The sequence below is a fragment of the Patagioenas fasciata genome, chromosome 8 (genome assembly GCF_037038585.1).
Source record: "Patagioenas fasciata isolate bPatFas1 chromosome 8, bPatFas1.hap1, whole genome shotgun sequence".
Lineage (NCBI taxonomy): Eukaryota > Metazoa > Chordata > Aves > Columbiformes > Columbidae > Patagioenas > Patagioenas fasciata.
Window position 1 is genome coordinate 6,600,016 of NC_092527.1, and position 234,527 is coordinate 6,834,542.

The 234,527-nt window shown below is 45.3% G+C and overlaps 4 protein-coding genes and 1 long non-coding RNA gene across 20 annotated transcripts; 2 read left to right on the forward strand and 3 right to left on the reverse strand.

Annotated features, from left to right (window-relative positions):
- The first annotated feature begins 23,413 nt into the window (after positions 1 to 23,413).
- A1CF (APOBEC1 complementation factor) lies at positions 23,414 to 51,862 on the forward strand. Of its 3 annotated transcripts, none has more exons than XM_065843871.2 (12): positions 23,414 to 23,524; positions 29,961 to 30,104; positions 31,983 to 32,117; positions 32,320 to 32,450; positions 33,846 to 34,084; positions 36,916 to 37,080; positions 40,802 to 40,899; positions 41,772 to 42,042; positions 43,357 to 43,565; positions 45,724 to 45,860; positions 46,760 to 46,893; positions 49,470 to 51,862. In XM_065843871.2, exons 2-12 carry the CDS (start codon positions 30,006 to 30,008, stop codon positions 49,619 to 49,621), a joined length of 1,770 nt encoding a protein of 589 aa, XP_065699943.1. In that variant the 5' UTR covers positions 23,414 to 23,524; positions 29,961 to 30,005; the 3' UTR covers positions 49,622 to 51,862. The 3 variants fall into 3 exon arrangements, with proteins under 3 accessions (XP_065699943.1, XP_065699944.1, XP_065699945.1); XM_065843872.2 differs by having other exon boundaries at positions 43,381 to 43,565; XM_065843873.2 differs by lacking the exon at positions 29,961 to 30,104 and having other exon boundaries at positions 23,418 to 23,524.
- A 5,368-nt stretch (positions 51,863 to 57,230) lies between these two features.
- On the reverse strand, positions 57,231 to 79,457 carry LOC136104610 (putative neutral ceramidase C). 2 transcript variants are annotated; one of them, XM_071811542.1, is made up of 22 exons: positions 79,237 to 79,457; positions 79,004 to 79,057; positions 77,939 to 78,117; positions 75,871 to 75,950; positions 75,323 to 75,472; positions 74,326 to 74,502; positions 73,795 to 73,922; positions 73,124 to 73,201; positions 72,200 to 72,320; positions 70,720 to 70,845; positions 69,851 to 69,937; positions 68,094 to 68,198; positions 67,876 to 67,957; positions 67,367 to 67,482; positions 65,766 to 65,860; positions 65,078 to 65,117; positions 64,193 to 64,288; positions 63,265 to 63,360; positions 62,753 to 62,902; positions 62,001 to 62,060; positions 61,023 to 61,111; positions 57,231 to 57,696 (listed from the first exon to the last, which is right to left on the reverse strand). In XM_071811542.1, exons 3-22 carry the CDS (start codon positions 78,105 to 78,107, stop codon positions 57,507 to 57,509), a joined length of 2,235 nt encoding a protein of 744 aa, XP_071667643.1. In that variant the 5' UTR covers positions 78,108 to 78,117; positions 79,004 to 79,057; positions 79,237 to 79,457; the 3' UTR covers positions 57,231 to 57,506. The 2 variants fall into 2 exon arrangements, with proteins under 2 accessions (XP_071667643.1, XP_071667642.1); XM_071811541.1 differs by having other exon boundaries at positions 79,004 to 79,119.
- A 7,761-nt stretch (positions 79,458 to 87,218) lies between these two features.
- Positions 87,219 to 178,956, reverse strand: SGMS1 (sphingomyelin synthase 1). Of its 8 annotated transcripts, none has more exons than XM_071811581.1 (10): positions 178,808 to 178,956; positions 154,117 to 154,238; positions 122,507 to 122,679; positions 120,565 to 120,965; positions 112,513 to 112,719; positions 100,874 to 101,668; positions 96,532 to 96,649; positions 93,101 to 93,254; positions 92,189 to 92,355; positions 87,219 to 89,638 (listed from the first exon to the last, which is right to left on the reverse strand). In XM_071811581.1, the coding sequence occupies exons 6-10, from the start codon at positions 101,488 to 101,490 to the stop codon at positions 89,459 to 89,461; spliced, it is 1,236 nt and encodes a 411-aa protein (XP_071667682.1). In that variant the 5' UTR covers positions 101,491 to 101,668; positions 112,513 to 112,719; positions 120,565 to 120,965; positions 122,507 to 122,679; positions 154,117 to 154,238; positions 178,808 to 178,956; the 3' UTR covers positions 87,219 to 89,458. The 8 variants fall into 8 exon arrangements, with proteins under 8 accessions (XP_071667682.1, XP_071667681.1, XP_071667678.1 ...); XM_071811580.1 differs by having other exon boundaries at positions 112,513 to 112,722; XM_071811577.1 differs by lacking the exon at positions 112,513 to 112,719.
- Positions 178,957 to 180,773: 1,817 nt separating this feature from the next.
- LOC136104304 (uncharacterized) lies at positions 180,774 to 206,714 on the reverse strand. 6 transcript variants are annotated; one of them, XR_011740218.1, is made up of 5 exons: positions 206,463 to 206,714; positions 205,955 to 206,069; positions 203,878 to 204,065; positions 203,168 to 203,285; positions 180,774 to 185,255 (listed from the first exon to the last, which is right to left on the reverse strand). It is a non-coding gene; the product is annotated as an uncharacterized lncRNA (long non-coding RNA). The 6 variants fall into 6 exon arrangements; XR_010651753.2 differs by lacking the exon at positions 180,774 to 185,255 and adding an exon at positions 200,415 to 202,083; XR_011740220.1 differs by lacking the exon at positions 180,774 to 185,255 and adding an exon at positions 200,415 to 202,083 and having other exon boundaries at positions 206,264 to 206,714.
- An 83-nt stretch (positions 206,715 to 206,797) lies between these two features.
- On the forward strand, positions 206,798 to 225,933 carry MINPP1 (multiple inositol-polyphosphate phosphatase 1). The gene is made up of 5 exons (XM_065844058.2): positions 206,798 to 207,375; positions 207,748 to 207,936; positions 208,844 to 208,941; positions 210,259 to 210,392; positions 222,525 to 225,933. The coding sequence occupies exons 1-5, from the start codon at positions 206,814 to 206,816 to the stop codon at positions 222,922 to 222,924; spliced, it is 1,383 nt and encodes a 460-aa protein (XP_065700130.1). The 5' UTR covers positions 206,798 to 206,813; the 3' UTR covers positions 222,925 to 225,933.
- The last annotated feature ends 8,594 nt before the right edge of the window (positions 225,934 to 234,527 follow it).

Sequence of the window (234,527 nt, forward strand, 5' to 3'; positions counted from 1 at the left end):
TCAAACGGGACTTTTCAGGGTTATGGTATAAACTCACTGCTTATTATTAATATTCAAGGACTGCCTATAAGCTTTGGGCTCCACGCAGAAAACAGGAACCAGGATAAATACTGAAATAACCACAATTTAAAGAGAGATGGTAACTGAGCAACACGAGCGCTTCACACCAGAGTTGCATATGCTTAGAACGGGGTTTAGTTGGAGGTGGAAGCGGTCCCTTGTCCCTGGGCACATCAGGTGACCTGTGTGTGGTGGCAGGATGCTCTCCTCCATGTGAGAGGGAAGGTCCCTCCTGAGGTTCCTGGGGTATCTGAAAGCCCCAGTCCCTGAGATCCAGGACTCCTGGAGAATTTCAGCATCTCATAACTGCAGAAATAACTTCTCACTTCCACAACTGCCAAGGCACTTTGCCAATTGCCAAGACCAACCTGGAAGCATCGCTGGAAAACCAGCAGAATACATGTAACCCCAAATATACTTGAATCAAGTATGTTTGGAGAGCAAGGAGAGCAAATCTATAGGGGTTTAGCACTCAAATTGGCCGTGCTGTTGACATTGCCCATCCCTGTTTCCTTCCTGACCAAGGAAAGCAGAGAATAGGCAACAGATCCACAGGGACCTCCAACAAGCAGCAGTCAAAGACCATTCCCAAATAAACTTCTACCTTTTTGCCCTGCCACAGTCACACGTGCATCAGAAGGAGGACACAGCTTTCCCCAAAGAGGCTTTTAAAAAGCAGATAAACACACTTTTTTTACTAGCACTGTGCAATTCCATGTTTCTAACTCAACAGCAGCACTTCTGGGTTCGAGTCGGTTTGCAGCCCTGGGGGCCAGCGGTGCAATGAGAAAACTCCAAGAATACTGCCAATTAAGTATAATTTTTATACATATATATATATACTGCGAATTAAAACAACAGCTAGGATGTTGTCATTGCCACCATGCACTGACAGGCCCTCCAGTCTTCACTGCTACATTACTGGCCCCCAAGTACAGACACTGCTTATCACTGTTTCTTTTGATAGATGGAGCTTTTGCTTAAAATAAAGTCTCTGGAGCAGAGGACAGCTGAAGCAGGTCCCAACCCGCCTTCTTGCCTACACTACCTTGGTTTTAAGTATATGAGCAGTCCAGCATGTGATCATTATTAATATCCATCTGGCTTCAGTTGCTTGGGAGTCACAGCAGGGAAAACACAGTCATCTACTTGAGATCTAGATTAAGGTCGATATATGTAATATTTATATATATATATAAAATATGTACACGCCACTAAGAAAAGACAGTGAACTGAACCCGTGAGCTTACTGACAGCCACAGCAAGTTGATGGGAGCGTTACCAATTTTACAACCAGCAACTGCTGCAGCTCCAAGGTCAGCTCCTGCGGAAGCCCAAATAAGAGTCGTCAGTCCCTACATCAAGCCAAGGTCACCCCCAGCATCCATTGGCCCTTCCAGGAACATGCTTGGTGCTGTGTCTGGATTTAGCTCAAAGCAACTGGGGTTTCATCTAAAGACGATCATCTAAAAAGCACAGAGATAAAACACAGCCTGCAACAGAGCTAGAGCAAAAAGAATTAAGTTGCTGCATAGGGCCAGACATCATAATTGACTTTGACCCTCTTAAGCCCTCCAGACATCCCATATATATATGAAAAACCGGGCAGGGAGTGAGGCAGCTCCTAACTGGAAACCACTCAGATCGGAGCGGTGCAGCCAGCGACCTTGCAGGATTCAGCATCATCCCATCTTCTCAGGTGCAAAAGGTTGTGTGCCTGCTGTGCCTTTCCTGATAATTCACCAGGTAGCTGCAGCAAATACAGCACGGCCGGTCCCGTTTATTCTGGGTGGTCCCCAGTGTTAGCATTTTTAAGACGGGGCAGTTGCAGCTATTGCCAGTGGTAAGGATAGGGGTAAAAAAACCCAACTAATTGCAGCCCAGGTAGCTCCTGCAGGACTTGGCAAAGAGTTTTACAGCCACTTAATTATCGATGCCTTTTATTAACACTTCTTAAAAATGCAGCTTTTGAGTCTGGCTGGTGATACCCCAAGGGATTATAGTTTATCCAAGGAAGGAGCGCAATCCCACCTATAAGAAAGGGTGACGCTTGCCAAATACACCCGTCTCAGAGCATCCCAAAGCAGCGAGTCCCTCCATTCCCATGACTAACCCCCAAACACGGGTGACCATCCACAGTGACAAATTTCATGTACAAAGGAGGCAAAACTCAGCCTGCAGCTGGCAGTAACCCTGCTGGCTTTGGCTGGACTCTGCCAGAGCTTATTTTCTTGGCTCCCAGCACCTTTTCTGTTACGAAGCACTATAGAAAACAGCTTACAGAAAGCAGATATGTAAAATACGCCAGCTATCGAACCCAGGAAGGATCAGCGCCTTCATTCCTCATTCAAACCCCTTCTAACAAAGGCAGATAGATCACTTTGCAAGCCCTGAGCACGCAGACATTACTCAGACTGCAGCTGTAATTATCCCGCTGGAGGCCGTGCCAGCTACCCCTTAGTGTAACTTTAACAGAGTATCAAAGGTGATGCTGGATTCTTATAAAAATCAATACCCTGGCTCTTATTCTGCCTGTACAGCCCCCACCATTTCTCTTTTAAACTCACTTTTGCAAGCAAAGAGCCTCTGCAGCAACAGAGCGGATTTGAGGTCGCAGTGCTGTGGGCTTTGGATGAGCCATGTGAAGTCAGTAATTCCCTTCCATGTTAAAAAATAAAACAAACTTAAATTAAAAAAAACAATATTTATGTTTAATTTAGATAGTGACAAAACTCTATATGTATTTTTCCCCCCTCTCAACGCCAGCTAAACTTTTGCAGCAGCTTCCTAAAGGATGCAGCTGTGTTAGGGACCAGACGACACAGACGACACAGATGCAGCACCAGGTAGGACCTTCAGATATTTATAGAGGAAAAGTGATGTTTGGTGGGTGTTTTTGATTGGTTTTTGTTTTTTGCTCCATCACCCCAGGGAACAGGTAGGATGGCAAAAGCAGGCTGGTATCAGATCAAGTGCTAATTAAATTCAAAGAGGGGGATCCAGGCACTTTTTCGCCTTCTTCCAGGTTTTTCTTATCATGCCCAAGGCAAGGTGTTGTGGGAGGGCATTTTAAAGTTCCAGAGAGGAGGGATTAATTTTGTGCCATTTCCATCTTCAGTGAACGTCATTTTAGTCCCTATATCACTGAGTAATTTAATAAACTGTGTCACCTCCTCAGTGTCTAATTTACTAACAGCTACGAGGCCTTTTCTCCATACAATAACTCCCCAAATGGGAAGCAGAAAGCATCCAAACAGTTCTCTTTGCATTGGGAAATGCAAAAGAGACATTTATATTAAAAAAACACAACAAAAACCCCATCCTTCTCAGTTTCCCAGCAGCTGATGCTACAGAGCAGTCTGTGTGCTGAGCTCCTTGCAGAGCTTCTTACACCTTACAGAATTTCATTAGCTCATGGAAATATAGTGATATCCCACATTAAATATTGCCCTCGCATTCAAAAGCTGGAAACACTTCCCTGTATTCTCCTACTCTTGCTTTTTGGCACGTTTTCTCACCCTTGCTGGTGACTTATTGTTTGGTATATGGTCCTGTAGCTTATGTTTCTTCTTGTATTAATATCAATTAAAATCACCAGCAGTGTGTCACAAGCAGGATGTCATTTTCCTTAACTGAAGGAAAAATAGGAAGCCAAATATATTGATTTGAATACATCGGCATCATCACATACATGCTCTTATTGCTGATCTCTCACTGCAAATGCTCAGAGTATACAAGAAGCACTTTGCTTTTTAATATTGAGAAGGTAAAACAAAATTAAACTGCACAAGCAAGACCTGTTGGGGCTAAAATACCCAGCACCCAAATTTAGATGCTCTGAACATCTATGCCTGAATCCCTGCTGCCTTTGTTTTAAATCCTCTCTCTATCACAGAAGAGTTTCCCTCTCTGCATTTGTGGTTCTCAAGGCTGTGTCCTCGCTATCATTCCGCACGGGGTAATTTTGGCAAAATGCTGGACGTGCACAAGAACCTGAGAGCTTTGGCATCGCTCATAAAAGTCACTTTCTGCTGGGCTTGTGTCCCCCTCTCACGTTTAAATTGAAGATCGTGACACTATAGCTTCCTTTTTATCATCTATTACAAACTTAGGTGCAGGCTTTACCAAAATAAATGTCTTTTCTGTAAAGATTTTTACAAATAGAACTAAAAAATTTAAAGTAATCATAAATGGGTAATAAAAATCCCTCCCATGTGGGGAGCAAAGGAGAACAGGGTTAAGAACTGTAGGAATTCAAGCCTGACAATACACATTTTTCTGCTATGAGATCCATTGCAGCACTTTCTCCTTCTTGCAAAGCCATAGGAGTGAAAGAGCCTTCTCGATCGCTTACTTCTCTGTCCAAAAGAATGCGTTGTTCTCTCCAAAAATGAGCTACCACACTTGGTAGTTGCATTTCCCCAGCATGAGCAACGTGGCCTGCAAATTGCTTTGCTGTGAAATAGGGTTCTGACACACGGAAAATGTTTAATCCCAAATGTTAATTCCCAATGTCACCTCCTTCCTAGACAAAGGGGAAAAGACACACAGTAAGAAGGGTTAAATTCTCCGTAATGTGGCTTCTCCAATGTTCCTGAGGGAAAAAAGACACATGCAACGTGTTACCATGTTGAGCAGTGACTGTGTCCTTCATTCCTCTCAAACCAACCAACTGGTTCCCAGGTGAGCACTCTGAGCCACCTTCCATGCTTTTCCAGAAAAAAACAGTTCTGGATCTCACACATTTCCATCTCCTTTCATTTCATGGTAGTGCTCTCAAGATGAGCAAAACAACCTTATTTTCTTCTAGGTAAGAGCCCTACATCATCCAACCATCACCATGGAAAGAGTTGCTGATTTCTATTTTGTCTCCTTTCTGAAGTAGTGTTGATACAGATTGGAGAGGTAGTCAAGTTCAATATGCTTGGGGCTTTTAAAAGCAAAACCTCTGACATCAAGAAAACAACAGGTAATAAGGTACAGCAGTCAGAGGCTTCTTTGTTTGCCACCATGCAGATGGCCAAAGGTTACCTGAGGGTCCACCTATCACTCCTAAAACATTTTGTTACTTCCACTAGTATGTCACCCAAGAGACACGAGATCTGAAGGTTTTAGGGTCTTCTCAGGGAAGTTGGTATAGACACTCAGTGTTGCAACCACAGTGCAGGCTGGAGGCACCAAGGTTGCTGTCCCAGCCCCAGCCCAGGAGGGTCAACATTGCAGCTACAGCAGGTTGTTCGTGGCTGTGTCCTGGCAAGTCAGGGCATCTCCGTCTCAAGAACGGGTACGTACCGAGGTGTACTCGCTGCTTTTTTGTGGGGAGAAAAAACAAACGTATTTCTCCCAATCTGATGTGGGAATAAATCAAGAGATCAGGACCTAAGAATGACCACTGCAGGTAGGGAAAGGGGTTGAAGGTCTGGAAGAGGATGTCCCCTTACATGACCAAATCTACCATTGCTTCATGGCAGTGCAGATACTGCTAATGTTGCCTACACTTGACAAACAGCAAAAGAAGCAGCTTGAAGGAGAAACTAAAGACTTCCAGTACCTTTAACATGAAGTGGCCATGCCACGGGCTGCAACACAAGAGGCACAACAGAGTTTTCCAAGGCCAAGACAGCAGGACACAGAGCAGAGCTCTGCTCCAAAGTAATCTCCCTGGGCACTGACAAGGTGCATCACAGCCCTTGCACCAACAGCTTCATTTTCCAAAGGACTAAGCCCAGGTTTAACATTCCCCAAAATGCCATAGACCATCAGCAGCCGAGGAACAAAGCACCTTCATCCTTTCTGCTCTGTGCATCGCGTCATGCTTGATAACACCAGTGTCAGAGAGCAAAGTCCAGCAGCACAACACAGCTGCTGACAGCCAGCTGACCAACCACAAATAAAGCCACCAATGGTCAATTTGGAGACAGAAACATTTCTGCAAAATGCTCAGTGTCTTACTTGCAACAAATCTAAAAAGTTTTCTGCTCCTTACAGTTCAAGTGCCAAAATAAAACCAGCATGCTTAGCATGACAACTGATGGCTATCTTGGGAAGATGACACCAGACCTGACCACAAAAGGCTGCTCTTCCTGAGCACCCTCTGTGTTTATATTTGATTGACTCCAAAATCAGGCTTCCGCTGGGGGGTATTTGTGGAACGCTACTTTGAGATATAATCCAACTTTTCCTTCCTGATAGTCTGCTAATCTCTCCCCTTTGAACACAGCACTAGAGATGACAGCTCAAATGTAAACAGCAAGAATAAACTCAGTCAAGATGTCAAAAATGGATCTTGAAAATTAGGAAGGTGATGAAGTGGTTGGAAAAATGACTGTTGCCTGTTTTGCTATAAAGGGAATTTTCAGCAGCAGTAACACCAAAAGTGAGCTGGTCCTGGGCCAAAAATGCATCTATGGCATCTGTATATAATTTTGAGTGATGACTGTAGGGGCAGCAAGCACCTCCAGTCACAGCCCTGAACTCTGTTTATTTGCCCACAAATGACTCTCACATAGCATTATTTGACTTTAAAACACCCCTCAAGAGTTGCTTTCATGAACTGACAACATGTGCAGTCACTCTGGCTTGGCACCACTCCATCGCCAAGCAATGCCACCAGGCTCCAGCTGAAATCACTGGGGTGGAGGTCTCCAAACACCCACTCCCAGCATGGCCAACTCTACCATAGGTTGCTCAGGGCCATGTCTGGGTGCATCAGGGCAGTCCCCAAGGATCGTAGAATCATAGAACAGTTTGAGTTAAAGCGACCTTCCCAGCTCCCCCAGGTGCCACCCCTGCCACGAGCAGGGACATCTTCACCAGCTCAGGTTGCTCAGAGCCCCGTCCAGCCTGGCCTGGGATGTCTCCAGGGATGGTTCATCCACCACCTCTCTGGCCAACCTGGGCCAGGCTCTCACCACCCTCAGGGTCAACAATTTCTTCCTCATGTCCAGTCTGAATCTGCCTCCTTTAGTTTAAAACCATCACCCTTTGTCCTGTCACAACAGGCCCTGCTCAAAAGTCTGTCCACAGCTTTATTATTGGCCCCTTTGAAGTACAGAAAGGCTGCTATAAGGTCTCCCCAGAGCTTCTCTTCTCCAGCTGAACACGCCAGCTCTCTCAGCCTGTCCTCCCAGCAGAGCTGTTCCAGCCTCAGATCATTTCTGTGGCTTATCTGGCCCCTCTCCAGCAGCTCCATGTGTGTCCTGTGCTGAGGACCCAGAGCTGGACCAGCACTGCAGTGGGGTCTCACCAGAGTGGAGCGGAGGGGCAGGATCCCCCCAGACCTGCTGCCCACACTGTGGGGATGCAGCCGAGGGCACCACTGGCTTCTGGGCTGCCAGTGCGATTTGCTGGCTCGTGTCCCATCTCTCACCCCTCCCAGTTACTCCCAAGCCCTTCTCGGCAGGGCTGCTCTCCATCCCTCAATCCTCAGCCTGGACTGATACCAGGGATTGCCCTGACCCAGGTGCAGGCCTCGCACTTCACCTTGTTGAACCTAATGAGGACAAAACCAAAAAATGAACGGAAAACCCCACTGCTGAGGGCCCTGCCCCATGGATGATGGATGCTCTTCCAGGGGTCTTCAATAAACAAGGTTATTTTCAGACCCAAGACACAGCCTTATTCCTCACTTTGCTACCGCAGCCCCGCTCCTGGACAACACAGTCATTAAATCCATTATTTATTACTCTTATCATTTTCTTATGTTTGGCTCACAACCTGCTTTTTTAGGACACCAGATGAGCTTCAGCTGCTTTACAGACACACTGAGAATATTCGGCTTTCTGAGACCAGCCAGCACCCTGAGACATCCCCATCACGTGCTGTTTTGTGAAGCCTTTCAACTTCTACATCTTTATATCCATGTTTAGGTGTTTGAGATGTACTGTTTATTTTCTTTTCTTCCAGCAAATCTCAAATTCTGGGAGAACATCCTGTACCTTCCTCATCTTTATTTAGATTTCCACAGCATTTTAACAATAATAATGTAGTTTCCCAGCAGAGATGTTAACATCAATCTCTGACTGTGAGAAATTAATGCACTGAGTATCTATGTTCCTTTCCAGTTCAGTTTTGCAGGTATTTCCCCCCATGTTTCCCTTAAGGACTCCGTGCTTTCTAAATGTATTCCCATTTTAAGATCCCAAGCAACTGTACATTCAGCATCTACACCCTTTGCTTATGTTAGAGAAACTACTCAAAGAAGAGAGATCCTTAGCTGCCTGCAAACCCTTCCAGCACACTTCCATCAAATCTTCCTTAGAAACAGGCACTTTTAATGATTAACTACTTTTAAACTAAGAAATACCACCATGCAACGCTCATCACAAACGTTCAGACTGTCGTGGGAGTGGAGAAATAATTAAAACCCACACAATTTGCAAAGGCACCATGAAGCGTACCCCCTGGAAGTTCAGTCAACACTGACTGTAGCAGCACAATCTTACGTATTTCAGGTAGAGCAGGTCAAGCAAGCCAGTGAAGGTTCATCTCATTAGATACAAATAGATAAGGGAAACGTTAACAGCTGGGGATTGTTTTAAATCTAGCAAATGTTTACAGTGAAAAAATGAGTTATTGATGCTACTGAAATATCTTGCATATGGTGAGACTATATAGTTGTCTTTAAAAGCAATTATTTACGTAACCTGAAGGCCAGAGCTGTATTTATGACCTTTTTTTATACTTTCTGTCAAAGACGAAAACACAAGTTCAGCAAGAGGCACCTAACACCACATCTGTCGTATCTAGTGGTTCTGTGCACTGAGCAAAACCAACAAAACCAGATGCCTTTTTAAAAGTATAAATTAGTATCTTTTTCCTCTGGTCAATTTGTTCTTCATATGAGCATTTTATGCATCACCTGCTTCCCATATGAGAGCCTGAAAACAGCTAGGTAAGCACACTTTGCTCCTACAAACCACTTCTGCAGAAGAATATCCAAAAGTGCTCCATCTTAGGTGTCTCATACAGCCTCATTTTTATTGTTTTTTTTCCAAAGTCATTTACACGCAACTGACATTCTTCCAATGTCTAAACCACCCTAATTTTAGTTCAAAATCAAGGTACATTTGTGTAATGTCAACAGGTTTGTGCAATCAGTCCTGCAGTACTTCTGCACTCACATTTTAATGAGACGTAGTGTCCGGTCGTTGTGCTCTCTGCTGCACCTCTGGGAAAACATGATCTTTGCTGCATCTCTAAAAAAATCCCGGCAACCTTTGCAGGATTGTGTTATGGCTGATTTGCACTGTATGATGCATGTACCGCACTCAACTCACACACTCCCCCTCTGAACCCTTTCCCATAACTTCTGATTTGAGAAGAACACGCCCCTGAGCATCTCATGTCCAAGCCATGAGGGTCCCATTCACTGTCCAGGTGTGTCCTGTCCCACAAGGTGCTTACCCTGGCACAAGTCTCAAGAGGAACAGCTGTTGCAATACATTCTCGCCATGGCAGGCTACTTTTTTTTTTCCTACTTTTTGCAGAATATATAGACTTTGCTTCTTTATGGGGATACACCAACCTGTATGTGCACTTTGACTTGAGGTCCTTGCAAAAGTGGCATCTCCAGCCAAGGTCAGACATTGATTCCACCTGGTTTTGCTCCCACTCTACGCACCACCAGTGCTGCCTCCTACGAATACACCTTGCAGCCAAACCCTTCTACTCTTTGCTTTTCACAAAATCACAGAATCAACCAGGTTGGAAAAGACCTCAGAGATCACCAAGTCCAACCCTTGGTTCAACTCCAGTCCATTGACCAGATCATGGCACTAAGTGCCACGTCCAATCTCAGTTTAAAAACCTCCAGGGACGGTTGAGGTCCCCACAAATTACAGGGGGCCTGTTTCTCCCAGATTTACTCTGTGAAGAGAATTTGGCAGGGAAAACAGGCTGAATTATTCTTACCTAGACCTTCAACACAGCAGATTTCTGCATCTTCGTCCCTATTTAAGCAATGACCTTTGCACTGTCTCTTCTCAGCTTTGGAGTACTTAACCAGAAGGCATCTCCAAATCATCTAACTGAAAAATATCTCAAAGCCCTGTGTCCTGCTAAGGAGCTTTCCTGCTTTCTAGGTTTTCCTACAAATAAGAACAGTCACAAAGCTTCACGCTTTCCTGACGGGTTCATATTCTCCCACTATTTACATTACCAGCTTGTTCATCCCCATTGAGCATCAGGATGCGGCCAATATTTTATATCCCTCCACCCCAGCAAAACTTTAAAAACTTCATAGAGTCATAGAACAGTTTGAGTTAAAGGGACCTTCCCAAGTCACTCAGTGCCACCCCTGCCATGAGCAGGGACATCTTCACCAGCTCAGGTTGCTCAGAGCCCCATCCAGCCTGGCCTGGGATGTCTCCAGGGATGGTGCATCCACCACCTCTCTGGCCAATCTGGGCCAGTGCTTGAGAGAGGAGCTCAGGGGACAGATGCACAAATTGCTGAAGACATCAAACAAGAAGCTGGCCGCCTTACAACATCCTGGGAGATGTGGTGGTGCAGCTTTGAAGAATCAGTCACCACCTCCATGTCCAGCTTGTTCCAAAGCCAAGAGGTGCTGCACAGCTCCTGGGTTTGAGTGTAGTAACCACAGCTGACAGCAGACAAGATTGCTTTTTTTCCCCCCAAGCCCTCTCAAACCAAGTCCTTCCAGAAAACAACTCTGTCTAAGATTAAATGGAAAACATCCAGCCTAAATCTGGCAGGCTTGTCAGCAGCTAGAAGTGGGTCATTTCAGAGCAGTAGCCTCGCCTGGCACAGCCCAGTGACTGGTGAGGCTTTTCTGTCTGCTTTTCCTATTTCCACAACTAATATAATGACTTCCCCCCCCCCAAAATGAAGTCTGGTTGCATCTCCATGAGACCCAAGAAGAGCCAACCTTGTGGTGAACACAACATTGCCCAGCTATTCAGTCAGGGATCAGAACTGAAACAGAGCTCCAAAACTGATAAATAACAGGTAGAGTTACTGAATACCCTGAATGGTTATCCAGTTTTATTATTCAGGACATTCCTGCAGGACCACTTCTAGAAATCATCGGGATGGTCTGCAATTTCAAGATAAACGTTTATTTCTTATGCTGTCTTATAAATACAGTTCACACTCAATAGCAAAAAAAAATCATTCAATATAAACTAAATGACTCTGCTTACATGTATTTAAAAAAGTGCTATTTCTGAAATATAATTACTTGTTGCTTCCAGGGAAGGTAATAAAAAAGGAAAAAACATTTGCTAAGAAAGAGAAGTGGAGAACCAGATCCAAAGAGAAATATGTTCCCTTTGCAAATCTCAGAGTATCCAGAGGAACATAAAACTGGTGGGGAAAAAGAGAAATATCAGTGTGACCTGCAGCATTGCTGCACCCTGGGTAACCAACAGTTCCTGGGGACTTGAAAGAGCCATACTTGCAAATACTTAGAAAACAGCACTTCCTAAAATGTGAGCTTTTAGACACCTTGGACTGATCTAAGGTTATAACAAACGTAGAAGCTATACTTCCATTTACAGTGAAAAGGTCTTCAAAAGCTTTCATGTACGCCGTGAAAAAGATACTGCCCTGCCATTTCTTACAATTACTAGATGAATAAAATGTTAACATTTGTTCCCATATCTGCGTTAAATTGAGTTTTATAACAGCGTTGATAGTTTTATAACAGCGTCTGAATAGACTGGTAGGATTTTTATCCCAGCGTCTTTCTCTAGAAGGTTTCAGTAATTGTGGGGAAGTTACAAGGATGTTGCATTATGGAAAAGTTATTCGACAAATCTTCAGTTCTCTCATGGGTAGAAAATGTGCGGCCCACCCTTGTCTGTTCCTGCCAGCAATAACTCCTAGACAAGCCAGTTCATCCTGATAAGAGGTTATTCCATAGGAAAATGCAGGTAAATTTAATTACAGAGCAGAAATACAGCTCAGGACACCTGCCCATCACAGAGAGCACAAGCAGAATATGTTCACCCCTTTACGGTGACTTGTGTGACATTTCTCACCTGCAGGATGTGACAGTGATGTTAAGAAGAAAAAAATAAAAGCCCAACTAAATCAAACCACACAGATTTCGAGAACATGACAGAAACAGCACCACAGCACCTGAGCTCTGACTCCATGGCCATCTTCAGCCCGGAGGTGGTCTCTTTCCAGATCCACAAATCAGCCTGTGGCTCTTTCTGGACTGGTGACGGTGCAGTTACAGATCAATAAGTTCATTAGATAGGATTTATTTGTCAAAAATCAGGTTCCTCCCCCTGTTTCAAAAAACCTCAGTAAAGTTTCCTGCTTGATATACATTAACACTCCACTAACGAAAAGTTAAACTAGGCCATTGCAACATCCCATGGAGACCCTCTTGACAAGGAGATTAAAAAAAAAAAAAAAAAAATATATATATATATACATATATAATAAAATCAACTAGTATCGACTAGAATGGATTAACTCTTTTTCAAAAAGATGTTTTTAAAAATGCAAGGTTTTATCTTGAAACAGTCCCAGCGGTTGAGTCAACCCAAAAGGAATTTCAGGTTTCTTCATTCCACTTGGGGAAAGGAAAAAAGCAGTGCACATACACAATTATTCCAGCCGACCAAAAGTACACATTTTTTTGTTTGTTGGCCGAACAAGAAAGCCAAGTTTTCCACCCAGCTCTGTCCTCGAGGGCAAGGTTTTGCAAGTGGAAGCGAGCTGAATTCTTTTGATGATGAGTAAAGCAGAAGAGTGGCTATCATGCCGCTGGCTGCCTCATCCATACGCCAATACCCTTTAAAAACCTACACGCATCACCCAGAGCAGCAGCAAACCCCAGCACTCTTTGGGGTGAAATCAGTTGAGTTGGCCCCAACCATACCTTAAATGTGAAGTTATTCTTATTGCAGTATATGAGCGCTCAAGATCATGTTTGGTGACTGCTTAGAAGCAGAGATGTTCTAGAAATATTTTTAATTAGAGCAAACTTCTCCGATTGCTGATCCAAGATCAAAGGATTCAAGAAGCAATTAGACAACATCCTCAGACACGTGGTGCAAACTGTGGGGTTGTCCTGTGCAGGGACAGGAGTTGGACTCAATGATCCCTGTGCGTCCCTCCCAACTCAGGACATTCCATAATTCTATGATGATTCATGAAAGGGTCTTCCAGTTTATGATCTAGTCCAGGTCTACTTAGATCAACCAGCTTTTTGGTTTTCCATTGGAAATCAAAGTGTAGGACCAGAAAGCACCTCCAGAAGTCACCTCCCAGCCCTTTTTATTTTCATGAAGTTTATTCTCTGGAATATCTTACAAATATGTACTCCTAAACTTCAAGCTAATATTCACTCGTCTACATGGCTATGCATCAGCTACTGTTGATATTTTCAGACAAATTGCTATTGAACAGAGTGTCACCACACACGTTAGATTTCCACCCACATTCTGTTTAAAGAGTTGCTCAAGCAATCCCATAGGTAACGTGATAACAGTCATCATCTGCAGGAAATACTGCACCATTATTCAAAGAACTGCTGCTTCAGAAGTCTCTGGCAAGGTTAGAGAAGAAACCGAACAGCCTATGGATATGATCCATCTGTGAGACTTTCACAACAGAATTGACTCATGCAGACCATGAATGGGACAAAACCTTGAGTTTGCTCTGAGCAGCTGTTGGCTCCTCTCACTTCCAGAGGTCCCTTTGGAGGCTTTTGCTTCTCAACTCCAACCTTATTGAACTCCAGCACAAGGAGAGGTCTCCCCAGCTCGGGGAAGGTCAGTGGTGCCCCATCCTATCCCCAAAATCAGAGATACTCTGGTTGCTTTCTAGAGAAGCTGAGTGAATTCCCATTTAACCCTCACTTCTTTTGATAAGCTGCCAAAAATCCACCATTCCAGGGATAATATTTATTTACAATTCAGAATGCATACATTCATTGCTCACTTGCATGGTATCTAAACATTTTTTCCCCAGACGTAAGTCTTCAAGGGAGGCTGTTGCTTGAGTCCAGGGTGGTGTCTCCACTCCCAATGTCCAGGGAAGCTTGGAAGGTGGATGGAATCTTAAAATATTTTAATTTGCTAGCAAGACCATATCTATCCAGGCTCCTGCACCATCCCATCCACCACAGCAATCTATACCGCTTCAACCTCTTACTCCAACCAGATCCTCCTGCCCATAGGAGCATCCAACATTTATTTCCAGGAGATAAATAGTTATCAGAGGTGTCATATGAACAAAACAGAGCTGAAAAGGAACCTTCTGAGAGAGAGAAGCCAAGCTTTTAGTTAATAAATACATTTTGGGGGTATGGATTCTGACCTGCCTATAGATACTCTAAATGCGCCAACCTCAGGTGTTTTTATATTTACAGTTAACTTGAAGTGGAGCCTGATCCCTGTTTCTTGGTCTCAGCTTAGACAAAACAGTTGGGATAGACTCTGGAACAGTGTTGTCAGTTTTTATGTATTTAAAGGAAGCACCATTTCTCTAGGCATGGAAACATTTGATGGCTTACGCTTGGCTGCAGCTGAAAATGAAGGTATTTCCCATACATCATTATGCAGGGCAGCTCCAGGGAGGGTACTGGCAGAGTTCATTTTAAACAGCAAACTGCAACACCCTGAAAGCTAACAAGATCCCAGATTCATTTAGAAAGTAAAATTAAAAAAATCAACGCTTCAAAGGACAAAAGATACCCCTTACACCCATGCTGAATGACACAGGCCTGCCTAAACTAGTCAGATTAGTCTACTTTTCCATTCTATTATATTAAATATTTACTCTGTTAGTGGTTAGTAGTCACACATCCAAAAATAAACACTGCTACCTTGCCTCACAGACCCTGTTCTGTTCAGATTTGGCCTGACGCAGAGGATCAGCCCAGCCACCCACCTGAACTTGGGGACGGATCGGCGGCCTCGCTCAACAACAACACTGATATTACTGGTTGGACCCAAACCCGAGCCCTCAGGGAAGTTCACATTTAGACCAGACAGACGGGCCAGGCCTCAGGATTTGGACCGGAGCTACATTTGTAATCTCCTGAAGAAGAAACGAGCCTTCCTGCTTCAGCTCTGGGCTCCAACAGGGCCTCATACCCAACACACCAACTCTACACCAGCCTCTGCCAGCAGGACCCTACACCCTCAGGCTCAAGACCACCCACGGTCAAATCAACACATGAGAAAACAGACCACCCAACAAGCTGTGGAGAGAAAGGAAGAGAGGGAGTAAAAAATGCAGAGAGTTATTTAAAACATGTACATGTATTTCTTGGCCAGGACTAATGCTGGTTCTCAGCACTTCAAGGCTGCTGGACCAGAGGTTGGTATCACACAGAATCCCAGAATGTCAGGGGTTGGAAGGGCCCTGGAAAGCTCATCCAGTGCAATCCCCCCATGGAGCAGGAACACCCAGATGAGGTTCCACAGGAAGGTGTCCAGGCGGGTTTGAATGTCTGCAGAGAAGGAGACTCCACAGCCTCCCTGGGCAGCCTGGGCCAGGCTCTGCCACCCTCACCAGGAGCAAGTTTCTTCTCAGATATAAATGGAACCTCTTGTGTTCCAGTTTAAACCCATTACCCCTTTCTTTACCATTAGTTGTCACCAAGAAGAGCCTGGCTCCATCCTCCTGACACTCATCCTTTATATATCTGTAAACATTAATGAAGTCACCCCTCAGTCTCCTCAAAGCTCAAGAGCCCCAGCTCCCTCAGCCTTTCCTCACACAGGAGATGCTCTACTCCCTTCAGCATCTTTGTTGCCCTAATGGTATCTAACTGTCCATCACAGAGATGTCCATGTTTAATGGGACAATAGGATCAGAGTAGTTCTTCTGAAACACTCTTTGGAATGAGATACTGGCACTTCTCCAATTTGTATAGGTGACTAATTTTTCCTGTACCTACAGAACTTGAGGAGTTGATCACCCATTCACAGCTCAGGGCTTTCTTTTCGTAGTATTACTCAACACCCTCTTGTTATTTCTTCTTTGGGTCACAGGAACTTTTCAAACTTCATTTTGCAGTTCTTCTCATACCCTTTTTTTAACCCTTTCACCCCCAAGGGGATTCAGTCCTATGATCACAATCACACTGCAGGAAGCTCACAAGAAACTTGCCAAACAAGAAGAGATGAGCAATTTCACCTGCTGGGCTTTTCTCTTGAGCTCCAAATGCAGCTTCTCAGGTAGTTCCAGAGAGGAAAAACACAACTAGAAGAATGCCCTTGGGCACTTCCAAGAAATGCAAACCACCAGCACGACAACATCAGTGCAACAAAAACTCAATTTTCCCATTATCCACAGCATTTCTTTCTTCTTTCTCTAGCTCACTGACTAATTAATGGACTGCTGTGTCCATCTAGTTTGAGGGACATTATCTAATACATAATTTTCCTCTTCTGCAGGGAAATAGCTGGACCACACCCACCCCTCCTGACACAACACGCTGCAAGATTAAATGCCGCTTCCCACTTTTTCCCTTCCCCCCTACACAATTTGACCAAAACACTTTTCTTACTATAGTTGAAGATGGCCCTGCTTATTGCAGGGGGTTGGACTAGATGACCTTTGAAGGCCCCTTCCAACACAAACCATTCTGTGATTCTATTTCCCAATGAATTACCAAACCAGAGACTTATAAAGCCCGAGTAAGGACATTAAAGCCTAGCACAGCTGTGAATTAGTTTCTGAATTGCCATCAACAGCTCTGTACCTGTTCTATAACCTTTTGTATTTGATGCCTTAACAGTATCAGAACATCTGAAGTCTTGTTCTGCAATACCACAAGAAAATAAAACATGCTTTAATGCAATGTGCTGCAGAAATACTTTTCAGAAGAAAATTATTACCTATTGGAAAGGTACAATGAGTCATGGAAACACAACTACCATTTTAAGAGTGATCTGGGAAATATTCCGCATACCTGTATTCACCAGGCCGACACAGGAGTTATGAAATGCTTCTTGAAGCAAAACACAACTGGAAAACAGCAAAAGCCACGTGAAAGAAAACAGCCTCCCAAACTATTTGCTCTTGCCTCCCTAGGTGGCCAAAGCTCAGAAGAGGCAAAAGGCTCAACTTAGTGGTTTAGGTCTGGCCTACAAGTACCAACCTGCTGCTTAAAAAATTTTCCTCTCTGGTCTCCCAGCAGAAGAAAAGTCACCAAAGTACACCAATGTCTTTATTTTTTAAAATTATATTTATATGTAAAAATAAATATAAAAGGCCTCCAAACCTCATCTCCCTCGTGTCTCCTACCTAGACTCGCCTAGTATTTTACGCAAATTGTTACCATTTCTCTTATCAATACCTTTATATCCCAAAATCAATGTAACTTTTTCTACCTCCTCTATTTTATATATAACTGTGCAGAATTCACTATTTCTCCCCTCTGACTCCATCTTCTTTACACCTGCACCCAATCACAGGGATATTTCCTTTTCACCCCCAGCTTTCCTTTATCCAGTGGGATTTTGGATTGATGTTAATATGATCAGCTTCTCAGCTCCCAGATGATTCCTGCTGGTTTGTGGTGCTGTGATAGTGGGCTCATGGGAAGACCAGGAGATATCTGCAATATTTAATGGGAAATCTCTTGCTCCAACAAAGAGGACCTCGTTCAACAGCATATCATTTCTCTCTGTAAATGTTTTTTCCTCAGGTGGGCTTATAGCCACATGGATGAGTTCATACTTCCCATTATTTTCACTTGGATGCACCAAAGTACATTTCTTCAATTTGTGACATCTGGCAATGGCCATTTCAAGCTACTTTGTGCTGTTTGGGTGGTTCCCCCTCCTTTGAACCTTTATCATAAGGCAAGACCCCAAGGAAGCTCAAGTTACACCTGTGTTAGAGCCCAGGCACCAAGATCCATGTGCTATTGAACAGCTTTATTTCAACCAATGCTTCAGGATCTCCTTTGAGCTGCAAAAAAACCCTTTCTCCTCAACTGAAAATAGGTTATATGCTGTAGGTAACCATGCAGGCCATGGCACGTTGAGTTCATGCAGCCTCAGAGTGTCCTTCCAAAACAAACAGACAAACAACTGTGCAAGTCCAGAACTTTCCAGGTCACTTATTTGTCCTGAAACAAAAAAAAAAAAAAAAAAAAAAAAGGGAAGATTTTCTCCTGCACACAAATAAACCACAAAAAGTTGCTGCAAAAATAACCACATCTGGCCTTTGAGCTTAATTATTTGTTTTGTGAGCTTTGGTTCCAGCTGGGAGAGTTGTAAACATATATTTCATAAATGAAATGTTAACACTGAACCTTAATATTTTAGTGATATATTTACACAATATATATTTTAGCAAGTCCTAACAGCATTAGATTGCTTGTTGTAATTGATTTGTACATTGAATCCAACTGATACTTTTCACTTGTGTTTAATATGAACTATTACTATTAGAACATCCTATTACTTCAGAATACACTTCAAAGTGAAATAAGAACTGTTTGGGGAGTCAAACCTTAGAGAAACCCATTTCCACCTCAAATGATTTTAACGTCGACTTACTGCAGGACGAACAGAGGAAAAAATAACCAGAAAGTAAAATCCTGACTTCAGCTGTACTTATACTCCTATTGGCTGGAAATATTCACCTATATCTTAATTTTCATTGTCACAGCTCTTCTATTTTGCCTGTGAAACACATATTGAGAAGTTTCCTTTCCAAATAAATATTGTTTCCTTCCATTTTGCGAGAACCATGACCATTGACAATGATGAACTAGCCACCATCATTATTTTTGTATAAAGAACAACATATTCATATCTTTTTGCAGGAAGGAATTTATGAAAACCTTAAAACCTACGACTTCAGGGTTCACCTTCATATCCTACTTAAGCAGGACTTTGCTTTATGGAAAAATAATAATTACTTTTTGTTACTTACTTCTAAAGTACACAGAATAATTAGGTCCATGATATACTTGTCTTATTCTAAGAGCAAGTAGAGGTCATACTATTAGTTTCAAGAAACTGCATGAACAGAAGTGGGAAAAAGCCAAGAAGCAGGTTGGGAAATCTTCAGTATAACTAAAAATAGCTGAATGTAATTTTCAGTTAACTCCCCAAGCATTTGGGTCTAGTGACATCTTTTGAATACTTATTTGGTGCAGAATTAAAACACGCTTCTAATAACAAGGAGAGAAAAAAACACCACATTTTCATAACCAATGTTGCCACTAACTCCTGTTTTAAATCACTTTTTGACACAGGTTTTAGAAAACAATATATATATGTGGACCTGAATTTACATATACGCACAGGACATTTGCTCCAACATAAATTCCTTTGCAGCCTAGAAGCAATTCTCTAGCAGGGTATGATGCAGGCTGTTCAAGCAGAGGGTTGTTTTTCAAAGCCATCAAGACTTAAATTGAATTGTTTATAATTATAGACTACAGTAGTATCACTGTATGCAGATTTATTCTGGGGAAAGGGAGCATAATGAGGTTTTTATAGCTATAACGAGTTGTGACAGTGTTCAACGCAATCTGTAACTCATGACTCTTTGCACATGCAGCCTTCCCTAATAACGTATAGGTGATCTATGGAATCTATTGCCCACTTGAGAAAATCCAAAGCCCTTTTAACAGCAGCCCATTTCTTCCTCCATCTCCAGCACTAATCATACCATTAACCAAAGGACCACCACATCCAGGCACCCCCACACCTGGACCACAGCATGGTCTGGCTCACCAACACATTCCCACCAAGGGGAGCAAGCACCAGACTCAGGAGATGCTTTCAACACTATTAACACTCAACCTCATCATGATTTTCACAGCTTTTCAACCTTGAGAAAGGAGATCCCTTTGAATCATAGATCACACAACGACAGCTGAGGTCTTGTGTTTCTTAAGGCAAGGGCCTTCACGTGACTTACTGGGTTATGTGGAAAACACACACTTTCTCCAAGAGCAAGGACTCATGGAGGAGCCTCCAGCACCATCCCACATCTCCAGACACACAGAAGCTCCTGCCCCAGGCTCCTTCACCACCCCAGCAACCAAGACCAGATTAGTCTTTCAAAAACATGTGTGTCCATAGTTCTCCACCCCCCAAAAAAAAAGCTCCCCAGCACCTCTCACCTTAGTAGAGCCTCTACTTTCCTTCCCACTACATAGCAGACATCCCCACACAAGTTCTCTCCATGTTGAAGCAAATGCACCCTTGGCTTTGGTCCAGCCCTTTATCTTCTCACCACTTCACAAACAGTTCTCCAAATCTGCTGCAGCTGGGTCTCCAGGGAGGACTGGGTTGGTCTCACCTGTAGCTCAGCTCCAATAGGCACAGCTCCATGGGCTCCAGGGCTTCTTGCAGATCTGACCCAGCTGCAAAGCTTTAGTTAGAACACCTGAAAAAACTGTCAGGGCTAAGGAGCTAAGAGGGGACATGGTTGAGATGGACCTGCTTCTAGCTCCAGGATTCAGAGGGGAAAGCTCCAGTGCAGAAAGTTAAGAGGACAACCAGGGCACTGGAAACATCATTGAGGTTACCTTCCCAGGAGTGATGGAAGTGAGCTTTCCCCACCAGGCTGATAACCAGCCAGCAAACTTCCCTCAGATGTGTAGTTGTGGGTGGTGAACACCTTACTGCTTGGCCTAGAAGCTCCTAAGTCTCAGCTAATCAACACATATTTTAACCAGTAAATATCTGCTTCACACCTTCTAAGCCACATCTGCCCTTCTTGCAAAGTCTCTTTGTGCACCATAAAATTGCCCAGGCCAAGTAACCCACTGAAACTCATGTGACTTTGGGGCAATATGGAACATTTGCCCACTGTGGCGTGTCAAGCCATTTCTAATGGACGTGGACAATATCCTGAGCATGGATGGTTTCCAAGACCATGTCCTCTGGAGTTCCCACCCTCTTCTCCCATGAGCCTTCCCAGCAATAGCCGAGGAAAGCTCGACGCTGAATTAAACTCTTTTCTATTTCAAAATCTAAGCAAGCAGAGATGGAAGAGTGACCTCCGCAAGAGATCCTGGGCAGGGCACCCTATTCCACCTGGAATCAAAAATGTGTTTAATGGCTTTATTATTATGCTGATGGCCAGGGACTGATCCCCAGCCACAGCTGAGGTGGAGATTTGACCCCTTGCTGGGCATCACAGGAAATTCCCTGCAGCACTTCCAGTGTAGGAAGGGCCCACCTTAGGGGCTTTGCAGCAGTAAGTAATTGACATGAAGTGACTTATCATTTTTCTTGAGCTGGAAGTGCCTTTATCTAATCCCACCTGGCAAACAAAGGGAAACCCTGCAACAGGCAACCCACTGCTGGCATGATTACGAAAGAGGGAACAATTCCGTCTTCCTGTCCTTGGGGCTTCCCAACTGTGCTCCTCCAGAGGCTTTCAAGGAAACGTAAATGCAGCTCACATCTCCTCTTCCAAGCAAAATCTGATCTAGAGATAGAGAGACAAAGGAGAAAAAACCCACAGCTGTAGATCTCTCACAACATTTAAAATATTATGCTAAAATCCCAAGTTCTTTGACATCTGAATGACTCTCAGTGGTTCCCCCATGTCCATACGTGTTGCCTCCACATCTGTGGGTCCATCTGGTGGAAGCTACCCAAAATGGGGCTTGGCCACCGGCTTTCCGTCCCAAACTCTTCTATTTACACATCTAACCCCACTCATTATCTGCATTTTTTCTGATGAGCAGATGGTTTTTCCTCCCCGGCAAGTTTATCTCCCGTGTCACCAGACCCCCCCATTACCTGAGCTCAGATGACATCCCGCATTGCTCTCTTTTCCCCAGATGCACCTTTTCATTAGTCCTTTCTAGTGACGGTCACATGAAAACGCATGGCACTCAGTTTTCTTGGAGCCGATTTGTTCCTCCCACTGTCACAACTTCAGGGCAGCAGTGTTTATTTGCTTGCTGAATTCTTTAAAATCATTTTCCAAGGTGCTCGGCGGCACATGGGCATCGAATGTGAAATCTGACGTCACCGATGATCAAATCTTCCCAGTTCTTTGAGACAGATGAGATAGGATGGCATGCTTAAGACAGAAAAATCTCTTTGATCGGGAAAAAATGAAATTCTATCAGCCCATCACTCTGGGGTCAGAAGCAGCATCAGACCCCAACCCTCTCCATGTACTTGAGCTCAGAGGTAGGTGGTCATCGCTGGGGTTTTGTTTGTTCTTAAAAAATATGCTCCAAAATCTGCATTTGAACCCCTGAATTCAGCAGAAAGGTGGATACTGTAGGACAGACATTTCCTCAGGAGCAACAGCATTTTTGGGCCAAGCAACAAGTGAACATGGGAGCATCTGGAGAGACAGCGGTTGGGTTGAGTGAGGAGTGTGATGCTGCTTGCATGGAAGGGGCAAGGCCCCTGTTATCTGCCCCCCACTCAGGAATACCTGATGCTTTTAAAGCTGAGCAAACACCAGTAGGGCACTTTTCCAAACCTGAAGTGTCAGCAACAGCTGATCATAAACGGCTTCATTTAGCACACCTCGAAACAAAGCCTGACGCAGCCTTAAACGTAGCTCAGCATCAGCGTAGGCAAAGGCTGGTGGTGGGGATCAGCTTTAGGACTGGAAAAACTGGTGTGGTCATGGTCCAGTGTCGAGGCGAGAGAGAACACGCAGCAGGATGCAATGGCAAGGACGGGTCCCGGTGGTGGAACACTAAACTCGCACGTCATATAAGAAATAACTCTGCCAAACCACCGCACAGTGCCCATTTCATTATGTTTATGGTCCGAAAGTATTTTAGCAGATGCAAATGTTCATTTCAGCTGTTGCATCAACATATGCCACCCCTGAGGACAGGAACGTCTGGCTGCTCAGAGGTTGCCACACTCAGAAGCCACCTATCGCAGAGATTTGTGGCCAAAGAACATATTTGCAGCCTTTTCTAGGTACAACAAACCATCCTGGAAACCTGCACTGGCTTTCCCTGCTGGAAGTATATTTAGTCTTTGCTTGGATTATGTTTTTGTATCAATTCCTGCAAACTGCTATGTGCATTTAGGCCACCAGCGAGAGAGATATGTCACTCCTGCCACCTTTCTCCAGCAAGCCAAAATCCCCTGTTGAAACCAGGACTAGCACCAGGCTGTGTCCCTTCTCCCAATGTCTCTGCTGGGAGCAGCAGTGATGGATAGGCTGGAAAAGCCTTCAGCACAGAGCGAACAAACCAGCAACAAAATGGTAGCATGGCAACGGCCCTTACGATGTGGTCTGAGTTCAGTCCTTTGCATTTATTTACCAAAAAAACGGGCCTGGGTAGGTGATGTCAGAGCAGCGGGTGACCCAGCTATCTGGTCAAAGGCCTGCAGGGAGCCGGGAGATAGAGTGGGTTAACGTTTAACCACGGGGACTGTAAACCAGCCCTGCGGCTGCTGAACCTTTGGAGTTTGATATGATGATTAGGGAATAACCGGAGTGACACGTCGCAAACTCTCCATAATCAAGGAGACCATTTTCCCCGGTGGTGATCTCCCAAATTGCTCAGGTAAGTGGCCGCTCATCCTACTCTGAGGTTTGGGGCGTGGGGACGGGCTGTCATGAGAATAGGGGATTTGGGCTGGGATAGGGAAGGAATAGATCCATCATGCGCCTTTCTCCGCTTCCCCGGTGATGTCCCACCATCAAACCCACACCTCGGGTGCTGTTGGACATCGGTGGGGCTGGACTGGGGGGTGCCAGGACCACCCTGCACTTTGTGGCTCAACTCGCCCACAGCACCACTCGCCTCTATTTTGCGATGAGCAAGATGGGTAGATAAGGGTTCCTTGGTGACTTTGGCATAATTGCTGCCCGCCAGCGGCAGCCAGGAGTTCTTTTTTACCTCTTTTCCCTTGGGGATCACTGGTGGTTGCCAGAAAAGCAAAGCCAGACAAGGTGGAGGGGGGGAGTGGGTGGAGGGATTTTCCTTGTGATAATTCAGTCTCAATTTGTTAAAGCACAGCTTCGTAGGGCTAATCATTAGAGGACTTTTCACCCGACTTCTTATTCCTCCTCCTCTTTGCGAAAGGTTGGTCTCCATTTCAAAGGCAATTGCTGATCCTAAAAAAACTCCCCTAGACTCTTCAAACTAGCAGGCTTTCTGCCCAATCCATGATGCTTTTCTTAAGCATGTTGTGTGCATTTGGTAACACATCTACAAAAGCTGCACACGAGAGGAAAGGTATTTGGAAGAGAGGAGCCCCTTCCTAAGCAAAACGTTTGTTGGTTTATACACAAAATACATTCCCAAGGCTCACATGATGCAAAGCATGCGATGCTTTGCCATGACTTTGAATTTATCCCGTTTTTCTTGCAAATATCAATGAGTTCCCACTTTCTGCAGGACCAGCTGAGCTGGAGAAAAACCCTGTTCCCTGGAAAGCAAAGAGACTAAACCCTTGTGCCGTGTTGCTCAATCGGACTCTGTCCCGTAGCGTGTCCCACCCCAGCAAAGGGCTGGTGGCAGCTCCCAAAGCTGTTTTTGGGAAGAACACAAAGAATGCTTCAGGTTTTATACATATATGAATCCAAATCTTGAAAAACAAGCTGGTAACCTGAAGGAAAGTGGTTTCTCTAATAATTCCCTATTTGGGTTACTAAGGGTAAAGAGTGAATATATGAATTAGTATATTGATACTTATTCAGTGTTTTCAAAGGGTGTCATTCTTTGCGAGGAGCCCGAGCAGCTCAACACATTCAAACACAAAAGTGTATTGATCTGCACAGGATAAACATGGTTTCGTTATCTCGTTCATGAGAACAGTAACCAGGTTTCCCTGGAAAGGCTGCAAAGGGTCCAAAAGCGCCAGGGGATGAGAGCAGGGTCTAGCTGCAAATCACACAGAATCACACAGAATCGACTGGGTTGGAAAAGACCTCAGAGATCACCAAGTCCAACCCTTGGTCCAACTCCAGTTCATTGACCAGATCATGGCACTAAGTGCCATGTCCAATCTCAGTTTAAAAACCTCCAGGGCCGGTGAGTCCAGCACCTCCCTGGGCAGCCATTCCAATGCCTGACCACTCTCTCTGCACAGAATTGCTTTCTAATCTCCAGCCTCAATTTCCCCTGGCAGAGTTGAAGCCCATGCCCCCTTGTCCTATTGCTGACTGCCTGGGAGAAGAGCCCAATCCCCCCCTGGCTAGAACTGCCCTTCAGGTAGTTCTAGAGAGTGCTGAGCTCACCTCTAAGCCTCCTCTTCTCCAGACTGAACAAGCCCAGCTCCCTCAGCCTCTCCCCATAGCTCTTGTGTTCAAGTCCCTTCACCAGTCTTGTTGCTCTTCTCTGGACCCGCTCCAGCACTTCAATCTCTTTCCTGAGCTGAGGGGCCCAGAACTGAACACAATACTCCAGGTGTGGCCTCCCCAATGCAGAGTACAGGGGAAGGATCACTGCCCTTGTCCTGCTGACCACGCTAGTTTTGATACACCTTTCCTCCTCTCTACAAAAACCCCGGCGTGGGAGACATCCTCTAAATGGGGAAAGCTATTCCCCCTTTTCCAAGAAAAGAACCCCAAAGTGAAGTAAAATCCATGTTCTTTTGGGTAAAAGCTTCTGGATCGATCTCACTTCTTGCAGAGCGGAGCAAAGCCATAGGAACGGCTTGCAGTAGCTGGCAAGTAAAGCACATGTAGGAATAGTCACAGGAAGGTGAAGCAGTATTGTAAAAAGTTTGTTTCTTCTCAATGTGGGGTTTGCTAAACACAGAAGTACCTTTTAGAGCTTCAATAGAAACCTAAATCAAGTGACAGTGTTCAACAGACAGACGAAAATCAAATGAAGCGATGCTCAGATTTAAGATAAAAGCAATGTTTTCCTTTTCTAATGGCACTGGGTTCTTGAGTCTGTGACCATGGTACTATTGTTAAAAATTTGGTCAAAAAAGGGAATGAAATAGAAAACACACCTGAAGAGTTTGCTCCCTTGAAGGTCCTAATTTCAACATAAACACCTGAATAAAAGGCAACCTCCCCTCTTCTTTCTTTTATTTTCCCTTTTTTCATAATGGTCATTATTGACAGCAAGCCATCTGAAGGCCAAACCCCTGAAAATGACTGAATTCCAACTCCCAGAATAATTCTTTCTGTTAAGCGTGGTTGGGTTCTTTGTTTGCCTCTTTGCGTGTGTGTTTGAAATAGTGCTAAAAATACTGCCTTAATTCGCTGCAGTTGTTCACACTTTCCATCAGCGGCCATGAAAAGGGGGTTTTTCCCCTGTGGGGGTGGATTTGCTAATTGATTAATGGCCCAGGGAACAAAGAAGGTGAGAAAGTAATCATATTTCCCCAGGTCCTGTGACAGCAACTCTCCTCCTTTACTTTTAACGATTAAAAAGAAATAGCCCAGCACAGCTGCAAGGGTTAAACTGCTGCCTGGAATAAGGCAAAAGGGCTGAAATCCCACCAGTTTTGGAAATAAACATCCCACTGTGGCTTGCATCCTGGAAACAGATGCACTAATGGATACGAGCCCTTGGGTGGTAGAGGTAGGAAAGCGGCCTGTGCAAAAAGGTGTTTCAATGTCCTCAGGCCAAGGGAGGTAGGAGAGAAGGGGGGAAAAGAGGTGTTTGGAAAGCCTCTTTTAATGTGCTTAAGATTCACTGTGTTGAGGCTTATACCTCTTAAAAAACAGAGGTGCGATTTCTGTTTCTATCCCTGCCCTGGAAACCCAAGGGATGGAGGAAAAAAGCTCTGTAGCAAATAATCACAGGAAGGTAGAGCAGTATTGTAAAAAGTTTGTTTATAAATTGCTTATAAATTAGCTGTGGATGACTTGAGGCTGGTAATTAGTAGGAGGGACCAGATTTCTAAGAACAACACTACAAAACCAGATCTGAGTGGTGTGTTGGGTCGTCCACACATGCGTCCAAGTCAGAGCATCCCAAGGATGGGGATGATGCTTTTTTTGAAAGCAGCAGCATGTGGAAGCACTGGGCACAGATTAATGTCAGATCGTTGTTAACACACACCCCGAGAGCATGGTTTTCAAAGAATGCGTGGAATTCTCCAACATCAGGTTTTGCGGTGGCTGTGATTAACACCTTGCACAACCTTGAATGCTCTTGCTCCCATGTTCCTAGCGAGTTGCTGGAGCATATCTTTGAGCACGCCAGTGTCTAGACATGCTGGTCTAGAGCCTAAAAAATTTGCAGGACGCCTTACGAGAAGAGCTCAGAAGAACTTGCCTGATTTTATCTGATGAGGCAGAAACTGAAGAGCGATAGTGCTCTTGCTGTAAATGCATCAGCCAGCAAGATGCTCTATTCCCATCCCTCCCCCAGCCCCATGGCTTGTGCTCACTGCTCGGCATGAAACCAGCACCTGGGGTGAGATATTACTGGAAATTACTCCTTGGAGGAGGAGGAGAGAGACAGAGACACATGGCATTTAGAGCACTGCATGCAAATGCATTCAAAGCAGCAGCCACTGAGCCGCCCACCCCGTAGGGAAGCACGGAATGAAACAGCGCGATCTGGGCGAAGGGATAGGAAAAAAAAGGCTCTTACACTACTCCTCTATCTAGGTCGCGGCTGGGGACAGACTGGAAACCTCAGCCAAGCTGGAAACCCGCCGAGGTTTGCCTGGCTGCAGTCCAGCCGCTTTCCCGGCAGGGAGAGGAGACGCTGCTGGCGCAGGGCAATGTCTCTGCCGGCGCTCGCTGCCCACCGCGGTGCTCCGACACCCAGGCAGCCAGGAACCAGGTTGCTACAGCACTGATATACCTAATAGATTAAAATTATATGTATATAATATATATATATATGTATGTATAAATACATATATATAAAATCTAAGGCGGTGAATATTAGACATAGGGCAGCTGTCCCTTTTTGTCTCCAGCTCTGCCCTGGCCCTTGGGTAGATGAGGACAGGCTCGAGTTCAGATATAAAGGCTAAGAAACAGTCATGGAGCACAGTGCAAATTTGCACCTAGTGCTACAGTTTCCTTGCTCAACCCTCTGATGAATCCACGATGCAGCAAAAGCAAAATAGAACGGCCAAAATTTGCAGTATGCCAGAGCTTTCTTCTATAGGACACGTATAGAATCATGGAATCATTTTGGTTGGAAAAGACCTTATCATGCAGGAGAGGATTCAAAACGAATTTGGATATTATTTTAACACTTTTTCCTTCTTAAGCAGCCTGGGCAAGTGTCTGACTTGTTTTTGCACAGCAGCGTGCTCATCCTGCCCTGTGCCACGCTGAACCCTAGCTCCAGAGGACTCAGCAGGCGCAGAAACCTCAAGCAACAACGGGGCTTTGCTGCGGCCCTCAGCAAAGGCAAACCAAAGCAGTAATCGGGCTCCAGCTGCTGCAGAAAACACTCCTTTTGGAAAAAGAGCCAGGAGAGAGCTATTGCATTGCACAGCCCATCTCCCAGCTCCTGCACGTGGGTGGTTAAAACACCGAGATAACCTGCGAGCATGGCCAAAATAAAAGTCAGCAGGCACTCGCAAACCCCAGCTCCAAAATCTGGCATTACGGATGTGTCTCTGTTTCCAAGTGTTTACGTCACAGCCTCCAGAGCTCGGTGTGGTAAAGCCCGAGTGACACGAGGCTGAGACCCCTACAAAGACTTGGGATCATGCCCCATTTTGGGCACTGAGTATGATCCACCTATTTAAATTTAAGCACCTACTTAAGCCTTCCAAGATGTGTGATCTAGGAGTGCAGAGCAACTAATGTCCAAAGGCGAAGAGGCCAAGCTCAAACCTTAGATGTTCCCTCGAGGAACCCCAAAAGCAGCATGTGCTACTAAAATACTTGGGTGTTACACAGCCAGTTCTTGGAAAAGGCTTTTTCTGTTATTCCCATAGTGTCCTGCCACACTCACAAAACTCTGCCATAGTTGGCTGTGTTGCATTTCTTTACCTGCAATGCTCATGCTATGCACACCAAGAGATCTGCTGTACAGGTGGATTGTTTAGGGTCATCTCCCCAAATTTTGGCATTAGCTCAAGGTGCAGCTACAGCAATCCATCCTCCTTCTGCATTGTCTGTCTCTCCCCTTGGATCCTTCAGATTTCCCTTCTCCCCAGACAGCATCTCCACCACGATCCCATGCCCTTCGCTGTGCTGTGGGGGGTCCTGGGGTGCCTCATCCCCCTAATCCCCAGTACATCAGCCCCATCTCCTTTGGGTCCTGTTTGCTCTCCAAGCAAACCTAGAGTCATCATCGCCTTCCATTACCTCCACCTTTGTACAACTGAAAGCAAATTAAGGCAATAATGATCATTTTGGATGACATGATTTAGCAAATTCCTACTCTGAGTTCTTGGTCCTACCATTCATAGGACATGCCTTGGCTACAAGGGCTTGAGCAGGCAACTGGTTTTGCTCCTACTGATCTTCAGCATCAGCCCATCGTCATTCAGATTTCAGCTTTCAGGTGTTCTCAACTCAAAGCCAGAACTTAAATTTAAAATATATATATACATATATATATATTTAATTAGATATGACCTAAAACTACAGCACTCATCCAAAATCTCTGAACCCAAGGTTGTCCCAGCCCTGAACAGATCTGGAGTTTTCCTGTATTATTTGTTTTTAAAACTGGCCAAATCTGGACCTAGGTTTTGTTCCTTATGAAGTGCTGGACACGACTTGTACCAGGTTCTCTTTCCAGCGTCAATGGGATGCACTGACATGAAGGACTCGCCGCCACGCACTCAGCACAGGATTAGGCATTTTACACTACAATATCCCTCAGCGTCTCACTGGAGTATTGTCCAAAAATCTGACTGTGGGTTTATATGCTGTTTAATTTTGTGCCACATGTAAGAAGGGGATATTTCCACTTTTTCCATGCTCTGTGGTGTTTTGGTTTTGTCTCAAAATGACTGATTTAGCAAGACTGATCCTGTTAACTTTCTCAGGAGGGTGGACTTTCTCCTCCTAGCCATATTAATTTATTTAATTTATCTTAAATTTGATTGCAGTGAGCACCCCTAATTAACCTGATTTTTTGCTGATAATCACTCACAATGGAATCAAATCACAAATCCGGGGATGGATTGACCGGCACACAGAAAGAAGCCACCCTCCGCGCATTAATTCAGCGAACGGGATATAATTTGATCCAGGTAGGAACTCACGGTCACGTCCTTTCTCGTGCGGTGTCTGGCTTCGTCCCGCAGCGACGCGTTGCGGCGGGGGCTTGAGCAGCGGATCTGTAAGCACGAAGCACTCCTTGCTCCTTCTTTTCTCTCCCTTCTTCTCTGACATATGTGCTGCACACAGCTATGCGTGACAGATGCTGCCTTTTCCGAGGTGGGATTTTATTCCTCCAGGAATTCTTTGCACGATGTCAAATTATGGTAAGAGTGGAAAAAACACTTTGAGCGCTGGTGAATGTTGGGAAAGTTTGGGTTTGCTGTCTTCAAAGCCATGGCTGCAGCAGTAGCATAGCAAAAGAACCCATTAAGCTAATTCCAGAAGAGCATGGGTCCACCCTTGGCAATGGAATGTCCACCGTGTCACCACCAGAACTGCCGTTTGTGTAGATCTTGCACAAGTGCATGTGGGGCAGGTGCCTCACCTGCCCAAACACCGAAGGTTTGTTCTCAGTTTGGTCTTCAAGGTCTCCAAGTGCAAAGCCTCCTCTGGTCAGGGCAGGTAGAAACTGGGCATGTTGTTCAAAAGCCATCTGAAGAGAGTCAGCATGACAAAAACAAGCTGATTTTTCGAAAGCGTTGGGCATCAACCTTGCATCCTGGAAGAAGTGACTGAAAACAGTGAATTTTGGGCAGGTGGCTGCCTTGAACTTTGCCTCACTTTGTGTAGCACTAGAGGGCATAACAGCCCAAACCAAAAAGTGAGACTCCTGGGGGAAAAAGCACTTTCCTGTAGGACTTAATCTCATGTGTGCCCCAGAACCAGGCCAGCAGTTGGGTTAGTCACCCTTGAGGTCTTCTACTGTACCTGACTGTACCTGTAACTTCTCTATATCTTGTATTTACTGTGGCTTTCTTTATCCTGGTCTTCAGTTGTTCATACTGTCACATTCCTTAACCGGTCATTCCTAAACCACAGATTCCAACCCCCTCCTCTGCACAGATCTGCTCCCCTGATGGGTCCCTCTGAAATCTCCAGCATATTTAAAGGCCTTCACTTCTCCTGGATGTAGGAAGGGGTGGGTGTTGGGGTCCATCACCATGCTCAGGTCCTCACCACAGCTTGTACCAGGCACTGCTACCTCTTCACTAAGCTCAACTATTGGTACAAATGTCTTTCTTCAGGTGTGTCGAGCAACTCCAGCATCACCTACTGGCAAAGATGCCTTGGGCTCCCTGCCTGGCCCCTTTAACTCTCTCCATGTGTCTCTCCAAATTTCTGCCTTAACCCCCAGTTTTCCCCCTGAGGTCCAGATGCCTTCTGCTTTTGTCAAGTCCTTCTGCTTTCAGACAGGACCCTCCTGGTGTCTTCGATCTGTACTGGGAGTTCTCCATCAATTACTAAAACAAGAGGCAATATTGTTGCTAATAAATGTTTGTGATTGGATGAAGAGTTATGACAAGTTATGGATTTTGCAAGTGTTATATTACACAGTCCACAGCTAACACACATGGAAATCCACCTCACATAGCCGAAAAGACCTACATTTCCAATTGGATTGTGTCCATCTCTTGGACAGCTGAAGTAGCGGTTGAGTTGCAGAGCATGCGCTGACACAGGTTCCTCAGCAAAACTAATCTAGCCACAAACCAGACAATTCTCCAGTACATCACCAGCATACTGACAGGGATATCGAAGCCTTTCAGTAGGTACGGCAGAGAGGCAGCCAACGAACACTATTATCTCTGCTGAGACTGTTAAGAGTTGCTCCTTGCACAAAGGAGGGCACCTGCCTCCAGCACAACTGGTAACAGAGCATGTCTAAAGTGTGATTCCCTGGGAAGCCATTGTTACAGCCACGTTTTAAACCTACAGCTCAACCATCCTTTTATTTTCCTCCATGGCAGGAAAATGGGCAGAGGAAATACGGAGGCCCACCACCCGGCTGGGACGGCCCTCCGCCAGAGAGGGGCTGCGAGATCTTCATTGGCAAACTGCCCCGAGACCTCTTTGAAGATGAACTTATACCACTGTGTGAAAAAGTAAGACTTTATGGTGGGTAGTTGTCTTGCAGAGGTTACTGATGATCAAAGCTGCATTTCAAGGCTGAACTGGAGATGATTTGGCCCTTGACTTGGTGGAGCTCTGGTGTGATGTAGTCAAGGAAGCAGCTGGCCTTGTTTGAACACCTTCCACCTCGCTGACAAGCCTCTCTATCAGAATGACTTTTCTTTCTATTTGCAGATTGGCAAAATCTATGAAATGAGAATGATGATGGACTTCAATGGCAACAATAGGGGCTACGCCTTTGTGACCTTCTCAAATAAACAGGAGGCGAAGAATGCAATAAAACAACTCAATAATTATGAAATTAGGTAAGCATGCTGAACACCTTCACATCAGCTTTAAATCGTATATATTAGTCTATTTTATACACACAATGTATTTTTCTTTACAGCCCAGAGCAAAGTTATTTAGATACCTAAGATTTAAGAGTCACTGCTTTGCACTGTAGTACAAATGCAGGGCATAGGACTCATCAGAGCCAACAATATTCTGCACAGAATTTCTTCCTTACAAAAAACATCTACCAGAACATTGGAAAAAAAGTCCTGCTTTGTATCAAATTAACTTTTGCCTTACTGTTGCTGTTTACTTCATGTTCCCCTCTGGGCTGTGTTTTGTTGGTCTATTCCTATCCACAGTCTCTCTCATACTGCAGATATGTTCTGGGAGACAGAGTGATTACACAAAAAATGGTGAAATAGGATGGAAAACAGTGGGCAAAACAGTGACATTTTCTAATAGATAGGAACAGAAAAAGCCTTCATGTTTGTAACTAAAAACTGGGAACAAAACACCCGGAAATCAACAACATATGGGCCCACCAACATGTTTTGTTTTTATTTCAACTGCATTTATTGTTTTCTTTTTCCAATTCAGATTGGTGTGAGTAGATGCCTTTGCTTAGAAGAATCTAGAGATAAACCATCCTGGAGATTTTGTGGTTTTAATTAAAAAAATTTTTAAAAGGGTTGTGAATTGCTTTACTAGCAACTGTAAGGACAAGCAGGTCATAAGGCACAAGAGGAGGGCTTGGAAACACAATGTGTATCAGAGGCTGGAATGTCTTAGGCATCAGACTTCACCCACCTCCACCTCCTCTGCTCATTTCCCTTGTTCCAAAGACTCCTCTAAAGAGGTTTTTAACTTCTCAAGACCTGCTGGAGTTGCTTAGACCACAACAGTTGAGCAAAGTGCGTGTAAGGAGATTTTTACTTTGGGGTTTGCACAGCACTTGGTATCAGTGAGCCTCCAAACGTTGTCCTCCCCATGACAAGGGATTTTCTGCTCCTAAAACCTCAGTGGTGTTGGCCAACAAGCTACAAGTCACTGATGGACACAGTGAACCCTGGCTTGTACTGGTGGCAACATGAAAGTCCCCGATGGCAGCAAACATTTTTGCAAATAGCAAAAAGGAGAATCCCAGGAAGTAAAAACAAAATCTGGTTTTGGTTTCTCCATTATCTCAAATCATTCATTTCAACTGTGCTGCCTTACTTTGATGTCAGCTTTAGTAGCAGCCTTCACATTAGATCTTGCATTGAGCAAGGCCACCTGAATGTCCCAAGCACCATATGCTGCAGGAGCAGGAGGCCTTGTGCTTGACCTTATGTTTTGGGACAAGAGGAGGGCTTTATTTCAAGTTTTTCCTCCCTTTGAGGATCGATCCTGACCCTTGACAAACCAGCAATGTTGTTCATACGCAGGAACGGGCGTCTCCTTGGAGTCTGTGCCAGCGTGGACAACTGCCGCCTCTTTGTCGGAGGGATCCCCAAAACGAAGAAGAGAGAGGAAATCTTAGCAGAGATGAAGAAAGTCACAGACGGAGTTGTGGATGTCATTGTCTACCCTAGCGCAGCTGATAAAACCAAAAACCGGGGTTTTGCTTTTGTGGAATATGAAAGCCATCGGGCAGCAGCAATGGCCAGGAGAAAATTGCTCCCAGGTTAGTACAGATGGTGAGCAGGGTAGGAATGGCTTCATCTCAGGGGTCACCTACGTACGTGCTGTGGTAAGACCGAGGTCTCCAGAGGACCCACGTACCCAAGGAAGTGAACGCTGCTGGGTTTTCTCCTCTCGACTGGATTATATGTAAAATACAGCCTCATTTATGGTCTCTCAGAGAGCATCACTCAGGAAAGCATCCAAAAACATATACAACCTTGACAAATGGGGGTTCTGGAAAATGAATATTTTCCATGTGGGAAGAAAACTTCAAATGAGGAATTGTTTTAGGATTTAAACAATATGAAAAAGAAGTTTGTGTAATTAGTGCTGGGAGATATTCAAAGACCAGAGAGAGGTTTGGCAGGTGTTAGATGAAGGAGTCACTTAACGTCAAGTGCATTTGTAGTGATCTCACCAGTTTTCTCATGCTACCTTATGATCAGTATCTCCCACACTGCTTTGTTGAACCCAGCTCGCTGCTGGTGAAAGAATCCAATAAACCTTTTGATTTGAGACTTGCTCATAAACCACCAGCTTTCTTTCACTCGTTCTGTGTGACAGCCTGTAAACCACCACGAGTCATTTAAATCCTTCTTTCTCATTGTAAATAAAAGAGCACGATTTTGAGCGCTGAGTATGCTCGGCTGTTGTGGGATATCCCACAGCGACTATTTTTCCTTTTATTCTGCAATTTCTGTATCAGTTTAACAGTCCCCTGGTTGCAGGAGTACATTTCTTCGGTCTGTGCTTCAGCACAGCTTCTTTTCTTGGTTTCTGTGTTGAGAATGAAGGAAGGAGCAGGGAAAGGCAGAGCTGCCGATGGCAGCCGTGAGGGAGCAGGGCACTCAAAATCCTGAACAAAGACAGATGGGGATGAGCATGTAGCCCTGAAGAGACATGTGCAATGTGATTTCCAATTTAGGGACATCTCAGCAAATGCTTCGGGGAATTTCAAAGGCCTGAGTGGGAGCCAGAGTCTTCTGATGTTGCAAACACACAGGAGAAACGTGAAAAAAGTTTCAAGCCAGAACGCAATGTGCCTCCAGCTGATGCATTGGATGAATGTGCAATGGAATATCATTATCGAGATGTTTCCTTTACTCTGAACCTCGCTGCGCTTTGAGGGAGCTTTGTAGAAGAGACAGATATGCTAAAAAAGGAAGATGCTTTTTATGTAAACTTTGTCCTGTTTCCCGGTTAAACAAGAGGATAGAGAATGACTTGGTTTTAGCAAGAAGTGTCGGCACTAAGCTACAAGTCAGCCAGGTCATTATTTCCACTATTGATCAGAAAATGGCAATTCAGAAAGGGGCGCACGGCCTTTCGTTTCACTGGCTGCCATCTCTCTACTCCTGGCTGGTCACAGCCCCGGTCAGTCTGGGCAGTGCTGAAAGCTGAACATCAGCCCAACTTCGCTGTACAAATCCCGGCTCATTCATGAGCCTTCCTAACGGGGGGCAGCCCCTGTCTGCTTTGTTTCTTAATTGTCACTTCTGTTATAGAAAAACAAGTCCCCAAATTCTACCCTCACCCTCTAATTTTTCTCTATTTTGGAGCTTCCATTCCATCTTAGATGGGGTATCCAAGCGAAGGTGCGAGATAGGATGTGTTTTTTTAGCTCTCTCCAAAAAAGTTTTGCAGGATTCTCATTTTCCCTCTATTGGCACAGGTATCCCCAGTTTTTTTCCAGGTTTCAATATAATTAAAGCCTCAGAGGACCTGGTCTTCATGTCATAAAGACCAGAGAGAAAGAAAAAGCACAGAAACCCCCGCTTACTCTTTGGGGAACATTTGTAGAAGAGGCAGACATTTTATTCCATTATTTGGGAGGAATATCTAGCACCATGCTGCTAAGACAGAAGATGGTCCCTACTGTCCATCCAAAGAACTAGCTGCTGGTGATAAATTTTGATAAATCACCAGAGAAAAAGTGGGCCACATGAAATTTGGGGCTCTGGGCATTAGTGGGTGGCCAGATTTCAGCCACTCGTGAAGAGAAGAAAGAGGAAGATCTCCCTGCAAGATGTGCAGGAGGGACAGGGAAGAAAAAGAGAAGGAAAGAGGTATCATTGCCGTCTGGAGGAGACGGGAGGTGAAGAAAACCATCACTGCATAGAGGCCCCTCTGCCCTACCTGGTGTCCTGCAACTCATCGCTGTGATGCCCACAGCTTCAAGAGAAGCCCATGATAACATGACAACAACATCGTTTTGACTACCTCTTTGTTTGCTCTTTTTCTTCCCCGTTCCTCAGCAGCTCAATCCAGTGGACACAGAGCCCATGGGCTTCTCCTTCACACCCGCACCCTGTTTTAAGCCTTGTTACTTTTTTGTGTCCTTCCCCTCTACTACTTCTGCTGAAGCTTCACCCAATGGGGACCATACAACTTGAAACTCTTGCACGCACACATCCTTGCTTTTACTGTTTTGTTTCATCCATCTGGGACTTCTACATCCCTTTCCTATTATCTAGGGAATGAAGCTTTTGCAGCCAAGAGGGATTTTTATAAGTTCATTAAAATATTTCCCTTTAGAGAGCACTCCAGGGAACACAGACCTTTGTGAATCATGCCATATTTTCACTTCTTTAATTCTGGATGCCACGTTTCTGCAGATATTTAGGGTATTAGCAGGAGCATGCTGAAAGTACGGCCATCTGCTTTTGGAAATGAGTTAACGAAACAGCCGTGCTTTGAGGTAGAAAGGCTTATTTTGGCCTCATTTGTAGAATCTGCCTATTCTGCTGTTCACACTGTATGTGCAATAGTCTCTGAGCAGAAGTGAGAGGAACCAAAGCTTGTCTGACACTGACTATGCCGATCCCTTTAAAGGAAGGATCCAGCTGTGGGGACACCCCATCGCTGTTGACTGGGCAGAACCAGAAGTGGAGGTGGACGAAGACACCATGTCATCAGTAAAAATCCTCTACGTGAGGAACCTCATGCTCTCGACCACTGAAGAGACCATTGAAAAGGAGTTCAACAACATCAAACCAGGTAGGGAATGTGCTAGCTCCTAAATAAGTACTGCTGCTGCAAATGGAAACATTTCTCCATTCATAAAATGCCAAAAGAAGAGACAAAAATCACTGGTTTTCCACTGTAAAATGTTTGTGTGTGATGCCACAAAAATTGTCATTAAGCTAAAGGTTCCCACCTGACATGCATACCATCTCACCCCGTTAAGGGCTGCTTAATTTCCAGCTAGTAACACTACTAACCTTTTTATGATAATCGGCAGCTGGTGGAGATCCAAAATGCTGTATGGGGATGCCTGTGTCGTAAAGATGATTTTCAATCATTTCAGCCTTCTTTAAAAAGAGGGAGTTGGTGAAACAGCCAGGTGATTTCAACATTCTTCTCCTATGGCAAGGGATGATGAGAGAAATAGGGTGATGTAATACAAATACCTTTTATCAAATACATCTAAATTCTGAATTCTATCATTTCCAAAAAAAAATCCCACATTCTTCTGTAAATTTGTGAGTAATCAATGCTTATCATTGAACACAGAACATGATAGTATTCCTTTGTGGTGTATATTACATGCACTTAGGGTGACCTTTTTCGAAAACCAAGTGGGTTTATTTGGAATAAAAATCCTGCTGGTTTTGAAAAGAGATTTTACTGCTATGTTGCTCCAGTTTTAGGAAATTCCACCCAAAAACAACAAAGTAAAAATAACCCATTTCTGCAGCTCTCCAAGCCACAGAGTCCATTAGGCATCAGTAACTTCTGGTTGGCAATGTGAAATCGCCTTTCATCTCATTCCTATTAACTTCCTTCTATTAATTTTTTAAAATGTACAACAGAGCTTCATGTTTCCTTCACTAACTTTTCACTTCTGCTCTATACTTCTTTTTTTATTGTACCAGGCTGCAATGCAGAGGTCTTTATGAGGTTTCTTTGTGAGTCATTTCTGTCCTTTTAATTTTTCTGGCTAATACTTTTAGCCACCACCAAGCTGTTAGAGACCCCATTTTACCTCCGAGTTAAATATGTATCATCCCACTCTCTTAAATATTTCCTCCTTTATTGAGCCCGTTTTGCTCCTGGACTTTGAACTTCTCACGCTCCCAGAAACATGTTTATGCCCATTTAACACTTTGGGAACCCTCATCTGCTTCACTCTTAAGACAAGTTTTCTAGCACGACAACACAAGATCTTTTTACTTCTGATGCTGTTTTATTTTTTTAATGCACAGCTTTATTTATTACAGACAAAGTCAGGAATGCCTTTTTTAAAAAAGAGTTGTGCCATGCTTTCAAAAAAATGCACATCAGAGCATCAGAGCCTGAGCTTTGGGGAGAGCAAATGCGTTTAATTTATGGTCATATTACAATCAAAACAGTCAGCAAGGGTCTGAAATTATTCACTTCCCCTCCTTGGTTATCTGCCGTGTTTCGGTACCACTTGCCTGAAGTGATCATCTGATCCAGGGCATTAAGCAGCTGTTTTAACAATAACAAGTCATCCAATAAAAGACGATCCTAATCAAAGGAGTTATGATCCAGAAGTCACCATGACGGGGCAATCACCGCATCGCTACGAGCCCCGAAGACACCACCAGGAATGCTGCTTATGCATCTCAAGTTGTAACACAGCACGAGTATCACCCCTTAAAACTGCCAGATTCCTTGCCGGATGATTTCTGCAGAGACCTGCATCACTTGTCCCCCCGAAAAGCCCTGCCCTTGCTACCTAGAGATTTTGGCAAAACATCCTCAACCCTGGCCAATTTTCCAGCAGGACAGTCGCACTCTCCAAGTGTACCACAGGGGACAATATTCCTCCCATAACACCCCACATGGAGATGACCCGAGGGTGGGTACCACATTGCTCTGCCCCAGCAGCGGCAGGAGCAGGGAAAAGGAAGAATTTTGGCTGGAGCGAGGATCAGTAATACAGAGCTCTCTCAAGGAGTCAGAAGGGGGATTTTCAACACACAGAGAGTCCATTAAAGTCTTGACTTGTAAACAAGGCATCAGCATATAACTCCCATAACTTCAGGCTTAGAAAATCATCCTCCAGTCCCAGAAGGACACAAATTGCTTCTTACTGTTCCGATGTCATTTTGAAGATGTGCAGGCGGCTCAGGTTATAGACTGGGACAGGCTCCATTTAGCTCTTTGGAGGTCCTAATGATTCCCCCTGAACTTCAAAGAAATACATTTTCTCCTGCAGTCATTTAAGTAAGTGGGATTTTTTGTGGCAGTATGACATTTCCCTGTGTACCTGTTCAGCTTTAAAGGGTAAAAAGCCAACAGAAGAGTTGTTCAGCATCCCTCAGCAATGTTTCCAAAGGATATCTCCGGGCGTGTCACAGCCTCAGTGGCTGGGCTGGCTGATGATGCGCTTCCAAACCCACAGGTGTGGGGAAGATGAACAATTAGAGAATAATAGGTAGATATCTAAAGCTTGTGACTGTGGGGAATAGGACCAGTGTGGTTATTTTGGAGACAAACTCATTAGTGCTGAGTACCTTGGTGCTAACTAGTTCCCAGCAGCAGAGCAGCTTGCAAGGATAAGCTGTGGAGTATCGACATAGAAGAGAAGAACAAGAAGCCACTTAACATTTGAATTCTCTTGGGGAATCACAGAGCTGTAGAAAGATTCCAGCTGGAGGCACCAGGGTGGGGGTTGCCAGCCCAACCCCGCTCCCAGCATGGCCAATGCCACAGCTACAGCTCAGTGGGATCATGTCCAGGTGAACCGGGGCACCCCTGGGGATGGGGATCCCCCACTATCTGGGGGCCCATCCCAGGGATGTCCCAGTTGCATGTGAAAGGCTGTTTCTTAGGGCCAGACCTGCTGTCCTGTTGGTCCCAGCCCATGTCCATACTTGAGGCTGCTCTGTCCCAGCCAGGACTCAGTGTTTGTTATTGCTTAGCACCCTGAGTTGATGGTTAAGAGAAGAACCTCCTTGTTTCACAGCAGAAGGAACAGCTTCCCTGAATCACAGAGTGCATCACAGAGTGGTTGGGGTTGAAGGGACCTCTGGAGATCATCCAGTCCAACCCCACTGCTCACGCAGGGTCACCAGAGCAGATCACACAGGGTCACGTCCAGGTGGGTTTGAATGTCTCAGAGAAGGAGACTCCACACCCGCTCTGGGCAGCCTGGGCCAGGCTCTGGCACCTCCCAGCAAAGAAGTTTCTCCTCATGTTCAGATGGACCCTCCTGTGTTTCAGTCTGTGCCCATTGCCCCTCACCCTGTCGTTGGGCACCACTGAACAGAGTCCAGTCCATCCTCTTGATACCCACCCTGGAGATATTTATGCCTCTGAGTAGCATGTATGATGCACGTACGAAACTGTGGCAACCACACGGTGACATTACCTACAGCTCACCAAATCCTGGGCTGTTGGATGTCCTGCTCAGCTCAGGGTCTCAGTGGTCTGTAGCAGAAGGGAGACACAAGAGCAAAGGTCATGTCCAAAAGAGAGTTTTGGACAGGAAAAAAAAAAAACAACACTCAAGTGGAAACCTCCTGGTGTCTGACGTCAAGTTTTTCTAGTTTTTCTTGAAATACTACAGGCTTTATATTTATTTTCTCCTGGCATATACATCCTAAGAAGTAAAAAGACACTGTCTTCCAGCTCTTCTACACATGGTCAGCTTTTCCTTTCCAAACGCTGACCCAACACAGTTGCTCTTTCAGATCTGTATTTTCCAACTAATACCCATTTCCAAACAATATTCCAACATTTTCTGCAGGTGCAGTAGAGAGAGTAAAGAAAATTAGAGACTATGCTTTTGTGCACTTTAATAAAAGAGAAGATGCAGTTGAAGCTATGAAAGCCTTGAATGGAAAGGTAAAGTTGTGTAAATGCTAATTTGTGGGGCTTATATGGAGTACGTTACATGCAGCTGAAACAAAGCTGCCTGCTTTATTAGCTACAAAAACATCCTGAAGATGTTGGCCTATTTACTCTTCAGAGGCTGTTTTTATAATCCTGAACTAGTTTTTCAGCAACCCCGATGTACACAAACTGTTGGCTTCTTGCTCCTTGCATTCATGCTAAACGTTTGCCCAGCTCAGACTGTAGTTCACCCCTCAGGAAAAGAAACATAGCTAAGCCAAAATGAGGGGTTATGGGTTCCCTTGGCTCACACTCACATCCTTGTTTCACATCTGCCAACAAAAATGCTCACAGGGCAGCCCGTGAATGGCAAACCGGGACAAGCAAGGTCGACCCCAAACATCTGCTCCAAATTCAGATGCGGATTTGCAAGGAGGTTGCTTTATTTAGTCCTTCTTGCATTGTATGTAATTCACGGCGCTGTAATGCAAGATCTGTTCCCAAAGCAGTGTTAGCCCCACTCCTATTTTTAGTGCTACTGCTGTTCTCCATAGGAGCACGTATAATCCCCCTGACATGATACTTTGCAGGGAAGCGAAGCCTTTCGAAGGCTTCACAGCTCTGCTAATTCAGTTAAGGAGCCTTTCCTGGCAGGGCTCAGGGTTGGGTGTTCTCAACATGTTAAGTTTTCACCCAACCTGTGCTTTCTTCCACCCGTGGGAGGGAGATTTGGGCTTTTTTGGGGTAATTTTCACTATCTTCCCATCCCATTAGTAGCAAACCACGTGTGGAAACTGCCTTGCTGGGCAGGATAATCTCTGTGCACTTTGGAGACTTATGCTTGTTCTTCTCTCGTGCTCTCTCCCCACCACCCTGGTGTGAAGGTGCTGGATGGGTCCCCCATCGAGGTGACGTTAGCCAAACCTGTTGACAAAGACAGCTACGTCAGATACACACGGGGCACAGGCGGCAGAGGTACCATGCTGCAAGGAGAATACACCTATGCCTTCGGACACGTGTACGACCCCGCTGCCGCCTACCTGGGCGCCCCAGTTTTCTATGCACCCCAAGCCTACGCGGCCATCCCCAACCTCCACTTCCCCGCAACCAAGGGCCTCAGCAACAGGAGCATCATCCGTCCCCCATCCATCCGAGGTAACTGCCATCACACCGATACTCAGCTCTAGCAGAATAACTCCCTGTGGGCTTGGGTGGCTGCTCCCAGACTTGTGTTGAGGGCGTTGGTTTCGCCCTGGATGCTCGATTCCTTTCAGAGAGTGATGGAAAAGACAGTTTTAGGTTCTGTCCTTCCCAAAGGTGTAATGATCTTCCAGCATGAAAAAAATAACAATATTTTTGGTTTGAGTCAATGATCTTAAGGGTCTCTTCCAACCAAAATGATTCTATGATATTCCCAAGCCTAAAACAGCTTCCAGACTGCCCTATGTCCAGCATAAATAAACCATGAATCTTCCTGGTTTTGTGCCAGCAGGAAAGACCAAATGAAACAACTTCCCTTTGGAGCGAACCCCCTCAATCAGGCACCAGCACAGCTCTCCGCAGTGTTTCCTCTTTGTTTTGAAGGCCACGGGGAAAGTTTTACCAGTCCTGGTGTTTTCTGATCAAAAGCCACAGCATTTCCCAGGGAGATCCCACTGCCCCGACGCAGGGCAGGAACTAGCACTGAAATCAAGAAAGCCATTAATTGTGTGTCCTGAGAGACGGACTCCTTTTGTGGGATCATAATAATAACCAGTCTGTGAAAACAGAGTATTTCTGAAAGCTGCCTTCAATCCTGGGTGACCACCCCTGCGATCAAATCAAATCCCCATGCTCAGGTACTCCTTATTAAATATCTTTGCTGGCATTGTTTGGAAAGTGCAGAAATGAGCTTGGGGGCTCATGATATATGTGGCCAGGTCCCGTGGCAGGCTGGGACCCTCTGTGGCACCCCAGTGGGGCTGGTAAGGACCATGCTGGCCAATTTTGCCCCCTTCCCAGAGAAAGGTACAGGGATTTCTCATTTTGTCACCCATATTTTTGCCCACACAGGTGAGACTACTTCCCATGAAGGTGGCATTAGAAGTGCAGATGTGGTATCCCACCAGACCTCTCTTGCTTTGCAGTCTCCCCAGACTCCCAAATAGGGTTTTCTGAACAAAAATAGAAGAGTAATGGGAACAATTTCTTCCCCAAAGGACTGTGGGGCATTGGAACAGGCTGCTCAGGGCAGTGCTGGAGTCACCATCCGTGGAGGGTTGGACAGACAGACATGAGGTTCTCAGGGACATGGGGCAGTGCCAGGGTTGGGTTAATGGTTGGACTCGATGACCTTGAGGGTCTCTTCCAAACAAAACGATTCTATGAAACCCAAACCCAGTGAGCGGGGCTAACTTTTTCATTTCAGCGAGAATCAGGGTCATTTTTTCCGGTGATTTGATTCAGTTTAATGCCTTCTTACATTCCTAGAAATTTACATGAATGTACCTGTAGGGGCTGCGGGAGTTAGAGGACTGGGAGGTCGCGGCTACCTGGCGTACACGGGCCTGGGGCGCGGATACCAGCTCAAAGGAGAAAAGAGGGGAGAGGATAAACTCTACGACCTCTTGCCAGGGATGGAGCTCACGCCCATGAACCATGTCACCCTAAAGCCCCAAGGGATCAAACTCGCTCCTCAGGTACGTGTGCAAAAAGAGAGATTCCATATCCCAACCAGAGGTTGTCTTTGCCCGAAATGCTTTTGGGAAAGCAGCCTCCTGCTTGAATCTGAACTGGGGACTGATAACTAAATTCATTCTTGCATCTCAAAACACATTAAAAGAAATCAAATACCACTAGTTGCACCTTGTAGTACCCACCTGTTTCACTGGAAAATGGTGATCACTCTCCCTTAGAGGAGTTTTCATGAACTCCCATGGGTGTAAGATGAAATCCAGCTATGGCTGTTGCTCCATGTAAGCACTGAGAGTAAAGAATTCTCACCCAAAATAGGTTTGATAAACAGGATGCATCACCTGGGGCTTCACCAAGAGATGAATGAACCTATAATAGAAAAAATAATACATATTTTAAAATCATTTATGGGAAAAGAAGTGTTGACTGCCTGCACAACCCAGTCCAACCCTGTTTGCTCAAGGAGGCTTTTGATGTGGTTGTGCGTGCGGGACTGGGAGCCAGATGGATGGCTGAGGAGAACAAACCCAGAACAAACTTCCCGCATTTCTGAGGCTCCGGCTCTTATAGCAACTCCTTTCCCTTACATCATCCAAAGCAATGTGAGAAACTTACTTCACCCTGAATTTGGAAGCACAGCTTTGCCTATTAACACTTAATTGCCTCAGCATCCTGTTTGCCAAAGCCTATGGAAACATCCTTTTCTCCACCAGAAAACTGGAAAGAGGGTATTTCCGTTTATTCCCTTTATTTTTTTATCAGCATATAAGAGGAGTGAAATATCCTGAGTGGTGCTGCTCTGCCTTAAGGCAGGGGAAATTGACATTTTCCTCTTCCCATGTATGCCAAACCCCCACCGCAGGTATTTCAAATAGTGCAGTAACAGCACTGGGCACTTGCAACACTAATTTTTTGAGGCAAGTTTTCCCAGCAGCTGAGCTCCCTAATCCCCGCCACTGCTGCTATTTCACAACAGCAGGTCTTAAACATGCTACAGCTTGCTTCACGACAGCCTCGTTAATGGGGCAGCCTCATTAATACCTGTCAACTTGGTCGGCCTCTCCCATCCACTGCACTGAGACAGTTTCTACAATGTCTTTGAATGATGGACCCTGTTCCCACTGCCTGGCTGGGATGCTCAATGTTAATAAGTGGATCTGCATTATTGAGGATTTAAATGATGATGTAACATTGTAAAACCGACATCCATGTAAAGGTATTGGGGCAGCAGGGAACAAGTGTTGCCATAGCCAAGAAATTTAATGAACTAGTTTATTTACACTACAAAGTGCTAAACTTCAGTTGGAGCTATGATTACAAAATTAAAAGTGGCACTATTTATATTTTACATTTTAACTACAATTAAGAGTAAATTTTAAATAAGGTAGGCCACAGAAAGACGTGAATTGGAGGTACCAAGATTGCGAACCCAAGACCAACATTGGTTGAATGTTGGGTCTGCTGGAGTTACTTGAAACAAATAACCGGTCCCAGCACTGCTCAGAAGAAGGTGCAGGGACATCACGCCATGTTCAAACCCATTTGGGGACAGTACGTACCCACGGGTTAAAAAAAAGAAATACAAAGCCAAAGCAAGAGCGTTTCTAGACAGCGATTCCCAATTATCGTGGAATGAGCTGTGCTAAAGCTGGGGGCAACACGGCTCAGCATTTCTCTTTCAAACTAGAAGCAGAAATTACCTATTGAAGCCTGTATAATTAATTGGATGGAAGCACAGACTATCTGGACTTTTCATGCACTGTAACCCACTAAGCCAGGAGGCAACAGAGCATTGAAGATGAATGCAACCCGAGTGCCTTAGCACTGTTAAATAAAAATGCATAGATAGAGATTCTGAGGAGAATTCAAAGAAAACATTGATAACAGAATAAAAGAGCTAATCACCAAAGGGACAGAGATGTCCAATTTAACAGGCTAATAATTAACTGCGGGAATTAAACAGGCTTCTAAAGTATTAAACATTTAGATGAATCTTATGCTTCAAGGTGAATGTAGTATCCTGTCTGTCATTTATTTGGGGGTTTTTTTGGTTCTTTTTTTGCTGAGCCTTGTGTAAGTTGCCACAACGCCCCAGGAAGCCGAGTGCAAAGGCGACTACACGGCAATTAATCCGAGTAAAGAAATCTCTGTTTTCCCTTCTAGATCTTAGAAGAAATCTGCCAGAAAAACAACTGGGGACAACCTGTTTACCAGCTCCACTCCGCAGTGGGACAAGACCAGAGACAGCTCTTCCTGTACAAAGTCACCATCCCTGCCCTCGCCAGCCAGAACCCCAACATGTACGTCACTAGTTAAGGTTTTTTGGACTTCAGGATTATTATTTTTCTTTAATAGCATTTTATTTAGCATCTCCTTTCAAAATACAATTGCGCAGCTCCCTATTTCCTTTTCTTCGTTTGTGTTGTTTTGTTTTGCTTTTAATATATTATGGAGAATAACATCCACCAACTAAACCAGACTGATAGTGATGTCTGCCATGCTTCCCATGCTTCATGCTCTCTCGCTCTGGTGGTGCAAAGATTAAAAAAAGCCAAAAATAATCAGGCAAAAGGGTGCTTTTTAGTACAAAAATAAAGCATACGACAGCTCTTGTGGGAAAAATGAAGCAGCTTGAAGGAACATGCTGATAATGAGGCTCCAAATGTTGCTGAACTAAAATATTGTTTGCTGTGCATTTTAAAGGAAAACCCAGTAGGCTTTCTTTTGGACTGAAAATGCACAATATGCTCTGAAAGGATGTAGTGTCCAAAATGACCCAGGGCCAATCAACTCAGTGAAGAAACTATGAGGGCAGTACTTCTGCTAGTGCTAGTATAATAATGTTAATAATAATATATATAACATACATAATTAATAATAACATAATAGTGTTAATAATCAGCACGGTAAAATAATGTTTCAATTTTATGTGTTTTGTGTCCAAAATGACCCAGGGCAAATCAACTCAATGAAGAAATTACGAGGGCAGTACTTCTGCTAGTGCTAGTATAATAATGTTAATAATAATATATATAATATACATAATTAATAATAACATAATAGTGTTAATAATCAGCACAGTAAAATAACGTTTCAGTTTGATGTGTGGGATGATACCATCTATGAGTGCATCAAAACACCTTGCAGGAAAGTCCTAGAGAAAAAATAGAACTAGGCTAACATTTTGCTATGCTCACAGACATCCCTTCACACCACCCAAGCTCAGCGCCTACATCGATGAAGCCAAAACCTACGCAGCAGAATACACCCTGCAGACGCTGGGGATTCCCACCGAGGGAGCCGAGGTGCCTCCTGCAGCACCAGCTTTTCCAGGTATGGGAACGTCCGTGCAGCAAAGATCTGCTGGAATGTTATCTTTCCCGCTGCTTCCTTGTGGACATCAAGAATCAACCCAGTTTTGGCCAGGGAGGACAGACCTGGTTGTCCTCCCCCACAAACCACAGGATTCTGGACTGGGCGTGGTTGAAGGGACCTCTGGAGATCACCCAGTCCAACCCACCTGCTCACGCAGGGTCACCAGAGCAGATCACACAGGTTCACGTCCAGGTGGGTTTGAATATCTCAGAGGAGGAGACTCCACACCCGCTCTGGGCAGCCTGGGCCAGGCTCTGGCACCTCCCAGCAAAGAAGTTTCTCCTCATGTTCAGATGGACCCTCCTGTGTTTCAGTCTGTGCCCGTTGCCCCTCACCCTGTCGCTGGGCACCACTGAACAGACTCTGGTCCATCCTCTTGACACCCACCCTGGAGATATTTATCACATTGATCAGATCCCTCTCAGCTTCTCGTCTCCAGCTGAACAGCCCCAGCTCTCTCAGTCTCTCCTCATCAGAAAGATGCTCCAGACCCCTCAGCATCTTTGTAGCTCTTGGTTGGACTCCCTTGAGTAGTTCCTTGTCCTTCTTAAACTGAGAAACCCAGTTTAAGAAGGGGAACCTTTACCTTGACTCGTGTTACTTATGAGTGTGACATCGATATTGCCTATATAGTAATTTACATCAGGACTACCCAAATCATGGTGTATGTACCATAGAGCCGCTCAGGCTGGAGGCACCAGGATGGCTGGTCTCTGCTCCCACACTGATCCCAACAGGGTCAATGCCACCAGTACAGCAACTTGCTTGGGGTGAGCTGGGGCAATGTCCAAGGATGGGGATCCCGCATCATTTGTAGACCTCTCCCAGGTACTCACCTCTCCTGCACTCCTTCCAGTTTGCAGATGCTTCACTTCAACTTGGAGCCCCAGATAGGATGCAGGAGCCAGAACTGGTGTCCCTGGTGTCACATCTGGGATGTGTCCCCTCCCTGGAGCTGCTGGCTATGGTCTGGCCAGTTCCACCCATGATGGAGTAGATCTTCATCACTGCCAAGATGCATGGTCGATTGATTCACAGTCCATCTGTACTCTCCCAGCACCCCCAGCTCCTTTTGAACCAAGAAGAAATGACACAACCGTGAAAGTTAGGATCTGATCCCAGCACTCACACCCCCCACTGGAAGGTGTTTTTTTTCCATTTTGATGATTTGTAATCAACAGCAACTGCATAAAACAGCTTGGGAAAAGATGGAAAACAAAGGCTGGGAGCAGGAATCCAGCTCCAGGCATCACATTTACTGTGCTCACCAGCACGCTGGTTATTCTGATGTAGTGGGAGCAACGCATGCCAAACTGCACATGAGGAACGCATTAGTCAGTACTACTGAGTTGTTTGGAGTGTCTCAAGGATAGATTTAAAAAAAAATAGATAAATCTACTCAGCTTCCTGCCACAGGAGTCCACAAAAGCCACAGAAAAAATCAATTTGTCTGGGTTTGTGCAGGCTTCCGCAGCATGGAAACCAAATGGGCTCTTTATTGAATCCGGTCTCCACTTACTGCTTAATCATAATCTCTCCATTTTCTCTCATCCACCCTTAATTATTTGTCTTGGAAACTCAACATACTGACACACATTAAAGTTTTGGCTTGCGACGCACACTGGGCCTTGATCCGTGCTTGCTAAAGCCCAGCCCAGCTCAGCTCAGGCCATGCCCAGGTAGCAGCTCATTTCTCATAGGAGGGTGGCAGAGAAGTTTTAAATCACAGATTTCTCAATTCCAAGCTGAAATGTTGCACGTCGCTTTGCTAACGCAAAGAAGACTCATTGAGCCAATGGGTGCCCCAGCTGCTCTTCCCAAATATGAGCTTTGTCTTAATTCTTGATTCTTTCACAACAAAACATTGTGGTCTGGTCGCCAAGTTCCTATACCCTGCTTTCAGACAAGCCAGCCCCAAACAGTGTTTCTTTTCCCAGTGATTCATTTTAAATCAGCAAAGCTCACATTTTCCCATGGAAAAATGCGAAGTGTTGAAACCACATTTTCCATTAGAAACCGGTCAGGAAAAAAGAATCCGGTTTACTAAATATTTTCTCCTCAATATTGCATAGAGGGTGTTTCCATCCTATCTAATGTAGCTGTCCTGAATTGCATGTATATTGACTGTGAAGGATATCAGAGTCATATTTCCTCCATGAAACCTGCCCAGGTTTCCCTGATATTATTCCATTTTCTTGCTTTCCTCATGTCGTGTGTGGGAGGAAGTGTATGGAGCACCATTAACACCCTCTTATCTCAGAAACAACCAAAGCATAAGGAAAAAATATTCAATAGTGAAGGGCATTTTCAAGGAGCCCATTAGGTGAGAAAACGCATTAATTTTCCAGCTTTTTATATTACCTTCAACATGGAGAAAAAACATATCAGAAATGACCTATTTAATGTAATTAGATTATTCCCATTAACAAACTCTTCGCTCATTACATCATTCCTATCAACAGCAAAGTCTTCCCATCAAAACCCTACGGTGAGTTTTGGATGTTTTTCATTAATCTGTGTTTCTCCTCCTGCAGGATATACCATTGCTAACACACCCGGCACCGTCGCAGCCACTCAGCTCAAACAAGCGGTGACGATGGGACAAGATTTGGCGACATACGCAGCCTACGAAGCCTACCCTGCCTTCGCCGTCGCGGCACGCAGCGATGGCTACGGAGCGTTTTAATCCCATCTTTAATTAAGTGCCCCTAAATCAAGCACAGGCAGGAAAACCAAATCTCAGTCTGGTAATTCTTACACCCTCATGATTTTAAAGTAATCTGTCGCCTAAAGGTAGATTTTAGTTGGAGTTTCATTCTTGTAGTTCTTTAGTTTCATAACAGGATGTTAGGGGGGAAGGAGAAATTTAAAAAGAAATCATTCAAATTCAGATTATCACACTAGAGAGCAAAATCTCAGCCCAGACAATGAGTGGTTCTCAGGTGTGTGTGTATATATACATACATACATATATATATATATATTTATACACATCATCGTGTGTATGTTTACAAGCAAGAACCTGTGCTGACAACAGATGGTGCCATGGACGTGGTGACATGGGACCAGGGAAGGATGGGCTGTCTCCAGCAAGCCCCTCCGTGCATCAAAAATTCTCTCTTCACCCCAAAATCTCCCAACCCAGGCAGAGCAGCAGGGAGAATGAAAGGCTGCGGAGATCTCCATGCAGAGACCTCCCATTTGCCTCTGAGCATCCCACGCCACCAGCACTGCTCTGCAGGGATGTGTTCAGGCATCTCAAGCATCTCTTCAATTCATTCTGGCACAGCCAAGGGAAAAAAGACATTCATCGTTACCAAGTTGTCCAGCCTTACAGGCTGTTTTGCACACTCTTGAATGGTAATTAGATTTTTAAAGAAGAAGGCAAGCATTCAGCATAGTTTTCCTTCTTTCTTTGCTGCTTCCCAGCCATACCTACCAGTCACAAAGCAGCAAATAATGGCGTATTTTTTCCACCTCCCATCAAATGGCACATTCAGTGAAACACAGGAAAACTTTTAGGACTATTAAGGCTGAGGACCAGAAAAGTGTTATTCGTTAGGGTCAACTCTCTACTTAATTAGAACACAAGAGCTCACAGCCGTGGCCCACTAATAACAGACACCTCCACAGCAATAAGATTATGTATATAAGGAACCTTTTTGACGGGATGGAACGCACCCTGTCTGGCTACCAATGCTGCTTTACACTTTAAAGCAAGGCTGCTGGCTGCTCTGCTTCTTGCAAAAATTCATATAGTGGAAGAGGCAAAGGCGCCTCTTGTTTTGCAGAGCACCGGTGTTGGTGTTGTTTTGGATGCTTTGGGGATGTTGAGAGCATCCTTTGATTTACAACAGGAAGAAATTAGCTGTGTATTTTTGCCATAGGGTTGAGGCAGGAGTAATGAGAGGTGTAGAAGAAACCCAGTGTTAGGTAACTACAGCAAATGTATAATATATCTGATATGGAACTGCACACTAAGATAACTTGAATCTGCTCAGTCTGGGGCCATAAAAAAAAAACCCTTAGTGAAGGAGAATTTACAAGTGGGTTGATGATGCCCATAGATTTCAACAAATCTGTGCCCGAATTTTCCAGCCGGTCTAAATGATATAATGTGGCACTGCACAAGCCATTTCAAGCGGAACTCTTTTTAAGTGTCCCCAAAGCTGTTCAAAGCACAACAGGCTGGGATAAGGTGTTGACTACCAGGAGCAAAGTGTTTTCTATTCTCATGCTTTGTCTGACTCTATTTCACTAGGAACAGAACAAAACCACATAAGCTGCATAGTTTACTGTCCTATTAGACCCTTTTCTATTTATGAAGTAGCTCATTAGTGTGATACTGAAGGTATTTTTTCAAGCCCTCTGGTTGCTGTTCAGCATGCTCGGCTTTGCAAAAAACATACCTGTTCACGGAGGGTGAAACAACCGAGAGTGTTATGGGCATCGTGGTTTTATTTTCTCTCCTGTCTATGTCTTCTAAGTTGTGTTTGATTGCCAACAAGCACCGTATCCATGCGAGCCTCTCTCTAGATGATTGTTGGCAGAAAGTGTTTCTCACTTTCCATGTTCAGTAACTTTATTCTGATTTTTCAGCTATTTATATAAGTTCAGAAAGATGTCAAAGAAAAGGGTAAGAAGCAGTATTAAAAAGTGTGTGCATGAAGCACTTATTTTTGTATGCGTAGTACAATATTTGTATAGAGTTTTAACACTACGAAGTGTAGCGAAAAAATCACACTGTCCATTTACTGGAGGACAATCATGTAAGTTTAAATAGAATGACAAGAAAATGGCATCTCAGTCATCCATTATAAGGAAGTTATAACTGGGATTAGATTCTGTGAAGCAAGTCTGTAGTTCTAGAGTAATCCAAGGACATTAACTGGACTTTGAAATATCATTAAAACTTTTTAAACCAGCACACGTCTCAGTCATTTTATACCCCAAGTTTCACCCAAAAGGGTCATCCCGTGCATGGTAAATAAGAGCAGGGTTTGCTCTGTAGGGATCGATTGGAGGTCAGACAGGCAAGGTCACAAGCTGCTCAGCAATGCCGAGAGTGTTTTCCATGTGCACTTTGGTGACACTTGGCATGCACACGCAGCAGAAAATCAGCAATGTTATACTTCTTTACTTTTCAGTAAAAAATCAAGAGGTTAGGGGCTTTTTTTCCCAGCACTTCTTTGGCTGATATTTATTTATCAGGAATCATTTTTTCCTATAGATTTATTACAGTGGCAATAAATTTCCTTACCTGATCTCAATGGAGACTTCTCGGGGGTGAAACCAAGAGCAAGACAGTAATGTCCAAAAATATGGGGCAGATGGGGCAATACATGATTTAGGGCTATGAGGGACTGGTCCCACCTTGGGAAGGACCTGTTGCCAGGTCACCAAAAGGTAAATCAGCTACAGCCCTGGTGGTTTGAATAAGACGAGGACCTGCTATTCATACTTGGAAGACCATCATATTTAAATGACCAAACAGTAGCAATTCCTGCTTCTACACCCAGTATAAGGGGTCCTGGTTTTGCACCTTTCCAGAGACACTCTGAGCCCAGGAAATGGGGGGAAGATCTGGTACCAACAGCACGCAGCACTCAGCCAAACGCCTCCCTACCAAACCAAAAGAATAGCAGACTCGCAAAGAGGTCAGCTGTATTCTGGGCTTCAGCAAGAACAGCAGCTCTGCCAGCTCTATTACTATGCCTCATTAGCTCTTCCTGATGTCCTGCTTTCATTTTCTTTGCAATCAGGGCAATGGCAGAGTTCGCTTTTGTGCTTTAGCATTTACTCTCTCGGAGAACTGAGATTCCCACTCTGATCGGCAGCAGCTGGCTGATCAATTCTGGAGAGCAAGAATGGTTTTGCAAGAAATCTCAAACCACAACCCGACTTACAGAACATTATTTCCTATTTGTAAAGATGTGGGTTCTCAGTGGATTGCAAGACAAAGCCAAAAACCATATCCATCCTTCACAAACAAATCTAAGACACATTTGAGCCATAAATGATGAGACCAATGGCCCAGAAAAGTCAGCATACGGCCACACATTTGGCTGCTTGCAGGGTAGGAGGTACAAAAACTGCATTTTTCTTGTTTCTTCCAGTCAGCCCTCTCCTGGAGGTCTCTAGAGCATAGGGTCTCTCATCTGAGGTCCAAAATGAGAATAAAACAAGTTCAAGTACCACGCAACAACTCTGCCTTTGGAGCTGGGTAGACCCTGAAACATCCCATGTAGAAACCATCTCACATGTCCCATGGAAACCCCCTCTGGAAGCCTATGGGAAAAGGTCTCCAGTGACATTCGAGAGCTGTTTTATAGCTGAGCTTTCATGATTTCCTCTTCCCGCTAGCCCAGCTAAATCTCCCATAGACCATCTCATCCCCTCATCACACACCTTCCTGGATTTTTCATTTTTGGGAAAACAAAACCAAACCAAACCTTTGAAGGGTGACATTCCAGTCAGGGACTGCAACTCACTGCTATTCACTAGCTGCCTGGGGCTCAGCCCACACTCGGTGCTGCTCATCGTACTCTCATGGGATGCTCATTCCCTCAAGGGCTGGAAATTAGCATGTTGCCCTCTGTTAAAACTGCAGTTCTCAGCAATTTTTAAGTCTTGGTGAGGGTCCCCTACCCACTAACCCTTCTCCTTCATGGGCTGCTTAGGGTGGGCTGGAGATGTCCTACCACTCCTCTCCATGCTCCCGAATTTCTCCTGGCCTGACTCCAGCTGCCTGCAGGAGATGGGAACTGTGCATGCCCAGATTTGGGGACAGTTAAGGGAAACACTAGAAAAGTGACGTTCCTTGGTCCCCAGACCCACCTTGTGCACATGCAGCCCCAGTTGTGAAGATGTTAAAAAGCAAACAGCCGCTGTCAGACCTGTAGATAGTTCGTGAAGAAATATCCTCTGTGGGACACATGCAAACAGAACCAGGTAACCACGGGACCAGACTGATCCTTAAATCCTCCATCAGAGCCTGGAGAAAGCAAAGGGATCCTATCCTTTCCCCTCAGTGCCTCGGGTCAGATCCTAATTTAGCATCTCTTCTGCAGCTGGGGAGGGATAAGACGTGCAGGAGGAAAGTTGCGACACGGTCAAATTCTGCAAAGGAGCTCAGTGAGGAGGTTCGGTCTGCGGCACGAATGTGTTTCTCAAGTTCATACTAGTTTATGTCCCACATTAAATAAAAAAAGGGAGTCTTGTTCGCCTCCTGAGCACGTACGCAAGGCACAAATGGCTATACATTGAAGGAGAGCAGCTTGAGAGAGGGAAGAGCAACTGCGATGAGTAATGCTATATTTAACCACTGGCAAGGTGCCCAAATTCCTGAAAATGTTCTAGGCTTTGACTCTGTTGAGCGGCAGACTTGTTCTCCTGTAAAACGGCACTGGCACCTAGTGGCTGCTGGGTTCAGACACCGCACCCCCAAACGGCTCCTTGTCACCGCATGCCAACAGCGGGGACACACCATGCTACTAAAAAGCAAATAAACCGAGGGATTTTTCTCACCAGTCTTTCTCCCACTGTGGTACTCGGAGTTGCTGAGTTTTCTAGACACACAAAATCATGACAAGTTAAAAAAAAAAACCTCTCAAAAAGCCTGCACCCACTGTTGATAAATCAATCGATCTGTTATAAGGTGTTGCACAAGGGGACCTGCTCTGGGACACCGGTGGGGCTCTCCAGATACCCTAATTCTGGCTCTCAACACCTCTGCTCCTATGAGAAACACCAGCTTCCTAAAAACTCTCTTTTGGGGTCGAGCGCTCATGTTTTCAAGGGTAGATCTTACCCATGAGCACTTTAACTGTGTGATTCAATTTTACTTGCAGAAACATGTTCAGCACAAGCACTACAACAAAAAAGTTCACAGTTGGTGTAATGCAATAATACAAACAAAATGATCTGAAACAATGAAATAAAATGTCTCAGTGTTGCCTGAGAAAAAACAAACTACTATTTATTTTTTCCCCATAATGTATTGCTTTTAGGAAAACAGGAGCACTCTTGCATAATTTATTCTAGTTTACACAGTGTAAGAAAAAATGGCAAGTAAAGAGAGTTATTGTTATAATGGGATTCATTAGGCAGCACCGTTCTCAGGTCAGAGTAGTTCCCCTTTTGTCATAAAAAAGATCTGACCCCGTTTCAAGGGACTGCGATGTTTTTCACCGTGTACGATCCTGCATGAAAACTGGAGCAAAGCAGGAAAACATTGCAAGAAACTTTCTGGATCATTTTACCACCTTGAGCATGGCCCAAGTCCACCCGACAGCACAGCAGGATGCTGGAGCAGCATCCTCTGCTGCTGCCCATACCTTGCGGTCACCACCGCTGCCATCAGAGCAATTTTGCCCATAGAATGGGGCAACCGGGACGTCTGGGTAAGTTATTAGGGAAGGACATTAACAGCATCTTCAGGGATTTGATTCCCATTGTTGTTCTTCCAAAGCTCTTTCCTGACTCAATATTGCGACTGCTTCAAGCTGCTCCGGATGGGGATCTCTGAGACTGATTGCAGCTGGTTTAAAATGAATAATTCATTCTCTCCTACTGATTTTAAAGAGAGGCAAAATTATCTGACTGACGGTTCTCTGAAGAATTAAAGAGATTGCATACAAAATTCGTACACATTGTTGGAGCTTATTAAACATTTACAGTTGTTTAGCTGTGAGACACTACAAGAATCCTAAATCCAGATCTGAAAGGCGTATTTTCTTCTCCCTGTGGGCCCCAGATCTACCACTTACAGAGGCTGGAGGAGACGTCAAGAGGGACCTGCTACCAGCACGGGTCAAGGTGGTCATGGCTTTGTCCAGCCAGCTCTTGAAACCTCCAGAATATCCTCTACCCTCCTGGGGACCTTTCTGTGTTGAAAACCTTTCAGTCAAGAGGTTTTGAGACTGTCCTTCTGTCCCTTTAATGGTGTCTTGGCTTTGTGCTTTGATGGAACCCTCCACTGATCTTTCCCACGGGTTGGAGGGGCACCACGAGCCCTTCTGGTGACCTACCTGTAGGCAATTCAGGTCCTTCAGCTCCAGGCAGCTGTTCATCCAGCCAGAGCCTGTTCACCTTGTGCCCTTCCCGATGCTAAAACAAAGCAGACTAAGGTCTCTTCAGAGCTGCCTCACCCACAGCTTTGATTAATCAGTTCAATTCTTACTGATTTCCACCAGCGGTATCTGAAATATAAACTGATTGTGTTGAAATCCAGCCCTGCTCTGGGTCACCTTTTCCTAGCAGCTGCAGGTTCTCCCTCACCAACAGGTCCCTCCCAAAATCCCCAACCTGCATATGGCCTCTGGTGTAACCCTAGTGCCCTCCCATGACACCCTCCCATTCAACCTCTGGCACATGTAAGTGGTCTTATATTTTTGTCATTTTGATGTGTCCCAAAGTGATATTTAGAGGGTAATTTGCCATCTGTTGCCCTTTGCAGTGGTTGGAGGGCTGGTCAGGAGCCTAACACAAGGACAAGTCTTTCTTGCCCAGCATTCTGCTTCCGGACCATGCCAGATGTATGATGTCTTCAAGTGATGAAATCTGAGCAAATACATGTAGTCCTTGCAGAGACTTGGGACCCTCCAGCCCGTCTGTAGTTTCTTGGGCCACTTGCAATTAATTAAGAGCTTTCAGAGGGCTTCTATTCCAAAAATTTGCTCAACATCCCCTTGAGACTACACAAACCCACGTGTGGTGGGCAGCACTGAGCCCACCCAGCACACTGTTCAGTTCAAAAGTGACATTTGTGGAAGAGAATAACACATTCTAGCAGGGAAAAACTCGCAACTGCTTCAATATTTTGCCTTGCATGTGACTGACCTTCCTTTCCTTACCTGAGACGTCTGAGGCAGGACCCTATACAGCCCCTCTCATCAGGCACCTGTGAAACTGAGACCACTGATTTATGGAGAATTATGCACAATTTGCTTCATATGACGTTTGCCCCACCACCACCCATAGTCTGTGGTGGCTTTTAACTCAGAGAATGAATCATCAAAACCAGGGCAATTAAATGAAACTATATTCAAAACTTACCGGTGAGCATCTATCCTATTTATCCCTTTACCATCCTAAGAGGTCAACTTTGCCCTTCAAGCACTATTGAGGAGTCTTCTCTCCTGATGTCTTGTGAATTCAGCAGGTCTTTCCAGTTTTGTGGACTGGGCTCAATATTATGAACTATTTTATGGTCTGGATTAGCTCCCAATATGCACTAATTCTCCCCAAGAGAGCTCATTCCCAATCAAAAGGAACTTCCTCGTTGACTAAAGAAAAACAGTTACATCTTTTATTACAATAAGAATCAACTGCAACAAGATCAGTCCAGGACGGGAACTGCTTGAATGGGAATACATTGGACTAGTGAGACTGAATTGCAGGTAAAAGCCAAAACTTTGCGGGAAGTCAAGCTTTGCAAAGCAGAAGTTGACCAGCAGCAATGACGTACAGAGTAACGTTTGCCAAAACAAACCTCCTAAGTATGTATTATGAACATCACAGGTGTCAAATCTACTGCTCAAAAGAAACAATCCCTTTAATGAACAGATCACCTACAGAGCTACGATTTCAAACGCTGAAGATGTGCCTTCAAATGCAATAGAGACAGCAGGACTGAGAGACAGTTTTTGCCTGTAGTGCCCGAAGTAGCGAATTCTGTAGATGCCCGGCTCTGTGCCACGAGGGATATGCCACTCAACGGTCACGTTGCTTTGACCAAGTAATCCCTTGGTCCAGTAAAACCTAGCAGACAACCCAAAAACTGCAGTCAGCAAGAAAATCCACTTGTCATTTGTTTTAATATCCCAAGAGCTCAGTAAGTGGAATGCGCTCCAGTTAAGTATATTTTAAGAGCTTCTTTTAACCTTTCCTCATATATTTAAGCTATCCAACAAGCCAACCAAAAACCCAGCAGGGCCAAAAACTATCTGGAAACACAGAAAAATGAGTCAGTTGTCCTTTTTGCAGATGAAGAATATTTCTACAAACATGTTATTGCATTCCCAGCTCCATATCATAACACCACACAACATTACCTCTGAGCGATATCCATCAGCATAGCCTTGCCTGTGCAGGGTGAATTCCGAACCAGGAGGATGAGTATTGAAGGTCACAAATAAAGTGTATCACGATCAAGCCCAGGGCACCTGGCAACTATTTCTACATCAAACTCCCATATTTTTTTTTGAGACTCCTTGCACAAAGCCTCTTCTGCTCAACCTTAAAACTCTACAGCCAGGCACACATCATCTGGGCTGAGGGATTTTTCAGCTGTTCATGACAGAGCATTCTTGGGGAAATGAAGAAAATTAGTCTGCTCTTCTTCTGATCCTGCCAATGAGGGGCACTGCTGAATATCTCCCCAATTGTATCTGGGCCAGGCATGGGAGTTATCAAGGACTATTGAGATCGCACTCCCATTTCAAGGCTTTAACTAAGGGAAGATGAACAAAGTAAGTTGATTTACTGGTGATGATAATAAGCTTCCCCACACCAGTCCTACGGAGAAGATTGAAATAAATATTTACAGACATGATTGGCAAAAAACAGTGAATGATGGGGGAAATTTGGTCGGTTAAAGAGAGATCACAGGCTGACACAGGGCCCATGTATCTGTCTGCTTGTTCTTGTCCAAGGTTTTGGCTGTGCCTTGTACTGACTTGTCTTGGGACAAAGACAACGCTGTCTTGGGAGATGACAGCGAGGTGACAACACAAGGCCCAAAGTGGTGGGAGATCTCCATTCTTGGGCACCACGCTGGCTTGCCTGGACGTGTCCCCAAGCAACCTGCTATAGCTGTGACGTTGGCTCTTTCAGGAGCTGGGTTGGACCAGTGACCTGCAGCCTGAGTTTGGCTGTAATGCTGTGACCTAAAAATGCTGCTGTGATAGATCTGTGCCACCACCCAGCCTCCTCCCCACCGTGTCGTCCAGGCTTGGTGAACCATGATCACCGCCCTGGGATTTGGGAACTCAAACGTAGCTCACATCCCACCTGGGAAGAGGCTTCTCACAAGATGAGCTCATGGGGAGTTAGCCATGAGCTAAATATACCTCTGGATTTACCTCTGTTGGCTGTTTGCTAAAGGCAGTGCCAGGCAAATTCCTGCCTGTAGCTCAGCACCTCCTCCTAAACCATCCCCAAAAGCAATTAATTACTGCCCCCACAGCACAGCTAGATGGGGCCAAACACTTCTCTACTGCCAACACGGCACTGAGTGAAAGGGCAAGTCTGCACTGAGTTTGTCCCTGCTGCAATGGCAGGACAGAGGACAGATAATAGCTCATTCCCCAAAAGCTGCTCCTCATCTAGGTAAACATTCATAACTCTTGATCTCTGAAAAATACGTGTTTTACAAATGCAGCTACAAGGTATTTAACACTTTGCAACACTAAGCTGACAAATAGTGTGTTCCCTTGTGCTGCTCTCCTATTGCAATATCAGCACATTCAGTGGTATCAAACAGTAGTTTTTCCTCTGCTAAAAACCACAGTCTGACTCCACTAATATCTAGTAAATAGGTATTTATAGGTAACAGCTCATTTATAGGTATATATTAGATATATTGATATATATTATATATATGTATATAATACATATGATGTATAATAATATATTGTATATAACATATTATTAATAATATAATAATATAATAGTATAATTGTATGGTATATAATATATTATTATATAATATATTATAATATATATGTTGTTATTATATAATAATATTATAATACATATAATATAGACGATATATCATATATTATTTAAAATGTAATGTAATGTAATATAATATAAATAAGAATATACTATACTATACTATACCATAATATATATATATAAAATATTCACGTTTGTTGCTCCCAGTCCCCATCACCTTCATTATTGAAATTTCAAGGTGAACACACTGACATTGTAGAAAGTGGTTCTTTTTCCATCTTAACTGAAGCATTTCCCCTTTCTTGTGGTGTTTGGTACATTTCTGTCTGTGTTGATTTGCCTTCTGGCCAATCCTTTAGGTGGGAAAAGGCCAACCAACTCCTCATCCTTACCAGCAGAAGAGTTTAAGCATCATTCAGGATCCAAAGCCTGTCCTTTCTCAGGAAGGAAAACACCTATATTCCCATTTTTCAGTAGCATGGCAGCACATTCTTCAAGTTTTACACTTTCATATGTTCTTGATTTTCTTGAGTGACATTTTATGTTTTCTGGCCAAGATTTTGAGAAATTTGAAGGGTTTAGAAGAGGAGGGAAAAAAGGGCTACATTTAAGGGTGATAAAATGCCAGGGTTTGCCTCATTCAGGCAGGGAATGGAAGACTTTCCTGATGAAGCCAAGCTTTGGGGAAGGTTGCCTCTCTGACCTCGGGCACTATGTGTTTGCACTGCAAGGTCAGAAGATCCTAAGACAGACATCCTTTGGGTTCCCGTTTCTCACAGGTAGCTCATGAAGGCAGGTGGAAAAATGTCTCATTTTATTCCGAGGATTAACTTGAAAACAGATGGTTTGACAAAAGATGCCTTTGGTATTCCTGTTTCATGTGCTGACTTCTGGTGTAGCTCTGAAAGGTGACACCAGCTTTGCTGCTTAGTGAATATTTTTACTTAAGACTGACATCTCTCACCTGAACTTTGCTTTTTTACAAACAACTTAAAAATCACTGACTGTTTCTACTTTATGATGCAGAGCAAATCTGGTCAGCTTTTCCTTATGAAAACCCTACCGCTCTGAACCTCTTAGGTTTTCTATGATTCACCAACACAATGCAGCAGATGGATGGACATAGGCTACGAACAAATGGACAATGATCTTTCTGTAATTTTTGCTCTTCTTTCCACCTTTCCCAAACTCATAAGTCTTCATTGCAGAAGTTACACCCAAGGGGAAGTTGGAGTGTTTTGTTCTGGACACGTTAACCACCAAAATATTGACCAGTCAGTCCCCAGAGAGCATCATCTACAGGGACAAGATCAACTTGTGGATGGGAGCTCTGAAATGAAGCCCTTTAGGGTAAATTCAAATTACTCTATGGAGTCTATAGAACAGTGAAATCTGGTCAGGGTACTCACCTGGTGTCCCAGGAGGCATCGTTCTGTACCACCTGCCAGCTCTCCGAAGCATTGGTGTATCTCTCCACCGTCAGGAAGTTGTGTTCAGTCTGGAATAAAAATAACAGAGTGAGCCAGACGCTGAAGGGACAGACATGTCCCTACTTTCCTGTATCACTATGCTTCTGTGTGCTTTACTGGCAAACATTGTAATTACTAGTAAAAATTCTTATATTTCACTGCAAAAGCAAAAACTTAAGCTAATAAGTGATGCAGAGAGTGAGCAAAGAACATGATCATTAAAAAGAGAATGGACAGGTGAGGTGTTTGCTATCAATGTCTTTGCAAGATATATGATGGGATCATAGAATCATAGAATAGTTTGGGTTGGAACGGACCTTCTCAGTGCCCCCCCTGCCATGAGCAGGGACATCTTCACCAGCTCAGGTTGCTCAGAGCCCCGTCCAGCCTGGCCTGGGATGTCTCCAGGGATGGTTCATCCACCACCTCTCTGGCCAACCTGGGCCAGGCTCTCATCACCCTCAGGGTAAAAAAATTTTTGATGAATTAACTAGTTTTTCTAATTTTCTTTGTTTTCTTGAAATAATGCAACAGGCTGATAGGATGGAGACTAGAGACCACGCTTGCTGTGTCTGGATGGCATTAGATACCAACTAAGAAAGAGTATCTGGCCTAACACACAAAATGAGTGATATGAAGAGATCATCATATGAAGAGATCACAAATGGTCCTCATCTGACCAAAATAAGGACTTTGCCCCAGAAGCGCTCTAGTGGTCTGAATTTCCAAAGCACATATTAACGAGACAGACTATCTTCTTCTGAATCCCTGCCAAAGGAAAAAAAGCGCTGGGAGCACAGGATCTTGCTCCTTCTGAAACCTGACTGTCGAAGATTAAAATGCATCAGACAGAGGCAGTAACTAAATATTCACTAATCCCGAAGATCCCAAATTCCAGCATTGTTGTGTCATATTTACCGCGTTCTCAGCAGAGTTCCTGGGGTTCGCACCTACGAAAGTTACTTCAGCAACTTCTGTCTGTGGGGGGAATTTAGATTTGTGTTAAAGACTGAGCACATTGAAAACATGAAGATGCTGTGTGAGATTTTTATTTGGTTGAGGTTTTGTGGGTTTTGGTTTGGATTTTTGTTGTTGTTGTGTTTAATTATTTATAATTTTGCTTGTTGCAATAGCAGTAAGCAATTGAACTGTGAACTGATATTCTGTGCCTAACAAGTAAGATTTCTGTGTAGAGGAAGGAGAGAAACAGGCGGAATTTTTAAGAATGCATCTGTGTGTTCTTCCTACCTTAGTGCTCGAAACAGCAATGAGATTAAACTCCTTGCTCTGAACACCTTATTTAAATTTTGAGTATGAAAACTGAACCATTTCTGACATTTGTATTTCATTTACATTCCACACCAGAGGCATCAAATGCGACTTGTAAAGAAATCACTGTATGATATTTGCCTATTAAATAATCAGCTGTTATTTTATGTTGAAGCAGAAGAGGAAATCTACATGTTGACTATCAAGGGCTTTTATCTTCCCCTTCATTCATTCACTTTAATTTCACTCAGCACAATGACATTGGCACGAGAACACTCTGTCCATGACAAGGGGAAGAAGAGCACCGTGACCCTTTAGAAAACAAAGACCTTTTTCTCAATAGGAATAAGAATTTAAAGACAAATTCCCAATGACGTTTACCAAATCCTGGAAGCTCTCACCACTCGATACTGTTGTCTCACTTCTTGCAGCACATCCCCAAACGTTTTATTTGCCGGTGCGCGATCGGCGATGAGAGAAGGCACCAAGGTCAAGTTACTGATGTTGAAAACTGGCGGCTCTGGACCACTTGGCAAATCCTGAACTGTATTCTGGGGGGAGGGAAGATGTGCTCATTTATACACACATACAGATAACACGTATCTCCATGATGAATTATACCAATGATGTACATTTTATATATATGTATTTGCATAGATTTTAAGAACAAGAGTGATAATGGAAATGAACATGCATCTATTTTCTAAACTTTGAACCCAAATCCCGCAGAATTTCCCAAGTGCTATGAGACCCCCACTACAGGAATTATTTTCATACCACAGGAGAATGTTTCAAAGAGGTTTCTTATGAGGGTAGCAATCATGCAACCTCACCGATGAACAAATATAGCCATCACCATTTACAGGGTTTAAATGTTTCTAGTATCACGTGGAATATAAAAAATGTTGATTACCGTAGCAATAGCTCTTGCGAGTCCTCTGTACAGTTGAATATAAGCAGAAAGGGTGTGTGGCCCATAAATAGTCGAGGCAGCCTCGTATCGTTGAGCCTAGCAAAGGGCAAATTTGGAAAAGGAAGGTTTGAAGGACCAAGACAAGATCAGCGCTGTACCCGCGGGGGTTTATTTAATCCCTTACTGCAAGGAAGACAACCGAACAGCTCACTTAAGTATTTCTGCTGCAGTTTCAGGTTACTCTTCCTTCTCCAGTCCATTGCAAACAAAGAGTACCGGTTGTCACTCCTCCAATTGTCACAGCTCTTTCACTCTTTTCAAGGCTTATGATGCAGGTCTTCTCCTCTCCAACTTCTTTTGAATAACCTCAGTTCTTCCAATCTTCCCTCCCGGTTTAGGGTTTCTGAACCCTTCGAGTCCACCCAATGGTCCATACCTTCCTCAAAGCATATGATCTACCACATCTTGGGAAGATCCTAAAACTGAGCCTTGCAAGCTATATTGTAGTCTCTTCCCCAGCAACATAGCACTTAAGTTCATGTTCACCTTACAACTCTACCACTCCAAATCCCTCTTCTGGAAATTTTGCCACTTTATGAAGATAATTTCTCATTCATCGAAATTATCAGGAGGTTACTAAACCAGACCTGAACTCATAGGAGCTCCCTGCAGTGTGTCTGATCATTTTCAAATTAAAGCATCCATATGCACTCCCTAGCTATGGTCAAGAAACCACATTGGCCCTTGGACCATGTCATTTAGGCCAGAATAAACAAGGAGGTCTCATGATTTCTACCATAGATCCTTCAGCTTTTCGTGGCAAAGGAAAAGTGCTCTAAATGTGCATAATTTCACAGGAGTTATCATCCCATATGGCAAAAATCTGAATTCAGTTAAACACGCCCAATCCACAACTGTAATTATTTACCTGGTATTCTTCATAGGTGGCAATGTAATGAGTGTAGACGTTGCACAGACCTGCGATTACGACATCCATTTGTGATGTACCATGAGAATCAAACTCCTAAAAGAGGAAATAGGTCATTCACCTTGTAACAACTGCTTAATGTGTAGTATTATTATTAGCAGTAGTAGTAGTAGTAGTAGTATTCACCAGAACAGAATACAAAGTTGCAGCGGGGAGGGGGCTGGAAGTTCAAGAACTCAACACTACAAGTGTAATTTGTCTATATTAATGCCTCATATTCACTTCCCACAGGAAAAAGAGGATAAATTACCTCATACTCCAATAAATTCACCCCTAATAAATTAGGGTGGGTTTTTTTTTTTGAAGCTGAGGCCTCTGTTCTCCTAAAAAAAAATGATGATATAACTCCATGAGACAGCCTCAGTGAGTTATGAGACAGCAGCTGAGATTAAGATGGGACTCAGACAGCAGCTGAGAATAGGATGTATCAATCAGGAAAACTGAAAACATACATTTTCCACTTTTTTTCCAATTGTTCTTGCGTTGCAAAATTCTGGTAGCAATTAAGGAGCTAAGCCTCTCCATCCCAGAGACAAAACTCCTGCCAGCATCTGTTTTGCCTGGATCCCAGTTGAATTAACTTGTGTTGGCTTAATACATTGAAACCCCTTGGGTTTGCTTCTTTTGGGGAGGATATTCATTTCTCCGGCATGTCAGTGAGCGCATGCAAACTGTGTATGAAGCATTTAAGAGAAGGAAAACTCTGTGAGATGCGAGGTCCATGACCCCAGCAGGGAGGAGACAAGGACCAAAACCAGAAGGATCAAAAAACGTGAAGCTTCACATACACTGCTCTCTCAAGAGATGTCTTTCTCATCAACTTACTCTTTTGACAGCTTCCCGGAGCCTGCGTCCAGACATGGTCCTGGGGGTGTTAAGGGAAGAACATCAACCTCCAGAAATGCAGGGAGCTAGAGCAGAAATTGCTGGTTGGACACGCAAGACGCCACCAGAAATTCGTATGGCACTTGCAGCGCTGCTCAGCAACCCCGAGGGCTTCTCTGCCATGAGCTCAACCAAAACACCTCAAAGCATTTTACAGACATCATCACAACCAGAGTGAGGCTGGAGGCACCCCAGGGTGGGTAGAAAAAAGGTTGCTAGAAATAAATCATTATCCTATTCAGATTTTCACCATTAACAGTCAGTGCAATTTGCCATGATGGTGTTTGTGGCATGAAAAAGAACAAAAAAATCAAAGATAACAAGTTCCTTTCTTTTCATCGAAACTGCATTTTGCAAGGAACAGTTGAAGTTATTTGGGATGATTGTTTGCATCTCATTCATTCCCATGGCTGACTTACAGAATGGAAAACCGCAGGTAAGCAGAGAAGACCGTATACAAGAAAGTAAATGCAGAGGACGTATATGTGTAGTGCCTGCACAGCTGTCATATATTTGGGACAATTTTGAGCCCATGTCTCCTTACTACGTGCATGCAGAAGTACTACAGGTAGCGTGAATGGAATGCTGACGGCTGCAATACATAGAACAAAACCAAGGAAATACGTACGTGAACTCTCCGGGAACAGCAAGGATTGCCAGGGATCCGATGGCAACAATCTGAACATCCACAATATCAGGGTGCCACGGGTGAGGCCGAGTCATCTGATGTGAAAAAAAAAGGAGTATGACTGTTGTGGGATAGCAGCAAAAAAGATAGCTGAAGCATTTTCATTCCTACAGTCATAAATCAGGGAAATTAAGTGAGTAAATAAGATCAGGGTAGCACCTAGTAAGAATGAAGTGTAATTTACTCTCAGTAGCACCATCCTGGATGGAGGAGATGGGGTGGGAAGAGGCTCTGCGCTGGGATCTGTACTTACGAGAGATGAGATGAGCTAATTGAACACAAAGTGACACTAGGAAAGCTTTTGAAGAGACAGATGAAAGGAAAAACGATGACTCGTTTCTTCTAGATGGCATCCTCTACAAGTGCTCTGAAGGACCTTGAGCACAATCCTGCTCCAGTACAGTGCATTTGCCTTAACGCCAAAGGTGTAGCAGGCAGAAAATGGGCCCTCAAGTTTATTTTAAAGTTGTAAATTGGATTTTTGGAAAGTTCAGTAAGAACAAACACCAAGTCCTGCCCAGAACAGAACATCCCTGAGGATGGGGGGGGCCAACAGGGCAGCAGCTCTGCAGAGGCTAGGCATAAAGAATAGGTCTTCCCTGTGATAGTGAGGCATCCCTGGGATGGGGGGCCAAGCAATGGGGCATCTCCATCCTTGTTGACTGCCCTGGCTCTTCTGGACATGGCCCTGAGGAACCTGCTGTAGCTGCAGCGTTGGTCCTGCTGGGAGCAAGGATGTGCTGGAGAATCCACTTCAGGGTACGCCAGCCTAAGCCTGGTGTCATTCTACCTATGGATGAGTAAGTCTGGCATCAGCCAACGCTATAGCTCATGGAACTATTGGACACTTGCATAAACATGACAGAAAAGCAGAGAAGTCAACAGGACGTTTCCAGGGGAAGTCAAAACCTAGTAGAAACCTATGAAGGTAACGCTGAGGAGATGGGTGAGTTCATACAGTCCTCAGAGTTCCCAAAAGGCACCATGACGAGTTACCGCACTTTGCATGGACCAGGCTGTCACAAGACAAAAAGAACAGTCCTCTCATGGATTAAGGCAAGAAACCAATGGGAGGATGGAAGAAAAATCCACCCAGAGCTATTAAGATCTGAGAGGATGTCCTGAAGCCAGAGACTGCGGGGAAGCAACACTGATCTCCACGCACCGTTGGCTTTCCCTGGCCTCATGCATGTCCCTGTGCATCCTGCTCAGGGTTGTTTCACAGGCTGAGAACTGGGCCAGGGTGGATCTTCAGTTGGGTTTCTTGACCTTAATGAGAGCAGTATCTCTGGTCCCTCCCCCTGGGACACATGGAAACAATGCTCTGCAAGACGAAAATTTCTACCTCTGTCATTCTGATGAAAACTAACGACAACACATATTCTTGCTTTCTGTTTTCATGTCTTCAAGCCCATGCAGATCTCTCCCTCCTTGCTCTTCACCATGTGGGCTTGCACAGACAGTCTCTGTAGTGCCCTACCAAAACTTAGACCAGATCAGCAATCTCTGCACTTCCCAGGCACACAGCGGTGTATCCGTACCTCTCCGGTGCTAAAGAGGATTGGCTTGGGTTTGTGGCAGGCTTTTGTTTCGTTGGATGGCTCTCCCAGCAGCTGGTTCCGGATTCCATCCCAAAACGGGTCTCCTTCTACTGAACCTTGAGGGGGAAACATCTTTTAAATGCTGTCCTTCAGCTGCTCTAGCAGCTATCGGAGAGCAAACTCATTTATTACCCCCTCCCTGCTGGGCTGGGATAGGGCATTTCACAGTGGCTTTTGGCTATCTGCCATTTTTGGGGTGGTTTGAAAAGCCAGGCTTTAGCTCAGCTGAGCTACGTCTTGGCAGTCTTTGACTAATGAGAACAAAGGAGAAACGTTGCCCCAAAGCTAGCTCTTTCTTCTCCTCACTCCTAAAAAACAACCCTTGGAGATCGTGGTTCAACCAGACATTTATGTTCTTAAATGATTCTGGGGGTTTGGATCTGTTTGGGGGGTGCTCCATCTCCTTCCCATTTGCACAAAACTCTGTTGACATCTGTTCCCTAAATTACCTTGTGTGAAGTTGAAAGCCCCCACGCCATCAATGGTCCCTGCAGCAAAGCTGTATCCTAAGGCTGGTTTACATGTTTTAACCTTAATCAGAATGAGAAAAAAAAAAAAAACAAAACCAAGATATTTTAAAACCAGTTCCCCTCAACATGCCAGGTTCTGCTGTGAAAACACATTTGCTCCTTCCTTGTGCCTGCATCCCGGGAGCTCCCACTCTTACCGTGTGTGTGGCATTGAGCTCCACCGAGACATCACTCATGTTGACCCACTGGTGAGCTGAGCTGAGGGGTCCTGTGATCTCTTGGGAAGCTTCTTCATACAGTTCCTGACAGACACACAAGGTTGAAATCCTCGAAGAAGAAGAAATCAGGAAGCCAGCTCTTCTGAGATTCAGCTATATGAATAATTTCTTCATTCTGTTGACACCTTCCAGTAGTTTCCTCCAAGTGCTAAAGCAAGAATGTCTTTCCCAAGCTCCTTTGTTTCTGTCATACATTTCTACATCCTTCATGCTCCAAGTACTGCAAGCTCTACCTATCTCAAGTAATTTCTTCCCCAAAGGGCTGTGGGGCATTGGAACAGGCTGCCCAGGGCAGTGCTGGAGTCACCATCCCTGGAGGGTTGGACAGACGGACATGAGGTTCTCAGGGACATGGGGCAGTGCTAGGGGTGGACTCAACGATCTTGAGAGTCTCTTCCAACCTAAATGATTCTATGATTCTAACACAGGGAGAACATGCTGTGGTCAGCAGTTTTGTACATGCTTTTCTTTCCACAGCTGGAACACGTGCCTGTTCCACAAGGATGGCAACTTCTTTGTCCTAGTTGCAACCTTGTGGAACACGTGCCTGTTCCACAAGGATGGCAACTTCTTTGTCCTAGTTGCAACCTTTTGGTGTGTCTCACATCTTAGACCAACCAGAAGAAATGCTTCCTATGAGAAAAATGCTCTTTGGTGCGTTCATTTCTTCGAAACACATGGACTTTACCATGCATTTACCATAGAGCTGACAGCTAAGCTGTTCAGCTCATCAGGAAATGTCTCGGTGGCACACATGCCTCAAATTGGTACATAGAAAGTGTGGCCACAAGTTAGAGTGTAGGAAGAAGCAGAGGACACGGCCTTTGAAGGCCAAGAGTCTGCAGCATTAAAAACAACAGCAATGCTCTCCATCGCCATTTGATACAGACGCTGGGACACTGACTGGGACAATCTTTCACTTGCAAGTCACCATAAGCCTGGAGTGAGTTCAGGGCAAGGATTCGAAACAGTGATGAAAAGGGAACTGCCACTATCAAGCCTTATGCGTGTAACTCCTCCGCTGGACGTCTTCCAGCTCCTACAAGCTGCTGTTCCTGAAACAGCGCCAAAAAATGTCCTCGTACTGACTACTCTCACGTTCCATGAAGTCGCAGAAGGGGAACCGGTAAATTCAGGTGACTTTTGAGCCAAGACACAGGTGCTGTCAGAGAGGCTATAGGATGGAGGATATCAACTGAGCAAATGTGAAGTCAAGCAACATGAGTATCTTTTGTGGATGTTTAAGCTGGCACATTTTAAGTCCCATTTGCATTAGTTTGGGAGTGTGATGCCAAAGCTGGTCAACAAATGGTATGTGGCGATGTCTCTGAGACCTTCTAGGAGTCTCCCACACAAGGAATTTTTCCTGGCATGACACCTCTGAGATGTGGCCTTGGGAGGGAGGGGAAGATTATAAGGGGCAACATCCACATTAGATACCAATATACCATTAAAAGCCCAAACCAACATTTTCAAATTGCAACATCCACAATGATGTATCTAAATAAAATTGTGTGCTTTCTGAATAATCACTTCTTCTTAAACATATAGACATGGACTTCAGAGTAATCTAAATCTATATCTACATTCAGAAAAACAGGTGCAAGACAGTTGCTTAAATGAACATGCACTCCTGTAATAACAGCATCCAAAAAAAAAAACGAAGAATCACTTACCCTTGCTTTTAAGTAGATATTTTGCCCTATAATTCTTGTACTGTCAAACATGTCATTACCGGGACCCATGGCCATGCACATCGTTGCCTGTTAAGAAATCATTTAAATGGGAGTGACCAGTTAATATGGAGAACATAGGGCACCTCAAGGTTCCCAAGTGATTGTTGTACTGTGGGAACTAATTGCCTCTTGCCAGCCATTTAAAATTTTGACACTGAGTTACTACACTAAACCTCTGTAGCCCAGCAAACTTAGGTTTGGGCTGAATAACCAGAAAATAGGGTGTATGAGGAGAAGACACAGTAAGTTCATGAAAGAGGTATCCAGAATAGCCCTAAAAGAGGTGATTTTGATTTTTTATATTGTCTTCATGCACAATGATCCAACACGTGGCTCTGTATTTGCTGCTCCACCCCAAGTTTTCTCCTTATCAACAGTTGATGTGTATGAAGTAAAATGAGGTGGAGCACAAGTGTGATGGGAGCGGCTGAGGGAGCTGGGGGTTCAGCTGGAGAACAGGAGCTGAGGGGAGACCTTCTGATCTCTGAACTGCCTGAAAGGAGCTTGGAGCCAGGGGGGTCGGGCTCTGCTCCCCAGGAACAAGCGCCAGGAGCAGAGGAAACGGCCTCAAGTTGCACCAGGGGAGGCTGAGGTTGGATCTGGGGAACAATTTCTTCTCCAAAGGGCTGTGGGGCATTGGAACAGGCTGCCCAGGGCAGTGCTGGAGTCACCATCCCTGGAGGGTTGGACAGGCAGAGATGAGGTTCTTAGGGACATGGGGCAGTGCCAGGGGTGGGTTAACAGTTGGACTTGATGAGCTTGAGGGTCTCTTCCATCAAAATGAATCTGTGATTCCAAGACATACTCACCCCCCCCACAGGACAGGTGCTCTGTGGGTTATTGCACGACTCCCCCGTGTTGATGCAGAACGGGCCTTTGGTGTTGGGCGACACATCTCCCAGGTTGGAGGATGCAAAGGCGGCAACAAAAGAGCCCTGCCAAAACCAGACGTGGTCCGGTGAGTGTTAGTGCCTCACAGTGATTGCTACCACCACCTGTGGCTTTCCCTGCAATCCAAGCAGCCAGGCGATGAGTGTGAGATGCTGGTCGATGTTTCTGAAGTGACTGGGAGGACTGGGATGGGCGTTTAAGAGCATCCCAAGGGTTGGGGACAGGAAAAGCGAGGGAGAGCAGAACATGTGACGGAAATGCCATTTCAGGGTGACCTTCGCACTGCTTCAGTATCCAGACAGTGTTTCTTCATCTACCTCTTCCATCTGAGCAGCAGCTCCTCCCGCCATGTGCCCCATTTCTCACATTACTGATCAGATGTTAATGGAACATTGCAGCACCTTTCACAGGATTTTTCTTTCTTTCCCTGCCAGTTTTTCACCATGACTGATCTGAGTGCATGAGCTAACATCAAGCAGCACTCATTAGAAGCAAGGCTGGTCACACACTGTCAGCTGAATCCAGCTTTTATAGGTACTGTCATTTTCCCCCCCTCTTTTAGAGGTGGAATGCGTCAACATTTTGGTATATTATCATCTCTTAAGCTATTTTTTGTAAGACTTCTAGATACAATGAGCTCAGGAAAACGTACAGCTAAATATTTCTTTGCTTTGCATGCATGTCAACCTGCACCTGTAACTATGCACTGGATTCAAGCCTTGTGAAAAGCTTTTGGGTAATCCACTATAAAAAGAAACATTTGCAAGCAGGAATTAGGAAGACTTCCTTCAGTTTCCGTCTTTGGTGTGAACTGCACATCTTCCTGTGCTCAGAGTATTAGAATAGGAACTGGGAAATTGTTTGAAGGTGGAGATACACACAGGATACCCTCTTACTCAACTCATGACTCAAAGCATCTGTGAGGTGTGTTCACATCCACGTTTACATTTCAGGGGAAATAATGCTTTTTAAAGGAACTGTGTTTGCACTCTAGGGTGGCAAATCTCCTGAAAAAATCAAAATCAGAAGACAGAGCAGGCTGGAAGCCATAAGAAAGAAATGGGGCTGACCACAGATGTGATCCCACACCACAGATGCAATATATTGATTCCTTCGGATCGAGTGTCCCACGTCTTTCTAGTATTTCCAATAGTCGAACCAAAATAAAGTGTGTTTATTCCTAAAATCTCAATAAATGCCACTGATCGCTAGTTTGGGAAGCCAAGAGAGCACCTTGCGATTTCTCTAGGGGAAGTAAATGAATCAAAGTGTCCATCTTTGTCCTCATTTGTCTGTTTTTAGCCTGCTGTCCTATTTCACTGTTTGAAAGAACCCGCTTTGGCCCACAGAAAGCACCAACCATCCTCATTATTTTCAGCAGTCCGAAAACCCTCTCACCTCTCCAGGCAGCATCCCCTTGTTCTTCTCTTGTTCGAAGAGATAAGACGCGTAGCCCACGTTGTCGCTATTCACCAGGCGGTTTGTGTTGTTCATGCTGACCGGGTGCACAGCAAACCAGCTGAGGAGTCAGAAGACACACATAGGAAACGCATTGTTCGATCTATATATTGGTCATTCGCTTGTTCAACCTCTGTATTTTCAACTGACCTATGGTAATTCTCTTCAGGAGAATACAAATGCAGACTGTTGGTACCTAGGGGCGGATTTAAAAGGGGAGAGCTATTCCCATCCTCTCCCTTCCTGACCAGGTGGGCTCATGGCTGTGATGGTCCAGGTCTTGAAGACACAAGAATTTGGAATTTCAGACTCAAACAGACTCTTTTCTGAACCCAGAGAATTATATTTTGGAGGGATTTTTTTTCTTGCTTCAAAGAAACAAGGAGTGAACAAGGTTAAAAACCACACCAAACCACTTTGGAACACTTTCATTCTTACAAAAAGGAAACCCCTCCTCTTCCTTCTAATGCAGTCAGACTCTCACTTGTGACTGCTAACTGGGGAAAATGCAATTATGGCTTTGTTACTGCACGTTACTTCATTTGCCTGGCCTTGAGCTCTGAACTTTGCACGGCCGAACGCTGCCCCGCACACCCGTTGATAGGATGGGCGTCATAAATGCTGCCTGTGGGAATGGCATGTTTCCCACAAAACGTGGGGTGCTGAAGAAAATAATGAAGAGAAAAGAAGCCCAAAGGGTCCTGGAGATGCCAGGGCAGGTATCTGCTTGGAGGGGCACAACAAGGGGGTTTTTCTGCACCCCTAAAGGGAAGACCAGCTATGGTCATCTTCCCCAGATGCTCTTGGGTCATGCCAGGAAATGTGAGGATTTGCAGAAAAATGTATTACTTTGATGGTCAGTACCTGATAAGGCCTAGCTCCTGTCCGTCCTCATCTATCATCTTCAGCATCACCATTTCTTTGTCTGTGTTGGATGAATACCTGGATGAAAACAAAATGGGGAAATCCCATTAGCACCAGAGCCATGGTCACGTTCTGCATCGCTCAGACATTTTAGATCTCCTCTAGGCTGAGCAGGGAAATGAAGAAGTTATTAAAGATATTACTAGACCACAGTTAGACCTTAGAGTAGCATCTGAAAATAGCTGCAAAGAAAAGGGAAGAGTTATGGTTGTTGCTGACCCCAGGAGCTGCTTCTCCAGGGGATGGAGAGAGGAGCTCTCTCCAAATATAAATTTGTGCATCAACGATGGCACTGCCATCTGACTCAAATGGTGAAGTCTTTTTTTTCCCCCCCTTTTTTAACAAAGCATAAGGCCACATCCCTGACCAACACCTCACACACTTGGAGGGGGCAACCACAACTTTCAAACCCACTCTTGCAACTAATTTTTGGGGATGCAACCACCCAAGCATCCAGGATGGCAACAGTGTCATTCTGCCATGGTCTTGGCTCCACGTTTTCAGCCACCCATGAATGAGCAGAAACACCAGCTCCAAGATGGCTGGGTCATGGTCCCAACCAAAGGGTCCACTTCAGCCTTCTGTTTCTTTCCCGCTTGAGGAGCTTTTACCTGCTTCGTTCAGACGCTGGGTTCTCAAGATAGGAGAAAGGGCTTCGGTTCATCTGGCTATTTTCTACAGTGCCTCTGTTTATGAAAAGCCTTCCTCTCGTCATGTTCTGATGTGCTATATCAATGCTCTGAAAAGCAGGAAGGCAGGGAATTGTAGTCCATGTATGTAAGGCATATGTGAGAAAATCTTCATATGCAGAAAATCTTTCTCTTCCCTCCCTGCCTGTCTCAATCATTTCTTGGGAATCTGGAGGCTTTTTTATTTTTTATATATTTTTCTTAACTAGTCTAAAAATCTAGAAAATTATGATAATATTTGGAAACCACTCACAACTGTTTCTTTCTCAAGAAAGACTTCGCGGCTTCAGTTTTTTGATATGGTAAGCATAACCCCACCTCCAAATGTGTGTTAAGACTGCAACATTTGGAGGTATTACCATCACAGCAAGAGCTCCGGTAGTCCCAAACATATCTCCTCCCACCTTTTCTGCATCAATGAGCTCTCATGTCAACAGACTGGATGACACCGACCTTTACGATGCCGTTCACGATAGCGTTGAGGGACGGTCTGATTAGCCCTTTGCTGGTGATCCAGAAGAGGGTGTACTGGAAGTAGCCACCAGGCCCTGAGTGTGTGTGGGTGCCGCTGAGGATGACGTTGTCCTGTCGGTACAGCTCACCGTACTTGCTCTTCAGTTTCTCGAGCACCTAAGAGGAAGTAGGTGGTCCCAAAAAAACCTTTTTCATGCCCAAATCTAAGGAGATTTCTATCAGCCCTTGCAAAAAACCCAACAATTCATCTTCCTCCTTGCTCTTCTCTTTCTGCCTGATACTTCTGTACTGCTGTCACAAGTAGGTTATAGCTGTTGACGTGGCAAGAGCCTTAAAACAAAGTCTGGTAAGTGAAGACCTCTATGGCCAACCTGCACTGATGACCAGATCATGCCCAGTTCTCCAGCACCTCCCTCCTCTGTGGTGCTGGAGACCCAGCATTGCACAGGCCCTATGATAGAATCATAGAATCATTTTGGTTGGAAAAGACCCTCAAGATCATCAAGTCCAATCATAACCCACTCCTGGCGCTGCCCCATGTCCCTGAGAACCTCATGTCCGTCTGTCCAGCCCTCCAGGGATGGTGACTCCAGCACTGCCCTGGGCAGCCTGTTCCAATGCCCCACAGCCCTTTGGAGAAGAAATTGTTCCCCAGATCCAACCTCAGCCTCCCCTGGCGCAACTTGAGGCCATTTCCTCTCATCCAATCGATGATAATGTATTTGTGATTAGAATGTATTAGTGATAATTTTTCCACTGAGAGAAGCACAGTCAAAGTCCAGCCTCATTCGCTGAGGAATCAAAAGCTCTTCTTCAGCAGAGACACGACTTCTCTCCAAGATCATGTTTCAAGGAGATCCCAAAGCAAACAGCCAATGCGCTGCCGTGCTCGATATTATTTAGCAATGACTACAACCTTCATGCTAATACCAGCAACAATCCAGACGGTGCCATTCATTCATTCCCAGGCACGTACCTCCAGCCTCACCCTCTGAGACACCATTCCTATGTCGGCACTGACAAACACCACTCGTCTGGAGTCATCAAGGTCTGCCACGATGAAGGCTCGACTGTAGAGGCGCGTGAGAAGTCCACCACCCACCTGCTCTGGGTTGGCATATCCCATCTGGAAGGGAAAAGCCCCATCAAGCCTACACAGGCAAAATATTGAGCAACGTGTTCATTTGCCTGTGTTCTTCTAAGTTAATTTGCCAGAGGACTCTGTCAACATCTGAACATTGAGAATTGCAACTATCTTGCCCTGTGATTGCAAGAATCATTGAATCAGAATGGTTTGGGTTGGAAGGGACATTAAAGATCATCTAGTTCCAACCCCCTGTCATGAGTAGGGACATCTTCCACTAGACCAGGTTGCTCAAAGGTTCGAAGAAATTTCACATAATCTTTGAAGATGACAACCATTTGGCAAGGAAGAGCCGCTAAACCAGAAGTCCTGCAAAAAAATACCCAGAGGTGACGAAAATCAGTATTTTACCAACCCTGTGTTCAATTCTCCCAGCTTACCAGAGGAATTTCTGCCACAGGTCCCGTGCAGTCAGCTCGACCTACGCCCAGTAAGTAGTTTGCTGTTGCTTTACCGGAACCTATAGTAAGAATTAATAGTAGATTAGTGGGCACATGATGCTGATGAAGCATTTGGGACAGTAAAGTGTGGACCAGGCATGAAGAACCACGGAGGGAGTTCATGAGATGGGGTCACTGGACTGTGTAAAATGTGTCATGATTCACAGTGAGGGGGAAACAAGCCCATCTTCACTGATTAAGTTCTCCAGGCCCACCACTACCATGCAGGAAAGAGATGTGAGGCTGTAAGAGCTGTTTTCACACCAAAAATTCAGCTCAGCAGCAATAAGAAAAAGGTGACAGTGTGTCAGAAGCTACCGGGAAAGGAATAGAGAAGAAAGAGGAGGGTATCTGTATGTTGCCCTGGTGCCTCCAACACATCCCATGTCCAGCGCTGGTGCCCTGGTCCCAGCGGAGGATCACGGTAGAGCCAGCAGAAGCTCAAAGAAGGGAAAAGCAGCTCTGGGGAGTGACCTCCAGGCAAGCAGTGAGGAACAGGACTCCCAAAGGAGATCATGTCTCATCCCAGCTGTCATGAAGGTCCAGAAGTCGTTCTACAGGATGGACAAAATGCGTGGATAAGCTCATGGAAAAAATGCCACTAAGGGCTATTACATTTAAAACATATATCTCTACATATCAGGAAATCCCAGAACCACAAATCACTGGAGGCTGAGATAACGCTGTGGGAAAATATTTCTGTGTTCTCACTGTCTTCCCCAGCCAGCTGCTGCCACTTGAGACAGGGGACACTTGATCTTTGAGGCTGACCTTTCCTAGGCTGTCACTTAAAGCAGAGGAGAAGTGAAAGACACTGGCCACAGGCTGACCAGGGGGCATTGCTCTCATTTAAAATGGCATGAGTGAACAGGGCTACCCATTAAAATTACTGTTCCTCCACCTTCTCCTCCAAGAGCTATGACACGGAGAGGAATCGCTTGTGCAGAACTCTTACATGCTACAACCTAAAAACATGAAGAAAGTGTGAACTACATCCAATTTGAGACCAAAATGTAGAAATTGGAAGGTCCCATTGCTGACATGTAGGGCAGGGGAGACACAAAGCTCTGGGAAGGGGCTCCTGTCACATGGGAATACCAAAAGCTTCATAATGTTTTCTTTCCCCGTGAGATTTTATCTCTCTAGAGGACAAGCATGGGTTACATTAGAAGTGAATTAAGAATTAACTTTGGGCAGCTCCCTACACTCACCAGCTCCACAGCTGGTGATGAAGCTGGAGGTGCCGATGGGCTGAGATGGGATTGCAACAGCCGTGCAGCCCCATGGTGCAGTGCTGGGAGTGAGGGGCCCTCGCGACCCCTTCTATGAAGAGGAGAGAGGGAAGGGAGGGTTTCTGGATCCCTGCAGCCAGCCCACCCACTGGTCACAATGCTGTGCACCCACACTCCGACAGATGCTGGTGTTGGATTTGACCACCACGGTCCTACTGCAGGGACCAGCAAGAGCATCGTGCTGTGGCTGTGCGAGAGGACCACGCACAGGGGAGATCACAGAACAGCTTGTGTTGAAGGGACCTTCCCAGTTTCCCCAGTGCCACCCCTGCCATGAGCAGGGACATCTTCACCAGCTCAGGTTGCTCAGAGCCCCGTCCAGCCTGGCCTGGGATGTCTCCAGGGATGGTTCATCCACCACCTCTCTGGCCAACCTGGGTCAGGCTCTCACCACCTTCAGGGCCAACAATTTGTTCCTCATGTCCAGCCTGAATCTCCCCTCCTTTAGTTTAAAACCATCACCCCTTGTCCTGTTACAACAGGCCCTGCTCAAAAGTCTGTCCCCATCTTCTCTATGGACCCCTTTTAAATACAGAAAGGACACAATAAGGTCTCCTCGGAGCTTCTCTTTGCAGGATAGACACCCCAACTCTGTTAACCTGTCCTCCCAGCAGAGCTGTTCCAGCCTCAGATCATCTTGGTTATGTAGGCTCAGCAGTGGCCCAGCGACCCTCTACCCACAGCCCTTTAATTTAATTACCGCAGCGGACACACACTAGAGGAGGGTGCGACAGTGGTGCTGGAAGAGCTTGACTTGTTCCTGTGGCTTGTGATGAGAAAGTGGAGGACGAGGAGCACCACAGTCACGGTTATCATGAGCACCAGGCAGATGATGAGGATCACCTCCAGGCGGGAGTAGTAGCACTTGGACCTCTTCCCACACATGGCAGGGACACTGTGGAAGCACAAAGGAGCCCATAGTGAAGGCGGATGGGAGAACCCCGACATCGGGCACATTCCACCCTTTGCAACGCATCGCAGCCTCAAAGAGCTGGTGATGGTTTGTGTCCCCCGTCCTGGTGTCAGAGCTGGCAGTGGCTGCCATGAAGATGGGAAGTGGAGACTTATTTCTCAACCTGCTTAAGACAGCAAAAACATATCTTCTGCTAGCAATCACCACTCCCCGTCATGCAGCTCGACAGGATGGGGTGAGTGGCCAAATGAACGATCCCACGTTTCCCAGGGCACTTTGCTCGCTCTGTTTAAGAAGTCTTTAAAAACCAAACAACTCACAATCTTCCACCAGATCTACGTTCACTGAGCAGCTGGAGGAGCTGCGAAGCTTCAGGCCGCAGCATCTTGTCTGCTGCTCGCATGCTCAGAGCACATCAGAAAACAATATTGCCACCATAGTAAAGCTCAATTTAGGAAAAATAACTGCTGAAAGGAGAATTTATGGTCTTGGAAAGGTTGCAGTGAGAAACAACATCACTAAAGAGCTAAATGATCACCCAGGCTTGTTATAAGTGACTTTTCTTATCAGCTTCTTTTGCCATGGTAAGATACAGCAGTCATGATCGTTGCTGAGTTTCACCTGGAAATTATTTTAGTGGCAACAAATCTAATCCTGCAGGTTTCCTTCCTCCTTTCCCCCCGCCTCAAGGCAGTCACAGGGCACAGCAACCCATCCGGATAATCGATATCACAGCACCAGCCTGAAACACCTCTCCACAATACACAGTTAGAGTTTTACTCCTCCAACTGATTCACCTGCCAAACTAATACTAAAAGAAGCAAACGCTAGTCCTAAGAAACCCCAGCGAAACCCCATACAAACCTACCTGAAATCCCTGGTGTGTCCCAGCGTCTAAAGGGAACGTCTCCCAGCTTGAGACCTGTTCCAGGACGGAAAGTTCAGCTGGAAAATTACCACTGTTATAGACCTGTGAGTCAAACGCTGTGCAAGATAAGAAGAAACCAATCAATAATTCTTACTGCACAAAGAGATAGTTTGTGTTTTGGTTTGGTTTCGTTTTTTCTAATGTGTTTATTTTAAGTCTCAAATATCACCTACCTCTCTAAACTAAGCAGGATTGCACTGATCAGCTCCGGTGCGTGAGGAATTTGGGAGTGGGACTTTTTCCCTCCACTTCATCACAGCTCAACCAGCCTGTGGGGCTGCTGCTGCTTCCCGTCTGGCCGGGACTCCTAATCCTCAAGGAAGATCAGTCCCCAGGGCTTCCAGACTCTACTAGAAAAAGAATTGCAATACAGCATTGCATTTTAAGCACATTTTAAGCAGCCCTGCATTTCAGTGCGAATTTAAGGCTGGGACCACCTCGCACATTTTCCTTCCCGCTCAGCTTCCAAACGCCTCAGGAGGTTCAGTTTTCCTCTTTCGTTGCCGTGTCTCCCACGCACACTAACCCAGGGGTTAACACTCCAGCCCGCGCCGAGCTCACGCAGCCTGAGTCACCGCTCCAAGGTCACGTTCAGTATCGCCTTTTAACTCAGCAATTTTTGGACTGGCTGGTGGGGAGAAGCGGGATTTACTGATACGTTATCTCCTTGCTGCAATACTGAAGCTTGGGTGGGAAGGGACCTTCCCAGCTCCTCCAGTGCCACCCCTGCCAGAGCAGGGACATCTTCACCAGCTCAGGTTGCTCAGAGCCCCGTCCAGCCTGGCCTGGGATGTCTCCAGGGATGGTTCATCCACCACCTCTCTGGCCAACCTGGGCCAGGCTCTCACCACCCTCAGGGACAACAATTTCTTCCTCACGTCCAGCCTGAATCTGCCTCCTTTAGTTTAAAACCATCACCCCTTGGGGAAAATCACCAGAGACATGGAGGAAAGGTACGTGCACACCAAGGAATTCCCACCTACCCCTCACCTTCCAGGTGCCCCTTCCACAGAAAACTCCAATTTAAGCAGGTCACAGAAGACACTAAATAAACAGAGTACTTATTCCTCTTTGCTTTCCTTCCTTTTCTCTCAGTCTCATTTTAACCCTGAATTTATCATCTCACAGGCTTTCCAAAGGGAAGGATGTAACACTCCACCAGTGGTGCTTCAATATTGCTCCAAGCAAGGCAAAAAGCCTAAAATCCAGGTGTTTTCCCTCCTCCCTCTCATTGTCATGGTCTTCACGTGGTCTCAAGGTGTGATTTGTTCCAGCTTTAATACACACTCTTGTCTGGGGCTCAGAGAGGAAGCTGTCCCCACCAGGAATCAGGCTGTGTTTGCCGTGTCCTACCTAAGCTGAACAAGAAGAAGCAGCTCCACCTGTTAAAAACAGTAAATTAAAATTATGATTTAAGTGGTGTCCTGGGGGACAGCAGGGTGACCATGAGCCAGCACTGGGCCCTTGTGGCCAGGAAGGCCAATGGTACCTGGGGTGGGTTAGAAGGGGGTGGTCAGTAGGTCAGAGAGGTTCTCCTGCCCCTCTGCTCTGCCCTGGGGAGACCACACCTGGAATATTGTGTCCAGTTGTGGCCCCTCAGCTCCAGAAGGACAGGGAACTGCTGGAGAGAGTCCAGCGCAGCCACCAAGATGCTGAAGGCAGTGGAGCATCTCCCGTGTGAGGAAAGGCTGAGGGAGCTGGGGCTCTGGAGCTGGAGGAGACTGAGGGGGGACTCATTCATGGTTACAGATATAGAAAGGGTGAGTGTCAGCAGGATGGAGCCAGGCTCTTCTGGGTGACAACCAATGGTAAGACAAGGGGTAATGGGTACAAACTGGAACACAAGAGGTTCCACTTAAATTTGAGAAGAAACTTCTTGATGGTGAGGGTGGGGGAGCCTGGCCCAGGCTGCCCAGGGAGGTTGTGGAGTCTCCTTCTCTGCAGACATTCAAACCCGCCTGGACACCTTCCTGTGGAACCTCATCTGGGTGTTCCTGCTCCATGGGGGGATTGCACTGGATGAGCTTTCCAGGTCCCTTCCTACCCCTGACATTCTGGGATTCTGTGATTCTGTGAACTGCCTCCACCAAGGCAGAGGTACAAAATCCTCCTCTAGCGCATCTCTGCTTTTCTGGTGTGGCTCATTGTCACCAGGACAGCAACACGACCGTCCCGTTTTCCCGTGCCCAAACGGGTTTTGAGTGACAGATCGGAGACATGTCAGCACGAATGGCCCAAAGCCAACGTGCACCCGCTGCTTTGTGCTGGTAAAACGCAGCTGCCTCGCACACCTTCGCCTGCTGGACAAGCCGTGGGGTTCTTGGACGTCTTCAAAAGGTCCTTCTGGAGATTCACACCAATCCTGCTGCCTTTCTGTTAATTAAACTCTTTAAAAAAAACAGGAGTCCAGAAGAGACGAACCAGCATACAGTCACTGCATATGAAGAATTGGGAAGAGGACAGATGTGCTGTGTAATCTGGCTGAGTTTTTGTTTGCTTCTGCTCTGGAGTATCAAAAGGGTGGACGGGTAATGAAGAATCTTGATGTTCCCTTAATAAGAAACAAACAAACAAAGTAGTTGTGCACTGCCCAGGCTTTTCTTTATCTCACTGGGATATTTTGTGCCACCATCTACAAAACCAGTGAGTCTGGCTGGATTTCTGCAGCCACTGAAGCCAGCTGCATCAATCCTGCATTGTCTGGGGATGCAAACCTTTGCTTTCCTGGGAAGCCGCTGCAAATCCGCCAAAGCGGTGAGCAATTCTCCAGCGGGATCAGGCACTTGTCCCTTGGACAGAAACCTTGATTCAAGACTGTTTGCCAAGTCACGGGCAGTTCCTCAGCAGAAAATTGGAACAACCACCATCTCAACATGGGTATGTTGCTTGTACAGACCCGGGAGGTTCAGTAAAGCCTGCGATCCTGGATGTCAGGAGGGAAAAGCAGTTATGAGGTCTCTTAGATAATGTTGTTTGTTTAATGAAGAATGGCCAAAGTCCTTTTTACACGGACGCACGAGGATTCTGAGGGCAGGAGATAATGTTTCTGCACAGAGCTGTCAGCAAAAAGCCGCTCAGGCTTTGGCAAGGACACACCAGGGGTGATCCAGGCAGTACCACGTGGGTTTTCTTCCCCACCTTTCCTGGTCTGAATACTCCCACGCCTGCTCCAAGCGGCAGCAGATGGCTCCGCTGGGTGAAGGGCTGGAGTCCTGGCCATGATGGCCATGCTTGGGTACAGCCCCATGACCAGGCTGGCTCACAGGCTGACCCAGAAGCACCAAGTGGCAGCACCAGATCTCTCTTGAGATCTCCGGTTGCTTGCCCAACACCTGGAACATAGTTATTTCCTTCTGGAGCATCTTCTGCCTCCAGAGGACAATGCAGTGATTCAGGTGTTTCACCAAGAACTGAGGTGGGGTTAAAGCTCCCCGAGTATTTCTTTGGAAAGCTAAAGCATGGCAGACAAGTTGCCACTCCTGCAGTTGCCTTCATTCACTTCAGAAACATCTAGATCTTCTGGTTAAGTCAAGCCTGCCACCCCTGAGCTGGCAGAGCTTGTCCCATTGGGTTCCACAAGAGCTTGGCTGTGGACATGCCTCCTGCCAGCTCACAGGAGCTGCCTGAGCTTGAGCTTGAGCGACACAAGGAAACATGGCTAAAGCCGGCTTTAAATACACCACTTAAGCTCAGGAAGGTACAGGTGAAACCAAAAACCTCAATGGGGAAGAGGAAGACAATGATGAAGCCAAAGGGACCAACAAGCAGAAGAGCTGCACAACAAAAACCTGCTGCAGTCCCAGCACTGAGACACCCCATGTTCCTCCAGCACCCGTCCTTGCACACGTGAAGATGTTTTCCAGGACACACTGACACCTCTGTAGGACATGGCATTTGGGTACTGGCAGCTTGTTGGGAGACAGACCATTGCGTGGTGGAAATGCCCTGGGTGCATGGCACAGGTGAGATCTGCTCCTGGCAGCGGGATCAGACCCATCTGTGGTGGGTAACGGTGATGTTCCTGTTGGAAAACACGTCTGGGAGCACGCACGGGAGGTTTAGGAAGGGCAGGTTGCATGGACAGAAGGGCTTCTGCAGAGGTAGAAAAACTGGAACCACTGTGGTTTCTGAACTCAGAAGAGCGGTACCACTGAGTGATACCTGAACCGAAGGGACACCCACCAAACAGTATCGAAATGTTATCCTGGGATGTGGTGTGAGCAAGGACCTTCCTGCTCCGTCGGACAACTGAGTCCTGGACATTTTTTGCTGCTAATACTCAATTGATGTTCATACATGGGAACACCCCAAAATTCCCCACATCATGTGTTTTAAATCTATCCAAACATGAAATGCAAACGGCTTAAAGCTTCCGCACAAATGGAAAAGTGTAGGGGACTACGGTGGGTCCGTGGATTCCCTGACGGAGGCCATGGGAACAGAAATTAGCCTTGAAGATATCAAGGCCTACCCGTGAGAAAGATGGGAGTAAAGGAGTATCTGGAGATGTTAAGGATGGACTCGTGAGAGAAGGGAGTAGAAGAGTGACATTGATGACAGCAAAAATAGCCAGTGAGATGTTAGTGCTGTAACTTGTAACCAAGAGTGAAGAGACACATGAATTGGTAAAACTGTATAAAAATGCACTTGTGGCAATAAATGGCATCTACTCCTTTCATCCTGGAAGAACTTGGTCTATGTCGTTTGTCCGTCTCAGTCGCGACAGAAAAGATTTTGCCATTGATCATTTGAAGCAGTAGCAAAAGGCCAAACAGGTTTTCCCTGTCTCATAAGAAACACTGCCACTTCCAAACCTGAAGCATCCTGCTTTGCTGTCCCTCCAGCCTGGCTGAGGTTTCCCACGAGATAAATCCAGAACAACGTCATGAAGAGGTTGCGTGACACAGCACAGGGAGGTCGTCCCTTCCATGGGATGAAAAGTGTGTGGAAATGTGGAAAAGTGCCACTTTTCAGTTTCTCCAAACAGCAGCACAAACCGAACAACAAGGGCACTGGAGCAAGTATCAAAATCTCTGCCAAAAAAGGTAATCGTGGGCTTAACAACGACAACAAAAATCTTGTGGTGAGATGAAATGGGGAGGAATGTTTTGATCACTCTGTCAAAACGCCAGCGATGCATGGAAGCACATGGAAGGGCTAAAAATAATAAACTGGAGTATCTCTCGCTGCTGGAAGGCACAGAGCTGCATCTGTGCAAAGGAACAGATAATGTCCTGAGCTCCTTTCCCTCTAAGCCTACAAAATATTAAGGGGAAAATTAAGAGAAACCACCTTGGAGGGAGAGCCGAGGCTCCCGAACCAAAACTGCGCTGCCAGGCAGCAAACACAGATCCCTGTTGTGCGCTCAGACTCGCTGCTCAGACCCATCCTGCCAGACCTGTTCCACCTGCAGGAAGCTGAAATGAACCAAATGAACCCAAAGCCAAGGCTTGCTCAAATAACTCGTCTGGCAGTGTGTCCTTCCCCCGGGGACAATGAAGATCAGCGGTTACGATAGTGCTGTGCTGTGATTGATGTGTGCCGCGGCCGCAGGCAACCAGTGCTGGAACCCGAGCAGAAGTGGTTATTGAGTTAGGCAGTAAGTTGCCCAAAAGTCACCCAGAGCATCATAAACGGGTCCAAAGGACAGACAGACAGACCCTTCGGCTCTGCGGCTGCTTTGCAAAGCCCGGGGAGGGAGATGCATTAAAGCATTACGTGGGCAAAAGCGGGGTTGGATGAATCACCTTGACCCTTCAGGGGGTAGAGGTACCTGCAGGAAAGCTCTTGCAGCAAGTTGTCCCCATGGTGTCAAAGGGATGGGACCAACCCCAAAGCGACGGGATCCCATGGGCCTACCTGGAGGATCGTCCCCATCATCAGAGAGGGGTAACTGAGGGAGACGTCCTTGTTTTGACAGAGAGCAAAACGAGGTAAGAGATTTCCAAGTCGAAGCTGGCAGCACCATCAGGAGACATCAGAAGAAACCCTATGGCTGCTGGATTTGGCTCCAGCCCACCTTCTCCGGCCCAAAGCAGTTCCCCCAAGTTAATCCATTCCCCTTCTCCCCCTTCACTGACCTACAACCGCAAGACGGCTGGACGCAATGGGAGACATTTGCTGGAAAAGAGACTCTTTGGTGATGACATCGTCCTCATTTGCACCCAAAACAGCATTTATCAAAGCCAACCCTGGGCCCAGGACAGATGTTTTGGTCACACAGCTGGCGGCAGCCCCACAGGCACGAGACTTATCTGGGGTGCGGAGAGCACGGGGAAAGCATCACTCCGTGGAATTGCCAAGCAGCACATGCAAAGCAGAAGCGCTCTCGCAGAAGATCAGGAAAACCTTCTTATCCTCTGGGTCCGGAGACTGAAAAACAGCAACACAGAATCAGGCAGATCCTTCCCAAACTGACTCCCACTGTTTTTTTCTGGGTAAAAACGTATCACACAGCTGGCAGCAACAGGTCCAGAAGATTCCTAAAGCACCTGGACAATAACTTCTTGGTACAGGTACTAAGGGAACTGACCTTCTGCGACTGGGTTCTCACCAACAGAGAAGATCTCATGGGTGAAGCGGTAATTGGTGGCTGCCTTGGCCACAGTGACCACAAAGCAGTCAGGTTCAAAATCTTTGCTAATAGGAAGAAAACTGCCAGCAAGAACCCAGCGCTGGGTGTGGGGAGAGCAGACTTCAGGCTGCTCAGAGATCTACTTAGTCGGGTTCCCTGGGAAGATTTTGAAGGTGTTGAGGTCTGTCAGCGTTGGTTGTTTTTTAAGTACCACCCACTAAAAGCACAGAAGCAGTTGGTTCCAAAATGCCCAAGATCTAGCAGAAAGCCACCCTGGTTGAGCAGGGAAGAGGAGACTGAGGGGAGAGCTCATAGCAGCTACAGCTTCCTCACAAGGACAGTGACCGACAGAACCCAAGAGAACGGCAGAAGATGTGCTGGGGAGGGTCAGGTTGGACAGGAGGAAAAGGTTCTTCACCCAGAGGTGCTGGACACTGAACAGGCTCCCAGGGAGGTGTCACGGTTCCCAACCTGACAGTGTTCAAGAAGAGACTGGACAACGTCCTCAGACACACGGTGTGACCTGTGGGGTGTCCTGGACAGGAGTTGCACTCAACGACCCTTGTGGGTCCTTCCAACTCAGGACATTCTATGATTCTCCATGCCAGAAAAAGTAACCACCTGGATTTCAGCCACCGCTGAAAACCATCTGCAGTGAATTTGGAGGAAACCTGCTCCCAAACTTTGCTAGAGATGATAGAATCGTTTTGGTTGGAAAAGACCCTCAAGATCATCGCCTCCAACTGTTGATGTGCTTATGTACTTAAACGAGGCTGTGGAACAGATGTGCAGAGGGTGTTGAGCCCGAATCCCGGTGCCCACCGGCCAAGCCTACAGCAGATAACCAGCAGCAGAAATTACATCAGGACGATGCACCAGCGCTGCAAGATACGCGTTAATTTTCTACAGGGAAGCTGCATCTTCCTGCCAGGTCACCGTGGCAGATGGATGACCCCCCTGGCCAAACCAGGCTCCTTTCCCACCGTGTCCAATTTGACTGTGACTCAACCACTTGATTCTCTCAAAACGACAGCCTGGGTGAGCTGCTGTGAGCTCTCCCAGCTCAATCAGTGAGCTGCGTGGCGATGGTTTTACTACCCACAGGTCAGTGGATGAGCCCAGCTTAAGTTCAATATCATTTAGTTTAAGTAAATGCACACTAAATATAAGGTTGCACGATTTTTAATATACTCCCTGCTTCATGTTACCTGGTAAGCTGGATCTGCTGAAATCTTAAGCTGTAAAATACTGCTCATATTTACCAAAAGCAACTACAGACTACGCTGAACACTTGCAAAATCAGGTCCAGTTTGCTGGGAAGAACAGAGCAGCCAGCCACAGAACAACAAGGCAGCACAAGCACTGGGCTGGTGTTCAAACCGATTTAACAACAATCTTGTCTCCCACCTCCTCCCTCGGTCCCGTCCCCCAAACCGCACAGCGCCCGGAGCGGCGTGACAGCGCTGAGCCCCGTGTCCCCTCCTCGAGACAACACGCTCCGCCAAAGCACAGCTCCGCTGCGAAATAAACACACCACGTCTAGCAAGATCCATGCAGTAAGTCAGACACTACAATGCAGAATTCAGCAGATTCCATTTAATGTCATGTGCATATATCCATACATTTACTTATGTCAATGGTTTTGATGTGCGTGATGCCAGGTCTTGAAAAATCTACTCGTTCATTTACGTCTGGGAGCGTGAATCCTCTCAAGCCGTCAGAACAAACAGACTTTGGCCAATTGCAAAGATAATAGGGTGAATTGAAGGTAAAGCACGCAGAACTCGTCCCCAAAATGCGCAGAGAGCTCCGCAAACGCTATTACAAAGGGTTTTGTTGAGAAGTGTGGGGCACGAGGAAACCCCCAGCAGAACTGGTAAGAAATGGGTTCATGGGGTTGAGCATTCCGAGTAAAACAGTAGAAACACCACCTCATTTTCCTTCAAGGAAAATTTGGGCCAGGGCAGAGTAGAGATAAACCACATCAAAATAATAATAACGATAAAGAAATGACACTTCCACCACCACGTACTCACAGAAATGTCACCTTTTTTCGGCATTTAAGTACCAGGCCCACCAGACCCCGTGGGCGGGGATGTTTTGCCGCCGCGTCCCAGCGGTTTTGGGGTAGATTTTTCAAGGCCTGGGGTGGCTCCCAGGAAGGCTCCTCCCCTCGGTCGCAGCTCCCGCCCGCCCCGCAGCGATTGCATAGCATTTGTTGTCAGATAAGGCACGGATTTGCCCAACGCAAACAGCAATTCCAAATCAATGCAGTTTCCATACAGTCCAGATCGGATGGCCGACAGTGCAATAACACATCAAATTAAAGGCAAGGTTTGGAAGAATAAACCCAGCTTTAAATTTCAACTGAATATTAAGAAGATAAAGGAAACTACATTTTTCAAAAGCCTTTTTATTTTCCTTCACCATTGTTGTTTTACAATACAAATATCACCTTGTGAATACACAAAAACCCTACAGAAGATAACTCTGCTTCACGTAAAATACAGAATGGATATATATATATTTATATATATATTTTCTCTTGTTCATTCTTTAAAAAAACTCTTTTGTTCTGCACATTGGCAAGTTTAGGATAGAATACTTCCCCAAACATACAGTATGTATGGTAGGAGTGAAACTTAGAATTCCATGCAGTTTCTGCACAAATATCTTAAAGAAATAGATTCTCTTTGTTGTTTCTCAACACCATTTCAATACAGGATGGAGAAACCATTCGGAGTTCACTCAGTGATCACTTGTAAAATTCTTAAAAAACAGGAGTTCATGGCTGTTTTTCTGTTTAAAATACCAAGTAGACAATAAAGTGATACCTTTAGTTGGACCTGCCCACAATGTGTGAGCAAGATCTTCTTATATACTTTCCCCCTACACATGGCGATTTCAACATTATAAGCAAATTTCCAGTTTAATTTAGCTATAAATGCAAAAATTAGTAATTATACAGTATATATAATTCTGCTTTCATGGAATACTTTATTTTAAATAAAAACATTTAAGACTGCCTACTGACCATACAATCAAGACAAGAAAGGCACTAGAAACATAGACAAATCTCTCTCTCCCAAGAAGCATCTTCTTTAAACTCTCTATTCTCTGACATGTAAAAATCTTTTTAAATTTAATTTTCATACACATTTTGAAAAATAAAGTTAGGAAATACTTAGAAAATCACTTTACAACTCTTTTTTTGTTGTTTTTTTTTTTTGCACTTTTTGACACAGTCACTGCAGACTCTACAAAATCAAGACTACCAAACCTTCCTGTGTCTATCACCTCATACGTAGCGCCGTGCAACAGGTAGAAAGATTTCTCCATTGTACCCAAGGCAGGTATTTAAGAAACCTTCATATAGTCATTTGCTAGAAAATGGCTTACAGCCCAATCTTTGGGGCAAGAGATATGAAAAGTATGTTTTCCCAAGAAAATAATATGCTTTATTCCCAGACATGACTGGAAAGACCAGAACTTATGATATAAAAGCTTTCATTTATGCCGTCGCATCATATACAAAGGAACACGGTGATGGGTAAATGTAAATCCCAAATCTATTAACAAGAAATGTATAACAGTGCATGATAAGTTAATTTGTGTTGTTTTCTTTATTGTTGTCCAACGCAGATCCTTTGGAGAGAAAAAAAGATCACAGTGCTTACCAGGTAACTGAATTAAGTCACGGGAACTGTTAAAAGAAAGGGTTAGGGAGCAGTTGATTTATGTTTTTATGGCATCTTCTCGTAGGGAGTTCGTAGCACTTGGGACGGGTCGTTTCCCGCCCCGTTCTGTGCGGCGCCTCGCTGCTACGTGTCATTCACCAGGCGGCTGTACTTGACCTGCCGGCCCCGCTGCAGCGCCGGCCAGGGGAAGGGCCAGTGGTACGAGCGAGGTACGATTCCTTGCACATTCTTTTCAAAGTACTGGAAGGGCTTGTACCACCAGACCCTTGCGAGGAGGTTTGTTTGGGAAGCTTCTTTTAGCACCTGCACAAAGATAATCAGAAAAAAAGAGATAATTATAAAAGAGTGTGTCACTCGCATGGCTTCATTGCGCGTCGCTTGCTATGGTGCGTCCTGCTGTCCTGGTCTTGTTAAAAACAAGTTTCTCTTGTAGTGAATTTGCCTGTCAGCTAAAGCTTCATATCAGCTGCATTTTCCTGGAGAACCAGATCCATGTTTTGGTGAACACAGCAATGGAACGCGAGGTTATTGATAAGCATGGATGGACATCTCGCCAGAGGGGCAACAAGAAACAGGTGACCAAGGAACTGACCAACTGTGTATAACATCCCATTCACGTGAATACTTCTTCTAAAAGTGGGAGATCACGAGGATCTCGTCCTTTCTTTTCCCTTTTCCTTATGGCCGACATTAGGAGAGGACCTTGCGAGTCATCCCTGTGAACTGAGGCCCAGTGCCAGACTGAATCCAGCTCCGGTTGGCTGCAGAGTCCAGTCCAGGACTTCGGGTGCCGGCTCTGCAGTCGCTGGGACTTTCAGGATTGGTTTTGTATATTTTGTATTATTTTCTCTATTTTATCAGTAGCATTAGTAAAACATTTTTAATTTTCCCAGCTCTCTTCTCTCTGCCCTTCTTTCCCTCCCGATCGCCTGTCCTGAGTGGGAAGCGGGGAGAGGGGGTTAACAATACATCTGCCAGGGTTTTATTGTCACCCCGCAATCGAAACCTCAACACTTGCTTACGTCTGCTTCCAAAAATGTCTCGATATCTAGAAACATCCCCTAAACATCTGCATGGACAAAGCTCACAAGGAGCCAAGCGACTTTTCCCCAGTGAGGTCTGCCCTTGTTTCCAAGGCCTCAGCTGTTCTGTGTTCCCATAGGAAAAGAATGAATGGCCAAAGAAATTTGGAAATGAAAAAGCCACCCAACGCACAGCTGTGTCCACGAGGATCTCTGAAATCACATATGATCAAGAAGGCCAGAGTGCCTCGATCTATCCGGAGGGGATAACGAACCCTGCCCTGCCTTCTAAATCCCCCGAACTGTCCCCACCCAGCCTTTAGCTTCTCCCAACCATGACCAAGCCAGAGGCACCCACCCAAGAGCCCTGCTGCGCGTCCACAGGGAAAAACCGTGCTGTGCGGTGGGCTCGTACGAGCACAGGGATTCTTTGCTAAGCTTGCTTTCCATGTCATAAACTCACGTGTAAAATAAACTCCCTTTAGCCCCAAGGGGCTTTTGCTCAGACACAAGGCACAGCCCCTCTGCACAGAGCAGCACCAAGAAGGACCGACGTGCACACAAATGCGTAAGGATCAGAGATGGATATTTCCCAACGTCTCAGCAGCTTCAGGAAGAAATGTTGAGCCACCTTCTGAGTCACATAGAATCATTTGGGTTGGAAGAGACCTCAAGATCACCAAGTACAACCATAACCCAACCCTGGCTCTACCCCATGTCCCTGAGAACCTCATCTTCGCAGCTGTCTCTGTGTATTACTTCAAAGCAGCATCAAAACCACTGGAATAAAATTACATTAAGACCTTGATACGATCTAAAAGTAGGTACCATCACAATGTTAACTCATTTCCTGTCACCATACTAGGTCTTTCTTAAACATATTTAACTGGAGTAATTTGCAACAGATAAGCAAAATATCTTCCGCCACGTTGCACAAGAAATTTCTGGCCACAAAAACACGCTGTTCCAGACCTAAAGAAGTTATCCTATCGCAAGTTTCTCTTAACTTTCTAGGTCTTTCCCATGGAGAACAGACTTGTGCATTTCCTCTTGCATTCCCCAGCAGTGTCAGCTCGGCTCTTATTGCTCAAATTCACTGACAGGAAAGTAAGAATGAGAATGATATGAAACCTCATGTAGACTTCTTCATTTGACCTTTGCATCACCACTGCTCTCTGGTTGAGTATGACAAACCAGGCTTTGCTATCTCCCACCAAGTGCTGGGTCTCCTAAGCAGCTCCTCATTCTCAGTATTTCCCTCATCACCTCCTTTTTCACGTTTTTCCAGGCACAGACCTTAGAACAGGAACAGCTCCACTGTCCTCCAAAAGGAAAACATTTCCCTTGGTCAGGGGAACTTACCACCACTTGGAAACGCTTTGAAAACCTGGCTCACCTTTAGCGAGGCTTCACACTATTGCTCAAGAGACCTTTCATCTAATCAAAGGGTACAAGCCACAGAATACAAGGAAAACCCATCTGACTTCAACCAAAAAAACCCCACCACATCTAAATGGTTTGCTCTGCTGTCACAGAACCGGCTAATTAGCTCAAACTCAGAAGGACTTCAAAAAATGAGGTTATGCAGCAGGAGTAGAGCGGCTGGCCTGCCTGTAGGTGGTTTTTTTGTGGTCAAGACACAAGATGAACCCAACCGATGGTGCCTCTTCTTTCCCGCAAACCCAACGGGATGGGAGGGATTGAGGGACACTCCAGAAGACAAGCCCGCTCCTGCTCCTGCAGAAAGGCTGATGGCAAAGCGCGGACGCTTGCCCACCGCCACGCAACGGCAAGCGGAGCAACGCGGATCCCGAGAGCGGGAGAAACTCACTTGCTGGTTGGCCATCGTGTGATACCACCAGAAAAGTCTTGTAGTGATGTAGTAAGCCACCACCACGTCCACAGTGTAGTGGTCGTGAGCAAGGAGGATGCAGAACATCCCGACCATGCTGAACGCCCAGCAAAGCCAGTGATACCACCAGAGTCGCCGTGGGGAATCTGGAAAGAAGCACAAACAGGGGTTATTTCAGAGCACAAAGTTATCAGCGTGCAGGATTATCGCTGTAATTAGCAGAGGACTTGGACTGCAATGCTGGTAGCACAATGCCTGCATTGGGATTAAAAGCAGGAATGCTGAGGTCACAAAATAAGTATCGTTCTCTTAAGGCATAACTTCAAATTGTACTCAGGGGCAAGTAGATCCTTGGAAAATAGAAAGGGTATGAAAACTCTGAGAAACAAGCCCAACACATAATGATATAACACACCCTGGTCAGTAAAATTAACTGATTTGCATTTCAACATTCATTATATTAATAATAATATATGACTATTCTAACAATAGCAATACATTATTATTGTAATAATTCTAATACATCCACTCCTCCCGTCTTTCATAAAAGATAAACGCCTGATTCTTGCAAAAAAAGCGAAGTTGCGTTTAGTGTTGCATTTAGTTGCATTTACCTACACGTAGGTAAAATACCATCGATCAGGCAGGGAGCAATGAAGGCTTCAATTACATTTTAAAACATTATTTTAAAAATAAAATGCTTAATTCAGGCATCAACATGGTAGAGTGTTTTGTTTTGTCTCCAAAGTTTTCTTTTTAAGCAAGCCCTATGTTCTGTTACTTTTATTCAACTGAAAAAGCGTGCATTATTGCTGCAATTGCACCAACCACTCAGCACAACGATCGTTCTTCAATTAGCAAGGAATTCCGCGTGCACAGTAATGAACTTACACTCCTTGATAAATAAGTATGTAAGTGTTAAGATGACGGTGTGGCCGCTGTACAGATAGTCGCCGCACATGTGGTGGGATCCTGTGATGGACAATCCTCCGCCCGCAAGCAGCTTCATTATCCTTCGCAGATGGGATTCCCAGTCTCCAAAAAGCTGGTGGAAGAGTCAAAACACAAAAGCCTGGTAAAATATCAGCGCTAACCTCTCAGAGTTTAAAGCAATGGTGTTCATCAGCAACTCCACCTTTCGGTAAAAGAGGCAGGTGAACAAAAATGGTTCTTTCTTTATTATTTATAAATACTTATTGCTGCTAAAACGTAAAGGTGTAGTCTTTCTACCAGGTCTTGTTGGCAGTTTTTGCTAATGCTTGCGGTTGTGCAGGAAAATGATTCGTAGTGGGAATCTTCATGTGGAGCTAATGGGTTCAAGATCTCTTATAATTCATTATATTACATTCTTGCACTGGGATATGCGATGGGCATGTGTTTGTGTATATGTACATACACACACATGAACCCCACAAACACACAGTGAGGTTCAGAACAGCGACTCTCGGAAAAGCTACAACTTGTGGAATACAGTCTCGAAAACCCAGCGTCACCAATGAAAAGGAATTAAAAATATTGCCAACTTGAGCTAAAATGTTGTCATGTTCTCTAAACATCTATTTTGCTTTCTGTTCAAGAGGCAACACTCTAAAATAAATCAAGCTTAATGTCATTGGTCTCATTGAGAACAGCGTAGGTCCTGCAGATGATAACCCAACAGAAAACGGGATGAGCCACCTGAAGGGTTTTCCTCCGTCCCACCTCCAGCCCATGATGTTGGTGCAGAGGATATTTCTGATTAAAATAAGCCAGATTGAAGCAAACCAAGTCCTTCTGGTGATGACACCTCCTCCCAGGTGACCAAAGCGCAGCCAGCACTGTCCCAAGACTTGGGGTTTGCTGCTCCCAGCTCTACAACAAGCCCAAAACTTGAATAAACCCACCAAGAAAATATGTCATGGGACAAGCACAGCGAGGATGTGCTGAGCGGCCCCAGGACGTGACAGGTTGCAGGAGCCATCAGAGCTCAAAGAAGCAGGACCAAGGGATGGATGCACACGACTACATGTGTGCTGCATTCTTACCTCGGTTTACAACGTTTTAAAAACCAATTAACAGCCAGAAGGAAACACCAATCTCCCTGGCTGGCCACTACAGGCATGTTTTTCTTTTATTTTAAAGCTTGGTTCTGCTTTAAGACACGGAAATTATTAATTTCTGGCACATTTAAAGAGGGTCTTTGCACCAATTAAACATCCCCTGCTAACACTTCCTTACAAAACATTAAAATGCTCCCCAAAGCAACTCAAGAAGGAGTTGAGAGGTGATTCTTTTCCCAGTAGCATATTCACAGCTTTCAGGAAAGCCCAGCTCATCCTCAGTCTTATCAGGGCACCAGAAGAGCACAACAGAGGCTTGGCTTTACTTGAGCAATGAGACGGACTTGCCAAGGCTGTAAATTGCCCCAGACGGCAGATTGACTCCCTTCAGCCCATTAATACCTGTGTTCTTTGTTAATTTTATAACGGCTGACTGACCAAATACAACAGTGACTCCTCTTGCTTCTCTTTACAAAAGATCTCAGTCCTTCCCAAAAGCCACCCGTGGCTTGGCAAACAATCAAACCCTGGTGTTAATACATTGCCAGGCTTTATTTCCCCAATGAACCGGAGTGTTTCAGCTTTGTGTGTACACACCTGCAACCCCCCCTGCGACAGCACGTGTGCAGAGTCAAATCAGGGTTTTACTACCTATAAATCAGTGACTTTACTACCTGGCATCTAACGCACAGCTGGGCACACAAAGGCATTGAACTGTGCGTGTGGTACGTTTTTCACACACACAGTATCACACAGAATGGACTGGGTTGGAAAAGACCTCAGAGAACACCAAGTCCAACCCTTGGTCCAACTCCAGGCCACTGACCAGATCATGGCCCTAAGTGCCATGTCCAGTTTCAGTTTAAAAACCTCCAGGGCCGGTGAGTCCAGCACCTCCCTGGGCAGCCATTCCAATGCTGACCACTCTCTCTGCACAGAATTGCCTTCTCATCTCCAGCCTCAATTTCCCCTGGTAGAGTTGAAGTCCATGCCCCCTTGTCCTATTGCTGACTGCCTGGGAGAAGAGCCCAATCCCCACCTGGCTAGAACTGCCCTTCAGGTAGTTCTAGAGAGTGCTGAGCTCACCTCTAAGCCTCCTCTGCTCCAGACTGAACAAGCCCAGCTCCCTCAGCCTCTCCCCATAGGGCTTGTGTTCAAGTCCCTTCCCCAGTCTTGTTGCTCTTCTCTGGACCCGCTCCAGCACTTCAATCTCTTTCCTGAGCTGAGGGGCCCAGAACTGAACACAATACTCCAGGTGTGGCCTCCCCAATGCAGAGCACAGGGGAAGGATCACTGCCCTTGTCCTGCTGACCACGCTGGTTTGGATACAGAACAGGACACCATCGGCCTTCTTGGCCACCTGGGCACACTTTTGGCTCATGTTGAGCTTCCTGTCCATGAGTCCCCCCAAGGTCCCTTTCTGCCCGACTGCTCTCCAGCCACTCTGTGCCCAGCCTGGAGCACTGCAGGGGGTTGTTGTGGCCAAAGTGCAGGACCCGGCACTTGGCCTTGTTCATCTTCATCCCATTGGAATCAGCCCATTTTTCCAGTCTATCCAGATCCCTCTGCAGAGCCCTCCTGCCTTCCAGCAGGTCCACACTCCCTCCCAACTTGGTGTCATCCGCAAATTTGCTGATGATGGTCTCAATTCCCTCATCTAAATCATCAATAAAGATGTTAAACAGGACTGCACCCAACACTGACCCCTGGGGACACCACTAGTGACTGGTCACCAGCTGGATGCAGCCCCATTCACCAGCACTCCACACTTTCACAGATATTACCTCCTTGTTTTATTTGCTGAGCAACCTGAGCTGGTAGGGGTTGGATTAAATGAGCTTTGAAGGTCCCTCCAACCCAAACTATTCTGATTTTATTCCTCAGCGCAACAAACATGATTTGATGCTAAACTGGGGAGAAGGCAGCAAATCTCTGCGCTAATACAATTGCAAAAATACACCCAGGGACGAAAGGCTGCAAAGGAGACGGAGCCTCCCCAGCCTTCGAAAAGCCTCTTTGGGCCATTTTCAAATATAAATCACATTTGGACTTGCCACGCTGAAGTCTTTAGAAATAAATGAGTCAGCGTGGCACCTCCACCTTTGCTTTGACGGAGACGGAAAACCGAGAGGAGAGCTGATGTTCCACAGGGTGGCCCCATGGGGCCAAACCCGTATTTTCAGTTTCATAACAACGATTGAGAAAGCGCTGCTCGCCGTTTTGGTAACAGCAGGACAAGGGGAAAACATCGGGGTTAAAAAAAGGCAGTCGGAATTAGTTTACCTTTGGAGAACACTTGAAATGCATGCCAGGGACTGGGAGTGTGGTCACATACATTGTAATGCACCGGTACAGGTATAGTGTGCCAACTATACAGAAAAATCTTCTGCTAATGATAGACCTAGAGGAAAAAGAAACAGAAGAGAAGAAAAAAATAAGGTCACTCAATGCAAACAAATACGCAAAGGGAAGTATGAATAAAATAAACTACCAACTGTTCTCAACGGGTGTGAAACTCCTGACGGTATCAGCTTATACCTGAGAATACTAAATTGCTTTATAAATATTCCCACGTTCTACATGTCAGAAACAGAAAAAGCAACTCAGTTAACACTACCCGTGGAGGTGATTACAGGGAATTTAAGGGCTCAAACACAAAAGCCCGCGCAGATTTAGCACTGAAGACATTAAAAGGCATTTCATGACCCACACCCCTCCAGTAGCTTTGAGCGCTCACTCATTTTCTATTCAAGGCAGGGGATGAAGTGTAGTGGTTGTGAGCAAGGAGGATGCAGAACATCATTTTGCGATGAAAAGGAGTCGGTTTATTTCAGCTGACACACACGTTTAGCAATTACAAAGAGCTCGTAGGACAATTCAACCCTCTTCTGGCACATCCAGGAGCAACCACAGAGCCCATGTAGAGTTCCACAAAGAGAAATTGCTGCCCACAGTGCAAAAATCAAGGGCAAATCCAGCCCGAGTTGGTCACCTTACCCACACCAACCCTTTGCATCCTGCTGGTTTTGGTGGGTTAGTTACAATTACGATCATTCGGGGAACACAAGTTCTGGCATTCATTTGTTGCTATTTTGAGGCATTTACTTTATCATATTTCTATCAAGCCAAGCTCTTTTGAAGCTCAAAATTGGCCATCTTTTATATCTTTAATAGCTTTTGGCAGTTATGAAAGCGTAGCGCTCCACTCTCAGAGGAGTATAACTTTGCAGTGCCAGAACCAATAACAACTCGAGTGTCTTAATTCACCAGAAAAGCCTCAACTATGACAGTGTAAATACATTTTGCACCCAAGCGCTCACTGCTATCGAAAAACTGTGTTTCATAGTTTTTCTTCCCTCTCCTGGTGCAAACGCAGACAAAGCTGGGAGTTGGAAATGATGCTTTATTACTGCATCTCCATGGACTGAAGAGTAAGAGTGGAAGGCTGTGGTTTTCCTCCACGTTTTGCACAGGGAGTTTTTCCCTGGGAAGGGTGACCCAGTGAAGATTTCACCCTTGTGTCTGGCTTTATAACAAGACATTAACACGTTTTGCTTTATAACCCAGTACAAATACAAACAGGGGGGTTGAGGATTAAAGACAGAGCAGCACTGTGTTTAGAGACCGAAGAATTAACAAGTTTTTCCACCCAGCACTGAACTTTGATTTTTCTTTAATTAAAATTACCCACCAAGCTCTGTGGTTCAGCCAGATTTAGCATATTTTATCTTTGGAAAGTCTGTGTCGAAGTGCTTTCTACTGTGATATAAAAAAAAAAACAACGTAAAAAGTCTCGTATTTTCCTTTCTCCAAAGGATTTGTGTGTGTGTGATTACGAGCCAGCTGGTAAGTACAACCTCTTGGATTATTACTTGCCAAGGCAACTTTTATTCCAAGCATCCAGCCCTCGCCAACGCGGGCGGTGAGCACGCTGCTTTCCCCATCCCATGAGCGTGCAGGTTGAACCAGATGTTGAGTGTGGCCAAAACCCAGCATTGTGCTCCTCCCAAAATATCTGGGAACGCTGCCCAGAGAAGTTTATTCTGCCTCAGCAGCTCACCCAGACTCCTCGAGATCCCCGCAGCGGCTGCAGAAAAAGGCTCGGGTGGCTCCAAGTCCCCAGCCAGGACCTGCTCCTGCTTTCCAGTGAGAACCCAACCCAAGGCCATGGACAATATTCTGCTCAAAGAAAACTGTGACTACCTGAAGATAAATATCATTTTCAGGGAAGAAAGCAGTAACAGAGGTGAAGGGAAACAGAAACACACAACACCCTCTTCCATTGCAGCCCAACTTTGCAATCCAACAAAGAAGACACGCAGGTTCTACTCAATGTCATCATGCAATCCCTGGACTAAACAAGGAGGACTTGAGTGATCGGTATAATAAACGACACATCTCTGTCGTCCTTCTTTGTGTGGGAGAACAGCAGTCTTGGCTTGGATGAAATCAGGATCTGGTGGGATAAGCAATAGGAATTTCACAAGAGTTTCAAAAAGTCTGAAGCTCTGAAGGTGCCTCCTTTGGTCAAAGGTTCAGCCCAGCAATTCGGTTCGTGGGTAACAAAGCTGCTGGTTCCCTGGTGACACCTGTGAACAGTACCTCCGTGACCTGAGCAGGCGAAGAACCAGGTCTCATCTTGCCCAGCAATTGCCTGCCTTCAAGTCTTATCTTCAGATCTCCAACGGAGCATGGCAACGGCTCTCCCTGTCAGAGGAAGGCCTAGCTGGCTTCATTCCCTCTCCTTACTCTAGATTTCAGTTTCCACAGGAGGCGATAATCCACACCGCAAAAGTGATTCACCTCTTTTTAGAGCACTTAGTGGTTCATCACCCAAAGCCATGAGAATGGGGCCCTCCAGATAAAGCCGCCCCGCTGGGCTCCGGCTCCCATGAGCGCCTCTCCCATTCTTCCCTTTCTGTTGCTTCCCAACACCTTGGGCTTCAATCCTTCCACTCGTTGACATAAAAGACTTCTGGTGACCAAAGCATTACAAAACCATTACACACACTGAGCAGAATGAGCCCTTCCAAAGCAGGTAAAAACAAACATCAAAGCAAATGGGGATGGGGGGGTTGAATCTTCACATCTATTAATGATACCAAGATACTTGACCATGAAGTCAACCCACGTCTCGCTGCTTCAGAATCTCCAAGGACCTTATGAATCCTGCTGTTCTTCATCTGGATGTTCTGCTCAGCTCCATCCCTCGTATCACCCTCCTAACCTGACAGCCCGTTCTTGAGTGCAACCCCATGTCACCTTCTCCAGGTGCCTCCCTTGGTTTGGAACAACATCTATGGCCAGAGACTCCACCAGATAAAACACAAAGTAGTACCGAGCAGCAGAAAAGATGAATAAACCATCCTCTGTCTTGTGGATTACTTAAATATCTGTCACATTCCTATGGAAATCCACAGCTGTGTGCAGAAGGGTATCCTGCCCCAGCTGAGCAATTCTCACTTCTCAAGTCACCTGTACCTTATGAAGCTGGTGAACCACATGCTTATGTTTAAATTTTTTTGGTTTTCTCCATTATAAGAGCAAGCGATCCATTTGCCTCTTGTTTAATTGCTTTTAAAAAGGGAAATCTGTAATTCTAAGGTCATTAAAAGCCCAGAAAACCGAAGGATCTTGTATTTTGCACGGTAGGGCCCAAATTATGTTCTTTGCTCAGTTTCCCACATAGAGATAACCAAACAAGAGTCAGTGAACAGGTGAAGAATGATGTTGTAATAGCAGAGGAGAGCCCATCTTTGGGCTGGGCAGCTCTGGGGACATCCTCATGCCTGGTTTTCGAAAGGAAAGGCGATGTCACCTCATCCTGCTTACAGCCACTTGCCTTTGAACACTTCGTCCCCAGCCACGACAGCACCAGGGTTTCTATCTCAGACACTCCAGGTAGGGCAGCCCAAGGTGTGGATTTACAGCAGGATAAATACCCTAAATTAAGCACACACACACACACTCTGTAGAGGGGAAGCAGGAGGTTATTTCCATTGGCACGCAAATTCACCCTGGCAGTTCTGGGCAGGGAGCAATCACTAAAGCCTTGCAAATTCATTGCGTATCTATGCTTTTGCATATTTCACAATTAGCTTTTGATGTACTTTGTATTCAACTTTACCTGGCCCATCTAATACCAAGCAGAAAACATCAACATTTTTTCCCGCAGCACTGTTGAGGTGCATGGACCAAACTCACTGCTGCTTGGTTTTGTGCGGGAATAATCTTCGGGTAGATCTTTACATGAGGCATTAAACCGAGCCCAAGTTGGTTTGCAGCTGGGTTCACAACAGCATGAGCTGTGCTCCCTCTAACAGACAGGACAGTCAACTGAGTTAAGAACATGGTTACATCCAGTTTTTCACACAGGAGAAGGGCTCATGTTAATGGCGCAGGTAAACAAGATCAGGGCTATTTCTTAGTTTCTTAGGCAGCCGTTGGACTGAACTTCTCCCTTTCCCACAAGCAGCCCACACAAACTGCAGTTTGCTTATGGCACATCTACTTCTGTTCGGGAAACCAAAACCAGAAAGAAGCTCCTGGATGTAACCCAGTACCTGACCTCCAAAAGCTGTCAGAAGTCTACCCCAACACTTGCTTTTCAAACGGTTTTACTTACTTGTATTTTAAGAGCAGCCACTGAACAAACCACAGTCCTACAAGGATCATGCCGTTGATTTCACAAATAGAAAAAGCCCATTCCACCCGATCAAAGCGATCAAAAAATGCATCTGGTAGGGGAGGCTGCACCTCCTTGGGAGGCACTCGTTCATGAACGACCGAGATAGTCACCGTGGTAAAGATGAAACAAAAAAGTGCATAAATAAAAGCCAGGAAAGTCTTGCCCCATTCCATAGGATACTGTGAGCGCTCTGGCTCTGGCATGGGGATCTTAATCATCTCCTTCTTATACCCATTTGGCATCCCGTTGAGCTTCATTTTACTGCTAAAGCCATTCTCGCGCGCGGCGCTGCCGACGCGGATGTGCCCGTTGGCGTGCCCATTTTTGTGAGCCTCCATGTGATGAGCCATTTTTAAAGTTTCGATCATGTGCAACAACCGCTGGCCGCTGTCCGAAGACACCCGAGAGAGGGGTGTCTTCTTAAAATCCTCCTCCGTGAGGTTGATCAAATCCCGCCCGGTGAAGCTCTTCAGCGGCTCGCAATACTCCGGCACGGCATTTTCCATCAGCCAACTCGTCACCTCCTGGGGTGACCACAGCACCACTTCTTTCATCTCGCCAGGCAGCCGGGCCACGGTCTGACATGGGTTTTAAATCGGGCAGCGGTCAGCGCGGCTCCGGCGCGTCACAAAGCTCCTCCTTGGCTTCATCTTGGCCGAGGAAGCAGGTCCCCGTCCCCGGGGGCGAGCGTGGGAAACGGCTCACTTCATCTTCGTGCTGGCATTCTTCTTCCTGGGGAGGAAACAACACAAGCAAACCAGTCATTAGGGCAGCATTTACCAATAGTTTGCAATTCAGGTTTAAAGACAAAATCACTGCAGAAGAATAGTTAAGATTCTGGTGTGGAAAAGCCTCATTGATTTGAGCCTTGTGCCTATAGCACTGGACTGAGTTTGCTACAGATTTCTCAAGAACATCAACAGTTTTGTATTATAAAAAAGCAAACACTTTGCAGCTGTGGGAAGGACTCTTTCCTGTTCTATATTTGTTACATTTTCTATTACTTTGTAGCTCTGGTGCCTAACTAGTACCCAAACTTCACAGAATCACAGAATGTGAGGGATCAGAAGGGACCTGGAAAGCTCACCCAGTGCAATCCCCCCATGGAGCAGGAACACCCAGATGAGGTTCCACAGGAAGGTGTCCAGGCGGTGTCTGCACAGAAGGAGACTCCACAACCTCCCTGGGCAGCCTGGGCCAGGCTCCCCCACCCTCACTGGGAAGAAGTTTCTTCTCAGATTTAAGTGGAACCTCTTGTGTTCCAGTTTGCACTCACTGCCCCTTGTCCTGTCATTGGTTGTCACCGAGAAGAGCCTGGCTCCATCCTCCTGACACTCACCCTTTCTAGATCTGTAACCATGAATGAGTCCCCCCTCAGTCTCCTCTTCTCCAGCTCCAGAGCCCCAGCTCCCTCAGCCTTTCCTCACACGGGAGATGCTCCACTCCCTTCAGCATCTTGGTGGCTGCGCTGGACTCTCTCCAGCAGTTCCCTGTCCTTCTGGAGCTGAGGGGCCACAATTGGACACAATATTCCAGCTGTGGTCTCCCCAGGGCAGAGCAGAGGGGCAGGAGAACCTCTCTGACCTACTGACCACCCCCTTCTAACCCACCCCAGGTACCATTGGCCTTCCTGGCCACAAGGGCCCAGTGCTGGCTCATGGTCACCCTGCTGTCCCCAGGACCCCCAGGTCCCTTTCCCCTACGCTGCTCTCTAATAGGTCATTCCCCAACTTACACTGGAACCTGGGGTTGTTCCTGCCCAGATTCAAGACTCTACACTTGCCCTTGTTCTATTTCATTAAATTTTCCCTGCCCAGCTCTCCAGCCTGTCCAGGTCTCTGGATGGCAGCACAGCTTCCGGTGTCAGCCACTCCTCCCAGCTTGGTGTCACCAGCAAACTTGCTTCTCTTAAAATCATACTATTAAGGGATTTAAAGTTCTCCAGAGCAAATGTTTAGTGTTATTCATGTCACAAACCTCCTTGCCCCTACAAATTGGTGGTATCTTAATCAAATGTATTGCAGCAAGTTATCGAATGGGAAGCCTTTTCTTTATTCTGCAAGGCAAAAACAGCTGGTGTACCACAATAAATGCTTTTGTATGGGTCAGCAACACATTAACGACAACAACAACAACAATAATAATAATAAATAATGCAGATAAGCTAAGTCATCCTCTCTGCGCAAAACAGCAGCAGGAAAAGTCAATGCCTGAAAATAAACCAAAGCATTTAGGTTTGCGGGACTCTAGCAGATGTATAGCAGCTCTTCAAGGTAAGTTTGATGATTTCCATGGTATATATTCAAATATATACTGTATACATTCAAACAATGGTTTGTTATCATTAAAAAAAAAAAAAAAAAAAAAAAGAGGAACCAGTAGAAAAACGAAAGTGAAACTAAAAATAATACAAATAACCAGGCAGCAAATTTCTAAACCCACTGAACTACAAAAATGGATTAGAAAGCTTAGAAAAGCTGGTCACTTCGAACGCTAAAATTACAGGAAAACAGACGTTACTTGCTGGAAACTCTCCTTCCGTTTCTGAGACACAAACGGCAAAATCCTGGTGGTGACACCACGAGCAAATTCCGAGGTTTGAGAGGTTTGTGTGGGGAACAAAGGATCAATGTTCCTCTCCAGCGTAAAGCGAGGCCAGCAAGAACCCCTGTTCCCAACCCCCTGTCTCAACGACTCCGCTGCCCCGTACAGAAAGGTCACCTAAAGAAAGCAAAGAGCACGGGGCAAAAACACTGCACGTTTGCTGAAGTGTTTTCTATCTGCTTCAAGAATATTTTTAGCCTCTTACAAGCTCCCAGGTGTTTGTTTCATTGTAGGGAGCAAAGCTGCCGCCACGGAGAACCAAAATCATCTCCACTACTGGCACCACTTCAGTAGAAGTGGCACCAACCTGATCCAGAGCTACATTGCTATGCACACTTTGCACACGCTGCCTCTCGCTTGTACCTGCATGGATTTAAATCCATGGAGCAAAGAGGGATCAGGATGAATATTTCCCCTTGTTTTAAAACAGCAGAAGAGAAGATACTGCTCTATTTTCTCTTTTTTTTTTTTTTGTGGGATTACATGTACTCAGGAAGGCTTTTAGCCGTGGATCGCTTCATTATTCAAGTCATGTTTAGCAAATGGGTATTGAGTTACACAGCTCTGAACATGAAAAAAGAAAGGAGGGAGTGAATTATGCATGTTCGCCCACATTGGAAACTCCTACGAGGCTCCGGCCGAAGGCAGCTCGGCTCTCGGCTGCACTCGCGTTATCATTGCACCTCAAATCCCAGCTCTGACATCGGCCACAGCACAAAACTCATGTGTGAACCCCACTTTCTTACTCCACTTTTACTCCACCACAGACCAAGGAGAAGGAAACACCTCTGGGATGGCCACTGAAGTCCTAAGCGACGCACCGGGAGCTCAGAACGGGGAGGATCGGTGTCTACACGACGGAAAACGCAACACGCGCTTTCACACTTGTCCTCAGGTTGAAATCCAGGAGAAGCGGCCCCAGAAATTGCGCAGCACCACATTCAACCAACAGACTTCTCTACGGGGTCGCCGCTGTTGAGGGTAGCGCCTCACCATCTTGACAAAGCCAGGGTTCTTTGGTTTTGAATCCCGTTCCACTGCCCGGGCTCTCAGTTCGCAGCAGGACCTCGTTCTCCCACAACTCCAAGTTTTGCTTGAGCAACTGAGCATGGATTTGAGGCTGTTGGAGTGTACACCACGACATGGGGCAACATCGAACCTTTGTAATTTTAAAGGCTGGAGTGACTGAATCACAGTTTCCCAAACCACTCAGAAAGGAGGAAAATGAAACTTTAACCATTATCCATGATACAAGCCTTGCTGGACATCACAGGAGCCTGTAGCCCTGTAGCCAGCCTTGCAATTACATCTTCTTGCTTACCATGGACACGTATCTTCCGCCACAGCTAAACTAGTAGGCTTTAAGATAAGCTCTGTGTGGAGCCTAAAAGAGCAAAAATCTGTTGCCAGCTGCAAATATTGATGTTGGCACAAGAGTCCTAATATGCCGGTGTGACCCCAGGATAGCTGGCAGTGTTAGGAGAAATTTCAATCCATTCAGAAACTTGCTTTAAACTCACCATCAGTAATGCCATTAAAGCATACGGAAGAATAAAGATCACTCACTTCCAATTTTTGTGTCTTGACAGAATTCAAAGTATAAATAACACCTTCCAGGAGTCTCTGGTGGGTTTAAAACTGAGAAACCCCATCTCACACACCAGAAGCGGGGACTTTCACCCCACCGCATCCTCCGCGATGGGTGGACAATATCAGCATGGGATTCAGCAGGGAGCTTCAGTCCTCCCTGACGGTGTTTTGGGGCTGGCAATCCCAGCCCACTGCTATCACAACACCAGCGAGTAAATCGCTACCTAGGATCTTTTGTAAAAGCAGACTATTTGATACTCGCAGAGGAAGGCTGAGAAAGACGATACCCTGCCGGGGATGCAGGCCATGGAGCCCATTTAGTTAAAAAGAGGAGAAACAACTATAATTTCTAACACACACCTATCATTCGAACCTCCATTTCACAGCCTAACAGGGGAGGAATAGGCAAAAAGCTGCTTTACTAACACCTTCCAACTTGTCACATTAAAAATACCTCGTTTTCTATCGCATGTTCATGAGAGCTCGATCGGGTGAGGTTCGCAGAAATTATGTGGGAGAGTAAGAGCCCTCGCTGGCCCTGAAACGTTCCCTTGATCCGCAGCAGATCTGCTTCATTAAGGAGCCTGTATCCCACAATGATTTATAAATAACAATGTGATTATCACAATACTAATTGCACTATGATAACGATGCTGTGTAAAACCAGCATCTCAAAATAGCCAGACCACGAGGCCGAGCAGGACGAGATAACTTCAGCAAGGGCTGCAGTCCTCGCCACCTCGTTTTTACGTGACCTTTTTTCCCTTGTTCCCAGCAAACCTTAACATTCCAACTCAAAACTTTCACATCTTCCTTTCCCACTTTCCTGGCAGGGAGTATTTCCCACCACCACTTCAATCTGCCCGCATAAGGGTGATAACACCGTGACCACAGCTACCTCAGTGGGTTAAATAAGTATTTGAGAGCGTACTACATAACCCTGCGTATTGGGATTTATTTTCTCCTGCATCGCTTTGCGGAGATGCAGTTGGGCACAAGGACCAAATGTGGGAGCATCCACCTCTTCAGTCACAGGGCAAGATGATCAGCAATAAAATCACCGGCTGGATGCACCTCAACACGCAACTCAGTGGCCAAGGTGCAGGTTTTCTGTCTCTAGGTGTGCCTGGAGGATAACTGAGCACTCACGTTGGACGTCGCTGTTTCACGTTTCGTTTCTGAGTCCGTGGGCTCTTTGCTGAGTGAGTGATGGGACATTCCCTGGCACGACCAAGACTTTGGGGCGGCTGCAGGGTCAACACGCTGCTCCCGATTACCTCTACATTTGCAAGCAGAAAGCATTACACCTCTCAAGTAACGCTGAAGACAAGCCAAGTCTTCCCAAATCAAATCCTGCCTTCCTCGTGTTTGTACAGCGCTTTTATTCTCTAAGCAAGGACCTTTGCTGCCAAGGCAACAGTCACTATAGAAATCAGTAAAATAACCAGCCATTTCAGAAACCGTGATGAGCTCCTCACCAGGAGCCAAGGAGGTTCTCAAACCCTCTCAGTTGCAGTTGCAACGCTGAGCATCCTTCCCGAACGCCCCAGAAAACAACGAGACGATCAAAACGCTCATAAGAAATAGTGTTCAAATGAGCCAAGTCCAAGGTTGGAGATAAAACAGTGATTTTGTCCCTGGGGAAACAACCGCTGGGATGCACACTCATTATGTGTGCACACACACATCGAAGCTTTAGAAACACAAGTCAACTCCCCAAACCCTCCGGTGAGCAGAAGTTCCAGGGAGAGCGAGGACTCGGGATGAGAGTCGGCAGCTCCCGTCCTGCATTTTTACAGCACAGAACAAACTGTTGGTGACTGAGTCACCGCCACAGTCACCTCCTGACAGGCACTTTACCACCACTTGCAAAGCACCTCTGTGCACCAATTTGCCTCTAATTATGTGCTAGATACCACTAACGAGCTACCGAATCTCTTTCCTCCTTCGCCCCTCGCTCCGGCATTTTAAAACAGAACAGCAAAACCGGGTTTGTGCTGTAAATACAAATACGTGCACGTACAAAATATCTCCAAGTATAAGGCAGAGGCACAGATGGGCTCACGAGTTTCGTGGAGCTCCGAGATAGGTTTCCTAGGTCGGTCCCAGGTGGAAAACATTGTCCCATCGACGCAAAGTCAGAACAAGCAGAATTACTACTATGAAAAGAGAGGCTGGGATCAGGATGTGAAGCAACTCCCACGTCCCCGGAATAGTTACTTACGTAGCTACAGAAAGAGGAAAAAGAATTGCCTGCATACTACATAAATCCTCAAGCAGCCTGTATTTTCTAAATTACTCTATAGGAAGAGTTAAAATAACCCCAGTATATATTTCCCATCCTAATTTAACCAAAAAATAAGAAATGAAAATCCGCTCACAGAGTAACAGCTTTGAATCCAAGCAAGGATTTCAAACCTAAAGCACTTGCATCCAATTTGAAAGAGCAAACGGCTCATTTCCAGATGGGAAGCAGTGCTAGCGAATATCTCTGCTACAAAAATGCATCTATGTGTGTGTGTGTAGGTACATACACGGTGTTCTGTGCCAGGCAACAGGGACACCTTCCCCCTCCAAACCTGATGACCCCTTTGCTTTCCCGCAGCTCTGTCTCCTTGTCCGACTTTCCTCCTTTCTCCTCCTCCTTCCTGGGGCTGGGAAGTAGTTATAGAAACCACCAAACACTCAGAGAAGGCTTCACCTGACCAGCAATCCCATCATGGGAGCAGTTGCTAAGCAAGGCTGTTTGTTTTGATGCTATGGAAATCCTGCTTGGGTGCTGGGGGTGGAGAGGATGAGGTAGAGGGGGCAGGTCCTGCCTTTGGTTTAACTCACAAACCATTTTTTCAGGTTGAAAAATCTCAAACGCAGGACAGGGATGACCCACATCTCATTCTGTACTGCACACCACAATTAATGTCTACATCCTAAAATAACACCTGCAACAGAAGGGGGATGGAGATTTGCAACAGGGAACCTACCTTCCAACTCCCTGTCCCTGCTGTGCAAGAAGGACGCAAATAACACCACAAAGTTCATTTACGCCAGGGGGAAAAAACCCAAACCCACAACTATTTTGCAACATTATCCTTGAGAGAAAGTGGCTTTGTGCTATTTCAGCCCTCCACACGTGTGAAAATACTGAAGGACCATCACAAACCCTTCCCTACACATAAACTGCTTTGACACCGGAATCTTAATTCTTCAGCAGGACTCAACCCGCCTGCCACACCAGTCGCCTCTTTGCAATTGTATTTGTGATTATTATTATATATATAAAGTAGGAACGTAAAATATGATACGGTAATATTCCATTATATGTTATATATAACATATAGGAACAACCGCCCCGCAGTCACCACAATACGGGTTGTGCTCGAACCTTACGCAGCCGGTTTGTGGAGCGACGCAACTCCAGTTTCTCCAGGCTCTGCGCTGGAGCTCCGGCCGTCATCTCCGACACGGCGAGAGGCAGATCCGTGCTCTTCCTCGGGATCTGGGTCAGGCAGAGCTGGAAATCAACCCCCGTGTCCTCATGTAACCCCTGAGCTAACGCCGGCACGGAAGAGCACAAAATCACATCGGCGTTCCTCCCAAAATTATCCAAACCTCCTTCTATTTATATGCGCGCAACAGGAGACCAGATGAAACACTAAAAAAAGCAAGAAAAGTGGTTTTTCCCCGCAACAATTAAGAGAGGATGGGGGGGTATAAGGATAAAAGCAAAAAAATAAGGAGAGAGACTCAACATTTGCAACATGCTCTGTAAATTAACTCAGCTAACCCAGTTCGGGATGATTCTTTTTAACCTGCGGTGAATACCTAGAAGTCGTTTCTTGTTAGAAAGTCAGATTTGTGCTGAGCCTCCAGGAACTTAAGCAGTAGCAAGAACTACAAGTAAAGAAAACCAAATACAAATAAATTAGTAAAACAGAAAGGGAAGTTTTGCCTAAGGAAACTGAGGACAGCATTGTGATGGATGGAAATCTGCCTCTAAAATGCAAACTCCGGTGTATTTTGCCAAACCAGCCATGCAGGTTGGGAAAAAGAAAGCCAGATGAAACTACGGTGAGAAATCGACCATCAATGAAGGTTTAAATCAATTCGCTGCCGTATTTGTTTAATATTTGGGTTGGTCGCTGGCCATGTATTAGGCAGCATCCAGACATCTGTTGCCTTCAAACCGCCCTGCCCTGAGTTTTGACTGAAGCAAGAGGAAACTGAGTTCACACACTCAGAATCCCAGGGCAGAATAATGTTTCCATATTTCATTAGCAATATAAATATTTTATTTCAAACACACTACTTTTGAAACCCAGCACAGAGGCAGATCAAAAAGACTCTAAGAGCTGAAATATAAATATCTATATATCTTCATATCTTCATGCAAGATGCATTTCAGCCGTTACTATTCATAAACTCCCTCACAAGGCACACCATGGACATCATTAATTTGCAATGCTATTACCCTTGTAAAACAAAACAATTCCTGGGTTTGTCTTTATTACTTTCTCCTCATCTAACACATACTGATCCCTGTTCTGGAAGGCCAAACAGCACAAATACTCAGGACTATTTCTGGTAGAAATAATCCTAAACCAATGTTTTGAACACATATTCTTCCTTTTTTCAGCAATATCTGTTCATAAATCAAATATTTCAATCTGGAAGATGTATATTTGTAGAAAGGAGAGGAAGACTCTAATTGTGCATTTGGCCTAGAATAACCAGAAACACAGGAAAGGCTAGAAAAAGGGGAAAAGACAATCAAATAGGCATTTTTGATTGCCAATTATTTCAAGATCGTTGCTTAGTGGTTCAGGACTTGTGCCGCTGCCACCGAATGCGACACTTTGATGCTGTGACAAGTTCCAAATGTCAGAATTCAGATGGCAGAAATCCAAGCTATTCCTTCATCCCAGCACAGTAAAGTGGCTTCATCTCTGTGTCAGGTTCCAGATCTTATCGCCATCCACCGTCCATACTCCCATCTCCGTCCGTCCCTCCCATGGAATATCCTCCAACACTGGCAAATCCTACTTAAATCTCCCTTCTGGCATTGAACCGCAAAAACAGGTATGCACACAAAGAGCCTCTCAAAACATTACGTGTTCCTAACCTACTTAATTGCCAGATAGTTGATTTAAAAACCAACATTGAAAACACACTTGCTTTCGGACTGACTGTGTGTACCCCCAGGTCTCAGTCAAACCATCTCCAAGACCACAAGCAGAACATTATAAAATCATTTTGGTTAAAGGAGACCTTTAGGGTCATCCAACCCTAACCTAAATCTAAACACTAAATCATGGCCCGAAGAGTCTCAAAGTCTGCAAAATACTTAGTGTTTTAAATATTCACACGCTGAACTGGTTGGTTTTGAACGTGTCGATTAAATCAGTTCAAAAAGAAACCTGTAATTCCAGCCAGAGAGCATGTCAGCTCGAGGTACTGCGTAAGGACAAGCCTGCATTCATGTCATGGAAATCAGGCTAACGTTTAAAAATAGTATTTAATGAAAACAATATTTCAGCTCACAAACTCCTGAGAACGCTACCTACTCATAGCCCATAAAACTTCTGCAAAATGACTCAAGATAGAGCACAGAGCTCGGTCAGTAGTTCGCTCACCCTTCACGAGCAGAAATAATGAAGAATACTCAAATCAGATGGTTCTTGGGGTGGCTGTTCACGCGACACGTCCCTCCAGGCTGGCTCGGACAGACGGAGATGGGGTTCTCAGGGACATGGGTGGGTTATGGTTGGACTCAATGATCTTGAGGGTCTTTTCCAACCAAAATGATTCTGTGATTCTACCGCCAGCACACGATGTCCAGTTTCTGGCACTGTGCAGAACTGTACGACACTCTCCTTAAAAATCCATATCTCCTTTCATTAAATTGTACATTAGGCAGAAGGAGTTGCTGGCTTGTAGCACAGCACGGGATGTAATGTCATTTCCCCGAGCCATCCAACACAAGCGTCCCCAGGGAACATTGCGGCACGAGCGCCATGTCGGCCACGAACAACCGCAGCTCCCTGCGGTGAAACATCCCCACACTGCCCACAGCAAACACGTCTAATCAATTAAAGGATGCCTGTCACTGCAAAAGGATCACTGAACCACTTGCCTGCAAAATAAAAGAGTGTAGCTCCTGTTACACAAATATCATGCAATAAGGAGAACGAGCAGCAGCAAGATAACTGCAGAAACCCCACAGCACAATTCTCCTTCCAGCCACAGAAAGAGGGACCCAAATAAATTGTAAGGAAGGAGAAAAGAGAAACAAAAAGAAAGAGGGAGAAGGAGAGAAGGCGAGGGAGAAGGAGAGAAGGCGAGGGAGAAGGAGAGAAGGCGAGGGAGAAGGAGAGAAGGCGAGGGAGAAGGAGAGAAGGCGAGGGAGAAGGAGAGAAGGCGAGGGAGAAGGAGAGAAGGCGAGGGAGAAGGAGAGAAGGCGAGGGAGAAGGAGAGAAGGCGAGGGAGAAGGAGAGAAGGCGAGGGAGAAGGAGAGAAGGCGAGGGAGAAGGAGAGAAGGCGAGGGAGAAGGAGAGAAGGCGAGGGAGAAGGAGAGAAGGCGAGGGAGAAGGAGAGAAGGCGAGGGAGAAGGAGAGAAGGCGAGGGAGAAGGAGAGAAGGCGAGGGAGAAGAGTTTAAATCTGTGGTCACACAGCCACCATAGCTTTCTGCGAGCAGATGGGTGAAGCTCAGATTAGCCAGGCATTAACAAAGGCAAGACAGTCATGCTGATGAGGTGCAGCCTGAAAACAGCTCAATCCCGATCTGCCCCGCCGAGCAATGCTCTCCTCTCCCTCTCCCTCTCCTCGATAGATTGGTGTTGGCCATGAAGTCACGGCTCTGCTGGGGAAGGACAAGAGAAGCCGAGCACAGCTGGAAAAAGCTGCTAATGCTGAAGCTAAAAGATGAATGGCAGAGTAGACAACAAAGCAGCAGTCACACGGGAGAGTGAAATACTCCTTTAAACCAAGATGCAAAAGGCTGGCTGGGAATATGCCCAGAAGATGTGCTCTCTAGAGATGCCCAGTAGGATGCGGTTTTCCCCCTGCGTACCCGAGCGAGCGAGCAACACCAGGGGGTCGCAGTGCCACTGATGTTTCTAACACGCAGGGGCTGATTGCTGCTTGGATGTTACCGTACACTGGAAACTCATCCAACACGGAGCCCTCAAGAGCAGCACTCCAGTAAAACCCCGTCCAGCCAGCTCGCGACAGGCTCCGTGACCACGCAGCTCTCCCTCAAAGCCTGGGAAACGTATATGTGCCTCCTAAACACGTTTGTAAACAGAATATTTTAAATACATTCATAAACAGGATAATGTAATGGTAAACAGAACGTTTGAAGAGTACAAAGCAAATAGGGGCCAACCTGACACAGGTGCTGCTTTGCCTGCCCGTCCCATGGGCAGACTTGCTCTACAGGACTATCCTTGAACATCCGACGTACATCTCGTATGTAAATCCTAACACCGTCAAGATCTTCTAAGCCCGATAAAAATCATCTTCCGTGTAGGAAAGATCATGAACATCAATCCTCTGGTAACGGCGGCGCTTCTCCTGGACGCTGTTGCAATGACTACTGATGGAAAAAAATAAAGCACTATTTTGGAAACTATAAGATCAAGTGCTGTAAAGTGTTATTAAACAGTCACTGTAATTTGCCTTTTTTAAAGTTTTTTAATTTTATTTTGTTTGGGTGCTTTTGTGGCAGTGAAGGTGGAGTTGCAGCATTACCAGAACATAAATACACATGAAACGTGCTTTTAAAAGCAAGTATACTGTCATCTGTCCTTAGGCACTCCGAAACCTTTTCACTCTGGCTGAAAATAACCATGTTCACAAATATTTCATGTGGGTGAGGGGCTAAGAGTACTGTGGCGGAAATCCTGATGAAATATGCAGCTCACCCTACGCGGCACCACAACAACACTGAGAAAAAGAGTCCTGCGATAGGTTTTATTTTATGTCATCAGTGAAACAATGCGGGGAGTTGATTTCATTTGATCCTGAGACACACCGCACCAGGCCCCAAATCAGGAAACTTGCATTTCCTTACTTCACTAAAAGCCAGTTTTTGCCAAGTAACCAATTTCCTTACACTCTTTATTAAATAAAATATGAAGGGCAGGTGGAGACATAAAATATAAATGTATATACGTCCACAAGCAGCAGGGCCTGTTACTGTAGATGCTGCCTAAATCATTGAGGACAACGGGACTTACGTACCCTGAGGGAGGGCAGAGGCTGCAGGGTCGCTTAGCAGGCAAGGAAGTTTTATATTAACAAGTGTTGCATTTATATTCGCCTAGAAATAGCAGGAACCACTTTGGTTCATGTACTATTTAGTCAGGCCAAAGGGGTGAAAGGCAGAAGCAAAGCTCAGGACGAACAACCCACGATTTCAATCTGCACCAAATATCAAACTTGCAATGTGATGGCAGGACACTCATGGGTTTGGGAATGAAGCCAGAATGGCTGAAACCATCCTTCTGCCACATTTCTCTGCCTGAAGATGTGCCAGCAGCCAGGAGCTGCCCTACCAAACGCCATCACTGCGCCTGTTTGCCACCACTTCGTCACGCAGGTGAACACACACACAATGCCTTTACAGTCTCAGGTGTTTGCAGTTACAAGTATCTCTTTAGCGAATTGCCCCGGGAGTCATAGCTACCTATGGAAGACTTGCCCCTAATCACTGCCACCTGCTTTTTCTTAATTATCTCTATTTCAGGCAGCCAGAATGCACATCTTTCTTGTTTTTGCAGTGTTTGACCCAAAAGGCCCAGCAGCTTTCAAATAACCAGCGGTTGGCACCTCAACGTTCTGTCTCAAAAACCATGTATCTAGTTGAAAACCGCCTTTCACCTTGAAAATTAGGATGTGGCCCTAAAGTACTTTCAGTCTACATTTTTACTACTCCATAATTGCAAAGAAGCCTTGATGTGGCCTTTAACTTACAGGCAGATGAACGGGTTTGGGATGAAGACCATGCTGAGTTGTATGTGCAACTTCTCCGGGACAGGACACGTGAAACTCCACGACTGCAGGGCTCAGGGCTTTTAGGGACTCCCTCCTACTCTTTCCCACCACACAGGACTCTACAGCTCAGCAGGTCCCTGCTGAAGCTCCAGAACCAGCAGGTTTGCCCCAAGCGTGGGGAAAACCCGCAGCCACGCATCAGCTCGCGGCTTCCTCCTCCCTCAATTATTCAGAGCTTCAACAGAACTGAAAGCCACCTTTATACCCAAAGCAATTTCTGAGTTTAAAATCACCTCTGCGTACCTATTTCAAAAGGTAGTTATAGACAGGAGTTCTTCCTTATTTCAAAGCTCTGCATAAAGGTGGATTTACCGATGCAGACCCAGGATTCATCAGTAGAGTAAGCTGTAAAAGACCAAGCGTTTTGTGCTGGAATCTAGCGAAATTTTCACACTTAAAACAATCTCCCCAGGGAAGTGGTGGATTCCCCAGCACTGGACACTTTTAAGATTCAGCTTGACAGGGTGCTGGGTCAGCTTGTCTAGACCGGGTTTGTGCCATGAAAGGTTGAACCAGACAATCCTTGTGGTCCCTTCCAGCCTATGAAAATCAGGGAGAATAATTAGGAGTATTTATTCCAAAGCGAAACGTAGACAAAAAAACCCAGTCTGGGTGTTTGTGTCTTTTGGAGCTTTGGTTTATTTTTGCCATCACCATCTGCTCCTTCCTCCCTCTTCTCCTCCACCCTCTGCAGCTGCTTCCAGCCCCACATGTGAGACCCCCAGCCAAGTGGCACACGCTCCAGATTAAAGGTCAACAGGCTAGAGATGGAGAGGTTGCCAAAACCACCACCCAAAGGAGAGGGTGGAATATTTGAGATAACTTTGTGCCAGAGGAGCAGCAGCGCCAGCAGCCCAAGGAGCCCCAGCAGCCGCCTCCTCTTCCTCCTCCCCTTCCAAGGGGTTTGAAAAAGGAGGAGAATCAGCCTGAAAGGATCCCGAGGACTGTAAATAAATTACAGCCCCGTTCATCAATTAGCTCTGGCTGCACTGAAATGAAAGCCACAGCAGGCCCTGTAATCACTCCAAATAAACCCCTCTGTTGGGATCGCGCCTGTGCCGACAGCTCAATTACGCCTGGAAAGACCGTTGCAGAACATTAAACATTAACAAAAGTCTGAGCCTGTGTTACTTTTCCTCCAGATAAATCTAATTCAGTAACTGAGTGGTTTTAGCTTAAATAACCCTGAATTATTGGATCAATTCTTTTCCCACCTTTCTCTCACAAGTTGCAAAAGCTAGGCCACCGCATACAGGGAAAATGTTTGCAAACATTCCCTTTGCTGGACAGTTATATTTTTATTATACAGGGAAGATATTTTGATCATTTAAGAATATATATGGTTTGGGAGAGGATTGTTTATATAAATGTAGTAGCTCAGAAAGCAAAACAGGGACAAACTGCTCTCCTGGGCTTACCCTGAGCTCTCTAAAAGAGCTTCTTCAGCTCCCTAAAATCCCGTTGCAAATTAACAGATCCACAGCTTATGTTTCCTGAAACGGCAAGAACCGCCAAGACGAAGAAAACCTCAAACGCAGTAAAATGTCGCTTCATTTCTCACTTTGCTTTTGCAATATATTATTTTATACGTATCATTTCACAGCGTCAAGTTTAACAGGCCCAGAGACACCTTCGCCGTGGGAAGTGTCTCTCCATTGCCTCTCTGCAATCGTAATAACAGATAAACCAAGTCTCTCCAGGCTTGCCCAGCTCAGATCTTTGCTGTTCTAAGCCATGCAAGCGGATTTCAGAAGGCCGAACAATGTCAGGATTCAGGTAGGATTTAGGTGTGACTAGTTTAGAACAGACAAACCAACGGCCCCAAAGAAACGCACATGGCTGAGATGAAAAGAGAAAACTGCAAAGCACAAAAGGAGTTGGGAATAATAAACGAAAAACCAAGCGAGCTGGGAAGACCCAAAACCTAAAATCAGAGTTGTACCAAAACTAACCAGCAGGTGGTCTTGTTCCTAAATCCTCCTTATCCGTGACGTTTAATACCAATCCCAAAGCAGCAACTTCCCCAGTATAAATAAACAGGATCTAACCGGGTTCAACTTCACAGTTCTTAACAATCAATGGAGTCTAACACTGTCAGCATTCTCACTGGGGAAAAATCTGCTTGATCTTTCTTGATCTTTTAAATTTACAAGAAAGCAGTGTTTTATATATACATATATATATATATATACACACACATATACGCGCATATATATATATATATATGTGTGTGTGTGTGTGTGTTTGTGTGTATGTCACTGGGACCAAGGAATTTTTACTCCTGGTTATGAACTGCAGCCCAGTAAAAAGGGAGAAAGCACGCTGAAGCATTTTGAAACATAACTGAGTGAAATTACCTGCTTGTCTTGTCCAGAGGCCGAAAGAGTAACTTCAGTTCTTAAACGTCCTTTTAAAACATTAAACAATTCCAGTTTCACAAACTGAGTGGTAAAATTTCACTTGATACTGAATTCCACCAAGCTCTGAAAATGCTTACACTACAGTTTATATCTATAGCCTCTTGAAGTGTCATGTTATAACCAAGCAAGACCTTTACAATTACTAAGTGAAATTAAGTCTGCTGTATTTTTTAATGTGTTGGGGGTTTAAGTATTATTTTTCTTTTTCCATCTACTCAAACTCTCCCCATTAACTATCAGAATACGAATGATTCAAACAGCATTGTAAATGCTCTTAACTTGGGCAGAGTCACCTGAATGAGCTCAGCTCCAGTTGGAAACAGCAGCATCTGTGCTGTAATTCTGATTTTAAACCTGAGCTGAGCAGGTGGGAGAGCTCACGTTACCAATGCCAAGCACTGGAGCTGTTTACCTGAACCCAGCTCCAGTCCCTGCACACCTGACTCGGGTTATTTGCACCAGAAGAACCCAACAAGCCTTTTCTGCGAGGCATCCCCTCTCTCCTGCCCTGTGTCCCCATCCTCCTCTCTGGCGCTTGGGTGACTGCGTGGTTTTCTGCTGGGCTGGGTTGAGCAGTCACATCAGGATAAGCGAGTCCTTCACCTTTCGGTGGCAGCAGCGAGTTGTCCGAGCAGCTGGGCTCTATGTTGAAACCATACCTCGAGTTTCCTAATCCGCCTTTCTATTTTTAAAACCCCTGTCATTTCCCCCCCGCCTTCTCTGCCATGCAGACAGCTGCAGCAAGCGGCTGGAGACACCTGAGTGCTCCAGAGGCCAAAAAGCTCATCCACAGGTTGGCAGAAAGTACCCAAGGGGCAGGAGAGACTCTCAGACACGAGGAACAGGGCTGTCATCCTTTTCCCTGTCCCACATGGCTCGATGGCTCTTTCTGAACTGGGTGTCTAAAGGCCTGCCACCTCCTGGCTCCCGTAAACCAGCTGAGATCCCCATCTCACCCCTAAAAGCTCCAAGATGAGAGGCTTAAGCAAAGATTCAGAGCGTGGATCTGCTTCTGTGCTGAGCTGCCCAGGGCAGAGATGGAGGGACCGCTCCTGCCTTCTGCAAGCCAGCCTTACCATTTTATACAGAGCTCTAACTGGGATGTCCCCAGTACAGAGAGCTCCTGCAACAAACTCACATCTCTCATGGAAAGGTTTGGATTCATCTTCTCCTCCAGGTTTGGATATCTCCCACTTCAGGCACTTGGTATTAGGTGTAACACAGACACACGGCAAACTCTTGAGATCTCTCCTCACGTAGTAGAACAGCTTTAAAAAGCTCAGCTTTAAAAAGTTAATGTGCAGCCACCCTGTAAAGGTAGCCAAGCAAAAAGGGCACTTTCCTCAGCAGCAAGAGCAGTTTTGAGCTTTCACAGCCGGATGGAAGGCCAGGGACACGGAGTACAGGCTGTGCAAGGTGCTGAGCCCCCTGGAACAGCATCAGTCATAGAATCATGGAAAAGACCCTCAAGATCATCAGGTCCAACCATAACCCAGCCCTGGCACTGCCCCATGTCCCTGAGAACCTCATATCCATCTGTCCAACCCTCCAGGGATGGTGACTCCAGCACTGCCCTGGGCAGCCTGTTCCAATGCCCCACAGCCCTTTGGGGAAGAAATTGTTCCCCAGATCCAACCTCAACCTCCCCTGGCAAAACTTGAGGCCGTTTCCTCTGCTCCTGGCGCTTGTTCCTGGGGAGCAGAGCCCGACCCCCCCTGGCTCCAAGCTCCTTTCAGGCAGTTCAGAGATCAGAAGGTCTCTCCTGAGCCAACTCATCCCCACCATCCAACTCCCACCCATTGGGCTGGGGCAGATGGAACCCTCAGGGCTTTCCCAAACCCACAGGGATGGAAGGGAGACGTGATCTGGAGCTCAGGGAGAGAACAGGGACACTCACAGGCTTTTGAGATAGGCTTCTGGGTTTTTTCTTTTCTAAAGTGAGGTCCAGGTTCCTGTGCTCTCAAAGGTCTTATTAGGTCCAGGTATCTCCAGCAAGAAAACTGAAAATCTCCTTGTAGGACCAAGCAGACCTTTGGCAGCAAACAGCCAGCACCTAAAGCACACAGCTTAGTGGGGACAAGGCACAACTCTAATGCCAATTCAGGAAGCTTAAGGGTTTAGCTGGAAGTTTTGAGTCATGCTCTTAGATCCGAGCAACTAGAATAGCTTAAGCCACTCTTGAGCTGAGCACTTTTTCTCTTACTCAAACAAGAGCTGCAAACATTGCAAACGAAGCTACTTCTGCTTCCTCGTATAATGTGCTTTCATATGCTATGTATTTTCTATACTTCAAGTTACTCACACAAAATAGGCAACCATGATCGATCAAAACTCAAAAGAAATGCAGACAGGACTCCACAGTTTATAAGTATCAAATGCCTCAGAGAAATCCATTTCTTACATGTATACGAAACCCAAAGTCAGGCAAAGCAGAAGTCTGGTTTGGATTTAAGACCCACAGCAAACCTTCCCAGCTCAAGGAGATTCAACTCACAGGATGCCAGGAAACAAAAGCAAAACAGCCCACTAGCCATAAACCCATTGAAAATTAAGTTTCATTAACGAGCTACAGTATTTACAGGTAGGTAAGCGGCAGGAACAGACGTGATTCAGCAATCGCCAGGCTGCTCTTTCAGCAACGTGCTTTATTCTTTGTGCCTCGGGAGGTCTTCTCCCTTCCCTGATCCACTGGACTACATCACTTTATTAACCAGAACAGAAAGCACGACACACCCGCACACAAAACCAAGATCTGCATGTAACTTTACTTCTTACCTCCTGGAAAAAAAGGAGTTTCAGGGGTGAGAAACGTCTTAAGAAGCTTTAAGCAATGCTGGGACCGCGTGTTAACGATTTACCTGATGGTGCTGTGAGCAGGTAGTTGATAAGCGTGTTTTGTTATGGTTTACCTTCCTGCCTTTGCCTGCGTAACCACATCAACTCACAAATAAGATAGGTATGGTAATACTTGACCAGACAAAAAGAATTTAGGGCCCCTTCTCAAAGCTCGCTCATCCCATCCTGCTTTCAAACAAACAAACAAAACCCATAGCTTTTTATATATATACACACACAGAACAGAGCCCAATCCCTGCAGTAACTCTTCATGCATGCTTAAGTGTGTATATAAACACAAATATATATTATATATATATATAAATAAACACACAGAGAGATGAGCTACTGCAGGCGTAGCTTTTCTAGTTTCTTACCCAAAAGTCAAGTAAAAAACCCCAACTTTTCAACTCATCGTGATAAATCTATTAGAAAGGTTCCAGATTAAAGCACTCGGTTCAAAAAAAGAGATTTACAATGATATAAAAGGTGGCTCTGCCAGAAACTCACAAATAGGATCACATACCGTAGAAAGACTCAGCTGCTTGTCTGCCTTAAGACCCAGCTTACGGATAAAGTTCTATTTATTCCTCTTTCTGACGCACGTTCAGTTCACAGAGAGGATTTCTAGGGTTTCCCTGTGACTCACCGCTCTCCTCTATAGAGCCAGGGGCACCCTCCTGTACAGCCAAACTCGCATGGTTTTGGGCAGTGGGTGACACCGCGACACACGCAGAGCGGCCCAGTCGCACGGCACCGCCTCTTCCTCTGTACAGCTGCCAAAAAACTCACATAAAATCTTAACTACGCTCTTGTTCTTACTGTTCCATGTAAACACTCGCTGTAATTGCCATGGGGATATTTGGCAGCGATTAAGGAGGGGGATGCGGGTGGGAAAGTGTCCAGGATGGCGAAGGGGACAGCGGCTTGTCCCTGACTTTTACTTTGTGCAAACAAGCGCCGCTGCCACGGTGGTGTAACGCCGATCACCTTGTACCTACAAACCAACCCTCCAAACCCAGAAACCACGGAGGGACTCCGCCGTGCCCAGGGCGAGAGACGGACCCGTTGGACGGAAACACGCCAGATCCTGGACTCAATTTGTGGGGACAAGCCAGGGTACTCACCCGCAGGTCAAGCAGCCAACTTGTCCTCTCCCAGTCGCAAACCAAAGCGTTCCCCAATCCCTCCGCCGCTACGGGCTCCCGGACCCGAGGACCTCGCTGGCGTCTCCTTCGCCAGCCAAACTTCCTTCAAATTAGAAGTTGTTGCCGTTCAACTTCCCCGCGACGCCAGGGTTTCTCTCCCCTCCGCTCGCTGGCCCCGCGGAGCTGAGGAGGAGAATTTTCACTGCTGTTCCCTCCCAGCCACGCTGTCTCGCCCCGCCGAGTGCGTCAGCAGCGGCAAGAGGAGGAGACGGAGGAGGAGGAGGAGGAGGAGGGACGGGAGCTCCAGCCCGGCTGTGTTTTCCTACGGCAGCTGCTGTAGCGCCTCGTGGCAGCTCTGGGTTCTACCAGCAAAAGAACAGCTAAAGCAGGGGAGATAACATAATCATATAAATTCAAGTCTATCTACGTGTGCAAGTAACCCAAAGCAAAGTCTCGCATTAATATTACTTTTGAAAGACTCGGGGTGACACTGCGGAGCTGAAAGAGTCAGCGCTGGGAGGAAGGATTCATTTTTCCAATATATATAAAAGCACCAGATGTGAAGTCCTACCCTAACAAATAAATAATCCACAAGAAAAAAGGTCATATTTCACCATGCTAAAAACAAAGTGAAACAACGAAATCCCCAACCTTTCCATGAAGGTTTTGGCTCCATACCACCAGCAGCATCACTGGTCCTCAGGGACACACATCCAGCCATTATCTCATAACACAAACTGTCCAGGATTGAAATCAGAGGCATGTGAAGTGGTCTGCTTCCACTCCACAGATGAAATAACATGGAAGAAAACCCCTAATAAATAGCATTAATAAATAGCAGCATCAGGTTTGCCGAACTCCACCCCAGGAGGGGGATCCTGTTGCCAGTAATGCCGAGGAATCTGCAGAGCCACGTCAAAGAAATACAGGGTGGAGAAAGTACTTTCAGAAACCCTTCCACACTAATCTTGTCATAGAGAAAACAGGTAAGTTTAAGGAGTAGTTGGTTTGGGGTTTTTTAATAGCTATGTGCCCCTGGGCACAGCCCATCAGCCCTTGTTCCTAACACAGGTAGGCAACCACGTCTCAAATGCAATATGGTGTTCAGGATCAGCTCCTCCACCAAGTCCAGAAAGGCAAAAAACTCCATGGGTTTGTCACTGCCCTTCAAATACAGGTGAGGAGAGAGGCAGGGAGGGGGTTTTGAGCTCTGAACACAAGTCGGATGTCTGCAAGCACCAACTGAAGGAGAACACCCCGAGCGGCCTGTTGTGGCAGGGAGCCCAGCCAATTCCCCTGCCTCTAATTAATTTTTTAAAGCCTTTTTTGTCTGGAAGATCAACCAAAAAAAAGCACTTTGCTTAAATGGTCCAACTTCTTCCTTTTTCAAATATCTTTTCCCCTAATTCAAGAATTAAAAGCCGTATGGGCTCATCGTCCTTTTCCTGCAGATCGCTGTTAACATGGGAGCTGCCAGACCCCGGCTCAAGCAAACAAACCATCGGATTTGTTTTTCCACAGCTCTTTCTGGAAGGACTCTAACAGTTAAGCTGGGCCTCCAGCAGGCCGGTGAGTCAAGCTCAACTCAGTCCATTTTATTTAAAATCTGAGGAGAGATGGGAAATGTGGATTCGCCACTACCTGCCATGGGAATAACCTTCTCAGGGAAGTGGTTGATTCCCCAGCACTGGGCAGTTTAAAGGTTCAGCTGGACAGGGTGTTGGGCCAGCTTGTCTAGACTCGGCTTTTGCCACAAAAGGTTTGACTTTGTGGCCCCTTCCAAGCTGGTATTCTATGATTCTATGCCTTTTTTTCCAGGCATCTTTTAGTAATTGAGCTCCATAAAACTCGGATGCATCTGCCTAACCTCATCCCACTTTCTAGGAGGAATTCTGGAGTAGAACTGGTAATTACTCATTACCTGAAGATTTCTTAGATGTAATTCAATCAGTACCCGTTCTATAAATCTTTCCCATTGAGTATATAGAGGAGGAACTGAGGGATCAATTAGAAGGCACACAACAGGGTGCGGATTCCTTGTTACGCAGATGACTCTCATGTCTCCTTCGGGTCTCATGGGACAGCAGAAGTCACCTGGTGAGGACAGAGGCCAACTTAATAACTCACTTCTAACAATAAATGCATTCATATTTGACAAAAATGCTCTTTTATTATTCCAACCAATCTTATCTGCGCAATTTCTCCCCTCGGTGATGCAGGACCATATGGGTTCAGAGACCTCAAGGCACGCAAGGAAGCCAACCCTGTTTTCCCACGATGAGGTGGGGCCAGGAGGGAGAAGAGACGACAGCTTGACGAGTATTACAGGTCATGAAAAGTGGAGCTCTGGGAACACCTTTTCAACATGTTTAATTGTTACGCATTTAAATATTGCATATGTCCAGACAGATACAACTTAATACCCTGTGAAGCGCTAAACAAATGAAAACGAAACATAATAAACTTTTCCAAAGAGGTTTTTTTGGTGGTTTGTGGGGTTTTTTTCCCCTCCTACACACTTCACCCATGACAAATTTAGCCTAGGGGCTAAAAGAGATGACAGCCTGAACCGATTACATCGTTTTCTTTCTATAGGACTGAACATCTGGGAGTACTGCTCTCTGTTAAGCGGTTGTTGCTCTGCTTCACCTCCACCTTCCCAAATTAGGATGATAACAATCACCATAAAAACGCCTGAAGAAGAGAGACACCCATGGAGTGCTGACCTGTTTGCTTCTTCCCTCATCAGGACACGAGCTATGTGACCCAACGCTCCATTTGAGGTTGGAACTTAAGAGAAATAGCTACCACCGGGCTTTTGTACTAATGTTTCTTAGTAATTCAAGCACCACGCGCACTGGCGAGAGCACATCCTTCCAAAAGCCTTGCTGGGGAAAGGTCTTGCTCACCTCGACAGCTGCCTAAACATCAAAAAAAGTCACAATAAGCAGATTGCTGGAAGGGATCTGGATAGACTGGAAAAATGGGCCGATTCCAATGGGATGAAGTTGAACAAGGCCAAGAGCCAGGTCCTGCACTTTGGCCACAACAACCCCCTGCAGCGCTCCAGGCTGGCACAGAGTGGCTGGAGAGCAGTCAGGCAGAAAGGGACCTGGGGGCACTAATGGACGGGAAGCTCAACATGAGCCAACAGTGTGCCCAGGTGGCCAAGAAGGCCAATGGTGTCCTGTCCTGTATCCAAACCAGCGTGGTCAGCAGGACAAGGGCAGTGATCCTTCCCCTGTGCTCTGCATTGGGGAGGCCACACCTGGAGTATTGTGTTCAGTTCTGGGCCCCTCAGCTCAGGAAAGAGATTGAAGTGCTGGAGCGGGTCCAGAGAAGAGCAACAAGACTGGGGAAGGGACTTGAACACAAGCCCTATGGGGAGAGGCTGAGGGAGCTGGGCTTGTTCAGTCTGGAGCAGAGGAGGCTTAGAGGTGAGCTCAGCACTCTCTAGAACGACCTGAAGGGCAGTTCTAGCCAGGGGGGGATTGGGCTCTTCTCCCAGGCAGTCAGCAATAGGACAAGGGGGCATGGGCTTCAACTCTGCCAGGGGAAACTGAGGCTGGAGATGAGAAAGCAATTCTGTGCAGAGAGAGTGGTCAGGCATTGGAATGGCTGCCCAGGGAGGTGCTGGACTCACCGGCCCTGGAGGTTTTTAAACTGAGACTGGACATGGCACTTAGAGCCATGATCTGGTCAATGGACTGGAGTTGGACCAAAGGTTGGACTGGATGATCTCCGAGCTCTTTTCCAACCCAGTCCATTCTGTGTGATTCTGTGTGATTCTATATTGAGCTGCCTTTTCCCTTGCCCATCAGTAAAGAAATTCTATACATTAGCAGGTGAAATCCAGCACTGAAGGTGGCAAGTAAAGTCTAGTGCATATTAAAAAGAACCTAAATCTACTTTATTCACACCACCGAGCAAACTCAACCCCAAGGCCCAAGCACCGCAACCCAGATGAAGAAAATGAGCAACAACACTCACTCCAACCGAGCTGCGGGCAACGCCGAGAAACAGACAGCTTAGAGATACCAAACAGCTTTTGCGTAAGAAGAGGAAGGAAGTTTGAGTCAGAGATAAGAAGAAATAAATAAAAATAAAAGTTTAACAGCAGCCGATACACAGAGAACAGCTTTGCCTTTTATCTCTGGACACGTCACAAAACAGGCGAAAATTTTTGGTCTTGTTTTACTTCAAGTAACCTGACTCTGGTCACAGATATACCAGAAAAAAAACGTGCCACAGGCACATTAAAGAGCTACTGTGACCTCTGTTTGCCACAAAACGCCGCGTTCAACAACAGCTCCAGGACAAATCTTTAAAAATGATTCCAAACATGCAGCCCAACCGCTGTTTGCTGTAAGCACCAAACCCGCTGTTTGGCGTCGAGTATCACGCGACGCCGAACAACCCGTGCCACTGGAAAACTGCTGCTTATGACTCTTTCAGCACCTTCTCCCCCCAAAACAAGTGACCCAGTTTACAGCAAACTCCCTGTGTAACACCAATCTCTCCTGAGATGCTGTGAATGCAACAAATCCTGTTGCTTATTATTTCTGTCAAGCTCATGATTCCTTCCACCTCCAAGCTGAGGGTTTTTTTAAGCCACTTAAGCCAAAATGTCTTTGCAAAGCAAACACAAAATTGAGGACATGGCTAAGTTTTGAACAACTTTGGCACCGACCTTTCAGCACGTCTGCTTTATGATCCAGAAATGAGGTGGTTTTTGTTTTAAAATGAAAGATGCAATTTGCTAAAACAAACCTGTTGTGGGCCTCACTGCTCCACCCTGTCTGCTGAGGGTTTTCAACCAGCAAATGTGTATATTCCTGTTCAATATAAAAAATTATCTCCAACAGGCCAGTAACTAAAGAAAAAGCAGCAACCGAAAAAGTGGATCCCCCCCCAAATCTATCATCACTCCTATTAAGAATCAACCTGAAGCTTTATATTATTTATTATAGTATTACTGATAATTTTATTTATTATTGTTACATCTATTTATTTACTATTGTTACAGTATTAGCAGCCGTTACAACTTCTTATATGCCAGGCTTGCTAAGAATGGACAGCTGCTCTTAAAACAGCAAAAAAATGTCATTAAATTTACCTTAATGGGGTTTGGGTATATAATAGAAATGTTAAAAGTTTGACTTTTAAAAATCTATTAAATATTTACTAAAATCACTTCCAGAAATGCCAGATTGAGCGTTTGGGTTATGAGACACGAAGGGCGGTTCCAGAGTCCCCATTTACGCCTCAGCTCCAGCAATGAGGTTTCCAGAGAGGAATGAATGCTGTGTCACGGAACGCGTGACTCATGGACCGCGGCCGGGGAAACCACACCGCTCTGCCTTTTCCTAGAAACAACTCAGCCCGCTTGGAAGCTGAACAGAGTTAACTGAACAAAAAACATCTTTCCTCAAACAAAGGAGCTAATTTCAGCAGTGCTTGCTTGAGCGTGCACGCACTGTTTTAAATATCTAAAAAAGAGGATGATCACAGAATCCCAGACTGGTTGTGGTTGAAGGGACCTCTGGAGATCACCCAGTCCAACCCACCTGCTCACACAGGGTCACAGAGCAGATCACACAGGGTCACGTCCAGGTGGGTTTGAATGTCTCAGAGGAGGAGACTCCACACCCGCTCTGGGCAGCCTGGGCCAGGTTCTGGCACCTCCCAGCAAAGAAGTTTCTCCTCATGTTCAGATGGACCCTCCTGTGTTTCAGTCTGTGCCTGTTGCCCCTCACCCTGGCGCTGGGCACCACTGAACAGAGTCTGGTCCATCCTCCTGACACCCACCCTGGAGATATTTATCAGCATGAATGAGATCATTGATGATCATGCAACCTGGTAGTAAACTCGGCTGAAAACACACACAGAATCACAGAATCCCAGAATGTCAGGGGCTGGAAGGGCCCTGGAAAGCTCATCCAGTGCAATCCCCCCATGGAGCAGGAACACCCAGCTGAGGTTCCACAGGAAGGTGTCCAGGCGGGTTTGAATGTCTGCAGAGAAGGAGACTTCACAACCTCCCTGGGCAGCCTGGTCCAGTGTTCTGTCACCCTTACTGAGAAGAAGTTTCTTCCCCCCTGCTCCTCCTCCAGAAGCGAATTAAGAAACACAGCATGTTGCTGTAGCCAAACACGTGTTTGTACTTTGACCTCGCGTGGGTTTTGCAACCTCCTGAAGCTCGGGCTGGCTGACGTGTTCCCGGGCAGCTCCCAGTTCACTCCCCTTCTGCATCTCACCGGCCTCCAACACGTTGCGACAGCTCTGCAGGATTACACAAACACACACACACGTGTGTCCCCGTGCGCTCGCTGTGACAGACCTGGAAAAAGGGTGGCAGAAACACCAGTGGGATCCCCACGCAACCTGGAGATCCACGAGACACGGGAGCTCTTGTTGATGGAGTGAGCCTCCACGCCCCCCATGTTGTCCCAGACGTGCAAGCAGCTTAAATCTCTGGAGATTTAATCTTCTTTAAACGTTATCATCTTAATAAAAGGATAAAATCGGTCCTTTTGATCGCCATGTGCACATCCCTGGGCTGCAGGGTGTGGACATCCTTCTGTTGTTCTTGGTCCAACATCCTCGCTGCTGATCATTGAGAAACACGCGGGTTTTCTCAGCAGCAGCTCTGCCATGAGGAGCTGGGGTTGCTCGGCAGAGTCCGACACCCAGGACCTCTCCAGAGGCAAGAGTTGTGAAAAACAAGGTGACACCCTGTGTTACTGCACGTCATTTCCATACAGGGGATGCGCAATCAGATACTGGCTCCAAGCGAGCGTTTCATACCCCCGCAGTTATATTTTAACCCAAAAGAGTGAAGCTTTCCATGGCAGAGAAAAATAGAAACAGGAGACCCTTTCCACAGTGACGGTCCCGGCTAGAAGGACGTTCCTCACGTGGCAGGGCGCCATTCTTGCGTGACTGTGTGCCGCACTCCCAGCTCCTCCAGTGCCACTCCCAGTCCCTTATCCACTTACTTCTTCATCCAAGACATCTCATTACCCACATGTGTCGAAATCCTCTGCCTGGAGAAGCCACCACCTAAGCATATGGATGTGGTTGTATTTCTTCCAAACCCAAAATTTCAACTCAAAGGCCTCTGCGTACAGACTGTTTCCTCACCAAGTACTGGTAGCACCATTGATTCTCCCATCAAAGAGTTAATTCCTTTACTATTTGCCTCACATCTTGCTACAACGCTACTGTTTTTTAACGTCACACTGGCAGTTTGGCATCTATCAAGCGCTCTGCTTTTTTTAAAGTTTTTGATCAAGTTGGCGTTAGCCCCGAACATGGGATGTCGTGTCACCCAAGGAGCAACCGAGAACCTTCCAGGAAAATACTTTTGCTTGGTTTTAAGTGCAGCTGGCTGGATATAGCAAGTTGCTAATTTATTATTCATAAGTGAATGGAGCCAAAATGTCCATGCTTGGGCTTACGTAGAGCACTGCAAAGCAGTCAGGGAACAACCTGTTAGAGAGCAGTGTAGGGGAAAGGGACCTGGGGGTCCTGGGGACAGCAGGGTGACCATGAGCCAGCACTGGGCCCTTGTGGCCAGGAAGCCAATGGTACCTGGGGTGGGTTAGAAGGGGGTGGTCAGTAGGTCAGAGAGGTTCTCCTGCCCCTCTGCTCTGCCCTGGGGAGACCACACCTGGAATATTGTGTCCAGTTGTGGCCCCTCAGTTCCAGAAGGACAGGGAACTGCTGGAGAGAGTCCAGCGCAGCCACCAAGATGCTGAAGGGAGTGGAGCATCTCCCGTGTGAGGAAAGGCTGAGGGAGCTGGGGCTCTGGAGCTGGAGAAGAGGAGACTGAGGGCTGACTCATTCATGGTTACAGATATAGAAAGGGTGAGTGTCAGGAGGATGAAGCCAGGCTCTTCTCGGTGACAATCAGTGATAGGACAAGGGGCAATGGGTTCTAACTGGAACACAAAAGGTTCCACTTAAATATGAGAAGAAACTTCTTGATGGTGAGGGTGGCAGAGCCTGGCCCAGGCTGCCCAGGGAGGTTGTGGAGTCTCCTTCTCTGCAGACATTCAAACCCGCCTGGACACCTTCCTGTGGAACCTCAGCTGGGTGTTCCTGCTCCATGGGGGGATTGCACTGGATGAGCTTTCCAGGGCTCTTCCAATCCCTAACATTCTGTAATTCTGTGAGTTTATACCGAATGCACCTTTAAGTAACACATGGTACCACCTGCTTGTAGGCCTGCATGGAAATCTCTATGTTGTAACAGTGAGGTTTAAGTTCTATTAATGCTGATCTCTATGCCAAGGAGGGGCAGAGGCACGAGAGACTTGGCTATTTCTTATGATTTCCTCTATTCTTCAGCAGCAGCACTGCACTCTTCTGCAAATACCGACTTCATGCTCTGCTGATGCTATCTCTTGCTCTTTAAAGGAATTTCTTATTAACCTGAAAGACCTATAAGGAGCCACCACTTTCCAGTACAAGCAAAATTAGCATCTTAAAAAAAACAAACCAAAACAAAAAAAACAACCACACAAAAACCAAAACCACCTAAGCAACCAACACCAACAACCAAAACCGAACAACAAGACAACAATGTAAGAGTTAATACAGGATCACTTTTCACACTAGAGGTCAACAACAGGGCCCCTGGGTGTGGAGGGGGCTTTTTCCTGTTAAAGATAAACTTGCCCGGCCTCCACATCCTGAGGCTTTGTTTGCACGCCACAGGAGTCGCACGAATACAAACCAGAGAGGAATCCAACTCTTTAGTCTGCAATATGTTTTCGTGGCACCTCAGCAGGACGGTCAATTATCCTCGACACATCACCTACACCTGCAGTTTGTGCAATGAGCATCTCTCTCGTAACCAGGCAGCAGACCCAGAACAGCGTAGACCCCACTCAAAGACTTTGAAGATGCAACACAAGTTGGTTATGGATTAATCACTGCCTCCGGCTGCCTTTTTCTCCTGTGTAACTGAAAGTAAATATTCACGGGTTAAACGGCACTGACTCAGACATACCCACCTATCCAAAGTCTTACTCATTAATAAGCACAATGTGGATTAATAATGCAAATTAGGGTTTCAAATACCCACTTCCTCCTCCCCAAGGGCAAAGGGAACAGCACAACAGAAGCGAAAAGGAACAATTTGTGAGGACCGCAGGGTGCTGCATTCCCGACACCCTGTGCCGCGCAGGCAGTGTTGTCACCGCGTTACTCGCGTCGCAGCACACGTCCTCTTCTCATGACCTCCACATGGCCAGTGCCACCAGTTTAACTGCATTTGGAGCGGGACCAGATGAATTCAGAGCAGTGAAGAAGACAAAATGATGCACAGGAGAGCCATTAATCACTAGAGGTTCGAAGAGCTTATTGAGAATGTGTGTATAAAGATTTCTTTACACTCCTCCCAAAAAAGGGGGAACACACAGGAATGACACCGCAGAGGTGGGCTGGTTTGGGTCTAACTCAAAATCTGACGGTACTGATATCTCTTTGAAGTGCGATAAAAATGTTCCCAGTCTCTATTTTCAGGTGCTGACCTGTTAGACCTGGGTTTCCTAACCTTGACTGCTGTGATGCACCTGAGGAACACAAAAGGATGAAGACCAAAGTGCTGGCTGCGTAGCACCGGCTTTGTGCTCCAGGCCCGGGGGGCTCGGCTGTTCCTGCGGAAAGCACCACTTGCGCTGCAGAAGCAAACAGATGCAAAATATGCCAAGGTACAAACACGCAAAATATTAGAGATTCTGTTGCATTAAAAATTACACAGCACCAACACTACCTTCTACTTCGATCTGCTTGTTTAGAGATGGGACCTTTGGTTCATTTATGGTTTTTTCCTCTGACAGACCAAGCAGTGATTTCCTCTGGTTTAACTTATTCCTATAGGAAGTACAAGCAGCAGTTCTGTGTTGGCATTAAAAATGACAGCCTGGTCCTTCCGCCAGGACTACTAAAACCCTGCTTCCTAGCATAGACATGCCCCCAAAAATTCAGCATTTACCGAGAACTTAATTAATTACATTTCTTTTACATAAACTTGGTCACAAGCACCCAAATGCTCTCTGACTACAGCGCTGAGCATTAACCTGAACAGGGACCCAAAAAAAGGCCACCCTGCTCCCACCGAAGCCAAGTGTTAGCAGCCCTGAGCACAAAAGGCAGAAGCTCAAACCTGTATTATCCGACACATTAAGAGTTCTGTTCAAGTGCAGCATCCGTCCCCATCGGATGAGGCGTGATGCGCATCAGCTTCTAAATCTCTTTGGGAGTTACAGGCTCTATAAGGATGAACGTGCGTAGATTTGATTTGCAACTCACCTCCTATTGATATGGTTAGATTTAATGACCAAGGATATGTCCACAACCTGTATATACACCTTACTAGAGAAACTACGAGGAGTACTCTCAATACTATATTTATGCTGGAGCGTACGCAGAGCAGCAATTGCTAAATCAAGCTATGGCCAAATCCCTTTGCATTCATCAAATCTGTTTTGGTTGGCATTTACCATGTTCACACTTGCATTCTTGACACCAGTCTAGAATGGAAAGGCTACATCCATCTTCGGAAAACCCACATAGGAGACCATCACGCCATTCTGAACTCGCTGTTGATCCCGAAAATCCCCATACGATCAAAGCACAGACGACACCCCTGCTCTCAGCTATTCCTGGTGGATTATTCCAAGCCAGAAATAACTCGAGCTGACTCTGCGTGAGCTGGGTGGGGTAGATGCGTGGACACTGTGGACACCCCCATCATTCCCGTAACCTCAGAAACCTGAGTCAAGGAAACTTCCCATTTCTTTTTAAAGATCTTTCTTAATTACTCCGGAAGGACGTAACTTGGGTATCATTGTGCTCCATGCTACAATTCCCTAGAGCAAGAAGAGATGAGCTTTTTCCCCATCCACACCAAGGAGGACTAATCCAGACGAGTATTTCCGCAGACCTGCCGCTGTTGTGTTTTGTAAAATATCACTGCTGGAGGCGTTAGCCCTGTAACTGCAGTTCTGTTATGAGTTTAAACTAATAGGGGGTAGAAAAGGGTAAATACTTGAGCTTCCTAAGGAGGTGGACTTGCTTTTTTACCCTGCTCATTGACACAGCGGTGAGATCTGCCCGGTGATCGGCGTTTCTGCACAAGCACAGTGCCCAGAACCTGGCGTGTGCAGAAAACCTCAAGCCTTCAAGTGTTACTTTCTGTCTCTTCTACAGCTCACAAGCAGCAAAATGCAGCAAATGCAGCTTCAGGCCTCAGAAAACCTGCACTTGAACCAAAAGGAAACGGCCTTATCTCACAAACTATCCTACAAGCACAACATAGATTATTCAATCTACCCTTTTATACAATTTCCACTCAAATGCACTATGTCAGATTTAGATTGAGCACAATAAAAATGGAAAGCCTTGGGAAGTTTTTGAGGAGCCAGAGCTCTGAGTTGCTTAGAAAGCCAAAGATAAGTTGAAATTCAGTTTTACTGTAATGAAATCACTCCCATAATGCAATAACGGCATTTGGGAGAGAAGAAGAAGGCTCTCAGCATCACCTATGCAAATAGCTGCCATTTTAAAGTCTGCTGTGCAATCCTCAAGCTGTGCACGCAAGTGGCCGATGAGAAAGTCTCGCTGGATTACTGAAGAACGGAGCCGAAAGGCTTCCATCAACTTCTTTCACAGGTCCTGCCTAAAATACTGTCCTAGTGTTTAACACCTCCAGCCCTCAATATAACCCAATAATTAAAGTTCACGTGTTTGTGGGAGTGCTTGTTACTGGATTAGTTAAACAGAAAAAGGCCATTTACCTTCACAGGCTTCTCATCCTTCCCAGGTGATAATTTTCTATCGCAGTTCAGGGCCCCCTTCTCGCTGAGAATGGAACATTTGTTCTTGCATGTTGGATTTTGCTTTGGCTCAGAGAGACTTCCAAAGCAAACAATCCTACAACGTCACAGGGTGTATTTGTATATATATATGGACACACATGAGAGAAGAAGAAAGAAATACAGCCCTTCTGTAGATATTCAATTACATTAGGAAAGATATAAATAGGGGAGAATACAAGACAGAAAGAGTCTTTATTTTTCTAAAGCTACATGCACAACGTTGACTCAGACACTGAAGCCAGGTTGAATAACCCAACGTAAATATTGCATCCATCCAATAATAGGAAGTTTCTCACATATTCTTGGCTTTTGCCAGGAGACGTACTGTTTCTGCTCGGCAAAGACCATCATCCTGGCAGCTCACACACGCTGCCACTTGGATGAACTTTGACAGGCTGCAGCAAAGCGCAGACAGGAACCTCGTGGTGTTCAAATAAAGCAAAGGCCAAGTTTTTCACCTGGAGAAGAATGACCCCAAACACCAGTGCAGGCTAGGGGCTGATGGACTGGAAAGTAGTTTTGCAAAACAAAGAAGGACCTGTGGTTGTGGGTGACAACAAGCTGCCATGGGCCAGCAATGCACTCTCACAGCAAAAAAGGCCACCAGAATCACAGAATCCCAGAATGTCAGGGATTGGAAGGGCACTGAAAAGCTCGCTCAGTGCAATCCCCCCATGGAGCAGGAACACCCAGCTGAGGTTCCACAGGAAGGTGTCCAGGCGGGTTTGAATGTCTGCACAGAAGGAGACTCCACAACCTCCCTGGGCAGCCTGGGCCAGGCTCTGCCACCCTCACCATCAAGAAGTTTCTTCTCATATTTAAGTGGAACCTCTTGTGTTCCAGTTAGAACCCATTGCCCCTTGTCCTATCACTGGTTGTCACCGAGAAGAGCCTGGCTCCATCCTCCTGACACTCACCCTTTCTATATCTGTAACCATGAATGAGTCCCCCCTCAGTCTCCTCTTCTCCAGCTCCAGAGCCCCAGCTCCCTCAGCCTTTCCTCACACGGGAGATGCTCCACTCCCTTCAGCATCTTGGTGGCTGCGCTGGACTCTCTCCAGCAGTTCCCTGTCCTTCTGGAACTGAGGGGCCACAACTGGACACAAGATTCCAGGTGTGGTCTCCCCAGGGCAGAGCAGAGGGGCAGGAGAACCTATCTCAACCTCCTGGGCTGCATTAGGAGTGTTTGACAGCAGGTCAAGGGAGGTGACCCTTCCCCTCTGCTCTGCACTGGCAACACCACACCTGAAATTCTGGGTCTAGTTCAGCAGCAGACAAACACCTCACTCCTGAGGCTGAGGCTCAGTTTCCAGTACGTGCCTGTTCACCTTTGCTATGGTTTGGCTCAAACGCGGCTTTCTCAATGTGACACAGGGGTCAGAGACCAGGAACATTAACAGACCAGTCAGATGTTTCATCACATCCCTTGAATCTCTCTTACAGTCTCTATCTCCCTCAAGTTCTGTCTTTTTGTTTTGTTTTTAACATCACCTTTTTGATGAATACCTTAAGAAAACCCCTGAGCTCCACAAATGCTCTGTGTCACCTCCAAAAACCAGAGGATGATTCTCCTCTTTTATAACAAAGCAAGAAGAATCAGACGTGGACAACCACCAGGTTTACCAGCTAAAACCACCATTGACTTGGCAGATATCTGTTCCTTGCTGGTGTAAGAGAACAGAAGTCCCAACGATTTTGATTATTTTAAGGCCAAGAGATGAATTAAAAGTTGTAATTTCTTTAAATCTCCAGCATTTCCTGGCACACAGAGGCCAGCTGGCGTCATCGGTAACAAAATGATGTACAAAGCTGATCCCATGCACTAAGATTTTATCCCAACAAGAAGTTCAGGAACAGGGAAGTCTCCCTGTAGAATTCAGGGGTCTGTACAAAAGCTCAAGATAAAACATGTTTCTATCCAACCGTTACTGCGCTTGTCTTGCCTGGTTCTCAGTTTAGCACACCTCCTCCTCCTCCTCCTCTCTGCAAACGGAGCGAGCACGCTGAGGAGAGGACAGCTGAGATCTACCGTGACTGCTGCCACATTTGGGGCCAGAGCACTTGCAGTCTCTTCATCTGGGAGAAAAACAACCAAAACCAAACCAACAACAAACAACACCTCAAACCACCCCATTTTTAAACGGAATTGCCGCAAGTGTTTGTTCACAGGGGTTTGAAGGCCACGCACAACTCTGGTTTCTTTCCACAGGGATTTTTCAACATTATTCTTGGGTCATCAAGTCCAGTGCTGAGACCCACAGATTGTCCCGGGTTACAAGGGCCTTTCTGAGGTCAGCCAGTCCGGCCCCAGCTCCAAGCTGGGCTGGCTCTAGGCTACACTTTCTGGTAGGGTTTATTAAGCAATACCATGTTTCACACTGGAGCAAGAGACTATGACATTTGTAGCTGCCAAGCTAGATGTTTGTATAATGGAACAGATGCGCAAAGAGACAGCCCTGAAACGACAGAAATTCCCTGCACTCATCTCCTGGTCTTAATGAGGGGGCAGATTCTCAGCTCACCTACAGTTTTGTCTGTAGAAATCCTGTAGCTCTGAAGAGGAAAATTAGACGAGCCTCCCAAAACATCAAAGCAACTCATCCTAGTGAGGTTAAGGAGTTGGTTTCTTTACACTTGCAGCACTCCAGCACACAAAAAAACCCATTTATATGGTACTTTTCTCTTGGGTGATATAAGCTACTGTTCCATACTGAATTAAAACTGATAAAGCAGAACTAAGTCAACACAGAAATAACTACTGAATCCTCTCTGGACTTGGAAGGGAAAAGAGAGGCTGCTAATTACAGCCTAACTCATCTCCTCACTGCCATAAAAGCATTAGCAACTCTGTCTTTATAATGCACATCAGCACTGGCGGTTTGTTAAATCAGGGACTTTGGTTCTCATAAAAGGAAGAGTGCAGCACCCCCAAAATCCATCTCCCCGGCGAAAGAGTGAAGACAGGTTGTCCTCCATAACCAAACTGCTCTTGGTTACTCCCAGTCAACTAACCCACCGCTTAACCTGCCCATTAGCAGCCACCACCCTCTGAGAGAAGCCTCAGAGAGGGACAGATATTTCTGTGCAACGCTGCCACGAGCTGCTCGCATGAACACAAACGTGTCTTCTTGCCTGAAGGCTGCTAACATTGAGCCTCTCCATTTGCGGTTCATCTTGTGGATACTCTTAGCACTCCATTTGGGTAAAGAGTAGCTCGGATTATTTGTAAGGAGTACCGTGCAGCAGGTTTCAGGGCTCTTTACTGTTTACAGCAGATCCCTGGGTCCAGTCAGAAAGGTTGGTACGTGGTAATCCCGCAGCAACAGAGCAGCTTCTCCACAAGAGTCACGTTGGAGCCATGAGACACCGGCAGAGCTCTGCAAAAACAACAGGGATACTACTGGGATGTCCAGCATGCTACTGGTTTGTTAGATCCGCCCATGAAAGCAGCCTGTGCTATTGCTGCTGGCGGAATAATGAACCTTTCGCTGAAGTTTTGGGGGAGAGAGAAGAAGATATATATGTATACATGCACACAGAGAGAGAGAGAGGTATGTATGGAAACAGCACAGCAGCCAAGACGGCACAAGGACACCTGGTCCTATATGATCCCAAGGCTCCAGCTGAGGCAGCTACAACCTGTGCCCCCATGTGTATTTTCTGAGCAGTCCCAAATCAAAGCATCAACTCATGCCGAGGGAACAACCTTCTACCAACACCGAGCACACGAATAATGCACACCATGAAACCAACACCACCCTTTCGTTACAGCCTCACCCAGCAGGAACCACGCTGGGGTTCGCGATCGCCTATCTAGTGACAAAAATAACGGCGCTACTTCCTTAGATACACTGCGCAACAGGACAGAGTGGCTAAAACAGACACAGCAGCTCTTTTTCCTGGGTAAGAAAGGCCACAGCACTTTCTGTGATTGGTGAAGATAAACTCAAGAAGATTTCGGCAGAAGAGGCGCACGTTATTTATTAATTGCTTGCAATATTGCAAAGTCACTGCACTGTGTAGTTTCTTGTGCTGTTAAGAGCACGACTACTTGTTAATACAGTGGAAGACCATATTTGCTCTGCCACCTATGAAAAGGAAAATACAAGTTTCCATGGCCATCGTGCATATCTAAAATGAAAGAGCAAAAACTTAAAAAAATCTGCTGTGCTCCCCACTGCCACATTGAAGAGCTGTGCTCATTCCATTTGTCTCCAGCACTCTAAACCAGACCATGGCTTGAAAGGGCTGTCAGTGTTCAACTAAAGCTGATGGCAGAAAATTCACTGGGAAAAAAAGTTTATTAGGGGTTGCCGTTCCAATTTGAACCTCTGGACATTTTTAGGGCCGATAAAAAGGGACTAAAACCCAAGAGACCAAATAATCCACATAGTGATTGTCTCCTGCCTGGGCTATTTCAAGAGACATTCTGAGTCACAGGGATTTAAAAATAAATACATAAATTGATAAAGAGAGAGAGGGAGGGAGGAGAGAGAGAGAGGGAGGGAGGGAGGGAGGAGAGAGAGAGGGGAAGGGAGGAGAGAGAGAGAGAGAGAGAAAGGGAGGGAGGAGAGAGAGAGAGAGAGAGAAAGGGAGGGAGGAGAGAGAGAGAGAGAGAGAGACGGACAGAGGGAGGAGAGAGAGAGAGGGGGAGGGAGGGATGAGAGAGAGAGGGGGGGAGGGAGGGATGAGAGAGAGAGGGGGGGAGGGAGGGATGAGAGAGAGAGGGGGGGAGGGAGGGATGAGAGAGAGAGGGGGAGGGAGGGAGGAATGAGAGAGGGGGAGGGAGGGAGGGAGGAATGAGAGAGGGGGAGGGAGGGAGGGAGGAATGAGAGAGGGGGAGGGAGGGAGGGAGGAATGAGAGAGGGGGAGGGAGGGAGGGAGGAATGAGAGAGGGGGAGGGAGGGAGGGAGGAATGAGAGAGGGGGAGGGAGGGAGGAATGAGAGGGAGGGAGGGAGGGAGGAATGAGAGGGAGGGAGGGAGGGAGGAATGAGAGGGAGGGAGGGAGGGAGGAATGAGAGGGAGGGAGGGAGGAATGAGAGGGAGGGAGGGAGGGAGGAATGAGAGGGAGGGAGGGAGGGAGGAATGGGAGGGAGGAATGAGAGGGAGGGAGGGAGGGAGGAATGAGAGGGAGGGAGGGAGGGAGGAATGAGAGGGAGGGAGGGAGGGAGGAATGAGAGGGAGGGAGGGAGGGAGGAATGAGAGGGAGGGAGGGAGGGAGGAATGAGAGGGAGGGAGGGAGGGAGGGAGGGAGGGAGGGAGGGAGGGAGGGAGGGAGGGAGGGAGGAATGAGAGAGAGGGAGGGAGGAATGAGAGAGAGGGAGGGAGGAATGAGAGAGAGGGAGGGAGGAATGAGAGAGAGGGAGGGAGGAATGAGAGAGAGGGAGGGAGGAATGAGAGAGAGGGAGGGAGGAATGAGAGAGAGGGAGGGAGGAATGAGAGAGAGGGAGGGAGGAATGAGAGAGAGGGAAGGATGGTAGAGGGAACGATAGAGAGAGGGGGACGATAGAGAGAGGGGGATGGGGGGGGTGGCGGAGGGGGGGGGGTGGCGGAGGGGGGGGGGTGGCGGAGGGGGGGGGGGTGGCGGAGGGGGGGGGGTGGCGGAGGGGGGGGGTGACGGAGGGGGGGGGTGACGGAGGGGGGGGGTGACGGAGGGGGGGGGAGACACGATGCGGGGGGACGATGCGGGGGGGGGGGCGATGCGGGGGGGGGGCGATGCGGGGGGGGGGGCGATGCGGGGGGGGGCGATGCGGGGGGGGGCGATGCGGGGGGGGGGCGATGCGGGGGGGGGGCGATGCGGGGGGGGGGCGATGCGGGGGGGGGGCGATGCGGGGGGGGGGCGATGCGGGGGGGGGGCGATGCGGGGGGGGGGGCGATGCGGGGGGGGGGCGATGCGGGGGGGGCGATGCGGGGGGGGGGCGATGCGGGGGGGGGGGCGATGCGGGGGGGGGGGCGATGCGGGGGGGGGGGGCGATGCGGGGGGGGGGGGCGATGCGGGGGGGGGGGGCGATGCGGGGGGGGGGGCGATGCGGGGGCTGATTGATGGGGGGGGGCTGGGTGATGGGGGGGTGGGGGTTTGGGGTTGGGAGTGATGGAGAGGAAATTGGTGTTTGACTTCTTGTAGCTGCAGTTTCCAATTCACATCACTACGTCAAGGAAGCAAGCCTCTCAGAAAGGAAAGAGATATGGATTCCCATGGGAAAGAACAGTTTCCAATAGACATATTAATTCTTCACCAGTATTATAATCCCCATGGGGAGCAGAAACTCCTATATCTTTGCCTTCCAATGTCGAAGACTCTGGCAGTCCAGAAATACAGGAGCACCCCACATCAGTACACTCGGTACAAGCTTTTCTGAGTAAACATCTCCAGGCTCTGTCAGTCCCTGCTGAGCTGTTTCATCCATCCAAACCCTCCACCAAAAGTATTGCAAAGGCTTCTCCTAAAGCCTTCATTGCATCTTCATGCATCCAAACCAGACACGCTATTGTGATTCAACAATCTTTTGTCTGCCCAGGCCTACTCCTTCCACTTCTACCAGCAGAACAGACCATAAAAGTCTTACCAGAGGCTCAAGTCTCACCTGTGCAGAGCAGATTGGGCAACGTCCACAGTAGCAGTCAGGACAGACTCTTTGTGCAGGTGGTTTTACCTGCAGATGCTCAGCGTGGTGGTTCGTGAGGTCATACGGAATCAGAACTAGTCCAACACCTCCAGGTAGAATCCCAGCTGCAGACATACTGGACAGTAGATTTGTCCTCCTTTATTTTCCTTCCCATGAAGGTAGTAATTCCTTAGGTGCAACCCAGACGGCCCAGGGCTGTGTTTTGGGTAGTTAGGAGGCCAATAGAAGCAAAAAACTAAACCAAAACGAACAGAAGTGGTCAGTCCCTGGGGTAAGCCGTTGCCTGCAAGGATTCACTGCATTTGCAAGCAGCACCGTGGTGTTGCTAAAAGGCTTTCCCCAGTAATTCTCACCTTTATTCCTTGGCCAACCATGTCCAAAACAAGCAGGGAGAAGTCTTGGCTCTCACAACTCCGTACTACAGCCCAATCTTCCACCAAACCACCATCAGTCCACGTAACATGTCCTTAATTTAGCATCTCCCTCCCCCTCTACAAGCTCACCGCAGACTGACAGAGCCCCACAGGCTGAACGATGCATCTCTCTATACTTTCTGAAATCCAATTTGAGTCAGATATGCTGCCTGTTATACCAGCTGCTACTTGTTTTGTTCTACCTGCTACATGAACCGGCGTTTCCTCGCAAAATCAAAATGAAATGTCGCTATTGCGAGTCTGCAGGGTGTGGATGAAGGCAAAGCGATGGCCTGGGCAAGATGTTACCTTTCCCCTTGACGTACAGCTCAGAACAAGGACTGTTCTCTGGGGAAACCACCCCTGTCTGGGTCCAAACATCTCGATCGGCAGCTTTCTGCCTTCCAAATCAGAAATGAGTTTAGCGCTGTTCTAAGACCTCGCCTTCCCTCTGTGTCAGAGCTGTACGTCGGTTACCAAGGACACAATTCACTTTGTTTTGAGGGTTTCCCCCCTTGTTTTTTTTCTCTTTAAACCATAAACCTGCACACCCATAGCTCCAAAAATAAAAGGCGACAGCAAACGAAGACCTTCACAACGTACATCATCAAGGCAAAAGCACTTTCTCACGTAGTCATTCAGAATTTCAACAGCGCTAACGAAGCACAATAACACCTTCAAACGAGCCCAGGTCATCAGACACAACACCAGTTAAAAGTTACCTACGTGACCAGTTACGGCTGTTTCTTAGAGGAAGAAAGTGCCACCTGTCCCTAACATTTCGGATTCAGCTCCTCACTTCAATTCAAGCTTCCTGAATTAATTCAATTTGCCACATCTCACAGCCCTCCCCAGTTCCAACTTTTCTAACTCATTGCAACACGGTTTCCTCAGGTGTGCACCTTGTTCCTGGACAACAGATCTAACACTTTTTAGCAGTGCCATAGTATTATTTCACGTAAGATAACATAGACGAATTAGCTTATCGTGAACCCTTCACGACAGATTAAGAGTGAGCCGCGAGCATCTTTCCTTTGCATTTAAAACACGAACAGCTTTCCCTCTCAAACCTGCTCTTGCAGCTTCGTTCAGACTCCAAAACCTCCAGCTCTCTCCTTGCCCTTTCCCTGGACTATTTCCAAACGAAGATATAAAGAAAAATGAGAAAAGAGGAGGCGTCTGCAGCTTATTGATGAGTCAAAAAGTTGCTCCTGGCACGTCAGGTCCGTTCTTTGCGTGAGCAGCAGGAAATTCAGGAGGCGAGAGGCTTTTGTTAGGAAAAAGCAGCAGCATGATTTGCAAGGTAGTTGATAGCTTTAATCTTATCTAGACGAAGGTATAATCCACACTTAAAACAGCAAAGATGTAGTTACCAGGTAGCTGTTCTCTGGAGCGGAACTCATGTCCACGCAAATATTCTCACCTTCAAAGGACGGCAACCCAACCGCCTTCGAACACAGTGACAATTTTCTGTCCTCAAAGGCAAACTTGTTCTAATCATCTTCAGCTGTGGACATGAAACTGCTCACCTTTCTTCTGATGCTTCTTTTCATTTCAAACACAGCCTACGCTGAACGGATATTTGCGCTACGGTAGCTCACTACATTGTGTTTGTATTACGCCGCTTTTTGTTTCTTCAGCACACTGCAAGCTCAGATCTTTTTCTTTAGCGCGATTCCTTCTCCACTAGGGCCAAGAAAGCCTGGCCTGTTTGGGAAGGGTTCCTCAATGCTGTTTCCAACCAGCTTTTGCAAGGCCAACACTATTATTCAAACAAGAGAACAAAAACTGCGCCAAAAAGCGCATTGACTACTCTTTAGTGCTGACCAGGCTAAAAACCTACCGCCAGCAGGTTCCACTGAATCAATCCTTCATTTTGGCTTTTTGGTTGGAACGCAGGAGTTTGCTCAGCGGATGTGGTCACAGACACGCACAAACGCATTCTCAAAGTAGTTCTTGCACATGCTATCATCCTCAGAATTTAATCGATTTCTTTACTCCACTAAGTGAAAGCTACTGCAACCAGTAACTGAAAGGCCAAGTGCTGCTTCTGTCCAAGCAATTTATGCTGAAATCATCACAAGCTACGCTGAAAACGCTGGGGAAAAATGTCGAGTGTGACTTAATAAACTCTTGCCGATTCCTGCAATTACAGAAGAGGAATTTCTTGTTCCTCCCACCGCTTTCAGTCGCCATAAGCGGCCTATTGTTGGGATTTTCCTGACGCAAATGCCCAGCTCACGTTAGCTCAGGCTGCGCGTAACTGCGACCCCATCAGAAAGCAATTCAATCCCGCGCCAATAGCAACAACTGCTTTGTATGAAATACCTGTTTGGAGCAGAGGGACACGACCTGCTTTGGCATAGTTCCGGAGATGGCAGAGCCCGTGCATAGCAAAGAAGCCTTGCAATGCTTCCAAACCGCCGGGTGCCTGCGTGGATGCTGGATATCGGATGATGAGCAAACATCGCGCAGACCAACAGCCGCAAATCCAGGAAGCCAAAAATTGCTCAAAACTACATCTCTACGCGTTGCCGCACAGAAACACTGCGGTTGCATCCTCTCTCATTCAAAAACTGACTCAAAAAACTCCGTCGCACCCAGCAAAATGAGTCATGTCGGCCCCTCAGCTCTGAAAACTCCCGCTCTGTCCTTCAGCTACGGGACTGAAATGTGAACTCACTCGTGGCCGTGGCAACCACAAATGCAAAAATCCTGCAAAACTCCACCACAGCTAGTGGGAAATACATGCAACAAAAATCACCCTTTTCCCCCTGCCCTCCAAGAATAAATCAGGTCTCCGAAAGCTGTTCCCTCCCCAAAAAAATCAAATTGGCAGGGCAAAGTTTAGCCAAATTTATAATGCTTAAGTAGGATGGGTACTAGGTGTTCTTGAAGGCACTTACAAAAAGGGCCCAGAGGAGTTTGGAAATGGTTCACAAGAAGAGGTTCAAGGTCTCATGTACAATTGCAAAAACGATGCCCACTGTTTAAATGAGGTGAGGGGTTACTGGCATTTTCAGGCTGACCAAATCATACCGCTGCTGTTTTAATACAATAAAGTTACCAGTGGATATGTAGGCATAGAAGAGAAAATGGGCCTATATTTAAAAAAATAATCAGAATTCTAATGAATATCAGCATAGCTGAATGCAAAACTGAGAGGTTTTCTTGGCAGATATTTCTAATTAAGATGCAGCCATTAACTGCATACAGCACTCAGAGGTTAAAAACAACTGATATGGGTGAGGGGGAAGAAAGGAAGAAAAGAAGAAAATAAAAGCTAACAAGTTTGCAGCAGCAAAGCCTGTGTGAACCTGAACTGCACATTTAGCTTTGGTGACAACTTTACCTCTGAGCCCAAGAAACGCTTGCAGGGTATCTACATGCAGCTTGCAAAAACTCTGCAGATGACGTTCTTCAATATTCTGAACGGCAAGCAAAGAGTAAAAACCCCACCTGATGTTTCCTGCATGTTGAGAAGTCGGGGTGGGGAGCTTCTGGTTTTCTGGGGTGCTGGTTTTCTTCTCAGTGGGGGTTGTTTGCTTGTGGGTTTTTCGGTCTTTTTTTTACTACGTGCAAACAGTTTTAGAGATTGAAACCGCTGCAACTTCACCTATTTCTGAGCAAAGCAAATCTAATCCCACAGTCAGGTTATTCTATCTGGTAGCAAAGCAAACAAGCTAAAAATGAAGGGATGGCAGAGTTACCATGGGATACCAAGATGCGTCACTTCTTTGGCGCCACGTGACGTCTCAGCTGCCAGTGAAGAACTCAGCAGATGGGACAGAAAAATAATGTAAAAAGGTCTCCAGATTATAGCAAAGTTTAGGCTTTTAAATCCAATTTGCTAACTGCTTACGGCTATGGAAATACAGGAAAACATTTATCTATAAATCAAACTGCCTATCAATCTGTTGCCACTGTGTAGTACCCTCCCAACAGTCCTCATCTGCACTTTTGTGGTTCCTGACAGTAAATGCAGTCTGAGCGCGTTCAGAAACGCTGCCCTTGTTATCTGCCGTCACAACCACCGCTCGCCTTTCAGAGGCAGCAAAGCAGGTCAGTAGTTTCCACCTTGCCCGTAAATACAGAAGCAGCTGCTTCCCAGCAACAGACACAAGCAGCCAGAGCTGGAGAGAGAGCGGGAGAGGGATAAATCGCTCTGCATTTACTCCCAGGCAGGTTACCAAACCCACGCCTCATGACGCTGAACCAAGGCTCTTTTAATTTGGAAGGTCTTGCTGCCCTGTGCTGACCCCACCACACACTTAACTCTCCTTGGATTTTCACCCCGTTCAGTCCAGTATAAATTTTTAAACATCTACTGCTTCAAGTCTTTCTCCTCTACACAAGATTGTAAGAGTGGTTTTGGTGGTTTACTTTTCCCCCTCCTTTTGCAGCTGCCAGTTTCCTCCTAGCATGTCAAACCAGCTCCGATTCAAAGGACGCTATTCCACCTCCATCCTCCCAACACCCACATGCTGCCAAGCGCCAAAATCTCCAGGGAAAATCGGGTCCTTGCACACACCAAGTAAGCAAACCACCTCTCTGTAGGAAAAAGCAACACGCGGTGCAAGAAACCATCACCCTCCAAGCCCTGCGGTGAATTCTGTGGGCAATCCCCGAGTTTCAGCTCCACTCCAACATCACATCGTGCTGAAAACGGAGCTTGCAGGCCAATATTGATGCACATCTATCTCCAGCGCATCGCGCTCACCTGCCGCTCCAACCTACCCGCCTAACAGCTCCAGATTGCAAATGCTTGGGAAAGTAACACAGCGAATTATCCAAGACGACTGACTGCTGCTATAATCCACTCTTAAACACAAACTTTTCATCACCCCAATCATTTGCTGCTATGTGCCTGTTTCCCATTAGCTACCAAAAATATCAAATAATACAGAAGCCAAGAAATCCCACGTTTAATCTGCTAGCCCAACTCGGAGCCCCTGCGTTAGCATGTGTCTACACGACGTGGCATTTGAAAACAGCTAAGCATTACTTATTGTCTCCTTAGAAAACAAAGTTTCACATTTCTGCAGCGTGTTTTACACAGAAGGTGTTAATTTATTTAAAACATTGCCTTAATGAGCCAGGAGACACTGTCTTTACTAGCCAGGGCTGGGTTTTATCCAGTCCCCTCTGAACCTCTAACCTCTGCGGAAAATCCTGCAGCAGGGAATACTGTAACTACGGGGAATCAGGAACGAAGACATTTGATATATTTCTTTTTAAACAGCAGTTTGTTATTTCACTACCCCTTCACTAACATAATCATTAATTTCCTGCTTTAACTTTACAGCTATTCTCAGTGTATGGATCTCCAAATTCAGGGAAAAAAAATCCTCCCAAGAGCAGAATAAACCCCAAAGTGCTTCTTTTTTATTAGTAACCAATTGCCGCTTTGCAGCTTCATTGACCTTGTACCATGTACCGGATTCCTTACCTCACCTACGCACACTTTTGTCATCTTTTCATGTGGAAAGAGAGTACCCGACACTTTCTGCGTCACTAATAATCACAGTACACCAAGGGACAGAGGTGTATCCGAAACTACTGCCCAGTGTGCAGATTTGTTTCCCCCAGTTTTCAGCACCTCAAACTCCTCTTGACACAGGGTGAAAACAGAGATTTGCTTTCAAGTGTCCGTTTTAACTCCACTCCTAATTACCACAGAGAAGCAGATCCTGGCCAAATAGAAAAGTTTCCAGTTAAAACTAAAGAATTAGTGCAGAAACATTAAATATATATATATATATATATATATACACACATATATTAGGTGGGAATTTTACTGCTAAACAACAGGATTACAAACACACATAGAAAGAATTTCAGATTTTGCATGACTTTCGCAGGGATGATGCACCTTGCGCAAGCAAGAACCAGCGGGGTGCAGACAAAAATCTGCTGTTCGCTCAAAGAAACCATTTTCTAAGTCTTTACACTTACCCCTCAGAAGGCAGCAGGGTAAAAATAAAGCTCTTCCTTGGGACAGCCTGCTGGGTGCTCCTACTGCACAGTTGGCTGGAATGGACAGGAAGGATGGATTCATTTTGCTTGTGATGGTAAGTGGGTTTTCACTCCCAAGTGAGCACCCAGCACCGCACGTTGCAAAGCAGGAGAATCAACAAGTCCAGGAATAGACTTTCATCAGTACCTCACCTGGAATTTCAGGTTTCAAAAGAGCTTGTAAAATGCTAAAATTCCAATTACAGAATCACAGAATGTCAGGGGTTGAAGGGCCCTGGAAAGCTCATCCAGTGCAATCCCCCCATGGAGCAGGAACACCCAGATGAGGTTCCACAGGAAGGTGTCCAGGCGGGTTTGAATGTCTGCAGAGAAGGAGACTCCACAACCTCCCTGGGCAGCCTGGGCCAGGCTCTGCCACCCTCACCAGGAACAAGTTTCTTCTCAAATCTAAGTGGAACCTCTTGTGTTCCAGTTTGAACCCATTACCCCTTGTCCTATCATTGGTTGTCACCGAGAAGGGCCTGGCTTCATCCTCCTCACACTCACTCTTTCCATATTGATCCCCATGAATGAGTCACCCCTCAGTCTCCTCTTCTCCAGCTCCAGAGCCCCAGCTCCCTCAGCCTTTCCTCACACGGGAGATGCTCCACTCCCTTCAGCATCTTGGTGGCTGCGCTGGACTCTCTCCAGCAGTTCCCTGTCCTTCTGGAGCTGAGGGGCCACAACTGGACACAATATTCCAGGTGTGGTCTCCCCAGGGCAGAGCAGAGGGGCAGGAGAACCTCTCTGACCTACTGACCACCCCCTTCTAACCCACCCCAGGTACCATTGGCCTTCCAGGCCACAAGGGCCCAGTGCTGGCTCATGGTCACCCTGCTGTCCCCAGGACCCCCAGGTCCCTTTCCCCTACACTGCTCTCTAATAGGTCATTCCCCAACTCATACTGGAACCTGGGGTTGTGTACTCCTTAGGAGGTATTGAATCTTCTCAATACCTGAGTAACCTCATCCAACTGTTGACCAGGCAGGTCACCATCCTGAATGGTCTGGCTCTTCCACCAATACCCAATGTGCATCTTTAAGTGCAAGTGTTTGCGCTGCCTATTTCTGAACAGGAACATTGCGGTTGCGAGCATCGTATTGCTCCAATGCCCGCTTCTCATCCAGCGCAAATCAAGCCAAATGCAGGTGAAGGACAGGAAACGAGCATTAGGACAGCTTGCCGAGGTGGGTATTAAATGACGTGCAGCGGTTCTCCAAAGAGACAACCAGCCAGCCACGGACAGCAAGGTGTTACCACATCGTCACTCACCCCCTACGTCCCCTTGAAACTCCTCCTTACCCTGAATTCCTACTGTGAGCTGTTTCCGTGCCAAGCTCAGCTCAACTCGCATTTTCATCTCGGCCTCTGGGCCTCCCCGCTGCCGTCGCAGAGACTCAAGACGCCGGCTGAAAATCCAGTGGAACTTACATCGGGCTTGTTTTTTTCCGGTGCATAATGAAGGTTACAGGAGCAAAAGGTGGATGGCTCTGGTCCCCAGCCAGCAGTGGAACCTCACACCATGCTGGGGGGGGGCACTTCTCATGAAACACCAGGTTTAGGACAAGTGTACACCACGCCAAAACACGGAGCACTCAAACTACACCCATTTCTGACTGCTCAGTTCACTGTGCTGTGGGTAGCACAAGATAATCAACACCTGAGCTCTTAAATTATTCTAATGAGCTGCAACATCAACTTCCAAATGATCTGCATTTAGTTTCCCTGGAAGTTTAAGATGACAACCCTGGAAAGAATCAATTTAAGATCTCAAGTTTTGTTTTGGATCCGGTCTAGTAGTCACCAATACTCAATGCTCATTTCCTAATACAGGCACTTCTTTACAGAGAAGAAATATTAATACAAATAATGACTGTGTGCTGTTGCCCCCTCGCCTTTTGCCAAGGCAATTCTGTGTGCAAACAGTGGTGCATTTGAGTTGTGAAGCTGAGTACACAACGTATTTCCCCCTACACACATAAATGAGCTCACTGTCGCACTGGCTGCATCAGCTGTGTAAATATGAGCTAAAGTTCTGCCTTACATACATTCTGTAAAATGAAATCCTACAGAACGTAGCCTAATAAGAGTCATAAAATTTTTAAGCTCTTTATCCTTGTGATATACTCCTTTATTTCATAATTTTAACCTAGCATTCATCGTAGATAACATTATTAACATTTGACAAGAGAGCCGTCTATTCATTATAAAACCTTCCTCAACAGAACGCTACAGGAAAACCTTGTGCACAAAATCAGTGTATTTTCATGCACCACTTGCAATTTTGTGATTATAATACCTGTGATTAGGTGCTTTAGGGTACTGCAAGCAATCAACCTGTACGACTATTGTTTTAAAACCAGAGCAAGTCAATGAACGTAAAGAATCCGGTAATGGCTCAATGGCATTACCACCCTGCTAAGAAAACGGAAACCTCGCTGATCTAAGGGATTTAAGGACAGAACTGCCCTGCTTTGACAGACGTCAGTCCTTAGGGGTTGGCTTTGGGTGAGCTGACATCCTCGCCAAGCACAAACACAACCTTGTGCTGAATATTATTGGAGTATGAGAAAAATAATCTAGAGACGTAGCAGCTACAACACAAGTACTTATCTCCTTTGTAAACAGCTTTTGAACTGACAGGTACAGCTATGAAAAGGCATCTTTGTAACTGCTGACAGGTTCAGTTTATTTGAGCCTCAGCACAAGCATTTGAAGATGAAAGGGCACAAGGAGGGTGCTGAAAGACAACTAACAGCTTGAGGAATACACACCAGTTTTCAAGTAATTTCTGCGATGTAGGGTAATATTTATGATCACGGCATTCACATTCATCCATTTAGCACCAAGTTTGCCAGATCAGCTGTCGAGACTTGAACAGGATCAGCAAAAACTGCAGAACATCGCAAAACCGGGGTCAGTGCATTTGCATTCTTGGTATTCAGCTGCCTTCCCCGAGAAACTTCACAAAGACAGGAAGGGGAAAACAAACCAGCAAAAGGAAGAGCAAGTCGAGTGCTGCAATGGTTTCAGGAGAGACACAAGCTGTCAGTGTCGACTGCGATGCCCAGACCTGTTAGTCCAGCTCTGCCTCATCCACAGTGCTTCATTTCACATTTGCTGCTGCTTCTTTTAAACGCTTTTCATCCAACATTATTATTTTTAGAGCAGGTAGAGTTTGATGAACCAGTACTATGTCAGGGCGGTGATACTGTCAGATGTAGACCATCCAAATCTTTGGCAGGGGGCAGACACAAGTATGACATCTCTCTCTCTCTCTCTCTGTATATATATATATGTATATATATGCATATATAATAGCTGTACTGGGCTGAGAAGGGCATCAGTCTCATCTGGATTTGCGACAGCATTCATGAAACATTGGAAGCAACCTTGTAAGCACAGTTAACATATCCTAACAATAAAACCCAGCATTTCTGCAAATCCTCTTCCTTACCCTTCCTGCCGCTTGCCCTTCGAGATGTGCTGTATAGCTCAGGGAGCTCCCAAGGCTATATTTACACAGGCTTTTCAAGAAACTATTAGTAAAGTTTGGCGAATTGAGCGATGCGTCAGTGTCTGCAATGAAGCTCTACAATGCAGCAAAGGGCAGGGAGGAACCTAAAGGTAGGAGAAGATGGTATTTACATCTGCCTAGACGTAGCTTGGATGCACACATGATTTGAGCAGCTGGGACTCTGGTGGGAGAGCAAACATTCTCCGTTGGGACCATAAAATCCCTCAGCATTTAATACCACCATCCTTTGCTACGTATTTATCACCATGCAGCAAAATACTTTAGATATAACATTTCTAAGTAGTATGTGGAAATCTGTCAAAATAGTTGCTGACAGCCTTTCAACTACTCATTAGAAATAGGAACAGCAGACGAAGGGGGAGCACAGGCCAGGGTAAAAAACCAAAACCAAACCACACAACATTTTGTTTTAATGTATCTTGAAAACAAATCCATGAGAACAGAGACGAACATCTAATGAATGAACTGGTTCTTGTGCAAGTATCCCAATAATCATATCATCTGTGGAATAATACAACTGCAAAACCACGGAGTAATTTTTAACAGCTATGTCTGTCATTAAAATAATGAACAAACTAGTCAATAGCTATCCAATAAGAAAGAGCTATTTAACAGGGTCTAATTTGACATGGGAACATAGCATGTTGGATCCATCTAACAACTGAAATTGGGGGAAAATGACCCATTAATAATGCAGCTGCCCAAAAGACACAGAAACCAGAAGCATCACCAGTCTTAAGTCCCCTGAGTTGCAGAGTAAGAGGATGTCCAGATCCATTAAACGCTTCAGCACCATTTGAATGCGAGTTTGCTGAATGCAAATAAACCAGATATAAGCCAGAGAGCAAAACCAGATTAGAGGTGAGCAAGCTGGCGTTCCCCTCCCGAATCCAAACAAACACGACATTTTGAACTACTCCCAGCATGACTTCAGCGCAAAATGACATGTGCACTTCAACGTAACGCTGCTGTCTTAACTGCACACCAAGAGCTACAGGCTGGTTGTGCACAGTGTAACATCGGAAGCAAACAGAGCTGCAAGAGAGCCCTGCTCTACTTCAAAGCGCCAAGTGCCTTCCAGATAAAGACTAAATGTATATACCCTCGCTCTTCAAGCAGTTGAACCCAAGGAAAGCGCACAGTTGCTATCAAAAGTTTGGGTATTTGCTAGGCGCCCCGTTCCATCCCCAGACGTCTCGTGTAGGTGATGTGACACCTGAAAGGACCTGGGATGGTATCAGCCATCAAAGCCCCAACTGAGAGCTCACGTACACAAGAGCCAAGTGGGAAAGTCGGAGCCAAAGCAAAAAGGAACATAAGCAGAGGATGCAAAGCAAGAGAGAAAGCCCATTTGAACACGTGAAAATTGGTGAATACATCCTCACTGGAAATCCAATTACTTGGAACCATATGATATGAATCAACCACAAAGCTAGGCAGAGCCAGCCCCAGGACAAAGGAACAGTCCTTTGCTAATTCAACTGACAAACAAACCTGGAGAAGGAAGATTCCCTCTTTGGATTAAGGATTAATCAGCAGCAGGTATGGCCTGTTTTCATTAACTGCAGCCATTTCTCGCTAGCGCATCTTTTGCCTTTTCCAAGAAACAGGGGAGCAGTTCCCTGTCAGAGGGAAAACAAATTAGGAGATGAGTGAAACTATTGACAGCAACCTGCTTTACATTACCCACTTAGCAAGAACCAGCCAAGCTATTTAATTAGCAGCAACGACTAGAAGTCTACCAGAGCTGAATCTGACCAAACTGAGTACGGGGAACATACAATATCTGCACCAAAATTCAATTAAAACTTCAGTTTTGGCTAAGTGCCCAAGACATGATGCCATCACTTGTCTCCTGGGACTCCTCTCGGTACATGATTGCTCCATCAACACGGGAGGAAGCAGCAGCAGCACATCAAACCATAGACCGGAGTTGGGTGGTACCAGGAGATTCACCTTCCTCCTCCTCGCTCTTCAAACGCACCCCATGGATCTGGCATTTGTGCCAAAAGCACCCATGCGGACCCAGCAACACCCGCTCGCCATCCCCACTTCTAGAGGAGGGATTTAATGCAATGTAGCTCGCGTGCATCTGGAAAAAGTTGGGGGGAAGAAAACAGGGAGGTCAAACAGGAGAGGAGAAGGGTGCTCAGGCTTTCCCGGAGAGCAGCAGGTGGGCTGGGTGGTGCTGCATAAGGTGCTGCCTGTTGTGTGCAGAAGGTGAATAAAGGCCAAGCTTACACAGCCGTGAAAGGTATTACTTACTAAGCCAGTGTCACAATGAACTCCTGTGCTACAGAGGATACAGAAAAAGCTTTACATTCACATTCAGTTACGTACATAATTAATAAATTTCCTCAAAGGTGCTTTGACGTGTACAAGACAACAGCCAGTCACAGCTTCTAATCGAGATTATCTCCCATGCATTTGACATTTCACAGGGTGGTGGGGTTTTGTTGGGAGTCTTTTGGGTTTTCTGTTCAAGCATCTGCTCCAGCCAACTGTTGCACATTTAATGGGAAAATCTGACAGCTGAAAATCCCGGTGCCTGTTAAACTACCAAGTAGTCTGCTAAAATCCCATTATAACCATTGCAAGCCCCTGCTGTATTCATACACATTTTATTTCTGAACTTAGGCAACAATATTTTCAACAGATACCACATACGCTGAGGCTCTTGTTCCCATGGAGTTAAATTTGGTAGGTAACCAGCTTAAACAAAAATCATTAAGTGATACAGAAATTGAGTTCAAGCATAAACCGCTGCTTTACGCTGCAGGGTCTGCTTTAAATAGTCACTGTTACACTGTCATTACAGAGCAACCAGGGCGTTTGCTCTCGCAGTCCAGGGAAATGCCATGGCCAGAACCATTAATTGCTATAGAAAAGTAACATCAGGTTTCTCCTTCAAAGCTGCTGAAGTTTAAATTCAAAAGAGAACTCAGTAAGGAGCTCTTTGCAGCACACACAGTGCCGAGCTAGAAGATAACTGTATTTATATAACAAAAGGCTTCCTGCAATATTTTAAGACTCAAGTTCTGCAAAGCTAACAATTGAAGAAAGGGATGTTTTGCCTTTGTTTAAAAAAATAAGACTTGTACTGAGGGGGCAAAAATTAAGAAGTCATTGAAGAGACAGTAGTATCTTGATAACCCACTCTATTAAATCCCTAGATTTCAGCAACGAGTGCTTCAGAACCCCATGGGTTTGGAATGTACGTTGCCATATACAGAAACAAATGAGCAAAAAATAGAGGTCTCAGACACCAAAGCATCTGCAAGTAGTATATTCACATAAATAACAAGATACAGCATGTGCCCGATGGCATTTGGTTTGAATCTTCTCTCAGCAGCCTTGTACCTCCTGCACTGTACCTGTTGATGTTCAACCCCTATTAAACCTGCATTAAACTTTAAGTAATAGATTACTACATTATTTATCACATCCATGTACTGGACCCAAGGGAAACAGAAGTTAAATCAATACAGTGACATGAGTGTCTGGTTTAAGTGTCATCCGCACTTAATATTTATATAGTTGAGGGAGGGGGGAGAAAGTAGGAATTTTTCATGGTCGATTAAAACATACCCAGATATTACGGTTCGTCCAAAACAACTATCACATAGACACCAGTGTTCAGAAAGCACTGACTGCCAAACGAAAACCTGCTCATAACAATTAACCTGACACACAACACACACATACAAAATCAGTTCCCTCGATTTCAGCAGCGTTTATGTTTAGTCACAGTATTTTTCCTCATTATTTCTGATTACTGATGGTATTTCTCATGGTATCTGTGGAAGCGCTACTAACCAGCTTAATCATACAACACCTGAGATTTGGGGGCATGCAGCATTGCAACAGAGGGGCTAAAACCAACTCTCCCAAACCCAAATTTGCTCCGGGCACCTGCAGGAAGAACAAGTACATTAGGAGGAATCACAACTGAAAGCTGCTCCGTCCCTCCCCACAGCCCCTCAGAATCAACCAGTTTAGTTGCACTAATATTTAAGAACACTGACAAAAAGGCAGCAGCTTTCCCAACTAAGAGCTGAAGGCACCAAAGACGTGGTTCGTTCAATGTGCTCACCACCCAGGTTACACACAAACGAATTTCCGTTTCAAAAACACATTCTCCCTCAAAATCTCTACACCCAATAGCTCCACTTTTATTTTCTGATTTTTGACACCTCCTCCTCCAGCTCTTAAATCAGTGGTGGAGCTCTCCAGCACACATCGAAACCAACAAACCCACAAACATCTTATAAGATGCCTCTCAGCGAATCCTCACACAGCTTCAGGGGATTAATAGAAGACCAAAACATAACTACAAGCAGAAAGAAGGGGTGTACACCACGTTTATTTTGTCTTTGCAGGTCATTCATCCAGGTCAAAGCCAGAACAGGGAACAGAAACCAGGTACTCCAGCCACCAGTTTGGTTGTCTACCCAGTATATCATTCCAGTTTCAGCAGCCAGAAAGGCAAAGATTTCCTCCTATGTAGTGATTTTGGGGCATTTATGCAAAACCCGTATCTTCTGAAGTTTTGCTCTTAGTTATCTTTACCTGGAAGCAGGAAAAAGGAACCGATCTAGGCGATCTTTCAGTTGCCTTTTCTTATGATTACGCTATTTAGTACTGGAGTTTGACTGTGTTAATTTGGTTTGGTTTTTTGGGGGGTGTTTTTTGGTTTTCTCTCGAATGAGTGCGCCAGGTTGGCACAAGCAACAGTTCAGCTCACAGAAAAATTGAAAGAATCATCATATTCTCTGCTAAGCCGTGTATTTCATTAAAACGTCGCTTAAGAAACCAGTTAGTACAGGTGCCAAAAGGAACAGTGCTACGCAGCTTTGGGATACACACTGGCACACATGCAAAAAATGATTAACCCAAAGCAAAACAGATACCTGCCCGTGCAAGTCCAAACCAAGAACCTATCCAAATCCAGGTCACGTTTAATATAAATTTACAGTAAACAAATTATGGGAAAAAACCCCACACCATTCCAAAATACCCGTGTTTGAAAATGGAAAATTAATTTGCTTACCTCAAGTTGCTTTTCTACCCAGAGCACTCGATTCATCAGGTTAGAAGCTCACTAGGAATACAGGAGTCCAAGCTCAGAAGACCTGCTGCTGGCTGCTTCTCATGTACTCATAAGAGTCACCACTAAAGAAAGAAAAGAAAATTACACATTAAGAAGCAGAGCTAATAGCAAGCATTCTATTAAAATATTAGGAGTTATTACAATGTGAAGATGACCTCAAGGTCTAGCAATAGCTAGGATACACAGTAAAGACCATGTTACCATAGACAGCTGCATTTTACAAATAGTATTTCCCAAGTGATACAGAAAGAGAGAAGATCCCTGTGTTCAAATGAGATCTATAAGCACCTTTCATTGGATCTGAAGGAGGCCTGAAGTGCTTCTCCATCCCCTTCATGGAGAGCAGGCTTGGTTGACAAATAAGCTGATCCAGGAGGAACAAAGCAGGAAAGCTTGAAGCCTTCAAGACAACCAACATCATTTATGAGAGAGAGGAAGCGAAAACAAATGCAAAAAGCAAACTGCACGTTACCAAAATCCAGATAACAGGCTTCTCTCCAGCCCTGTTATCTGCCTTTTGCAGAGCAAAACATTAGAGTCAGCAGCAGAGAAACCACTCGAGCAAATACACTCTTCCTTCAACCCCCCCAGCTTTCAGGGGAGACAAAAACAGGGGGGAGATTTGGAAGAGAACCAGCCCCCTTTAGCATGGGACTCTGCAGGGCTGTTTCAATTAAACTTTAGGATAAGGGGAAAACAGATGGTTTCCATGCTCTATTCACATTAGTTAGAAAGCTGCAAGTCATGCATTTCCATTCAAACACTTGTTTTTTGGGGGGGTGAAAAAAAAAGTCTGCTTGCTAGAGCACAACTAAACCCAAATCGGGATGGAGCCAGGGGTGCTGCCCATGGCAGAGCTGCTCGTACAAGCCTCGCTGTCCTGCCCTGGCTGCTGTAGGACTAAAAGCTCACGTTTGCAAAACCTAAGGGGAGTTATCCATCCCATGAACGCCCACCAGCACGTGTTCAGGATGGAGGAAGGCCCCGTTTCCAGGAGTAACTGCATTCTTATCTCGGAACAACAGCCGCCCTCCCAAATACATCGTGCTGGCGCTGCTCGCCAGCGCTCACTCATCTGTCAAGTCTTAGACGGCCCAAAAAAATGCCCATCCGCTGAAAGGAGCATCGGCCCGAACCCCAAGAACGCCGGGGAAAGCTCCCAACTCCACATGTTCACTCTTCCCCCTCGATCCGAGAGACGACGGAGCATAAACTCGAACAGGCGCTCAATCGTTAACACATTTTCCATGAGCAAGTCACGAATCGGCACGTGCTGCCGAGTGCCACGAGCTCTTCTGACATGCTCAGTACCAGTTGCAGCCTCTTTCTCTCCAGTATAAAGCCATAAAGACACATTTTCTGCCACATACAGAAGTCAAGTTGCACCAGGGGAAGTTTAGATTGGATATTAGGAAAGAATTCTTCCCCAAAGGGCTGTTGGGCATTGGAACAGGCTGCCCAGGGTAGTGCTGGAGTCACCATCCCTGGAGGGGTTTCAAAGGCGTTTAGACGAGGTTCTTAGAGACATGGTTTAGTGCTAGAGTTAGGTTGTGGTTGGACTCGAGGGTCTCTTCCAACCAAAACGATTCTATGATTTTATTTCTGAGCCACTTTGAAGAAAGTAGAAGCAATTCACACTGACGGTTACCTCGGTTTACCACCACCATCACACTGACAGCAGAACCGTGTGGCACAGTTTGATTAGAGCTCATTCCTATCTTTCTTGTGGAACACACAACACTTCATTTCACTGTATTTTTATTTTTAGACACTTTTCAGAATAAAACGTCTATCTTACCTAAATCAATTAGCCTGCAGGCCAAACTCCTCCACCCTCTCTGCTCCTTCTCCTGGCAGAAGATCCTTCTGTTTGCACAGAGGTGGCTCCTGCTCCGCTGGGCTACAAGGGCCAGTTTCCTTAAACTGTATTTCAGCACTTTGATGGAAGTAGCTCAGTTTCTGGAGTTGCTAAGTGATAGCAAGCTGTAACAGCATGAGAGAAGCCCACTTGTATTTTAACACATAACACGACCACGTTCGGTTTTGTGATACCACTTGCTCTAACACTCACAGCATTTCTTTAATGCAGAAGCACCAGCTGAGAATTAATTCTGATGGTTTTGATGCTATGAAGATTAAGGTCTGAAGTTACTCACTAGTCTTACTCGCCATGTTACAAGGTGGCTTAGAACTACCTGTCATTCTCAATAGCACCCAAACACCCTCTAAGAGCAATAAACCAGCACAGCCGCAAGCTTAGGACAGGCTTAGAGTTGACGCTGCCTCTCTGACTAATGCATTTAAATAGATTACAGCTTGCGGGAACCTGCAGGATTTCCAGAAAGAGCAAATAACTTCCTTTATTAATATTCAAATGCTTTTCAGGTGAATGCTATCACCCTTGTTATCCACACCGAACTGTAAGTGAACCAACCCTACACATGATTTAGGAGAGCAGGTATCCACATCTAAGTACCAACAGTCCCTTTTCAAGACTTTACGAAAGTAAACCTGTCTCTTTGTGCTGTGTATCAGCTGTGCCTGCAAAGCACTGACACGTTCCTTCCACTTAACACACACATCTACGCAAGCAGCACCATTGCAAAAGGAGCTGTTGTCGGACTTTCTTATCCAACACAAACAGCGAGGATCAGGTACGTCTGCGAAAGCTGGATGAACCGGCTACCGGCTGCTCCTCGGAAAAGGCACCTCCAGGATTAGAGCGGCGTTTTCATTTTACAGCCTAGCACGGGAAGGCAGGTGTGTTTCCACATTCCACCAGCACATTCGCTTCTCATTTGCCAGTCACAATAAAGTATCCCTTAAAATACATCAGAGTGATTCAGCCTACATAGATCACTTGTACCAATTCATCAACTCAATACACCTGTGGATTAAATAAATCAAATTAACTGATTTAAAGACAACGTAAGGGATTTTGAGAGAATGCTTAGCTGATGTTTAAGATGTTCTTTTAATGTTCCTCACAGTTAATTCTTCCACCATAGGAAGCCAGTGAAATTTGCGATGCAGTTCTTACACAGAAACATCTCCAAAGGCATGGCTAATCACTGAACTATTCTGCAAATCGCTCCTAATCTACACTTGTTTGTCTCTGCATTACCTGAGTACTACTTCCCCCTAAGCCCAGTTTTTGCCATTGTACTTTTGAGCAACTTCCATTTTACATTTTGTCTTTAATTGTAAAAAAAAGCAGAATATTTTTCACTCTCATTTCCATTTTAGGAAGACTTCGAGAGAACACAGCACATTTTTCATCAGTGCTTGGCGAAGCTCTGAGGGAGGCAGTCCAGAAACATCAGCTTTCTTCTATGGGAAGACAGTAGCAAAACAGCTGCAAACTCACTCCTAACATCCCAAAGCCCTGAGAAAACTTGTTAGCAAGACAAACAGCAACATAATTATGTGAATTAGCAAGATTTATGCAGGGGATTACCTGTGTTTAGTTCTTCCAGCATTCCAGGGACTGGGAACAAAACTGGGGGAAAGAAGCTCAAAGGACTTCAGAGACAAATCAAAGCTCCTGTTTGCAGTGGGCACACTTGCTTTACTATGAAAAAGGTGAAGTATAATTTTTAGAAGTGCAAGGGGAAAAAAAGGACTTCACAAGCACCAGTTAAGAGAAGAAACTTTCGAGATATCTTACTAAATAACTACAGCAGAGAGCAGGAGATATTAATAGAACAAAGGGGGTGTCAGCTTCCATTCAGAAATAACCAGATTCACATCCCCTTTGACTGCTGCCTGGATTTCTCTTTAGGTCACATCCTAAGAGATCTAACACCCAAGTATGCAACAAATAGTGATCCCATTAAGAGATGGTCTCTCTCCCTGTTTGCAAAGTAATTGTTCTCTCTCAGGCCTCCTCCTCACCATCTCGGAGTTTGGCCTTCCAAAAACACTGTACAAGACACATTCCCCCTTCAAAATCCTGGCTTTAACATTGTCATGAGTATCCTCATCACCCAGGGTGCCAACTGCCCAACAAACACTAAAAAATCCTTACACTAGATGGATAACAGGACACTGAGAATTGACTTGGTACATACTGATATTGCTCTACAGGGTGAGATGATCAAAAATTCCCAGATCCACCTGAAAATACTTTGAAGATAAAAAGCTGAATCGATTCAAAAGAAGCAAGTTACTGTTACATTAGAAAACATAAATAAAGTAAACCACACTGCAATTAACTCATAGTTAGGTCATTTGCAGGGTATTTGCAGTCGGATCTATCTACATAATTTCCACAAGTTATAAAAGTTCAAGGGCCGATTATTCAGACAGATCGTCGTTTCCAAATCAATCTCTGGACCAAGTTTCCCCCACATCCAGCTCCCACTAGTAGTCCACAAAATGCACATACACACTTGCATCTATTAGAAGGACCTTCTTGTAAGTCTCAGCTCAATAATGATTTCAAGGAATACTGTTGCCATGCCTTTTTGAACGCAGTGCTGTCTGCTGCAACATTTGCTTCTGAAACACACTCCTTCATTACTGGCAAACCCATCAAGGGTGTCCTTCGCTTGCGATCAGTAAAACTACTGATAAAAGGTCACATGCTTTTTGTACAATGCACATTGGGCATTCATTATGCAAACACGCCGGAGATAAGGACCGACCAGAGCTGTGGACCTCACCACTGCGCATGGAACAGACAACAGAAGTGAAGCTCCCTGTCTTCTGTCACCAATGGAAACTACTTCAAATTGCTTATTGCACTGCTTGTTTTTACCCATGAAACTGGTGTTAAGTATCTCATGGATCGTTTTCCAGTAACTGGCTTTACAGGAGCTGGAGGAGAATGGGATGAAAGCTGAGGAGCCCATGATAAGCATGGTCTAGATGCTCCTGCTGAGGGGATGGAGACTGAAATGTTTCACCTCGACCTGCATCAGAATTCACACTATATTTAAACACATAACTTGACAGGAAGGCTTTTGGGTGTGAAGTTCTCTACTGACTCGGAAACAAATCACACCACTTTAAACTTAGCTCATCCCATTTTGCAAGAGTTTTGAAACTTAAGACACATTCCATCTTTGCAAGTGTCTTTAAAAAGCAATAGCTGATATAAAGCTTTTGCAAAGAGAGGAACTGGAATAACTGGTTTGGCAAAAGGAGGTGCACCCTCCACTGACCAAGGAGTTGAGAATTTGTATTTCTCAAACTGACATTTTTCAGCTTTTCACATGAGAACCATACTACAAGTTCGAGACCTCCCTAGTTGGACAACCCGGTACCTGCAGAGCCGCAGTGACGAAGAGGAGAAGCAGGATGGATGCTGGGATGCTTACACACTGATCTCAAAGAGAGGACGGGCAGAACGGAGGGACAGGGCCATTTACAGACTGTGTGGCCTGGAGAGTGAAGGCAAACAAGCAGGGCACAAACCCAGATCTGGTGTGCATTTTTCAGCTCTGGCAGGGTGAAGAGCATTAATTCAGATTCACTGCTGGAACACGATCCTCCACTGGTGACTGAATGTCTCCTTTGTCAGCCGCCTGGCGTCAGACACACGGCTCGCTCCTCCGGTGACACGCGGTGCCGCACGTGGAATGCCCCAAATTCCAGAAGCACCAGTGGATGTTGATGGTTCTCTTGGGCAGAGAGGTCAGGGGATACTTAGCAGGACATCCTGCTAAGTTTTGTATTCATTGCTCAAGCTTTGCAAATCAATTAAAAACAACTCGCTTCATGAAGTACAGGGAGAGCCCCACTGAAGTGGAAACAAACAAATCAACACGCACAACTTAATCATGTTCTCTGCTTGTCTGGCAAATACACTCAAAATGAGCCCAAGCAGTTTTCCCTATGTTACTGCAGCTGTTAAAAATCTTCTGCATATACAAAAATGTGCTGTTAGCAACATGGAAATTTCTACAGGAAGCCTCTTTAAGCTCTTAAAATATCATTCAATACTTTGTACATGAGCCTAAACAGAAGATTTCTGAGATAATGACACTGATTGCAGAACAGAAACCCTGCCACGTATGCAATGCTTGGGCAGCTATCCCATTTTGCTCTCCTTTTCAATTCACCTTCCTGCCCAGAGAAGCTTAACCAAAGAAAGGCTGTAGAATGGGAAAGTGGCAGGGATGACTCCCGCAGCACCACTGGGCCAAAGCCAGCAGACCCAAGATCAGCGATTACTTTTTCCAGAGACTCTCTTCAGTGCCGCCATCAATTTGGCATTTTCTTCCACTATTACAACCCTTAAATTCAATCACCCCAAGCTTCAGGGCTTTTATTTTCAAGATATCCCCATGCAACAAAAAGCCTCTCAGAGTTGTTCTGCAGCATCGGTTGAATCATCCTGTGCCAGACAAGGTTCTGTCTGAGACGTTGGCTATTTTCAGCTCCAGGAGTTTCCTGAGCCTGTATTTAGTAACCCTCAGGGAATCTCTCATCCAAATCCTTGCTCAGCACCCCCGGAACATGATCCTATTTAAACTCTTTATGTCCAGAACATTACCTGGCGAGGAGGCCGACACATCCCTCACTGCAGAGGCGAGTCTACGTGCTGCAGCGGCTCCTCGGGACTCCAGTTACTGCCGCATCCCGTCTCCCACACAGATGGGGTGGAAAAACACCCCTTGTTTCTGGCTCCCAGGCTACTTACAGATTCAAGCAGGTATGTTTACACTGCTACCTAACTTGTCATGAGGTGTCAGGTTGCCTCCCTCAGCTCTTTCTCCTAAACAGAAGCCAGGTTACAATCCACAGGTTGAGAACACTCTTCCTCTCCGTGATAACATGGGGGAGATGTTTTAGAAAACATTTACTGCTAAATAAAAAAATGCCTTTCCTTCACAAGAAAAATTATACAGAAATAGACTTTAACTCAGTAGATTCCTTTGTGATTCCTAAGATGCCATCCTCAGATTTTCAAGCATTAAAAGTAGGAGAACAAGTGATTTTTTACATTCTTTCCCTTGAGGCATCACCCCCGGCAAAGCCAAAGTTTCTCAGTATCCCAAAAAGCTGATCACTTTGGCTTCTAATGCTGCTCAACAAATGTCAATAATGTATTTCATATTTCCTTTAGGATTTAAACAGCCTGCACAGCAAGAGGACAGAGCAGCAGCCACCCCAAGAGATGACAGGGCTGAGCGTGACACTGCCTGAGTGACAAGTGACGATGCCACCAGATCTCCTCACCAAAGGCACTTTGTGCATTCACTTGTGCTTTATTTTTCTAAAGTGGAAGCCCAGCACTTCAGCCAGCACTCCTCAAATACATTTCCAGCTGCTCCTCCTCACCACACAGCAACATTCAGAGACAACTCTGGGGAGGAAAGCTCCTGGAAACTGTTCCATAAATAAAAATTCATCTGGTTATGGATGCCAGTAATTTTTCACACAATAAATGGCTTGGAATGCGATACGCCAATCAAAATGAACATTGGATATGACGCGTTGGCCCGCTACATCCCACGGCTGGCGCTCAGCTATGTTAGAGGTCCTTGTTCACCATGGCCGTGTTCCAGTCTGAGGGTAAAAAGGTCGCCTGTAAGCGGTTTATACAGTATGTGAAATGCTTTGTTTATCCAAAAATATTTTAGCTCCAAGAAACATTAAAGCAAGACAGAGATGTTAGCATTTGCATGGTAAAGAACTGCAACTCCTCCAGATATTGCCAGAAAATTTCTTCCTTACGGCTTTACCGCTATATTAGACTATTCTGCTAAAGGAAAACTACAAACAAAAAGCAAAGTGTAATGCTCTTAATATGCTAAAAAGGGTCACTACGGCAAGGATAAGAACAAGCAGAGGTGGCATTTCATTCTTGCATACTTTGTTCAGATCGTTGTATTAATCAGTAGGAAAAATTTGATGGTGCAGCATGGTAACCCAAAACTTACGAGGTCCTTTCCAGCAAGCTGGCTCTGGAAAACCACTATAAAGGGATTTTCCTTCCAGCCTAGTCTGTGATTTAACTTGCAGTGGTGAAACCCCGCCTGCCAGCAGATACAGTCATACCTGCCTTAAAAATAAAGCTCTGCCCAAAGCCCATTAGTTAGGCTGTTATTAAGACAAGAGCAATTAACCACACTGGTCTCCAGAGACAAAAGCATGGCAGTTAACATGGGAGATTTTCAAACACCACTCCCAATTCGGCACAACTCAATTGTCCCAGGGGCACAAAACTGGAAGACAGGAATATTAAGAATGTTACTCTTCAAAAGCAGCAAAGAAGCATCTCTTTATAGCACGGAACTCTTCTCACTTAAAGACATGTTCTCAACAGATTTGATTCCTGATGGCTGTTTTAGTAGAGCGGCAAAGGCTACATTCCATGTGCTGGACCATCTTGCTTAGGCCAGGATATGTAGCTAAGGAAAAAAAAAAAAGAGGGGCAAGGGACAGTTACCTCCAGCCCCACTACACCAGAGCTGTGGCACTACTGATCAGCTCCAGGTGAATGTTTCTTGGGTTGTGGTTTCACCGCTCACCCCTGCCAGGGAATTCCCAACCGCGAGCTGGTTCTGCTCCAGTTCCTCACTTCCATAAAGCATCTAATTAATCCACGGACTTACGTCAAGCTACATGACAAATGTAGAATTAACCAAATAGAAACAGGGGAAAAAAAAAAAACAAAAAAGGCTGAGCTTTTCAAACAGTGATCTGCTGTTAAATTACACCATAGGAGATGCTATTCAGCACTGGAGCGATACCAAAATCCTATGTGCAGCAATATAAGCCCTACACTTTGATAATCCGTTCCCCTGTAAGGTACTAAAAAACACCTAGACCTTCACATAGGTCTTTACTCATCCTGCCTTACAGGCTGGGATTTGCCTGATGTGGTCAGAGACCTCAAACAAACAGGAACCACAAGCAGTGAAACCCAGACAATCCCATATGCAAAAAGAAACCCCAAAGAAAGTAAGTCGGAATAAACTTTGGTCAACGTGGTGCTTCCCCTCCATGAGGTTAACTTCAGCTCTACATGATTGTTTTTCAAGACTAGTCTTGCACAACACTGAAATATAAGAACACTAGATGAGGTTCAAGAGTTTAAGCAAAAGCTAACAAGTTTATTTTGGGTCCCTGATGAGAGCCCTGGCACTAACCTGCACAAATAATCACAGCTTATTTGCCAGAACAATTTCAGCCTGGCTCTAAAAAGCCGAAGTTACTGCTTAGTGTTGAGCAAGTTGCAAGACCAAGAGCACATCGCAACCACCCCATGGACAGTAAAACTGGTGAGACCTCCTTTTCCAGTTTTTTTACATCAGGGAGAAAAGCGGTTAATGCCAGGCATATTAATTTCTGCAATTAACTGGTTTGCTTAAATGCAACATACAAAACCATCTGCAGTACTTTCTGAGGTATGAATAACAGAAAGAGCAAGTCAGGCAAGATTTTCAAGTCTCAGGTTAAGGAAAAGAACAGTAGTGCACCTTTGAAAGCACAGGAGGGGCAGAAAGGAAGGATCACCCAGCACCTCCAGGTTTCACACCTCTGCAATCCTCACAAATCAGTTCTCTTTTGCTTTCTTGGAAGGCACAAACCAGCCTAAATCTGAACCGCACACAAGCAGGTGTGCAAACGGCACCTCTGCTCTAGCAGGTCTCAGGCGTCTCAAACTCAAAGACATACAGATTTTAGTCTTTGCTGCCAGGTAGTACAAAGAGCAATAAAGTTGCCCTGTGTCACTGAATTGACATGGCAATACTAAAGCAGACAAAGAGGCTGGAATGCAAAAGCAACATTCAGTCTCCCCATCTACACAATTTCTTCTCCAAACACTTGTAAAATGACACGACTATCCTGGTTAGTTCTATTAAATCACCAATCTACTACAGACAGACCACAGATCCATTGCCAATGCCCCCCCAGTGATTTAAATTAGTGGCACAACCGTTCATCACCACCTCACCAAGAGACCTTTTCAAGTGGCATGGAAAATAAACCTATTCCCTCCACTTCCAGATACATACAAGGGTTATGCTCACCTCAGAGAAATAACAGCCTTTTGCCTTCTTCAAAACTCTGGTTTTGTTTGGGGTCTGAATTAATTACAGGCCAGAGCGCAGACGAGCGTTGGCTCGGTCTCAGTCGCCCGACGAACTGCGTGCGCTGCTCTGACCGAGGGAGATCTCCCGGAGCAGATTTCACCAGCGGACAGCAATGAAAGCTAAAACCTGTTGTGCTATCTCCTTTCCCATCCCTCTGCACAACACATTTTGGTTTTAGGCTATAACATCTGATGCAGGAGGGAAAGCAAGGATGGGCACAGGCACAACAGCCGCAAACACCAAGAACGAGACGTTTCTGTTTCACATTGAGTTACATTAGCTACACCTTCAACTCGCATTCAGCCTTTCTGGAGGCACGGTGGCGAGATTTACAGTGTCACACTGATGTCACCTTCACATGTGGTTTCCCCGCAGTCACAAGCTGCTTACAAAGAGCCTGTCACAACCCTCACCAACTAGATCAAACGCTGCTTTTTTGCCTCTTGCTTAATAGGGAAACAATACGATTGAACAAGCTGGGTTGGGTGTGGAAGAGGAAGACACAGGGGATTGAGTAGGTGTCTCCTGAGTGGTGAGTAAGTAAAGAAACCCCTAATTTGAGAATACAGAAATTAGTGAAGCTCTTTTCTAACTATGAGCTCCATGAGCCGAAGGCAGTAAAAGCTTCGCTCTGGGGAAAATCCAAAGGTCAGAAAGAAACAAGTTCAGAAGCACCAAACACTGAACAGATCTCCATTGTAAGCTCACATAGTATTTACATACATGGACAAAGTGACCCTCAAATGGTGGCTGCTCTCTTCATACCTATGGTGCTTCCCTGCAGTTAAGGGACAGCACAGGTGTGCACCAGCGCAACAGAGCTGCACAGCAAGACCTGGGCAGCAGGTTCTGCACAAGGGAAGCGAGCAACGCTAAGGAAAAAGAAGAAAGCTGGCCAATATCAAGAACACCTTTTCCCGAAGCAGCTTCTCTTGATCGAGAGCTAATTTTCACCTCGGACAGCTAGCAACGAAGGGATGCACACCCAGAAGTACAACCTGAAGCTCTGCTGCAGTTCCATCCTCCCCTCTTTTCTCTTGTTTTAAAAAGCTTACCAAGCACATCTCACAAATCTCTCACACCCACCTAATGTCAGAGGTTAAGTGGAGCTCAGCACATCTGTTATTACACCAAAATTATCTTACATGTTCCTTTTTGCTCATTCTGTTGGTTCTGTAGTTGTATCAACGGGAAGCAGGAGGAAGCTGGAAGGCAGATCTGCTCATCAGGGCAGCATGGAACAGGTAACGAACAGCACAGTAATTCAATACTCACTTGTTCTCTGGGAGTATTAAATTCCACTGCTGAGGCTGCAGAGGAGCTCGGTGACCAGCTGAGGTGCAGCCTGCACCCACGTTTCCCAAACCGGGCCTGTTTCTCTGGTCACCAGAGGCCAAGCAAGCCGAGGCTTTGCTATCAGTGTGCTGCGAGTGGTTTATTCCCCAAAGGCTGTAAAACATGGCAGCTCAGCAGCAACCCTCCTGATGATACAGGAGCCACAGACCTCCGAATCCCAGCCAGGCTTTGCTGTCAGCTGCCACACACATCCAATTCAGCACCAACTTCTTTCCTCCTGAGACACTGACTTGAGTTTCCTGGGAAGAGAGATTCATTTGTTCTTTTCTTGCAGTGGCCAGAGACCTGCACATAAAGCTGGGTTTGCATTTGAATAATTCACTGCAAGTAAAAAGCAAAGTTACAAGCTGATACCTGAGAGAATGACAAGGCTGCTTTAATCAGTCTACAAAGCAGTGTGTAAGTGTGGCTGATGGGCAATAATTACTCTGTGTTAAAAATCAATACAACCCTAGTCTGATGCAAACGATGCCTAAATCTCAGAGTGCTTTTTAAAAGAGCTTAACAGACACATTAACAAGTGGCCGGTGACTTGCTGGGGGCCAGGGGAGAGTTGAGGCATCATCTCTATAGGAGGGCAGCACAATGTCCCCAGAAATAGTCACTCGAGTTTGTCTGCAACAACCTAAGTACGGCTAAACTCTAAGGAAAAAATAAATAAATGGGAACGTCCAGCCACAAAAGTTAATCTAATTTTCAAAGGTTCCCATAGTTCGCAGCAGAGATTTTATTCCCATCCTTAAACTTTCCTACCCTCTATCTTGATCCAAAAGCCATCAACTTGGAAAAGGAATTTTCTGGACCACGTCCCTGTCAGGTTACAGTAATTGCTTTTCAATCTTGTTTCTCCTGGGTATTGAAACGCATTTGTGCATTGTTGCAACATCCCTCCTATGCAGTTAAGAAATGCTGGAATGCAAAAGCATTCCCCAGGCTTCGGGGAAACGATGACCACTACTCATTTAGAAATTCCATATTAAAAAGACATCCTTTTGAGCGGGCTCTGTTTGCTGGGCCTTTGCCTTTAAAGCCCTTTCAGACAAGCAAAACCTGACCGGCGCTACAAAAGCAACTGCATGAGATGCACTTGAAGGCTCCCGTGTAGCTGTTAGTATTTGGCACTTGGCAAAGCCTCAGCTATTCTGCAGCAGGCTCTCTGCCCCAGAAGCAACAGTTCAGAGCCGTCACCAATGCAACTAAGGAATCCACGCTTTATGTTTAAAGATTCCGCTTTCACTTTGAAAGAACAGCCACACAAGAAGAGATGTGACCATCCTTCTGCTACCAACCCCAAGACGTGGGGCTGGGGAAGGAGGAACTCCCACGCCACACTCTTGCCACCACTATTTTCTAAAGCCCCAGGCCCCAAAGCCAGAAGCACAACCAGCCTGGGTTTGAGCTGCACGAACAACTTACTCTCTCCAACGTCTCCCATGCCTTTCCTCAACACCTCCCATTTCCACTACGCAACCACAATCCTTTTACACTTTGTTTTGAAGAGTTTTACCATGAGTTTTGTATGTCAGCAAGAGCTGCCTTCCCTTCTTCGGAGAGTTTCTATGCTAAGCTTTCACATCTCAACTAGTTACCAAATCGTGAGTTTTGAGAGATGAGCAAGTCCCCTGCAGAAACCCAAGTACTGGATTGGAGAGGGAGTTCCTTACTCTGGTCTGCTCCTGCTAAAACCACAAATAGGCAGAAGTCTGAAAGCTGCATCTGCACACATGTGAGGGATGAATAACTCTTCCAAATAAGTCTGCCAACGAGGAAAACGTTACTTTGGCTTTTGCACTACTACTCTTTTTGAGAGGCCATCTGCTGTAATGCATCTGTTACTCAAGTTAGCTTTTCAAATGCCAAAGAGCCAGTTTTAACAGTTAATCAGATGAGTATGAAAGGTGCAAAACCACTAAGTTGGCAGGAAAGAGATAAAGCAAGCTCCAGCAATGTATTTGCAAATTCGACCCAAACCAAACAACGTATCTTCTCTAAAAAATAATGGAAAAAGGTGAGGAAACTTGAGCTATGTTTTCCTCAAAAGGGAAAAGTGCTGCTGGGGCTTCAGAGAAATCTTGTGCTTGGGAGCAAGGAGTCACTGTCACTAGAAAGGACCTTCCCCCATATGCGCAAAAGACCCCACCATGCCTTATTCAGGAGGTATAACAGTTAACATAACACCAAAAAGGGCGGTAGTACCATAAAAACATTGAAATAATGACATAAAGCAAACTGTTTGAAAAGAGCTGTTCCTGTCTATTTCTGCTCAGCAGCCTAACATGACAGTGACCCACCAGCGCTGCTTTACAGGATTTGTTTTTGGAGTTGCCCGCTTTCAGTTCTGAATGTAAGCAAGAAATTTATGTGCCAGCAGCACCCAGGTCCTTAGAAATATCAGTAGCATAGTATACCCAAGTTTTCAGCAAAAGAAACCTTTTTAGTGCAGATTTGACAAGCCGGCTGGGTCTGGGATCTGGCAAAGCATGAGGTTTGGATCCAACTCCCCCCTGCTGCAGGCCCCCAAATCTAGACACACCTCGGGGTCAGGAGCAGGAATCTCTTCCACCCTTCTTTAAGCCACCTGCAAAGTCTTGGGGCTCACCAAGCAACTGCTAATTCCTCTAAATGGCTTGAATGGGACCATCCCCTCAGTAGGGATGGAGGGAGGGATGCAGGCAGCCCTGCACAGCCAGGAATTGCAGCCAGCTCTCCCCGATTCCAGCCTCACGTACACATTTGCTGGGAAGAGCAACTCTCCTTGAAAGCCATAAATTGCGATCTTGCTTGCACTTGTGGATGTAAACACGCAGGCTGATCTCTTGCAGAGCAAGCATGGCGCAGCAGTACGTATGGCCTGGGTGGGAGCATAACTGGGATGCCTTCACTTGTTCTATTCTGGCTCATGGCAGCCAGCTTGGTGAAAATCCAAACGTGCACAAGCAGGATGAGGATCCTCCCTGCTCTCCCTTGCGGCTCTGCACGCTGGTTTTTTTGGTTCTTAAAGGGGCAGTAACTGAGCCAAAGCACCAACCCCCACAAGCCTGCACTCCGAGAGGTGTTTGTTGAACAGCAACCCGGATGGCACAACTAAAGGCTTGACTGGAATAGGCTTAGCAGCTGAGCTGGTGGCTGCAAAAGTGATCTCTGAAGTCCCAAAAGCAGCAGCAGATTCCACTCTAATCACATGCAGCCATGGGTCTTTTCACATAGGCTTAAAGATGGATTGACACAAGTTGCAGAAGCAGTTTCACTAAGGAAAAAGGAAAACGCTCTCTATGAACTATAATACAAAAGAAAACCCAACACATAACCTAAATTTCTGATGCTGACCTTCCAAAGCCAGGCTTTCTATCCTGTTCTAGCACACTCAAAAAACAGTTTACACTCTATCAGCTGCACATCCTACCAGTTGTTCCAAAGAAACTGCAAGAACATATTCATCCCCTCCCTGAAATTGCAAGGAAATTAATTGTGTATGAGCACAAAAAGAGAATCCGAGTTTGACAACACTTGCCAGAGCAATATTCCTACATTTTGAGTATATAAACACAGCACACAAACCTGGTGACTGATCTAGCAACAGCAGCTGTTGTTTAAATACAAAGCTCCCTGTCTCTTCCCACCTTATCAGAAACCCCAAATACAAATAACAGCCACCCCCCAGGGATGTCTGTGAGCCCAGGGGGAAGGTGGGGACAGCAGGACATGGCAGCGCCTTGAGAAGGTGGGAATGAACACGAGGAGGTGGAAGACATGGAGGAACAGCGAGAAGACCAGTAGGATGGCTCTAAGAGGCGATTTGAAAGTATCTGCTGCTAGCTGCATTTCGTAGCCTTCTACAAACCTCCAAACTTCGATGACAAGAAGCACCACAACTGGTGGGTTTGATTTGGGAATACTTGCAAAGTGTATGTTTCTATTCAATGCTGCGCTTGAAAACGTTTCGCTTTACTGCACATATACTGGATATCAACACTGACACTTAAGGAATAAGTAAAGCACCCAAGAAAGCCTTCAGACAAGGGACCAGCTCTCTTCCTCCTCCCTGCAGTTCCACAGGAGGGACAGTACTGCCCTCACCCCAAGAACAGAAATCACAGCAAGAAAAAGATATTTTCTTTCAAAAAAGGTGCTTTGTTCAAGACAATCTAACATAGAATCATTTGGGTTGGAAGAGACCCTCAGGATCATCAAGTCCAACCATAACCTAACTCTGGCACTAAACCATGTCCCTAAGAACCTCATTTAAACGCCTTTGAAACTCCTCCACGGATGGTGACTCCAGCACTGCCCTGGGCAGCCTGTTCCAATGTCTCACAGCCCTTTGGGGAAGAAATTGTTCCCAAGATTCAATGTGAACCTTCCCTGGCGACAATCTGGCTTCTAAGGGGCTGACTTGAAACCTTGTTTTATTAAAAAAGTACATCAGAAATAAAATATGTGGGTTATTACTAAGCCACTTCACATAAATGGTCACACGGTAATTCGCCGTTGCTTTACAGAAAATAACATGTTAGTAAAGCAGTCTTGGAAAGGAAACAAATCCTTAAATTCAGAAGAGAACAATACTGCCTCCAGAGAAGCCAATGAAGAGATCAATTCTTCCTCCATTTTTTTAAAGCCATAAATACGGAAAGATCAGCATGTTCAAACACTTCAGATGTTTCACCTTACATCCACCCTCTTGCTATTTCCCTCTCAATAAGGTCCTACTCTGCTAGGTAGCATTTCTCCAAAACCTTCTGCGATGCCCTTTAACACTGGAAATGGGTGATGAAGAGGAGGGAAAAATACATAAAATAAAACCAGCTCTAAGATAGTCATGAATTAATTCAGCCCAGAAAGCTCCACTTTGAACAGTGGAGTCTTGGGTTTCTCTGGGAATTGAATCTGCAGCCTCAAATCTCCACCTCAAAGCAGGGATTTAGGGACAGGGATGAGAGGTCCCAGCTCTGGGGTGTTCACACCTCACCTGCCACCAAGCCACACCACAACCATCAACTCAGGGTAATGCACCAGTGAAAACCAGTCACTGCAATCAGCAGCGGAGAGCAATGCTCCAGTGAAAACCAGTCACCACCACCATCAACTCAGGGCAATGCACCAGTGAAAACCAGTCACCGCAACCATCAACTCAGGGCAATGCACCAGTGAAAACCAGTCACCGCAATCACCAGCGCAGAGCAATGCAGCACTGAAAACCAGCCTCCCTCGCCCCGGGGAATTCAAAGGGTTCATCTCCAGGAAGCAGCTGGAGTCAGCCCATGTGCTGAACACGACGATTCGCCCTGTTTCTTAGATGAAAACTCAGCATACATTAACCAGGAGGCTTTAGAAAGAAGCACGCCGTTATTACTAGCACTTGCATGCACACTAAATGTCATGCAATTAGTCAAAGTCTTAATGATAACATTTATACACGAGCTCACAAAACAAATGGGACCAAAGCGTGTGCCCCGAATACACGTCAGTAACCAAGACTACGAGGTGCAGTTATTTTTTCTGGTGTTCCAGACAGGGCAAGGTGTATTTACTGCCTTGTGCACTTGTATATCCAGCTACTTAGAAATCACTTGACTCTGTAAGGTCCAACTCTGCACAACCCAGCTGGAAACACGAGGCAATTACAAGAAGTAGCACCCTACCTGTGAAAGATTCAAAGGTTTCACCTCGATGCAGGTCACAAGAAAAACTAATCCTTCTCATGCAGTGTGAAAAAGTCTTTCTGAACCTATTTGTGCTTCAAAGTGTTCAGATCTGGTTAATTAATTATATTTATTAAGCAGTCTAGACAAAATATAGATTTTTTTTCTTGAAATCAGGCAAACAAACTCAAATATGATTTGCGGTTTTGTAACTATCAAGCTGTTGTGGCCTTTTAATTTGCTATGAGGAGTTTTGCACATTCAGCAAGACCAGACTCCGGAACTTTCACCTTGTAAAGGCTGGAGCTTCCTTGTCCCCACAGCCGCGTGTAGCAGGAACACGTGTAAAACTCCATTCCCAACAGTGTCAGGATACCTTGGCACGAATACAAAGATCAGACGCTGTCACACACGTCATTTACATGCTGAAAATGCAGCTGGACAGAGGCAGGCAAAGAATTTTTTACTTCATCAGTTTTGCGAGGCTTATGGCAGAAGGGCCAAACACCGATCCGGTTACTATCCCATCCGCAAGGAAACACAAGGAATTCATTTAGTAGCATGGCATCGCATCTTGCGGGCTGAATTTCAACACGTAGCTGTTACAGTGGAGCCATTTGAAGGAACACATCAATTCCCTATGATTTTTAGTATATAGTCCGCTTTCAGGCTACAACCATGAAAAGACCAAAAAGGAAGTCCTGAACACGGAAACAAGATGCCCAAATCGTTAACAAATACAATCCAAAACAAACTATGAAGTCAACAACTATTTTTCTAGCGTGGACAATTATTTTAAATATTTGCTCATATCCCCCAACAAACGGGCAGTATTAAAGCACTATTATCAGTGTGAGAGGGATTACAAAGCTAACGCAAACAATCTGCTTTTAACCTCTGAAGTACTTTGTGTGGTATTAGCAAAGGAGTCTAATGGGAAGAACCATAACAGAATTTTCAAGGTTGGCAGCTCAATGAAGTCACCAAGAGGAGATCCCTGTAGGCAGATAGAAAATGCTGCTGGTCAATTCACTTGGGCCATGCTGAGCTGTGAGCTGAGCAGCAACTTTCAGAAGTTCATTTCTTTAAGGAGTAGCAGGTAGTTCATAGAAGACATCAGCTCAGCTGGACAGGCACAAAGAAGCAAACAGTTAACAGCCTTTTCTATTGCATACATCTGGCTTATCTATATCTTAAACACCATCTACCTCAGGTTCTTCCTTCTCCTCCGTTCTCATCCCATCTTGGCACTGACAAACCTCAAATAAAGCTTGGGGACAAGACACATGGCTATATGAGTCTCTGTCTTCTCAGCTTGCAAGCATTTCCAAAGAAATTCTGAACAAAGTGTCAGAATGCAAATAATCCGCTTGCAAAAAACGTGCTTTGGGCCCTGGTTTTGTTTTTAAAATGCCCTTTGATAAACCACGTACTTACATTTCAAAAGAGAGAAAAACTGAAATAGGAGATTGCACATGCACGAAAACAAAGGCAATATCTGACAAGTCATTTTCTTAATTTGTGGATAATTGCTCATTACTGCAAAATAAGGTTTTTGCACTGTTTCACGAAGAGTAGATAAGAAGCCCCAGCCCATTACTAAGGATAACTTTTGGCAAATGCGAGCTTCTCCTAGCACAGTGGGTCTCCATAAAATCATGTCTCCGTTAAACGCATATCCTGGCATCGCAAAAGTACCGGTGGCTGTCACTGGTACTAGTTGGGACCATCCCAGGCTTGCGTTCACCCTTTTCTGTCCATTCTTGCTCTGTTCACAGCGTTGCTTTGAACACCACCGACCCCCACGTGGGCTCTGCCCCTCAAAACACCCAACTTCAGCATTTTAAGACTATCTATATTCCTCTTCCTAAGTCTTGGCCACTTCAAAATTAAGACTAAAAATGCACTGGCTAAACTCTCCAAATCGACAGGACGTTGGCACTTGCTGTTCTTCACGCACCTTGCACGAGCAGCAAGGCTTCCCCTGCCCAACTCGCCCACGGCCGCTGGGTTTTCGCTCCCGTTTAAAGCAAACCTGCTGCACCACCACTAGCCAAGCTGGCTAACAGTCCTCACACCGAAGGTGCCCACCTCGGAGTTCCTTCAGCAGCAAACAGTGAGCGCACTCTGTGATCTGTGTGCCATTGGCACAGCCAAGCAGGTATTTTTGCAGCAATCGCCCTCAAGGTGCTTTTCAAGGTCTTTCCCATCACCGTTACAGCAGGAGTAATTCTTAAGCCTTTCAAAATAGTTTTAAATTAACTTCCCTGATAAAAGTTTTCCAGAGCAATATAATCTGATGACATAAAACTCTCTGCAGAAGAGAGCGCAGGGAAGGTAAAGCACAGACTTCAGAGCAGAAAAGACACTATAGCTTGATTTAGACGGAGCTGTTTCATTAGTATGTAGATTCAAAGCCGTTCCTATGCAGCTATTGAAACGCTACCCAAGCCTTCCTAGCAAGCAAAAATCCATTCCGTGTACAAATAGTGCTTTTATAGCTTGGCACGGTGCTCAACTGCAGAGTCAAACTTTTCAATGCCTGGTAAATTTTTACTTGTAAGTTGCAAGAGAGCTCATGCCAGGAGCGCATATGAAATGCCAGCTCAGTGGCAGAAGGTCAAAGCATGGTATGAAGAGATTTTATGGACGTCTTTCAAGATAAACTTCTTAAAAGCATTGTGCTATCTAGGAAGACACAGATTTATATCACTAGGAAAGCCCAGTAACAATCTTCATGACTCCTTTTCAATCATATCTTTAATATCTTTAACCCACTACCTTGCAAAAAGCACAGCAGTCGGGTCTCCTGTGGGTACTGAGAGCTGTTTCTGTGTCTATTTAATCCTTGGTTATTTTGCTGAAGTTAAGAATAAAAAAGCGATAAATGCCAGAGTTTTTGTGCAGACTGTCCCCTCCAAAAAAACAACTAAACAAAACCAATAATAATTAAACCACAAACAAACAATACCCCACAAACCCAAACCACCAAATCTTCAGCTGCAGAAAGTGTTATTTTACACAGAAAAGCCTCAAAGGTCAGACCCATGGACGTCTGAAGAAAGCGCAACGGAGTTTAAAGACCAATAGCCCAAACTCCATTAGTACCTAATGGCTGCAGGAGAAGGAGAAATTTAATTTAACTGAAAGGCTCTGTATTCTCTACCATTTTGAGATAAGTATTTAAGGTTAAGTTAGTGTCAACAATGACCCTGAACAGCTGTCAAGCACAAAGACTTCTAACATACTGGGTTTTGCCAGCTGTCACCGCACCACAATAGAAAAAAAAGAGATAGTAAAGCCGCATTAAAACCTGGTTTGTCTGCTCAGGGTCTCCCCTTTCCATCTACACAAACGCGCTGTTAGATTCACTTACAAGAGCAAATTTGCAAATGCTTATACACTTCCCCATTGAGGCACTTCAATTGCCTCAATCTGCCATTTTACCAAATTCGAGACTAAGACTTGAAATTCAACTAGCACAAATCTCAGCGCTCCCAACATTACGTTTGCGAGTGACATTGAACGGCATTCAACACACACCAAGCCAAACTAATACACTGACAGTCCAGCAAGGAAAACTATAAGACACTCCAAAATGCAATGCTCTTTTTTAGTCAAGGAAATTAAAGGTGTGAGTGCATTGGACAGGAGGAGATGACAGCTATTAAAAATCCTCCTTCAAACAAGGCTGCAGAAGTTCTCTCCAGATATACTACACAGCTACATCTGCGCACACTATGAGAACAACGAAAAGAAGTGGCTGCTTTTGCAGCAAAAACTCCTTCCAAACCACTGGGGTTTGGGGGACAAGATACCTAGTGTAAAGCTGTTTCAACTCTTAAGACAGGAATTACAACCTCTTCTGTCATCTTTCCTGTTTCCTCTTGCCTCTTTTTTTCCGATGAAGGCTTAGGCAATGTAGCCCCACTCACCATCATCACACCAGCTGATGCTCACCTGAACCTCACCCAACCGGGTAAGAAAGCAGCTGGTTTTCACACATTTATACTTCCTGCATGAGAAAAAACTAAAGCTACTGGATTCCAGGGATCCCTTTAAGTGTTTGGGTTTTTTTCCCCCAACTGGCAACATGCTCCACCTTAAGTCCCTTATATAAAGCAAGCTGCTTCCAAAGAGCTTCAAAATCAGGGAGACAGAAGGCAGACCGTGCTGGGAAGTCCAAGAGAGAAAACAACTTTAGAATCAAGAAGAGGGAGATTCGTTTGTTTGTTTAAATCTAAGCAAATTAGCACAAGCAAACGCTGCAGCTAGTGAAGATGCTTTCACAATAAAGATTTATTAGTGTTTTTCTTTGAATAGGGGTGTGTAATTGCATAGCAGGGCAGCATTGCACAAGTCAATGAAGGAAGCATCAACAGGAGGTGTTCTGCTCCACACGGGTCTTGCTCCTCTAAGTTGGATGAGTGAACTGTAAAACCAGTAACAGCAATAACTATATTTTGAAAGCTGCATTTCTTTAAGAGATACCTTATAGTCTGCTAAATTAGGGTTTCTGTTCTCTTTAGCTCTTGACCAAGAGCTATATCAGTACAAAGCTCAAGCAGTACTTCCAAGGATTCCTCCCTCAACTACATTAATACGTTTGATAACACCAAAAAAATACACAAACGTTTTAAAGAAGTTTAAATATTCACTTACATTAATGAACTATACGCAGCACAGGGAAACCAGTTACACTTAGTAGCTTATTAGGATGGATGTTCTTTTTATCGACAAAAGACAAGCCCAAGCAACCTGCACCAAACACACTGTGTCTGCAAAGTAGACTTTCAAAGCAGAAAATAGAACTGGGATGAAAGCATCACAAAAAGCCAGTAGGTTTCATACCTCCTTCCATCTCCTGCATTTCCCCCCAGCCTTTTGTGAGGAGGGAAGAAGACTTAATTATCAAATTGAATGATGCCGCACATTTCTCCAGTGAGACCAAAACCCTTCGGAAAACACTGACAGTCCACAAGAGGTCAGTTCACGACCCTCAAAACCTTGCAGAACTCAGGTTTTGTAGCTCATTTTAAGCTCACCTCTACTTCAGAGTATTTTTTTCCACATCTAGTTGGTTTTGATGTGTCGCACTTGAATTACGACTGAAATAGCATTCAGGTGCTCTGCTCTATTTCAGCAAAGGGCAGCTTGGACCTACCTCGCTGTGAAGCCCTAAAAATCCTTCTCGCACACCACATGTCCCTCGGAACCACACCGTGAGAGAAGGATCTCGTGTCACATTCAACAAAAGCAGTGCTCACAGATACGTGCAAACCACCTAGTTTGGTTTTTGATGGTGCTATACAGATTAATTTCTTTTATTTTCTTACTCCGAACAGGCCCTTTCTGACATGCTGGCTAACAAGGTCTGGATTATTTTTGTCTGAGCATTTCTTACAGGATGTCCTGTTGCCCCAGTTAAAAAGCCCTTAATTCGGCAACCATGCCTTTACGGCCAGACTGCAGTTGCTATTAAACCTGAGTAAGTCCCAGGCCACCCATATTTAGCGCACCAATTAACCAACACTGAACAACGCAGAGCAGCTGGGATGAGAAGAAGGGAAGAATTTTTAAGTTACCATCACCATTCTTCCTCCACTTGTTCAGTTCAAGAGAACTCAACAATTATTCAATTAAAAGCAGCACCTATTCAAGCTTGATGAGTGTTGAGAGAAGCAGTAATATGCACAGAGAAGAGGTATCCATAAGATGCTACTACCAAGCCACTGCCTTTTAAGGATACCGTTAACTCCGAGTAGTCAAACAATATTCATAAATACCTCCAAGTTCTGAAAATTATTCACATACTGTGGTTTATTTAATTTAGAAGTGTTGCAAGTTTTCATTAAAAGTTAATTAAACCTGTAAAGACATGTGGTCTCCAGATTGATACATGAAAGAGGAAAGTAGTGTGATAAATGATTTGGGAATCACAGTTTGTTGCACAGACCACAAACACAGTTTAAAGGCACGTGAGTGAAATTTAATTCTGCTCTATGTGCACAAACCTGGAAAAATCAAGGTAATTTCTCTGGATTTAAAGGGAGTTTGTTACCTTTATTGTAAAAGTAGCCTTTACCTTTTGTCTACCACCAACCAGGGTTGACAGCATTCTCTTTCCAAACTCTAAACAACTTCACAAAGCTGAGGCCATTCCAACGCCCACCAAAATACTACGTGAAATAAAATCAAAGCACGCCAATACAAGGTCCACTCCCCAAACAAATAAACGTAGCCAAGTCCACCAAGATCAATTTCAGAGCTTCCACTGACCTGAATTGTCAGGTGCCACACCTGTATTTTATATTGGTTCACAAACGGGCATTAAAAGCAACAGAAATCATTCGTATCCATGGAGACCTGGGGCGGCAGAATGGAATCCGAAGGAATCGCCGCAAAACCTGTTGTCGCACCGTGATGCACCGGTGTTGCCATCAGCCAAAGTAACACGAGGACGTTCATCGACAGCCCATTTCCAGCTCTGCTAAGGGAGGCTGCCTGCATCAGCAGCCTTCAACAGAACCATGTCAATATGGCAGAGCTCCCATTTTCTACAGACAATACCCTTTACTCTCTCTTTCCATCCTTGCCTCGTGTATTCACGGCGCCTGAAGGCACCTAGGCCTTTGTTAATGAGGTTTTCACACAAAATATAGTAAATTAGCTTGATCAAAACAGGGCCTCCAGCAGGAACACAGTAAAAAAAGAGAACCACATGCATTATACACCCAAAAAAAACAAAATAATCCACCCTGTCAATCAGCAAGGAATTGCACAGGCAAAGAGGGATCATGCCCAGCTGCCAGGGTGACACTGATGGTGCTGGTGCCTCTCCTTCTCTCCCCTGTTCTGCCCTCTTTGTCCCCGAGACCCTCAGGCCACCGTCACCCCACAAAGCCGGGACCCAGGGAGATGGTGCAGCCCTAACGCCACTGTCATGACCCCCAAAGTGGTCGGGGTGGCTGGGATCTCCTGTCCCCTCACAGCACATGCCTCCAGCTGCTTTTGGAGCCTTGGCACCCAGGGAGCAGAGGGGACCAAGCAGCCCCTGGGCTGGAGGTGGGCCCAGGCCTGGCCTAAGGAGGCCCTAAGGCCCCCAGCCTGGGCTGAGGGGACTGGGCTCAGCCCCGCCGTCCCACCCCAGCTGAAGGGACGACATACCCCCCAGACCCTCTGGGGCAGGGGTGGCCGGACCTCCCCAGGCAGGCACCCTGGGGAGAAGGGGAACAGAACTGAACAGGCACAGGGGCTGAGGGGACCAGAGACCCTGAGAGCCCCCGGGGCTGAGGGAACCGCATTCCCCAAGCTGAGGGGATCAGAGCTCCCCCGGGCCGCACGGCTGAGGGGCCCTGGACACATCCCACGGATCCCTCAAGGCTGCAGGGGCCGTCGCCGGGTTGAGGAGCCGGGATCCCTGAGCCGCGGCCCAGCCCCACCGCTACGCGGCCCCGCCTCGGGTAGCGGCAGCCCCATCGCCGCTGTCACCCGCCGCCGCAACCACCACCACCCCCGGGCCTGCAGCCGGCCCCACCGCCCGGCCCCGCGCTGAGGCGGCGGCGGCGCGGCCGAGCTGCTCACCGTGCGGCGCGGAGCCCCGCGGCGGGTCGGGTCGGGTCGGGTTGGCGCGGCCGCCGGGCGGGCGGATCCCCTGGGCGGCGGCGGCGGCGGCAGAGGCGGCTCCGTGTCCTGGGCGGCGGCGGTGGGCAGCACCTCGCGTCACGTGACCGCCGTGTCATCCCCGCGCCGCCATCTTGTGCGCGGCGAACCGGGGCGGGGGCGCTGTTGCCGCTCTCTGATTTCCCTTAAAATCATAGAGTCATAGGATGTCCTGGGCTGGAAGGACCCACAAGGGTCGTTGAGTGCAGCTCCTGTCCAGGACACCCCACAGGTCACACCGTGTGTCTGAGGATGTTGTCCTGTCTCTTCTTGAACACTGTCAGCCTTGGGGCTGTGACACCTTCCTGGGAACCTGTTCAGTGTCCAGCACCTCTGGGTGAAGAACCTTTTCCTAATGTCCAACCTGACCCTCCCCAGCACATCTTCTGCCATTCACAGAATCACAGAATGTCAGGGGTCAGAAGGGCCCTGGAAAGCTCACCCAGTGCAATCCCCCCATGGAGCAGGAACACCCAGATGAGGTTACACAGGAAGGTGTCCAGGCGGGTTTGAATGTCTGCAGAGAAGGAGACTCCACAACCTCCCTGGGCAGCCTGGGCCAGGCTCTGCCACCCTCACCATGAAGAAGTTTCTTCTCAAATCTAAGTGGAACCTCTTGTGTTCCAGTTTGTACCCATTGCCCCTTGTCCTATCATTGGTTGTCACCAAGAAGAGCCTGGCTCCATCCTCATGACACTCACCCTTTCCATATCTATAAACATGAATGAGGTCACCCCTCAGTCTCCTCTTCTCCAGCTCCAGAGCCCCAGCTCCCTCAGCCTTTCCTCACACAGGAGATTCCCTGGGGTTCTGTTGCTGGTCACCAGAGAGAAGACTCAGTCCTGCTCCCCTTGTGATGAAGCTGTAACAGCCATGAGCTCTCCCCTCAGTCTCCTCCAGGCTGAACAAACCCAGTGACTCCAGCTGCTTCTCATACGGCCTCCCCTCCAAACCCTTCACCAACTTCATAGCCCTGTAAATAAAATAAGCTACCTCGAAGCTTTCTGAGCACAGGTGGCCAAAACCAAATTAAAATCTGACATCAGCGTAACTTGCTGCAAGCAGGTGAGGCACAGCCTGCAGTGCTGGGGGAAACTCTTTTATTTCAGTCTCCAGCGGCTGTTCTGCCTGTTGGGCTTCCGCTCGCCACCTCTGTCATAACATCAAGAGCTCACAATAAGTCAGCTGTTATTGATAAAATCTTAGTTACAATAAAATCACAGAACAATTTAACTTGGGAATGGTAAGGAGCCATTGAAGAAGGGATGTTTTTTTTACACTGATCTGGCACCTGACCCCGGCAAGGGGGGGAAAGGACTGAGAGACATCAGACTATGAATCCTTAATGTAAAACAAAGTCTCTTCGAACTAATCCCAGAATGCAAACTGATTTCTCTATGTAAAAGTTTAAAAAATTAAGCTAGGGGGAAGGGTAGTCAGAAAGCCTGGTATCTGTATTTTAAATAAATCAATAAGGGGAGGAGGTTGTTAGAATCAGAGGAATGAGATAGGTAAACTGAGGCAGGCATTGGGTGGTCTGCAAACCCTGCAGTACCAACCAGTGGGGAACAGGGGAGGGAATTTGCGGCTGGGATTAGGGTGATATAAACAGCGGCTTTTTGCCCTATCCCATGTGCCTACCTTCATGTAGAACACCCAGGTTTGCAAAATCGTTAATAAAATCGGCTTTGCTGAGAGATCCTGCCTGGACCTATTATACTGGAAAGGTAATTGTTTCCTACAGGAGTCCCCTCTGGACAAGTTCTCTAAGTAGAAAGAGGGTAAAATTTAGTTCCATGAACACTAACGCCTTGCATCCTATTTAAACCTTGCACTTCACAAATTGCACCTTGTTCATGCATACCAAAAAAAAAAGGAGGTTGCTTTGTTTCGGTATTTTTTATTATTTATCCAACAAAATCTGACTAAAACTTTTTCTCCAGGAGGATGAAAACACACAAGGGAGGGACTGGATGTGCCCGTATGTCACAGTAACATCGAGCAAGAGACTGTTTTTGCTGATCTTGGCATGTAAACATACTGAAATCTAAAAAAAGAAACCCCATGAGTTATCCTAATCAACAAGCGATTGCAGACATCACCCAGGTGAAATCAAAATTAAACTTGAATAAATAGTTATGTATGCACAGGGACAGGTGAAACACAGTGATGTAAAGAACTACCAAATACTGCAGGTTCTTCAAATATAGTTTAGCTTCTCAGAGAGAAAATTCTCTGTGTAATAAAACTCAAATGTAGAGCCATTGTGAAAGTTACATTTTGAGATCTGCCAGGACCTGCAGCTCTTTAAACTTTTTCAGCAGTGTTGATGAAGAGAGAACGAGGCTTTTTTCAATCTCAGGATGCGGGAAACCGCTTTCACCCTATGCAAACCGTGTAGTAGTTGAGAGGGGAAATGCAAGTGGAAGAGGGTGCGCGAGATTTCACTTTTCTCTCTTTTCTTTACTTTTACCTGGTTCTCTGTGCCCAGCACTCATGGGCTAAATATAAATGCATCTTTTTCTCTCAAATACTAAACCAGAGTCTGAGTATCATATCGGCTACTATTTCACCACTCTTTGCTTGACACCTCCTGGAAGTCATCATGGAAATGAATGAGAAACGCAGGTGCCATGGTGGGTCACCCAGCTTTTAGTCAATAGGGCAGAGGAGATTTTCTCCAGAGGAGTGGACAGGAGCAGCGTCCTCCAGGGCTGAGCCAGAACTTGATCTTCTCCCATAAAGCAAGAAAGCTCCTTGTAAGCCCTCTGAGCTAACAAAACACTGCCTTAAACACAGAATTTTCAGAGATGCCAGATGACCCTGTACCCTTTCAGGCAGGTCCTGCTCTCCCCCTTGCTCTTGTTGCCACGATCTTGTTCTCAATTCAATTCTTTTTTGGGGGTTTGCATCTCGAGACAACCCAGGTGTCAACAGCTTAAATTCTCCCATGCCTTGGCGGGGGGGATTTATTTGTGAATAGATTTAATACTGGCCGCTCTGATCTGTTTTTTTCCCAAGCTGACCAGGCTTAAAACCTGATTCTTCCAAAAGCTTTGGCAGGCTGGCTTACCTGAGCATGGCCATACCAGGGAAGGTTTAAGAAGCGGAAGCTGGACCAGCTCACCACCCCCTGCCTCGTTTCTCCTGGGGAAGCAGGGAAGCGGGCAGGGGTTCCTGCTTTTCAGCAAGGCGCTGTTTTCTCCCTGACTATCATTTCTTGTGATCCTGTCTTACTAATGCTATAATGGGATTAATGTTGCTAACATTTCTCCCGGGGTGATCATATAATAAATTCCCCCTTTCTGGGGTTGTTCCCCTAGTACGGGCGTTTTCTGGCAAATAATGTGAACCTGCAGGCTGTGCAAATTGATTCCCGGGGAGCCTGACCTCCCTTTCGGAAATGACAAAGGGCCGTCCAAGAAGTTTAGAAATACTTGTCGCGGGCCTAATCCTGCTGAGCCACTTGTGTTCCTGCAAACCACCTTTCCTGCTGTGCCAGAGATTGTGCCAGCACCAAAAAACCATCATTTTGGGGGGTTTTCTGCGGGGTAGAGGTGCCTTTGTAGGAGCAGGAAGGGACAACCCACTGCTCAGCCAGTGCTTTGGTTTAATCAATTAATCAAAATCGATGTGTGCATGAATGAATCAACAGTAAAATGCTAACAGATCACTGTCATTAATAAGCATTAGGTATTGAGCAACAATTAATAAATAATATTCAATTTGAAGATATGTTTATATTTAGATGTAGTATATTTACTATTAGCCCACTAATACTTCGTTAATGAACTAATATTAAAGTAACTTGAATAAAATTTCAATAGCCTTCATCTTCCCACACCCAGCAGGTACATCTGTCAGTACGGCCATGACCATTTACCCAGTCACTTCATTAATGATGTCACTTGATACCACATGACATCATTTACTCACTGATTGCATTGATGACATCACACCGGCTGGCAACATTTATGTCGGCTGCATCATTTCAGTGGGTCGCATCGGTTATTTAGTGGCTTTATCCATTATACCATTTATCATTAAATGGCATTGTCGAGTCAATATCTTCATGGTATCATTTTGGTATCATTTTGACACCATATGACGTCATTTATTCTTTACGCTAGCCCTCAAGTTAGATGGGGCTGCACCGACTGGGACGTTTTTAAAAGCCTTAAAAATAGAAATGGCAGGAACGTTCATTGTTCCGAATTTGTAGAGCGTGTCGCGCGGTCCCACGGGGCTCTGTCAGTGTCCCCTGATGGTGTGAAGGACAACAGCAGCGGCAGCAGAGCAAAAAATAAGAATTAAGTACATTGGGAACTGAGTCAAGCAAAGGGCACATTACATTCACACGCCATGGTTTTAAGAAGCTGCAATATAAATGGTAAAAGAGACCAAAATTTCTGTTTCCAAAGAATGCAGGAGATTGCAATTCAGCTATTTTTATTATTCAAGCAAGCGATTAATGGTGAGATAGCATCATCTTCTCAGATCAGCAGCAATATCATGGCAGTGATCTGTTGCAGACAAGCAGCATTATAAATGCAAGATTGTAGAGCAGGGGTGTCAAGCTCATTTTCACTGGGGGCCACATCAGCCTCGCGGTTGCCTTCAAAGGGCCGAATGTAATTTTAGGACTGTGTAAGTGTTTAACTGTATAAGTGTAACTACTCCTACATTCACACATAACCCGTTATAGAGTTTTCCTCCCGTTCATTTCAGATCATTAGAAAAATATGCAAACACATTGAATTTGGTTTTAATGGCTGAGTGTTCCTGATTAAAACAGCATGTGTCTTGTGGGGAAAATGCATCAAAATTTGAAATTAAAGGAGAAATGCTTACCAGCAGCAAGGCAATAGGAAACATTTCTCTGTTTAAATAGACAAAAGAAAGATGAAAAAGAGGCACGAAAGAAGGAAGAAAAGAGAATTGAAAGGAGACGAGAAGCAGCTACTGAGAGAGGACCCGAGGGGAACCCCATGTCCCAGCCCGTGACAACCACAGGAGGTTTCCCGCCCCGCATTTCCATCACTCCTAAAAGGGCTTGTTGCTCTTTTTAGGGAAAACGATGTTTTCTTTTCAGACATGTTTCCTGAGAACAACATCTCGGGGATTTTCCTATCCATCACCCCCTTTTCTCCACCACCTTTGGCTCCGACACTCTGCGCTGCCTCCTCTTTGAAGGAGCGAGCGCCTGTTCCCGATGATGCTTGTCCAAACGCACAAGGCTTTCCCACGTTGTTGCGTGTTGTTCCTCACCACAACAGTCCTCGGCGCTGGTTTATGGAGCAAATTGTTTTAGCCGGGAGGATTTTAAGGCTGACATGCGGTTTTTGTCCCTATGGTTGAGTCGCAAAGGAGCGTGGCTGATGGAGGGCACCACGTAGGAGGGTAGCAAGGGGCACAAGGAGACGGATCCAGCAGCATTCCAACAGCAGCTCCACAGGGCCGTTGTCTCTGTGCTCTTGCAGGCTCTGGCAGGAGTTTTGACCTGATTTGCTTTGAAACTCTCATCGAAACTGCATCTCACATGCTGCAGCCCCTGATTTTGCTCACGACATTAGTGTCGCTCGTTCAAAAAGTCTTTTTTTTGTTTTTTTTCCCAGGACTTCTAACATTAACTGTGAATAATGGCTCTGTTTGCCTGTTTCCTCCTAAAACCCTGTGCTTTCCCCCAAAAGGTAAATTGTGTTTTTCCATAAACACACACACGAGCAGGGCTCGGCTGAGACTGGACCAGAGCCGCCCATTGCATCCTCCTGTCCGCAGACTGTGTCTGCGTGCTCGGGCAGGTCCATCAGCACAGGGCTCTATTGCAGCCTAAAAGGCGTTAATTACAGAATGGTTAAAACCAATTACCTCAGCTGGGCTGTGGGCAGGAGTTAGAAAAAGAAGAAAACTTTGGGAAATCAGCAGCGCCAAGGTGGGATTTCACCAGAGCGGTTGCACAGCTGCGTCTTTGCAGTGACTTGGGGAGCCCCAATCAGCTCTCAGCTTTCCGAAGTGGAAAAGATTAACTTGCAGATGCTCCTTGTGTTCCCTTTGCCAGCAGGTTCATCCTCAGAGCAGCTGCTAAAATCACCGGAGAACAGGAGGAAATGCTCAAGGCAGAGGCTGGGAAGGTTTTCTGCTGAGCCCAGAGATGTTGCTGTCACGGAGCGTCCTGCTCAGTCCCAGGGTCCCACCCTGGAGGCTTTTTCTGATCACACTCTGTATTTATCCTTCACCTCAGATGATTTTTAGGAATTGCCGTTTCCAAACGGTTCGAGGTTTCGTCCTCCTGTGGTGCTGGCACGCAGGGAGGGCATGGGTTTCTTTCTCAAACTGCATTTTCATAGTTTTCTCTCTAGGGGCAGCCAGTCTAAAGCAAGAAAAGGATCTGTATTTTCAAAACTAATTCCCGTTCCTAGTGAACGCAGCTCTGATGAAGACTAACGTCAGCGTGAGCCTGTTTTAAGTGGGTGTCCTGGTTTTGTTAAAAACAAGTTTCTCTTTTAGTGAATTTGCCTGTCAGCTAAAGCCTTCATGTTAGCTGCATTTTCCTGGAGCTTTGATAGAACTGTGATGGTGTTATCTGGTTTGCTGAATGTGTGTCAGTTTGTGTTACTGTTAAGAGAAATGAGGTTCAATAGGAGGTTTGCTTCTCTTCTTAGTCTTGAGATTTGCGGTGCGTCTTCGGAAGCTTTAGCAAAAAGCACTCCTAGCCGCTCGAGAAAAGGCAAAACAGCCAAAGCTGCTGCTGCAGCCACTGCCCCCTTCACAGGCTGAAGCTACAGCTCCTCCGCAGAGCTCCTCTGCCAAGGTCGCTGCAGATAACGTTACTTCTCCAGCCTCAAAGGCTGACAAGGCAGCCCCCCCGTCTTCACACACTGGGCACTGTTGCTGCTGTAACCACAGCAATCACTGTGACAGTCATTCAGACTCTGAAAATGAATCAAATGATGGTGAACCCATATCAGCATCAGTTGCTGGTTGTAAGAAAGTCACTAGAAAGACTACCTGTGCAGCAGGTGATGGCACAGGGCCAACATCAACCCAAGAGGCATCATCAGCACAGGGTGGAGATGAAGTGACCACCACTCGGTCCTTTTCTCCAGGTGAGCTGAGAGATCTGCGAAAAGACTTTAGTCGTCGTGAAGGCGAGAATATTTTAACCTGGCTGCTGCGATGCTGGGACAACGGGGCAGAAACAATTGAATTAGAAGGTGGTGAAGCCAGGCAGCTGGGATCTCTGTCAAAAGATTCCACCATTGATAGGGCAATTTCAAGAGAGTCTAATGCCGCTACTCTCTGGACCCGACTCCTGGCAGCTATGAAAGTCAGATTTCCCTACAAGGAAGATTGTATATCCAAGTTAGGGAAATGGAATACTATGGAGAGAGGTATCCAGTTCCTGAGAGAATTAGCTGTGGAGAGATTATCTATCTAGGACCAAACAGCCAAGAGGGGACAGACCCAGATAGAATCAATTGTACAAAATCTATGTGGCGCAGATTTGTACAAAGTGCACCACCTGCATATGCTAAGTCATTGGCAGGAATGGTCTGGTCGGCTAGAGGTGTACAAGAAATTAATGAAGTGATTGAGCAGCTCCGGTACTTTGAGGACAGCCTTGCTGGTTCTCTACGGGCTTGTGTCTCCGCTGTGGAGAAACTGTGTGAAAAATCTGATGACCGGTTTGAAAAGCTGTTGCAAGAAATCAAAGAGCTCAGAGAAGACTCGTACCGTTCACGACCTGCACAAACCTATGTTTCAGCTGTTAGGAGAAGGCGTTTCCAATCTCGAGAGAGAGGGCAGAGACAGCCCACAAAAAGAGGTTCACTGTGGTTCTTCCTACATGAGCAGGGAGAAAACATGAATAAGTGGCATGGAAGGCCTACCTCAGAACTTCAAGAACGAGTACGTGAGATAAAAGGAAAAACTCCTAGGAAGGTGGCTGCTCCAGTTTACAAAAGGAGCAGAAGAGATTCTGATGCTCTTGAAGGAACCTCTAATTCACACCCAGAGACTGTGCAAAACAGGAATTAGAGGTGCCCTGCCTCCAACCAGGTGGAGGAAAGGGATAACAGAGTTTATTGGACTGTACAAATACTATGGCCTGGTACAACACAACCCCAGGAGTACAAAGCTTTAGTGGACACTGGTGCTCAGTGCACAATAATTCCTTCTAATTATAAAGGAACGCAGTCCATCAGTATTGTTGGAGTGACTGGGGGATCCCAGGAACTGACTGTTGTAGAGGCTGAAACGAGCCTAACTGGAAAAAACTGGCAAAAGCATCCCATTGTGACTGGTCCAGATGCTCCGTGCATCCTTGGTATAGACTACCTCAGGAGAGGGTATTTTAAGGACCCAAAAGGGTATAGGTGGGCATTTGGTATAGCAGCTGTGGACACTGAGAAAATTGAACAGCTGTCTGATTTGCCTGGTCTTTCAGATGACCCTTCTGTTGTAGGACTGCTGATGGTTGACGATCAGCAGGTGCCAATTGCTACCATGACGGTGCATCGCCGGCAATATCGCACTAATCAAGACTCTTTGATTCCTATCCAGAAGCTGATCCGTCAATTGGAAAGCCAGGGTGTGATCAGTAAGACTCGCTCACCTTTTAACAGCCCAATCTGGCCAGTGCGTAAGACTAGTGACGAGTGGAGACTAACTGTAGACTATCGTGGCCTGAATAAAGTTACACCACCACTGAGTGCTGCTGTGCCTGACATGCTAGAACTGCAATTTGAACTGGAGTCAAAGGCAGCCAAGTGGTATGCTACAATTGACATTGCTAATGCATTTTTCTCTATTCCTGTAGCAGCAGAGTGCAGGCCGCAGTTTGCTTTCACCTGGAGGGGCATCCAGTATACATGGAATCGCTTGCCCCAGGGGTGGAAACACAGTCCTACCATCTGCCATGGACTGATCCAGACCACTCTGGAGCAAGGTGAAGCTCCAGAACACTTGCAATATATTGATGACATCATCGTATGGGGCGACACAGCGAAAGAAGTCTTCGAGAAAGGTGAGAGAATAATTCATATTCTTTTGGATGCTGGTTTTGCCATAAAACGAAGCAAGGTCAAGGGACCTGCACGAGAGATCCAGTTTTTAGGAATAAAATGGCAAGATGGCCGTCGTCAGATCCCAATGGATGTGATCAACAAAATTGCAGCAATGTCTCCACCTACTAATAAAAAGGAGACAGACTTTCTTGGGCGTTGTAGGTTTTTGGAGAATGCATATTCCTGACTACAGCCACATTGTGAGCCCTCTCTATCGAGTGACTCGTAAAAAGAACCAATTTGAGTGGGGCCCTGAACAACGACAAGCCTTTGAACAAATTAAGTGTGAGATAACTCATGCGGTGGCCCTTGGACCAGTCCGAACTGGACTAGATGTTAAAAATGTGCTCTACACCGCAGCCGGAGATAATGGACTTACCTGGAGCCTCTGGCAGAAAGCACCAGGAGAAACCCGAGGTCGACCCTTAGGTTTTTGGAGTCGAGGATACAAAGGATCTGAGGCCAACTATACTCCAACTGAAAAGGAGATACTAGCAGCATATGAAGGAGTTCGAGCTGCTTCGGAAGTGATCGGTACTGAAGCACAGCTCCTCCTGGCACCTCGACTGCCGGTGCTGAGCTGGATGTTCAAAGGGACGGTTCCCTCTCCACATCATGCAACCGAAGTTACATGGAGTAAATGGATTGCACTGATCACGCAACGAGCTCGGATTGGAAGTCCCAACCGTCCAGGGATATTAGAAGTGATTACAGACTGGCCAGAAAGCAAAGACTTTGGGATGTCTCCAGATGAGGAGGAAGTAAAACGTGCTGAAGAAGCACCACCATATAATACGCTTTCAGAGACTGATAAGCAGTATGCACTGTTCACAGATGGATCCTGTCGTCTTGTAGGAAAACATCGAAGGTGGAAAGCTGCTGTGTGGAGTCCCACACGACAAGTTACAGAAGCCACTGAAGGACAAGGTGAATCCAGTCAGTTTGCAGAAGTGAAAGCCATCCAGCTGGCTTTGGACATTGCTGAACGAGAGAAGTGGCCAATACTTTATCTCTATACTGACTCATGGATGGTAGCAAATGCCTTGTGGGGGTGGCTACAGCAATGGAAGAAAAGCAACTGGCAGCGCAGAGGTAAACCCATTTGGGCTGCCACACTGTGGCAAGACATTGCTGCTTGGCTGGAGAGCCTGCCTGTGAAAGTTCGTCATGTAGATGCTCATGTGCCTAAAAGTCAAGCCACCGAGGAACATCTAAACAACCAACAAGCAGATCAAGCTGCTAAGATTAAAGTAGCTGAGGTGGACTTGGACTGGCAACATAAAGGTGAACTTTTCCTAGCTCGGTGGGCCCATGATGCTTCAGGGCATCAAGGTAGAGATGCAACATACAAATGGGCTCGTGATCAAGGGGTGGATTTAACTATGGACACTATTTCACAGGTTATTCATGAATGTGAAACTTGTGCCGAAATCAAACAAGCAAAACGGTTAAAACCTGTATGGTATGGGGGGCGATGGTTAAAGTATAAGTATGGAGAAGCTTGGCAGATTGATTATATTACACTTCCACAAACACGTCAAGGTAAGCGTTATGTACTTAAAATGGTGGAAGCAACCACTGGATGGTTGGAAACATATGCCGTACCTCATGCTACAGCCCGAAATACTATCTTGGGCCTTGAGAAGCAAGTCCTTTGGCGGCACGGTACGCCAGAAAGAATTGAATCAGACAATGGTACTCATTTCAAAAACAGTATTATAGACAATTGGGCCAAAGAACATGGTATTGAGTGGGTATATCATATTCCATATCATGCACCAGCCTCTGGGAAAATTGAAAGGCACAATGGTTTGTTAAAAACTACACTAAAGGCACTTGGTGGTGGAACCTTTAAAAACTGGGATTCACATTTAGCAAAAGCCACTTGGTTGGTCAACACCAGGGGATCAACCAATCGAGCCGGGCCTGCCCAATCAGAAATTCTACGGACTGTAGAAGGAGATAAAGTCCCTGTAGTACACATGAAAAATATCTTAGGAAAGGCAGTCTGGGTTACTCCTGCCTCAGGCAAAGGCAAACCTATTCGTGGGATTGTTTTTGCCCAGGGACCTGGCAGCACCTGGTGGGTGATGCTTAAGGATGGAGAAGTTCGGTGTGTACCTCAAGAGGATTTGATTTCAGGTGAAAATATGCAATGCTGAACTGTATGATGTGAATTGTCGCACTAACAGTGTTTAATAAGTGTCTTTCAGATCAAGACAATGGTGATGAAACCAGCGCTGGCTTCTTCGAGTGGCGCCCGACACCTTCTTCGAAGTTGGTGTCCTTAACCCACAAACAGTGGTCATGAGATGCACTTGGACCATTTTTCCTGCCCTGGGAGACTGTTGTGACAAAATGAACTTAATGAACTTTTCAAAGGATGGTCCACTGATTAATTACTCCTGTGTATATATGTACAAATGTATATATATATATAGTAGTAGTGATTAATTAGATTGTATTGATAGATTGTATTGATAAGGTTTAAGTATTCAGTGAATGTCATATTATAAGGGGTGGAATGTCCTGGTTTTGTTAAAAACAAGTTTCTCTTTTAGTGAATTTGCCTGTCAGCTAAAGCCTTCATGTTAGCTGCATTTTCCTGGAGAACCCAACACATGTTTTGGTTAAACCCAGCAATGGAATGCAAACTTATTGATAAGCACGGATGGACATCTCGCGAGAGGGGCAACGAGAAACTGATGACGGAGAGACTGACCAATGGTGTATAACATCCCATTCACATGAATACTTCATATAAAAGTGGGAGATCACGAGGATCTCGTCCCTTTTTGCTGCCCTTTTCCCTTTTTCCTCATGGCTGACATTAGGAGAGGACCTTGCTGGTCGTCCCTGCGAACTGAGGCCTAGTGAGAGACTGAATCCAGCTCCGGTTGGCTACAGAGTCTAATCCAGGACTTTGGGTGCCGGCTCTGCAGTTGCTGAGACTTACAAGATTGGTTTGGTATATTTTGTATTATTTTCTCTATTCTTATCAGTAGCATTAGTAAAACATCTTTAACTTTTCCAACTCTCTTCTCTCTGTCCTTCTTTCCCTCCCGATCGCCTGTCCTGAGTGGGAAGGGGGGAGAGGGAGGGGCAAAAGGGGGAAGTTGGGGGGAGAGGAGGTTAACAATACATCTGCCAGGGTTTGATTGTCACCCCGCAATCTTAACCCTCGACAGTGGACTTAGTAGTTAGCGTTTATTTTAATGTCCAATGCCCTGCCTAAAGCTGCTTGGTCATTTGTGTCCCATGTCACTACATGAGCTCTATTCCTCAAATTAGAATAAGGTCTATCAATTAAGCCTCCCTTTGCTGTAATAATAACAACAACAATAATAATAAAGATATTATTATTGTTCTGATAGAGTGTGGACAATAGTCTTGCTTTGGACAGGAGCTTCCTTCCCAGTGCTGCTGCTGTCATGCCACGGGTCAGGGCAAAGGGGATTGAGGAAGCGAGGAGAGAAGCTGATGCTCAGGTTCTCATTTTGACGGCAAATTTCGGTAACTTGAAGATTTACAACCAAAATCCAAGTGGAGCGTGCATACTTTAGTGTAAGAGAACCAGAAAACTGTATAAACCATATAAAACTCAGAATCACATAACCACCCTGCTAGTGCCAAGCATGGGAGAGAGTCTTACCCTTTTGGCTACAAAACTTATCAGTGTAAAAAAATGTTGTTTACACCTCTGCTTAAAGAAAGAAAAGGCAACAGGAAAGCACATTTGCCCTACAGGTGGTTCAGATACCGACGTTGCTCAGATCTCCCTTGCTCGGGCTGTCAGTGCCTTTTGGAGGAGACGATGGCAGAGGTTTTGAGGGAAGAATGTGGGAAGTCGAGCAGTTCCCATCAAATTCCCCAGGAGTTTTGTCCTGCAGCGCCAGTCAGACGTGTCAATCCTATTAGCAGCATTGTTCACGGGTCACGGCACAAGGGCGGAGGGTTGAATGTGTTTGTTCAGCAAATCGGACTAATATTTGAGGACTATAAAAGAGCATGTGTAACACGTTTGGCCTCTTGCTGGTATCTAAGATCGCAGCGTACAATGTTTCCTTCAAATTACGTTAGCTCAGATCCGATTTTATGGTAACTTACAACTAGGAAAGACTTCAATTTCATTAATAACAGCCACCATCTTTTTAACATTTAATACATTATAAATCATCGCAAACATTTTTTGCTCTTGATTTGAAATGAGACGGCTGGAACAAAATCAAATTGGAAGCCCCTTGAGTCAGCCAAGGCCTGGGTTTGTTCCTGAAAGGTACTGCTGGAATTACCTCCGCAGCTGTCATTTGATTTCAGTGCTTCACCATCACTACAGTTCATGTACCCTTCGTGCAATAAGGATAAATGAGGCACGATGAATAAATGCCAGCAAATAGCTCATCCGGTGTCACCCACTGTCCCACATCCCTCAGAGCTTAGCTTGTGCACCATGTCCTTTGACGCCCGCTTAAATACACAGTAGCAATAACACAGGGCTAATAATAATAGTATTAAATTGAACACTTAAACATGGGAAGGCTTTTTTTAACTGAGTGCAGCATTATATTTTTGATGTAGGAAGGATGCTTGATGTAGATGTTGCAAGAATAATTCATGTTCACTATGTACATGAATACAGATGCCATCTGGGTGGCACGCACGGGATGTTTAGAAATTGAAATCTCATTAACCTAGCAGTAATTCAGGACTATTAGAGGCAAGCTTAGGGTCTTTAATCAGTAAGACTGTATTAGCATAATGGAGTTAATTGCAATAAAGAAAAAGATTATGATTAAAGAACATTCTTCTCTATGTAGGACCTACTATTTGCAAAAACACCTGTGGGCCAAATCGTGCCTCTGGTTGCTGAACCCTTTCTCGAGTCAAGGAGAGAAAAGGTTTTGGTTTTGCCTGCTGTAAGGCTGGCCCCAAACTGCATATCTTCGCCCTGATTTTGCAGTGGGAGGAACACAAGCTGCCCTTTATGCTTGCTCAGCTTCCCACTCCCACCAACGGAGCCTGATGAAGTGCGAACACCCTTGCACCAAGGCCAGGGGCTTAAGCCCCAAGTGAAGAACCACAGGTCTGAAATCCTGGCTGAAGGAACTATGAGGGCTTGGCCCTGCTGTTACAGGCGTTGCATTGTGCATCACTTGTTTTGTATGTTCTATTATTATTATTAGTGGTTTATCTTCCTTTGCTGCCCTATTAAACTGCTCGTATCTCAACTCATGAGGTTTGTTTTCTTTCTAACGCTCTCCCCATCCCACTTTGGGTGGCAGGGAGTGAGCGAGTGGCTGTGTGGTCCTAGTTGCCGGCTGGGGTCACAAGTGACAATTTGTAGGGCAACAGCAACCAGCCGCAAGGAAAAGGGAGAGAACAGCACCGGGGCTGTAACTGAGACCAGAGACACTGCTGTTGCTGTTAATGGTTCCTAAAAAGGAACTTATCTGGCTTACTTTAAAACCCACTGATCCCAAGATGTCAATAGTTTTATTATCTCCATATCCTGGGGGCTGTTCTGATAGAAATGTGGCTGAGAGCAGCAAAGGGCTGTAATTCAAGTGAAGTTCACTGTTGCAAAAATTTCCTTCCAAACTAGGAACAAATAAAACTGCATCTCTTTCCTGCCCTGGATAGGAATCCTCCCTGGGAGCTTGACATGCCTTCTCTTTCCTTTTGCTGCCACTTGAAGCCTTTCTCAGATGTTGTCTGAGATGATCTCTGTATCCTCCTCCACCTGATGCTCAGACCACAGCTGTGCTCCAAGGGTGCAGCTCCCACCACCCTCGTTACCCTCCTCTGTGCCGCAGAGCTGCTCTTTATCATCGGAGAGATCAAAGACACCCTGAGATAAATCTATTTAACTGTAATTTGTCCTGAAATGCTTGATTTGGGAAGACAGCTGGATTCTCATCTGGCCGGGCACTCCTGCAAAGTCTCTGTCCTGATTTTGTTAAAAAACAAGTTTCTCTTTTAGTGAATTTATCTGTCAGCTAGAGCTTTCATATTAGCTGCATTTTCCTGAAAGCCAGATACATGTTTAGGTAGACATAGCAATGGTGTGCAAGGTCATTGATAAGGATGGATGCACATGAGAAACAGGTGACCAAAAACTGACCGAGCGTAACATCCCATTCACATGAATACTTCATATAAAAGTGGGAGATCATGCGGGTCTTGTCCCTTTTCCTTATGGCCGACATTAGGAGAGGACCTCGCGAGTTGTCCCTGCGAACTGAAGCCCAGTGACAGACTGAATCCAGTTCCGGTTGGCTGCAGAGTCCAGTCCAGGACTTTGGGTGCCGGCTCTGCAGTTGCTTGGACTTTCAAGATTGGTTTTGTATATTTTGTATTATTTTTTCTATTTTATTAGCAGCATTAGTAAAACATTTTTAATTTTTCCAGCTCTCTTCTCTCTGTCCTTCTTTCCCTCCCGATCACCTGTCCTGAGTGGGAAGCGGGGAGAGGGGGTTAACAAGACATCTGCCAGGGTTTGATTGTCACCCCACAATCTGCTTTGCCTTCAGTTCAAGGACAAGGACGTCAGTCCTGGCTCTGTTATCATGGGTCTGGCTGCCCTCAGCTATTTTTGGGCTCCCCCATAAACCTCCATACCTCCAAATAGATCCCTTCCTCCTCCCGTCAGAGACGGGAGCTGCACACGGGCACGATGCAGTTTTGCAGACTCCTAACATCTCCTTTCTGTCTCAATACCTATTTTTGTTTATTTGCTTCTCAATAATTTGAAAAGGGGTATTTAGAAAGGACTATTTGTCTTCCGTGGCTGACACAAGCGTGTCTAGTTCATACAGGAGCGGCCACACGTGTCAGACGTGAAGTCCCGTACGTCTCCACCAACGTGTACAGAGCACAAAACTGCTGCAGCAAGACTTTCCTGGTGCCATGCTCGGTGCCGCAGGGCTTCTCACAGGTTCTCTTTGTGTTTAACAGCCCGGGATTCTTTTCAGGGAAAAATTACGTGCTCTGAGGTCTTGGAAGAATTAGCTGGCTTTCCTATGCCAAGAAGAAGCGCTGACTTTCTGTGTCAGCTCAAAGTTATTCTCGGTAATAAATTAGCCCTTGTTCAGACTGCACATACTTTAACAGGCTTCTGGACTCTGCCTGACTTGCTTACGGCTGCTGCAGGAGCCAAATGCCAAAATACGCTAAGGAGTCAAACACAGAAGGCTTTAATCTGGCTAAAAAAACCCTATCAGCAGTGTCAAATTATCCAAGAGGAGATGTCCAGCCGTGGGTGGCATCATCAAAGCTTTTGCAAAGTGTGTTTTTCTTGTGCAAAATACATAGGGGCTTAAAACTCTAATAGTTTCAAATGCAAATATCATTTCTCCTTATTAAATAAACAACTCGTAAGAAAACACTTGTTCATTAGCAGGAAGATTTATAATATCTACAGAATCTACAAAAGGATATTCATGTTGCCATCAGCAGCTTTGGTATGACCAGAAAAGCCTGAGCGGGATCTTTAAACACACAGACCACAAGTCTTTTGTTCTATGTTTACTTAAGTCAGAGTAGTAATACAAATACACTGACAACAGAGGAAGTAGATTAACTTCTAACATTTTTCATGAGATAAACGACAGCTTTGCCTCAGTACAACCGACTGAATTTTACCTTACGAGAAGCTGAAAGGTAGTTTTGGAGTTGAGGGTTGATGTAGGGATGGCACCAGTTCAAACGAGACTGTTCCATAAACTTGCTCTGTTTGTAGTGAGACAATCTGTCTCGACCTCAAAATTCAGCTGGAATTTCTCAGGCCAAAATTATAGGGAAGCTAAAGCAGGAGTTTTACAAAAGGAGCAAGTTGCAACCTTTTTGTGGAAGCGGGAATGCTTTACAGTTAGCAACAAGATCCAAGTGTCACCTTTGTTTAATTTTAACCTTATTCCAACCCCATGATTTCCCAAAAATAGACTCACTCACCAGGAATGTCATGTTCATCTTGATTCAGCTAATAATATTTATACTTTTACATTGGATGGGATTAATTTTCCTATCCTGTTAATGCAGCATGTGATTATTAAATATCTTTTTTGTGTGTGTAGACGTACATTTTCTGTGTCAGAAAGGAAAGCAACCTGCATTTTAAATTATTGAATGATAATTGTAGGTAGCTGCTTTTCATAAAAATAAAGGAATTCCTTTCAATAGGATAAGCAGTTATAAGAATCCCTTTTATACAAAATGAGTTCACGAGTGAATTTGTTCGACAGCCATGGGTTATGGGTCTATTGAAGAACATTTCCTGCCCCTCAAAGGCAAAGGTGTTAATGTAGTGAACATGTGTAACGTGGTGTCATGGAGTAAAGCTATTGATTCTTCCCAAATGATGGTTTTCGATACTAACACCTTGTACAACTCATGCTATGGGTCAGATCCAGCCAGATTTCAATAAGGCTCATTTCACATCCACATCTAAAGAAGTGAAGTCAGTGCCTGAGCAAACAGGGATCCAATGACAAGCACTGAAGCAAAGGGAAAACATCCTGGCATTTTAAGGCCTTACAAAATCAATATGCAGCCCTGCACCGTTGACGTATCAAATGCAAAAGTGAATTCCAGCAAGGGAAATGTGCCAAAAAGAAAAGATTTTATCCTGACATGAGTGAAGGAAACACAGACATTTAATCAGGGTAAATGTCAAGAAAGCGGAAAGAAATAAGAACAACTGTTCTGCACAGCACTATTTTCCCAGTTATAAAAGCAGTGACTGAAAAATGAGACCCTACGGCTTAGGAAACTGTGACTTCAGGCTCTCTGAATAGACCAGCTCACTGCCATCCGCAAAACCATGACAGACCTCATAATCCCCCAAAGGAAGCAAGAAGAAAAATGCTGGAGTTTGACCGTGTTATCAAGCAGCACTCGCCCATGTGCAGCTTGTTTCTGTCTGAGATACCTTTCCTCAACTCCGTCACTAACAGCAAAGAAAAGCTTGCCTGGACCCAAGCCTTTTCTAGATTATTTCTCTATTCTTCTTTTGAGTTTGAATGGATTCTTCATACACATATAAAGAAAATAAGATGATTTTCATAGCTCTTTGGTTTTCATCATAAGACTCAAAAGGCGTTCCCGAAGCGGGACGCATTAGCCTCATTTCTCTCTCCAGGCCCACGCCGCAGGCACCGTTATTGTACCGTGCAGCACTTTTCAAGCCTGTATAAGGAAGAGTAAATGACTTTACCTTAATGAATGGTAAATCCAACCCACAACTCCCTTTTCCTTTGTCTAAGCTAAAAGCATTACTGACATGAGCTGGTTTGGAGGGGCAAGCAGACAAAAGTTTTTAATTTGTTACCACAGATTTCAATGGGGAAGTGAAGGATTTTCTAGACGAAAGGCTAAGACTCAGCTAACTCCAGCTGAATGCCTCTTTCTGTTCATTTGCCTTTTGTGTTGCAACTGCTAATGGTGCTAAAAGAATAGACCCCGATGACTGACGTGCCATTCATTCCCGTTATTGAATCTGTGCTCGGAAACTCAGGCAAGGTCAGCTGAGCTCCGGGCAAAGCTGCAAAGCAAATCAACATCTTTCCTCTGCAAAGCTCTGTTTGCCGTCAGGCTCAGCCCAGTTCTGGGTGGAGCAAAACCTTTCCAAAAGCACACACAGATTATATGGTTTGTTTGCAACCTGTTGCCTGGAAAACATGAAAAGAGCTAAATACACAAGAGCTAAAACTGAACAAATGAAGAGCAGAAAACAGATTTGCGGTTGGTTTGAGCGTGAGATTTATCGACAACCGATATGGACTGGCCTTGCTACCATAACCGTGATGTACTTTTGACATGGCCACAGACTTTTGAGAGGCCAGAACAAGCATCCATCTTCGTTTTAGTGCTGAAGAGATCTAGGAGTCACTGCTTGCCATTTGCTTCTCCTCTTGTGTGAGGGTATCAGCAAGTACGATAATCTCTCTGGCTTCCTAATGCATCGCCATCTCTCCAGTCTACATGAGAAGAAAGCTGGGCTTCACAAAATAGGGCAGAGAAGCAAAGCAAACCAGCAGTGAGTTGTTACCGTGCATGGGGGAAAAAAAAGGTGACAAACTTAACTAGCCCAGATAAGAAAGAAAGTTTGAATGTTTGAACTTAAATTGCCTTCAAACTTCCTGAGAAATATCTGTAAATATCTAGAACTGATAAAAGTTAACGTGGCCTAAGTTTTTCTAAAGGTAATGTGAGTGATCAACATGTTTTTAAAGAAAAGAAAATAGAAAATGTAGAAGGAATCTAAAAGTAGTATCATAAGGATAATTTACTGCCTTAGGATAGAGAGAAATGTTAACAGACAACATTTTGTTTACTGAATCTATTAAAAAGGTGGCTTGGTCATGAAGAAAATCTGTCTTAGTTGACTGTTGCAATTTTAGGAAGCTGCTGACCAGCCGTGACTGTACATCTGAATAAACTGGCAACCTGCCCCCATTTCCAGTTCTTCACCCTGAAATAATTTAATGAGACGTGGCTTTGAATGCAGCGTGGTACGGCTGGATCCGTTTCACGCCAGCTCCTGACGCTGAACTTTTCTGAAGCTCTTTCAGAGCCTTTCGCATCCCTCTTGTCACGCGGGGAAGGATGGCAGCGCTCAGGGGAGGCCGTGCTGTCGGCATCGTCACTACAACAGCATTCATCTCTCCCTGTCTCTGCTGATCGTGGCTCTTCTGACCTGACTTAAACTCGTCTTTGCCGTTACGTGGCCACACCGCACAGATGGCTCACAGCTGCTCAGAGATCGGCCGGTCTGTTCAAGCCTTTCTCTTCCTTTGTTATTTTGAGCTGCTGAGTTTGCAGCAGAAATCCCTGTCATTCGCTACAAGAGCACAGTTTTTCACTGTTAAATTTCAGCCCGTCTCTGACTGGTTGTTCTCTGTATTTGGTGACTGTCAAGCTTTGTGCTGTCATTAAACTCCATTATTATGCCTTTCTTTTGGCCATTTAAGCCCAAACGCAGACCATCAGAACCATAAAAAAATGATTGCCGCTGGATTTACATTTACCAATTCTTTCATGATTCACTACTCTAACTAGTCCCTTGCCTTGAGCATGTTACAATCTTTGAGCTATTTTTCTGCCTTCTATTTGTTGAAAATAGAACCCAGAAATTTACCTTTTCCATATACAGAGCGCACATCCACGTTGTGTAGTTTCTCTCCCCCTCTTACTTATGGGGAAATATAAACTGTTATTATTTATTTTTACTCTTGGAAAACCCATTTTGGCTGGACTTTGAGAGTGCCTGAATTTACCTCTGTGTTTTTCAAACTCCAAGCCATTCCACAGCCTGTGTGTGCTGTATGAGATCATGTTACTCAAGAACTGGAAGGGCTCGACACGCTCCAGAAAGACAAGCCACATAAGTATGGGGTTGTCACGCTGATGGAACTGCCCACACATGGTGAAACCACCTGCAAGACCAGGTCAAACTGCTTAGGATCCCCAAAGGTTTCTGTATTTTCTGGGAGAACCAGCCACGTGACACACGGCCTCATTACGACATAGCTGTGCTGATCACGCCTCTTAAATTATCACAGAATCCCAGACTGATTTGGGTTGAAGGGACCTCTGGAGATCATCCAGTCCAACCCACCTGCTCATGCAGGGTCACCAGAGCAGATCATACACGGTCACGTCCAGGTGGGTTTGAATGCCTCAGAGGAGGAGACTCCACACCCGCTCTGGGCAGCCTGGGCCAGGCTCTGGCACCTCACAGCAAAGAAGTTTCTCCTCATGTTCAGATGGACCCTCCTGTGTTTCAGTCTGTGCCCGTTGCCCCTCACCGTGGCGTTGGGCACCACTGAACAGAGTCTGGTCCATCCTCTTGACACCCACCTTGGAGATATTTATCAGCATAAATAAGATCCCCTCTTAGCCTTCTAATAATAATATCATGCCAGAAGAGAGAGACCTGAGCCTGTTCCCAAGCATGTTATAGCACTCGGGGGTTCTGAAAGCGCCTTTTTCCCTATAAGTGACCAAACAGGACCGATATCCCAGGTGCTGGGAAGGTGATCTCCAGAGCAAGAGACCTCCCACTGACAACTGCTGACAAGCTGCAGTGCTGGAAGATCCAAACCAGAATGACACGCAAGCCAGACCCAAACCATTAGGACATGGTCCCTCTCTGTTAGGATAGAATGGATGAGATCTGAACTCAACCATTTCTGTGGAAAGCAATAATTACCAGCGCACGTGCCGTTCCTTTTCCAGATTGCTAACCAAAATGTGGCATCAAATAAGGAAAACATCATCACTTTCCACACAAGTGACAAATGTGTTCCTGCTCCCTGCTCACATGCACAAAAGACAAAAGACTCCCCCAAAAAAGAGAAAATGTCTCTGAAGAGACTGGGATTCAAAAGGAAGCAGCAAGGATCCAGTAGTGCCCCCGGATTGAAGTGATTTTGTACCTAGGGCCCCAAAACATGCATCCATAGTGAACATCACTCTGCTGACACAGCTTTGCACTGGAGAGCAGAGATGTGATGCCAACTGACAGAGGATCAACAGCCTGGCTTTCTGGATGCCACCATCTCACTCAGCAGCAACTCAGCTGCAGGCGAGCCGGTGAAGTTCACAGGGAAGAGGGTCCCTCCCGGGTTTCTTACTTCCTTGTTACGCTGGGACTGTGAAACTCAAAGGCTGAGAACAACTTCTATGTATTTCTTCTCCTAAAACTGTGGCTGGCCTCAGATAATAAGGAACAGCTGCTAGCCGACAGAAGAGATCCTTACTTGGGGATCTGTTCTATGAAAGTAAAGAAAATGAAAGGATGGCTTGCATGAAAAAGAAAGCAGAACACAAAATAAGAGGCAAACACTTTTTCCTCCCTGGACTGTGTAATAAATATAATTAGTTTTCAAAGTGTTATATAGAGAGCCAAAACCTAGAATCGTTCCTCACTTCTACAGCTGCAGGCAGGGAATTCTGTGCTATTTGAATTACCTGAATGCTCAGACTGGCAATGGAAGCAGATTCTTCACTCCTGAAAAGACCAGCTAATAGCGTACACTCAGCTGGGGACATATTACAATATGTTTTCTCAGCCCTTTGGCTTCTAAAGAAATATATCACCATTAATAGCAATTACAGGCCATCAAAGCACTGAGGAACAGGGAGGCTTTATAGGAAAAAAAGTGTTTTCAGAAGAGGTTAGTGCATTAACTTTCTCAGTTGCATTTTGTATACAGATTGGTTTGGAAATTGATGCATAGAAGAAGCAGAAATAAGGAATGGAAATGTGACTTATGAATTAACCAGCATCACCATACGTGAAGATGGAAAGAAACAAAAAAGATGAAGGAGAACAAAAGAGAACAATTTGATACGGTTGCTTTTGAAACAAGCATGTTTATAATTTTTTTAGCTTCTAATTTAAACATAAAGAAGACACAACAAGGACCAAAAAAGGACATCACAATATTTGTAGAGGGTGAAAACTGCAACTTGGCTGCTGTGTAAACACTTGGTCCAGGGTTTTGGGATAAGAACTGGAGCTGTTCTCCAGAGAGAAGATAACACTCTGTGTGAGGACAAGGTTTGAAGGAGGAAAAGCCGTATTTTCGGCACCTGGAGGCTGCACTTGACTTAAGTGGCATCAGGCAGGTTGGTACCTACCTGATTTCTAACTCACTTGGCCTGTTTGTCTCTGACATTGTCATGAAACTGTCTGAGCAATGATGTTCACATACCTCGACTGAGGCCACGTAGGTGCTGTACAAGTCATTTGGTCTTTCCTTATTTCTGAAGGTGGCAAACGCCCTGCACAGGCATTCTGAAAAGAGCCTGGCTCCATGTGCAACCATTCAAATACAGCAACATTTTCAGCAGAGAGCAGCACTCAAACATTTCTTCTGTGACCAGAGGCCACAAAGGCCTCTATGGACTCAGACTCCATCACACACAAAACTCCTCACAGAACATGTTATTGATAAGGTTTCCCTTGTCTTAATAGATAGAAGAAATCCCGTGATAGCCACCAAAAATACATAATGAACAATCTCATGTGACATGACCGGATGTGGCAATTTAATGTGATGTGAGTACGTAAGAGATCACAGTGGGGAGTAACTGTCTTCACGTGACAATTCAGGACACAGAATTCCCATTCTGGAATGAAAAGTGCTATGACAAATCAGTTTGTATTTAACTACCTTTTAAATTCACATTTTGAAAATCTGAAGATTTACAATCTCTAACAAAAACCTCTTATGAGTTCTCTTTTTCTCTCTCACTGCTGTAATATGCAAAGTCATTTTCCCACTAAAACCAATTACAGATTCATTATGGTGAATAATTATGTAGAACACGGAACTTCTATTTTTCATTGTGTTTTATGTGAAAATATCCTCAATAGGTTTCAAAACAACTTCAGACAGTATTTCCTGAAAACTGCACCGTAGGTAGTTTCATGTTGATTTTGTTATAAAAGATGATATGTTAGAAATGACTTGTGGTTAGATACGCCTAATACAAACTAAAGAAGTTCATAGGAAACGATGATGGAGCATTTGCATTTTTTTCCCCTCTGGACCTCTTCTCAAACTGAAATCCAAATTACTCCTCTGCACTGATATTGAAATGCTTACTTACAAATTTAGTGCAGCCTTGAAAAAAGCTCCCAGGGATCATTTTTGAGGAACCATTTACATCTAAAAGAACTTTACTCAACAAATGATCAGAACCCTTTCGTTCGTCTCACTGATTTTGAATTGCCATGGTTTTATAGTGGACAGTGACCTTTTTTTAAACAATAACCAGTTATTAGCCTCATCTTCTTGCACAAGCTTGTATTTTCCGTGTTTAACCTGAGCCCTTTCCAGCACAGCCCCATGACCAGTGAAATGCATATGCAATCATTAGAAGCTTGTTGATCTGTTTAATGTGCTAGCAATTAAAATGAGGCGCAGTGGGTGTTCCGCCTCTTCGCTGAGGAGATCATCTTCTGAATCACTGTGGGGTTGTTCCCCATTCTTTCAGATCCTTTAGTGTAGCTTAAAGACAGCACTAGGGTCTTGGTGATATATGAAATAATAGAAACTGCTATGAAAAATACTAGTGTAAAGTCACCTTGTACACGAAAACACTCCTAGAAACATTTTAAATATGAAATAGAAGTCTAAGAACTGGCCATATCCTGTGCAGAGCTGGAAATATACTGTTAGTTTGTATGTGTTTGTTCAAAAAAACTTACCTACGACTGCCTCGAGATCCCAGGGCAGGAAAAGCAGCACGTTGTGCAAGGCTCAGACAAACAGGCCACAAACAGCGACAGAAACAGTGACGTACTTTGCGCTGTGCCCAAGATGCAGCTGAAACAGAAGCCCCAATAAAACAACTGAGATTTATTTGTTGACAGCTGACATGCTGCTAGGTATTAAGAGATCACAAATCCAACCCCTTATAGGTTGCATCTCTGTGAAACATACAGAACAAAATCCTCACTGTCAACAATTTTTGCTATATACTCCAAAAGTCTCCACCTTCCGCTCTCAGAGAGGGTTTAGCCAAAGCCTTCAACAAGATAATTCAGTTTGCATACTGTACTATTCACCTTCCCAGGAAACACAGCAAGTACCTCTGCACAATGAGACAGCTGGGTCACACCACTCTGCTTTAACACAGAGTGCCCAGAAGCTTTAAAACACTTATTTATTCCTATACTTTCCTTTCCCCTTGATCTCTCTGCTTTAAAGGCTTTGCATACTCTAACTGTTTGAGTCTTTGCATATCATTGCATTGACACTTTGGTTTGGCTATTAATGAGGTGGGAGACAGGTGAGATGCATACTTTCCAACAGAATTTCACTAGATGTCTAAATATATCATGGCAATCTATTTATTCAGTGAAAATTCTCAACTGTATAAGCAATAGCTTGACTGTGTAGGCAGGCAGTAAAGTACCTGATCTTTCTGTGTATAAAATACGGGTCTCCTCAGTGACGTCTTGATTCTTAAAATTTTTTCAAGAAGTGATCTGAATCCATCCCGTTGCTAAATGAGTGTAAAAGTAATGATTTATTGTTTAAGATTTGAGGATCTGTGTTGCGTAGAACTGCTTGCTATGCTTCCTTAGCTAAAATATAACTGCCCTGGAAAAGATAAAAATAAGATACATAAGGAACTGAAGGTTTTAGTGACCACTAAATCCTTCAAGAGGAAGCAAAAAGACTTGTAGGAGAGGACCATCCCGCCCCAGAAAGAATTAACAAGCAGGATAATTGCCAAGAAGTACAAAGTCAGCAGAAATCAACAGTAACTAGGGGAAAAGTAAAGGCAGTAGGGGGAGATCGCAACCTCCGACTCAAAAAACATCCCCTACTCAGAAAAGGCCACTGCTCCCCAAGCATGTGTAGAAGAATAAAAGCGGACAGTACCTTTAAACTGAACTGAGCAAAGTTTAGACCAACGAACTTTGAGTAGGCATAAATACGTAGAATATGTTAGGAGTGGTTTAAAATAGAAATGTATAAATACGTAACTCAGCCTGCCTCTGGTGTGCCAGCTTTGTGAAAGTCCACCTGGCACCTTTGTAGGAAACAATTAGCTTGCAAATATAATAGGCCCAGGCAGGATCTCTCAGCAAAGCATATTTTAATAACGATTTTGCAAGATCAGGTGTTCTACCTAAAGGTAGGCACACATAATAGGGCAAAGAGCCCCTGCTTATATCACCCTAATGCTGGCCACAATTTCCCTTCCCTGTTCCCCAGTGGTTGGGTACTTCTGGGTTTACAGACCACCCAACACCTGCCTCAGTTTACCTATCTCATTCCTCTAACCCAAACAATACCTTTGCCCTTATCCATCTATTTAAAATATGGGTTCCTGGCTCTTTGGCTACCCTTCCCCCTTGATTAACTTGTAAATACAGGTATCAGTTTGCATTCTGGGATTAGTTTGAAGAGACTTTGTTTTACATTAAGGATTCATAGTCTGATGTCTCTTGGTCCTTCCCCCCCTGCTGGGGTCAGGTGCCAGCTCCTTGGTTTTGTAAAAACAACATTCCTTTGTTAAATATTCCTTATACCTTTTTTGGTGCAGAACTGTAAATAAAGCAAATACCTCAATCATATGTGAAACAAATCAAAGTTTGCAACAAATCCAAAACGATGACACCTCTGTTGGTTTTGCTGAGACCTGGAAATGGCTGAGCTTGTGGATACCAGATCTGAGTACGCAGTTAAAGAGACTAATATGTGTTATAATTGTAGGACTATTAGTATTTCTGTGTATCTGTTTACTGATTCAGTGTGTGTGGAAATATTGTTCAATCCTGAGAGGGCACACTTATGAGAATTTGAGACGAGTGTAAGAAAAAGCGTGAATCTTTTCATGACATAGTCTCAAAGGGGGGAAAATGATGTCTTGAGCAAAGTGAGTGAAGTTGAGACCAATGAACTACTTGGAGTAGGCATAAATATGTATAAGATATTAGGAGAGGCTAAAAGTTGGAAAGTATAACTATGTTGTGCAGCTTGCTTTTAGTGTGCTAGCTTTGTGAAAGATCACCCAGCACCCTTTTCTGCACAGAACTGTAAATAAAGCAAATACTTTGACCCTGTGTTTGAATTGCTATCTGCATGCCAAGTAATGATCCCACTGTTTTGGGCCAACACCAGGACATGCTGTGGGCCAAAAGCTAATAAGCCCTTTTCCTGTGCCTTGAGATGTTTTCGTTAATGTCAAGTCTTGTTTCTCCTACAAATAACTCTGTTTCCTTAGCTACAAGCTGATACCTGTTTAGTAGTGAGGGCCTTTTTCTTGAAAATGGGTATCGTCAGCGCTGGGGATGTTTTGCTTACACTTTTGCCAAAGCTGTTTTATAACCCAGCACATCACCGTCATGCTCAGGCTTTTCCACTGGATGCCTCTTTTTATTCTTTGCTTTTCTAAGCCTTTCTAAGCTTTTCTGGCTAGCCCATTACAATGCCATTATGCCGTTCCATCAGTGATACCAATGGGATGTGGGGATTACAACCTGTGCTCGTGGCTTTTCAGACATCGCTCCTGGCTGGAAATATTCTCAGCTGCAAGCTTCATGCTCCCACTCGTTCGACTTTTCCACAGCTGTGTATTTCCGCCTAAACCCGCTCCTGCTGGGAACGAATAATCATGTTAAAAAACCCCAACACACCACAGAGCCCTTAACCTGCAGTGCCATCCCCAGCAGCAGCGCCCCGCAATCCCCCTCATAGCAACGCTACCTGTACTTTTGAGTGGAATTCCACAGCTTTTGGGCAAAAAGAGCCAGGAACGCCCTCAAAATCCCCTTCCTAGCTTTGCTCACCCAATGCATTGGCCAGAGTGGAGGATGATGCTGCCCATGTTGGAGGCCAAGCCCTGACAAAGCAGGCACAAGAGGGGGTGAGGATTAAGGATCTTCAGCTTCGTGAGGGGCCAGCCATGGGTCAAAGATGCATTTTTTTTCAACACATGGGCAAAGTCCTGAGGGGAGACGGCCCAAGCCGAGGAAAGACAGCACCTACCCTACTTCCCTGGGGCTGCCCCTTCACCTGATGGGTGCCCACCCAAGGCAAGCATAAGGCAGGCGGCTAGAATCAGGAGCTTCAGTGTGGAGAGGAGCCATAACTGGGTCCAAAAGGCGGCACTTTAACACATGGGTGCCATCCTGAGGGGAGCCACCGCCTCGGGCGAGGCGGGGGAGGTAGTGGCTCCCCTCAGCTCGGGCTGTTTCCCCTCAGGACTTTGCCCATGTGAGGGGAAAAAACCGCCAAGCCTGCCCCGGCCCCCTCGCGTCGCGGCCCCTGAGGCGAGGGGAAGGCGAGAGGAGGCGGCTCCGCTCCGCCTCTTCCTGCGGGAGCCCCGCAATTGCCGCCATGGCGCCGCGCCGGGCAGCAGCAGCCCCGTTTCCCTCTGCTGCCCTCCTTCTCCTGCCGCTGCTGCTGGCCGTGGCGAGCGCGGGCTTGAGCAGCTACTTCGGCACTAAGTCCCGCTACGAGGAGGTGAACCCGTACCTGGTGCAGGACCCGCTGTCGCTGGGTCCCACGGCGGCCGGGTCGCGGCTGCCCCCCGCCTGCGCCCCGCTGCAGCTCCGCGCCGTGCTCCGCCACGGCACCCGCTACCCCACGGCCGGGCAGATCCGCCGCCTGGGCGAGCTCCATGCCCGGCTCCTCCGCCGCCCCGCCGCCGCAGCCTGCCCCGCCGCCGCCGCCCTGGCCGCCTGGCAGATGTGGTACGAGGAGAGCCTCGACGGGCGGCTGGCGCCGCAGGGCCGGCGCGACATGGAGCACCTGGCCCGCCGCTTGGCCGCCCGCTTTCCCGCCCTATTCGCCGCCCGCCGCCGCCTGGTGCTGGCCAGCAGCTCCAAGCACCGCTGCCTGCAGAGCAGTGCCGCCTTCCGCCGGGGGCTCGGGCCTTCCCTCAGCCTCGGCGGCGACGGTAAGCCCGGGGCTTCCCCCGCCACTTCGCTGAGGGGGCGATCCCCGCACCCTCCCTGAGGTGACTCCCCCGGACATTTCCCTGAGGGGACGATCCCCGCGCCCTCCCTGAGGGGGTTGAGAGGATTCCGCGCCCTCCCTGAGGAGATCCTACACCCTCTGTGAGGGGTTGGGGAGCCCGCACACCCGCCCCGCTGCCCCGAGGCTGAGGGGAAGCCATGAGCCCACTCCCATGTCCCCCATCCCGACGCTGAGGGGCACCCTGGAGCGACCCCCGTAGGGACACCGCTGTGGTGGCAGGGGGATCTGGGTGGTTCCTAGGGACAGCGGCGCTTCCCCTGGCTGCGTCCCTGAGGCCCGCATATGCTTTCAGAGGTGGAGGTCCAGGTTAACGATGCCTTGATGCGGTTTTTCGATTACTGCGCCAAGTTTGTAGCCTTGGTGGAAGAGAACGACGCGGCGATGTGCCAGGTGACTGCCTTCAAAGAGGGGCCGGAGATGAGGAAAGTCTTGGAGAAGGTGGCGAGTGCCTTGTGTTTGCCGGTGGAGGAGCTGAATGCAGGTAATGAATGCATAGTACAGGTGGCTTCGGCTCCGAGTCTGCTTGAGAACAATTGCTGAGACACCATGTAGTTATGCAGAGTAGGTAATTTAAATATGATGTAAATTGGGGACGCAGTCTCTCATTTAATGCGTGAGGCTGGAAATATGGGTTGGTGTTGCAGTAACGGGTGCTTGTTAGTCAGTAATCAGAAGAAAAACATGTCTGAAAATATCTTTCCTGCGGATGAAATCAACTTTACCTTTGTTTGGAGGGATACAAGCGTGTTATTCTTATAATTCTGCGTTAGCAAGCAGATGTAGCTTTTGTAAAACCTGTTACAATTTAAATGTACAAATAACCTCAGGAAAAGGTGGACCTGTCCATGTTGTAGCTTCAGTTGTCCTGAAGAGAAGTGCCAGGTTTCCCTGTGTGGTCAAGCGGTGGAAGAGCCCCTGAAATAGGAGTTGCTGTCATTTCCAGCATGTCCCTGAAGCCGCAGTCCCAAAGTTGCATCGTGATGCTGTTCAAACTCTGCTACCAGCGTGGAGGATGAGCAGTGGTTGTCACAGACTGCTCTGTGTGGAACAGACACATCTTCCTTTTGCTGGCTGCTTTGTAGTGATAAGAACACACTATCAATCAACACCTATAGCATGTGCATCAGCAGACATACAGTATTTGATGTGCAATTCTTGTTTTTCACTCGTAGCAATGTAATGTGTAAAGTTTGCAATCTGAAACTTGGCTTCTGTGCAGCGATTCTGTTGAAAACTGCTTATTGGCCTTTGGGCTGGTGATTATGTTCTGGATTACATTGTTTGCATTGCTAAGTTGTAATTACATTTCATCTTAGAGGAAGTTGAGAGAAAGTTGCTGCTTGTGTAGCAGTGGTTTATCTTTTGCTTGTTTGGTGGTTTTATTGCAGATCTTGTTCAAGTGGCTTTTCTCACCTGCTCGTATGAGTTGGCTATAAAAAATGTGACCTCGCCTTGGTGTTCACTCTTCAGTGAAGATGATGCCAAGGTAGGTTCTAAATGGGAAAGATATTTGAGAAGCCTTTAGAAGATGCTTTAGTGTTCAGATGTAACTCTTTGCACAGTCAGAAGTGGTAAGTTGTGTGGCCCTTATTATTCAGTCTTATGAAGCACTTTGGTCTTCCAAAGAGCTCTGGATTAACCAAGGAGTGAGACTGAAATACCCTTTTTCATTCAGACTTAAACACTGGTGTAGTCTTGGTTTGTCCCCATTAAAACGGTTGTGCTTAATGTTTATGTGCTTTTATTTCTGTAACATCAGAAACGTTCTGCACAGCTTTGCTCTATATATGATAGTCATATGATAAAATGCCTTGATGCCAGAGGACATAAAATGAGGTCTTCTAGGTCCTCTAAAACTCTTTTGATATGGTTTTGGGGACTGTCAGATCTCTAAACTTAATGCCTGTTAATAAGGTTAGTAGATTCCAGATGAATGATACTTGTGATGTTTCCTCTTGCAAAAGTGCCTGACGTACCCTTTTTACTTCGTATAGGAGGTGGCTCTCTCTCAGATCCAGTGTGCTACTGAGAAAGGAAATTTTGACAATATAGATCCATGAAAATGCTGGCTCAGCTACAGTGAAATTAATGAAAAAAGCACTTTTAGTGCTAGCAATTGTAAGAAAAGGAGAGGAGAACATGTTACATAAATCCAAGGCACAGTTCTGTCTTTTTGAGATGCATGCACATCTCTAGAGTGTAGAAATAAACTCAGTTGAAGGAATGGGGTTGCTTCTGCCTGAAGAACTAAGCTAAAGGTCTTTGACTTTCATAAGGCAAAACCAGAAATGCTAAAAAAAGCTGTGGATAGTGGTTTCCTTGTTGTGTGCATTACCTAACGGGTATGAGGTGCAGGTAGCAGCACGCAGGTTCACAGCAGACTGGTTGTTTTAACACTGCATAGCCAAGCTGCAGGGTGCTATTAAAGCTAAAACTTGGTGTGCTCAAAGAGGAGGTTGGGTTAATGTGGGAGAGAGTCCCCTGGAGTCTTATTAAATTTGTAGTAAACCACTTTAGGGTTCAAAGCCCTGTGCTGAAAGTTACTGGAGTCTGGGAAAGAATGGCTACTCTTTTCCCTAGGCCTGATCAGGAGCTGAATTTGGTGGCTCTTTAGTCTGATCTGTTGTCTGGTTTTACACTGAAACATTTTCGACTGGAGCCTTGATGTTTGACACAAAAGAAAAAAGCAACCTGCAAACAGTTGTTGATTTTTCTGTAGTGTGTGGTAGCATCATTGCTCCAAGTTGTGAGGTTTTTTTTTTCCCTTAGTGCAATACTAAAAACTTGAACTCTGTAACTTTAGGTGCTGGAATACCTGAACGACCTGAAGCAATACTGGAAGAGAGGATATGGCTATGACATCAATAGCCGCTCCAGCTGCATTTTATTCCAAGATATCTTTGAGCATTTGGATGAAGCAGTGGAAGAGAGCAAAAGGTAAATAAAAAGGCTTTTGTGCTTTGGCTGCAAACTTTCTGTGGTCAATCCTGAGTTGGATTTAATGTGAGTAGAAGTTGAGTACATTCATTCCAAACATAACAATGTTAGGAGAGTTTTCATCTCGAAGAATTTTAATGGAGAGGATTCAGGTTTTAATAAAGCAATATTACTGTAAAGAGTATAACGTTTTTTTTCTTCCACTGATACTCTTGTGCCCAGCTGATGTATTTCTGTCTTTTAACTTGGTGATCCACACAGGCCTTCAAGGGACAGTCAGCTGCTCTGTCTGATAATGGTGTTTTCTTCCCGCACAGTTTGAGGAGATCCCGTTGAGCTAAAATAATGAGCTTTTTGTCTAAAATGTCTTCGTTAAAAATAATTTATGGCGAAAATGGAGGACTGTGGGTTGAAAGCATCCCCCTGATACTTTCTGTGATCTGGTTACTTAAGCACTTCAGTGTGGTGATCTTTCTTTCTGCATGCGTTTGGTCTGAGTCTCTTGTGTTGTTAAAGCTTTCTGTTGGGAAATGAAATGTAATTATGGAAAAGTAGTTATTATAGATCACCCCAAACGGTGATCCTAGACCAGATCTTCTAGGATCCGAGAGGCTGGAGCTGTAACAGCATAGGAGCAAACCAGCCTTGTAGAAAGCCTGATATGTTTTAAGTAGGGAAGGGCAGGCTTTACATGATATATTTGGTGCCTTGTAACAACAGGAGAAAGGCACTTCTGTTCTGAAGGTGTCGTAAAAGCCTTGATTTGTTGTGTGAATCTGAGGTCAGTGGTTCAGCCAGCTGGTCTGAGAACTCTGGCTAGGATATCTATTTCACATCCTTATTCTTTTACAGCAAAGCTGTGGTTTGAGAGCAGCATGGCAGCTGTAGGAAGCTATTAGGCCTTACAATTAACTGTTAGTAGACTTGAAGATATAATAACCGGGTGTCTTCAAAGGATGATGGTCTTGTAAAGTGGTTTGTCTTCTAAACCTAAAGTGGTTTGTCTTCATCTGTTGCCGTGGTTTGACATCAGTGATTTTGTGTCAGTGGAAGAACAGCAGCAGTGGTAACGCATCCGTGGAGCTGCGCAGTCCTCAAAACTGTCTCATAGCGTCATGGATGTCACTATCCCTAGGCTGCCTGAAAAATTAGAGACGAGATGCCCATGTTTTTTTTGTCTATTATGTACTCCTCAGAACAGTCAGGATTCACTATCTGTTTGGTGTTGATCTTGTCTCGTGTGAATTGGTGTGATGGGGAGAAGCAAAATAGGAACAAAACTGGGATCTGTTGTGGCACGGAGAAAACAAAGGCTTCAATTACAGGTCAGGATGTTTGTGTCACACAGTTACCTGCATTTGCTTTCATGTGCTGCTAATCTATTATTTTTCTGGGAGCTCCTTTAGGCCTAAGTACAGAGCGTTCATATGAGCATTAGTTTACAACTTGTGTGCATGTTTTTCATGCAAACTGAAGAATTATAAATTCATAATTTAGTGATCAGTCACATTAATGAATTATCAGATAAGTGCAGAAATGTTTATAAAAGTACACAAAATCAAGGATGTGATTGTAGGATTATATAAATATTGTGCCATTAACTACTTGATAGAAACCACTTTATAAGTAACAAATTCAGCTTTAGTGTTGATACATAAATGTTGGTTACAAGTGGTGGGTGTTCTTGTGTTCCTAGCATCCTTGGGACTTTATTTCTATATTCAGTATATTAAAGCAGATCTAAGTAACACCCAGCAGAATGGTATTCATTGCTTTTGTATTTCAGAAACAAAAGCATAAGTCATGGATATTTGGGGCTATATGTATGTGTGGGGTTTTTCTTTTTTACTTCATAACTTGTTGGAAAGCATTTTTTTTATAGTTGGCAGAGAGAAATTAGAAGGAGCATTCAGGTTTTGAGTTGGAGGAACAATCCACAAAGTTGATTATAGCAGAGAAGACAGGAAAGTAGTTTTGCTCCTTTAAAAGTTTGCTGACTCTTGGTTATTAACAGTAGTAGAAGAACTGTGTAGTAATTCATTTGAAGCATGATTCTCAAATACTCATCTGGCTTTTTTGCTGGGGCCTTTCTGAATCTCACTTATGCGGTGTACCAGCCAGCACAAAGGAGGCAACTCTGTTCACTTTGGCATGAATGGGTTAAAACTTGGCAGTTCGCAAACATGAAGTAAGTTTGGCTTTGGGCAGGAGTTGCTGTGAATGAAGGGTAGGTGGATGGTGATAGTGAGGACTCTCCAGGCACATGACGTAAGAAATTGTGCTGTCAAACGATCACTGTGGCTTCTGGAAATCCAAGGCTTGTGTGGGAGTGGGTGATACCTCTTGTTTTGGTCGTGGTGGAGTCAAAGCAGTGGTTTATGCTAGATCGCCCTTTAAATAAACTTCTTTACTGTATCTTTTCTTCAGCCTGCTAGAGAGCTAAATGACAAATCCATCAGGGCACGGGCCATTAACACCCAAATGCGACCAGGTTGACAAGCATGCTGCTGTGATTGCTGTGTGCTGTGTCTGTCTCTATGAACAGAAAAAGAAAGAATTGGGAATGAGAAGACCAGGGAGAAGTGCGGGTTACAAGAAAAACAGACAAGCAAGACCCTTAACACCCCGTTGTCCTTCTGAAATCTGAAAAATAACTTCTGAATGCAGCATGGCTTGTGTAAGGAGAGTGAACAGATTTGTTTCCTTTTAGTGTAATCTACTCTTTTAACAGCTGCAGCCTTTCAGTCCTCAAATTATACACACCAATTGCAGCTGTGTGTCTCGACTGTGTCTAAAATACCCTTCTACATTTAATAATAATTAAGAAAAAGCTACAGTTGGCAAATTTGATATCTATACTTTTGCTTTATTGAGAACTAGATCAAGAGTCACTTAATTACAAGGTGGAACAGGCTCCATGGCGAAGAGCACTAAAGGAGCAAGGTAACTTCATCCTGTTTTTCAGCTTTGGCTGCAGGAGTTTGGTTGCAATCTCCGCGGCTCTCGTGTTGTGCTGCCACCACGGAGGGAAGCAGGTGGGGAGTTCGTGCTTGTGTTTAAGCATCTTGCAAAATTCAAACGTGAGGGCGTGTTCTGTTTAATCTGCATCATCCTAAAGGAGAGCCGAAAGCTTCCAAAATGCGTTGCCTTGCACAGAAAGAGCGTGTCACTCCATCCCATGACGTGAGGTGGCAGTCTTAAACCACCAAAGACTTGAGTATAATCTGCATCGGGTAACCCGGTGCATTAAGAGTATGTGGAAATCTGCTGCCACCGACGTATTGGAACAGCTTGTGTAGCTTGTGATCTGGAGGGCAGAGGTGCAAGTAGTGCTTTTTCATCTACGGAAGGAGGCTTGTCCTGTGGCAATTTGAGAGTACAGATGCAAACAAGAAACCAGACAAATGAAAAAAATCTGCCTGTGTTAATAATGTTAGAAAATGGTTGTGCGTATGTGTGTGCATGAGTGTCTCTTTTTTTTTTTTTAGTGATATTTTGCAACTCCAAGGCAACAGGTTGAATACTTTTGCAGCAGTTCATTTCTCAGAAAAGGAACCTTTGTGATGCAGAAAATTCTTTTAGTGGATTGTTGTTTCAATTTAGCGATGTTTAACATTGATTTGTAACTGGCTGTTTGCTTTAAAAAATTAAGAAAAAAAAAAAGTCCAGAGTGTTATCTTCACTCCAAGTTCTCTTTTCTTCCTGGAAAGCCTGGATTGGGCTATCCGAAAGTAGAAAGGGAAATGTTTCTGTTCCAGCAAGAGGCTGTGAATCTGGATTATCTGTTCTGCTCCAGGCTTGGCAGTGGAGAACGGTGTTGGCAATGCTGCATTTTTGTAGATACTTGAAGCATTTGTACTCAGTAGCTTTTCCTGTTTTCGTTGCCAGTTACAGCTGAATTCAAAAGAGAAACCTTGCTTTTTTTGTAACCCTGTTTCTTCCACAAGGGGATTCTTGACTTTGCAATTTGATTCCTCAGGGAACTCAGTTGCCTTATTAGTTACCTTGTTTAAGTTCATGTTTCTTTTTTCTGGAGAAAATATCTTCTGCAGATTAGTCTATCCCTAAAAAAATTATAAAGGTAGCAAAGGATACCTATTGCTAATTAGTCCCACCTTTAATTTGCTGTGCAGAAGTTTCAGCCATTTTTAGGATCTTTCATCATGTGAATTCCAATAGAATTCTTGGTTTAAACGAGTCTCTGCTGTGAAAGAGTTTTTCACTATATGGTTTCTTTTGTCAACTGTCACCATCCAGGCAGCTGGTGGAAATGTGTTGGAAATCAGGGACTTGGATCTGATGTTGCATTTATCGGTAGTTGTAGTAGTGACTGCCTACTGTTAGCACTAATTGCGTGGACCCAATTCTTCTGCACCTTCAGTGGCAATGAAGCATAAATATCTAATAAAGGTTAATTTTTCAGTAGAAAGCGTCTGCTCCTTAAGACGTTACCCACAGTTGCAGTGGGCCTGTCAGGACCACGTTCCTCCATACCTGTACGGAAATGGCATGGTCACCCTTCTAGGGAGAGGTTTGGGAGTTAGGACTCTTTTCCATACAGATTTTCTTAATTACCAAATCCAAAATAATTACATCACAAGGGTTGAATATAAAATGAAGCCAGATGATTTGTTGTACTGAAGTGGCACACTTGGGCAGTTGTCTTAGTCCGTAAAACACTTTATTTTTGTGAAGACATAAGAATAGCATTTTTCCCAAGTGTTCCTGCTACGGACAGGAATTAACAGAGTCAGGCTGTGCAACTGTGGGGCAAAGCAGCTAATGCTTTTCAGGTTTCTGTGAAACGCTCACATGAGCCTTACATCTGTGGTCTTGGAGTGCTGTTCTGCCACCAGGAGCTGTGTGTGTTGATGAGAAATCCGTGCATTATGGTAGTTAGTGCAAAATGAAGCTGGTTTATCTTATAAAAGTAACAGCTACACGCTTTGGCAGGGGTTGATTTGCAAATTGGCTGTGGCACACTTTAAGGATATTAACTATTCATTAAAATCGGTTTATTTTTTTTTCTTCTAGCTTCAAATATTTACCAAGTCTGCCTTTTTTACTTGTGAAAGGGAATACGAAATACCCATTATTACATATTGTCCAAGTGGTTTGCCATAAGGCTCTGAGAGGTATGCTTGGTGTAGCCATCTCGGTATTTAAAGGATGTGGCTAATGGTTGAAAATGCTAATCTAGGTGCACATACACATTGCAAAATATTTGGTGGTTTCCTCTGGGAGTAAGCAGGTTCAAGGTATTGGAAAAAAAAAAGACGACTTAATTGAGTGTGGGCATAGTTCAAGATCAAAGTGATCTTTGTATTTACACCAGGCTAAGCCGGAAGGTAAACGCTCCATTTACCAATTTATTGGTAACTTTTATTGTTTCATTTAATTTGCCTGCATCTTTTCAGGTCTGTTCACAACAGAATTGATAACCTTTCTGTAGTCATTTTCTGCTGTGCCCTAATCGCTCCTTTCAAAACTGACTCAGTACAAAATAATTAAATATATGATCCAAAACCAATTAGCTGTTCAAAACTATCACTTTATAGTACGTACAAAGGGAAAAGAGCAAAAAGCTTCCACGTATGCAGTAGAAATGATATAACCGAATTTAAAAAAATTCCCTTTTACTCGGATCTAAATTGTTTGGTCATTGCAGGGGTGTCCCCACTGTGTCCCCTGGCTCTTTGGGGTACTGGGAGAGCCTGCGATGAAAGCTGCAGGGGTAGGTGCTTGTCACTTCATCTGCTAATTACATAGTGATATATAATTTACACTAAAGTCAAGCAATTTTTATCTTTTTTGTATCTGTTCAGAGAGGAGAACAGGTGTGTGCATGTGATATGCAAACTGATCCCTGGAATAAGATGCTGATGTATTCACAGAACAATGTGCCAGCTGTTTACATCACACCGTTTACATCAATACACCTGACAAATGTGCAGGTCTTGACTTAGTTTCCAGAAAGTAAGAAATTTGCTAATGAACTGTAAATGCCTCAGCAGCTTTGTGTTATATTGTAGGTTGGTATTGATAGCTCAGTTTTTTGAAGGTGGGGCTTCTGACATGATTAAATAGTGCTTTTGGGGAAACCAGGTAGAGGTGGGAAGTTCTCCATGGGTTGCACATTCAGCAGTATCTGTGTTTCTGAAGTGTGTGTGTTTGCTGACAGCTCTCAGATACCCCAGTCCAGGGACCTCCCCAGGGAATGTGTCTTTTTGTCTCACTCCCTAGAACTACATGTTTGAAGTGTTACTTGTGCCTTTCAAACCTCCTAGAACATGCTTAATCTCACGTTAATTGCCTCATACTTGCTTGCTCAGGATTGCTCTGAAATGATATCTCAGCAACTTTATTATAGAGTCATATCCTTTTATCTGAGGAATTAAAAACCCAGACAGAATAATACCTAGGCAGCCAGCACACAAATGGTCTGAGCAAACCAGTATCCACCTTGGCCAAGAAGGGTTTCACAAGTCGCCTGACCCTCTTGATTTGGTCGTGGCTCGTCGTGGTGGTTCAACATTGAGCATCAGCAGGATGCTGCCGCAGTGATGCGTTTTGCATTTAATCCCTGAGGTCTGTAGGAATTGAGAGGTGGGACCATTCAGAAAAGAGCCTTTGAAAGTGCAGAATCTCTGAAATGAAATGCAGTGAAGCCCCATTAGCTTTGGATGATTAACTGTTGTGGGACTAGATAGGATTTGTTGCCCTTTAATCAAGGTCTTAAATGAGTTTTGCTTAGTCTTGTCAGCTTTTCAAGTTAGTCTTTGCTGTGAGTGAGCTCATGTATGTCCTTGTTGGAAAAGAAGGAATTTTTTATCTTGCTTATATTTGTGGTGCCATTTTCTTGCTTGGATATTGGCTCTGGAAATGAATGAGTTCAGCTGTCTTCTGTTCTACTATTTCAGGTGGAAGTTTGGACATATGATTTTTTTTTTCCAGAAATAAATCACGGGGGCAGGTGGGAGAGATGGAGAATTCATCTCATAGCTGAAAATAGAGGGTTTTGAGTCCTTTGTCCTGGTTTTTTTTATTGGGGAGAAAAAAGGGCCAAATGTAGCCTAAGCCTGCTTATTTAACAGTTGTTAAAACTTGCTGTCTTTGAAGTTGGAGGGAGTTTTACATTAGGTTTGAAGATTGACCAGTTAAGCTTTGCTTTAGAAAATGTTCTTTTTTACCCTGCTGTCTCTAGCTGAAAATCACACTGGTGCTCAGAAAATAAACTTTGGTTAAAAGAAAGTTCACTTCTTCCCTATCTAGAGTGATGTCTCAGTAGTCCTAGAAGAGTAGGAATGGTCTACAGTTGAGGATGGGTGAGTTTTATGTTAAACCTGAGTCTGCCAAGATTAAGGCGAGCTAGAATTTGCCTGAATGATAAATCCCATATCTGTGCTTTTCCATGGTGCCTTTTTTTCCATGGTGAGGCTTAGCTTTCAGGGTTGTGCTGATGAATTGTTGAGTAACTTCTTCATTTTCAGCTGTGGTCATATGTCCTGTGTGGGTTAGGGTGCGGGTGATTCAGCAGCTGAAGTTGACACATCTCTTTGATGAACCCTGCTCGTCTTTTGCCCAGTGACAGCCACTTCTGCTCGTTTGAAAGTGCCTCATCAAATGAGTATTAAACCAATCACCAGCAATCGCTTTCAGACAAGCTCTTAATATATTATGGCAAAGTTTTATGCACGGTTTCTGCATCTCCCTTTAAAATTGGCAATGAGATTTTTTTATTTCTTTCCTGCTGATCAATGTGATTCCACAAGTCATTTACTCCTAAGTAAAAGGGAGGAAAAAAGTTGATTGAAATATTATTTGCACTTGCTAGAGTATGATGTTGAGAACTTTGATGCTTACATGTGATACTGAGTCATTAATTGATCATAAAGATGACGAAGTGTGGAAACCTCAGGCCTTCTGTTTAATATTTTATTAGCCTGTGCTACTGTTTTGGACTTATCAGTGTTTAGGTGATTGTGCTTTGCACTCCTGTCTTTATCAGAAACGTAGGGGCGGTAGTAACCTTTGCCTGTGCACATGTTCTAAGCAGGCAATCTTTCATGATCTTCCCATAAATAAACATATTACTGTGGCTGTTTTAACCTTGATGGTGATTTTTATTGTTATTAGCTGATATGAAACCACAGCTGAGCTGGAGTCATGACACCAGAGACTGAACAGGGAGTGCTTGAGTCTTAAAAATTAGATATCCCGCACTGGTGAGTAACCAAATATACAGTGTTACAGAGGCTAATGAAAATTTAGGATTGTATGGTATGAGGAAACAGTTTTAATCCCTGTTAAAATAATCCCGTGGGATAGCTGAGCATGGGAGAGGATTGTTTTGTCACCCAAGGTTGTTTGACCTGTCAGCATGGGGATTTCGTGAGACTAATGCAGGGGAAGTGAAAACCCAAGTTACAGTGAAAATGAGCAGCTTGTTTATTCCTTCTTTTATCTTCATGAGATTTTCCTTCGTTCTTCTTTAAGACTTGTGTGTGTGTATATGCTATAATTTGTTTCCTGTTCTAGAAACATGTCTTTTTTTTTTTTTTAAACCTAGGAAGTTAACCACTTTTTTTTTTCATTTGCATTTCAAAATTCCTGCTAGCGTCAGCTGGAAAGTAAAGCCAAGCCTTGCTTAAAGCCAGCACTGTTAGCCAGAATGCTACTTTTTTGTTGTTCTTAGTTTTTTTTTTTAGGAGTGGGATGGATACATGAAATCTACTCCCTGTGGAGTGCATAATGCCTTTATAACACTTGTTTTGGAGACTTTAGCAGCATATTTTTATTTATAGCTTCCTTGTTCAGTAAACTATAAAATACAGACCACCAGGTTAGGAAGCAGGTGTGTGGATAAGCAGGTGCAGCTGGGACAAGGGGTTGCTAGAGCTGGGTGATCTGGTTCTGAAAGAACTGGAGTGAAATAGCTGAAATAACAGCTGGTGTGTGTTGGTTTCAGCCAAGCAGCTTGTGGGGACTGGCAGGTGTGATGGTTTAAAAACACATAATGAAATAAAAGAAAAATATGAAAAGCAGCTCTAAGAGAATCAGAATGATAGGCCAGTGTAGTGGATGTAACGATTGACACTAGCGTTGGTATGCACCTTGATGAATATGATATGCCAGGATCTTGTCAGAATGGCTCTTTGAAAGAAAAATAAACGTCTTGGAGCTCGTGGGAAGGATCAAGAAGTGTACAAGTAGTGTGATCTGGGAGACACAGTCATGATTTCCAAACGCCTTTCAACAGGTTTCCTTATCAAAAGAAATCAAGCAGCCAAGGTTAAGGGAGAAGGTTCTTACCTGGATAAAAAATGAATGAAAATACAAGAAATGGAGAGTAGGAGTAGCTGATAGGTTCTCCTAGCAGGGGCAGGTGGCTGGAGGAGATGGATCTGCAAAGATCTGGGCTGTGTGCGTGTTGTAAATGACCGGGGAGAAAGAGGCGAGAATTAGTACTGCAAATGCAGCACTTTATTCAATGTAAGTAAGATAAATGGTTTCTACTAGGGGGATTGTGAAAGGACCTTGTGAGACTAACTGGGCTTGAAAATTGCAGGTCTGTGAAGTAATCCACATGGTAAAAATGATCTTATCACCTGTCCGGTAGAGTCTGGGATAATTTACTACTTAGGAGTTGAGTTTTGAAATGATTGTAGTTGTATGGAAGTGTCTTGAACTTCTTTCAGCTAACTTGAAAAGGTGCTAGATGTGAATTAAGAAAACAGCATCATAGGTGCAGCATAGATTTACCACAGACCCTACTGTCTTGAGTATTTTGCATTTCTAATACTCTGATCTAAAAGGATATAGCTCATTTGGAAAAACTGTGGCATGACTCAGGTAAGATTCCTCAACTTGGAAAGAATATTATTGTAAAGTTGCAAGTAGAAAGGATTATATGGTACATACCATCTACAAATAGAAAAAAAATTAAAAGCAGTCCGTGAAGTTGTGTAACTCTTTGCCGCAGAATGTTGCACATCTTAGAAATGTACGTGGGTTTAAGGAGAGATTTGACAGAATGGTGGAGGAAAGATTCATTGAGACGTCCTACATTACACAGAAACCATTCTGGCCCAGGAGATCTCTGAGCTGGAGATGGCAGGAGGTCAAAGGAATATCCTTCTGTTGTCTTGCATAAACATGGATTTTCTGTTGACTGACAGGTGGGATGTGAACGTGTCCTAAAACCTAAAAAGACTCGCCTGACTGTGTGCGTGGAGGAGAGGCTATAAATGCGCTAATCAAATAAGAGGAGGGAACAAAGAATGGAGGGCGAAGAGGGGGAGAAATGCAGGCAGAACGACTGATTTTGCAGGAGCTGTAAGAGGGGCTGTAGTAAATGTACACCCCGTGGTGCAACAAAGGCACTGGTGGAAAAGATGTATGTCCTCCTTACAGAACCTTTCTGTGGTTTTAATGCTTCTCTTGGACAGGAAACAGAGGCAAGTTTCTGATCTGTTATTTTTTTAATAAAAAGTGATGTTTTGCTTAAGGGAAGAGGATGGGCATATATGTCTAAGAAGAGCTGCCACCTCCGGGGAGCAGCTGGTGGTCCAGAGCCTATCCTGTCCCTGCTAAACTCCTGCTTATCTGATCAAAGTTTGAATCTCCAGCCAAGTCCCCCAGTTAACCATTTTTCAGTTGCTTCAGCCTTTAGGTGGCAGTGGAGGTGACGCCTCCTTTTCAGGCCAATCCAGATGTGTCTGATCTGTGGGTGGACTTGACCAGCAACTGGAGTGTTGCCAAGCGTCACCTCCTGTCTCATGAACACTAAACGTGTATTTACACATGTTAGGACAAGTGACCCAAGCCAAGTGCCACTCGGAGATAGACCTAAAGAGCCATCATGATTCTCTGGAGTGGATTTTCATCTTGGCTTGTGCTCCCTCACGCAACCAGCCAGCTCTCACCTTTCCTTGAGCTGAACAACGTGTAACCTGTTGTTGTACAAACTGTCTTTGTTTTAGGTTTTGTTCGCGGTGTGAATCAGTGGCTTAATTTGCTGGCCTGTATGCTGAGGGAATGTAATCTTCTTTTTGAATAGCTGGTATCCTCAAGAATTGGTAATAATGATAGTCCTGCTTATAATTTGGAATAATAAGTTGCAGAGGCACAACTGTTTTTCTCCCAAGACTGGATCGCTGTCTTCAGACTAAACTTTGGTAAATGCTGATGTGCCTTTCAAACAGCTGAACCGTGTTGTTGGAAAAAAATAAATGGGCAGTATTTAGCTATCAAATGACAATTCTTTTTCTGGAACAATATGCAGTTTAAAAGCATTGGTGGCTGTAGAGGTAGGCAGGAAACACTCCCTAAAATCCTGCCCTGGTGGTAGTGTGCCAGGGACGGAATCACTAATTTGTTCGCTTGTGCAGGCAATTGTGTACTTGTAGTCAGGTCAGAGGGTAATAGGGGTTTACTGTAGTTTCTTCATGTACCAGTAAGTTTGTTCTTAGACTTAATTTTAGTCCTGAAACTGACTTGTTGCTTATCATTTATTAAGGCAATTTGAAAAATCTTTTGATCCTCAAATCTAGGAAAATTGATGCTGAAAGCTTTAAAACTTTCCAGATTTAAAATTGTGATAATGTGGGGGCTTCTATTTGCCATACCTTGGATTAATTTAGGCAGAAGCTTATTAAAAAGACTTAAATTCTGTGTCATTTGAAGTATTTAGAATAGCTATAGAAAAAGGGTACGTTTAAGTAATAAATCATTGGTCTTTGTGAAGCGGATTGCGTCCTGGATTATCTCACTTAATAGCTCATTGTGCTTTGTCGTTCAGGTACGTTCTGCGTCTGCCAGGGAACAATAGAAATAAATTACTGACTTTATATCCTCTTAAACACAGCTCAGCATCCTGGGGAACTAAGTTCATGCGGGGAACCAATAAGAGGCAATACCTTAAATCGGGGCAAAACTGAAGAAGCTTGGATGCTTTGAAAAAAGTCTGTAATATGCTCAATTTCCCAGACAGGTTTTTATCGGGCATTGGAGTAAAACAAGTTCAAAGTCTACCTCTTTAAGCCTTTCCTGCTGACAGCTGTGCAATATGTTGGTATGTTGGTTTTAAAGCACAGGCTCTTGCTCATCCTTTGCACTTTTTTCTTCTTTTAGTTCAAAACCTATTTCTTCACCTTTGATTGTACAAGTTGGACATGCAGAGACACTTCAGCCACTGCTCGCCCTTATGGGTTTCTTCAAAGATGATGAGCCTCTGAAGGCAAACAATTACATCAAGCAAACGCATCGGAAATTTCGCAGTGGCCGGATTGTGCCTTATGCAGCCAACCTGGTTTTTGTGCTTTACCACTGTGATCACGCGAAAACCTCTGAAGAAGAGTATCAAGTGCAGATGCTGTTGAACGAACAACCGCTGGTGTTTCTTCACTCAAATGAGACCATCTCTACTTATGCGGACCTCAGGGACTATTACAAGGACATCCTGGAAAACTGCCATTTCAAAGAAGAGTGTGAATTACCAAAAATTAACGTTACTGCTGTTGATGAACTTTGAGGGAATGAGATGCAGTGGGTATTCTGCAAATCGACCTCAGTTCTGTTCAGTGGACATTGTGGACAAGCACTTTTGATGATTTGCTGCTGCTGTGTTGATTTTTCTAAACTTGCAGATTCGATGGGTTGTCTTGGTTAGCTCAGTGTGCTCTTTATTTATTACATAAGCAGAATTACAGAAACAAATGCTGTAACAGGGATGTTGCCGAGCATTTGTAACAAATATGCCATGCAAGATAAAGCATACCTATACGTTTATATGTATGAATAAGTAATTTAACTGGTCGTTCCTCTTATGAATGTGCTGTAGATGGATTTACAAGCTGGGGCAGCTTCTGTTTTATCAGAGCTGGTGGTGGCTGGACTGATTCAGTGTTGCTTTGTGCTGCTTGTTTTGCTAGCTACTGTTTTCCTGTGGCAGACATGAAATAATTTGAACTTCTGAGCTTTTTTACCCGCTTTTCCTGAGCCTCTAGGAGGGAGAGGATACATAGTCCTTCTCCACAGCTTCTGCCGGGACAGCAACACACAAACATGCCTTTCCTGGGCATTTAGAGCCTGAAAAGTCATCGTTGACCAATCCTGCAAGACAAGTTAACCTCCAGGGTAGGTAAATTGTCTTTAACCCTAAAGCCAGGCAAGTTTTGCATCGTAAAAAGGATCTGACCAAGACTTGGCTCTCTTTAAGGCACCAGATGGCTGTCCCTTTCATAGACCTTATACTTTTGATGTGCCACCTTGTTCTTAAAATGAAGCTGGTTTTTTAAAGAAATTGATTGCATACACGTGCTGGTGATATTTTTTTAAAGCCACTGCACTGACAGTAGGTTCACTTGCTACTAAAGTCAGAAAGTTTTAGAGCTCTGCAGTGAGATAGAAGAAAGAAGAATGAAGATAATCATCCAGAAATACCTGAAATGCAGTAAGTCAGGAAAAATTCCTTCACTTCCCAGAAGGGAATGGTTGCGCTAACAAGTCATGCCGAAACAAATGATTTATGGTGCTGGTAGCTGTTGAAGAGTGTACTCACACCCTTTAACACATGTTTAGAGCTCACCCTGTAAAGTGAGGTGTAGTTCGCTGGGGAGGGGATGAAAGGTTGGTATAAGTGATTACCACAGAGTATCAACTGCGCTATAAACCTTTATATCCACATTTGCTTCAGGGTTAACTTATTTTTGCCTCACTGTCAGAACTGGGCATTTAACTGATGTGAAAACAAACCAAAAAAAAAAAGGAAAGAGAAAGCCAAATTGGCTCGAAGTTGAGAAGTTAAATTGTAAAATCTGTTGTGGTTTTCTTTTTTCTTGAGGATTTAGCCTTCTGTCACTTTTTAGTACAGCTGGTACAAAAGTGCTTAAGGTTACATATCTATAAGTCGGGGAGCAATCTGAACTGTTCAACTCCAAGTGAAGGGTCTTTCCTAGGCTGGGGAGGAGGTCCTGTTTCATTAGTGCCCCGTTTCTGTGGAGCCCATGGTTCTGATCGCTGAAGATACTGATGAAAACTGGTGGATTTTTCAGCATTGACATCCCAGTGCAATATCTGCCTGCGTTAGCTCTGTAGATCTTTTTCTGAAACTGGTAGAATGGTTAGGGAGGAGTATCGAGGCTGGAACAAATGTAGGAATGTAGGTCAGGAGAAGTGTCAACACTGGCATATGACTTTTACTGGTACCTGCGCTTTGCATGTCTCCTTTTTTCACACGATCCTACCTTGAGACTGCGTCAACTGATCATAAATTACGAACTTTGTTGCAACATTTGAGAAATGAACCTTTGTTGAAAAGCAGTTAAGTTTGGTAAACAGCAGATGCAACGGTAGAAAATCCACCTTTGAACAAATATTGTTTTTCCTGTGAGTCAGTCGTCCTGCGGTGATTCAGGACTCGAACAGCAGGGATGAAAGCCCGCTTGGTGGAGGGGAATGGAGGATTTCTGTTCGCCAGCTCGCTGAGACTGCTTTTAAGGCATCCCCTTTAAAAGATAAGTCCTTTTCCCTTGTGGAGGAGGAGTATGTTGCACTTGACTGCTTTTTTGTTCATGCGTGAGGTGGAGAAACCAAAAAAATTCCTTCTACAGTGAAGCATCATTTTCTTCTGCATTACCAAGTTGATTGGAGGCTTGAATTCTGTGCAAAAGTCTTCAGAAGCTGTTTCGGATTTTGCCTCGGGGTACAGGTCCATCACATCTCCAGCATAACAGATACATCTGTGGCAGCAATTAAACGGAAAGGAAAATGTGCTCATTGGTTTCAGATCTATATGTAAAGGATGCGCTGACTCACTCCTTTGGCAGAGTTAGAGGCTGAATGTGGAAACTTGGAACAACTGTATTGTTTGGACATGTAAATGTTCTAGGCATTCATTCATGGGACTGATTCTTACCATCAGGGAGGTGATTTCAGGATGACCCTTCCATTTAATAAATGTATAAATTTGGTTATATACCAAAAATGAAATTGGATCAAAATATTTACATCAAGCTGGGCGCTAGCTTAGTGACCAGCATTGAACAAGCTGCTGCATCTCATGGCACCGTGGATTGCCACTTCTGGAAAAGTCCTGCCGGAAAAATAAGGTTTTCTCTTCTTCCTTCGTGTGGCTCTGGACAAAACACCTCATCTCAGTCATCTGTTGAGGACTTTGTTCCTGAACTGGAAGCTTTCATAGATGAAAAATACCCACAGTGTTCTTGGATGCTGGCCTTAAATGTGTTTGTTAAATGTCTAAAGCTTAACTAATCCATCAGACAAATCCTTTTTTTCCTCCTAGTAAGTACTGCTGCTGTGATGCTGGTTAGCATTGATCTGTCAAATCACTGGCTGCGATTCACATTGGTAATAATATGGTACTAACTGGATGAATTTTGAGAACTTGTTCTGGCTTTTTAGTGCTGGGAAATAAAACTGCACACTTTCTTCATCTCTGTTTTATGAGCAGTAATAATGACATAAACTTCAGTATCATAGGTGTGTTCTCATTCAAAATACATTTGATAGGTTGCTATTACCTGCATTGGTGTCTCTGGTTATTTTAAGTTGTCAAATTGCTTGGTGATTAATAGAAAATGCCATAATGAGTTTTTTTTACTCTCACATTTTGAGGTGGGTGAAAATTGCCCCTTGTTTCCAGGAGCCCTGGTTTTAAAAACAGCAACATGACAAAGACAATGCAAAATGTCTGGAAATGCCCTGCATTTTAAGGGTTACGCACATATTTTTGTGCATTCCAGTATTATTTTACTAAACGTTATCGCTCTCAATAAGAGACTGACACTGATTTGTTAAAGAATTAGAAACATATGCAGTACTTTCTAACCTGTCATTTCTTGTTGGTATTTAGCAATAGATCCTTGTTGTTGAGCGCCCATTAGCTATGTGATTTAATTCTCTTAAATTTGATTAAGCTTTGCCTGCAGCGTACTCGTGCGCTGAGGATGCAGCATTTTTGAGAGTGTGCTGTGACTGGAACGACGTCATCCTTGATCAAGGGCTGGTTCTTCATTTTCGGAAGTAGTGGTCTGTAAGACAGTTTGAAAGAGAAAACAATTAATGCCGTTTAGTTTAAAACAAACAAACCAGCCCCCAAAATGTATAGTCACAGGAAAACGAGTGAAATGTCTAAAATGAAGATACCAAACCTTCTGGGGGAAGAACATCACCACCACCATCCCCACCCCGCTTTTTTAGGATGTATAATACATTAAATGGTCTTTTTTTTGGTGGTCTGACTTTTCAAAAGTGATTATCAGATGCTAGTTTGCATTTGCTGCTATGGCAGGAATAAGGGTTTGGCTGAGAATTGTTAAATTCTTGTTTTCCTGAGCTTGAAGTTACAGACACTTTCTCCCGATTGTCAGAGTCATTTCCAAGCTGGCCCATCCTAAGGACTGACTTTACCGGGTCCAAGTGAAGGTCTCTCCTTCCACAGTCTTCAAAGGATGGTCAGTTATGGAGAATTCTATAGACATTCAAACAATATACATTGAGAAGCCCCCCAAAACATGGTGCCAGGAGGAGGTGAGCCAGGGAGAGCTCGTAACTTCAAGCCTCCTTCCTCCTCCTATGAATTTGTTGTCCTAAGGCCACCCACGTTTTTGTCCCCGTGTCATTGTGTGATGGTGAGGCCACACTTGGTTTTGTGCATGGGGAAGTGGGTTTCTTCGTTTTAGAAGTCCTGGTTTCGTGTTGCTTTGGCCCATGGGTGTGTTCTGTCTTTGATATGCTGCCGCTTTCAAATTCATCTTCATCATGAAGACTCAGCAACTGTATCCGGCTCAGCTTTTGAGTGCTGCTTTTCTGCCTGATTTCTCAGGATTTGTGGTCCAGTAAGTAGAAAACTATTTCTAAATTGCTTTGTTTCTGATGTTGATGCAGATTTTGAAGAGGGTTTTCATTGACTGAAACACATACCAAGGTTAGAAGTAGGTTCCGCTTCCAGATCTGATACAGGCAGATACTTGTAAAGGCTGTAACGGTTTTTCCCCCCTCCCTTGTTTGCTTCCAGAAGTGAAAAATGAAGTTTATATATAGATTAACCTGCATTTACAGCTTTTTTTCCACCTTAGTTCAATACTTCAAAGAGATATTTTTACTTAACATCAAGAGAGAGGCAGCAGGGAGATACAGGCTGACAGCACACGGGCTTTATGATAGTGGTCATTCTGAAAAACTCAATCTTTTTCTAAGGGATTTAAAGCCAGCGTTGTTTTCCTGCCATTCTGTTAAAAGGCTTGAGCACACCTCTTACTGTATTTATTTAACAAAACCAAATAATTGGTGTTCAGGGAAGGGATTATTGTTGAAGGACTAGGATGGAAGGAGTTGGCTGAATGATTTATTCATTTATTTATTATTATTGTTATTATTTAGGGGTCAGAAAAGCTCCTTAGACTTTTCCACACGAGTGACCTGTACCTCTCAAATGCTTTGCTGGATATGACAACAAATCTTGAACCTCTTACAGAAACAGAAGGTACCCAACTGATCCTGGGGAGCAAAGTACGTACCCCAGAAAGAAAAACCACATGGGATGAGGCTGAAGAAGGCCCTTCAGCTTGGTGACCTCTGGCTTTTGGTAGGACGTGGTGCCTATGGAAACACATAGGGATAGAACAAGTAATTCCCTGTATGTTCTCGATTACCAGCCACTTGTGGCTATGGGGTGTTCTTGAGTTAAGGAAGGTTGGTTTGCATTTAGCTTTTTATATAGCTCTTAATTCTCTTCTGCGTGGCTCTCCTGTTGCTTTCCAAATGCCAAGCCTTAGACGTTTTCTTTTCCTTGAAACGGGCTGTGGCATATGCTAGAGCTCAGCCTAGAGCTCGGTTTTGTGAAGGTCCAGCTCCTTTTGTTTCATTTGAGCCTGCTGCCTGCTAGACTGGAAATTCAGTCACGTTTCTAGGAGCTGTGATTTTAACAGCACTAATAGCTTTCTGACATACTCGATTAACACTTAGTTACCATAGGCAAACATGAAAGCTTGGCACAGATTCTGGAGCAGATCAGTCATTTTGTGCGATACAGATCTTGTTTCAGTGTTGTGTTTTGCTGAACACAAGCAGTTCATCCTATTCCTTGGAGGATTTTTATTGGGAGAGGAATTAAATTTGATCTCTTTTCATTCTGCCTGTGCTACTTATGGCTTATATTTTCTTTTCCCCAGATGGGAGAGGCCCATCTTGTTAAAATAATTCTGTTATGCTAATTGTTAGCATTGCAGCTTCTACTTTTGACTTGGTTTTACCCCATGCCTAGAAATACATTTACTGCACCAGACTTGCACACAGCATCAAGGTGAGGGTACACCATTGACTTGAAAAGGGGTGAAATGATGATTCTTGTGAAGATTTCTAGATTTTTATGTCACACACACTCCCCACACCAAATAGGCTCCCATTTTTTTCCTTGGGCATCAGGCCAGTGTGTGTGGAGCTCTTCACTGGTACCTCTGTCTCACTCTTGACAATGTTTACAAGTATCAGCAACCAATGTTCTGTGGTTGTTTCTCAAGAAAGACACTGTCCTCTGTATATAATAGATTCCTTCTTCTTGCTGTTTACTGTCCTCTCAGTATTTTGGTTATGTAAAAATACCTGTAAAAATTGGAACGATTTTATATTAGAATGTTTATGAATTTACAACATCCCGTATTTTTAATTATGGTAACTTTTCATGAATAATTGGTTCATTAGAATACAATTAGGAGAGGTGAATGGTAGAGGGAATATTTTTAAGCAATCAGTTGCACAGCTGCGAAGCATGACATTATAGGAAAATAAGATCGGAGGTTTTTGAGAGGTCCTCTACTGCATCCTCTGTTGTGCTGATGGTTTGTCAAGTGCGTTTGTTATTCTCATCTATCATTCAGCACATCTGCAATGTGGTGCCAGCTGCAAATTCAGAAACCACCTCTTTTTTAGTTCTTTCTGTTTGTTTGTTTTCCCTCATTCCCCATGTGTTGTGGAAGTGCTGTATCTGTAATCCCTGCCTCCCCTCACAGGGGAGGTAGTTTAGGTGTAGATAGTTCTGACCAAAGCGCAGGGAAATGGCTCCTAATTCTCCCTGACCACTCTGTGGTGCTTATTTATTTTAATGCTTTTAATTAGGTGTATTTAACGCACGTGAAGCACTGTTGCTCAGCTTACAGACACGAATGGTGACTCTGTCAGGTGGGCAACATACTGTTCGAAGGGACTCGCTGCAATTGTCCTGACGTTGCAGGACAGGAGATACCATCGGCTGTCACGCGGCCTCTGCAGCCACTGTGTTACAGAACGTCTTTCGCAACCGTATCCACCTATTGATTTAAAAACACAAAAACCAACAAAACCAAAGCCCTAAGCTGCTAGTTCCTGGTGTGTCTGCCAAAAGAGAGATCTGAAAACCTTTGTCTTCGTTTCCAACCTGTAACTTTACACTTGGCCTTTGTGTCCTGATTCTGACTTCCAACTTAAGCTCATCGAGCTGTGCGGTACCTTTGGAGATGCCACTTCTGTCTCATTTCAGTCTTTGCTTTGCCAGATCTGATAGGTCAATCCCTCTTAATTGCTCCTCCTGACTCTCTCCTTGCCTGAACTATTTCTCCTGTGTACTGGCTCCTGTTTCACTTCAATTCTTCTGAACATAAATGACCACAATTGTACTCAGTTTTCCAGGTGAGGTTTTACAGGTGGCTCACTTGCTGGCAGTGAGATTTCTCATGCCTTCCCTCTTGGGAAGGTTAATCATTATGCAAGTGAGGTTTTTGTATTGATTTGGTTGGTTGAGGGCTGTCTTCTGGGGCACTGTGTAAGTTTGGGGCTCTGGCTCCCACCTTCTGCTGCAGAAAACTTTCACCAGGTGTCACAGATCATTTCTTGTAAGTGGATTTGTGCATAAGAAATTTGTTTATCATATAATGAGTGTTACGAATTATATTCTGCACATCAGCTGCTCTTACAATCCAGTAGTGCTGTACAAACCCCAGTGCTTGGAAGCCTCTCAAGCATGAAGCTTAGGCGAAGTCCTGCCATGGCTTGGTTTGCAGGAAAGCCTTGGGAGTTCAGATTTCATTTCACAAACCTCAGAATTACAGAGCTGTTCCTCAGCCCTCCCAGGCCTTTGTGTGGCAAATAATAGTATGTCTTTCCTCTGCAGGGAGTGCAGGCCCTGCCCTGAATCCACCAGCCTGGGTGTTTGGGTGTACAGCTGAGCACCCTGGGGACTGATGATCCAGCACCTCAGCAGCCAATATCGGAAGCTTCCCCCTTTGCTTTTCTTCTTCTGGGGCTGTGGGCAGGTGAGATGGTTAGAATTATAGAATCATTTTGATTGGAAAAGACCCTCAAGATCATCGAGTCCAACCATAACCCACCCCTGGCACTGCCCCATGTCCCTGAGAACCTCCTGTCCATCTGTCCAGCCCTCCAGGGATGGTGACTCCAGCACTGCCCTGGGCAGCCTGTTCCAATGCCCCACAGCCCTTTGGGGAAGAAATTGTTCCCCAGATCCAACCTCAACCTCCCCTGGTGCAACTTGAGGCCGTTTCCTCTGCTCCTGGCGCTTGTTCCTGGGGAGCAGAGCCCGACCCCAATGGCTCCAAGCTCCTTTCAGGCAGTTCAGAGATCAGAAGGTCTCCCCTCGGCTCCTGTTCTCCAGCTGAACCCCCCAGGTCCCTCAGCTGCTCCCATCACACTTGTGCTCCAGCCCCTCACCAGTTCCGTTCCCTTCTTTCAACTCGCTCCAGCACCTCAAGGGCTTTCGTGGTGTGAGGAGCCCAAAACTGACCCCAGGATTCGATGTTTGGCCTCCCTAGTACCCAGTATAGGGCCCAGTACACCCAGACAAACTAACTGACAAATACCAGACACTCCTGCAGTAGATCTCCCCTTTCTCTGTCTCGGTGCTTTCTGCTTGTAAAACCTCGCCATGCAAAAATCATAGTGGATGTCATTCCCAGTGTGACGTGGTCTGGCTGTCTTGTGCCCGTGTGCCCTACATCGCTGGTCAGACAGGAGAGAGGTGGTAAATCAAATGGGTTCTTGGTAAGTTAAAGTCCTCCTTTAGTCTTTTTCCAAAAGGTGCTGCATCTGCTGCTTTAAACCAGCTTTCAGCGTGGGGCTCGAGATGGGTCTAAAAGCCAAACCTGGAGGTGGTGCTTTGAGCCGCAGGCTTCCAGCTGAATGAGGCAAGACAGAATTAACGGCAGAGGCTTGTGTGACCTACTTCTTAAGCTCTGACATGTAGCCTTCGAATCAGAAAACTAAACAGGAGGAGACAGCTTGCGTGGTAAATGAGAAATTGTTTCCATCCCCTATGACGATGGAGAGCTTTTGGGTTGTTTTTAACTGTATCATGGTTATTGGGTCACTTATTTTGCCATAGCGTGGTTGTCAACTGGCATTTCATCCTGCTGAAAGTGAAAGGGCTCTTAACCAGTTTAAAGTAAGAGGTGCTTTTTTGTACATCCTGAGGTTCTTCCCAAGCAGTTCAGTCTGACTGACCAGATTACCTGTTTGCTGCCAGGTGCCCCAAACTCAGTGTTGTCTGATGATGGCATAAACCAAGGCCAGGCTCAAGGCCAGCACGAGGCCACCTCAGCTGGTTTGCTCTGGAAGTCCAGCAGCCGTGCATGATGTTGGACTTAGGGTGAGAGAAGGTGACTGGGGGGAGGTGGGAAAGTAGGTTTTCCTTCAGATCAGGGAAGCATAATGGGAGGGTGGCTAAATGGATGAAGATACTTCATGAAGGCTGAACAGAGGGTGACCTTTGTGCAGGGGGAGAACGAAGTGTCCGCTGTGGTCCGCAATACTTCCCAGCGTCTCAGATGGAAGCGGGCTGAGGTCTGAGCCAATGTCTCCACAGATGCCTGTGGAAACCCAGGTGAGAAGAGGAGGGGAACAGCACAGGTCACCTTATCGCAATGAAGCAAGGTGAACAAATAAACAACGTTATCATCTTGTTCTGTCTCCCTTTTTTATCCTGATGGCAGGGGTGAGTGGCTGGCTCAGCAGTGTGACTCCAGGTGAGGTGCTCTGCTGAAGCCTGAAGAGACCTGAACTCTCCAAGCAGGAGAGCTGCTGTTTGGTCAAACCTCTCTGTTTCTTTTCAGCCAGCAGAACATGCCTTACAGTTGTTGCTTTGGTTCAGTGCACTGTATTCTTTTAACTTTTAATGCCTTTTTAAAGGGGGACTCTGAGGGAGGGAGAGCAGATCACTCAAGCACACGCTGAGGAGGTACGTGCTCAGTCTAAGACCATTTTAAGCTTAAAAACACAGGGCCCTCCACCCTCCGAAGTGTGCTCTGTTTAGGGAATTAAGCTGATGTGAACCACCAAACCACTGGATGTGGGGCGAGCGAAGAGACAATCGTGTGTCGAGACAAACCCTTTAAGAAATGTCCTGGTAGAACGTCAGTTCTGCTGGGCCCACTGCAAAACAAGGCATTCATTATGTCTCACTCCTGACAGCTACCAGGAGCAACATGTTTCTTTGGTCAGCTCCAAAGGGCTGCAAGTGCTGAACATGTGCTTGTTCTCATTGCTCTTTGCATGTTTCTGTCCCTTTTTAGTGATCCAGTTGATGTTTGAGGTTCATGGGAGGAGATGTTACTTTGCCAAGGGACTCCTGACTCACAGTTGGCAGTGTGAGCTTTGGCATTTTCTTGGTGACTTGAACTAAACAGCTAAGAGGAAAAGAAACATATTTTCTGGAATTTCCTTGCATGCAATATGCATTTTCAAAGACACTACTTATGTAGAAAATCACTGTGTTTGGATAAAGCACCCAACACATTTCACAACTAGTAAATAAAATGCTGAATTTTTAAAAGCTTATCGCCTATAAATAAGGACGGTGCTTCTAGGAGAAAGAATAACATAGAGAAGTCTTTTCACCAAAAACTTTCAGACTTGAGATAAAGTTCACCAAACCTGAAGTCTTGCAGAAGTTTTCCTTAACATGGTTTCCTACAGGAATGGCCATTTATCCTAGTTACTGGCAGCGTGTGTCTGTCTTGGTTACACAACCTGCCTGGTCAACCGTGTAGTTACGCTAGGAAGCGGCATGGAGCTAAAGTGCTAAAATCCAGTATTGCAGATACTAAATCATTTGTCCTTGCTCAGGTGTAGAGATAGATGAAACCTGGTGAACACCAAAGCCGGCGAGTACGGTGGGGTTGTTCGCTGTGCTGGCTGAAAAAGCGCTTGGTGAGCTCGTGTTTGTGACTGCCCGGGGACAGAGGGACAGGGGGAAGCTGCTCTCGCACAGTGCTGCTTTCTTGCAAGAGGATTAGGATGAAATTAGACTTGAAAAATGTCGTGATAGGAGCTGACTTTGCTACCTGCCTGTACTTGTCCAGCTGTAACCCAAGCTTTCTAGGGCCACGGAGTGTTTCCTTGGCCCTTCCTTAACCTCTACTGATTTTGGTTGATTGTGACTGCTTTGGTGACAGTTTTGCCTACAAAGACACCAGGCTGGCTTTCTTATGCATTTCTCTGTGCTAATCTGCTTTTGGAAGAGAACATACGAGGCTTTTAATCTCCTTGCCTGAGTTCCCAGCTTGCAGCAGTCTGTAGGGAAAATGAAACTTTGGGGTGATTTCAGGAAATGAGATCTTTATTTCAGTATTGTAAAAGGGACAAAGTAGGAATATGGGCCAAAGTCTGTGATAGGGACAAGAAATCACATAGGGCAAAGGCAGAAGATTACATACAATAAATAAATATCTTTACTGCAATGTGACACACCACAGAAAGATACGAACCCTTGTCTTGCTTTCAAATAAATTTGTCGATTGTTACTAATCCATCATTCAAGGTGAGCGCATAGAAAACAGCAGGCTTTTATGAGCGAGCAAACTGTAGCGTCAAAGATTGGCCTAGGCTGAGCCCCTCTGTGTTTGGATCTCCAGGCTGCCCTGACCAGCTGTGGAAAGTCAGTCAGACAGGAATTTCTGGCTATTTCTGCTGCTCTTTTCCTGCCAGATACTCCCTTCCTTGTGGAGTGTCATCCAAGCCCTGGTAGGGATACAGTTGGTACTTGTCTTGCTGAGATCCAGTGTAAAGATGAGGCAGTGCCAGCAGTCTTCAGGCAAATAAAAGCCCTTTCAGTTGTCATTCTGTGTT

Bases quoted from the DNA above. Each gene is read 5' to 3' on its own strand.
- A1CF (XM_065843871.2), top strand. From the start codon at position 30,006: ATGGAATCAAATCACAAATCCGGGGATGGATTGACCGGCACACAGAAA. The intron at 37,081-40,801 runs GTAGGGAATGTG...CATTTTCTGCAG, and splicing joins GTTCAACAACATCAAACCAG to GTGCAGTAGAGAGAGTAAAG. The intron at 45,861-46,759 runs GTACGTCACTAG...CTATGCTCACAG, and splicing joins GCCAGCCAGAACCCCAACAT to ACATCCCTTCACACCACCCA.
- LOC136104610 (XM_071811542.1), bottom strand. From the start codon at position 78,107: ATGTGTGGGAAGAGGTCCAAGTGCTACTACTCCCGCCTGGAGGTGATC. The intron at 65,861-67,366 runs GTACGGATACAC...TTTTCACATCAG, and splicing joins TCCTCTTTAGCACCGGAGAG to ATGACTCGGCCTCACCCGTG. The intron at 64,289-65,077 runs GTAAGTTGATGA...TTCCTCTTTTAG, and splicing joins TCCGGGAAGCTGTCAAAAGA to GAGTTTGATTCTCATGGTAC.
- SGMS1 (XM_065843716.2), bottom strand. From the start codon at position 101,490: ATGAAAGAAGTGGTGCTGTGGTCACCCCAGGAGGTGACGAGTTGGCTG. The intron at 93,255-96,531 runs GTAAACTAATTC...CTCTTCCACCAG, and splicing joins ATTTCAAGTGTTCTCCAAAG to CTTTTTGGAGACTGGGAATC. The intron at 92,356-93,100 runs GTAAGTTCATTA...GCTTCTTTCCAG, and splicing joins ATACTTATTTATCAAGGAGT to ATTCCCCACGGCGACTCTGG.
- MINPP1 (XM_065844058.2), top strand. From the start codon at position 206,814: ATGGCGCCGCGCCGGGCAGCAGCAGCCCCGTTTCCCTCTGCTGCCCTC. The intron at 207,376-207,747 runs GTAAGCCCGGGG...ATATGCTTTCAG, and splicing joins CCTCAGCCTCGGCGGCGACG to AGGTGGAGGTCCAGGTTAAC. The intron at 207,937-208,843 runs GTAATGAATGCA...GTTTTATTGCAG, and splicing joins GGTGGAGGAGCTGAATGCAG to ATCTTGTTCAAGTGGCTTTT.